This window comes from Notamacropus eugenii, chromosome 3 (assembly GCF_028372415.1).
Source record: "Notamacropus eugenii isolate mMacEug1 chromosome 3, mMacEug1.pri_v2, whole genome shotgun sequence".
In the NCBI taxonomy this organism is placed as follows: Eukaryota; Metazoa; Chordata; class Mammalia; order Diprotodontia; family Macropodidae; genus Notamacropus; species Notamacropus eugenii.
The window spans coordinates 396,497,925-396,728,375 of NC_092874.1; the positions used below are offsets into that span (position 1 = coordinate 396,497,925).

At 39.7% G+C, this 230,451-nt stretch overlaps 4 protein-coding genes and 1 non-coding gene across 15 annotated transcripts; 1 reads left to right on the forward strand and 4 right to left on the reverse strand.

Moving 5' to 3' along the window:
* Positions 1-18,675: 18,675 nt before the first annotated feature.
* Positions 18,676-70,625, reverse strand: LOC140497214 (transmembrane protein 180-like). Of its 6 annotated transcripts, XR_011964572.1 has the most exons (9): positions 70,498-70,597; positions 51,866-52,046; positions 47,449-48,180; positions 40,790-40,944; positions 36,974-37,057; positions 32,869-33,012; positions 29,104-29,251; positions 20,783-20,961; positions 18,676-19,884 (listed from the first exon to the last, which is right to left on the reverse strand). XR_011964572.1 is itself a non-coding variant. In XM_072597880.1 (8 exons), the coding sequence occupies exons 2-7, from the start codon at positions 52,013-52,015 to the stop codon at positions 20,796-20,798; spliced, it is 1,431 nt and encodes a 476-aa protein (XP_072453981.1). In that variant the 5' UTR covers positions 52,016-52,046; positions 70,232-70,342; the 3' UTR covers positions 18,676-19,884; positions 20,783-20,795. The 6 variants fall into 6 exon arrangements, 5 of the variants coding, with proteins under 5 accessions (XP_072453981.1, XP_072453983.1, XP_072453977.1 ...); XM_072597880.1 differs by lacking the exons at positions 29,104-29,251; positions 70,498-70,597 and adding an exon at positions 70,232-70,342; XM_072597882.1 differs by lacking the exon at positions 29,104-29,251 and having other exon boundaries at positions 18,676-20,961; positions 70,498-70,625.
* Positions 70,626-70,781: 156 nt separating this feature from the next.
* Positions 70,782-103,435, forward strand: CDR2 (cerebellar degeneration related protein 2). Its single transcript, XM_072597883.1, has 5 exons — positions 70,782-71,153; positions 83,574-83,686; positions 98,023-98,171; positions 98,392-98,556; positions 101,475-103,435. The coding sequence occupies exons 1-5, from the start codon at positions 71,075-71,077 to the stop codon at positions 102,337-102,339; spliced, it is 1,371 nt and encodes a 456-aa protein (XP_072453984.1). The 5' UTR covers positions 70,782-71,074; the 3' UTR covers positions 102,340-103,435.
* Positions 103,436-104,984: 1,549 nt separating this feature from the next.
* POLR3E (RNA polymerase III subunit E) lies at positions 104,985-134,125 on the reverse strand. 4 transcript variants are annotated; one of them, XM_072597889.1, is made up of 22 exons: positions 134,043-134,125; positions 132,045-132,124; positions 127,329-127,407; positions 127,143-127,193; positions 125,676-125,753; positions 122,864-122,979; positions 122,300-122,382; positions 121,445-121,552; positions 120,489-120,538; positions 119,079-119,198; positions 117,341-117,426; positions 116,932-116,976; positions 116,728-116,819; positions 116,119-116,239; positions 115,560-115,641; positions 114,221-114,280; positions 113,471-113,628; positions 112,765-112,826; positions 111,288-111,805; positions 108,952-109,029; positions 107,545-107,670; positions 104,985-106,782 (listed from the first exon to the last, which is right to left on the reverse strand). In XM_072597889.1, the coding sequence occupies exons 3-22, from the start codon at positions 127,362-127,364 to the stop codon at positions 106,726-106,728; spliced, it is 2,127 nt and encodes a 708-aa protein (XP_072453990.1). In that variant the 5' UTR covers positions 127,365-127,407; positions 132,045-132,124; positions 134,043-134,125; the 3' UTR covers positions 104,985-106,725. The 4 variants fall into 4 exon arrangements, with proteins under 4 accessions (XP_072453990.1, XP_072453992.1, XP_072453989.1 ...); XM_072597891.1 differs by lacking the exon at positions 134,043-134,125 and adding an exon at positions 133,640-133,778 and having other exon boundaries at positions 121,445-121,514; XM_072597888.1 differs by lacking the exon at positions 134,043-134,125 and adding an exon at positions 133,640-133,778.
* A 36-nt stretch (positions 134,126-134,161) lies between these two features.
* TRNAL-AAG (transfer RNA leucine (anticodon AAG)) lies at positions 134,162-134,243 on the reverse strand. The gene has a single exon. It is a non-coding gene; the product is annotated as a tRNA-Leu (tRNA).
* A 10,992-nt stretch (positions 134,244-145,235) lies between these two features.
* EEF2K (eukaryotic elongation factor 2 kinase) lies at positions 145,236-219,263 on the reverse strand. 3 transcript variants are annotated; one of them, XM_072597884.1, is made up of 19 exons: positions 219,136-219,263; positions 201,192-201,513; positions 189,191-189,291; positions 176,791-176,851; positions 176,294-176,331; positions 174,959-175,130; positions 173,813-173,962; positions 173,126-173,258; positions 170,152-170,279; positions 169,339-169,522; positions 168,131-168,198; positions 166,708-166,785; positions 164,468-164,533; positions 163,054-163,188; positions 162,606-162,794; positions 159,397-159,521; positions 157,845-157,925; positions 151,971-152,149; positions 145,236-146,835 (listed from the first exon to the last, which is right to left on the reverse strand). In XM_072597884.1, the coding sequence occupies exons 2-19, from the start codon at positions 201,435-201,437 to the stop codon at positions 146,726-146,728; spliced, it is 2,244 nt and encodes a 747-aa protein (XP_072453985.1). In that variant the 5' UTR covers positions 201,438-201,513; positions 219,136-219,263; the 3' UTR covers positions 145,236-146,725. The 3 variants fall into 3 exon arrangements, with proteins under 3 accessions (XP_072453985.1, XP_072453986.1, XP_072453987.1); XM_072597885.1 differs by lacking the exon at positions 157,845-157,925; XM_072597886.1 differs by lacking the exons at positions 151,971-152,149; positions 157,845-157,925 and having other exon boundaries at positions 146,709-146,835.
* Positions 219,264-230,451: the final 11,188 nt, after the last annotated feature.

The window sequence follows — 230,451 nt, forward strand, 5'->3', positions numbered from 1 at the left end:
TGCTTTGTAAGCTTTAAGTTGTTCTTCAATTGTGTCCAACTCTTTGTGATCTCTTTTGGGGTTTTTTTAGCAAAGGTACTAGAGTGGTTTGCTGTTTCCTTTTACAGATGAGGAAACTGAAGCAAATAGTTAAGTGACTTTCGCAAGGTTACTCAGCAAATAAGCATCTAAGGTCAGATTTGAACTCAGGTCTTCCTGACTCCAGGCCTGGAGTTCTAACTGTTGTGCCACCTAGCTTGCCATTTCAAACCTTGAAGTGCTATGTAAATGCTAGATAATAGTAATTATTATTACACATATACCCCTCATTGCTCTCCTTTACCTGATCTCCTTTTCCTTACTACCATTACTTTGGTATATAGCTTGAGAAGATACTGACTGCATTTTTTTGAATAATATTTTACTACCTTTCTTTCTAGAATTTTAGGAAATACTTTTTTTTTTTGTCCCAATAACCACTAATGTAAATTGTTTTCGGAGCTTCAGAAATACATGACTTAGCCATGACAAATGTAGCCAGTGACATTTCTCAGATCTGGTATGGAACGTTTCAAATAAGAGGGTTTATGTAACTATAATTTGAGCTGCCATCTAGTGTACTCTTTAACAACAAATAGCAAAGCCTTTAATTTGAACAGAATAACAAAGTAAAGAGTATGTATATAAATAAGAAAGGGTCTCTTCAGTTACAAATTATAATGGTAGGAGAGATGAATAGTCTTTTCTTTACTGTCAGATATTTATAGAGTGAACACAATGTTTTAGACTTATTGTCTTCTCTAGGAAAAATACCAGCCACTGCTTTTGTCCTCAAGGAGATCACATTCTACAAAAACCTATAAATATTATCCTTATATTTCCCCCAAAATGCTATATTTCCCCTCCTTTTTTACTTCTTAATATATTTTATTTTATAGCATATGAGACAGTGAAGTGATGTATTTGTGAAAACCAAATGTATCAAGAAAAGCAATTTTTAAGGCATCTACTCCACTTCTCTTTAGCAAGGCTACTCAGTCTACTCTAGAGAGATGAAACTCTTCCTACTAGCGTACCACAGTTCATGGAGTCACAAGAGTTGGACGTGACTGAATGACTGAAAAACAATTCAATCCGCTCTAGAGAAATGAGACCCTGTCTACTTGAAATTTAGACTTAACCAGCATAGTTTATTTAGTATAACTGATGTATTTAAATATTTAGATGGTCCTGTGATTTCATCAATGTGGGTATTTCCCTCCATCTATGCTTGCCCATCTCATGTAACTCTTATCCCTATGGTCCCATACATTTGCCACAGGGGTCCACCCAATGTGCTGGGGGCCTCCCTGACTTTGTCTTGCCATCGTGTGATAGGATGTCACATGAGCCATGGGACCTATCAGTTTTCCTTTGTTCTGACCATGTGCCCAGTCTATCTTCTTTACATTTCTTTAATGATATCCTATATATCACTTTTTCTTCATAGTTACTTTATAATGGTGGCAGCCTGGTCTTAACCATCATGTGCTTTTCCAATGCTCTTTGGAGGTGTGATAGTAGCAGTATTTCTAAGGTCACTGCCACATAGACTAGGCTAGCTATTTCTAAGTTCATACTCCATTCAGGCAATGCTAGTTTTTCCTTAAAGGCCATTGAAACTGTCCTTGAGATATGACTGGCTCTAGAGACTATGGCTTCAACCACTTATGTAGCTTCCTGGTCATCTGAGTATAAAAAGGGCCTTGTTTCTGCTCTTGGCCCACCACTGACAGCATAGAGTCAAGAAAGCTGCACTCAACTGTATCCTCGAATATTGTTTCCATGCTATGTCTAACTCCTTTGTTAATAGCCAAATTAACATCTTTCAACCATCCTTGAACATGGAGTACCAGGCATAGATTATTTCATTTGATGAGATTCACAGGCTTAGAACAACAGCCTCTATCAACTTGTGACCCAAAGGAATAACTACTATGAAGAAAGAGCCTGTCAGCCCCCCTAGCCCCACCATTAGCTACCAAATAATAATCACTTATGGGCAGGTAAGCTCAAGAGCAGTGCTCCACCATCTCAGACTACCAGTTCTACTTTCCAGCCAAACCTTGTAGCCATCATCCAAAGGGGTAATCTTTATACTTTTTTTTAGATTCAATAAACAGTAAGTCCAGTGGAATACTATATTTTTACATTTTTTCAATCAAGCGTACAATGGTAAGAGGTGGTCTACTATTGCTGTAGGCCAGGCCTGACTCAAGAATCTGTTTTGTTTGACATGCATATTTGTTGTGAGGATTTTGTTTTTCCTTTTCTCTTTTAAATTGGGAGTGGGAGAGAAAATAAGAGCTTGCTAATTGGGGGGAAAGAACTCTGAAAGCTCAAATTTTAAAAGTACTTAGCTATGAATAAATGTAAAGAGATTTATGAGCACTATAAGATACTCAAGTGTTCTCTGAAATTAAATTTCTTGTTACCTTTGGACATATGATAAAAGGAACTCTTCCCACTTCTTTACTTGCCTCTCCAAGGAGAAATTGTGATCCATTTAGTTGCAACTTCCTTCTGATTTTGCTTATTGTGCCCATGCAAAAAGTAATACAATCATTTCCTCCAGTTGCATGTCCATGTATTGGTCATTGGAAAAGGTGCTCACATGTAAAGAACCACAATCAAATTCCTATTTATAGATGGTCTAAAAACAGTGCTTCTTAGTGCCTTCTACTCTGTTTTCCATCAGTATGCCACTGTTGTTACATAGCATTTGAAAACTCAGTCACCTATTTTGGTGGGGCATCTAAACTGGAACTTATGGAGGGTATATCTGGTATACTATGGGCATTCAATAAGTGCCAAATAATTTAAGGTATCTTCTAACCTCTTACCTATATCTGAAGAGTCCCAGAGACCACAAATGTAAATTGTTTTCTGTGACTGAGAAATATATGACTTACACATCACAAGTTATTCAGCAACACTAGTAGACCTCAAGTTGGGCATGTAGCTTTTTGAATAAGATGGATTCTATAGACATGATTTGCACCCCCATCTAGTGCATTCTTTAATAACAAATGGCAAAGCCTTTAATTGGGATAGAATAGCAAAGTAAATAACATTCTCCCTACAATCGCCCACAGATACCATTAGGTAGATAGCTTATATTCCTACTGCTAAAACCTCAATCGGAACACTTCTCATACTTCCCTTTCTGAACTACCACCTATGTTCTACTACATCTTCTCTGGTTTCTATCCCTCTCTGCCTGACCCTAACCCTCTGTCTCCCTAGAGCTACTGCTAGGATATTTCACTTGTGATGAAATGTTGTTGCCCTCCACTGCTAGATATCCTCTCCACCAAACTGTGTCCATTTGTGGGGCTTGCCTGAAGATGCTGTAGCTTTTCCCTCAAAAGGCAGAGTTATCACTGTCTTTTGAGACTGCACTATGCCTAGGGATAATCAACATACTTTTAACTTTTTTTATTAGTCAGATCCATAGCCCTATCCAGAAAGCACAGAAAATTCCTCAAATCAATATGTTTTTTGGAGGCTTTTGGGGACTTGTCCAAGGTCACGAAGATAAGCATCTGAGTCCGGAGTTGAACTCAGGTCCTCTTGACTCCAGGACCAGTCCTCTATTCATTATGCCACCAATATTTTTTTTATAAATGTGCACTCTGTCTAGGATAATCCAAAAGAATTCTGACTAGTATCCCTTAATATTTAAGTTGAGATAAGGAAATTTCTTAAAATCATATCATGCCCCTGGTAGCAAGCATTAGGGTCGTGCATATTATCCTAGAATATGATCAAGCTTCAAGGAGGCAATACTGGAGGGATCAGACTGGGGCAGAGGTGGCAATTTTCGCTGTGCTCCTGTAGCTACACACTCATGCTGATGTCCCCCTTACGCAATTTTTCTTCTGAAATTATGTTACCATTTTAGAAGGAATGAACCACAAAATCTTTATATTCTGCTAAGTATCTTGAAATTTGTGGGTGCTCAATTAATTCTGATTGTTTATAATTGATAGTAATGTCATTTACCTAGAGAGATGTTTTCTTCTCTAGAGATGGCAGAAAGAAATCCACTGTTATATGTTAACTTTCTGTGCCTTAGTTTCACCATCTATAAAATATTAATTACATTGACTATCTATGCCAAAGCAAGAAAGTTATTAGCATAATAAGATTTGAGGTCATTGGTATAAATTCGTATACATATTAAAAGCAATACTTCTTTCCCCAATAGATAAGTTGTTAAAGGATATGGGCAGATAGTTCTCAAAAGAATTATGAACTATTAACAACCATAGAAAAAGGGCTAAATAAGAACAATGCAAGTCAAAACAGTCCTCACACTGAGAAAGCTGGCAAGGATGACAAAAGATAGGAATTATAGATGAAGGATGGTTTGAAGAAAGGCTTACTAATGCATTGTTGGTGTATCTGCGTACTAGAATAACCACTGCAGAAAGCAATTTGGAATTGTGAAGGAAAATTCTGTACCTTGTGTTTTAGATATAAAAATTTTTTATTAATTCAAATTACTGTTACAAGCATTTTTGCATAGGAGAGAAACAAAGATGGACAAGGATACCACATAACTTTGAAAATATCTCCGTAACAATCCATTTTCTAGTTACAATTTATGATATCCTCAAAACAACAGACAAAATCCTTCTATAAGTTAAAACATAATTATAGCAATCACAGTAAAATTCCATGAACATTTTGCCTCATCAAACAGAACAATGATCATTTAACTTTTAGCATACCCTTGTAAAATCTTTTTTCTAAAACTATTCACTCTTTTTTTTTGATCATTCTTTTTTAGTATTCTCCTTTCTAGCAGGTTAAGGGTAAACTCAGGAGACACTACCATCAAGTGAAGTAATCAGAGACTACTTCCTTCTCTTGTTCTAATCACTACCCTAATCTGGTCAAAGTAGACCATTCCAGGGTTTGGGAAATCATCAAGGAGTTCCTTCTTGGATTGATTTGGAGAAAGGGGAGCAAGGTCATTGCTTTGGATTTGATAGTTAAAGAAAAACCAATTAGATTTCCCTTTCAGATTATTCAAAAGTCTTTTGACTAGGACAGATTTTTAAATAGGATTAAGTTTTAGTTTTCAACATTTATTTCCATAAGATTTTGAGTTTTAAATTTTCTCTCCCTCCCCAACGCAGTGTGTAATGTGATATAGGTTCTACATATACATTCATATTAAACATATTTTCACATTAGTCATGATGTAAAGAAGAATTAGAATCAATGAGAGGAACCACAAGAAAGAAGAAACAAAACAAAACAATACAAGAAAAAGAGAGCAAATAGTATGTTTCCATCTGCATTCAGACTCCAAAGTTTTTTCTCTGGATGTGTATAGCATCTTATATCAGGAGTCTTTTGGAGTTGTCTTAGATCCTTGCACTGCTGAGAAGAAAGTCAGTCATTGCGCAATGTGGCTGTTACTGTATATAATGTTCTGGTTCTGCTCATTTCACTCAGCATCAGTTCATATAACTCTTTCCAGGTTTTCCTGAAGTCTTGCTCATCATTTCTTATAGCAAAGTAGTATTCCATTGCATTCATATATCACAGTTGGTTTAGCCATTCCCCAATTGATGGACATCCCCTTAATTTCCAATTCTTTGCCATCTCAAAAAGAGCTGTTACATATATTTTTGTACATGTAAATTCTTTTCCCATTTTTATGATCTCTTTGAGATGCAAACCTAAAAGTGGTATTGCTGAGTTAAAGGGTAGGACAGATTTTTAAAAAATGCCTTTTAAAATGTTTTTGAAAGTGGTACGTACGTATTGGTCTGCTTCAACAGAATTATGCAAATAAAGTGATAAAAAAATGTCCATACCCTTTAATCCAGAGTTTCCACTGTTAGGTATATACCCCAAACAGGTCACTGACCAAAAAACATCCCCACAGATATCAAAATATTGATAACACCACTTTTTGTGGTAGCTAATTAGATGCCTATCAGTTGGGGAATGGCTAAACAAATTGTGGCATATGAATGTAATGGAATATTACTGTGCTACAAGAAATGACAAACACCAATACAAAGAAGCATGGGAAGACATATGAACTAAAGCAAACTGGAGTAGAGCCATGAGAACAATATAAGACATTAGTACAACAATATAAATGGAAAGAAAACAAAACAATTGTAACTGTTGTAAAATGAGAGTGATTGAGAAGAGGCCTCAGAGTCTGGAAAACTTGAATTTGAATCCCACCCCTGATACTACTAGCAACGGGCATTGTGGGGCAAGGCAGGTCACTTCTTATAAGCTCAGTTTCCTCATTTGGAAGGTGAAGATAATATTGCCTACTTCACAGAGGTGGGAGGACCATGTGAGATAATATATATAAAATGCTCTACAAACCCTAAATATCCATTTTGTCAATACTAGCAATTATTATTGTGTTTCAACTAATATCAAGTTTGACTTGGACCGCTAATGAAGTGGGGCAAGCTATTGTTTTCCATTCGGTTTGGGAAGGGGATACATAAAAGGTGCTAAAGTGTTATCTTAAAAACACAGTCATCAACACCTTGCCTAATGTTTTCAGGTCCCGTAACTACTATCTAGAAATGCTTTCAGTATCTTCATTAAAAATCTACTACATCTAAATTCCTCTCTCAAACAGTGATCCCTTAATTGCTCTCTCTTGTGTTTATTGGTCTTATAAAGAAATTCTTTTTATCCCCTTCCCCATTTAACTTTATATTACTGTCTTTTATAATTTGTTGCTCATGTACTAAAATCTCCTTTGGAATCAATAATGCATTTAAGGCTGTAGTTTTTATTGAAAATATGAAGTTATTTTTTGCCTCCTTAATGGGTGAGGAGAGGGTGGAGGAAGGAAGATAATTTGGAACTGAAAAAAAAAAACTAAAAAACAATTTTTAAAAAGTAAAATACCAAGTTGTTCTGTATTATAGGTAACTGGGCACTGGCACACGCACGGACTCCATCAGCTTATTCAGTTGATGCAGCCTCTCCATGTGGAAGATGTTGGGGAGCTTGCTTCCAGGATAATTGTGATAGCATGCAAGGGAAGTGCCTAACAGACTCTGGTGAATGTGTGGACATTCTGTAACTGGTTGCAATTGACTAACCACATAATTAGGAAGAGCATTTTTTGATTAGCTGCGTAACCAAACCTGTTGGAACATTCACAAAGATCTCAGTGAGTTTTGGCCATCTTTCATTTTGTTTCATTCAATGATTCTTTCACATGCAGCATCTGGTGAAAGACCATGCTGTACCCTCTAAGGTCATATGGTCCTGAGAAATAGGCCTCAGAACTAGGCCTTTTTGTTTGTTTTTTTCAGTTCTAGGTAAAGGGAGGGGAGTCTCTGACTCTGGGTTTTTTGGAACGTTGGGGACAATAGGCCACAGGAATCTGGGGGTTGGAATCCAGGACAGGCCTGGTAGCCAACCCAGCACTAATATCTGAGGAACAAGGAGCAAGCTGTGGGAGTGACCTTCAAGACTCCAGCCAGTGACAGCTGAGACAAGGAGTCACCTAGCAAAGATGTCACATCAGAACATGAACTTTGTTCATGTAGGTACTGAGCTAAGTTTTGTTCCTATTCCCCCAGATACGGAGGTAGTTTTGAAAGCATATGCCCCTTGTGGCATTGGGAGTGGGGTGGAGAAATATTTTTACATTTCTGTTGCTATATCTTTGAAATAAATATCCCTTTGTAAAAGCTAATTGTAAATATTCTTTTGTAAATGGCTAAATAGAACAGTTGTGCACTACACTGGCCCCTAAGCATGGGGAATATGTGTGTGTGTGTGTGTGTGTGTGTGTGTGTGTGTGTGTGTATGTGTGTGTAATACAGATGATAGGGTTTCAGTCAATGATATTATACAAAAAACACCCTAGTCCCTAACAGTTACTCCTAAAATCCTAAGAGGTAGATGTAGCAACCTTGCTCTGAGAGAGAGAACTAGAACATACATATCACATATTAAAAAAAAATCTTTTCATACTAAATAATCTAAAATACTTTAACTAATTTATGCATATATGTACATATATGTACCTGTTTAGATCTCTCTTACCTCATCTCTCTTTTCTGCTTTCTTTTTCTCTTCTTCTGTCTCTTTCCCTCTTTCTCTGGAGACAGAGAGAGAGAGAGAGAGATATGAATGGATATAGACATATAGATACATGTTTATATTTCTATCTGGCCTACAACCAGAGCTATTGTTTTACCTTGGCTTCAATTGTGAGGGTTTCTTACACAATCTTTTTGGCATATACTCCCATCAAAGGTTTCCTCTTGGAAGTTCAGAATTTGGTATGTATCTGAGCTACTACAGAAAAGGTAAAAGATTATCATTGCCATGCAAGCATTAAGGCTAACATAACATTGAATATAGGACAGACTTTATTTAACCTAACTTAAAAATAAAACAATTCTTACTATATATCCTCCAAACTCACTCTTCTGGTAGCCCCATGTTTGTCAGGAAGTCTTCAGTGAGCTCATGACTCCTAGAGAGTTGACTCTTTTTCCCCAACTAACACAGTCCACACAATTTACCAAGTGAAGGGAAAAGTCTGGTTTTATTCCATCGAATAATGACTCTGACCTTTGGCACTGGGGCCCCTCCTTGGTCCAGGGACTCCTCAGCTTGGCCCAAGAACCATTGTTTGGGGAATGGCTAAACAAATTATGGTAGCTGACTGTAACTGCTGTCCTTCTTCCTTGCTTCCCTTACGTTTTTCCAAGAACTCTGGGCTGCCAAACCCTATCATGGTGACTAGTTGGGAACAATGACTATTGATGCTATTTGGATAAGCTATGAGTCATCAATTACATGTCTTCCAACGAACATTAGACTATTAAGACCTTGACACTCTCTGGGTGTCCCTGCTCCCACAGCCTCCAGACCTCTGGGCACTGTCATCTGAACTACTGATGCACCCTTTAGAACCCCTGTTCTTCTCCATCTGCATCGAAACTGCACCTTAAGACATCTGTCTTGCAGCCAAACTCTTTAATATATATATGTTACCTTCCCCAGTTAGAGTATGAGCTCCTTGAGAGAAGGAACTATCTCCTTTAAAAAAAACCCCAACACGGTGTTTGGCACATAACACTTAATAAATGCTTTTTCATTCATTCCTTCATTCGTTTATTCATTCATCTATTGTTGTGCCATAAGAAACAATAACTATAATGAATATAAATAAAGAGACGTATGGGAAGAGGAATTAATACAAAGGAAAGTAAACAGAACCGGAAAATATACACGATGACTAAAGCAACATAAATGCAAAAAACGACAACAAAATAATCCAAACTGAATGCTCTGTAATAATAAGGCTCAATCTGGGCCCCAAAGGGGATGTATGGAGAAGGCGCCTCTTTCTTTCTTCACAGAGACAGATAGGAGACTAGAGGTGTGGAACATGAAAGTTAATTTCAGACTTTTTTGATGTGTCAGCTTTCTCGAATTCTCTCTTTTTTTCCCTTTGTTATAAGAAGTGTCAAGAAAAGGAAGGAAACATTGAGAAATATATATGATGTAAAAATGAAAATACTAATCATTTAAAAAATGTTTTGGTTTGATTTATTTAATTTTATTGTCTAAGGAAGTCAAGTTCCTTGGCCAAAAATCACATAGATGGTAAGTCTACTGCATATAAAAAGTGTTTGACTAGGCGATGGGGATAACTCAAATGATAACATTTTAGAGTTAGTTTTTTGGGGGTTTTTTGTCTTGTAAAGTTGTCCCACTTCCCAATATTCTTCCTAAATTTTTGTCCTTACTTGATTTCGGTTGTAAAAGTTGATGAGGTCAGAAATTCATATTTTAAAAGAGCTACCAAATCTAATTTTAAGATAATTAACTTGTACTACTCAAAATCTTTCTCAGCAATGCTTTAAATGTGATGTCAATAGGCAATAGAAGCTGGTGGGATTTGTGCCAAATGGATATTCTTTCCTTAGGTAATAGGACTTAGATACTTTCTCCCATTTTTGATCAGGAACCTCAATTGTAGTATGGTTTGTTGTTTAGGAATACCGAACAAGCTGTTCTCCCTCCAGGAAAAAAAAGTTTTACAACCAAAACGATAAATGACATTGAGGCCAAATAATTGCTTTTCAAACAGACATCTGTTTGCAATGTATTAACAGCTGACAATTGCTTCAGGTTAGTTACACGAAGCTTTTCAGTTTCACAAGGAGACGAATATGAAGGCTAATTTTCACCACATCTACCAAACTCATCATAGTTATTAAATGGAGTAAACTTTAGAAAAATTTAAGCTATCCCTGTAGGGTTTTGGAATACAATGGGGTCCTTTTAGAACATTCTACCCGCTGTTAGATGCATGTGCCGGAATTTCTCCATTTTTCTATGCTAAGTAGCAATATATACAATAGGAATATTTTCATTCTGAACCACATCATATTTCATGTCAACAAGGATTTAATAAGTGCCTTGATGTGCATGGTCCTGAGCTAGGCCCTGGAAACACAAAAACTAAAACTAAACCACTAAGGAATTTACATGCCTCTGGGATCATAAGACCTTAGATTTAAAGTTAGAATGGATCTCAAGGGAGATCTCTTCCAACACTCACATTTTACAAATAAGGAAATTAAGACCCAGGGAAGTTAAATGACTTTCCCAAGGTTGCATAAGTGGTGACAGAATCAGGATTTGAACTTAGGTCCTTTGACTCAAATCCAGTGTTCTTTACTCCAGCAATTCTCGGATGTTTTTGGTCTCAGGACCCTTTTATTTATAATCTTAAAAATTACTGAGGACCCCCCCAAATTTTTGATTATTTAGGTCATACTATTGTGATTTACCGTATTAGATACAAATGGATAGATTTCTAAAATAATTAACTCATTTACAAATAACAATAAAGACACATTAACATAAATGAAACTTTTAATATGAAATAACTATTTTTCAAAACAAAACAAAAACAGAAGAGTAGAATTGTTTTACATATGTTTTTTGCAAATCTTTTATGTCTGATTTAATAGAAAACAGTTGGATTCTTATAGCTGCTTCTGCATTCAATCTGTTGAGATATATGAAGAAAATCTAGCCTCACACAGCTATATAATTGGAAAAGGAAGAGTATTTTAATAAGTAAATAACATCTTAGTATTATTATGATAATAGTTTTAACTTCTGGGATCTCCTGAAAGGATATTGTGGATCCCTGAGTGTTCTCAGACCATGCTTTTAGAGTAGCTGCTTTATACTACACCAGAACTGCTTCAAAAACATCATTGAAACAGATATGCTAAAAAAAGATAATTTGAGAAGGGAGATTACAGATCATACCAGGCTTTCTGAAGGAAGTGACATGAGCTGAACTCCAATGAAAGCTAGAAATTCTAAGAAGCAGAGGTGAAGAGGGAATGAATGCATATCAAAAAATGGGGACAGCCTGTGCAAAGTCATGAAGTGAAATTAAATGTTTAGTTTGGGGAAAAGCTAGCAGCGCAATTAGGCTGGATTGTAGAGAGAATGAAAAAGTAATGTAGGGAAAAAAACGGTGTAAAAGTAGTTTGGAGTTAAGTTGTAGAGAATGTAGTTCCTTGAGGGCAGGTGGAGGTTGGTTGGTTTTTTTGGTCTCTCTTTCTCTGTCTAGAAGAGTTCCTGGCACAGATACTTATTATGTACTTATTGAATTGAATTGTTGTGTTCATCCTTCCTTGCCAAAGAAGACCACGCCATCAGAGAAATGATGACATGACTTGCACTTGACTTTGTTTTGAGTGAGTGAAGGCTGTGGCAAGGTCACTGGCCTCACTTCTCCTCCGGAGCCATCTGGATCCAGTGAGCAGATATTCATCAGGATGACTGGAGATGGCCCAGGATGCAATGGGAGACCTTGGCATCTTTAGGCCAAGACCTATTCAGTACTCACTTAGGGTGAGGTAATGTCCTTTCAGTGATTAGATCTGTTTAAGAAGTAGTCAGGGGATGGCTTCTTTAAAGAGGCAAAGAAAAGTAAGTAAATCAGGCTGGGAGAGAAACAGGAACAGTTACTATTGAAAATCACTGTAAAGCCAGGAGGGGAAAAGAATAAGGAAAGGAAAGGGAAAGGGAAAGGGAAAGGGAAAGGGAAAGGAAAGGAAAAGAAAGGAAAGGAAAGGAAAGGATTTAGTCAGTAAACCCTAAGTTAACTGGCCATCTAAATTTACCTTCCTTTGGATAGGACAAGGAGGGGAGGGGAAGACAGACAGGAGAGGAGGAGCTGAGTTACCTAGCTACCAGGGGCACTCCAAATGCTAAACTAAGTACTTGGTATTTAATCGGAGGGGCAACTAAGTGGCACAGTGGATAGAACACTGGGTCTGGAGTCAGGAAGACCTGAGTTCAAATCTAGCCTCAGATACTTACTAACTGTGTGACCCTGGGCAAATCACTTAATCCCATTTGCCCCAGTTTCCTCATCTGTAAAATGAACTGGAGAAGGAAATGGCAAACCACTCCAGTATCTTTGCTAAGAAAATCCCAAGGGGGATCAACAAAGAACTGGACACAACTGAACAACATTTAATCCTAGAGGCAATAAGGAGACCCTGAAGAAAGTGACATGAGCATACTTGTGCTTAAAAAACTTATTCTGGCCACGTATAGAAATGGATTGGAGAAGTGAGAACCTGAAAACAAGGAGATCAGTTAGGTAGCCACTATGATAGTCCAGGTGAGATGACAAGGAGGGCCTGAATAAGCTTAATTGCAGTGTAGGTGGAGAGAAGGGAAAGATGTTGAGAAGAAAGGGAGTGATGTTGAGCTGTAACTGATTAATATGGGGAGTAAAGGAGAAGGAAAAGACAAGGATATCTTGTTAAGTATCAAGAGTATGAACCTGGGTGACTGGAAGAATATTGGCATCTTCCACAGAAATAGAAAGGGGAGGGAATGAGTTCTATTATATACAATATTTTAGACAATATGCTGAAGGGACAACCAGATAGAGGATATCTAACAAGCAGTTGGTTGTACAGAATTGGAACTCACAACAGAGATTAGGGCTGGATACTTAGATTTCGGAGGAGATAATTGAAACACATGGAAACTAATAAGATCATCAGGGGAAGACTAGGTAGTACAATAGATAGGGCGCTGGGTCTTAAGTCAGGAAGAACTGAATTCAAATCCAGCCTCAGAAACTTACTGGCTGTGTGATGCTGGCCAAATTTACTCAGTTTCTTTCTAATAATAGCACCTACCTCACAGTGTTGTTGTGAGCCTCACATGAGATAATATGTGTAAAAGTGCTTAGCACAGTTGTTCCTGACACATAGTAGGTACTTATCAAGGCTCATTCTTTCCCTCCCAGGAAAGGGCCTTGGGAAACAACCAATTTTTAGTGAGTAAGAGCTGGATGATGAGCTGGCAAAGGAACTCAGAGGGTGTTCAAACAGATGGGAGGAGAAACAGGAGATGGCAATGTCAAAAAAGCTAATGGAGAAAACAATAGAAGTAAGGTCAAAAACTGGAGAGGTCAACCAGGGTAAGAATTAAGAGAAAGGTGAAAAGATTTAGTAGTTGAAATCATTGATAATCTTTAAGATAGATTTTAGTTGACCAGTACAAAGTATGGGATTATATCTTGAAGGGATGGGAGGGCTAAGTGAAGGTTTTATAAAGACAGAGGAGATTTTGGCATGTTTATAGTCAGAAGGTTAGAAACCAATGGATAGGAAGAGACTGAAGATGAAAGAGAGAAGGGCACTTTCTCAGAGATAGAAGAGAATGAGATCAAGGGCACAGTTTAAAGGGGTTGTTGCCCTTAGCAAGAAGAGTTCTCTCTTCCCCTGAGACTGGAGCAAAGAAGGAGAGAATGAGGAATGAGACTGAAGAGTTTTGATATATGAAATGGAGAAAAAGAAGAGGGTAATGACAGCCTCCATTTTCTCAGACAAATAGGAGGCAAGGTCTTCTGCTGAGAATCAGGAGAAGGTGGGATCAGGAGTTGAGGGAGAAGAAAAAGTTTAGAATAGTGTGACAGAAAATCGTGCAAAAATGAAATGCTGCCATGAATCCTCAGGTAAGATCAATATGTAGTAGATCTTGTCAACACCATTGTGTAAATTATTTCCTCAAGAAATATTTAGCATGTGCTAGAAGCACAGAAGGCAGCCAATGGTGGGTAATTCAGGGTTGGAGTTTGATGGGGAGGGAGTGGTAATAGGACAAGGGGGCAAGGGATTAAAAGACAAAGGACAAAATGTAATGGCCATTAATAGAGTTGAGATTATAAAGGAAAGGAAATGAGACTTGATATACCTGGAGGAGTGAAGGGATTGGAGGTCAAGATGAGAACAAAGAATAGGAGATATGGGGCAGAAAGAACAATGGAATGAAAAAAGGAATTTCAGAGCTCACGACCATTGAGGTGACCTGGGTATAAGTGAAGGAGAAATTACAGATGAATGAATGAGAGAGAAACGATTTAAGTTCCTATTACGTACCAGGCACTGTGCTAGGTACTGGGGATACAAATACAAATGTGAGACAGGCCCTGCCCTCAAGGTGCTTACTAAGTGTGAGAGACAACACATATAAAAAGGAGAATGGTAGTCAAGGAAAGGAGTTTTGATCTGGGAAATTACAGGGAAAGGGAATAAGGCAATAGTGCAGTCAACTTTTCCACTGGCTATGGTAGTATTGATTTGATTACTATTCTAGGAACAAGGTGTGGAAAAGTATGCAGTGGCAAGGACAATGACAAGGCATCTGCTAGATGGCTGGCTGGGATGGGAAACATAGGGGACAATTAGATATGTGAGTTAGGTGAATTTGCATTCATTCACTCAGCAGTTCAGCTCTAAGATACCAGACTGGTCAGTATGTCCTTGACAATGTCTTCTACGTATGTCACTTCTCACATAAAAATCACTGCTGGAAGTATCATATTACAGTTTTCTACTTATTTCTACCATGCGTCTTTACTATTGACCTCCTATAATTTTGGTTTTTTGCAATAATAAAATTCCCTGATTCATAATCATATAGTATAGCCATGAGGTTATTGGTGTTAAAAAAAAAAAAGAGGGGCTTTTGCAGCAGCAATCAAGTTGGAATAACTTAAAGTGTCCTCTTGTTTCCCAAATGTAAAGTCATCCTGACCTCCTTCTATTCAATTCTGGGCCCAGTTCACTGTCCATCAGCAGTACCTTTCCAAGACATACATATGATATATATAATGACAAATTAATTCAAAGGGCTCTCTGATCAATAGCATGTTACAATCTAGGAAATGCTTGATGTTATTCTATTTTGTCCTTCTAGGTCAATTTCTTTTATTGACTATGGATCTCATAGAGGAAATCCTTGAGTATTCCAGGACTTGTTATAATCAGTACAAGGCCTTCAGTAAATAAGTCCCTCTTTTATTTGGGATTTTATATCGAACATTTTCCATGACATTGATAAACATCACCAAAAGAGTGGCCACAATGTCAAATTTTATTCTTTTTACAGTAACCCATTTATGAGTGACCAATTTTCTATACTTCATTTTTTCAAATGTTAAGTATCTTATTTTACACATATCCTGCATATGAAAAATAAGATAGTCTATATATCCAAGTGAATTCTCACAAAGTGAATATCTCACAAAACCAGAATTTTGCAGACCCTTTGGAATAGGAAAAAGTTAACCACAGGAAACATGAATAGCTGGTCAACTTTATCTGCAGTGCTTAAATTGTCTTTCTGCTTTCAACTCGGTGTGTTTCAAGATTGGCTTTCTACTCCCTGAACGTTATTGCCTTAACTACTGCTCTGTTCTTTTTCCATGGCCCACCTGTTTCTTTCTTATGATGTAAGGATTGTCCCCTATGGGACAAGTCCTAGAAAACTATGTGATCTATGGCTAAATAAGAAAAATTGGTCTAGCCATCCACACTGGATAAACAAAACAGATCAAGATCAGGCATTTCCTAGATGATGAGAATCCTGAAGGGATCATCAATGTGAAATTTTTTTTAATTTATTTTTTTCATTAACTTGTTTTCAGTTTTCTACAATCACTTCCATAAGTCTTAGATTTTTCTTCCCCTCCCTCCCCCTCTCTCCTCAAGATGGTGTGCAATCTTATATGGGTTCTACACATACATTCTTATTAAACACATTTTCACATTAGTCATGTTGCATAGAAGAATTAAAATGAATGGGAGAAACCATGAGAAAAATCCAAACAAAACATAAGAGAAAATATTCTGCTTCATTCCGTGTTCCAATTCCATAGTTCTTTCTCTGGATGTGGATGGCATTTTGCCTCGAGTGCTTTGGAAATGTTTTAGGTCCCTGCATTGCTGTGAAGGGCTAAGTCCTTGCACACTGTGGTTATTACTGTGTAAAATATTCTCCTGGTTCTGATCCTTTCACTAAGCATCAGTTCATATAAGTCCTTCCAGGCCTCTCTGAAGTCCTCCTGCTCATCATTTCTTATAGCACAACAGAATTCCATTACATTTTTTTAAAAATTATTTTGTTTTTAGCTTTCTACAATCACTTCCATATATCTTCGCTTGTTTTCCCCTCCCTCCCCCTCCTTCTCCCCTCCCTTCCCAAAAGGGCGTGCAGTCTTATATAGGTTCTACACATACTTGCTTATTAAACACATTTTTACCTTAATCATGTTGAATAGAAGAATTAAAATGAATGAGAGAAACCATAAAACAAAACAAAACATAACACAAGAGAAAATAGTCTGCTTCATTCTGTGACCCAATTCCATAGCTCTTTCTCTGAATGTGGAAGGCATTTTGCCTCAAGAGTCCATTGGGAATTTTTTTAGGTCCTTGCATTGCTGTGAAGGGCTAAGTCTACCAGAAAAATTCCTCACACACTGTGGTTGTTGCTGTGTACAAAGTTCTCCTGGTTCTGCTCACTTCATTCAGCATCAGTTTATATAAGTCCTTCCAGGCCTCTCTGAAGTCTTCCTGTTCATCATTTCTTATAGTACAATAGAATTCCATTACATTCATATACTATAACTTGTTCAGCCATTCCCCAATTGATGGACATCCCCTTGATTTCCAGTTTTGGGCCACCACAAAGAGAACTACTATAAATATTTTTGTACATGGGGGACCCTTTCCCATTTTTATGATCACTTTGGGGCACAGTCCTAGAAGCAATGTTGCTGGGTCAAAGGGTATGAACATTTTTGTAGCCCTTTAGGCATAGTTCCAAATTGCTCTCCAGAATGGTTGCATTAGCTCCCAGCTTCACCAGCAATGGATTAGTGTTCCAACTCTTCCACATCTTCTCCAACATTTATCTTCTTTCTCTTTTGTCATGTTAGCCAATCTGATAGGTGTGATGTGGTACCTCAGAGTTGTTTTGATTTGGAGAAGGGAAGAATTTATGAGCAAATAAGAGATAGAGAACATTATGAAATACAAAATGGATTATTTTGATTACATTCAATTAAAAAAGTTTTGCATAAACAAAGCCAATGCAACCAAGATTAGAAGGGAAGTAGAAAGCTGGGAAACAATTTTTATAGCCAGGGTCTCTGATAAAGGTCTCATTTCTAAAATATTTAGAGAACTGAATCAAATTTATAAGAATACAAGTAATTCCTCAGTTGATAAATGGTCACAGGTTATGAACAGACAGTTTTCAGAGGAAGAAATTAAAGCTATCTATAGTCATTTGAAAAAATGTTCTAAATCATTATTGATTAGAGAAATGCAAATGAAAACAACTCTGAGGTACCACCTTATACTTATCAAATCTGATATTCTGTCTAACATGACAGAAAAGGAAAATGGTAAATGTTGGAGAAAATGTAGGAAAACTAAAAAACTGTTGGTGGAGTTGTGAACTGATCCAATCATGATGCAGAACAATTTGGAGCTATGCCCAAAGGGCTATAAAATTGTGCATACCCTTTGATTCAGCAATAGAACTACTAGGTCTGTATCCCAAAGAAATCATAAAAAAGGGAAAAGGACCCACAAATACAAAAATATTTGTAGTAGCTCATTGGTAGCAAAGAATTGGAAATTGAGGGGATGCCCATCAGTTGGGGAATAGCTGAACAAGTTGTGGTATGTGAATGTAATGGAATACTACTGTGATACAAGAAATGGTGAGTAGGCAGATTTCAGAAAAAACTGGAAAAACTTAAATGGAACTGATGCTGAATGAATCAGGAGCACATTGTTCACAGTAACTGCAACACTCTTCAAAGATCGGCTTACATAGACTTAGGTCTTCTCAGTAATACAATCTAAAAAAATTCCAAAAGACGCATGATGGAAAATGCTATCCACATCCAGAAAAAGAACTATAAAGTCTGAATGCAGATCAAAGCATACTATTTTCTCTTGTTTTCCTCTTTCTTGTGGTTTTTCCCTTTCGTTCTTTTTCTTCTTTCACAACATGACTAATGTAAAAATGTGTTTAATATGGGACTGTACATGTACAGCCTATATCAGACTGCACACCAGCTTGAGGAGGGGACAAGTGAGGGAGGAGGAAAACTTTGGAACTCAAAATCTTATAAAAGTGAATGCTGAAAAGTAAAGATAAATTAAAAAAACAAGTGATCCCATTCAATACCAAATAAATATCTTTATGAATTAAAAAATAATAAAAGACATCAAGAAAAGAGGACAAAAGAACACCAAAGAAACCACACTGAAAGAATACTGAAATTAGCTGACTTTATTATTACTAAACATCGCAAAAAAGGATGACCTAGAAAAAGTCAGGTATTAGAATTAAATTATGCTTTCTTAACAACTCAGTCTTTTAAAGTAATTTTCATGTAAAATTTCAAGATATAGAAATTAACATTTCTTTTAAAGACAGTACTGGCAACACAGAAGGCACTTAGTTCCCTATTACATAAATGCTCTTTTAAAAACATGATTTAAAAATCTCGAGAAATTTCCCATCAAAAGGAAACTCTTTTCTAAGAAAATGTTTATCTCTGTGTATAGTATTGTAACACACAGAACATGCAGAGAGTTGGAATTGTTTCATATTTCCTGAGTGTGCCAGGAACACACTCAGGGTGCCTGTCTCTGCCTAGCAAGTTCATTCAATACAGAGAAAACATCAGTATTTTGTATGACAAACATGTAAGTATAAGGCACTCTCTCTGCTAAGACTTCTTAAGAAACAAAATAAATGTTACAAAATTAATGTAACCCTCATTTGACTGATATTCAACAGTACCCCAGATTCACTAAGTTTATTCTGCTGGGCTTATATTATTCAAGTAATTATAACAATTCACATTCATTTAATCATTAATAGTTCATAATGTGCTTCTCCTCAAAATAACCCTGAGTAAGTGCGCATTTTTCAAAACTTCACTGTGAAAAATACAAAGCAAACTTCATTCACATTCAGGCAAACACATAGACAAAAGGGCCACTAGTGAGGCTGCTTCAGAAAAATATTCAAAGTCCACAGCATCAACATATGGGAAAAAAGGACTATCAAAGGTGGGTCCATAACTTCAGTCACAGTAGGAATACCCCAGATGGCTTGGGGCAGCTAGGTGGTACAGTGGATAGAGCACCAGCGCAGGAGTCAGGAGGACCTGAGTTCAAATTTCACCTCGGACACTTGACACTCACTAGCTGTGTGACCTTGGGCAAGACACAACCCCAACTGCCTCATCCTGGGTCATCTCCAGTCATCCTGATGAAGATCTGGTCACTGGATTCAGATGGCTCTGGAGGAGAAGTGAGGCTGGTGACCAGCACAGCCCTCCCTCACTCAAAACAAAGTCAAGTGCAAGTCATGTCATCATTTCTCTAATGGCATGGTCTTCCTCGGCAACGAAGGATGAATGCAACCCCGGTTGGCTTATCCGAAAACTACCTACCAGATAAGATGGGCTACCTTTAAAAAAAAAACCAGATAATTTCAATTAAGTCTGTGTCCTTAGTTCCTTATTCCAAAGGTAAAATGGAGGACATGAGTCTACTTGGAAGAAAGTAAACTTAAACTATCTCCATTTTCAGTTGTGCTCATGGATGGGGCTCTCGAGTTCACAGAAGTAAATTTAGCTGGTTTCACAGATTCTGATTTAAAGGCAGATTCAACAAACTAAAGAGAATAGAAGTACCCTTATTTTTTGTACACCATCTTTCACCTCAACTCCTAGACATTGTTGGGCCACACTAAAAGCTGAGAAGCACATGAATCCTCTCGTTCTGGGCCCTAAACTTTCAAAGGTTCACCAGTTTACTAATAAACCTGATGATCTTAGTACAGTAATGTTTTGCAGCAAATCTAAATACATATGTATATATCCCTCCAGCTTGAAGAACCAATCAATTCCTAAAAATCAGTTCAGAATAGTACAGTGGCAGAGAATCTAGAAGTAACATATATAGCCAGGTATACCCTGGGCCCTCTCACCAACCCACAGAGAATTCATCTAACCAATTCATGCAGCAATTCCATTACCTAGAGCTATAGGTTATATTGGGAATATAAGACATTATGAGAACTGTAATATGATAATCTACAGTCACCAGAGGCAGGTTGTTATTTAATAACAAACTAAATTTAGTCCCATAATCAAAAGAAACAAGAGAGCCCTTGAAGTTGTTTTTAACAGATAAGAGGTAATAACGAGTAGATTTTCCTTCTGGCATAGTAGAAATTCAACAAAAAAAAACAAAACCAAAACTTACAGGGGTTTTAGTTTTCAGTCTCCTTAATGGAGAGGAGGAGAGAGAGAAGGCAGATTTTTGTCAACTGAAAAAATTTTTAGTTAAAAAAATACAAAAACCTCAAGCCACGTTTTAATTCCACGACAGAATACGATCTTGTTGGGGGGTAACAGTCCAGTTGGAGTGATGGCTATTCCTGATAGAGAAAGGAGTCCAAGCCAGAATCTGCATTATGGCGATGCACAGGGGAACCAGACAAATCAAGGTGAACATTGCATCATGGAGACCTGTTAATAAACTTGAGAAAAGATAGAAAACAGTCAGGTTTCTTTTTCAGTAACAGTTTTTCCTATGAATTCAATGCTTTTTAGCAAATTATAAAATCATAGATTATTAAAGATAGAAGAATGCTTAAAGATAATCTGGTCCAATCTCTGCATTGTACTGATGAGAAAACTGAGTCCTGAGGTTGACTTGTGGCAAAACTGGACCATGAATCAAGATCTGAGTCCCAGCTTTTTCCATAATACTATGACTGACTCTTTACCAATTTAATCCATTTAGAAGTACACATGGATCAACTAACAATGTTTTATATGGATAACATATATAAAACTTCATACATGTGATTAGGATCTAGAAGTGTTTAAAGGTGCTCTTTTAAATGTGAGTTTCACAAAACATAGTGCTAATTAGAGAGAAATAGAGGAAGTCATAATAAGTTCACTAGCCTCTGGGAGACCCAAGACTTATTGACCTCCAGGGCCTCCCTCCTTCCAACTACCATAAGGCCAGGCACTCTGAACACAGCAATACTACCTGCCACAAAGACCAGGCAGTTGTGGGTTATTTAGAGACTTTGAGGGCGCTGGGTCTGGGAGGAGGAGGAGGATGGCTTAAACCTATCAATCAGTCACCTTCATCAGCTAACCCCTAACTACCAAGGGACAAATACCCCAATTCCAAATCCTAGTTGTCTGCTCCTTCCTGGATACTTCAGCCCTACCCTGCTAATGTCCTCTCCAGATCTGCCTGTCCCTTTTGCTGTGTCCTCTGGAACTCCTGATCTATAATTAACAAACTCCCTTTCATTTAAGATCTCCTCCTCTCTCATTCCTTTTTCTGGTACTCACAGAGACCTAGCACTCTCTCTCTTTTCCCCTGTGTCATGATACTATATCCCTGCTCAGCCTTTCCAGTACTGGTTATACCTATTCTCATACCCCTGGTGCCAGTGGAGGAGTTGGAATATTCCTTGCTCCCCATCATCGCTTCTAGACCCTCCATCTAGCTGACAACACCATTCCACTTTCCTTCTTTGAGATTCATGATATCCAAATTTATTATCCACTCCACGTCTTGGTGGACATTATCAATCAATCTTCTGGTTTTTCTCCATCCTTTCTCAATGAGTTAAGTCTCAGTCTCCTTTCTACTAACAGTTGCCTTCATACCAGGGGATTCTGACATGGTGATGTTCCTTGAAATATCTTCACTTCTCAGTTCAATTTACTCAACTTCCCCTGACTTACTCCTCCACTCCATACCCTCCTAACATCATCACCCATGATCTTCTCCTTCATTCTAGTCTCTGATGAAGAGGTAACCCTTCTCCTTGTCAAGGCCAGCTCCCAATATGTATGTTTGCTCCTGTCCCTTCCTATCCTCCACAGCAGACTGCTCCACTATCATTCCTTCTCTTTCCCTATTTATGCCCTGCTGCCTATGTTATAGTTTAGTTGTTTCAGTTATGTTTAACTCTTTGTGATCCCATTTGGGGTCTTCTTGGCAAAGACAGTGGAGTAGTTTGCCATTTCCTTCTCCAGCTCACTTTACAGATGAGGAAATTGAGGCAAAGAAGCTTAAGTAAATTGCCTGGGGTTACATAACTAGTAAGTATCTGAGGCCAGATTTGAACTCTGGAAGATGTCTTCCTAGCTTCAAGCCTAGCACTCTATCTCCACCCAGCTGTCCTGCACCTATAAATTAGTCCAAATCTTCTCCATTCTTAGAAATCCCTCATTAGACGCTACCATGCCTATTCATTACCTTCCATTTTTCCTTCCCTTCCCAGCTAGATGTCTTGAAAAAGTGTTTTATACTTGGTACCTCCACTTCCTCTCTTCTAAATCCTCCATAATCTGGCTTCCAATCTCATCATTCAATTCAAACTGCTCTCTCCAAAGTTACCAATAAAATCTTAATTGCCAAAGCTAGCCATCTTTTTTTTCAATCTTTATCCTTCTTGTCCTCTCTGAGGCATTTGGTGTTGCTGATCATTTTTTCCTAAAAACTCTCTACTTGGGTTTTCCTGACAAAGCTCTCTTTTGGTTCTCCTCTTAGCCGACCAACTCCTCAGTTTCTTTTACTGGATCTTCGTTCATGTCATACCCATTAACTGTGGGTATGTCACAAGACTGTCTTGGGCTGCCTTCTCTTTTCTCACTCTGTTCTCTCCTTTGGTTATGTTATTACCTCTCATGGGTTGGGGAATCATCTGCATGCTGATAATTCCCATACTTATGTGTTTATAACACTAGTTTCTCCTCTGAGATCCAGTTGGTTCTCATCACCAACTGCCTGTTGATTATATACCATCTATGTCCCATAAGCATGTCAAATTCAAAATGTCCCACAAAGAACTCATTATCTTTTCCCCTAAACCCATCCCACTTCCAAAATTCCCTTCTGTTGAAGGCATCTCCATTCTTTTACTCAAGCTTGCAACTATACCTTCAGCTGCTCAATCTCTCTTAGTTAAGCTAATTAGTTGACAGATATGGTCATTTCTATCTTGACAGTATCTCTGGAGTAAGTCTGCTTCTCTTTACTCAAACAGCTGCCATTCTTTGCCTGGACTGCGGCAATAGCCTCCTAATTGGTCTTCCTCCCTTCCAGTCTGTCTCCACTATACCATTCATTTTCAGCACAGCTATCCAAATGATTTTCCTAGAGCATGGGTCTAACCATTTCACACATCTGCCTTGCTTCCAGTAAAATCCAGGAGTCCCTTACTACTTCTAGGATCAAGGATGAACTCATCTGTTTGGCCTTTAAAGCTCTTCACAACCTTGCCCACCCTCCCCCTTTCTAATCTTACTCCCCTGCATACAGTCCATCCAAATTAGCCTCCTTGTTCTACGTTTATGATGCTCATCTCCCAACTCTGTCTTTGAGCTGGCTGTCTCTAATGCCTAGAATGCTCTCCTTTCTTCCTTCTGCTTTTTTTTTGTTTTGCTTTGGAGGCAAATCAGGGTTAAGTGACCAGCTTACACAGGTCACAGAGCTAGTAAGTGTCTGAGATCAGATTTGTAACTCAGGGCCTCCAGACTCACTGGGCCACCAAGCTGCTCCCTACCCCCAGCTTCTTAGAATCCCTGGCGTCCTTCAAGATCCAACTCTGATATTACTTTTTGCCAGGTTCCTTTCCCACTCCCCCCAGCTGTTGCCTTCTATCTACTATATGAGTATTTTGCATATGTTCATTTTCCACCCAGTCACAATGTAAGCTCCTTGAAGGTATTGTTTTCAGCTTTTATTCCTTACTCTTCTTAGCATGGTGCCTGGCAGATGTTAAGCATGTTTAATTGTTAAATGTAAGCATGCTTTAATGCTTGTTGATTGACTAAATAGACAAGCGATGTTTAATTTCCTGTGTGTTCTTTCCACTAAGAAGCAGAAGTATTACAACTCTAGTTAAAAGAAAACAAAGCCAAAGACTACAGAACTTCAGGTGAACTTGGAATAAATTTATTTATTAACTACTTATTATGTGGCTAGGTACTATGCTAGGTTCTGAAGATACAAGTATATAGAATAAAATGGTCCATACTCGCAACGAGCTGACATTCTACAAAAGGGTAGAGAGTAAGCATTGTCTTTGATGTCTGTTAACACGACTGATTCTATTTTGTTAAATGCTAAAGATTCTACAACAGATTCTTATTCTTCATTTGGTGTGTTTGCTAATGATTAAGTTTATATTTTTAAAAAGACATACAGTACTCACAGTTTTAGTTTAAATAGAGAATATTTAAAAGAGCCACATCTAATTTATTTACAAACCGATTATCTAGTTTACAAATAACAGGCATCTTTTTGTTGACTGTATTGTTAATTAGACTTTTCATCAAAGAACATGTGGGGTGAGGGGAAGAGAGAAAGTAAAATCTGAATCAATTGGTTTTGCTACATCTCAGCAGGGACATTTAAACTACAAGGTTAAGTTGATCTTATGTGCTCTTGCATCTCCATGAGGATGATGGCTTTCCTTTGTTTTAAATTTTATTTTTATTGATAGCTTTTGTTGTCATATCAATTTCATTCTGACTACACCCTCTCCTCCTTCTACCCCCCAATGAGAGATATTTATAACAAAGATTGAAAAAGATTAAAAAAAGCAATTCAAGCAAAACCAACCATATCTAACATATCAACCAAATCTAACAGTTATGTTAAAAATATTCCATATCAGTAATCCCCCCCTCTACAAAGATGGGAGGGATAGGTATTTTCTCAACTGTTGTGTGGGACCAAATTTAGTCATTATACATATAGAGTCCCTGCCCCTTCCAGAGACCAAGGAAAATATGAGGTTCTTGCTGGGTTGGGAAGAGCGATAAGAATTCGACCTCAACCCCTACCAGCCTGGGATGACAGAGCTTAACCTTGAAGAGGGTGGAGAATGAGGCAGCATGGCCACAACGGTGCCTGAGCTGGGTCCCTTATGTTGAACTTTTTAAAGTGCCAGGCTGAGTTGCCAAAGCTTCCCTCTTCTGGTTAAGCAACCCACTAAGGGCCAGAGGCACTTCTAGGCATAAAAGGGAAAGGCCAAACGCTGAGACCCTCCAAGGCCCACTCTTCTCTTATTTGCTTTCATCGATTGCCCTGCTATTACTTATTCCAACAGAGAATAAGACAAAGTGGGGAGAAAAGCTCTTTCTGGCTCAGGTTGAATGGTCACCATATAAAACCGTTATCTCTTTAAGTGGCATTTTGGATCTCCTGTTAAGCATTTTAAATTGTATTAAAATCAGATAGCTATAGAATCTGTGATAAGTCTATTTAGTTGGATATATGAGGGGAGATTTAAAAGAAGAGGCAATCTAGAAGGAAGGAGATCTAAATTACTGTGGGTTTGTAAAACCACTCGGAATTCTGCTAGCACAAATAGGCTGGGGGTTCTGAGTCACACATTTAGTTTAACTGAGAGAGAGAACAATCCCCAGGAGCCAAGCTTAGTAAATACAAAGTGCAGCAGCCCCCTGGGCCCAATCCCAATAGTGATCCAGGTAAGTATGCCCCTGATTAAGTAGTTCTGTAGTCTTCCATTTCCATCTGGGCTCACCATATTTGTGCTGGACTTAATGTGGATACCTTGAGTGGCTTTAGGCCTTCAGCAATTACAAACTACTAAACTCAAGCAATTTACAAGCTTTAGCCTTACTAGATATACTGTGAGCCATCACACACCCAGCTGAATGCTACTTTTTAAGATAATTCTTTTCTTAATAAAAACAAAAAGTTAGCTAATTGATCATGAGATGAAATTGCTAAGGGTATGAAAATTATAAAAGTAAATATTGTGGCAATTTTAAAAGTTAGAGAGACATAGTTTCTGGGGAATTTAATCATTTTATTAATAAAGCCAACACATTATTAATAAACTGGTGATCATTTGACAGTCTCTCTTAGAAGAAAGACAATTTTGGAGGCAGGCTCAGAGTTTATGTAGCCTTCAAAGAGTAGGTGTTTCTGAGGGGGTAATCAATTCTGATTGGATAATACAATGGGAGATGGGCTATATTAAAATGAGGGGCTGAGAGTGAGATAATGTCACCCTTAGAAAAACTATCTCTATCCTCAGACTAACTCCAATCTCTATCTAAGGCCATCTAGAAAAAGGGATGTCTTCACCCAAGTTTGAAAAGAACACACTAGACTTCCATACCTTAAATTACATTCCTGGTAAGGTTGGGTGGGGTCTAACCAAGAGTTAATTCAATCTCATTATCAGTAATGTCCTTCAAGAGACTGACATGTTTACTTTTTAAAATCAGGACTTTAGAAAAGGGAGGAACTCTGGATCTCCCCAAATCACTGGTTATTAAGAATCATTTCTCTCAACATGAGAGAACATGGAGATGAACATGGCAGGATCAAACACTTTTTATTACACAATTGTTGATACTGTAAAAAGTGAAAATCTTACTAAGAATGAATAATAAATTATACTAACATAAAGCAAATTGGCATCTACTGAATATATTAAAGGTTTTCCACGAGTTCATTGAGATGACAGGAATATAATCTATGGAATAAAAAACCAGTAATTCAACCAGTTGTGATAGAATACTTTTCTGCATTGGTACAAAAGCAAAATGTATATACTATTTGGGCTGGAAAGGGGAGGTAATTCATGTAATTAGATTTTCACACTACTTCTGGAGAGTACCCTGACAGTACCTCAACCCAGTTATTCCATAACTAGGAGTATATTCTAAAGTCATACACTTGAAATCCTTGCAATTTCTTCCTCCTTCTGAAGTCAAAGCCAAGGTGATCCAGACTGAATTATATGTATGGTCCTCAGAGGTGCTGGTGGGTAAGGACTGCCTCATTTCCTCTGGATATGGCTGGTATCTAACTAATCTATTATTGCTCTTCAACCTGTCATTCTAACACAAAGGCCTTGATCAGGAAAGTAACCATTTCTCAGTCCTTTTAAAACCATTTCTGGGCTCTATGCTAATCCCATAGCTACTATCACCTTTGTGGCCCTACAAAGCCTACTGATGCCTGAGGTGATGAGGGATAGCTAGACAAATGAACACACAGGCAGACATACAGAAGGAAAAGAAGGGAGACACAGACAGACAGACAGACACACAAAGACAGAGAAATGAGGGTCAGTTTGATCTTATCTCAGACCTTGAATGCCACTGCCACTGCAATTCTGAACTCTGAATTTAGAATCACAGACTCACTGCATATCAGACTTGACGCTTATCACAGGAGGGAATGGATTCATTGACTTCAGGACAATTCTCAGGAGCAGGGAATCAGTGATTGCAGGCAGCCAGTCATAAATTCCAAGTGCAAGGAGCACAAGTCCTCTCTGCAGGTTCTTGCTGCAGTTGCGCATCAGTACAAGTCTATGTTTATCCTTACCTGTTCCCATAAGTTAAGAGTAGATGGATGCACTAATAATACGTGCATCTGCAAAAACCAAATATGCCAAAAGGCTATTGGAAGTCAAAGTTCCACATCATTACAATGATGTCTCAATTCCATAAATGAAAAGAAATGTTTTAATCAAAGGGAAAACTATAAACACATAACTATCAGCTGTGAATCATACAACTACCACAATATATGTTTAGGAAAAAAAAAAGGCTTATGGTTTCTGCTTGAGGTACCTCTCTCTATACATTGTCCAAGTATTTAGCTAGGAGCAGGGAGCCCATTATTTGTTGTCATTCTCTGCTTATTAGAAGATTCCAGTTACAGGAATACCCAGAAATTGGACTCCAGCTGCCAATGGTTCTTCTCAGTAAGCTTTTAATCTCTAAGAATAGGTTTGCCTTTTCCTCTTCTTTTTCCCATGGCAACAGAGCATTGAACACCTGTGACAATTTTCCAGAGGACAAGGCCCCACTGAGTACAAGGGCAGAAAGGCAAAAGAAGAATGAGTCACTAGATCTGAACTCAAGAGCAAGAAAGGGGTGGGTACTCGAATGAATAGGGCAATTTGATAGCTTCCATTTTATCATATAAAATCCAATCTTCTCAGGTTTATGTTATTACTGAAATCACCAACCAATTCCACTTCAGTCTCCCCACAGAAGAAGTATTTTCCTACAACTTTAACGAATCACGTTGATGCAGTCAGGAAGGGTTCTATTTCTTTTCTGGGGTCTCCTTTATTTTCATATTTTCTTATTTGGAGGGGAGGCCTTCATAGTTTTAAAAAGTTATTTTCCCTTCTTTTTTTACCTTCCTCCTGCTGACATGAGAATGATTGCAATGACCCATTTTCTTTTTAGTTTTCAAAATGCCTACCCCTTGACTCTACTGTAATACTCTAAATCTCCCTCCAAACCATATCTGTCTAATCCTTGCATAGAAATGCATTCTTTAATCCTGCTTAGCCATACAATTCCACAATATCTCCCTAATCATCACAGTATCTTTTCTCCTCATTTTTTCATGATGCTCTATTTTTCATAAAGATCTACCTTCATGCAACAATATTCCAAGTCTCTCATAATGCTTCTGCTTCATCAGTTACAGCAGTTACAGACTTAGTCCTCAGGAATTACCTGAGTAGTCTGGTAATTTAGTGAAAGTACTGGCTTCCTCATGGTTCCAGTATTGAAAAAGGGAGTTGGAGAAGTGGGGAGAGGAGAAGGAAGGATGAGGAAGCACAGCAGGAACATACCACGTACACTCCGAGCAGAGAAGAGATGAAGAGAATTCACTTGCTCTAACTCAGCTAGGAGTAAAAGCTGGAACTTTCCACCGAACAGGGCAAGGAAAAAGAGTCATACAATTCTCCATCGGACCCTTTGTTCTCCAATTAGGCTTCCCTATGAGGTGGGTTAGAGACAAAGGTGAAAATGTGTTGACTATTCTCAAGACATGTATTTTGCTTTTATCTACTGCTCTGTTATTATTGATCCCAACAGGAAATAAGGCTAAGTGGGGAGAAAGCCCTTTCTGGCTCTGACTGAAGAGTCAGTATATAAAACTTATCTCTTCAAGACAATGTATTTTGATAACTGCATTTCAATATAATTGTTTTTTCTTTGTAATCCTATGTATTTTATATTATGCATTTTAAAAGATTATTCTGAGAAAGGGGTCACAGGTTTCACCAGACTGCCAAAGGAGTCCAGGACAGAACAAAAAGTGAGTAAGTTCTACTCAGAGGCAGTACTCCATGTCTCTGAGAGAACAGGGATAATTCTGCAAAGCAATGGCCATGAGGAATGGAGGGCAGGCTAGAATTTAGCCTACATGACCTTCTAGGCTAAGAAGCTGTTCCTCCACCACACCGCCATGCTCTGAACACCAGCACAATGAACACCAGTATAATGAATAAGCAATCTGAGAGGCAGTGCTCATGGGTAGCAGCAGAAGAGGAGGGGGCTTCCAGAGATGATGGCTGTAGAAGACAGGCCAACAGCAGCAGGAGGGCACAGGGGATGCTGGAACACAGAACTGTAAGAAGCCAGGTAGAGGAGGGTTTCCTAGTCATGATGCAAAGCACATAGCATCGAAGCCCCTGCTTATCTTAGAACATGAGCTTTCCCTTCCCCATCAGTCTGTATGTGGGAAACTTCATTTGTAAAAAGGGACAAAGAATATACCTACAGCAGGATTTCCCCTGGTTATTTGCTTTGCTATTCTGTTCTAATTAAATGTTTTGCTATTCAATTTATGGTTCTTGCCTGGTCTACTACTCACTAGTTGAGTAGGTACTACAGAGGGGGTGCTAGCCATTATTTGTCCCCTTGACAGTGAACCCAAGAAATTTGATTCCAGAGCTGAGAATGATACCCATTACATGTGCACAGAGGGAGTATTTTTCAATTCAAGACAAGACTGTAATGTCCTGTCAAAGGTTAAGAATATAAAAAAAATTAAGTGGAGCAAATAAAAAATATACAATTCAATAATACAGTACAAGAAACCACATAGCATAGGAATGAAATAAGAATGAAATCCACTATAGCCAAGTATAATACACAAGAGAAGCTCTTTTGTTCCTAGGTAACCTGATCTTTACCACTGAATAAAACAGTGAATTACACCTTAATAAGAAACATAGACCACTAAATAAACAGCAGAATGTTCTCCAGTTATTACAGAGGCTGTTGCTGTAATAAATCTCTATGGAGATCACTTGTTTTCAATGAACAGTTCTTAAACTGATTTTAATGATTAGCCATATAAAATTAAACACCAAGAACTCTTTCATTACATACAGACTAAGCCTCGAGGTTATTTTCAATTACATTAGGCTATTTACCCTAGAGCATTTCCTTGGATAAAGCTCAATACAGTATTGTTTATTGTGTCATTTGGAGATAAATCACTTTCCAAACTGTTCTTACAGGTACAATTTTGGAGAACTTTTACTATGAAACACTCAGATAAAAGAGAAAAAGCAAATTATGTACCACACATGTGATCTTTGTTTGAGCATATGCTAAAACAACAGATTAAGTGTTCACATAAGTTTATTCCTTCATGAATGTATTCTATTTTATTTAGGTTGCATATCCATAGAATATATTCTACAAAAATTAATCTGTGGCACTTTAAAAAATTACCGATCTCAATTTCCTCCCTCATTCCCACTCTAACATATATAAAAAAGCAACATGAATTTGGCCAGGATAAAAATATGCACTGAGTTCCAGTGTCCTATATTAAGGTATATTTCATAAATCTAAAATAACATCACTTCCTTAAATTACTGTAATATTTAACATCTACGTTACTAGTAGTTGCTGATCAGAAAAGGTTTGTTGGCCAAAGAGGCAACACACTATGGCTTTTTCTACTATCCTATGATTAAATATTAGAGTTCACAGTCTTTTAGTACAAAGGCAAATAAAACAAAATTATCAGTGATTTTTAGTAGTTTATAGATGAGATAACAACTACACTGTACAATATATGAAGTCAATCCACTAAGGCAGGGGTCAGCAAACTATATCCCATGGGCCAAATCCATTCCACTACTTGATTTTAAACAATCCGCAAACTAAGAATGGTTTTTACATCATTCAGAATGGTACTTTGTTTTTTCCATGGTTCAATGGATTTTATAACATTCTTAGCCCACTGGGCTTTTGTGGTCACAGAGGCCCGAGTGGGGGAAGGGATAGTTTGCTGCCCCTGAACTTGATCCTCACTGATAAAATGGAAAGAATTCATACTCTGATTTTCTTGCTTAGTACTCAGACATAAAGATCCATGATGGCCTACCATACAGTATAGGAGAAAGTTAGAAGCCATGTCTTATTATCACTAGCAAATAAATGGAAATCATTAAATTGAGAACAAATGTTTTTCATGTAATCACAATGATCTGTCCACTGAGACAATACCTCCCCACTGGTGTCAAAGAGATGCAGCTCTTGTGCGGAGTTAGTTATAGCTCTCGGAAACAGGCCAGTAAAGGGCAACACCCCCAAGCTGCTGTTGTATAAATTACAGCGCCGAAACAATAAAAGCATATGCAAGGATGGTGTGAGTTATTTATATTTGTGCATTTTGCTAAATAATGTTGCTATGGAGGATTTTAAAGCACTTTATGGACATCATTCTGGATCATTTTCAGGAATGCATTATCCATCTGGACCAATGGTAAACCAAATGTTAAATTACTCCAGGGCACTCAATGGCAGACCAATATAACTAGCAATTTTGGCAGTCACCCTGCCTCCACCTCCCCCCCCAAAAAAACCCAACTCATGAAGGGCAAGAAGCAGGAAAAAACCCCTGAAATGAACCTTTAAAAACTGCATCAATTCATGCGAGTCCAAGATTTTCTGAGAGCATCTAGCTCATCATTTCTTATAGCACAATAGCATTCCGACACAATCATATACCACAAATTGTTCAGTCATCCCCCAACTGACGGGCATCCCCTTCATTTCCAATTCCTTGCCACCAGAAAAGAGCTGCTATAAATATTTGGGCACAGTTCCAAATTACTCTACATAATAGTTGAATCAGTTCACAACTCCACCAACCATGCATTAGTGTGCCAATTTTCTTACACCCCCTCCAAGATTTGTCATTTTCTTTTCCTGGACCTGTGATTTTATTGGTGAAATGTGCTCTGGGGTGAGAAAACTCTATCAACACCTCAGGACAACTGTCCTAGAACTTATAATGTTAGACAGTTGCCTGGGACACTAAGAGGCTAAATGCGTTCTCTAAGGTAAAACAGCAAATACATGTCAGAGTTAAGACTTGAACCCAGGTCAATCTGACTCTAAGGGGGCTCTCATCCCACTAAGCCTAGAGTCACATTTCAATGTATGTCAGGTAGGACTTGAACCCAAGTTATCCTAATTCTGGGGTGGCTCTCTATCCACTAAGCCACGCTGCCTCCCATAAAGGTTTGCTGAAGTGAACACAAATGCACACAATTTTCTTACTTCTTCATAATTTTAGGAGACTTTACCTGGGATCAATCTGTATGGTCTTCTTGTTTAGCTGCTCATATCCAAACTGGTTTAACACAGTAACTATAACCATAGGAGCTAAAGACTGGGCAGGTTTGGTAAACAAAGCATTGGTCCCAAAAACCATTGAGGAAAGGGGTGATCTGTAATGGATAAGATCAGAATAAATCCATTTCATATTCAACCAATGCTGATATCTCTTCACTTATGTATGGAACCTGAAATGGAAGCACTGTTTAAAAACAGATAAATAAAATCAGAAAGGTCAGCCAAAAGGATGAATATTGACATACCCCACCTCTCCTAGTACTTAAATAAACTGACTCTTAAGTAGATGTTATATATTAATGATAAAAACAAGTTTGGGTAAGTCTGAGGTACTGATAAATCTGAAGGTTTAATGCAAGGTATTACCAAATGGTCTTTTAGTTTGATCTTAATGCCTCATGGGATGTGGAGCCTGAAGCCATGCTTACATATTCTAGTTTCTGCTGAGCATGGCCTAGGAGAAAATCCTGTTACCTGGTTATCACGTTATTTTTAATCAATTAAAGAACATCTTATGGAATAAGGACAATTAACACACTGAAATTGTATAGGGTGTGAACTGTTTATGAAATGACCATAACCAAAGAAATTCAGACTAAGCTGTAATATTGCCTGAAGTTAAATTATCACAGAGAGTTATACCAATTCCCAGAGCTATAATTCTTGTATAGTAGTCACAAACAGCTCAGTGTATTCAGGAATTTGAGGGTCAGAGGTAAGGATAAATAAAGGATATTAGTTCCTGTGGAGTATCTTTGCCAATAAACAGCCTTGATCAACTGAGTGGTGAGTGTGGCTTTTTTCTTTGGCAAAAAAGCCCAAATGAAAATGTACAGAGTGTGTGTCTCAAACTCACCTATTCCTCTCCAAACTAAAACAATACAACACACTAAGGGCATCAGATGGAACTTTAAAGGAAGTCTGAATGACAGATGACCTCTTTGCAGCAGGCCAAAATGTTTTTTACTCATTAATTTTTAAAATGTCTGGTAGGCAATTAAACAACAACAAACATGGACTTTGAATTTTGTTCTTGAGGTGTCTTGGAGCAAAAGTTCAATCTCTTCTTTTATAGGAAGAGTGAATTTGAGTTTTGTGTCAAGACATATACCAGTTGGTAAATGATTTCAAAAGTTTTTGAGAAGTAAATCTTTATATTTTCTGGGAAGGGCATTTTTATTTAAATGGAAACTTTTCATAGATATATTTCATTTTGATGAAACAAGTGCTTACCAACAAAGTACATTCCTCTCAAACAGCTAAGTAAGACCACCAGTGTGACTGTCACTGATGACAACTATCTCTTGAAAGAAGCATACTGTCTAGAGCATGGACTTGGGAGTCAGGAAGACCTGATTGCAAATCCTGGCTCAGATATTTACTAGCTGTGGGATCCTTAAGCAAGACACAATCTCCGTGAACCCTGGTCTCCTCATCTGTAAAACTGGGCTAATAGCAGCACATCAGATTATATGCAAAAAACTTGGAAAACCCTAAACTGACATACATAAACTGTCAGCTGCTGCTTCTATTTTCCCCTTTTGGTCCTTACTGATTGTCAGCAGAAAGGTAAAATCTGTCCTTTAATTGTTAGTATAGTACAACATTGACTGTTGCAGCTGACTTCTGTTGTCTCTCAGAGCTGAAAATAAATCTTTCGTAATATTGGCTGTAATTTGATTCCCTGCCCCCTGAGAGTTAATGAGAGTTAAAGATCTTTCTCATCCATTAATAGGCCTCATGTGGAGCTCATTAAGGGAAGCTTGATTAGGGGAGGCTAGTTTTGTAGGAAGGCCCACACCTTTAGGTAACTGCTAATGAGGTCCTGGGTCACAGGGTGTGATGCCCTCCAGCTCTGAAAAGTGTACATATACTCTGAGGTGAGGTTTTGCTTTGGGGCCTAGTCCTTGGAAGAAGGTTCTTGTGCCAGATGAGACTCTGGGTAGCCTTTAAGGCTCTCTGGCTTTGAAAACCCAGATGTTGGTGCTTCTCTCTCTGGTCAGACAGCTGGATCTGTCTGCTGATCTGTGACGTATGTATTGCTTACGGCCAGACAGAAGCCCTGTCTGTTGGTATTTATTTTTCTGCTTATATTTTCTCTGTTGGTGAATGTGATTTAAGAAGATTGTTAACCCCTCAAAAGTTGCTTTCCTTTAAGAAAAGCAGATCTAAGAACCTGTGCTAGCAAGCCATCCTGGATGTGTCAGGGTCTTGCTGCTACATACAGCATCTTGGCAAGATGATCTGCATAAATTAAAAGAAAGTACGGGTGGGGCTGGGATAATTGTTCGTTGTTTTCCAGTTGTGGTGGCTAAGGTTCTGTGGAGTCTCAGGAGTGGCACCGGTCTGAGGGGAAACAGGCAAGGAGCAGTGATGGAGCAGTTTCCTGGATGCCCAGAGTAAAACTCCTTCCCCCTCCCTACCCCACTAGCACTCTAGAGGAGACAGGCCAGAGCAGCAGCTGGTGGAGTAAAACAAGCCTGTGGGAGGTGGGGACAGCCAGAGCCAGGGCTCTGTGGATTAACCTGGCCACAGACTGTGCTGGAGGGGTGAATACCCTGAGATTGTATTGTATACAGAGCCACGGAACAGGAGCAGAGAACAGCCTGTATGCTGACCTTGATGAGATGAGAGCAAACGTAGAGAGCTGCCTGCATCAGGACTCAGGCAAGAGGAAAAATCCTGGGGCCAGGCAAGGCAGGAACACTGAGTGTTTTGTTGTTTTTTTTTTTCTTTGCTGCATTCTCTTAAGATGGTTTCAGATCCAGGGGGTAAAGCTGTCTATGGTGGGTGGGGGAAGTGCTGTGGACCCTTGAGGACCTGACCCTGTTGGCTTTGTTGCCCAGCTGTCCCTCAGGACTTGGAAGCAGGAGCTGGAGCAGTGTTAAGACTAGGACTTGACTTGTTAGAGCCTGCACCTCCGAGTGTCAGGAGAAGGCCTGCAAGACAGTATGGGGAGGACACATCCCCAAGAAGGACTTTATCTGGATGTTTTTGTTTTGTTTGTATTGAGGAAGGAGGAGCTGGTTGCTCACTCTCCAAAGAATAACCCCCAAAGAATGATATATTATATTATGTATATACCTTTGTGTTTAAGCTATGTGGCCACTCTAGTAATAAGTTGTTATGTATTCTGCAAATGTGAAGTTCATGATGTGTTTATTTTGCGAGAATTATGTTGTATTTACTTAAGAAGTGTTAATGCCTATTCAGACACAAGTTGCCCATATTATGGGTATAAAAGATCTTGGGGCTGAATGTAATGAGAGTTAAAGATCTCCCCTGCCCATTAATAGGCCTCATGTGGAGCTCATTAAGGGAAACTTGATGAGGGGAGGCTTGTTTTGTAGGAAGGCCCTCACCTTTTGTTAATTTCTAATGAGGCATTGGGTCAGGAGGGTCAAACCCAGATGCTGTTGCTTCTCTGTCTGGTAACTAGGTATATACGTGTGTAATGGTTAGACAGGTGGATCTGTTTATTGATCTGTGATGTATATATTGCTTACGGCAGACAGAAGCCCTGTCTGTTGTTCTTTATTTCTCTGATTATATTTTCTCTGTTGGTGTAGGTGATTAAAGAAGACTGACCCCTCAAAAGATGCTTTCCTTTTAGAAAAGCAGATCTAAGAACTTGTACTGGATGTGTCAGGGTGCTTGCTGCTACACTCCCAAAAAATTACAAATTCACTTAAGGAAAGGGGAGAAAACTACCAATGCCAACATTTATTTCTTATCCTCGTCCTCGTCCTACGAACTCTCTCAAAATGACAACTTTTAAAAGTAATAGAAATTTTTTTTTTTAAATGGCCTATTGATGGTCTTCGAGAACACTATATATCTACAAATAAACTATTCCATTTCTGCCATGAGCCCCAGCATCTTCACCTATCAATTCTGGAGGCCAGATCAGATGGCCTCTAAGTTCCCTTCCAGTTCTAAATCCATGACAGAAGTTGATTTTCAGATGAAAATAGAACTGAAATACAGTGAATTTTACACTCTTAGTCTCTACATGTTGACTTGTACAGTCATTATTATAAAGAAATTTAAACTTACTTCCGTTTGAATTTCAGTACATCTGCATCAATGATGTCAGCCAGAGGCAGATTGAACAAACTAAAGGAGGCCTGAACTACTACCCTAGAAAAAGAAAATAAATGTGAAAATGGTTATCAGAATCATAGGTTGGTTTGTTTTTGTTTTTGTTTGTTTTTTAGAAACAAATCTAGTAAAAACCAGTATTTGGTTTAAAAAAGAAAAAAAATATAGATTGCGCACACCAGGAGGAGTTGGCTAATCTTTTTTTCCTTCTCATGAACAGAAGATTACGGGGTCAATTTGCAAGAAGGAAACTGCTCCTGAGTAGGGGAGAGCACTCAGACCACAGGTTCAGACACCGTCAGAAGTTGTTAGCTCAGAAAGACACAGACTGAACACAAACTTGGAGAGCTCTGCACTGACATTCACGCAGCCCCTGGAGGTCAGCAGCTAGTGTCAGATGGAGACTGTATTTTTAAGTTTCACTGATGTTTTGTTTTTCCATTACAAGCATTTACAGATCATCCTTACTCTGTGAGTAGTATCTTATAACCAAGTAAAACAATTAAGTAAAACTAACAATATAGTGACCTCATTTGAAAGTACAGGCAACATTCCACATTTATAGTACTACTCTGATCTCTATTTAAAAAAATATTAAAAGAAAACTGTTTTCTCTCCTGAGGGCAGCTAGGTGGTGCAGTGGTTAGAGTGGCAGACCTGAAGTCAGGAAGACTTGTGTGTTCAAATCTGGCCTCAGACACTGTGTGACCCTGAAAAGTCACTTAATCCTTTTGCCTCAGTTTCCTTTTCTGTAAAATAAGGTGGAGAAGAAAACAGCAAACCGCTCCACTATCTTTGCCAAGAAAACCCCAAATGGTGTCACGAAGAGTAGGACACAACTAAAATGACTCAATGATAACTTTCTCTCCTCACCTCTCACTCTACTGGAAAAAAAAGAGAAAAGAAAAACAAATTTCTTGTAACAAATATAGTCAAGCAAAACAAATTCTCTTTGGCTATAAACAAAAATATGTGTCTTATTCTACCTCACTCTAAATCTGTCCCCTCTTTGTCAGGAGGTGGAAAGTATGTTCCATTATCAATCCTCTGGAATTATGCATGGTCCTTGGATGGATCATGAGTCTTACAGCTTTCAAAGTAGCTTATCTTTACAGTGGTGTTATTATATAAAAAATTTTCTCCTGGTTCTGATCATTTCATTATCAATCTGTTTATAAAATTCCTCAAAATGGATTTTTTAAAAATAATATTGATGCTATCATATAATTTGTTTCCTGGTTCTGCTTATTTTACTCTGTATCAGTCTTTTGGTGTTTCTTTTAAATCCTCTATTTCTCACACTCCATCACATTCATAAACCATAACTTATTCAGTTATTACTCAATTAATGGGTATCCCCTTAGCTTCGAGTTTTTGCTATTACAAAAAGAGCTGATACATACACACACATAATGCATATACGCATACACATACATGTATATGTATGTACATATAGCTACACGAATATATAAACACACACGTAACATGTAAAATCTTTTCTTATTTCTTTGATCTTTGAAGGAAATAGACCTAGCAGTGGTATAATGGATCAAAGGGCATATACAACTTTTCATGGATAACGCAAACTGCTTTTCAGATACAGGTCCACCAACAGTATATCAATGTGTCTAAAGTTTCCCCAGAGCCCTCCAACATTTGTCATCTTTGTCACTCTGATGCATGTGAGGTAGAATCTCGAAATCACTTTAATTTGCATTTTTCTAATTAGTAGTAACAGAGTATTTTTTTTCATATGGTTATAGATATTTTTTTCATATGGTATATAGACAACTTCAAACTCAAGGGTTTCTTCCCTTGAGAGCTGCTTATATCTTTAGACCGTTTATCAACTGGGAAATAGCTCTTAATAAGTTTGAATAAGTTCTTTTATGTCTTAGAAATAAGACCTTTATCAGAAAAAAAAAATTGAAACCAATAGCAGAACAAGCAAGTGTTGACAAAGGAAAAAAAAAGATAACTGGTAGAAAACTAAAGGAACAAGGATCATAGGAAAAGTCAGAACAGGAGCAGTAAAACAAAGGACTGTGACCTGGAGAAAGGAACTCAGATCTTACCTTTTTCTAGTTCTGTCAACCATGGGAATGGTATACATTTGGGCAGGAAAAGGTGACAAACGGACCAGAACCACACAAGATATTAGTAAGAAGGACTTTTTGAATAATTCTGAGAGCAGAACAAGAGGTTTTCTTGACCATTTATGTGCTATGTTAATCTTTCCATATTTTTTTTGTGGTATAAATGAAATCTTTTGTATACTTAATATCCACATTAAGAATGGTTTTAAAAAGTTAAAGAAGCAAAATGAAACAGATACTGACAGTTATGGGAGTATAAGCCAGAGAAGTTGAGGTATTCACAAAACAGCACCTTGATCCTCCCACCACAAAGAATGCTCCAACACTAGTCACAGAAATAAAAGTATACATGTGTCCCAACTGAATATACAATAAGCGGAGTCTTCAACAGAAAACACTGTGGCTCTACAGAGAACTTCTTTAGGAAAAAAAGTTTTTTTTCAGTCAATCAGTGGTGTCCAATTCTTTGTGACTCCATGGACCATACTCCATGAACAGCTGGAGCCATGTGTCCATGGGGTTTTCTTGGCAAAGATATTGGAGTGTTTCACCATTTCCCTCTCCGATGGATTAAGGCAAACAGGTTAAGTGACTTGCCCAGGGTCACATGGCTACTAAGTATCTAAGGCTGGTTTTGAACTCGGGTCTTCCTGATACCAGGCCCAGAACTCCATCCACTGAGCCATCTAGCTGCCCTCTAAGAAAATACTAAATGATTATTTTACTTTTGGATTGAAAAAAACCCCACTTTTTTCTCTTGAAAATACAAAACAATTTCTAAGAAGTACTAAACAATTATTTTCCTTTTAGATGAAAAGGAAAACCCAACTACTTTCTTGTCTTGCTAAAATCTCCAAGATCCATTACCAGCTCATTAAATTTGGCTCACATTGCTGGTATAAGATCTAATTAATAGAATATGCCATGGAGGCACATTTGAAATTCTCTTGGCAGGAAGAACACAACAGGTAAGGTACTAATAAGGGGAAAACAAAATCAACTATGACAAGGGAATGAAAAAACAAAAAAGCCTAAGTTAAAGTAAAGCAAAATTTTAACAGAACTTCTAATAATTATTCATCATAAATATACTCCAATTCTAAAAATCTGTAGAAATTATTTTTAATGAAAATAATTTCGAATTTTATAGATGAAATAGGTAAACAAAGATATGGAACAATGTTGAGAGGAATCAAGTCCAAACTTCACCATCAGAGATCAATTTGGGTTACCCATCATCCTTTCTAAGGGTTCTCTTTAAAACGAAAATATGTCACTAACATTTCAGCATGAATTAATTTGAAAGAGGGTCAATGAACCTGACACAACAGCATAAAAATTTTAGGGGAAGAGAGTTTACTGAAAAAAGGGAAGAAAGTTAAAGAAAGGAAGGGTGAGGGATTAGTTTACTTCAACAGTATGCTTGGACCCTGCCTCAGGCATTTAGAGCAATGAAAAGTCAAGAGGACCTAATCTCATGTGTCCTGTCTTTGTACAAACCAGCCCCTTGCTGCTCTGAAACTAATCTCTTCTGGAGATAAATACAGAAAGACTTCTTGGTCAAAGGACTTTACCTTAGAAAAGGTGAGCAAAAAGAATTAATCCAACTTTCAAAATTTTTCCTTTCTCAATTGGCAAATATTTATGGGTTTAGGATGAAGAACACTGTACTTACATGTTAGCTGTGAGATAAAAAGCCAAAACGTAATAGTGTTCCTGTCCCAGGACAAACATCACAGCTGCAGCTGCTCCTTCGATATAGAAGGAAAATAAAATGACCTTATAGTAACCAAACTTCTTGAGCCAGGAGTGGCTGATGAGCACGAGAAACTATAACAGAAAGAGAATAAAGCTAGGTTGGGAATGGCCAGGCTTTCTCATAATTTTCAATGGTTAACTATTAATGTAATTAATTTATATATCAAATGGATAGTTATAAATTAAATCACTATTAATTGTTAGTTAAATTATTGCCCACAGGTAAATTCTCATTTACATCATGCTTTACAGTTCTGACAATATTTTTTCTGGGGGAGAATTTTCAGCCCGATAAGATGGCTATATCTCAGTATATCTATTAGCACATAAGCTGAAGGACCTGCTGTTAAAGGCTGTCATAATAAAATTGCCATTTATGTAGCTAGTCTCTCCCATTTGATCTTCACAACAGCCCAAATGTGAAACAGGAGGTGAAAGTATGGCTTTCCTGATTGTTTTTCTTTTACATCTGAAGAAACTGAGGCTAAGATGTTATAAAGTTATTAAAATGGCAGAGTCAGCATTTAAAAGGTGTTTCTCAGAACACATTCAAACTCTTTCGGCCCCACGAGGGTTGCCTCACTATGTATTACATTTTATTCCTATGAAAACCTTGCAAATGGTCCCCTATAATTTTATTTACATGTAAATATGAGAATTCTTGTAGGATGTGCTCAAAGAGGAAGAAGTAATGCTAATATGGTAATATTCCTAAAGTCATAATCCACACATCAACTGAAGGGCATATTTCATGGTCCATTTCTGATGACCTCACTTGTTTTCAGAATACGTCACTGAATTCAACAGACACTAAGTACACACTTTTGTTAAGTTAGAGAAATATACTTCCTAAATTCAAAGAAAACAACTGGAATGTATTACTTCACAATTTCAGCTTAACCTTTATGATACTGCCTACCATAGCTTCTCATTCTTTCTTTTCATAAAGGCTCCACGGGGCTGACAGCCTTGAACTTGTTACCATACCTACTTCTATCAACAAAATGTTAATTATTCCACATTAAACATTTTTCTTTTGCTTTATTTCTAAGTCTAACTTATTGCCTTTTAAGGAATAATAGCTCTATTTCGAGAATACCTGAAACAGTGATTTACTGATCTATGTAATTCTAGGTGTTTTTCTTTATTATAAGAATATTCATTCTTATACTAATTTTATGGGAATATAGAAGTTTATTCTTTTAAATGAAGTTGTTTTACATCTACCTATTAGATAAAAATGTACAATGTAGGGGGGGAATTTTGTAATTCAAAATTAAGTTTAAGAAACAAATAGCAAAAGAAATCTTTTCAGATCACAATTTAGAATGTTATAAAAAGTGTGAAAAAATTATTCTTCCTTCCCTGTAACACTATTCATCTTGCACAAAATGAGGATTGGGCTTTTAATTTTTATATTTATTGAACAGGCATTTGAGACAGGCATTCTGTCACCATCACAGATTTGGCAAACCTGTCACAGATGACAAAATGAAGTCAAGGGGTAGTGAGGGCAGTCCTGTGCTTATGGAAATTACTTAATAGATATTTACTGAATTTAATTGGCTAGGCAGACAGTAGGAAAGTGGATATATAAAATTACTATTGTTTTTTCTTCTATCCTTTTACTCATTCATCTCATGAGTACTCTTTGCCATTAGTGAGAAGTCAGCTTGAGAAAATAAAAGTCCACAGGCCCAGTATACAATGCACCTCTCTTTATTACACTCAAGTTATTGTTAAAATGCCCTAAAGAAACAACTGAACAAAATCCAAGACTATTATCCTCTACTCCAGTAACTGAGGAAAGTATTACTTCTATACACTTGATCTGAAAAATGAAAACAAATTGTTTATACTTGAAAGTCCATTTAAAGCAACTCAGTTCAGTACTTTGATCAACAGAGATTTGAGAGTGATAAAATAAGGCCTTCAGACTAGAAGAGAACTTGTATTTAGGTGTTCCTGAAATTAAAAAGTTTTCATTCTGAACTTAATATCAAATAAAATAGACATTTCTATATGAAAGGAAGAATAGAAAAGGATTATACAGGTTCCTTTTCCTTTTAAAAAGTATTATACAGGTTCCTTTTCCTTTTAAAAAGTATATTTAAAAAATCCATCATGTAAGTTTCAAAGCTGTCCAGTTTGTATGGGTTTCCTTCTGGCCTTGCTATTATCTTCTTCTATGCATTTCTAAAAAATTATTTAATAATCCTCCCTTTTTTAAGCAATTGTACCAACAGCTTTCCTCTTCCTTCCTTCACTCCTACCATTGAAAAATAAGAAAAGAAAACCCTTGTGACATATATATATATTTATATATACTCATTATATACACATACATACATACACACACATATATAAAATAAGCACACAAATATGTACAAGCCAAACAAATTCCCACAATAGCTCAGTCTGATAATGAATTTCTCATTTTAGTGCCCTTAAAATTCAAGAGAAATCTGACCAAAAGATTTTGACACTCCTTTTCTTTGTGTGTTTTAAGATGAGTTGTGAACATTTAATAAGTACTAATAAGTATTAAAGCTGTGATAGCTCTTTCAGGAACAAACTAGCATTTTATTATGTGTAACAGGCATAAATGGGGTGATCTCATCTGATGGTGTTAAAATGCCTCCATCAGTGACTCGGCATCTCACCTAGGCCTGTGCGACACCTCACTGTTATCTAGGTTGGGTTCACTTCTCCAGCCTGAAAACACCCATCACACTGAAAGCTGCAGTCTGGAGGTATGAGCTAACTCAAGCATAGGAGTTTTCTTTCATCATGTGTTGCTCTGTCATCTTCCTTCAAGTGTATTGTCACTCTTTGCTGTAGTTTACTGAGTGCACTGGAAAAAGAGTTGGGTTTATTGTGACATATTTTATCATTTATATTTGCTTTAATACATGAGTACATATGTTATTATTTATTGCATCTTATCAAGTGATATTTATCACTTATCAAGTGATATTTAAGATCTAAAAAGTGTGATTATTTGGAATGACTGATAATGGAACTAGAAAAAATATAGATGCGGTCTCAAGAGCTATGGTGGTGGGTAGGGGAAGTCTACTTTCCCTCAATAGGGTTACTGCTAGGACCATAAGAGAATTCGAGTGTAACTCTGGGGCAGTAATGATCTCTCTCCGAGGATTTAGACTCACTAGGCATGAAAGGAGGTTGGAGGAGCTTCAAATAAGCGGGTTGTCCCATGGGTAAAGTATTTAAGCTTTAGTGAATATGTTAAGTTCACTCTTTATAACATTAAACAGTTCCCATATAAGTGAGGCATCACTGCACATAGTTAACAAAGAGATCCAAGTCCTCAAATCTATACTGTAGATCATTTTCTCTTCAAAACTGTCCAAATCCTCCACACATACAAAAATATTCACAGAAGCTCTTTTTATGGCAGCAAAGAATTGGAAATTGAAGGGATGCTCATCAACTGTGGAACAGCTGAACAAGTTATGGTATGCGAATGTAATGGAATACCTGGGTACTCTAAGAAACAATGAACAGGCAGACTTCAGAAAAAACCTGGAAAGTCTTACATGAACTGACGTTGTGTGAAGTGAGCAGATCCAGGAGAACACTGTACATAGTAACAGGAACATAGTGTAATGATCAACTTTGATAGACTTAGCTCTTCTCAGCAATACAATGATCTAAGACAATTCCAGAGACTCATGGTGGAAAATGCTATCCACATCCAGAGAAAGAACTCTGGAATCTGAATGCAGATTGAAGCAAACTACATTCTCTTTTGTGTATATTTTTTCTTTATTGTGGTTTTTCCCTTTTGTTCTGATTATTCTTTCACAACATGACTAATATGGAAGTATGACTGTACATGTACAGGCTATATCAGAGTGCTGGTTGTCTTGAGGAGGCGGGGAGAAGGAGGAAGAAAAAAATTGTGAACTCAAAATCTATGAAATCAAATGCTTTAAACTATCTTTACATGTAATTGGAAAAAAGAAAAATACATCTGAAAGGTATTTCTTCATACATGTGTATATTTTAGTAGTTTATTTAAACAAAATTTTTCTAATTATATTAGCTAATAATATATTTTCTAATTACATTATAAATAAATATATTCATCTCACAAAAGCAGCACTATCTCACATTCTCTGATAATTAATGTACATTTATTTCTTTATACACAGACACTTTTCCTGCACTTTTCATCATTAGTTACTTCTTATGAAGAAGGCCTGGGAGAGACAGTGTTATTTCACACATACTCTAAAGCTTAAGATGTTACTCATAGGACAATCCCTTACTTGGAGCCCATTTACTCTTATTTTATATACAATTCTAACAAGCTTGGTTATTGTCAAGCACAGGAGACACTAGAAACAGCAAGGAGCTGCTCTAGTCAGGTGCCCTAAAAGGACTGAACTGACAGCCAGCAGCAGCTTAGTAGCAAAGAAGGATGCTTTTAAAAAAGCTCATAAACTCAAAAAGCACAGCAATCTGGGTCCAATTGTGTGCAAGCAAATTGTAGTCACACTTCAATAGATTACATTAGGAGTAATGTTCCTAATGATGACTTAGATTCACTAAGAATAGATAAGTTAAGGAATAAAAATTAGATTTTAAATTTGTAGGAAAAATTTAAGGGTCCTTTGAGATAATCTAGGCCAGTCCTCTCATTTTACAGATGAGAGAATTGAGATATAAAGGAGTTAAATGATATTCAGTTTAATAAAGTGGGGAAGTGCATGATATGTCTTACAAACATTTGCATCCGAAATTGCTAAAATAAGATTTTCATATTTAAAGGGAATAAATTCTCAAGAGTTCTTGACAGATGAACTTTTACTTAGTCTTATTATGTTAAAAAACCTTGTCAAGACATTAAGATGGAGAAACAGGAATAACACTCATGTTATATGTTATCTGTGTCATAGCAAACTTCTACTGTTAGGTTCCGTAGACACTAAGATTCAGATTATACAGACGCTAAAGTTTTATTAGTGCAGATTTTTTCTAGCTCCTTTAAAAAATTAATATGTGCAGTTATGATAAACTAGCCATCTCTACTGTTATTTCAATGACCACTGGGAATATTCTGGGCTCTCCTTAGCCTAAAAATTGAACCAAGATCCCCTGGACAAAAACTTCTCTTAACTAAGGACATACTTAGGAATCTTAAATGCCCAAGTGAAGCAATCAGGACCCATGATGAGGAAACTGCTTAGTTACTTTCCATAGGTCTCCCAAAACTTCAGAGAAAACACCATATAAACATGAAGTCAAGATTACTGGAGCATCACATTCAGGAGCCTAATGTTATTGTTAATTTTTCCCTCTCCTTTTCCCCTTTCATTAGGTCAGTTACAAAGTCTTGCTGACTGTTCTTCTATAATACCTTCTACATTTATTCTCTCTTGTCTATTCTCAATATTATCACTAGAGAGAGACATTTATTTTAACCTGCCTGGACTAACGCAATAAGTTTTTAAGCCTTCTGGCCTCCACTGAGGCCCTCCTAACACTGTGAATAATGTTTTATTGCCTTTACTGTAGTATAAAGGCTCATAAAGTTTTACCTAGATACTATCTCCACAGAGCCTAATATCTGGCAGGCACTTTGATGACTCTGAGATGAATCACTCAAAGCTCAAGGAGTTTAACATATCTGATCTCTTAAGTCCCTTAGAGATTTACATCTATGATCCTATAATCCTGTCTTGTTTTGTTCTCATTGTGCTTTCCCAATCTTTTCTCATCCTCCCTTGCCTACCTCTTTTCCTCATTGTAATTTTCCTTTTTTTCTAATGTCTATGACTGTATAGAATCCATGACTGCATAGAATCTATGGCTGTATAGAATAAATCTGTATAAACATAACTTTTTCTCAAGTTAACATAATTTGGCATGATAATTTCTTTAGTAATGTGATGGCCAATGACTTCTTTCTCTGGTTCTTTCTAGGTCTATGTATTAGCCAAGACAGTAAATTCTATGAGAGTGAGATCTCATCTAAGCTTCAGATCTCCTCAACTGCCACCTGGGCTGACTGAAGATATCTTTGTTCTGGGAACAAAGAGGGTTGATTGAATAGGGAAAGACAAGACTGTAACACACAAAAAACTGAGCAATACTTACTGATTGCTTGATAGATAAAATGACCTGGTAAACGTGGTTCTTTGTTTCAGATAAGCCTATCCTACAACAAAAAATAATGAGCTTCCTGAAGATTCTCTGATTCTCCATGATATCATCAAGGTTTTTGTTTCTCCCATGTATCATGATAACCCCCAATATGGGAGTATGGTAACTATGGATCATATATATGTATGAGGTGTATGAGGAACAAATGTATTTGCACATGTCTGTATATGTCCTCAGGGTGCTAGGATCAGGTGAGCTTCATATTTAAAAGACCCATGTTAGTTTGCACAGCAAATTACAATGATCGGATATTTACTTGCATTTGTTTTATTTCCTCCTTTCTCTGGTCTCTTGGCTAGTTTGGGGCATTGCTGATTTTAAAGCCAGCAAAGAGTTAAATCTTGTTTCATCCCTGTAGGAAAGATTGGAAATACCATTACATACCTGTGGACAAATAAACCCTGTCCCATACATGATACTCCTCATAGAAGAAGGAAAAGCATCTTTGGGGATAAGGTTATCTGCAAAGATCATCATGAAGTTGCTGAAGAAGGTTAAATGGAAGACTTGGAAGAAATTCATGGCCAAGAAAAGCAGAAAGTTTTTCTGGGTTAATATCTCTTTGGTCAACAAGATGACTGAGGCCCAGGAGAGTTCCGATTTACTTTCGGAGATACTGGTTTCTCTAGGGCTTCCTTTAAGTTCATAGTGACTCATACTGTAAATACCAGTATAAAAAAGGCAGGCAGTAGCGAGAACAGCAATGACAATGGAAAAGACCTGGAAATGGGGTAAATTTTCCATGTTATCAGAGATAAGGCCACTGAAAAGTATGCTGGTAGATCCTACAAGTGACGCCACTTGGTTATATTTAACAAGCTGAAGTCGGCTCTCATGCTGAGTGGAAATCTCTGCAAATAGGGCACATTGGGCTAGCTGTACAAAAGTCAACATGCCATCAAAAGCACATAAGGAAACCACAAGCTGAAGCCCGCTAAGCCAGTCACCTTCTTGGTAGTGTTTCCAAGGGAACCAAGGAAGTAAGAAAGCTAATGCATAGAAAGGGGCACCGTACAAGATAGCACTCTGACGTCCTGAACAACAAGATGCCTTGGCGTTGTCTTGAATATATCCAAAAAGAGGATCATTAAGAGCATTCCAGATCATAAAAATTACCTAGAAGAAAAAAAAGAACATGTAAGATTGTTCGATCTCTACAGAAATAAGCTAAAAGCAGCCCAAAACTTTTTTAAACGTAATCAAGTAATTTATTGTTTAGATTGTGTTGCTGGTAGCACAGCAGATATCAGAGATGTCCTGGAATGGATAGCTGGGTCATTTAAGCATTACCTAGAATACAAGGAGTCTCAGTTGTCTTGTGTATTGATCAGTAAGGTAAAGGCTGTTTTCTAGCAGTTGTCTCTGTGATTTGGGCCAGGATACTTCTACTGAGCATCTAGGAAACAGTGAACCATGAAAGGCACTTATTGTATAAAGAGCACTCAACTGAAAGCCGAAAGACGTGCTCTAATTACATCTCTGATATCAGCTGTGTGACCTGGGATGAGAAACAGAACATTTTTGTTCCTCAGTTTCCTCATCTGTAATGAGAATAGGCTGAGCCAGATCATCCCTAAGGCTCCTGTAACTGCACTTCCAACAAATCAAAGTTAACACTAAATTTATCAAGTTTTTTTCAGAACCAGCAGGGGGCATGCATGTTAAACCTGTAAGATCCCTTGGGATCCACATCGATGTAACTAAAGCATTAACAACCTTGCTCTTCCATAACTCCACCAGGAAAATTAAAACACCAATCTTTACAAAGGAATCATGATGCTATTATCAGAAATGAATACCAAACTTTGTGACAGTTTCAGCCATTCTAAATCTTAAGGGTCTTTTCTCACATACTTTTTATCCATCTTCTGATGAATGCACAATAGCTATTAACAGTTTCAACACAATTTATAAATATCTATAAATAGCCCTATAAAAGGAAGTCACCATGTCAATATTTGCTTATTTTGTATACGTAGTAACACCTTAATTATCTAGTTTTATCAGAGAATGAACTATATACATAAATGATACTCCACTAAGTGTTAAAATTTTTCATTTTTTTTGATGAAAATTCACTCTGTATTACTTTTTGCTTAATTAACAGATTTTTTTGGTTCTAACTTCTCATTGGCATAGGAACTTTCAGTGAGGAAACAATTTTTTTTTATTAATTGATTTGTTTTCATTGTTCTAAAATCACTTTCATAAATCTTAGATTTTCTCCCCCTCGCTCCCCTTTCCCTCCCTGAGATGGTGTGCAATCTTATATGGGTTCCACACATACATTCTTACTAAATACATTTTCACCTTAGTCATGTTGCATGGGAAGAATTAAAATGAATGGGAGAAACCATGAGAAAAACCAAAACAGAACAAAACACAAGAGAAAATGGTCTGCTTCATCTGCGATCCAATCCCATAGTTCTTTCTCTGGATGTGGATGACATTTTGCCTCAAGAGTCCTTTGGGAATGTTTTATGTCCTTGTATTGCTGTGAAGGGCTAAGTCTATCAGAAACAGTCCTCGCACACTGTGGTTGTTACTGTGTACAATGTTCTCCTGGCTGTGCTCCTTTTACTCAGCATCAGGTCATATAAGTCCTTCCAGATCTCTCTGAAGTCTTCCTTTTCATCATTTCTTATAGCACAATAGTATTCCACTACATTCATATACCACAACTTGTTCAGCCATTCTCCAATTGATGGGCATCCCCTTGATTTCCACTTCTCGGCTACCACAAAGAGAGCTGCTGTAAATATTTTTATACATGTGGGACCTTTGTCCATTTTTATGATCTCTTTGGGATACAGTCCTAGAAGCTGTATTGCTGGGTCAAAGGTATGCACATTTCTGTAGCCCTTTGGGCATAGTTCCAAATTGCTCTTCAGAATGGTTGGATCAGCTCACAGCTCCACCAACAATGAATTAGTGTTCCAACTCTCCCACATCTTCGACAACATTAATCATCTTCCTGTTATGTCACGTTAGCCAGTCTGATAGGTGTGATGTGGTACCTCAGAGTTGTTCTGATTTGCATCTCTCTAATCAGAAGTGATTTAGAGCATTTTTTCATATGACTATAGACAGCTTCAGTTTCTTCCTCTGAAAACTGCCTGTTCATATCCTTTGACCATTTATCAATTGGGGAATAACTTGTATTCTTGTAAATTTGACTCAGTTCTCTAGATAGTTTAGAAATGAGGCCTTTATCACAGACACTAGTTGCAAAAATTCTTTCCCAGTTTTCTGCTTCCCTCCTAATCTTGGCTGCATTGGGTTTGTTTGTGCAAAAACTTTTCAATTTAATGTAATCAAAATAATCCATTTTGCACTTCATAATGTTCTCTATCTCGTTTGGTCAAAAATTCCTCCATTCTCCTTAAGTCTGACAAATACACTATTCCTTGCTCCCCTAATTTGTTTATAGTATCAATCTTTATACTTAGATCGTGTATCCATTTGGACTTTATTCTTGTGTACGGTGTCAGGCATTGGTCTACGCCCAGAGGAAACTCAATTATTGAAGGATAGCAAGTGCTCTTCCACTCTGCCTAGGGTGTTGAGGGTCACAGGGCTAGTATTTTCCAGAGTGGGGGCTTGAACTCAGATTGAAGTCAGAGTCCAGCTCTCTAATCACTACACTAGCTTGCCTCTCAAACAATATACATGGAACATAATTCAACCTTTTCTTGATTATTAAATGCAACATTATTGGAAATATATATTATTATGCAGGGTAAGACTATAGTTCTATGTAGTCTGGGTTTTTTGCTTCTTGTTTTGTTTTTCTGCCATCTCCCTTGATGCCCGCCTCCTGAAACCAATCCCTAAATCCAGTACCTTCTAGTTCGTTGTTTCTAATATGCTACATGCTGGGAAGCCATATAATCAACTTAAAAAAAAAAAAGAAAAAGCTTATACTAAGTAAAAGTTAATAAGGCTCTAAAGTCAGGGGTTCTTAACCTCTTTTGTATCATGAACTCTCTTTGGCAGTTTGGTGAAACCTTCTTCTTAGGCCCTCTTCTCAGAAGAATGCCTTTAAATGCATTAAAAAAACCTCACAAGGTTATAATGGAAATCAATTACACTGAAATGCAGTTATAAAATTTTTTTAAAACAAGATTTTGGAACCCAGGTTATGAAGCTTTGGTCTTATGATTATTTTTTTGGAAGTGGAAGGTAATTGGGGTTAAGTGACTTGCCCAGGGTCACACAGCTAAGTAAGTATCTAATACCAGATTTGAACTCAGGTCCTCCTGACTACAGGGCCAGTGCTCTATCCACTATGCCACCTAGCTGCCCTAGTCAAAATTATGATCATTAAAAGAATGAAATTTTTAGTTATGGTACAAAGGCTTTGTAGGAGTTGTCCCTATTGGTGGGAGGCCTTTTTCTTATTTGTGATTTCACATATTACCAATAGGATTAAATTGCTAGATGATTTATTGGTAGACAGATGGGTTGCTATTGTGTACAAACGTTTGTGTGTTTATGCCAACCAGTTCAAACCTGTTTGATAATGAACATTACTACTCACTCAGCAAACATCTTTATTCATCCTACACAAGTGAGTAATTAGTTTTTAAAAGCACTGCGTTATACTACCAGTTATGGAATTAACATTTGATAACTTGAAGATGTCACAGCTAAAGGATTCCAAACTGCTTTCCATAGTGTATACAAACTCCTGCAGACTTTCAGGGAATAGCTCACAGACATGTCCCATTATTTTTGCACTGTTATGGAGGAGAAGCAACTCTGTCCAAAAGCAAAGAACCATGAAGGAAAACTCTCTTACCTGAGACTGGTGAAAGGCAGCTTCTGAAATCTTGTATTGCTTCAAAAAAAGCTGCATGTAGTAAAAATTAAAGACCGTGTTCATCATCCCAGTCCCTAAAGTAGTCATGGAATATGCCAGAGCGTTGGCATGAATTTGCACAACCTTCATTTTCCTTGCAGGGGATGACTTCTTCCCTTTGCTACAAACACAAGTAAAAAGACAAGTTACTAAAACTATCGCAAAGGCTACGTGGTTAATAAAACCACAAAATTTCGAATGACTTCGTACAAGACATTATTAAAGAAAAATTTAGTATGGCTATCTTACAGTTTATTGAAACTGAACTCTTTATTCAAAAAATGTGATGAAATAGAAAAGTATAAAAAGATCAATATGAAATGATACAAAGTAAAATAAGCAGAGTCAACAGAACAATATACACAATACAATGAATTCAACAATGTAAACAGGAAGACACACCAAAAAAATCAAAAGTGATTGTATTTTCAGATTTCTTTAATGTATTGATCAGTAATTGATTTTTTTAGTTTCTTTTTATTTATCTTAAAAAAAATGCTATATGAGATCATTTCCTGGGAGGGGGAGGAATACTGGGGAAAACTATGGGGTTATAAAAAAATAGCAACACATCAATAAAAACTTAACTTTAAAAAAAAGGAGGCTTGACTCAGTTTTAACACATCTTAATTTGTACGCTGCTTACTCTAGAAGAATATCTTGAAATTACTTGTCATATTTATGTGTGGTACATTAGTATGTTTGAGCTAACATTCTTTTACTGTAAATATTGACAAAGACTATCACTATTTGCTAAGGAAATGTAACTCATGTAAATCAGCCAACAAAAGGAGAAAAATCAAATCAGTTACCGTTGAAACCACTTTAGTGAATAAACATTTGATCTACCTGCTAAGCAGATAGATGTATGAGCCAAGAGTAATACCAGTTTAATATATAAACTCTTCTGTAAAATTTTATGGATGATGATGGCAAAAGATTGTGAGCAGTAATACCTCACAAAACAGGAATTAGTAGTAAAGGAAAAAACAATTTTCAGAAAATTTGGCAAGAGAGTCAATTCAATAAAATCATCCTCAGGAGTTCAAAAGGATGAAAACTGGAGGACCACAAACAGACACCCCCCCCCCCACCCCATTCCCAACCTCTGCCAAATGGGAAAGATTTGTCAAATTTTCTCTAACATTTTTTTCATCAATGGCAACAGAGCTAACATGTTCGAACTCTAATATCAGTCTGAATGTACTACATGATGAACAGAAATAGCAAAAAGGAAAACAAAGATGGAAAGAGAAGCTAAAATAGATCAAGTAAACAGAGAACTTCAACACTGGAGGTAACAAAATTCTGAGATTGTTATGGTGCTGATTCTCAAGATACTCAAAAGAGGAAAGGATACAAAATATTTCAAAAAGTCAGTGACTTTATCCCTTTTTAAAAAGTTCATGAGGATAATATCATGAGGATGCCAATAACTATCGTCAATAGCTCTATTTTCTCACCACTACAAAATCTTTATGAGAATTACTTATACAGTTATGAATTGCATCCTTGAAATTATTGGGAAGGAAACAGGCAAGTTTTCACAAGTATTATATATTCTTTAGTAGATAACACCTTTACAAACACACAATAGAATGAAAGGTGCAAAAAACAATACAAGATTTCACTGAGGAGACAGTCAAGATAGTGGAGTGAGAACAAAGCACCCAGATCCACAATTATTTAGAAAATGCACTGCACCAAATATTGATTGGAAAAGTCAAGGAAAAGTCATAGTGATTAATTTTTTTCAACCCAGGACAATTTAGGGAAACAGACAAGTCTGCAGACACCAGCAACAGGGGCTGGCCAAAAGCAGGTAAAGCAGCAGTGGAGGGAAAAGCATTCTAGCACACAGGGATGGGGAAAAAAGGCCCAGATAGAGCACCAGAACAGGGAGAGGAAGAGCAAAAAGAAATCCCAGCGGACCCCTGACCCAGTACTAAGTGTAAGTTGCCATCTAGCAGCTTTGTGGCTCATTATGCAGTTCCAGAACACAGTTACAGAAAGGAGACGAGCTAGTGAGTCTAGGCCCTAGCTATATACTGAGCAAGGCACAAGTTCCAGAAAACACAGCTGGGTGGTTCTGAACCCAGTTCTAATCTTCAGTCCAGTGCATAAGCCTGCAGTGGAATAACCAGTGAAGGGGTCCCAGACCAGAGGGAACCAGCATTCCTAGAGGGCCAGCAGTAGTCTAACAAAACTCAACCATGGACAAGCCAATAGACCCAAACCTGGGTCAGGAACTTGCATAGCTCAGACCAGGAGACTAAGATTCCCAGGATCATACACATCATTTTGGGAGATATGAAAATAAAATTGACAGCTTAGTAAAGGAAGTACAAAACTACTGAAGAAAATAACTCCTTGAAAATTAGAATTGGTCAAATAGAAGGTAATGAATAAACTCCATGAGACATCCAGGAGTTTTAAAATAAAGAAGCTGAAAAAAAAAGAAGAAAATGTGAAATATCTCACAGGAAAAACAACTGCCCTGGAAAACAGATCAAAACAAACCATTTAAGAATCACAGGACTACCCAAAAGCAATGAAAGTCTAGACAAGATATTTCAAGAAATGAAAGAAAACTACCCAAGTATCTCAGAACTAAAAGGTAACAAAAAGCTACTAACCTATGCTTATTCTTTGACCCAGCAATTCCACTACTGGATCTATACTCCAAAGAGATCAAAGGGAGGATTCATATGTACAATAATATTTATAGTGGTTCTTTTTGTAGAGGGAGAGAACTGAAAACTGTGAGGATGACTACCAACTGGGGAATGGCTGAGCCAGTTGTGGTTTGTAAGTGTGATGGAATACTACTGTGCTTTAAGAAACGACGAAGGGGATGGTTTCAGAAAAACCTGGGAAGATTTATACGAGCTGATGCCAAGTGGAGTGAGTAGCACCAGAAGAACAATTTATACTATGATAGCAGTCCTGTAAAGATAATCAACTTTGGAATACTTGGTAAACTCTGATCAACATAATGATCAATTACAGTTCCAAAGAACACATGATGAAATACGCTCTTCACCTCCAGACAGAGAGCTGATGCATTCACAGTGCATATTTCCTTCTTTCTTTTTTTGGACATGGTTAATTCAGGAATTTTTCTTGCATGATTATACATATTTTTAATGGATTTTGTTTTTCTTGTCTTTTCAATGGGGGGGGGGGAGATAATTTGGAATTACAAATAAAATAAACTTGAATTTTTAAACAATGGAAGAAGAAAACAAAAATAACCAGAAGGAAAAGTAGAAATTGAAAGAACCCACTGTTTATCTCCTGAAAGAAACTTCAAATGAAAATTCCCAGGAATATTATATTCAAAACCTAGAACTCTTAAGTCATACAAAAACATTCTGTAAGGAGCCATAAAGAAAGAATTCAAGTACTACAGAGTCACAGTCAGGATCAGACAAGATTTAAGTCACTACTGTAAATACACAGAGAGCTTAGAATATGATATTCTAGAAGGCAAAGGATCTGGGTTTACAATCAAGAATAATTTTGGGAAGCATTTTATTATTAATATGAGGCAAAGCATAAAATTGGGAAATATATGCTTGATATGTGTGCGTGTGCGCATATTTTGCCCGTCACAGAAAACATCCAGAACAAAGCCCAAATGCAAGAAAGATTCCTAATAAAGATGAAGTCTTCCAGATTGGTCTTTTTGGGGATGTAATTTTTCTGATTACGTTAAACCCTGGAAAACTGTAGTTTCCTGAATGTCACTCAGAATAGTCACTCAGAAGAGGGATTATAATTACCCACATAAGAAAAACCAAGTGGATGAGGAATGCTTATAGTCCACACTATGATATACAACTGAAAAGACAACTAAGAGAATTAGTACATTAGAGTCTGTGTGCAAGTTAGATAGTCACTAGGCCCCAAAATGAACAGTTGATTTATTTCAGATAATGTGCAGTGCTTTCAATGACTGCAAGATTTTTTCTGTTACAGAGGAAAAAACCCTGCCTCCTACTCCTGTCCCTACTCATGTCTAGTCAGACCTCTACTCTACATTACCTTACTATCTGACTCCTCCATTCCTACTTCCTTTCTACATTCTTAATGAAAGGTGCAGACGAAAGTCACAAGACCATGTTGAATGAATCAACTACAAATCTATGTTATTTAATCTCAACTGGCACCTTCCTGCAACAAGGCAATCTTTCTATTTTTCCCTAGTTGATCATCTCACTTAAAAGATGCTGTGCTGAACCTTTACGAATCTATTATGTCCCCTGTCCTCCCTGTCTCTCAACAGAAGGCCCTGTCTCATACTTTACTTACTAAGGGAAAGGTCATTTTTGGTGAGCTCTCTCTTCTCCCCTAAACCTCAAGAACCCTTGACATCATTCTGCTTTCTTTCCTTCTTTTACTCTAGTCTCTGAAAATGAGGTGGCCCTTCTCACCAAATTTGATCTCTATATGTTCCCAATTCATCTGCTCCAGTAGCTTACCCCTCAAACCCATCCTCTACTTCTAATTTTCAATTTCTCACCATTGATTAGTTGTTTTCTTGCTACCTATAAACATGGCCAAATCTCCCCTATTCCTAAAAAACCTTCACTTTACTATCCCCTTATGACATTATCCTACTGCTCATTGATTTGGGAATGTCTAAACAAGCTATGGTATACCAATGTAATGGAATGTTATTGTGCTGTACAATATGTCAAGCTGCCCCTCACAACCTGGTAAAAATGTAATTGAGAAATATTTTTTAAAATATAATAGAGCATAGATAATGTTAATAAGTAGTCAATATTCTCCCCACAAATATCCTTGTATATGGTTTAATTTCTGGTTGAGTTTGACACGACTGGTACTGTAAATAATAATGAATATGAAAAAGCTTTCATCAAACAGAGGATTTTATATTTTATACTGGAGGTGATAGGAAGCTACCGGAGTTTATTAAATAGAGGGGTGGATCTGAGCTTTAGAGAAATCACTTTAGCAGTGGAATGAAACATGGACTAGAATGGGAAGAGACTAGGGGCAGGCAGATCACCAGCAGGCTATTGCAACAGTCCAGGAATGAAGTGATGAGGGCCTGTACGAAGGTGGTAGCATTATCAGAGGAGAGAAGCAGGTGTGTTCAAGAGATGCTGCAAAGATGAAATCAACAGGCCCTGAGAACAGATTAGATATGTGGTGGGGTGAGGGGGTGACTGATAGTGAGGACCAGGATAATTCTTAGATTGGGAGTCTAAGAGACTAGGAGGGTGATGGTGCCCTTGATGATAATAGGGAATTTTGGAAGAGGGGATGCTTTGGGGGAAAGGTAATGAATTCAATTTTGGACATGTTGAGTTTAAAATGTCTACTTGACATCCAGTTCGAGATGTCTGAAAGGCAGTTGGAGATGCAACACTGGAGGTCAGCAGAGAGGTCACAACAGGATAGGCAGAGTTGAGAATCATCAGCATAAAGATGATAATTAAATTCATGGAAGCTAAAGAGATCACCAAGTGAAACACAGGACAGAGTCCTGTAGGATATCCCTGGTAAGTAGTTGTGACTTTCCCAGTTCCTTCAGTTTCAGTGCTCCTCCTTGAAAGTGCTTAGATTATCTATACACATCCAGTTTCTTTCACCCTCCAAAAATGTAAGCTTCTTGAGGGCAGGGCCTTTTTTGGTTCTGTTTTGTCTGTATCCCTTCATCTGGTGCAGTGCCTGATGCCCAAACCCAGATGGCTCTGGAGGAGAAAGTGAGGCTGGTGACTTTGCACAGCCCTCTCTGATTAAAATCCAATTCACTTGCATGCCATGGCATCACGTCCCACAACCTCTGCGAATAGTACTAGAGGCTGTCCCACTGCAGACCCAACTGGAACTGGGCAGTTTGGCAATACAGCTCCATCTTCTTTCTTCCTTCTTCTTTATTTCTTTCTTCTCTTCCCCCCCACCCTCCCCACGCTTTCTATCCCTTCAGTCCACATAGGTTATCATACCCTTACCTGCAGGTGCTCTACCCAAAGGAATGTAAATTTTAATTGCTAAAACCTCACAACAAGATACCTTTAGATTAAAGGCTAGACTTTTTTCCTTAAGGACCCTGCCTGAAACCCAAATCCCTCTGGCTCTTCTTGACTGGCCAACAATAGGTCCCAGAGCAAGCCCCTCTAGGTCACTGTTTGAGACCTGAGTGGCTCAGAATGAAAATAGGAATTGTTTCTGTTTTGGTCAGAAACCCTGAGTCTTCCTCTCCCAGACTGATTTTTTTTAAACTAAGTAATAGAGGTCATTCTCTGCCTCATTTCTTGCCTAGCCTTAATCAATGAATGGACCCTGCCTCAGTCAAACCGAGACCTGTTAAAGACCTTAGCTTAAAAAGGCCAAAGGCTTTATAAGTATACGAGTCACTCCCCAGTCGAAAAATGGTCAAAGGATATGAACAGGAAGAAATTAAAGCTATCTATAGTCATATGAAAAAATGCTCTAAGTCACTATTGATTAGAGAAATGCAAATTAAATCAATTCTGAGGTGCCACATCACAACTATCAGATTGCCTAACATGACACAACAGAAAGACAATAAATGGTGGAGAAGATGTGGGAGAGTTGGAACACTCATTCATGGTTGGTGGAACTATGAGATGATTCAACCATTCTGGAGAGCAATTTGGAACTATGCCTAAAGGGCCACAAAAATGTGCACACCCTTTGACCCAGCAATATCACTTCTAGGACTGTATCCCAAAAAAGATCATAAAAATGGGCAAAGGTCCCACATGTACAAAAATATTTATAGCAGTTCTCTTTTGTGGTGGTTAAGAACTGGAAATCAAGGGGATGCCCACCAATTGGGGAATGGCTGAACAAGTTGTGGTATATGAATGTAGTGGAATACTATTGTGCTATAAGAAATGACGAACAGCGGGGAGGAGCCAAGATGGCAGAGTAGAAAGATACACATATGCTAGCTCCAAACCCACAGCCCATAAAATACCTGTAAAGAAGAACTCCCAAAAAATTCTGGAGCAGCAGAAGCCAAAGAACAACGGAGTGGAAGAGATTTCTGTTCCAGTGAGACCTGAAAAACCAACACGAAAGGTGTCGCACACCGGACCCGGAGCAGAGCCCAGCTCTGCATTGGCCACGCAGCACCAAGAGGTGCAGATCCGAGCAGGCTTTAGGGACAGAATCTCCAGTGGCCGCGCAGGTCCCTCCACCCACAGGTGCCAAAGGTCAGTGAGAGGGTCTTTTCAGCTTGTCAAGAGGGGAGTGGGGTATCCCCATAACTCAGGCCCCCTCAGGAGGCAGCAGCGGAAACAACAGCAGAAGGGGGCTCCCAAAGCAGGCAGGAGCTCGGATCCATTGTTGAAGGTCTCCACATAAACCCCCTGAGGGAACTGAGGCCTGTGTGGTGGCCCTGACCCCACCTGAGCACCTGAACTTAGTCTCACACTGAATAGCAGCCCTGCCTCGCTGAAGCCCTAAGGCTGGGAAGCAGCATTTGAATCTCAGACCCCAAGCACTGGCTGGGAGGATCTGGAGGCAAGGTGGGTGTGAAGAGGACACTCAGAAGTCAAGTAACTGGCTGGGAAAATGCCCAGAAAAGGGGGAAAAAAATAAGACCACAGAAGGTTACTTTTTTGGTGAACAGATATCTCCTCCCATCCTTTCAGGTGAGGAAGAACAATGCTTACCATCAGGGAAAGACATAGAAATCAAGGCTTCTGTATTCCAAACATCCAAAATAAATATTCAATGGGCTTAGGCCATGGAAGAGCTCAAAAAGGATTTTGAAAATCAAGTAAGAGAGGTGGAGGAAAAACTGGGAAGAGAAATGAGAGAGATGCAACAAAAGCATGAAAAGCAGGTCAACACCTTGCTAAAGGAGACCCAAAAAAATGCTGAAGAAAATAACACCTTGAAAAATAGGCTAACTCAATTGGCAAAAGAGGTTCAAAAAGCCAATGAGGAGAAGAATGCTTTCAAAAGCAGAATCAGCCAAATGGAAAAGGAGGTTCAAAAGCTCACTGAAGAAAACAGTTCTTTCAAAATTAGAATGGAACAGATGGAGGCTAATGACTTTATGAGAAACCAAGAAATCACAAAACAAAACCAAAAGAATGAAAAAATGGAAGATAATGTGAAATATCTCATTGGAAAAACAACTGACCTGGAAAATAGATCCAGGAGAGACAATTTAAAAATTATGGGACTACCTGAAAGCCATGATCAAAAAAAAGAGCCTAGACATCATCTTTCATGAAATTATCAAGGAAAACTGCCCTGAGATTCTAGAAGCAGAGGGCAAAATAAGCATCCAGGCAATCCACCGATCACCACCTGAAAGAGATCCAAAAAGAGAAACTCCTAGGAACATTGTGACCAAATTCCAGAGTTCCCTTGTCAGGGAGAAAATATTGCAAGCAGCTAGAAAGAAACAATTCAAGTATTGTGGAAATACAATCAGGATAACACAAAATCTAGCAGCTTCTACATTAAGGGATCGAAGGGTGTGGAATATGATATTCCAGAAGTCAAAGGAACTAGGACTAAAACCAAGAATCACCTACCCAGCAAAACTGAGTATAATACTTCAGGGGAAAAAAATGGTCTTTCAATGAAATAGAGGACTTTCAAGCATTCTTGATGAAAAGACCAGAGCTGAAAAGAAAATTTGACTTTCAAACACAAGAATGAAGAGAAGCATGAAAAGGTGAACAGCAAAGAGAAGTCATAAGGGACTTACTAAAGTTGAACTGTTTACATTCCTACATGGAAAGACAATATTTGTAACTCTTGAAACTTTTCAGTATCTGGGTAGTGGGTGGGATTACACACACACACATGCACACACACACAGAGACAGAGCACACAGTGAATTGAATAGGATGGGATCATATCTTAAAAAAGTGAAATTAAGCGGTGAGAGAGAAATATATTGGGAGGAGAAAGGGAGAAATGGAATGGGGCAAATTATCTCTCATAAAAGAGGCAAGCAAAAGACTTTTTAGTGGAGGAAAAAAGAGGGGAGGTGAGAGAAAAACATGAAGTTTACTCTCATCACATTCAACTAAAGGAAGGAATAAAATGCACACTCATTTTGGTATGAAAACCTATCTTACAATAACAGGAAAGTGGGGGAGAAGGAGATAAGCAGGGTGGGGGGGGGATGATGAAGGGAGGGCAATGGGAGGAGGGAGCAATTTGAAGTCAACACTCATGGGGAGGGACAGGATCCAAAGAGAGAATAGAAGCAATGGGGGGCAGGATACGATGGAGGGAAATATAGTTAGTATTACATAACACGACTATTATGGAAGTCATTTGCAAAACTACACAGATATGGCCTATATTGAACTGCTTGCCTTCCAAAGGGAAGGGGTGGGGAGGGAGGGATGAAGAGAAGTTGGAACTCAAAGTTTTAGGAACAACTGTTGAGTTCTGTTCTTGCTACTAGGAAATAACAAATACAGGTAAAGGGGTATAGAAAGTTCTCTGGCCCTACAGGACAAAAGAGAAGATGGGGACAAGGGAAGGAAGGGATGACAGAAGAGGGGCAATTAGAATGCTTGGTGTTTTGGGGTGGAGGAAGGGGACAAATGGGGAGAAAATCTGGAACCCAAAATTTTGTGAAAATGAATGTTAAAAGTTAAATAAATAAATTAAAAGAAAAGAAAAGACATGATGAACAGGAAGACTTCAGAGAGGCCTGGAAAGACTTATATGAACTGATGCTGAGTAAAAGGAGCAGAACAAGGAGAACCTTTGTACACAGTAACAACCACAGTGGGTGACGAATTTCTCTGTTGACTTAGCCCTTCACAGCAATGCAAGGACTTAAAAAATTCCCAATGGACTCCTGAGGCAAAATGCCTTCCACATTCAGAGAAAGAACTATGGAACTGGGTTGCAGAATGAAGCAGAATATTTTCTCTTGTGTTATGTTTTGGTTTGTTTTTTCTCTTCTTTTTTAAAAAAAATTAATTTATTTGTTTTCAGTTTTCTACAATCACTTCCATATATCTTAGACTTTTTCCCCCCTCCCTCACCCCTCCCTCCCTGAGGCGGCATGCAATCTTATATAGGTTCTACACATACTTTCTTATTAAATACATTTTCAACTTAGTCATATTGCATAGAAGAATTAAAATGAATAGGAGAAACCATAAAAACAAAATAAAAAACAACACAACACAAGAGAAAATGGTCTGCTTCATTCTGTGATCCAATTCCATAGCTCTTTCTCTGAATGTGGAAGGCATTTTGCCTCAAGAGTCCATTGGGAATTTTTTAAGGTCCTTGCACTGCTGCAAAGGGCTAAGTCTAACGGAAAAATTCCTCACACACTGTGGTTGTTGCTGTGTACAAAGTTCTCCTGGTTCTGCTCCTTTCACTCAGCATCAGTTCATATAAGTCCTTCCAGGCCTCTCTGAAGTCTTCCTGTTCATCGTTTCTTATAGCACAATAGTATTGGATCCACTACATTCACATACCACAACTTGTTCAGCGATTCCCCAACTGATGGGCATCCCCTCAATTTCCAGTTCTTGACCCTCACACAGAGAGCTGCTATAAATATTTTTGCACATGTGGGACCTTTGCCCATTTTTATGATCTCTTTGGGATACAGAAGTGATATTCCTGGACCAAAGGGTATGCACATTTTTGTAGCTCTTTGGGCATAGTTCTAAATTGCTCTCCAGAATGGCTGGATCACCTCACAGCTCCACCAACGATGTTTGTTTTTTCTCATAGTTTCTCCCATTCATTTTAATTCTTCTATGCAATATGACTAATGTGAAAATGTGGTTAATAAGAATGTATGTATAAAACCCATATAAGATTGCATGCCACCTCGGGGAGAGAGGGAATGAAAATCTAAGACTTATGAAAGTGATTATAGAAAACTGAAAACAAATCAAGTAATTTTTAAAAAAAGGCCAGAGGCCTTTTTAATCCATCCAGGGCCATCTCCAGTTGTCCTGATCTCTATCTTGCCACTGGACCCAGATGGCTTCAGAGGAGAAGGTGAGGCTAGCGACGGCTCAGCACTCCCTCACTTAAACCAAATTCACTTGCATGTCACAGTACTCTTTGAGAATGAAGGACAAACAAGAACAAAGCCTGTTGGCCAGTAGAAAATAGATGTTCTCTGAAAGACAGGCATATATGCTTCTTTAGGAACATTCTGCCAGTGAGGGAGGCAGTCTGTGAATCATGGAAACCAGTCTCCTAAGGATGAAAGTTAACAGCCACTCTGGGTTTTAATTTCTTTTCTTTTTAATTTCTTTCCAGTCATACATGTGTGATCCAAAGAATAGTGGAGGAGTGCATGTTGAGCACAAGGAAGCTGCAGCATATTATCAATGAATGGAGAGAAGAAGGGACACAAAAGATATCAGTGGGTAGAGGTCTATTGGGAAAAGGAGGTTGTCTAGTCACCAAACAAAAGCAAAATGATGACAGCCCAGGGTTATCCATGAAATGTCAAGATATCCAGAGGAAGGCCTCCAGAACACTGGGGAGACACCTGCTGAAGGGATCTGTTTACAGGCAGATACGGACAATAGTACCATTGGATAAGAATGCATGAATGGGTTGCAATCTGCCTCAGGAGAGGCAGGACCGGGAACAATGAAATCACAAATTCATCCAAAGCGATTTATATCCATTATCATATTTGATACACAACAGGAAAATGACACTCTTTCTTTCACCCAAATCAGAAAAAGCCTGCAGTAGAGATTGGTCCCTTATCAGAATCCAAAGCTCTGTCCATTCAATGATACAGATTTGCATTTCAATATTTATTCCTGATAAACAATAAGAACCCAATGAGTTCTGAACTTGGCTCTAAAGTAGATACCTTTTGTGGCAGACCAAATCACCTATGGGTTTAATGCTTCAGTTTAACCATATGCAAAACAAATTCATGTTAAAGTAGATCATGGAGTTTGAATATGGATTCATTATTCAACAGCTCTTTTAAATGTACTTTATAGTTTTTTTCCTTTAACCTTAACTGTGACTTTAAAGAATGTGATGCATCCCTCTTTTCTCAATTTTCCCTTTAAGTAGTAAACTATCTAGTTGTTATGTTAGATTATATCTCTACAGTCTAACTGAAGCAGATAACAGGCAATTATCCAAATAGCTCCACAGGAAAAAAAGCCCCATTCTCTGCTCTGACTTTGAAGATAATCACAGGCTATTCAAAGACAGAACAACCAAGGTGATCTGGACTCAAGTCTTTTTTGCCTAAATAACTCAGATAATTGAGAGAGCAAAGAATGCTGATTTGACTTGAATTACTAAAACATTCCCCTGGCCTTCCTTTTAATTTTATGCTTGTAGATATCGTATCATAGAGGTGTTTTTGTCAATAGAGATAATATAAACCCAGGCTATAATTCCAACTTACTACAATTTGTCCAGGAGATAACCTTGCCAAGAATTCAGAAAGTTGAGAAGTCAAGGAAGCTATAACTTGTAAGCTGGATTCAAGTCATCAAAGACTAAACTTTAAAAGAGGCACTGTTTTTTTCCTTGGCTTTGTATTAGGCATGATTATTTATGAAACAGGTCCTACCTACTCTACCAATTCTGATTCAGAAGTCACAGAACTCTTTAACAGTAGGCAAAGGTTGGTAAACTCATTCTTTTGAGGTTCAAAATGTTAGACAAATATAATGAAAAAGTAAACAAGAAAGAAGTTAAGGACCCAAGTAGAATCTTAGTAACGCTGGATACGATAGATCTCTGATGATTACTGAACGTGAATAGAAAGAATACATACTTCTCAGTTGTGCATGACACTTTATAAAATCTGATTATGTCTTAGAGGATACTTAAAGTGTGGTAAGGAGATCTTGGGGAGCTCTAAGACCCTTTGGGGAGGGTCTGTGAAGCCAAAACTATTTTCATAGTAATACTAATAAGTCTTAATTTCCAATATGGAAAATATTGATAAAATAATTGACATAAGCAAAAGCTCTTTAGGAAGGGATTCTTGAAAATTTTTAAGAGTATAAAGGAGTCCTGAGATCAAAAAGTTTGAGGACTGTTGAATTAGGGCATAAAAACTCTCAAATAAATGCAGAAAAGTAGTAATAGTAAATACATCCTTTACTGACCACAATATAATAAAAATGATTTTTGATTAAAAGCCACTGAAGAAAGGATTAGAAATTAACTGGAACCAAAGAACTTAATTCTAAACAATGGCTGGGTCAAAGAAAAAATAATAGAAACGATAGATAATTTCATTAAAGATAATAGTTTTGAGAATGCAGCCAAAGCAGTCCTTCAGGGGAAACTGATATCTATACATTCTTCTATCACCAACATAAAAAGAAAGAACAGATTAATGAATTGGGCAAGCAACTAAAAAACACCCCAGAAAACCAGTAAGTTTTAAAACCTCAATTAAACACCAAAATAGACATCCTAAGAATAAAGGAAAACATTAACAAAACTGAAAGCAAGAACACCACTGAATTAATAAATATGTAAACAATTAACTAATGTGATTAAAAATTAAGAGGAAAATCAAATTATCACTATCAAAACTGAAAAAGGAGAATTCTCAACAAATAAAAAAATGAAAAGTTATTAGAAACTATTTTGCCCAATTATGCTGTTAATAAAACTGACAAACGAAAAGATAAATATTGGCAAAGATACAAAATACCCAGAATAATGGACTAAGAAATAGAGAACTTAAATAACCTAATCTCAGAAAAAGACATCAAATAAATCATAAATGAACTCTTAAGGAAAACAGAACCAAGACCAGAGGAAGTCACAATATATCAGATATTCAAAGAACAATGAACTCTAACGGCACACACAATGTTTGCAGAAATGGAAAAGAAAGAATCCTACCAAATGTTTTCAATGACACCAATATCATCTTGCTACCTAAACTGGGGAGGGCTGAAACAGAGAAAGAAACTATAGATCAACATTCCTAATCAATACTGACGTAAAAATTTCAAATAAAATGTTAGCAAAGAATCTACAAAAACATAACAATATCAGCAAATCAATAAACATTTATTATATACATGCCAGGTACTGTTACTAATCATTGGGGATATAAAAAAGGTAAGAGATAGCTCCTGCCCTTAAGGACCTCCCAATCTAATGGGGGAAGACACAAAAAAGGGAGGTGGCGACCCATTCCTCCTGGGCACTCACCATACTGGTGTTGGCCTTGGAGCACACACCCAACTGGCTTAGCCCACTGTAACTCACAACTCCTGAACTCAAAAGATCCCCCAGAAAATGGACAATTCTGAGCAATCCGCAATTTGAATTTTCAAAGCCTCACTTTTGCAATAGAAAAATTGGCCACTCTTTTCCATCTTATATAACACGTACGTTTGAAGAAAATCAGTGACTACAGAAGAGTATGGTCCAAGAATCCCTGTAGGTCTTTGAGACATTTTCAGGGAGTCTACAAGGTCTAAACAATTTTCATAATATTAAGATACTATTTGCCTATTAAAATACTCCCCCTTTCTCAACTTCATATCTATGTGAGGCTGGATTTTTTTCATAGACTTCAAGTAAAACAACATATCCCTACAGACTGAATGCAGAAGCAGACATCAGAATACAACTATCTTCTGTTAAGTTTGATATTAAGGATATGTGCAAAAATATATCAAACAATACCACTTCTCACTAATTTTTTAAAAATTGTTATTTTTCATAAAATACGTTAAAAGAAACAGGTTTGAAATTTTTAAATAAATAAATATTTTAAAGATTTATCAGTTTTCATTTTTAAATGTGCTAAATATCAACACATATAACCCATATAAACAAAAGCTCTTGGGATCCGCAATAATTTTTAACAGCAGAAAGGAGTCCTCACTAGTTTTTAAAAGTATAATTTTTCTGTTGTTCAGTTGTTCTAGTCGTATCTGATTCTTCGTGACCCTATTTGGGGTTTTCTTGGCAAAGATGCTGGAGTGGTTTGCCATTTCCTTCTCCAGCTCATTTTACAGATGAGGAACAGAGGAAAACAGAATTAAATGACCTGCCTAGGGTCAGAGAGCTACTAAGTATCAGAGGTCAGATCTGAATTCATGAAGCTTCCTGATTGCAAGTCCAGTGCTCCATCTTTTGCACCACCTAGTTGTCTCTTTTAAAAGTATAAAAGGATCCTCAATAATTTTTAAGAGTGTAAAGGAGTGCTAAGACCAAAAGGTTTGAGAACCACAGATATAGAAGATGAACTTAAGTCTTGGATACCTTAGTGCTCCTTCAATTTCCATAAACCATAATTAACAAATTATAAATCCAGTCATCTCTGCTCCAAAGATAGTGGTATCTATTTTTAAATTTAAAGCGCCTTTTTTATTTTTGGCCACGGTTTGTTTCCGCCTGAATACTGCCAACTAAGGTAAGTGTGCAGCAGAGAGATCCTTTACCAACACAATAAAAACTGGAAGATCAGTAAATTTTTTCTTTCATAAATGTCAGGGCCTGGAGGCAGGAGATTTGCTATTCTTTTTTTAAAATAGAAATTTATGTTTCTAATAAATATGGGAAGAAAAATGTACTAGAGTTAGTCTGATAAATATTTACTACTGGTGGAGCTTATCATATCCAGAATTTGCTTATTCCTTCTGGATCTCTGAAGACCTGGAGGAATTTCTGAATTAGCTTAGCCATACATGAGGTTTAACAGTAAAATTTCAGTCAATAATTGTCCTGCTCAGTACCACTGAAAAGTAACCTACTGTCAGTGCCAAAATCAGGCCCTGGGAACACTGGTTATCAGTAATGGTTATCAGCACCTTCATCAGACCTTTTTTGCTACAGAGGAGCGGGAAGATGTGATACATATCAGCAAATTTTTATTTTAGCTGCTCTGCTCTGGTAAAAATTTAAGAGGGAGGCATGTGGTAGCTAAAATAAATTTGCGGATTTCAATTATCCCCATGATTCCTAACATTCCAGTGTTATCATCAGTTTCCAAACTTCTAGCAGAGGTTCAAATGTATTAACTGGAAAACACCTGATCTCAACTTTAGGGCCAAATGAAAACTACCTGATAAGATTGGAGGGGTGGGGATGGGACAATTCTTTAGGAATCTACAGTAATGGTAATGCTAACTGGGAGCTATTATTGTGTGTGCTATGTCACATTAAAATCTTTACATATACCCAGGTATGACTAGTATCATAGGATTTAGGCTACGAGAAATCTGCTTTAATCAGTTACTTTTATCTCCCTACATCTGTATTACAGTTCACTGGCAACAGCCTATTTAATGACCAATATAAGCCTGGCTTTGCTACTTAACTGTAAGGTTGAGTAAGAAACTATCTCTTGAGCCCTTGGTTTTCTTTTTTGTATAGTGGGGAAGCAGAGGGGTATTGAACTTCAGAGGTCCTTAACCTGGGGTCCATGAATTTGCTTCTTTAATATTTGATAACTGTATTTCAATATCAAGAAGACCTGAGTTCAAATCCAGCCTCAGACACTTAACAGCTGTGTGACCCTGGACAAGTCACTTAACCTTGTTTGCCTCAATTTCCTCATCTATAAAATAGGCTGGAAAATAACAAACCATTCTAGTATCTTTGCCAAGAAAATCTCCCAAGTAGAGTCATAAAGAGTTGGACACAAACTGAACTGCAACAATTTCAGTATAATCGGTTTCCTTGGTAATCCTATTTAATTTTATGTATTTAAAAACATTATTCTGAGAAGGGTTCCAGAGGCTTCATTACTATCAAAGAGGGGGCAAAAATTAAAAAAAAAAGTTAGGAACTCCTGGATTAGATGATCTCTAAGGTCTCTTTTTTTAATTAATTAATTTGTTTTCAGTTTTCTACAATCACTTCCATATATTTTAGATTTTTTCCCCCTCCCTCTTCCCTCCCTCCCGGAGATGGCGTGCAATCTTATATAAGTTCTACACATACATTCTTATTAAATACACTTTCATCTAAGGTCTCTTTAAACCAGGGTTGGGGAACCTTCAGTCTCGGGGCCTCATGCGGCCTTCTAGGTCCTCCAATTCATCCCTTTGACTGAATCCAAACTTCACAGTACAAATCCCCTTAATAAAAGGATTTGTTCTGTAAAACTTGGACCCAGTCAAAAGGCTGCACCCAAGGACCTAGAAGGCTACATGTGTGCACGTTTCTCACCCCTGCTTTAAACTATAAATCCTATGGGTGAGTTGGAATGGTTCTAAATGGTTTTCTAAATTTAGAGAATCCAGTGGGCCACTCAGGGTAAGACCTAGTAAAAATCATTAAGTAGAAAAAGTTCTTTACTCAATGGAAGCTTTTCTCCTTTAGCTAAGGTGCTTTTATATTACTATCAAAATCCTCTCAGAAAACAGTCTAAAACATAAACAGATTAAAGTGTGAATAACCAATAATAGCTTAAAATTTAATGTACCTAGGAGCATCTTCATTTTTCCTTAAATGAAGTTTTAATAGTAAAACTTTTAGGTGCAACAGTCCCTATTCAGGGGAACAGACTTTTTTCCAGCACCATTAATAACTGCTTATTCCTAAAGCAGGCGAAGATGCTGTAATACAGGTTACATAGACCCTTAATAGCATCCTTAACATTTGATCATGACCAGCTTACTCCTGGCTGGCTGAGGATGGATGGGATGAGCGGAGTGGCTTCTGCCAGATCCTCAAGTCTAAGAGTCAGCAGGGGAAGTGGAGTGGCTTTGTGAAAAGAGTGAGGGGTTGGGGTTACCTGTATGGCCATGGACAAATCACAGTAACTTCTCCTGGCCTCTTTTTCTTTTCCCCTCAGTTTCCTAATGTGTAAAATGAGGTCCCTTCCAGCTCTGTACTCTAAAGATCTGGGTTTTGACAAGAGAACTGCGATTCAGTAGCATCTCCACCTGTCAAATCCATAGGAGCAGGTGAGCCCCGCTCTCCCCAAGGTGCCCCAGGTGACTCCTTAGCTCCTCCCCTCCCTCCACTTACACTGCACACCATCTGTCAGTCAACAAGTCATCCCTCCCCCAACCCTCTGTGCTCCACACACCGCACTTCATCCTCATAGGAATCTTCTACCTACAGGTGGAAGGGCCCTCAGAAGACATCCAGTGGAGCCTCCTCCCTTGACAGCTGAGGAAACTGAGGCCCGGGGGGAAGTGACTTGTCCAAGGTCACACAGGTGATTTCAGGCACCGGATGAGAACCTGCGCCCTTGATCTAGATCCTCCACATCCGACCAACCCACCGGCTTATGCTGCGCCCCCCTCCCCTCCTCCGACTCCCCTTCCTCACCCCAGCCTCGTACAATGACGGTCCCGCTGGTCCACCTACCCCAAGCCCGTCACTGGTTACACGGCGGGATCTGAACCCAGGTCCTCGGACTCCAGAGCCGGGGCTCCGCGCCTCGCCCCGCCGGGCCTGACCTCACGCCCCTCATCCTCCTCTCATCCTCAGCCCAAGGTGACGTCAGTGCGCCCCAGGGGACAGCCTCCCCGTGCGTCACCGCACCCCCCACTCTCCCACCCTCCGCCGCCCGGGGCCCCGCCCTCCCGGCCTCGGCCTACGCTCAGCACCGGCCTCGGTCACTACATACGTACCTCTTTCTCCTCCTTCGTTTCCTCCGCCGCCGCGCAGACTCGCTCCCGGACTGGTGCGGGGTGTGCCCCAGAGAGCGAAGCCCGGTGGGGAGACGTGGACTGCGCGTGCGCCTCTCTCCCCGTGAGCGGGCGCGGGGCGTGGTTGGACTAGCTTTTCAGCGCCTCTTTACTCTTTCTCCGCCTCCTTGGTTTTCTTCAGGGTCTCTATTGGTCGGTTCCCCGGGAGCCAAGACGAATCGGATCTGCCCAGAGGGCGTGATTGGCGAGAGCGCCCGCCCCTCGTCAGGGCGGCGGCCTGGGATTGGTGGGAGCGCGGCCTGGGTTTTGAATCGCTCCCTGGTTGGGGAGGGCGACTTTTGCAAAGTGCCACGTTTGGGGCCGCGGGCCGGGGAGAGCCGGCTCCGGGCTGCCGCGGGGGCACGGCACGGGGCTGGACGTTGTCCCTCGGCCGGGAATCCTAGCAGTGCCGGAGCCCGCTGGTGGTCAGAGCTCCGCGGCGGTGTGGGCGTCGGCAAAGACCCGGGCTGCGGCCGGGGCGGCGGCGGGACCGAGGCTGCCTCTGTGATACCCCGCCGCGATGTTGGCGGAAAACCTGGTGGAGGAGTTTGAGATGAAGGAGGACGAGCCGTGGTACGATCAGCAGGACCTGCATCAAGGTGAGCGGGCAGCCCCCACCCCCAGGTCCTCCGGGCGCTCGGGGGCAAGCCTTACCCCGCTCTGTAATTGCGAGGCGGATTGGAGGGTGAGGAGCCTTGGGTGGGACTGGGGAAGAAGGGTGGTGGTGGGACTGGAGAAGAAGGGTGGTGGTGGGACTGGAGAAGAAAGGAGGTGGTGGGACCTGGGAAGAAAGGAGGTGGTGGGACCTGGGAAGAAAGGAGGTGGTGGGACCTAGGAAAAAAGGAGGTGGTGGGACCAAGGGAAAAGGAGATGGGGGGACCAAAGGAAGAAAGGAGGTGGTGGGACCTAGGAAAAAAGGGGGGTGGAACAAGGGTAAAGGAGGTGGTGGGACCTGGGAAGAAAGGAGGTGGTGGGACCAAGGAAGAAAGGAGGTGGTAGGACCAAGGGAAAAGGAGATGGGGGGACCAAAGGAAGAAAGGAGGTGGTGGGACCTGGGAAGAAAGGAGGTGGTGGGACCTAGGAAAAAAGGGGGGTGGAACAAGGGTAAAGGAGGTGGTGGGACCAAAGGAAGAAAAGTGGTGGTGGGACCTGGGAAGAAAGGAGGTGGTGGGACCAAAGGAAGAAAGGAGGTGGTGGGACCAAAGGAAGAAAGGAGGTGGTGGGACCTGGGAAAAAGGGAGGTGGTTGGGACCTGGGGAAAAAGGAGGTGGTGGGACCTGGGGAAAAGGGAGGTGGTGGGACCTGGGAAAAAGGGAGGTGGTGGGACCTGGGGAAAAGGGAGGTGGTGGGACCTGGGAAAAAGGGAGGTGATGGGACCTGGGGAAAAAGGAGGGAAAGGAGGTGATGGGACCAAAGGAAGAAAGGAGGTGGTGGAACCAAGGAAGAAAGGAGGTGGTGGGACCTGGGAAAAAGGGAGGTGATGGGACCAAGAAAGAAAGGAGGTGGTGGGACCAAGGAAGAAAGGAGGTGGTGGGACCTGGGAAAAAAGGAGGTGGTGGGACCAAGAAAGAAAGGAGGTGGTGGGACCAAGAAAGAAAGGAGGTGGTGGGACCTGGTAAAAAAGGAGGTGGTGGGACCTGGTAAAAAAGGAGGTGGTGGGACCAAGAAAGAAAGGAGGTGGTGGGACCAAGAAAGAAAGGAGGTGGTGGGACCAAGAGAGAAAGGAGGTGGTGGTGTTGGAGAAGGAAAGAGGTGGGAGGGAGGGAGAAGCCCATCCCTGAGCAGGTGTCCTGCCTGGCTTCTTCTCGGCCAGTGTGCCAGCCCTGAGATGATTCTCCCTTTCCCGCCCCTCCCCTTTTCTGCGGTATAGACTAGGTCTGTGGCTACGGGCTGGGATGCTGCTGCTCCAGCTTCTCGATTGTGCACTGCCCTCTTGGTTATCTTGCTGAGTCCAGGTGAACTGGGGTGAGCGGGGATGGGGATGATCGGAGTGAAAAAGGGAGGTTGCCGAGACTTATCGGTCCCGTCACTTGGTTGCTGCTGCTTCGCTTGCGTTAAACAATTAAACGTCGTTTGTGCATAATTTACCCTTGCCGAATTGTAACGCCTGAGTACGTACCACCCTACCTATTGCTTGTCCTCCGAAAGCTCCTTTGCACCCCAGTACCAGTGCTTGCTTGAGGTGGATTTCTCAATTGGCTTTAATTCATCCCAAAATAAACACTTTCTGATCTGCTTACACATCGGGTTCACTGGCTCATTTTTAGCATATTGAACAGATCCCAGGGATTCTTGCACGCTTGAACTACGTAGCCTTTCCACATTTTAAGCAAGTCTTTGTTTAAACTATGAACAATGCCCACATTTAGGTTAACTTTAAGCAGGTATCTTGATTTTTATTTGTAGAAGTGAGTACAAAATTTAATGAGGGTTTGAAACCAACAAAACCCTTTTCCACGCCCACAACATTCTCCAAAGATCTAAGTCAATTTCACCTATCTAGTCTTTATAGTCAGTAATTTTTATGAAATAGAATATACAGTGGCAGTGTGGCATAGTGAGTGGGTAGAAAACAGCCAGCCTCAGAGTCAGGAAGATGTGGGTTTAGGACTTGGTCAGAAATATACTGGTTTTTAGACCTTAAGCAAGTCATTTAACCTCTTAATGTCCCAAGTAACTCTCTAAGACTAAGTTGTAGAGCAGGTGCCTGTTCTTTATGATAAAGGGAGTTGCTTACATCAATGAAATCATAGGTCTGATTTTTTTTAAAAGTATAGATCACTTTTAACATTGCTGTGAGTAGGCACATTTTACAGCTTAAAGGGCTGAGAATTAATTTGCCCTTTAAATTCCAAATGAGATTAATGAAAGGCATTAGAACACTAAGCTTCCTCTTCAAGGAATATGTGCTTAATGACTTGTAGCCTTTTTAGAGTTAGAGAAAACAGTATGTATCTGTTCTTTAGGATAGTTTTTTCCAAACTAATTTGCCTTCAAAAATCATATGACCAAAGTAGTCAAGCCTTACATTGTCTATGTAATCCAAACTAGTTGACTATTGTAAAATAGTATTTTCTATAGTTACCCAAGTTTACTGTTTTAATACAGCACTGAGTTTATATTGCAGGTTTCCCTCTATGTATTAGGCCATTTATTACTCAGATATGTTCTTTAGAATTAATGAAGTATCCACATATAATGGAGATAGGAGAGTAATCTGAAAGGAAAGCTGAATTTAGAGTCAAAGGACCAGGTTTCTTATTCTAGCTCTGCTACACATACTACCTATGTGAATTTAGGCAAGTCTCTTAACCTGTCTGAGCCTGAGCTTCTACATCTTTAAAATGAAGGCATTGGAGTAGTTAATCCTTCAAGCCTCCTTTGAGCTGTAGATCTATGTATGCTAAGTGAAAACTTCGGGCTAAATATTTCCAAGTACTATAAAAGGAGCTGTTTACTCCCTTCTGCTTTTCACAAGTATAAATCCAAGCTCACAGTTGTGTATTGTACTAGAATTGTTGTCTGCCTTTGCTCTTTGTAACTATAAAAATTTGTTGTGGATAACCACTGTTAATATTTCACCTACTCTGAAATGAAAGCAAATGTTAGAGTTATGTGAAGAATTCCTTTTAACTTTCTAGACTTTAAATTTTAATGTAGTGTTGTAATCAACCATCTTTGAGTTGGAAGGAACCTTAAATGTCATGTGGTCTAATGCTCTTGCCCCTACCTCAAGGTATATTTTATACTTTTCAGAGTGCTTTCACACCTATTATCTCATTTGATTGCCATTATAACCCCACAAAAAAAGGTAAGACAGTCATGAACACCCCAAGGATGGGAGATGTGATGTCTTTTCATGTGTATAACCTGCCAAAATGCTTGTAAAAAAACTGAAAATTGAAGTGCCTTGGATCCAAATATTTGTCGAAGTACTTCTCTAGTGAGTGTTAATTTGCTGATGTGTAATGTTTAGAAAGTCAGGAGATATTTTCTCATTCTGTAAGTGAAATATTCTCCTCTCCTGTTAATTCAGTGGTTTGTGTTCTTAGCATGACTAGACTTCACATATTTACTTTTGTTGTCATTCCCTTTTCCATTTTCTCAGTAAGGAGGATTTGGAAACAGCAAAGCAAGTTACCTTTAAAAAATCTGCCACCTCTAGCTCCTTCTCCCACGCAGTTTTTAAATTTAGTCTTTAGATGTCTCAAAGACATCCATCAGTCTCGGAGAAAACCTCCAGGAAGTACTTCCAACTACAAAAGCATCTCTCTCTAGCAATCTTTGTGATTTTTAGCTAGGTCAAAAATATTTTGCTAAAAATGTGTTGTATTTTTTAAAAATTAAAAATAATGAAGAACCCATCTTTAAAATGGAGACACTACTCTGCCACCTTATATCTCACTAGAATCATAATAATAGTCAACGTGGATCTTTTATAGAAAGCTGCAGGAAGGAGAAATTCTCCACTTTTGTAAAATACTTTGATGCAGAGAGACTGTCTTTTGTCAGAAGGATTAATGTGGTAAAAATACTGACAGTGATCTATTTGAGTAAGAGCTTTTCTGGGACAGGAGCCTTCTGTACAGGGTAATGAAGGCTTACCCTTTGAAATGTGCCCCTGAGAACAAGGTGAAGAGACTTTAGAGCTCTAGTTTTCTTTTAGGGCAGCTGCTGTTACATCTGCTAGCTTTGTGAGCTAGGCACAAGCCCAGAATAAGGATTCAGGTTTCTACTGTATACGTCAAAAAGCTACAGCTTGATTTTTATAAGAATACCAAGCAGTGTGGCATTGCTTTATAAAACTTCAATGTCTTCTGAAGTTGAGAACGTCTGCCTTATGTTAAACTTCTTTGCTGAATCACTGTGTTTTGTGGGTGCTTAAAACTGATACCAACATTTTACGAATGTTTATGCCTGGGATTTTTGCTTTTCCAAAAGCTTAGCAACAGGAGTTAACACCGTGTTGGTCAATGACGCAGATTATTTCATTACTTTATAATGGCAAAAGCTTTCAGTTCTCATGCTCATGCAAAGCTGTTGCTTCAGACTATCAGCTGATGTGGAACTTATTTGAGAGAATATAGTAGCTGCCAAAAAAGATGTTTTATTTTTCTATTTTTATTTTATTTTTACAAAAGATGTAAAATTCACTGACAACTTTTTTATTAGCTTCGGTTTGGACATTCTCTCCCATTGCTGCATTTAGACCCAGTTTTCTGGGAAGGAAGAATTATATTGATGTTTGAGCACCTACATAGCACTGACATAGTTAAAACACACTTTAACTTATTGAATCCTAAACTATATTCCTAGCCTTAATCACTGAATGGGTGTTGCCTCAATCAAACTGAGACCTGGGAAAGACCTTAAACTTAAAAGGGCCATGGTTTCTTACTGCATCTGAAGCCATCTCCAGTCATCATGGTTGATATCTTTTCTACTGAACCCAGGGGGTTATTGAGGAAAAGGAGAGGCTGGTGATCTTGCCACAACCCTCCCTCACTTAAATCCAACTCACTTGCGAGTCATGGCATTACCTTCCTGATGTCATGGTCCTCTTGGACAATGAAGGACCACCAACATACTTTAACTTGTTGACTCCTATAATATAGAAAGGCATTACTATGTTGGATTTCTGAGCCTGCAGTGAATAGAAAATAACTTCATAATCATAGACTCATAGAGTCTTGGAACAGGAAGGGCCCTCGAAGTCATCTGTAACCCCTTCATTTTATAGTTAAGGAAACTAAGGCCAAGAAAATTTGGCGCTTGTCCAAGGCATATAGTGACAAAGTTAGGACCAGAATCCAGGTCATTTGATTCCCCAGGTAGGTGATTTTACCATTAAACAACTGAAAAAAGAGAACCCCTTAACTAAAGATACCCTCATAATTATTTAATGAGAAATGAACAGGATCTTCTCTACTTTGTTTCCTTTTCACTATTGCCTTAATTGAAAGTGCCAAATAAAGTTACTAAAAATTCTCATCTATCTCCACTCTGGAAAGCCTTTTTAGGCTTGTTGCCAGTTTTTGTCTACAAGTAGGAGCCAGATGCTACACAACCGGAAAAGAATAGTTTTGCAACACACACACACACACACACACACACACACACACACACACACACACACACACACACACAAAAACAACGACCAAAAAAACTTGTCCTTAAAATAACAGAAGCACTAATAGTCCATAGTGACTTCATGAGTGGTTTGCTGTTTCACAAAGATAAGGGCATGCTCTTATGGTTAACACTGGTCTCTAAAATCCTAGGTTGTCAGATATTCAGGAGCTTGTGTAGCTTAAGGTTACCTGGCTGTCAGGACCTTGTGTAACTAAAAATGTAGTTTGTGATAAAAATATACCTTAAATTCTATGCTGTTTGTCTCTCACTTGAAGAGTTCTGTACTTTGTATTCCTTTGAACAGTAGGAAAATTGGCAGAAGTGGTTAAGATTATGCTAAAGATGAAGCTGGTTGCTTAAATAAAAGTATTCCTGACAACCCTATACAACTGAACAGAAAAGTAAAGTAGTCTCTAAGTAGAGGTCGGATTCTGGGAAAGGTTTCCTTTCAGATGACTAATTTAGGATGTCTTTGCCCTGCCTCTGGCTGTTATACTCAGTGACAAACAGGCCAGGGCACAGGAAGAAGTTTAAGTAATATCTAAGTAATGAGGTTATGGCAGGCTTTGGCCTCCGTTAGGGTACGGTAGTGTCTGCGTGGTTCTCGCACACCCTATTTGTATAAACTATTTTCTGTAGGACCTCGGTCCAAAGACCGACAAGAATTTAATGAATATTATTGGGTAGTAGCAATTTATTTTTCAGTTGGAAAAAACCAGGATGTAGGCTTGCTTGTGCCTGTGACTCACCCACAGAATTGGCAATAACTATCCAAGTTTTTTAATTCCATTCCCATAGTTCCATGTATTAAACTAAGCTAAAAAGAACAAGTTCTTCTGCAAAAATAAGTGGTGTTTTTTAAACTGACTACTTGTCTCCTGCAGGAATTTTAACTTTCCATAAATGTAAAATGATGCTGGTCTGGATGATGAAGGAGGTGATGATAGGGGTGGTATACAGGTACCACCATGTAAACTCAGAGAACTGAATTACAATCTCTGTTTTGCCCCTGACTCAGTGCAGTTTTTTAGACCAATCACCTGAACATCTTTTGTGCCTCTGTTGTCTCATCTGAAAAATGAGACTAAATGTCTTATGTTATGAAGATTAGCATTTTGCTTCATGTCATTTGTGAGAGAGGTGTTGTTACATACATATACTGGTGGTATTATAGTGAGTTGAGGCCTGATATCTCAGTAAAATATATGCAGTATTAATATTTATTGTAAGTAAATTACTAGAAAATGTATTTTAACACTAGATTTGTTAGTATTGTAAGGATTTTGCTTCTTTATTTTTGGTCCTGTGGCTATGATTTCATTGGTGCAGGGAACTCCCAGTGAAGGTATTTCCTCCACCAAAGTAGATCAGTTCTACAGCTTTGGGCCCAGGGTCAAGAGAGTTAGTATGTGTATAAACGGAACTTGAACCAAGATCTTCGGAACTCAGACTAACTATTCACTATGCCATGGTATTTCTCAGTTTCTTTAAGTAGTTGCAAATACTTTTAAATAACTTTCTTCATAATAGTAATACATATGTCTACCTAAACATGCACACACAGATATATGTAATTTAAGTATACATTGTGTTGGCATTGGCTTTTGTTCCTCATTACTATATTCCAATATTATTGGTTAATTTATATGAAATTTTAATGGCACTAGCAATAAGAAAGGACTAAATACTATTTCTCCATCTTTTTCTCCTTTAAAAACTTGGCTTTATATCAAATGTGACAAAATACGATGTTCCAATTGTTCATAATAAATTTACATTTTCCCATTTCACCATTTATAAATGTGCGTTTGATCCTAATAGAAAACAAATATCTTTGCAATGGGCTTAAAGCCCAGGGACCCCAGAGTTCATCCTGGCTTAGCCACTGACTTTCTCTGTGACCTTGGGCCAATCACTTAAATCTTCTGACTCTTAATTTCCTCATTCATGGAATAAGAATAATAGTTACATGACCTTTATAGGGGTGTTGGGAGGGAAATCTCCTGTGCTATAAATTAAATATGTTGTTACATAGTGTCTCACAATTTACAAAATGTTTTCCTCAAAACAACCTTGAGAGAACGTGTTAAGTATTGTATTATTACGCACATTTTATAGATAGGGAGAGTGAGAATAGGATGTGAATTCAGGTCTCTTAATGATTCCCAAATTCAGCACTGGAAAGAGTAAAGTTGTAATCTCTGATATCATAGACAGAGAAAGACTGGGGTGAGCTAACATGTTCCCTCTTTTATGATTATAAGGCAGTTTCTAGAATGGGTCAGGAGCTGGAAGTGGGGATGGATCCAGAGCAGAGGCACCTACAATATGAGATTCTTTTCACTTGGTTTGGGGGTTTTTGTTTGTTTTGTTTTTTACTAATACCATAGGCCCATTTTTCTACTCAGTTACAGTATAATCCACTGTAAACTTATTTCACCATGTGGCATCTTAAAAGGTTCATTTCTGGGTGATTTAATCATTTTATTAATAATGTCAGCATTTTAATGAAAGTATGGTCATTTGACCATCTCTCTCTTAGACCAAAGACAATCATGATGTCAGGCTCGTAGTTTTGACTCCCTTTTAAGAGTAGGTGTTCCCCACGGTGACAGTCAACCTTAATTGGCTAACAGTTAACGGAAGGTGGGCTTTACCAAAGGGGAGGGGGCTTACTCCAATGATGGGCTAAAAGTGAAATTATGTCACCCTTGGACAGAATTATCTCCATACCCAGACCACCCCCAGCCTTGGGCACTTTAGACAAAGGGTCTGTCTCCCCCCAGACTTGACTGAATGGAACTCATCTTAGACTCGAGATTCCTTATAAGATGGTGTGCTGTCAGGTAGAGGAGAAGGTTAGCTTAACCTTCAGAGACTGAGATCTTGAACTGAAGAAAGGGAAAAGGAGAACCTCTGAGTCTTACCAAATCATTATTAATAATCATTTCTCTCATTCCCCTATTTGATGTTTCTGTTGAGAGGTGCAGCCTCCCTAATGGCTGGTATGACAAACACTTCGTTAATGTTATTATCTATGGAACTTAGAAGGGGAGATTATGTGAGGGGAAAATGGAAAGATGGACAGGCACTTCGTCGAAATCAGAGGGGGCAATCCCCTTTGATAAGTAGGTTTTACAGATAAAAGGTGCCAAGGGAAAAGGTGAACAAACAGTAAAATAAAAGTCTCATGCCTCTGGTTCCTTGGAAGGCTTTGCTACAGCTCTCTGGTTTGGGTGTGATCTCAGAGCAGTTCTTCTCCGGTTCAGGTTACTTTGAAGAGATGTTCTTCTCTGCCTACAGAATTTGTCTTAACACAATTTTAAATTTAGCTTGCCGATATCTAGGTCAAATAAAGAAAGTTAGCTCAAACGATAGGTCCCTATTGTTAGAAAATCAAATTTGGAAACTTTTAGGCCAGAGGATTTACAATTTTAGGTTAGCCAATTGTCATATTGATATATAAAGGAAACTCAGACACAAACAGAAAATTAGAACCCAATTTTTATACTTGACATTATTCATTCCCCCATTAGGAGTATGAGATTCCACTAAGTAATTAATAGCACACTTTTTATAAGAAGATGAACTCCAGTACAAAAATGAATTCATTTAAAAGTTGCCAGATTGACTTCAGTTGTAACAAAAGGCTCCAGGATGGTATATATAAATACAGTAAGTATTCAGTTTCAAAACAGTACATATCAAATAACTTGCCTTAAATTACTATCCTTTAAGGAAATTGATTGCACCAAAATTCTTTCCCTCAAACAAACTGAAGATGTTTCTAATCTAGTCAATAATTAATAGAATACAGTTTGGTTGAATCAATACCAAATAATCCTCACATATTTTAAGGACCTTATTCTATACACAAATATATTTAACTAGTAACAGATGACAAGGCCAAATATTCATCTATTTTAGTTGTTTAGAATATAGAAAGGACTAAAATTCTAGCCTAAATAGATTAGATCTTATGCCTCCATCTTATTATAATAGTTCAGATGTGTTTCAGTATTAGCCTATAATGTTATGTTCATACTGAACATATGACATGATTATAGAAATTTGCCATAGATGAAGAATGAGGATATAAGGGAAAGTGTTCCTTATCTTGATGTCAATTTTAAGCAGAAGTTACATAAATATCCAATTACATTGAGCCAGGATTAAAGTCAGGTGGGATATTTTCCATTCAGGAGGAACTGTCATGCTGGGGAAATTGAGTCAAGATAATCCTACCTCAGCCCATGCCAGGAGTCATTCTCCCCACCTTTCCCATGAGAAATCCACCTGTAGTTCCTGGTTGTAAACCCTATAGGGTTGCTGACATCATTGATTCATTGGCTCAGTAGCATTCCTTGAGGGTCATACCTGGAGTCAGACTAAAAATAATTTCAGTTACAATCCCAGAAGATCTTAAATAGCAAGTTCCAGTAATCAGAGCTTCAAATGGATTCAGCTTTCAAGGATCACATATCCTAAGTAACAAGTATTGACTATAGTCTCACATTGGTGTAGTAAGAGATTCATTGCAGAAACATCATAGCATCCTGATATAGCTAGTACTCATGGTAAGTAGATGCTTTTTCATCCCTAAATTCCACGTTACACAAATGATTGTGCTTTAAGATGCTTAATAACAAACAACAAAAGGCTTGATATGGGATGTGTAAATATAATAACACAAAATTGTATACGGAGAATAGCTTATAAGAAACAGTGTTTATAGTAAAACTTGTTCAATTATTAACCACATTCAGATGGACATAAACATAGACCACTGCTCTCAGAATCCTTTTAAACTATGGGAACATCTTTAAGGTGACTCTTAAGTAGTTTGCATGCATTTCTACACACGTTCTAATCCCAGATTAAATAACAAATGTGAGTAAAATCAGATTTCCCATTAACATTACACAAGATAATTCCTAAGTTACTATTCTTTACAAACATAACTGACTCTATTGAGATCCTATTGCTTAAAGCATAAACAAAAAAGGTTCTTGACTTTAGCCTCACAAATTAATAGAGTCACATGTTTGTTTCAGAAGCTTCTTTACTTTTGTCTGATTATACCCAAAACATTCTGAAAGAATGAGCTACTTCAGGAAATTGAACATTATGCATATGACTAGTTCAAGCACTAATTTAACCCTTGCTTAGGTCATAGTATGACCTAATTCAGATCAAAATAGCAAGATCTTTCCTACTTGCAGCTTATTACAGGAATTCTGATGACTTAGTATTTATTAATCTAATAACTAATAGATTCAGTATTGCAATAATAAACTTCCACCATCTGTCTATACTGACAATAAAAATTTGTTTACGAGAGCAGGGACATGGTTATAACAGCACCATCACTGGTCCTTAAGATCTATACCACTGTAAGTAGTCTAGCATATATAGTACCAGGGGGTCAGATTTCCTGCATGAGAAAATGAATTAAGAAAAATCCAACCTGAGCTTTTCCTGTTTACGTTATTCCCAGGGACAAATACGGACAGACATTCCCTAGCCTTGCATCTCAGATGTTGTTTCCATTGAGCTGCTGACATTTTTTTTAAAGTACCCATTTAGTGAAACTCCAAAAAGAACACTCAGAGTCTCAAAAAAGCTTTCTCTTCAAACAGCGAAGTCTCACTAACTAATCATAGGAGGTTTGTACACAATTGCTATCAGTATCATCAAATTATTACAGTAAATTGGCTTACAAATAAAATTTAGTAGGCCTTTAAAAACCACACAAAAGTTTTTAATTAAATATGTACACAACAGATTTTTACCTAAGCATTTCTCCCTAAAAGTATTTCCTCTTTCTTGAAAATGGCTTAAAATTTTTCCTGATATGAAGAAGATAATCACTAAACTTTCATGAAGTAAATTGATTGGGAACCTCTAAACTGACAGATATCTATTCAACTTTAAAGGACAAAAAAAATCTTTAAAATTGGAATTTATCAAAACTGAGTTGGTATAAAATATCTTTTAATATAAATAAATCCTCAAACTGTCATAAAAAAATAAATTCCTGATCATCACAAAATTCCTAGTTACCACTCCTCTCTCATCAAAAAGTGTTTACAATGAGGAGCCCCCCCAAAAAAACCCAAACTAATTAAATTAGCCTTATCACAATAACAAAGTTTACTAGGCCTTTAAAATTTTGCTCATTATCATTTGTCTTAAAATATATCACTAGAAATTAAAAAAATATTTATTCTGGAATCCCAAATAGCAAATATGTGATAGTTTACTTAGACCCCTAGAAAAACACTGGCCAATAACTGTAAACCTCCAGATTAACATATAAATTTAACATAACATAAAGAAATTTAGAAGAACTTTGAGATCGTAGGGTTCAAACAATTTAATGCAGCGATGAAGACACTCAGTCTCAGAGATAGGAAGTCACAAGTCAGCTGGGCCTGAAGCGCTCTCTCCATTTCCATTAGATCATACTAGTAACTACTGATGATATAAGTGGTGCGGTGGATGGAGGGGAGGTCTGGAGGCAGAGAGTGTGGAGTTCAAATCCTGATTCAGACACTTACCAAGTCACTTAACTTCCCCGTGCCTCAGTTTCCTCATCTATGAAGTGAGGAAGATAGTAGCACCCTCCTCCCAGATTGGTTGTGTGGGTCAAATGAAATAATATTAGTAAAGCTCTTAGCACAGTGCCTGGCATGTAGAAGGTGCTACATTAATGCTAGCCATGATTGATTGGTTAATTGTAAAGCAGAGATAGTAATAGCCCTGTGTCCCAGAATTGTTGTGGGGATCAAATGAGATATTTGTAAACTTCAAAGCACTATGGAAAAGCTTTGTGGTTGTTATGAGGATAATAGTATGCTTATTATATATATTTATTTTCTTGTTAGATCTGCAACTTGCTGCTGAACTTGGGAAGACATTGTTGGATCGAAACACAGAGCTTGAAGAGTCTCTTCAGCACATGTACACAACTAATCAGGAGCAGTTACAGGAGATTGAGGTAAACTCACTATATTCCTGAAGAATTGTTCTAGGCTTTTAATGTAGCATATGTCTTTTTGTTTAATTTGTATATCCATCAACTGAATACTGAAACAGACTGCTACAATGAAAGTCAGTATTTGAATTCCGATGTAGCCCTTACCAATATTGAGAAAACTTGAGTGAATTGCAAGATTGCTCAAATTAATGCCCCCTTCCTTGCCGTAGGTTTTCAGAGAATTGCAGGATGTTAGAGCTGGAAGGGAAGGTCTTAGAAGGCACCTAGTCCAGCTCTCATTTTGGAGAGGCAATGTGGAAGAAAACCCTGGACTTGGAACCAGGAGACTTCAATTCAGTCCCAACTCCTTTGGGCAAGTCACTTAACCTTTCTGGGCCTCAGTTTCCTCATTTAGTAAAATTGGGATAGTACAGTGCTTTGTAAACCATTAAGTGCTGTATGAGAGTGAGCTCCTTATATGAAGGTGGCTTACTCATGGTCAGTTAATTGAGCTTTGTCAGAGCTGGAATTAGAACATTCCTCTGACCCTGGGCCAATGTTCTTTCCCGGCTGCTGTCTCCCTTTAAAATGAACTAAATTTAAATTGCAGATGGCAGTATATAAGCACAAAACAATGATGGGACTACTGCGTTTCTACTTTTAGGTTTTTTAGTTTCTTAAATTTGAAGATGAAATAAGGGATTCTGAAGGTGAAGGGCCAAGGTGACTAAATTCTACGTAGCTCAGTTTATTAGTTTTTCTCATGAGTTGTACCATGTAAAGGATTAATAGTAAAACATTTTTCTCTACTTCTGTGGTCTCAATCTATTTACATTTACAAGTATTTTTTGATTTAATGATTGTCACACGAAATAGAAAATAATCAAATTCTTTAGTAAGGAAAGGCATTTATTAAGTGCTTACTCTGTGCCAAGCACTAGGGATATAAATTAAAAAACAAAGACAGCTCCTACCGTAAAGGAATTTGCACTCAGATGGGGAAGACAATGCATAAATGGGTGAACCAAGGAGAGGCACTTTGGTTCAGAAAGTTGCCTGGTTGGTGAGTCCATCCACTAGTAGAATAGATTTGGTGATGAGATGACTGTTTCACCTGAGCTGCTGGTAAATACTGCCATTTAAGTAGCACAGTTAATTGAAGACCTTTTTTATAGTTCTATAACCGTTACATTATTAACTGTTTTATGAGTAAACTTAATTTTTTCCTAGAATTTGTCTAGAATTTCTAGAACTTTTTTCTAGAAATACTTCAGTATTTCAATTTAGAACTCCAAAGATTTTGACAACATTGGAACCAGGACTTTTGTGCCTGTGTAGAAAAGTTTCAGATTGTCCTTGCTCATGGAGCCTGTGTTACCTGAGTCAGCATCTTTGAGGACTGCCTCTCTATAATTCAGTGCTGGGGTTATAAAGATAGGGAGCATAGGAATCAGGTGTTGGAATGAAAAAGGACTTGAGGTTATGTAGCCCAATACCCTTAGCTTACTAGCTGTGTGGCCCTGGGCAAATCATTTAACCCCAATTGCCTTGCCAAAAAGAAAAAGAAAAAAGAATTGATCCCACCCGAAGGATCTTATCAAAAGCAAAAAAAAAAAAAAAAAAAAGTTAAGGCACTTATTCATTCTACCATATTTACAGAATATACAATAGACCCTCCCCTTAAATGCATCTTCACAAAATTTTTTGTGGATTGCCCAAAACATACTTCTAAAACTTTTGGGAAAGTGAGTCTTAAAATTAGACCCAGTACAACTTTAATGTGTTGGACAAAGATTTTAGAACATGCTGTTCCCTTAGTTGAAGTTAATGAGGCCTAGAGTACCATGATGCCTACAAGTGCTTACCCAAGCTTTTAAAAATTAGTTAAAAGCCTGCCAGATGTCACACTGGCCAAATAGAATAACTTTCTAGCTTGATTGATAATCTCAATGGACCACACTATTTGATTAATTCCTTTATGGTTCATATCTTATGTGGAAAACAGAGGGGAAAGAGAATTTGGTTTGTATTGCAGAGTCCCAGGGTGATTTAAAATACTTAACTCTAATACTTATATATTTCAGATTCATCTAATTATTAAATGCCATCTGTGCATAGGGCACAGTGATGGCTGCTTGGAGAAAGTAAAAGTTTAGCTAAGACATTCCTTGGTCTGGAGATTACAGTGAAGTTTGTCACCTTGTCTTATAAGATTATGCAGGACTACGGGCAAAGTTCATTGGAGAGAGACGTAACAAAGTGCGGCTTAAACTCCAAAGGGTAAAAGTTGAAGCTGACCAGGGGGTCATGGAGAAGGTACATTTGAGTTCAGTTTAAAAAATGGAGAGAAAATCCACAGACCAGAGATGGGGGAGAGGATCTTCTCAGCAAGACATGTGCAGTTTGGCTGCTTGCACTGAGGGGGATGAAATGAAATAAAAGAGAAAAGATGGAGTAGCACTGTCTGATGAAGGGTCTTGACAAGTAGGTGAGATATTGGCAAGACCTAAAAGAGCCTCTGAGAGGTTTTGAGTGAGGGGTGATCAGATCTGGCAGGGGTTCAAGGGATGAAATGAGAGAGAGTAGAGTGGGGAGGATTCATGACAAGGCCCTTTTTCAGTAGTGCACAAGCCTGTGGCAACGAAGGATGTTGTCACTCGCTATCAGTGAGAATAAGCGGCTGGGGTTGAATGGAGATGTGTGTTATGGAGGTAAAAGAGGAGAGCGCAATGGAATACCAAGGTCCTGAACACAGAAGACTGGATAAATATGGTGCCATGGACAGAAATAGGCAAGTCAGAAAGAGAAAAGATTTAGGAGGAAAGATAAAGTGGGAGTGGGTTTGGGACATGTTGACTTAGACGTGCTGGTAGAAAGGACATCCAGGTGGCACTATTCTATCAGCACTTGGAGATTAGGATCTGGGGTGAGAAAAAAATCAGGGTTTGAGAGATACTAGATTTAGGAGTCAATGTCCAGGGGCTTTCTGTGGCTGATATGTTTCAGTTCAGTGGAAAATGTCATAAAATTTAAATCATTACTGAAAGTGGTCTTAAAAGTCTTAAAAGAATGTGGATATTAATTACATAAGTATAATTATACACATCAGGCAACCCCTCCCAACAGCACCATAACAAAGCACTTCTTCCAACTGTAGAAGAGAAATTAACTCAAATTACCACATAATTAATGGGCTTTTGCCTATTGGTTAGTAAAGGAACTAGGAGCTTACACCAGAATAATTGCTTTGTAAGTTGTTTATCTTTATTTCTTTATTTGTTTAAGGAAGTTAATTAAGCTAGTTTCTCAAATATTCAGACTAGAAATTACAAATTATTATTTTTTCTATCAGAAGTTCTAACTTTGAATCCAAAAAAAAGACAAAACATTAAAATATGTGGATGGGCATTTATAAGTTAGCAAAGCAGGCATATTCTTTGAAAGGAATATTTATCCTTGTTGCTTTCCTTAACTTTAAATGTCATCTGAAATAAAAGCAATCTCTACCCTTTACTTTCACTTCTTGCCTTCTCACTTATTTCTTAGTCCATAGCAGTCTGGCTTCTGACATTATCACTCCATCATCATCACTCTTGCCTTTTCTTAGTCCTCATTCTTTTTGACCTCTGCAGCATTCAACACTGTTGACACCTCTCTCCTGGATACTTTCTCCTAATTAGGTTTTCATGACACATTGCCTTTTCTCTTGGTTTTCCTTCTTGACTGGTACTTCTCAGTTATTTTTACTGGTTGATTATCTTCCCTCATCCCCAACGGCAGGTTGGGGCTCCAGGGCTCCATCTTGGGCCCTCTTTCATTTCCTCTCTATTCTCATTTGGTGACCTTGTCAGCTCCCATGGATTTCATTATGATCTCTCTGTAGAAATCATCTCTGTATATCTAGCCCTAGTCTCTCTCCTGAGCTCCAGTCATTCATCTCCAGCTGCCTCTTTTACATCTCCAGTTGGATATCCCATAGTCATCTCAAACTTAGCATGTCCAAAACTGAACTAATATATTTACCCCATAAAAAGTCTTTCATATTTCTTTAATTCTGTTGAGGTCACTACCATCCTTCTAGTTTCTCAAGTAACAGCCTAAGGGTTAACCATGAGTCAATCCATCCTCTCTCTCATACCACATTATCCAGTCAGTTTCCAAATGTTGTTTCTGCCTTTGTAATAGCTCTTACATTCATGTCTTTCTGCACTATTGCAAAGGCCTCCTAATTGGTCTATTTACCTCAAGTCTTTCTTTTTCTGTCCATCCACCACTCAGCAGCCAAAGTGATTTTCCTAAAATACAGGTCTGACCAAGTCGTTTCCCATACCCCACTCAATAAAGTCCAATTTATTAGGTGGATCCTATTGTCGCTAAGATCAAATGAAATTTCCACAACTTTTAAAGCCCTTCACAAACTAGCTCTGACCTATCTTTCCGGTCTTATTATGTGAGATTCCCCCTCCCATACCCTACAATTCAGCCAAACAGGCCTTTTCACTGTTCCTCACACATGATGTCGTCACCTGTCTTTCTCTGTACCTTTGAACTTCTGTTTTCCATGTTTGGAATGCTTTGTTTCCTCACCATCACCTCTTAAAATCTCCTATTTCCTTCAGAGCTCCATTATTCTCTTCTCTCCATTCCCAAATTTATGTTTCATATTCATTTTGTATAGATTTCACATATCCTTATCCCTGTCTGAGTTGTCTTCCCTGCTAAAGAACCTAAGCCCCTTACAGTCAGAGACTATTTTAGTTTTGTCTTTGTAGGCGCAGTACTTAGCACGTAGTAATTGTTTATTAAATCATTGTCAATTGTTTGATCTACTCTATTAGCAAAGACCTTGGGGCAATTTTAAACTCAAATTTGAAGTAATTCAGAAGGGGAATTCCAACTATGCCCAAAGGGCTATTAAACCGTGCATACCCTTTGACCCAGTAATACCACTACTAGGTCTGTATCCCAAAGAAATTATTTTAAAAAGGAAAGGAATGTATATGTACAAAAATATTTTTAACAGTTCTTTCTGTTGTAGCAGAGAATCAGAAATCAATTCCCAATTAATTGGGGAATGGTGAACAAGCTGTGGCTTATGGTTGTGATGAAATACTGTTGTGCTATAAGAAGTGATGAGCAGCATGGTTTCAGAAAAACCTGGAAAGATTTACATGAACTGATGTAAAAGGAAGTGAGCAGAACCAGAACATTGTACACAATAACAGCAATATCATGTGACAATCACCTGAGGATGCCTTAGCTTTTCTGAGCAATACAAAGGTTCAAGACCATTGAGAAGGATTTATGATGAGAAATGCTCTCTACCTTCATCGAAAAAATAGAGTCTGAATACATATTGAAACATACTTTTTTTTTTACTTTTATTTTTCTTGGGTTTTTTGTGGGGGCGGGGTTTTGGTCTGTTTTCCTTCACAACTTGGCTAATATGGAAATATGTTTTACATGACTGCAAAAACAAGGGGATAATCTGAAAACAAACCAGTCACAGTGAATGAAGAACAGTATGTGTGATAATGGGACTAGTCACCTTGGTGGTACTCCTTTGCCTGTGGATAAAATGTAAACTCCTTAAAACTCTTCTTCTTCTGGCTCCAGCCAACCTTTCTGGGTTCATTATACCTTCGTGCTGTGTTGAGTGACAGCCAGAACACCATACTTGACATTCTTTATTCCATTTTCTGTCTTCATGCCTTCTAAAACTATCATCCAATCCCTGGAAGAGACACTCTCTTCATTGCCATCTTTTAGAGTACTTTGCTTCCTTCAAGAAAAAGAAAAGGTGGCCCAGGGTGACCACAGTTCAGATATTTAGACACTTACTAGCACTATGCCTCTGTCTGCCTCATTTTCCTCAACTGTAAAAAAAAAGGGGGGGGCAGGGAATCATAATAGCACCTACTCCATGGTTGTGAAGATCAAAGGGAATAATATTTGTAAAGCACTTAGCACAGTGCTTGACACCTCATAGGTGCTTAATAAATAGTTGTCCCTTTCCCTTCAAAACTTGGCTTAATTTTTGCCTCCCACTGAAAGCCTGTCTCATTTACTCTGCTACCCACTCCCCACCCCCAGTGTCAGTTGCTAGTGCCCTCCTCTCAGAAATGACTTAGTGGGGGGGGGGGGGGGGCGGAGCCAAGATGGTGGAGTAACAGCACGCACTTTCTAGAGCGTTGCCCCCAAGCCCAGCCAAATACCTGTGAAAAATAGCTCTAAACAAATTCTGGAGTTGCAAAACCCACAGAATGACCGAGTGAAGCAAATCTCCAGCCCAAGACAGCCTGGAAAGTTAACAAGAAGTATCTACCACGCCACAGTGGGGGCAGGGCACAGTCTATCTTGGCACGGCTGGCACAGACAGGACCTGAGCAGGCCTTGGGGAGACTGAATCTCTCTTACCTGTGGAGGTTTCCAGACTTCAGGACCTCAAAATGCTGAGGAAAAATTGGAAGTTCAGTGGAAAAAGCCTGTGGAACCTAGTGTGGGAAAGTTGAGTGGTCCAACCCCAGCCCCAGGGCAGCAGAGGGGGAAAGGGGCAGAGGAACCCAAAGCAGCCACAGCCGCAGCAGAAGCAGCTGCAGCCACTGTGTATGGAGCTCTAGGCCCACAGATTGCGGGGGAATCTAGCAGATGACAATACACCCCCCACCCCCAATGGAAGCAGAGATCTACCTTGACAGAGAGCTCAAAAGTCAAGTAAATGGCTGGGGAAATGAGCAAAAACAAAAAAGAACAGACTATAGAATCTTACTTTGGTGACAAGGAAGACCAAAGCATGCAAACAGAAACAAAGTCAAAGCTCCTCCATCCTAAGTCTCCAAGAAAAATATGAAATAGTCTCAGGTCATGGAAGAGCTCAAAAAGGATTTTGAAAATCAAGTAAGAGAAGTAGAACAAAAATTGGGAAGAGAAATGAGAGTGATGCAAGAAAATTATGAAAAACAAGTCAACTGCTTGCTAAAGGAAACCCCAAAAATGCTGAAGAAAATAACACTAAAAAATAGACTAACCCAAGTGACAAATCCAAAAAGTCAATAAAGAGAAGAATGCCTTAAAAAGCAGAATTGGCCAGATAGAAAAGGAGGTCCAAAAGCTCACTAAAGAAAATAATTCCTTAAAGATTAGAATGGAGTAGATGGAAGCTAATGACTTTATGAAAAAAATCAAGAAACTATAAAACAAAAGCAGAGGAATGAAAAAATAGCAGACAATGTAAAATATCTCACTGGAAAAACAACTGACCTGGAAAATAGATGCAGGAGAGACAATTTTAAAATTATGAAACTACCTGAAAGCCATGATCAAAAAAAGAGCCTAGATATCATCTTTCAAGAAATTATCAAAGCCCTGATATTCTAGAACCAGAGGGTAAAATAAATATTGAAAGAATCCACATATCACCTTCTGAAAGAGATCCAAAAAGGAAAACTCCTAGGAATATTGTAGCTAAATTCCAGAGTTCCCAGATCAAAGAGAAAATATTGCAAGCAGCCAGAAAGAAACAATTCGAGTATTGTGAAAATACAATCAGGATAACACAAGATCTAGCAGCTTCTACATTAAGGGATCACAGGGCTTAGAATATGATATTCCAGAAGTCGAAGGAACTAGCATTAAAACCAAGAATCACCTACCCAGCAAAACTGAGTATAATACTACAGGGGAAAAAGTGGTCATTCAATGAAATAGGGGACTTTCAAGTATTCTTGGTGAAAGACCAGACCTGAATAGAAAATTTAATTTTCAAACGCAAGTATCAAGAGAAGCATGAAAAGGTAAACAGGAAAGAGCAATCATAAAGGACTTAATAAAGTTGAACTGTTTACATTCCTTCATAGAAAAATAATATTTATAACTCTTGAGACTTTTCTCAGTATTAGGGTAGTAGGAGGGATTATATACATATAGACACAGAACATGGTGAGTTGGATAGGAAAGGATGATATCTAAAAAAAATAAAATTAAGGGGTGAGAGAGGAATACATCGAGAGGAGCAAGGGAAAAATAGAATGGGGCAAATTATCTCCACATAAAAGAGGCAAGAAAAAGCTTTTTCAATGGAAGGGAAGAGGGGAGGTAAAAGGGAAAAAATGAACCTTACTCTCATCACATTTGGCTTAAGGAGGGAATAACATGCACACTCAATTTGCTATGAAACTCTGTCTTACACTACAGGAAAGTAGGGGAGAAAGGGATAAGGGGGGATGATAGAAGGGAGGGCCAATGGGAGGAGGGTGTACTTGAAGTAAATACTTTTGAGGACGGATAGGGTCAAAAGAGAGAATGGAATAAATGGGGGCAGGATAGGATGGAGGAAAATATAGTTAGTCTTTCACAACATGACTTTTATGGAAGTCTCTTGCATAACTACACATATATAACAGAGATTGAATTGCTTGCATTGTCAGTGGGTATGGGTGGGGAGGGAGGAAGGGAGAGAATTTGGAACTCAGAGTTTTAAAAACAAATGCAAATTGTTTTCACATGCAACTGGAAAATAAGATATACAGGCAATGGGATATAGAAATCTGTCTTGCCCTCCAAGAAAATAGAGGGGATGGGGATAAGAGAAGCGAGGGCAGATTGGGGGGAAAGGGTAATCAGAATGCAGAATGTCTTGGGGTCGGTGGAGGGCAGAGATGGGGAGAAACTTTGGAACTCAAAACCTTGTGGAAATGAATGTTGAAAACTAAAAATAAATAAATAAATTAGCCAAAAATAAGAGAAATGACTTTGTTTTCTACATTGGTCCACGTTTAATTTCCTTTCCAGCATACCTGTTGTCTTTTCCCCGTCCCCTCCACCACCCCCAGGGTCTTTCCTTCTGTGCTGAGGTTGGCTGTTTTGTCTGTATTTCCCCAGCACACAAAAGACCTCATGCATAGTGGAATGAGAGGAAGGATGGCTGTAAATCTGAACAGTCTTTGACCTATTAAGGAAGCAATAGACCATTGGGAATGTATTTTACTAGAGGAGATTTTAGACCTAGACTATACCTTCTTTGGAAAGCTGGGTTTTTAGCAGTTCTGATAAGATTGGCCACTGTTCTGCTAGTTGGGAAGAGATTTTTAGTTTTAAGTTATCTAGTTATCTGTGCTCTAGTTGGACATATTCCTACTGATTTCAGAGACTTCTTGTCTGTGTGTGCCCTTTTCTAGTACTGATATCTGAGCATCAAGTTTTTCTGGATTCCAGGACTGGTTTTTCTATCCTGGATGGAGAAAAGGAAGGAAAACATATAATGTGGCAAATTACTTTGAACATCAATGCGGCCTGACATAATTAGGTTAGTGGTTAGTTAGTCTTCGGCAATTCCACAAGTACTTTTCAAGTTCATGTTTTCAATATGTGAACAGAGTAGAGAGTAGTTGTATCACTTCACCCTTAAACAATTTTAAGTGGTAGCTCATGTAATAGTTAAGTATACGAATTCTTAATATTAGTACTTGAACTGTGTTTAGAGAAACTCATTCTACTTTTAAGGTAGCATAGTGGAGTATAGAAGATATTGAACTAGAAGTTGTAATTCGCTTCAGCAAATTTATTTAGCGCCTGCTGTGTGCAAGTACTTCTGTGTGGACATTTCCCCACCCCTGTAGATTTCTTGAGGATGTGGACTGTCCATTTGTCTGTAACCTGAGCACTCCCAACAATGCTTAGCATGTGTTAAGCACTTGATAAAACCTATGTGAATTGATGAGACCTGGCTTCTGGTCCTGATTCTGCCACTAACTTATTTGGACTTAATATCTGTGAACGAAAATAACTCAGTACTCTGCGTTGTGGCCTGAAGACTGTGTCAGAGACAAATTTATTAATTTATCTTCTAAGTAGAGATATGCTCAGAGAAAAACAGGAAAGGGCAGTATTTCTGCCTCATTACAGTACTCTCTGGTCCAAACAATGGCTTCTTACATTTTTATAGTAATCTTGAGATGAAAAGACAAAATTCCTTAACAAAGAAAAATATGAGCCCATGAGTTTCAGTAAAGCATTTTTTGATTTATCAAACAGAATTGTAGTACTACTTAATGCTCATGTTGGGAGGACTGCTCTTGAAAATCTATCTTCCCGAAAACTTAGGTATAGAGCTAAAACAAAATGAGATGAGTCAACAGGCCTTTTATCAAGCACCTCCTGATGTACCAACACTGCACTTAAGTAAGAGCTGGGGATCCAAAGAAAGGCGAGACAGTACTAGTCCCTATTCCCAGGGAGCTCACTGTCCAATTGGGGGAACAATGTGCAAACAAGATATTTGCAGGATGAACTGGAGATGATTCACCGAGGGATCACACATTAAGGGGGACTGGGAAAAGCTTTTTGTAGAGGGTGGGACTTAAAAGAGGCCCAGAAGGTGGAATGGAGAAAGGAGAGTGTTCCAGACCTGGGGGACAGACAGCCTGTGGAAATGCCTGGAATCCTGGGTGAGGAACCAAACAAGAAGTCCATTGTCAATGGGCCAGGGAGTATGCAGGGAGTGAGTAAAGTGTGAGACTGGAAAGGAAGGAGGGGTGAGGTTATGGAGGGCTTTGAATGCCAAACAGAGGATTTTATATTTGATCTAGGAGGTAATAGGGAGCTACTGAGTGACATGGTCAGATCTGAGCTTTTTAGGAAGGTCAGTTTGATAGCTGAGTGAAGGATAAACTGAAGCAAGGAGACCAACTATTTCTGTTGTCAGGAAGACTCATCTCCTTGAGTTCAACTCTGACTTCAGACACTTACTAGCTGTGTGACCCTGGGCAAGTCACTTAACCCTGATTGCCTCTGCCCAAAAAATTATTGTGAAAGTAGTTTTGATCTCAAGGACCTTCTCCAACCCTGAAAGTCTCTTGGACCCCCAGAGAACCATGCTTTGAGAACTGCTAGGTTAGATGATTGCTATGGTCCCTTGTTGTGTGTTTGTCCTTCATTCTTAGAGGACCATGACATCTAGATGATGACATGACTTGCAGTTGATTTTGATTTGAGTGAGGGAGGGCTTTGCAAGGTCTCCAGCCTCACTTTCTTCTCCTGAGCCATCTGGATTCAGTAGACTGATATTCATCAGGATGACTGAAGATGGCCCAGGATGCAGTGGGAGACCCTGACCCTTTCAGGCTAAGGTTATATCACAATCTCACTTTTGAGTGAGATACTCCCATTCAATGAATAGGAATCTTGGTCTCAGAGTAAGAAAAAAAAGAAAGTATTCTGAGTTTTTTGAAAGTACACCCAGAAACAACCCATAAGCAAGCTTTTTCACTTATAGAAACTACTCCAGGAGGGCAAATCCTAGAGGATTTTTACCAATAAGAGTAAGCGTGGGGATAATCCAAACCCATCTCTCTCCCATTCCCTTTCCTATTATGTTCACTGGCTCCATGATTAGTTTTAGTGTTTAGAGGGGAACATAGGTTTATTTTAGCTCTCCATGTTGACTCCTTTTGGCGTTCTGCCTGAACCTTGCACTCTTAGCTGAGGTGTAGTAATTGGCCAACTTTCTGAGATTAAAGAGTTTGAACCTAAGCTTCCACGTAGTACATTGACCTCTTTGCCATTGCTGAAGGGGAAGGCCAGAGTTTCTATAATTAAGCTGTTACTTCTACTTTTCCCACTGTTTGTTTCAAAGACTGCCTATCCCCCAACTGTGGTATTTAATGTAATTTTTTTGAAGACTTGCAGGTCTAGTCATTCAAGGAAGTAACCTCTCTGAGTAGTCCTTTGTTTTAAGGATTTATTTGTTGTGGTCCAGGGGGAAGTTCTCCCTCTGCGCATAGTAGTGTTGAGTGAGATAAAAAATGAAGTCTCCATTTTCTCCATCATACTTGTTCTCCTGGCTACGTAAAGAGACATGAAACATTGTCCTACCTCCCCTTCTTAAGGTAGGAGGGATGTTGCATGTCTAGGTCTGATCAGTACTTGTGATTTCAGATTCTTTTCTAAGGTAATTCATAGATCAAAGGAATGTTCTCTATTCATTGGAGTAATTGATCTCATTCCAGACAACCAAATGCTTTAACCAGTACATAAATTTTATGGCATTTTTTTGTCTCATTTTATCAACAAGTAGTCAGTTCTCATGCCAAATAATTATTTGCCTAGATTGAATACATAGCAAGATGTTGTTGAGACATAGGGTGGTATTCTAGAGTATTCTGTTCTATCTTAATTCGTTACCGTTCCCAACTTTTGCTTGCTCGTGACAAATTCTTGGAGAAACTTTTAGGTTAGGTTCCATTCAAAACTTCAGATAAGAGGTTAAACAAACTTATATAAGTGAACACTAATTATGTGTCTCCACCTCCTTTCTTAAAGCCACATTTTCCAAGTGCGTTTGTTCATAGTGCTTTCTCTGTCACCAGTCTTACCAGTCCTTTATATTTCACCTCTGCATGGCACACAGGATGTAGGCATTTGCTACTCAGCTTATTTTTAATGGCCTGCTCTGCTTATTTGTTGCTACCTAAAGAGTAGCGTAGCACCTTACTTTAATTTAAGCTTTAAGGTTTTCAAATATCTCATTTGAAATAGTACAGTTTTTTATCATTGGTTATAATACTTGTAATGTTTTAGACTCTACTAAAGCCACCATGCAGAGCTGTCTGATGCCTCAAGCGTGGGTCACTAGTTTGACATGTTATCTTATTTATTCCTCACAACAACCTGGTGAGGTAGTTGCTATTATTATCTCCCATTTTACAGATCTAGGAAACTGAAGCAGATAGACTAAGTGACTTGCCCAGGGTCACACAGCTTGTGTCTCAGACAGGATTGGAACTCATGTCTTCTTGACTTCCAGGCCAGGAGTCTATCTCCATTGTACAACCTATCCACCTTTGAAGTAGACAAAAGAAAATGAACGTGAAAAGGGTATCATGTGCCATGCTGTTACCCAGGTACAAAGGTACCATCCTGTCTGGGGAGCTAAGAATAACATGACTTTTCCCAAAAAACAGTTCCATGTGCAAATATAGCTACTTAATCTGCTGCTAAGGTTCTTGATTTAAAATTTAATCTATTTTCTTGACTTGTATACAGAATACATTAAAAAAAATATCTTTGAGGTAAATTTTAACTAGGAAAATCTAGTTATGTGAAGATTCAGTGTCTGAAATAAAATATCCACAATCGGCTGGTGTCAATGGTGTGAGGCAGCCAAGTAAAAATGGGTTTTACAAAATCTTAAAAGTTACAAAATTTGTGTTGTAATCTCATGATGACTTTTAATATCAGGTCATGTGCCTCAGGTTGTTTTTTATAATATCTTCCATTCATGGAGTACATGACATTCTACAAGATTCTTTCACATACATGATCTCATTTAATCCAAACTGCCCTCGTCTGATTGGTCTGTAGGAAAACTTGTCTCCATTTTACAGATGAAAGATTGAGTGACTTGTCTGAGCTTACCACATAGCAAATACATTGCAGAACCAGGACTCAACCTGCGGTCTAATTATGTCATTATCTGCTGTTGTTTTGATAACACCATCCTTCCTAAGTGTCTTAATGTCGTTTCTGAGTATTTGTAATCTTACAAAACCCATCTGTCTTGTGACCTTCGTACATCATATATGTACAGTAGTCATTTTTAAATCCACCTTAAAAATTTCCTCTCCTGCTTCAGGTCCCAAAATAAATATGCATATAAAATGAAAAGTATTTTAATCTATGCTGTAGCGTCTACTACATACTGATCTGGATGGACAGTGTAGCCCAAGGTGACTTTCAATGCTAATTCTATAAGGTGTCTTTCCCTTTTGCTTTATCCTTAGCCCTTTCTGAAAGCAGTCTTAGACTTACAAAAATAAATAACGTGACAAGTTTCTCACATAAAGAGGATTACAGAGAGAACATTTCACACACAATTAAAAATAAGGAGGAGGAAAGGTTCATTGGTATATCTCCTTATGGTTAAAGCAATGTGTTTTTTATTACTTTCTGCCAAAAATAATTAATTCCCCTGATTAAGCATTGTTTTTTAATTTTAAGTAGAATTTTCCAGTTGAGCCTTCGTTGTTACTACTCTTGGAAAGGAATTTATACTTATGCTTTCGTAGCAAACTAAGTTAAATAAAAGTCAAATCCTATGTAACATACTTTTTCATGAGATCACTCTGTCCTACGTTTAGATTTTGTTGTTGTTGAGTCCTTCTGGACATTCATTTTGAATGACTGTTACGTAGATGAAAAGTTCCCAGAGATATATACTAACAGTCAGGAAAGTTCGGTACCCCAAGCATGCTCTTTTACAGTGATTCCATGCAGATTTAAAGTCACTTTTTCAGTAAATAAGCCACTAGTGTCTTCCTTGTTTAGGCTTGTAAGAGAACCTCGTCATTCTTTCCTTGTAGTACCTGACCAAACAAGTAGAGCTCCTACGACAGATGAACGAACAACATGCAAAGGTTTATGAACAGCTGGATGTCACTGCACGGGAACTGGAAGAGACGAATCAGAAACTAGTTTCGGACAGCAAAGCATCCCAGCAAAAAATTGTAAGGTAAGGTTCCTGTAGTTTCTTGTCATGAAAGTTGAGGGGGCGATCCATTGAAGTGTAAAGTTTTGGCTTGTTTTCTTTGCCCTGGGTAAAGGAGAGTGGGTTAAACAGAAGTCGTTTCCAATTAAGAAATCCCACTTTCAGTACAACTAATCTCTCCTCACAGCTTGCACCCTTGATTGAATGTGACAAGCTGTAATTGGTCTATGTTCTCTCCTTCCAGTCTGACTGAAACAATCGAATGCCTCCAGAGCCATGTTGACCACCTCCAGAGCCAGATGGAGGAGCTGAAGACCTCTAGTGGCAGGAGGGGGAGCCAGGAGAGCTGTGAGCAGCGAAAGTCATTGCACAGCTTCTCATGTCTGAAAGAACTTTATGACCTACGCAAGTATGCTGCCTGTCTCTTCCTTTTGTATTTACAAGCAAAGACAGTTTTCAGTGCTTGGTGAATTCGGGGTTTCAGTTGAGCAGAAATCATCTACTTTTCAAAATGTACTTTTCTTGGAAAAGTTAGTTTTTAAGTGGTCTGAAGCAAGGCTAAAGCTTTGATTTATGAATGATGGGTTCTTTCATTAATAGCAACTAAGTATAAACCCTTGAGGGTTTAGAAGTTTGAGGAAGATAGATCTAGCTTTGTAATTCCTTCATGAAAGCTGTGTCTTTCATTTTGCTTCAGACACACATATTCTTTTATCTGAAGATATTCTAAGATAGATTTTCTGCAGGCACGTTTTTTGAGCCTTCACATTAGTAGATTAATTAAATGGATACTTTATTAGCCAGAATGTTTCCTAATTAGCAAATAGCCATTCTGAAATCATGGAAAATAGATAATTTTTTTATGAAAAATGCTACTGGCTGTATAACCTTCTGGCTGATGAGGTTTTGTTTAATGGTTGATTACTAATTAGTAAAACACAAGCCTATAGGAACCACCTTAAACATCTATCCAGACTGGTGGAAGTATTCCCAAACCCCAAGGCAGAGTAGAAATACTAAAGTTCTTTTGACCTGGGATTTGACCTAACTGGGGAGTTCAGGTACCAATTTATGAACTAAACAGTAAGGTATTCATGACTGTCTGGAGTTCCCTTAGGAAGCATTGTAAATGACAGACAGGAGTCTCTGCTAACTCTTCCAAAGGAATAAAGTAATTTATGGCCTCAGGAAGGCCTAGCTATGGTACCCAAGTTAGCTCATAGGAACTGGTACACAGTTACCTTCAAGTCCAAATTTGAGTGTAGATCCTTGACAAAGTAGAAACAAATGATGTTGGCTCATAACTTTATCACAGCCATATGTGAGTGTGACCAAGCCAGATCATTTTGAAAGTAAATTGTCTTGTAGCATTAGTTCAACAAACATTAAGCACCTACTGTGTGCAAGGCACTGTATTTGGCGCTGGAGATATGACAAAAATGAGTCCCTACCCTCAAGTAGCCTACATTTTAAAAGGAGAATATAAAAGATAGGCAGATCAGTAAAATCCAAAGAGTATACAATGTAATTTCAAGTGCACTGACACCTGAGGGAATCAGGACATGGAAGGATTTGATAGTGATTCTGATAGGGGGTGAGGAGGGAGGGCATTTCATACATGAGGCATTGTACTTGACACATCAGCAAAGATAGAAGATTCTGAGTATGAGAAATATGGAGCAGGCCAGTTTAACCAGGAGGGAGAGTAGGGAAGCTGAGTAATGTTAACTAAGATTGGAAAACTGTATAAGAGCCAGACTGTAGAGGGCTTTAAATGCCAGCCCACTGAGGAGTAAGCGACCTAATCAGAACTGCATTTTAGGAGCATCAGCATGCAGTTTGTGGAGGATAGACTGGAGAACAGAGACTGGAAGCAGGGAGTAGAAAGCTGTTGTGATAATCCAGGTTGAGAGTCTGAGCTAAGGTAGATGTTGTAGGAATGAAGGGAAGGATGTAGCAGAGGTAGAACACAAGACTTGGCAAGTGCATGGCTGAGTTGGGAGGCAGAGGGAAGGAAAGCGTCAAGGATGACTCCAGAGTTGTGAGCCTAGGTTGCATGGTGGTATCTTAGAAGGATGAATTCTTTTGAGGCATGTGGGGAAGATTGCCTGTCATCATAAGGGCTGCTGGGTAAAGGTTGGGGGAGGGGGGGAATAGTCATGGAAAAAATGGGGAAAAGTTCAGCTGGTCAACTCTTACTTTGCTTTTCTCTGCCAGAGAAAATGACTTTTATACTGGAAAGGAATATAAAAAAGGCAAACTGCCACCCTTTATGGTTTCGAAGTCACCAGGCCCACATGCTGTATACCCCTAGCATACAGAGAGAACTGGCAGGTGTGATGACTGAAGTACTCCAGTGATCTTTGTGGGACTGAACCATTAGGGAAGTACCAGTACTTGAATTCTCTGAGATGTTACCTTCCTACAGGCTGCTTTGGGGCTGTGGGTTTTGGTTATCTGGGTTCTCCAAAGAGCCACATTTCAGCTGTGAAGAATCTAGTCTGAGGCTGTCCACAGCTTCTTTCAGTCCATACCAGCCTTGGGCTATGTAGGACAGTTTTTAAAGCCTGTCTTATCAGAGCCTCCTTTGTTCTGTCCTAATGCCTGTGAAGGCTGCCAGATCTGTTCTCCTAGCCCTTAGTGCTCTCCTCGTTGGTCTCAGGTGGTCTCTTTTTTAGGAGGGATCTTAGCCACCATTGAAGCACTTTTTCCAGACCCTTCTTTTAGTCTTCTATGTCTACAGTTAAGGAGATTTTAACTTCAGTGAGACAAGACTGTTACCTTGCCTTTGGATAAGGAAATAAGTTTATTTAGCACCTGCTCTATGCCAGGCACTGTACTTTACAAGTATTATTTCACTTGAACCTCACAACCCTGGGAGGAAGGTGCTGTTATTTTCCATTTTACAGTTAAGGAAACTGAGGCAGGCAGAGATTAAATGACCTACCCAGGGTCACACAGCTAAGAAGTTTGAGGTTGGATTTGAACTTAGGTCTTCCTGACTCCAAGCCCAGCACCCAAATCCCATGGCACCTAGCTGCCTCTTAATAAGCAGCCTTATCCATTAGCAGAGGAAGGTGATAGTCCAGAATATTTGGTACTTAATTCCCCCATAAGTTAACATAATGCTCTCTACTTAGGAGTAGATTCCCCTGAGAACTGAAATTCTTTGAGATGATTTAATTATGAAATATTTACTTTTATTTTATGATGAAAAGACTCGAATATGAATCTGCTCACTAGTCTCATGCAGCTTCATTGTAACCAGTGGTGGTTTTGGAGACAAAATCCTAATCATTTCTGTGCATTGTCTTCCCCTCCCCCCAGGCACTTTGTGTATGATCACATATTTGCTGAGAAGATAACCTCTATGCATAACCAGCAAACTCCTGATGAAGAAGAAAATGAGAACTTGAAAAAGACAGTTGCAATGTTGCAGGCCCAGCTGAGCCTGGAGCGGAAGAAGAGAATGACTATGGAGGAAGAGTATGGAATGGTCCTGAAGGAGAACTGTGACCTGGAACAGCAGCTGGGAGCCTCAGAGGCCTACCGAGCTCGGGCCCTGGAGCTGGAGGCAGAGGTGGCAGAAATGCGGCAGATGCTACAGACGGAACATCCGTTTGTAAATGGTGTTGAAAAGCTGGTGCCAGATTCGTTGTTCCTTTCTGTCAAAGAATCCAGCCAGACCCTGCTGGAGGAAATATTCCTGGCAGGACCAGAGCTGAGCAAAAGGCCTCTCAAACGCAGCAGCAGTGAGGCAGTCCTGAGTAGTCTGGCTGAGAGCGACATCGTCAAGGGCCACGAAGAGACTTGTATCAGGAAGACGGAGGCCATGAAGCAGAGAGGCATTTCCCTGTTACATGAAGTAGACACCCAATACAGAGCTCTGAAGGTTAAATACGAAGAGCTGCTCAGAAAGTGCCAGCAGGAGGAGGAGGACTCCCCGAAACATAAGGCTGTGCAGACTTGTAGGGGCCCCAGCCCAGCCCCAAACTTGAGGAGCACAGAGGCTGAGCCAGTCCCCGGCAGCCAGGAGCTGGCCAGCATCTTTCCGGACTCCACCAGTTCTACCACAGCCCCTCCTCCAGAATACAAAGCCCTCTTCAAAGAGATCTTTAGTTGCATCAAGAAAACTAAGCAAGAGATAGATGAGCAAAGAACAAAGTATCAGTCTCGGCCCCCACGTTCTTAGCCAACCTCCATGTAGTGCCCTGGCTCTTGCTGTTAGACCTTTTCTCTACTCTCTCCCCTTCAAGCCAGGGTTTATAAAGTGGTCCAGGTTATGCAGTGGCCACTGTGTTGCAAATGAAGTCTCCCTCTTTGCTGACCCTGCAAATGCATGGAGCAAGGAGAGTGAGCTGAGTAGCCATCAGGGTCAGTAGCTATGACAAAACCAGCCTGCTCTCTGCAGAACTGGGGCTGGTGCACAGACTTGAATGGAATTTATTTCCCAAAAAAGTTGAACAGGGTGTATGTAGAAGGGTTATGTGCACTTGTGGTGGGAGGGTGGGGTCTGGAAACACTGGTACTCAAAGTGGGCAAGTCATTCTCACTCACTTAGTCAAGGTAGATTAATGTGGTCATTTAATGTTAAAGTCAGTGTTGGAGGCAGCTATCCTGAAATGTGTATAGGGTATATACATGACTTCAAAATACCACAAATTAGCTATGTACCAGAGAATAGACCATTTGGTAATGCAATTTGTGATAGGGTGGACTGTTTTTTCTAATTTGATTTTATCTGGTATTACCGAAGAGTTGGCTTTAAATGTTAAAGGCAAGTTACTCATCACCACTCAAAAAGAACCAAAGAAGGGCAAGTTATTTACAAAGCACACTTTGTGTGCTATGAATGTGGAGAAATAGTTATCCTCATACTTGTTCTTGTAACCTACCTATTTTTAAGAGCAGGTTTTTAGAACTCATTTGGAAAGGAAAAATGGGAGGAGGGGGAGGAGCATGGAGATTATTCTTAAGACTTGAGTTAGGACCAAGGTTTTCTTTGCAGAAGCTACTTGTTTATTATGTATATTCTGTCTTAATAGATGGGGGCTTGTTGGCTAGATGGCCAAATAAGCTCTTAACTAAGTTCCTAGAATTTTTGTCAGCGTTTCTCACTAATTGTAGAAGTTGTAAAAACTTATTTCCTGTCTGTTTCCTTATTATATGTGGAAGTATATCTACACATGACCTATATATGTTCTTATAAATTAAAACTATTTAAAAGAACTGGAGTTCTGAACTACTGTAAATATTTTTCTAAAAATAAAGCTATCTATGGAAATAAACAAGTCTGTTATTCATACCAAACTTCAAGATATTCCATTGGCCAAAATATTCTTCCCCTTTCATTAATGGCAAATAATGTTTACAAAGAATTCATAAGGAATTAAGAACTGCACGGCTGCTTTGAAACAAAGTTTAAACCACCATTTATTTAGCAGAGACAAAGGCTCAGTTATTTGGCACTCTGCTTTACTGCAGATGTAAGATGTAGTATGCAAATATAAGTACATCACTACTTACCACTGGAAAGGCTCACTTCATCAGGCATACATGGAGAAACCCCCAGCCTTGGGAGTTAAGCTTAGCATTTTCACTTCTGCTACTGTTTTCATTGCACTTTTTATTCCATTTCTTAAAATCGCCTGAAAATGAAAATACTTAAAATTCCCCTGAAAATCAGGCTGTCTCTATAGGTTGCTTTTACTTTTTTAAGTAACACCATCATTTGTTTTTCTTCATACTAAAACCCCACTAGTATACAAGTAGAAACCATGGAAGAAATTCAAATAGAGCTGGATAGGATGTTGGAAGTCTAGTTCATTCTCACTCCCCTGCACCCCGCCCCCCCCCCCCCCAGCTCAAGCCCAAGAGCGAGCGAGCACACACACGCACACATTTGACAGACAAGGAAATTGATACTTTGGCCTACTGGCAATGGCAAGCCCAATGATCACACTTGATAATTACATCCTCAGCACCCCAAACAGTTTTTGTCACACAGGAGCTTAGTAAGTGCTTATTGATTTAATTAAAATATCAACCAATGAGTGTTTTTCCCCTCCCCAATGTCATGTTGCTACTCAAAAGGTAGAGCAAACAGAACCACCTAAAGTCACCTCAGTCCCAAACTTAAAAATAGCACCAAAGCAACCCAAAATAGGGTAGTCATGTGCTCTCACTTTCAGAAAAATCAAACTTATAGCTACAATCAAGAAATTGGGACATAGGAATTCCTGTGATATGCAAGTTGTATCATTCAAATCAGTATGTCTAGTATATGTCTGTCTATATGGATGGAACATTTTCAGGATCATGTATAGTGTGTAAAAAGTTGACAAGACAAAATCTGAGATATGTGCCTTTCACTGGGGAAAGGGGATGGCTATATATGACTATTAGATACCTAACAAACTTTAAAAGGCCCCTTCCTCCTGAGATGTCATGACAGAAACCTTCAAAAAGAAACTACTTTAAAAGCAAAAAAGCTATTTTCTATGCCACAGTTTCTAATGGACTTAAGCTCTAACTACACTTGAATTTTATAGATCTGTTCTCATGATCTTTGATGGGTGATTCAAAAAAATGGAACCATTAACCTGGTACTTACTACTGTCTGCTAAACTACATAGCCAGATTCCGATCTAAACCAAGAAGAGATACTTGCTTTGTTGACCAACATAATCCATTAGGTAACTTTCTTAGGAGTAAAACCAAGCCAAATGTTGCAAATCTTTCATATATTTACCCAAATACAGATTACCCACCTAAAATACGATCGCTTTAAAAGAAAGATAAATTATACAGTGAAAAAAATAAGATTTTTAAGACATATTTCAATTCAAATGTTTTATTTTTATAATCACTAGCTTTTTCTGTCACCCACTATCATTCTCTTCTCCATCTTCCCAAGTCATCCACTATCATCCATTGCAACTGAATGCATTTTTAGAAGCTAGAGATCTTTCTCACATTTAGATCCAGTTGCACACTTACATCCAATGCCGGCTTAAGTTTCTCACCTAGGAAGGAAGTGTCTTCATGGCAAAAGTCACAGCATTCTTTTCAGAGGCTGTCCTTAAAGGACTTTATTATTAGTTTAGTTTAAAATTTAATTACTGCTATTTTAAAAGCCTTTGAACTCCGTCTCTTATCTTGGTCTTTTGATTTTAACAAAATAAAATCACCTGTATTTTTACAACCTAAAAAACACTTTACCTCTAGAAAAAGAACTGACTAAAATGGGAAGGGAGGCTTAAGCTCAGATCACCGGAAGTCTTTAGGCAGAAGACTGTCAGGGATGTTGTGTCAGATAAAGGTGGACTAAAATAATCTTTAGAGTCTGTACTCAAGTCTGAGGCTGAGATTCTGTGATTCTAATTGTCTCAATTAACTCAACTGGCAGTGATGGTCACCCATTGAAGGGGAGTGTGATCCTTTAATGAAAACTAATGAATCTCTACATAATTCCCAAAGCTTTCCAACCTATGTAGTTGGAATCAAGAGGGTGAATAAAGGATACCCTCAGATTTCATACAAGGCAGATTGGCAATTGAGTATCTTCCTATATGCAGGCAAAAAGGTCAATTTCCAAGTATCTCACATGGTCTAATTACTGGCTGTGATGAACTGGTAATGCCTCTGCAAAGAACCTGCTCATCAGAGCTTGAATACCTCTAGTTTTGACATTACAATAAAAATCTCTTTTTCCCTACTACTTAAGGATCTTCCTCCACTTTCTGTGCAACTACTTTAAGAGCTGGTTACATTGCTTTTCTTTTGTCATAAAAAGATGTGGCACCAAAATGATGCCAAGAGTTTGTGTTAGCATTTATTTTTAAAATACACAAAATAGAGATATTGTACATCACAAACTGTGATAACTACACTTACATATTGTCCAGGACTTACCTTTATTTGCATAGATATGCAAACAGGTCAAAAGAATATATAAATTTAATTGTCTGTTCTTTCTATTTGCTGTTTCATGTAAACAATTAAGAAAGTTGCTACATAAGGTAGTAACATTGTTTAAAATTTTTAAATAGCTATAAAAACCCAACAGTATTATACTGCAATTTGGCTTCTTTAATGGAACTGGCAGATGCTTTTATAGACAGAAAATCTAAGACTGAGCATCAGCTTCTAGGCATTTTAAATATTAAAAACCTCCAGCTTTTCTCATTTTGTAAACAGAACTTTTAACTTGGTTGGCATTGAATTACAAAATAAAATATTAAACCATGATTTTTTTTTCCATCTCACCTATATCAGTATATACTCTTTTTATTATTAGAATGGAACCAAATGAGAAGCAAAATACATTAGGAATTCCAAATGATACTGGAAGAGGATCCTGGCGGATCTCTCCTGGGAGCACTCCTGCCTCCAGCTGGCCATGCAAACTGAATGTGACGACCTGTGTAACTGGCTTGTGCAATGCCCCATGGCCACGTGAAGATCAGATCCTGCTCCATGTTCCCTGAAGCAAGTCCAGGTGTTACTCCCATCTCTGCTCCCTGTGGTATCCATCCTCTGGCCTACATTTGTGGGGGAAAGCAGTTCACTATGACTGTCAGGACTGCACTGTTCCCTTAAGGTACCACATGCCTCCATAGCTTACACAGCAGTCCTGGGGACAGGGGAGAAGAAAAATCAGATGTGAGAAATTATTACAGTGAACTTCACACAGCCACATTCATGTCCTGAATGATGCCACCAACAAATACTTAAACAACAGAGGTTACTGAACAGCTGAGAGTCAGGAGACCTGGGTTCTAGTTCTAACTTGGACATGCTGACAAATTTCTTTACCAGGCCCACCTAAAGTTCTTCATTTATGAAATGGAAAGGCAGGAATATTGTGGGGGAAAAAAGCCTAGGTGAAAAGTATATTTGGTTTTTTCTGCACTTCAATGCTTCTTGGGAATGCTATGGTTTTTAAAAGACCTAAATGACTATATTACTAGGTAAAGCATAATTTTCTCAAAAGGGTTAACTGATGATAGATCCCTAGACTGGGAGTCAGGAGAACTAAATTCTAGCCCCAGCCCTGTCTGCTAAGAGACAGCAGTGTTCAGAGAATCTGGGTTCAAATTCCTTTGGGTAACCCTTTCAGCTTCACTGTTCTCATCTATCAAATGAGGCAAACAAGTTTGCCTCTAAATCTATGAGCCTAAGAAGGCTACTAATGCAGCTGTATGAACCTGAGGGCATGTCATTTCACTTCCCTTGACTGTGGTCATATAGACAGGAAACAGTATTGCTGGCAATCAAACTAAGGTTCTCGAATTCCACAACTACAGCTCTTTCAAAACTGTCTGTTTTGTAATTTATCTGCCCCTGCCATGAAGGAAGGGCCTTTTTATCTGATGCATCCCAAGTGGGCTATTACCTTTAACACTTTATCCACCTCCTGTTTGCTGAGGTCTTCTCCACATTCTTGATTTAGTCGAGTCTGAATTAGATTCCGACGTACCCGGTAATTTTTGGAAAATATTTCAAGTAAAACCTGTCGATGCTTAAGTGGCAGCAAAAACACAATCATTTGTAATGCTTGCTCTGGAGAAAGGAAAATAATTCCCAAACAAGAAATTCATAGACACAACACACGAGAGGATGAGCTAAGAGTTCAGAGGGCGATGATGAAGCACGTCTACAGGAAGCTGTCCTTCCTACCCTCCTTCTGAAGGAGGATGGAAAATACAGTTAAGCTCTCTCTGACCGCCAAACTACTTTCAATCAATGCGGTTTCTAGCCCAAATCACTTAGATTTGCTCTCTTAAAAAGAGGTCACTCTTCTAATGTGAAAATGTTTAATATAATTGTACATGTGTAGCCTGTATCAGACTGCAAGCTGTATTGTGAATGGGAGAAGGGGAAAATTTAGAACTCAAAATCTTATAAAAGTGAATGTTGAAAACAAAACATTAATTTTTTTTTAAAAAAGAGTCACTTCTTGGTAGTGAAAAGGGGGCTACAGATGCTACATGTTGTATATCCTGTCTAACAGTAGCTGTTCTGGCTGGCTTTCCTGTTTTTCTTTGTTACAAGGATATGTTCAATGGGAAAGAGAAGACATTAGGAATTCATTGTACAATAAAAGCAATAACCTACACAGTTCACAATTGATCTATGATGTAATAAATCCTGAGGAGTTGGCTGAGATACAGAGAATTTAAATGACCTGCCCAGTCATAGGTATTAAGGTCAGAGGCAGGTTATGAATCCAGTTCTCCCTGATTCCAAGCCCAGCACTCTGTCTATTTATCATGCTGCCTCTACCAGTGACACAAAAAGAAGGCAAAGTATTCTTTTAACTCTCCCCTCCTAAAAGTGGGATGTGGAAAACATTGGGGAAACTCAGCTACAACACTTCAGAAGGGTTCCTGCAACAGTCAGAACAGGTGTGCCTCACTTTACAAAAGAGCAGTTTTATCTTCAAAGCACTAAGATAAACTTATGACTTGTAGGGAAATTCATACTCTTCATGGTTATGAAAATGCCAACTGTTCAAAACTCAAAAACTGTGGTGAATCCTTGTCTAAATCAAATAACTCCTTTGTAATGCAAAAGTCACCATGCAAGCCCAGTAATGTTTTTTTACATCTGGACAAGCTTAGGTACGGTCAGCCCTCCCCCTTTCCCTCCACACATTTGGGGCCAACTATGGCTAAAGAGTAGACACCCTCCCTTCCACCCCCACCCCACTCAAGAATTTGGCCAAAAAGAAACCCGATTTCCACCTGGCTGCTAGTTAAATAAGCCAGCAATAGTGAAAAGGGCCTGAGAGGTCCTTTACCTGATCACTCATGTCTCCAGACTCCCAAAGTGCAAACACCTTCTGCTCATCAGGAGAAGCAGCAGTCTGTGGGGGAAACTAATCATGGCACACATGTGAGCTTGGTTTGAACTGGGTCTGATTTTCCTAAAGCACAGGTCTGACCATTTCATCCTTCTTTTCAATAAACTCCAGTGGCACCCTATGACCTCCAGAATCAAATATAAAATCTTGTCTGGCTTTGAAAGCTTCTCACAACCTGGCCCCTTCCTACCTCTCCAATCACACACCTCTCTGCAATCTCTCACAACTCTCTCCAGTTGCATTGGCCTCTTTGCTGTTTCTCAAACAGGACGTTATAACTGACAAGGCCAGTCATTTTCACTAGCCTTGCCTCAGGCCTGCATCATTCTCCCTCCTCATCTCCATCTCTTGCTGGAGTTCAACAGCAATCTCAACTAAAGAGACTGTCAGTCTTCTGCAAGAAGCTTTCCGCACATTGATTATCTCTCATTTACTCTGTCTCTTTCTTCTTATTTGTACATAACTGTATGTTATCTCTTCCTTGACTGTGAGCTCCTTAACAGGAAGGAACTTGACACAGGGACTTATTTCCCTACTTCCCGGACACAGCTATTCATTTTCTGCATATTCAGTTCCTAAAGAAAAAGAAAAGAAGGCAACAAGAGAATGTCCCTGCCCCCCATCCAGATGGCAAGGAGAAGTTGCCACAAGGAACCTGAAGTGTTCTCTAAGGAACAGGTAAGAAGTATAAACATCTCTCTCAAGACCCAGTATCTGTCCCCCAGACATGAGGCTTCCTCTGTGGCTCACCTGAGGGGCACTGGGCCCTTGGTCTCTGCCTGAGAGCCCGGAGAATGGCTGAAGGAGCTGACACAGTCCCTTTGTGATTGCCCAGGGAAGGCCAGGCTTCTTTAGAACAACTAGGGACTCCTGCCCCAATTTTCAGCCCTCATGTACACAGGCTTGAGTCTTACAGCCATAGCACTGCTCAGCACTTGAGACCTGCCTAACCTTGGCACCAGCATCTCCAAAGCTACAGCCCTACTTTACCCAGTGGGATGGGGAGATAGGAGTAAGCAGAAGGGTAAAGGCAGCCCACCCAGAACACCAGGGCCCCCAGTAATCCACAAGGCAAAGCTCCCAGCGAGTCTGCTTGGTAAATGGAAGTCTCCTTTCCCCATTCTCAGTTCTCCTTCCTGGGATGCTCATCTTGAATTAAAGACATTTCCCCTGTGACTAAGGGGAAATAATAACAACGATAATGAAGATGACAGCATTTGCATAGTGCCTGCTACGTGCCAGGCACAGAGCTCACAGCGATCCCGACAAACAGGTGATATTATTATCCCCATTTGACAGCTGACAAAACTGAGGTCAACAGCGGTTAAATGACTTGCCCACAGTCATGCAGCTAAGTGTCTGAGGCCACATCTGAACCTGAGTTTTCCTGGCTTCAAACCCAGTAGCCACTGTTACCCAGTTGCCTTTTAAAAATTCAGGGGATAAAAGTTTCCCAGCCTCCTCTTTCACCTGTGTATGTATTCTCATTATTAGCATTGTCCCCCAAACAGATAGTTATTCCTCCTTTCCTATCACTGTGGAGGCCATAGCCAGCCCATCAGACTGAAGCCCTGGTAAGATGAGAAAGCAACTGCCAGAGTCATGGAAAGCCCAGGAGCCCTGAGTGTGGCTGCCTTTCCTGATACTTCCCAGCTGGATGATGGTGAATACGTCAGATCCCCTCAGGTTTCTGTATCTATAAAACACCAATTTCACAGAATTATCTGAAGAAATTGCTATTGATATGTGAGAGCCATGGTTAACTCCCCCAAATTCAAATACCCCAAACTTAGACAGTCATGAAAAGACAAATGGGTTTGTGTTGGTTAGCTTAGGCCTTATGAAGCAACCACAGCCCCCCATGGGATCCTGGAAAGAGTGCTGTGGCTGGTGAGATGCTGACTGTAGCCTAGCGCCCCCATGAGACTTCTAGTGGAACAACGGCATGCTGGAGGCTACTTGAAGGTCCATGTAGGGTGGTTCAGTGTAGACCTAAGAGTCCTCCCATCATTCACAGCACCAACTGGAATTGCCACTCTTCATATCCAGGGAACAGGCTATCCACACCAACTCCTCCAACACTGCCCCTTCTGACCCATACAGTCTGTGTGGGGCCAGCAGAAGTCGGGGTCAGAAACGACCAAACAGCTAGCACACCACTTGGGAGAAGCTCTCGGGCTCCAGGCCACAGCTGCTCCTCCTCCAGATACATGCTTAAACAAAGGCTCCCTCCCTAAGCAGCACTGCACTCCCCACTGTGGAGGGTTACTTACAGGCACCAAAATCTGTTTGCAGCCAGCAGCCAGCACCGTGTCCTGAAGCATCCTGTCTGAAATGCCACTGAACAGTGTGTGCCCGGGGGGCAGGCTGGCCAAGTGCATGTTGAAGAGGCGCTTCAGTTCGCTTAGAGTGAGCACAAATTGCCTCTGAAAGGTGGCCTCCACAAAGGCCCTCAGTTCCCGAGCCATGGGTGCCTCCCCACAGCCTGTTGGGGGGTGCCCGTTGAGGGTGTCACCTCCCGTGACTCGCCCAGCAGGGAGCCCGTTGGCCAACTTGTTCCTGAGGCTGCCACAGGTCGAGGTGTCCATGGGCTCCTCCTTATCACCTTGCTCTCCCTCCTCTTCCTCTTCACTCACTGGCTCCTCCTTGATCCGAATGCTGGAGGAGGCCTGCATTGCCTGCAGCTGCTCCTTCTTCCACTGCAGTTCTCGTTCCAGCAGCAGGTGGTTCTGTTGGGCCTTGGCCTTGGCCGCTTGGACTCGTTGATCCCCAGAGACCAGCATAACAGGCACTACAAGGACAGGGTGCTGTTCAGAATGAGGAATTCCGTGTCTCAGGAGATAAGACACTTCAAGGCCCAAAAGCTGAGCCCTTCTGTCTCAAGGACACATTCATTCGAATGAGAGGTGGCTGCAAGGGAGAAGGCTGAGGGGTAGATAGCCTGAGGGTAGAACAAACATTTCCCAAATAGGAAAAAACTGAGAATCAATGGAATTGTACAAGCTCCCAGGAAATACTCAGTGAGAGAGCCAGGGCTGGAGGTCAGGTGTGTTGAACCCTTCCTGGTCCCCACAGCTACAAGGGCCTTTGTCACCTAAGCCAGTGGAAGCTAGCTGCTGCCAGCAATAGTGACAGAAGAAAAAAAAATCACAGTTCTTAAATTGTGGAGAGAGAGAGTGGACAAAGAGCACTGACTCTGGAGTGAGAGGACCTAGGTCTACTTGTGTGTCCCTGGAGCAAGTCACTTGACCTCCTTAGGCCTTAGTTCCCTCATCTGTAATGGGACTAGATGGTGTCTGAAGCCCCTCCCAACTCTATCCATGATCCTGAATGCCACTTGTAGTGTACTGTATCTACAGGCCAGCCTGACAACACCATCTTGGTCAATCCCTCTAAAGGAAGGCAGGACAGAGGGCACTGATCTACCTCACTATTCATATGCCAAGCCCTCTTTGTGTGCTGGGATCTGAGCCCTGGCTTTTGGTCAAACCCTCAACTCAATTTTCATGCTGAGCCTAAGTTAGCAATCAACAGATTCAGATCCCCTCCCAGAGGAGGCAGGAGGGACAAGGAAAAAAAAGCAGGGAAAAAGGTAACAGGTCAAAACCTTTCACAAGCACTGCCCATGTAGCATCAAGTCTCAGGAAGAAAGACCTTTAGGAATTTCCTCTTCCACATCCGTCCTCCCAACCCAGCCCACAACCTCACAGTCTCAGCCCAGATCCCTGTCTCCACCTCCTCCAAACAAACCTGATTGTCCTTCGGCAGTCTTTGGCACAGTCTCTTTTACTAGACTATAGACCTTTTCTAACCTGAAATGGGAAAGAAGCACCAGGTTAAAAAAGACCTTTTAGATTAAAGTTTTCTTATCTCTTAAGCAGAGGTGCTTCTATCAGCCTCCACCCCAGACTCCTAATAAATTTCTCAAGTTATCCAGAAAAAAGCAGCCTCTGACTTCCAACAATAGTGTTCCAACCACCCTCCCCAGCCCTCACTAAATCCCTTGGGCCACTCATCTCAGCCTCTCTTGCTTACCATCTCCACGCAGTCCTCTGCTTGACACCTTCCTCTACTTTCTCTATTCTCTGCCCATCTTCCCCCAACTTCCAACCCCTGGTCTCCCACTAAATTCTCTTTAGTTCATCTCTCTACAAGCCAGGGCTCCTTTACTTTCCAGTTCCCCACTCCCCTATCCCTTGGCCAATACCTCCTCTAACATCACCATTGTGGGAGAACATAAGGTCTGGACCTCGGTTCTAAGTGCACAAATGGTTTTTCCTGCCCCTGGACCATGAAGCTGTCACCTGAGCAGCAGAAATCAGTAGGTTTTCCTTCAGCCAAGGAGGAGGGTGTGTGTATGCATGGGGGGGAGGGGAGAAATGGGGGCACTTCTGCACATTCTACTGGCTTCCCACCCCCACCAGCATCACCCCTACCTTTAGCAAGTGTAACTTACTTAGCCTGGATGCCCATCCACAGCATATGCTGCCGCTGGACTACGTCTGGATGCTTTTTGATGAAGTCCTCATCGTAAGGGAGCAAGAACTCCCAACCCTTGTTGATCCGCACCACAGCCATGTGCTCCAGAAAGTCCTTCACATCCTCTGCACAGAGCTGGGACCCAAAGGGACAATGGATTTGGAGAAAAGCTGGGATACCAGACTGAGCCTCTGGATGGGCTTCATAATCAGCCCACTACCTTAGATCCCACAAGTCTTTGGGTAGCTCAGGCATTCCTTGACTAGACCATATTGATTCCCCCCTTTCCCCAAATTGTTCCAACAGACTTAAGTGGGGGCCTCAAGAGTAGGCTGAGGTGAAAAGAAGCCATGAGGTAAAAGGGGATGAAGTGATGGACTTGGGAGTCAGATAGACCCACCAAATACTACTCAGACAAGAGTCAGCTGTGTGACCCTGAGCAAGTGCTTAAGTTCTCTGAGGCTCAGTTTCCTAACTGGTAAATTTGGGATAATCATTATTGTAGGTAGTTGTGAAGATTACATGATAATGCATGTCTAATGCTTTACAAACCTTAAACCACATAAAAAGTCTATGGGTCTTATGCTGACTACCATCTTGCACTTCCTGTCACCAGTTCTGTGGGCAGAGTGGGAGGGACAGCCTCTCTGGTTACCTGCCTAGCCTACTTCTTCCTTTCTCCCACTGCTTGGGCCCAAGTCTGGGGGCTTAGGAACCAAACACTTACTTTTGTAACTGCTGCCACCTCTTTTCTCACTACCCAGCGGCTCTGTGTGAACTTCCACATCTGGGGAAAAGAAAGACAAAGGTTTCCACATGTCCTATGAGCTCTGGGATGGCTTCCAAGCAGCTCCCAATACCGAGAGAGCTGCACAGAGAGCCCTTGGGGAGAGGAGGGAGGTATGCTTCTGGTCTTCTTTGGAGAATGGATGCCAGAAAGTCTAGAAGCCATAGTAAACACACAGCCTATGGCATCCCCCACTACCAGAACCTCCCCTTTCAGATTTATATCACCCTAAGCTCCCCATATCATTGATACTGACACAAGGTGTCCTTATGTCAGCTGGGGGTGTAAGAGTGGGAAGCCAGGGACAGGCTCTCCCATATTCCCTTCTATCACCACTCCCCTCAACCCCAAACTCCACCTAAAAGGACTCACATCCAGATCAGTAACCTCCACCCCCCACTCTGATCCCAGAATTCTTTAATGAGAATTTCAGAAGGGGCTGAACAGAGTAGGTAACTTTAAAGGCAAGCAGCATTCCTAAAAGGCACAAAAAAATAAAATAAAGCAAAAACAGGAAGAGAGGGCCCCATCTTTCCACCCTCACACTTCTTTCTCCCTGCCACTTACACTTGCTACCAACCCAAAGCACTGCTTTATGAGCCTGCTTGGGATTCCTGAGTGAAACCAATCCATATCCTGAACTAGTGTGTTGGGGCAAAAAGTACAAGGGACAGAAGCAGAAACCTGGGGTGAAGTCCTAGCTCTGTCACTTATTCTCTATGTAACCTTGGACCAGTAACTTAACTTCTTGGAGCCACAGTTGCCACATCTGTAAAATGGGGCAATACCCATATAATCAATTCAAAAGTTTGCAGAGAAAATCAAGTAAGATAAGGCAGGTAAAGCACTACTATAAACTGCTATATAAAGTCGTAGGAGGTGGGGGAGAAGGGAGAGCACTACACCGATCAATCCATCACTGTGAATTTCTCTACTACAAGGATTCTTAACCTTAGTTTCATGAATGTGGTGGGCAATTTGGTAACCATATTTTAGTAAGACTGGTTTCTTTTGGGTCCCAAGGCTTCGCCAAAGGAGTCTCTGACACAAGAAAGGTTAAGAATCCCTGCTCTAGAATAAAAATGGAACCCAGAAAAAGTGAAGTAAAGGCCAGTGAAGGAGTTCCAGGATTGCCAAGGACTGTCCAGACTGAGAACAGTACATTTGAAATATAGGTTTGCTCCCTCTTCTAGCCCAGGGGCAGTACACAAGAGAAACCCAGCTCTTCCCAGACAGGCTCCACAGGAGCTCTCTTTTTGCAAATCTTCCCATTACTTACAACAAAGTCCCGACCCCTACAGAGCACTTCTGCAGGCACCCCACTGTGAGGGCTGGAGCTGTCCTTTGGGTACAGGATGTCACTGCCAACGAGAAACCAAATGGCTGCAGATGTCACAGGAAGCCAAGGCTAGGGAATGCCTGAGCCCAGGACTGACAAACAGCAATCTTCATCCTAGCCCCAGACCACCCCACCTAAGATAGGACAATACTCTCTTCCCAACCTGCTGGCCAGCCCTGGCTCCTCATTCCAATCTGGGGACTATTTACTTGGATTGGAGGATATACCAGTTCCCCCTATCGGATTCATTTCCTGTGGGACTCTCAGTCCCTACGACTGCTGAATATCTGGCAGACCACTGGCCCTTGCTCAACAGATTAGCATGATTTACTTTCTAACAGGACAAGTTATCAGCTTTGCAGCCCCCATCTCAGATATTCATTCTCTCCTCATCCTCTGGTCCCCACCGTGGAAAGGATCTATTCCACACCACTGTACGGCCCAAGAGGAAACAGCATATATGCAGCCAAATACATACTCGTTGCATGAACAAACATACCTCTTCACAACCCAGTTTCCCTGCACCAGCATCGCCACCTGCTGGATGCAGCGCAGAACAGAAGTTGAGTCCGTCCCTAAGCCCAGCAGGCTCATCAGGTTGGCAAAAGGCATGACCTTCACTGAGACAAGAAGACAATGGGTTCCATAAAGCACCAGCCAGAAACCCTGGATCCTGCACACTGTTCCCCAAGATGGAAACCCAAAGGGAAGGTTTTATGTCTATGGACACTGATTATCCACACAAGTTCATCAAGCCAAAAAGGAAGCAGCCAGCATATCAGGCATGGGACATGAAGCCAGGTCTTAGGCCAGAAAGTTTCCAGCACCTTCCAAGGCCTCCTGTACAATCCCCAGGCTCCACATTCATCAACACTGAGCCAGAGAGCCCAGGCTCTTCCAGGTCTTTTGGTTTTCAGAGCCCATGGAGTCCAGTGTCAGGGACCCAAAAATCAGACAGAATACTTGTTCTGATGACTCCTCAGGGACCCACTGAGGAAAGAACAGAATTAGGAGCTAGCATGGGCAAGGAACAGGATAGTGAGGAAGAACAACAAAACACAGGCTTTGGGGACGAGGATCTGAAAGAGGGTGGGAGGAGGGCACGAACCATTCTTCATCAGTATCTTAATCTGATCTGCCAAAGGCAGAGTCCTCAGCTGGGCCATCGACAGGACGTTACTAGGAGCCATAGGTTTTTCTCTAAGAGAGAAATAACAGGAGTTTTCAGAGATATGCAGAGCCATGGGTGGCCTTGATATTATGTCATGGGTCATGCTGCATCAGAAGCACAACTCAGGCACAGGGTACTCACTTTTCTTCCTCGACGTTCGGAGGCATTAACATCATCAAGTACTCACTGAGAACAGAAAAATCACAGAAGGTGAGAACTAACTCCCAAGGATTTCCCCCTCCTCTCTTCCCTCCCAAACTATAGAACACAAGAGGGTTTGCCATCCAAGGCACAAGCTCAGGACCAAAGATAAAATTTAACAAGCAGACTGCCCAAAAATATGAGCCACCAGGACTTCCCCATCCCACTGCCTGGAAGGACCACAAACCCAACTTGGCCCTGTAAAAATCCATAGTGGCAGGAGTATGGAAAGAAGCTGCCCTCACAGGATGTACGAGATTTCACCACAGGAGGTAGGAGTTGGAACTTTTTTTTCCACATCAGTCTGACTTACTCCCTTTCTCATTCCCCACAGAGGGGGCATTCTCACCTTGGAGATTTGATGAGCTCTGTGTTCTCTGAGATCCCAGGGCCCTGGCACAGAAGATACTGGCGCTCATGCTCCGATCGGCTGTCCTGGGGAGCACAACAGACATGCTAAGCCTTGACAAACCCCTGGAGAAGACCCAAGTTAAAACTTTCCGGCCCAGAATTTATTTTAAGGATGAGGATATTTCACAAGGTCTGAGTCTAAGATTCTATTTACAATTCTCAAAGTCACTAAGAGACCATGAAAGTTCCCACATTGTTAGACCTGTTTACAACAGAGGTCAATAAGGCATATATAACATGGAGAGGGATCACTGTATTGCCATATCATTCCCAAAATCTACCTGTATTTTCCAGAAAGGGCATGATGGTACCTCCTCCCTCTCTGCAACCCATACCCAAGTGTCCAGGATATCCAAGCAAAATTATAAAGGCCCTTTTCCTGCTCCACAGTCCCCCTAGTATATAGCACTATGTCTTTTACACATGAATACTCAATATGTGCTTTTTCATTCATTCATCTGCCTTGCCACCATGCAGGAATTTCTGCCATAGGGCCTCACCATCCCCATTTGGGGCTCTCTTCTGACCAAGTGTTTGAGGAAAGCCTCACCACCATACTTCACTCTTTCTTCCTACTCTCTAGACATCTCAGTCTTGTGGGTGTACCTTTTCCTTGTCAACTCCTCCCCTTGTCCCTCTCCAATTCTGGAACCAGAAACCACGATCAAATCAACTCTGTCATTTCTGGATAGTGCGCCAATCAACTCTCCTAAAGCCCCAACTACCATCTTTATAACTTAGCAGACAAAAATGCCCCTCCCTCACAACTAGTTCCCTGGGTGTGTTGTGTCCCCCCATAAGAATGTAATCTTCAAGGCAGGGGAAGTATTTGATTTTGTATTTGTATCTCCAGTAAATAAATCCCCTTTTATTTGAAAAAAGCTTTATCATTCACTCATTCTCCTAACCCTGTCTCTCCAAAGAAATATCTTATGCTCTAAATATCTCATGCTCATGTCTTCCCCCAGAGAAAATGAATAATTTCTTGAGCTTTACAGACTGGAGAAAGGCAGTCTGATTAAACTAATTCACATTAATGTATCCATGACTGAAAGAGGCCCTTAATACCATTTCTACCTCTACTTCCTGTTTACCTTTATTTAAATCATTTAGTTAGTAGGAAATGCAAGTTTGGTTACTAATAAAAACATTAATTTCTCTTCTCCTTCCTCCCTCTCTCACAAAAAGTGGATCAAAACCTTGGCGGACCATTTCTGAAAGGCAGACAACCACTGCTCTCTTTATCAATACAAGATACCACCTATAATCACACCTCTTCTCTAAAATCACAGGATCACAGAATAAATGTGAAGTCCAGCCCCCTCAGTTTTACAGATGAAAAGGCTGAGGGGTTAAATTACTTTCCTAAGGTTGAAGTAGTAATGAGTAACAGAGTCAGGATTTGCTCTACTGCTCTGGCACTAAATTCAGCCCTCTTTTCATTGCCCAGACATACTGTGATTCCAATCCTAGAGTCCTATATAGGACAGCTGATCCTCAGAGAAGCTAAGCCACATCACAGATCAGTGACAGTTTTATGACTGTCAGAGCATAAATCAAAGGACTGAAAGAAAACCATGCCTTCACAGCTGGCCAGGTGAGCCCTGGACTCAGTTCTAATCATAAGCTCTAGTCCTTCCATGGAGCTGTTACCCAAACATTTGCAGAGTCCTCACCCGCAGGCCATAGTAGTGTAAGTGCACCCACGGCTCTTCAGCATGCTTCTTCTGAAGAAATTCATAAGACTGAACCCGCCTCTGGCGAGCCTGCTCCGACTCAGGTCGAGAGAAACGCACCTGTGATAGGCAAGGGAAGAGTGCATTGCAAAGACTAAGTCCTGGCACAAACCTCACGATGAGTTGTGCAGACCCTCTCCCTGTCATCCACTGCTTGCCACTTGCTTCTCCACTGCCAAATGTATGGCAGAACTTCCTTTTTCTTGTTGGGCTCTTAAGCTCTTTTCTTGTTGGGCAACTCAAAGACTATCTCTGCCCAGAAAATTTTACAAATAAGCCCACTCTCATCTCCCTCCACAGCCCACCTTCTCTCCTCAAAACAAATAGACAGGCACTCGATTCGATGATCTAATAGAATATATCTCCTCGATTAGACCATGAACTTAAGGGCAGAGGCAGTGCTGTGTAGGGGAAACAGTCCACAGAACCCTGTTCTGCTCCCAACTTTCACACTACACATTGCCTGGGACTGTGGGTAAATCAGTTTCTGCATCTGCACAAATGGATTAAACTAGATAAGTCTTAAGGTTCTACCACCCCTAGAAGTACAAGTCTTGTGAAAAGACGTCTTTGCCTATCCTTCAAATTATACCACCACGTGCCCAATAATAGCAGCAGTCCCATTTCTATGATGCTCCAAAGTCACAAAGCCTCCTTTGGTTCTCATGACAGCCCTGTGAGATAGGGGGTACGTGTATTATTATTCTCTTTTCAAATATATGAGAAGTGAAGTTTAGAGAGAAGTGAACAGCTCAGAGTGACAAAAATCAATAAACATTTGTCACGTGGTCCTGCATGCTTGGGAGCTCAACGCTGGATTGCTGATGGACCTTTCCTCTAACTCACTCTTATTTACACTCAAGGACCTCATCCATGTGGCACAACCAGACATGGTCCTGTTAGCCCCACCTTTCACAGCTGAAATTAACTCAAGTTAAACTAGAGCAGGGGTTCCTACCCTGAGGTCCATGAACTTGGATTAAAAAGAAAATCCTGATAACTGTACTTTCAATATAATTGTTTCCTTTGTTATTTCGTTGAATTTTATTTAATGCATTTAAAAATATTCTTCTGAGCAGGGGTCCATAGGCTTCGTCAGACTGCCAGAAGAGTACAGGACACAGGAAAGATTAAGAAGCCCTGATTTTTAAAATGCTCAAGGGATTCATTTGCCCCACAAGTTAGAAGCAAAAACATTAGTCTCCTTCCAGTCCCAAATTCTTTCTGTTGGACGTCACTTTTTACAGACCCTCAACCTGCTCCCTGATTCTGTAACTGTGCCCTCCCACCTCAGCCCCAGCCCCAGAGGAGGCCATAACAGCCTCATAGAAGGTGAGGCTTCGGATGTACCGTGATCTGCTTGATATCTTCTTCGGCTTCATCCTGCGAAGAGTCCCCAGCTGCCAAAAGAAGAATCATAGAATCTGAGAGAGCTGATTCAATCTTCTAAGTATCTAATAAGTGACTACTAAGGGCAAGGCAATGTTACTACCATACAATAAGGATTTCTGACACATTTCTTTTAGAAGGAAAAAAATCTCTGCTATCAAAATTCTCATGAAATTCCTCTTCCTTTTGCACAAAACCAGTTGGGAAACTGATCTAGCACTCTGCATTTTGCAGATGAAGAAATTTGGGACCAGGGAGGTCTATGGTCAGATTGAAAGTTATAGGCAATCCCAGGATTAGAACCCAGGCCACTTGGCTCAGGTCAATGCTCTTGCCACTGGGTTATAATTCCTGGTAAGGAATTGGCCCATGATTTTCAATGGGCTGATACTACTGATATTGGGGCAGGGGAGGCTAAATGATAGGCCCAGATCCAAAGCAAATATTAATATATCAATGCTTAATAATAATGACACTTGTATAGTACTTTAAGGTGTGCAAAGTGCTTTACAAACTTTATCTCAATGGAGTCTCAACCCTGGGAAGTAGGTGCCATTATCATCCCCATTTTACATATGAAGAAACTGAGGTAGACGAGTTAAGTGACTTGTCCAGAGCCACACAACTAATGAGTGTTTAAGGGCCTGTTTGAAATCAGATCTTTTTGACTCCAGGTCCATACAAAGTCACTGCACCATTGAACAACACAGATTAAAAACAAAAACACAAATTAGATCTTTGGCTCTTGAACAACCAAGAGCCCACTGCAACACTACGTGGCTATTTCTTCATTTCTTCCCCTCCTGTTTTTCCCCAGTGACCTCTACCCCTTCCCTAAGCAACTTGTCTATTCTTCCATGTGATACTCAGGTCTCCAGGGCCCTCCAGCCCATCTTATGAGGGGGAAGGGTGCTCACCTTCATTGGCCGCCTCTCTCTCTCGGTGCTTGGCATCGGCTTTATCCAGGTAGGAGAAGCTGGGCCGTAGCTGCAGGATGCCGTGCAGAGGGGTCAAGTGAAGTTCGCCTGGCAGAGGAAGAGGGACTCTCCCAGGGTTCTCTAGGGACTGACCTCCTCCCCAAACCACTCCCAATTCAGTTCTAGGGAACCTTATACAGCACACAGAGAGCAAGCTCCCTGGACCAAGTGAAGGCGAAGCAATAGCCAACTTCTCAGGCTCCAATCCCTGGACCACTCCCTCTCTTGGAACTAACCTGTTCTGAACCCCCATCTTTCCCACTGCTTAGTCATGGAAGGGCTGAGATGAGAAAAGGGGTTCTCATACCAGGTCTGACCCTGACTTCTCAGGGCAGCCTATCCATGGAGCAGGGATGATCACAGGGTACATGTGCAATCCACAAGCATTGGTTATTTGACTGGAGTCTGCTAGTAGGTGGGTTTAAAAAGCTGGGTCCTTAATAGGACCACATAATCACAAGATGATATAGCAGAAAGGACCCTAGGAAATCAGCTGGTTCCAATCCCTTCATTTATCTCTTTTATTAGCACAGTGAAGCCCAGAGAGATAGTTTAAAGTCCTACACTTAATAAGGAGCAAATATATGTTCTTTATTCAAGGAGTCAAATTGGAAAGAAGCTCTTGAGAATAATCAGATATATCCTGATAATATCTTAAGTTCTGAAAAGATTTGGACCAGATACAAATCAAAAAGCTTTTATAGGACCTGATCAGATAGGTAAACTTCTCTGCCAAGAGGACAGACTCCTTTTCCCTACTCCCTGCCGAGGAAACAAGCTTCCAACCCCAATCACCTTTTCTGTAGAGAGCAGCAGCATAGCGGGAGGTGTTGCTTGTGGTCTGTGAAGAACAGAACGTCTGTTTGTCCATTAACTTCCTGGAAATACAACAGGAACCCATAGTTAAAGGGTGGAAGATGGGAAAAGCATGGAAGACAAGAACTTTCCTTGTTCAAGATAGGGGAATTCCCAATAAGGAAGTGACCTCCCCCTTCTCAATCCCTAGAGAATCCAGTCTCGTGACCAAGCATAATAATTGCTGGCATTCATACAGTGTTAAGGTTTGGGATGTAACATACACTATCTCATCTGATCCTCACAACAACCCTAAGAAGTAGGAAGACTTCAGTGACTTTCCTGGGGTTACACAGCTAACAAGTGTCAGAGTCATGACTAAGAAATGAAATGCTCATTTGGTGAGCATCGTTCAGAGGGCAGGTGGTCCACCTAAGATGAGTCTATATGCAAAAAGACTGGTCTGGGTTTGAAGAAGCTCATGATGCTTCAGAGCAGCTTCCCAGGAAACTCATGGAGCAAAGGGGATAGGGAGCAATGCCCTGAGGCAGCAAGAGGACCCACGTGGAATAGGTGCTTGTCTCATCTGTGCAGGTGCCATCCACATTGAGTGCTATCTGCTCCCCTTTGCTTCGGCAGTAGTTGGGATTCATTGTGTCAATAGCCATTTCGAGCTCCACCTGCAGGCAATCATTCCAGGTTAAGAACATTCCTAGTTAAGAACAGTTCCAAGAACTATGCCCAAAGGTCTATAAAACTGTGCATACCCTCTGGCCAGCAATACCACTAATAGGTCTGTATCCCAAAGAGATTTTTTTTAAAAAGGGAAAGTCTCTATATGTACAAAAATATTTAATAGCAGCTTTTCTTGTGGTATCAAAAAATTGGAAATTGAAGGGATTTCCATCAATTGGGGAATGGCTGAAAAAATCGTGGTGCAGGATTGTGATGCAAGACTATTGTGCTATAAGAAATGAGTGGGATAGTTTCAGAAAAACCTAGAAAGACTTATATGAATTGATGCAAAGTGAAGTGAGCAGATCCAGAAGAACAATATGCACAGTAACAGAAATACTGTATGATGATCAACTGACAGTGACCTAGCTATTCTCAGCAACGAAATGCTCCAAGACCATGAAAAGGATTTAAGATGAAAAATGCTCTCCCCCTTAACAAAAACAATCAATGGAAGTATGAATGCAGATTGAAGCACACTTTTTTTAACTTTATTTTTCTTGACTTTTTTGGGTCTATTTTCTTTCCCAACATGGCTCATATGGAAATGTTTTCCATTACTGCACATGCATTTAATCTATATCAAATTGCTTGTCTTTTCAAGGAAGGAGGAGAGGAAGGGAAAGAATGTGGAATTCAACATTTTTCAAAATGTATGTTAAAATTTGTTTTCACATGTAATTGGGAAAAAATTTAAATGGGAAGGAAAAAAATATTTTTACCCATCCATGGGGAATTAAAAGCCCTAATTTTTAAAAAGATGGTTGCAAAAGTGGCTGCATCACCCTTCAGGGAGGAGGATGAAGAGGGAGTTCCTTATGTTCACATGGCAAAAAACCCTCTGGGGACAAATGACCTCTCAGACTGCGACTTTCCCATCAGTCTTTCCCAGCTTTAGGTTTTCTGTACTCCTGTTCCTTGCCCTCAGAAACAGAAGAACTGAGCCCAACCTATAATTTCAGAACTGAACTGGAACTCCCCTGGCCCTCAGCACAAAAACAAAACACTCAGAGTCTGCAGGGTCTCTGAGTCTTTTGAAGGCACTAGGAAAAGAACTACAGCAAGTAGCCTTCTACATACTTACAGAGAGAGACCTCAGACCCCTCAACAAGGAGAAAGACCATCTTGAAAAGCATAATGGACAACAAGAGCTGAGTGTACTTACTCACTAATCAACTGTTCTTAAATGCTTACAAAAGAGTTTCAGCTCCAACCCCTCTACAGAAACTAGTCTTTTTAAAGTCAGCCAACTATTTGTCCAATCTAATGGTCCCTTTCTCAGTCCTCCATCTTGCTGTCTCTGTAACATCAAACACCAACCATTATATTTCCTTGAAATTCTGCTTCTCTTAGCACCCACCATGCAGTTCGAGGGTCTCCTCTATTCATTTTCTGTGTCTTTAATATCCCCTCCTCTCCCTTGTCCTAGCCCCTACACAGAACCAGCAGCACAGATTCTGTCATCATCTTACTTATCTTCCCCTCCAAACTGACTCTTCTTCCTAACCTTCCTCCCTCTGAGAACGTTGCACTGCCAATCTCCCAATATGGACACCAGCTTTGCCTCCATTCCCGGGACCCCATAATCCTGTTCTCCTGCTTCTATTTCTACCATCTGCCTTGTGCCTCCTCGTTGTTCTATTCCCATTGCCACCTCCCTAAGTTCAATACCTCTTTACTATCTGCCTCCTTCAGACTCAGAACTGGTCTCCTCCATCATATAGAACTGCTAACAAATTTAATTACATTATCTCCATACTCAAAAAATCTTCATTGGCTCCCCAATGGCAAAGTTCAAACTTCTTAGCCTGGCATGAAAGGCCCTCTACACTTCATCTGGAATCTAGTTCTCAAGTCTTGTGACTTGTTACTTGCTAATACATAGACCTATGCACCAACTAAACTGAATTATCCATTTTCCCATCTCACAATTTCAACAATAATTATAATAATGATGACGACAGTCAACACTTACATAGCACCTTGAATGTGTCAGGGACTGTGCTTTCAAGGGTCAATTCAAATACATTCTCCTTCCTGAAGCTTTCCTTGGTCTTCACCTTCCCAGAAGTACCCTCTTCATTTGATCTCCCAAAGCATTTATTACATTCTGCCTTGTGTTATACGGATTAGATAACTCTCTTATTAGATTGTTAGCTTTTTTGAAGTTAAGGATGGATCATGTTTTAATTATGTGTCTCCAAAGCACAGTGCCTGGTGTGTAAGGGGCATTAAATATTGCCACATCCTAAGATACCCTCTAAATTCAGCCTTCTCTTTTAACATTATTTATTTCCTTTTCTCAAGTGTCTGGTCCTTCCAATTCAATTCACATTTTCCAGCACAGCTGGGATTGGACAGGAAATGAAATAACCTTCTTGACAGAAGCCAAGGAGTCCTTTGAGCTGCCATCATGAGAATTAACTCCTAGAAACCCTAAGATAAGGAGCTAGGGATTCTTGCTAATGCACTCCCTTCCTAATTCCCAAGTCAGGGAATTACACTGGGACTGCCTTTTTTTCTCCCCTGAATTCTCTCCTCCCAAATCTGGATCCTCCCTCTACATCCAACTTTAGTTTCCACTCTCCTCTCTAATTTCCTCCATACCTTCCCAAAATATAACCAAATTGTATAATCCTACTTTTTGCTGCTTTGGTTTAATCTTGGCTGACAGGTGAGGGATGTCATCATAGGTCATCGAGGCTGGGCGGACAGGGTACTGTAGAAGGAAAATACCAAACACTGAGCTACCTCTCCAGTTTCATTCCTTGCCACCCTCACCCCCCACTCCCATCCCCACCCCCCACAGTCCCACAGCCACCACAGTCTAGAATGTCAGCAGGGAAAGTTTAAAATTATTTTACAATGATCTGGGAGGTCCTAGTGATCTATGACATGACACAGTCAATCCTTTCACTGGTGTAAAGTCTTGTTTCTCTTCAACATCGTTTACTTACTTCCAGACAATGGGTACATGCTCTCTGCATGACCAATATAAGAAACCTGTCCCTGGCCTGGGCCCAGAGAACTGCTATTTATACCTTGGGGTCCTTGTGGCCACTACTTCAATGACAGCAAAATCAGAACACTACCCCGACTAACAATGAAGATTATGAAGGGAAATGAAAGGGCACAAATTAGCTGGCACAAAATAAAGCAACTCAGAATGCCTCCCGACTTTTCTTAACCAGAGGGGTCTAGTTTTGGGGAAGAAACACTGGGCTAGATATCAGGAGACCTGAGTTTTCGCCTTGACAATGTTATGAACCAGCTGTATGATACTTGGTTATAACATAGTCTCTCTGGGTCTTTTTTTTTTTAATTTGTAAAATGGTGATACCAACCCTAACCTCATAAAATTGTGAAGATAAAAGTAGATCAATGAATCAAAGCAGATGCACTAACTGAAAGAAATAACTAACACTATTTTCAACTCAATGCTTAGTTTCTCCAGTTTGGATGAGGTCTTAAAAAGGCTATAAACTGATAAACATACTACCCTACATGGAACCAAAGGTAGAAGCCATTTTAGGACAACTAAATCCCAGGATGAGGAAACGAGTTATTTCCTAAAACTTCACTCAAACAGCAAGACAATGAGCTGCCACTTCCCGAATCTGTGGCTCATAGCCATCCCAAATAATAGGCTGAGCTCTGGGAATTCAGACGGGGAAGAAGAGTGAAAGGAACGGAAGAGATAGTAAGAAGCAGCTTCCAGCAAGGGTTCTTTTACTTAAGCATCCAATCCAGTACCACCTCCATCCCAATCCTATACCTTCTGTGTGCAGCTACCTCTCAACCACCATGCTTGAGCACTGATGCTGGGCTATCTCAAGCGAAGAGAATGAGGTCTTTCTTTGAGTTTGAACTCAAATTCTGCCACTGACCTGGTAGTCAATGCCAAAGATTCAATTTTCTTTTATACAATGAGAAAACAACAGCCTAACCACCCCCACACACAAACAAAAAGAGCCTAAGATTTCAAAGCACCATGCTTTGAACAGCATAAAAATTACACACAAGGCTCATATTTGATCACACTTTTAAGGCAACATTTTATGGCTTTCTTCCTCTCTGTAATTTTCAAAATTTCAATTCCTGCAATTACCTGAAATAGGTAGAGCTTCTCTGCAAGGCTTTTGGCCAGGTATACGTCAATCTGAAGAGAGAAAGATAACAAAAGACTTTAACCAATCAAGGGCACTCAGAGACCAAACAAATGCATATGATAGTGACAGAGGAGTTCACCTTCCACACGAAGGAGGGAAAGGGGCTTCACACTATGCCAATTTACCTCCTGTATGACTGGATCATTTTCTTCATTGGCCATACTAGGATGGGCAAACAAAAGCCAGTACTTCTGGGGGCACAAACTGAAAAACAAGGATACTATTTAGCTTTAGGCAAAATTCAAGTACTTCCTACTCACTCAGGCCTGACCAAGTTAAATCAATAAATGATTATGAGGCTCTGCTATATGTCACAACTGTGCTGAGGGATGGGGGCTGCGGAGGGGAGTTGGAGAGAGATACGACAATATATGGTATTGTGCCCTTTGCCCTTAAATATCTTACATGCTAGCTAAGGAGACAACAATCAACCAACAAATATGGATTAATCCTTTACTATGTGCCAGGAAGAAAAATTACACAGTCTTTACTCTTAAGAAGCTTGCATTCTTTCAAGGGAAACCACAAGGATGTATGTTAAGTAAATACAAAATACGTACAATGTAAATACAAACTAACAGGAAAGGGAGGAGTTACCTGGATAGGAAAAGGCAGCTCCTGAGATGAGCTTTAAAGGAACTAGAGCTACTAAGAGGTGAGATGAGAAGTAAGTGCATTCTAAGTACAGGGGACATACTATGCAAAGGTACAAAGCCAGGAGACAGGGTGTCACATGTGAGGGAACAGGAACTGAGAAAAAAGATGGAATACTGTACACGAGGAAGCACAGGAAGAATATACAATACAGCTAGAAAGGTAGGCTGATCTAAGCTGTAAACAAGAGGGCCTTAATTCCATTTAATCCCAAAGGTGATTGAGAGGTACAGGAATTACTTGAACAGGGGAGACACATACATCAGAACTATGCTTTAGGAAGATTACTTTGATAGATTAAAAAGGTCCCATTCACATCAAAATATTCACAAGCAACAATTTTTATAGTAGCAAAAGGACTAGAAGTAGAGGCTCACTGAGTAGAGAATGGTTAAGCAGTGGCAAGAGAAATGTCATGGGATACAACTGTGCCATAGCAGCACTGGCCCTGGAGTCAGGAGGACCTGAGTTCAAATCTAACCTCAGACACCTGACACTTACTAGTTCTGTGATCCCAGGCAAGTCACTTAACCCCAATTGCCTCACAAAAAAGAAATGATGAATGTGAAGAATTCAGGAGAAAAGGAAGGTTTATATAAATTGACGCAAGGTGAAGAAAGCAGAACCAGGAAAACAATATTATGACTACAACATAAATGGAAATAATAAAACAAAGCTGAATGCTATGTAAACATAATAACCAAAGAAGAATGTCTATGTTGTGAGAAGTGGATCTTTTGTTTACTTTTGCTAAATTGCTTCTTTCCCTTTTCTTTTTTATTCTTATAAACTCACAAGTGATGGCAGTAAGGGAAACAGAGGAACATATTGGAAAATGAAAGTGATATAAAAAAAACCCCAAAGATATCAACATTTTAAAAAAGAGGTCTATCACTTTGATAATTGCATTGAGGATGGATTGGAGAGTAGACAAGATGTACATACATAAAAAAACTTTCCCCTATCCCTCAAGGTCCAGCTCAAATGCTTCATCTTCTCCTTGAAGTCTTCTCTGATGCTTTCCTAGCTGGAAATTATCCCTTCTTTACATGATGTTATACAGCACTGAACCCCCTAAAATGTACTTGTCCTAGTTTAATACTTCTATTAAAGCCCTGTTCTAATGCCTTGTTTTATCATGAACATCATCCTAAGTTTTCAAACGCCTTGGTAGCTAAGCATAAACTCTGGAAGATTCTACCACATTGGACAGATGCAGTCTGTCATGAGATAAACAGGCTAGCTACCCCTTGATGCAGAGAGTCCACTGCTAGACATGATAGCCCAGGGATACCAAAGGCACAATAAGAGATCATATACACACTAAAATATTATAATGTTACTTTTTGTGTTAACAGGAAACTAAGCGTGTATCAATTGGGGGAATGTTTGAACAAACTGTGGCATATGAATTCAATGGAATAGCTGTGCATCTGATCAAAGTGCAAATATAATGAATTCAGAGAAACACGGGAAAGGAAAATAATACAAATCGATTGTACCTCATGAAACACCTTCAAAGTCTTCAAATCATCTCTCTAATAAGGGTTTCACTTCAAAGATATACAGGGAACTAATACTGGACATTCTTCATGCTCGGAATGCATTTGCTCTTCACCTCTCTCTGCCTCACAGAATCACTCCTGAAATGCAACTCAAGAACCAACTTCCAAATGAAGCCCTTCCTGACCCGCTCCGCTCCCAAACTATGCTTAACTACTTTGTATTTATTCTTCATACATTTATACTGTACACATGTGTTTACTTGTGGTTTCCTCTTTAGAGTAAAAATTGTTTCTTTCTTTGTATTTGTATCTCCAGGAACTGGTACACAGTAAGCATTTAATAAATTGCTTGTTCTCAAAAGAAAATTACAAATTATTAGCCACCACCCTAATGATTTTTCTAAACTACTAATATTAAGAGACAACCCTGAAATTTCACATTATACTCAGCGAATCGGCAAAGATGACAAAACATGAAAACAGCCAATGAGAGAGGTTGTGAAAATCCAGGCACACTAATATGAATAGGTTTAACCATTCCAAGAAGCAACCTGGAATCATATTTATAAAATGACTAAAATGCTCATACCCTTGGACCCAGAGAATCCACTACTAAGTATATACACAAAGGAGGTAACTGACAAAAATTTTCCATATACTCCAAAATATTTCTAGAAGCAATTTTGATGAAGAATTGAAATTAAGTAAATGCCCATTGATAAATGATAATTAAATTATGATACATTAATTACTTTGTTATAAAAAACAACAAACATGATGAAGAAAAGCCCAGGAAAACTTTAGTGAACTGATAACAGAATGAAGGGAGCAGTGCCAGGAAAATAATACACATATATGATTATTACACCTACAACTATAAACGTAAGGAACTACTATCACAAAACAATGACAAATGAATGTTATGAAATTATAATGTCCAAGCTTGGCCTCAGAAAAGAGATATGAGAAGACACCTCTCCCCACTCCTCTGGAGTTAGGGAGAAGAGAGAGCTACATATAAAATCAACAGTCTTTCATGTGGCAATTTGTTTTGTGAATTTTTTTCCCTTTTTTTTCTCTTCCTTATCCCCACTTTCTCCTTTACTCTTTGTCATTAGAAATGGCTCTCTGGGGGTGGCGAGGAGAGAAGCAGGGGGAATGTTGATCATGCAAAGATGAAAACTATCAATAAAAATAAATTAATATCCACACCTTTGGCCAAAGATCTCACTGCTAGACATAATACAAGGATATCAATGATAAAAAGATAGCTCTCATGTCCACCAAAATATTTACAGAAGCATATTTTTTTTGTAGTAGCAACAAACTGGAAACAAAGCTCTTCCATTAAGGAATGGCTAAAACAAGTTGGGTACACGAATGTAATGGAATAGAGCTAAATAACATGAATACAGAGAAGTACAGGGATACTTGTAGGAACTAATGAAAAGTGACATATATACAAATAGAACTAAGGAAATAAATGTCAATGCAAAAGAATTACTGAAACTGAAGCTATGAAATTATAACCAAACTTGACCCCCCAAAACAGATGAAAATGAAGCTGTCCCCCTTCTTGCAGAGGTGGGGGATGATGAGTGTGGCGTGTGAAGCCCTAACTTATTTCACACTTGGTTGACAAATTGGTTAGTTTTGCCAGAACTATTTTTTCCCTTCAATCTTGGTGTTAGATAAGAGTGAGAAAGTACACCTCCCTTTTTTCTCTGGAAAAGACTGGAAAGACAGAATATAGGGAACGCCATCAGACATGTTTCCTGTGTAAGTTTTATTTAACCTTTTTTTAATGTTATAAGAGAAGGCTCACTGAGCGGAAGGCTAGAAAGTATATCTGGAAATGGCTGTGACAGAAAAAAGCATCAGAAATATGAGGGTTGGTTGCTGTCATTTAAAGAAGGTGCATCACCAGGATGACCACATGATGATGAACTTTTTGGCCATATCAACTCAGGGGTTACAGATTTGCTGAAGTGGAGCGAACACCCAAAGAGAAAAAAAAATCATAGCTCAGAGAAACAAATCTACATATAGTCCTCCTCATCATCTATAAAAAGGAGTGTAAACTCATAGAATCCCTCTCTTCCTTTGTAATGCTACCCAAGAACCAAGTTCCAAATGTAGCCTTTCCAGATCCTCTCAATTATCAGGGTCCTCCCTGCCAGACTATACAGTCATTAACACTTTGTATCTTTTCTCTTCACATTTACACTGTATCCTTGGTTTTTTTTTATTCTTAGTATCTCCCTCAGTGTCTTCACCGTTGGCACTTAGGAATGAATGAACTAGAGAATACAAGAAGAAATAAAACCAAGTGCCCAGCTGTATGGTACACACACTTCTACAGGGGATAAAGTGCTCAAAAGGAAAGAAGGTATAATGGAGATTCAGTATTCAGCTACCCTTCTGCTATTCTCTCTTTCTGGGGTTTATATTTGGATGTTTCTACCTTTCTCCTGAATAGTCAACTCAATGTACCACCTTAGTAACCACTTTTCCACCCATCCTAGCCAGGAAAGCTTAAGTTTTTTTAAAAATCTTTTCCCTTTATTCAAAAAAACAAAAACAAAACAACAACAACAGAAAACAGCCTCTTCCCAGCCTCATGAACCCTCTGTCTCCAAGGGGATCTTGAAGAGACAGAAGGCCTGGAGAGCACATACCTACCTGCCCAGACGGGCAGATGTGGGTTTGCCCTGGGAGCCGTACACCAGCAGCCAGGTTCTCCTCTCAAATGTCAGTACCAACTGAAAGAAAAAGAGGCATGAAGAATAACACAAAAAATAAAAAAAAAAAACAAACATCCTGTCCGCGGCAACTCATAGAAATTCATAGCCAGGGCCACTGCCCTTCTCGTCTGGCTCTCTAGCGATCTGCTTTAGGTCTAGACTAGTCAGACAATGAAATCAGCCAATTCTAAGTTACCAGGAATGGAGAATTTACAGCATGACACCAAAGCTGGAGCAAGCTCAGGGATGCTGAGATCTCCAGAAAGGAAGTAGACCTGTTCCCTGCCATTCTCATAAAAGCCAGAGATCCAGAGTTGAGGTCAAACTATCTTGCCCTGGTCTCCTCTGACTCTCAGCCATTTACAAACCTGAATACTTTGCTAGTGTTAGACGGCTTGACCTCTAACCCTAGGAAAGGTGAAGAATGGGGAATTTCTGCTATTACTCCACATTTGAAAATGATGCAAATATTTTTAAGAAATCATGAAAACTGAAATGGGCTCCGGGAACTAACATGGTCAGTAATCTCAAACCCGGAGACTGGACCAAAGAACAATTCTCCAGGATTAAGAGGGGATGTGTACATGTACTTTGGGGAGGGGAGCCAGAAAGGAGGAAATCCTAAAGAACCAGCCTGAACCAAGGGGGGCATCGATCGCACAACCTCTAGGGTTTAACGATGGCAAAAGGGCAGAGCTGCCACAAACTGGCGGCATGACTTTGAACAGGTTGGCTTCTCAATAAGAAGAGGTCATTGGACCAGAGAGTGCCAAGGCCTCTCCCGGAGGTCCAGGATTCTAAGGTGATCCTTGGGTGGAAGGATGGTAAGATGGCAGAAGGGCAGCTCTCAGGGAAGGCTACCCCGAGGGGCGTGCTCTCCACCTGTCCATGCCACCATCTGCTGGGCTCTCTTTCTAAGGTGCTGCCAACACCACCTCTGCCCCAGGACCGCGGGAAGTGCCCCGTCCCCACTCTGACTCACTTATTTCTTCCCCAAGTCAGCCCCCCACAGCTGTCACCGGCCGTGGAGACCTAACCTCTCAAAGGCAGGTGTCTCCAGGAGAGGGTGGCACCGCTGGGTCACCTGGAGTTACCCACTGCCTGCTGGGTCAATGGGCAAACTCGGCCTCCCCAGTTCCAAGCCCCCCATCTCGAGGATGGGGGTCCAGCCCAGTGGGAGCCCCCCCACTCCTGCCCTCCCACCCCCATCCGCCGGCCTCCGCACCTCCTGGAGCAAGAGCGCCCCGGGGTGTTGGGTCAGAGGATGGCCAACCCCCGGGAGACCCCACCCCCGACCGTGGGAGCGGCAAGGGAGCCACCCCGGGCGCCTCCCCACAGCCCTGCACAGTCACCCCGGTCGCGGCCCCCCTCTCAGGCCCGCCCTCCGGGACGCCTGGACCTGGGCAGCCGCAGGAGCCCGCTCCGGGCCGGGCCGGGCCTAGCCCCCGAGCACGGCCGCGACGCCTCCTCCGGCTCCAGCGCCGCTCCCCGAGGACGTCCCCCGGCCCCCACGACAGAAAAGCTCTCACTCACCGGGCCCGAGGACGTCGGGGAGGGGGCGGCTGCAGGGGGAGCGGCAGGGACGGGGGAGGAGCGGGAGGAGGAGGAGGAGCGGCGGGAGGAAGCAGGAGGCAGAAGCGGCAGCTATCTCCGCGAGCTGCAGGGGCGGCGGCGGCGGCGGCGGCGGCGGCGGCGGGCCCAGCTCTCTCAGGCAGCAGCCATATTGCTGGTAAAACTCCAGCAGACACGTGGGGGGAGTTGGGTCCTCCCCCGGCTCTTCCTCTTACCCACAATGCCCCGCCCCGGAGCGGAGCAGAGCGGAGCTCTCCCCACTCTCCGGGCCGCACTTCCTCTCCGGACCAGCAGGTGGCGCCGAGGCACCTCCCCCTTTCCTCGCCTTCTCTCCCTTCCGCCACCTTTTCTGCACCACCCCTACCTCGGTGCCTGGAGAGGAGCGGCCCTTCCTCGCCTTCCTACCACCGATAACTTCTGCTCGCAGGCCGCAGGTGGCGCTGGAGCGCGGGGGAATGGGGAGAACCAAAAAAAGCCACTTTCTGGCAGCGGTGGGATTCGAACCCACGCCCCCGAAGAGACTGGAGCCTTAATCCAGCGCCTTAGACCGCTCGGCCACGCTACCTAGATACAGAAGGCGGCTTCTTGAGCTCTAGTCAATCTATGACAGTGAGTTGTTTTGTTTTTTTTTTTTTGTTTTGTTTTTTGGACGCTCTAAGAGTCAGAGCTTCCCGGAAGTAGAATTCATCCTCCTCCAGCTTCCGGATTTTAGCCCTCCGTCTCCTCTCTTGCGCCTCCCTCCCAGACCGTTAGTCCCCGGAGGACAAAAGCGGCTTCTTTTCGCGTCCTTCGGGCCAAACTCCAAGCCTGGTGTGTCCTGGATCTCGCGTGGAATCGAGCTGTCCGGTAAAGACTGACTTGTTGTTCTCTCTTTATAAATAAAAAATATACATCTTTTTAAAAAGTGCCTCCCATTTCTTATGAATGTCTTGTTTTAAATCTCATATTATCTCTCTTTTCCTCCCCTCCCCTTTACCCAGAGAGACAAACATTAGGAAATAACCAGCCGGCTCCGCCACCCCGCGCGTGGGTGCTTGTCCCCTTCCGAGGCTGGGAAGGGGGAGCCCTTCTGGGGCAGGTCTTCAGGGCCCTTTCACAGTGTTTTCCATTCGCATGACCGCACTCATGTGTGCTGTTTTTAGCTTACCCCATCCCAAATCAGACAGCTCTTCCTAGCATTCCCAAAAGGAGAACAGTAAAAAGTAAAGGCCATGTGACCTTTAGAAAAATCTAAGTTAGAATAACTGAAGTTCCACTTCTAGCGAAGATGACGGAAGGCAGAAATGGTTGATGTTCAAGAGGCCGGGAAAAGCCAGGGACAGAGCGCGCTGTCAGAGGAGCTGCGCGGCGGCCCAGCCGTGCTGGAGGGCGGTTTGGAATGATGCTGAAATTGACCAGAGTGGCCACACCTCGGCGCCCTGACAGCCCCGCCGGCCCAGGAAGGGAAGCTTGCATGTATCCAAATGGTCAAGCGGCACTCTGCAGCAGGGAAGAATTGGACGCAGGGACCACCGTTTGGAAATTTGTTTTTGCAAATGTGGCACATGAATGTAATGGAATATTATTGCCGTAAGAAAAGAGGAATATGAAGGTCTGTGAGTGGCTCTGTGAACTTCTCATTTGATTTGGAAAGGGATGCCCTTAGGTAAGGTAGACACTGTGCCGTTTGGCTCTGGTTCCTTGATTAGATGAAAATACTTTCTGTTGGGATCCTCCATCAGAACAGGGTGTGAACAGGGCCTGTGTACCTCTTTGAATCAATCAAAGCCATTGTGTTAGAGACTTCCTTAAGAAATTTGTATGAAAGGAAGAAGTCAAGACAACAAGCATTGATTGAACACTTAATTGTGAGATGTTGTGTAAGCCTATAAAGAAATGCAGATCTATCTATCATCTATCTATCGATCATCTATCTATCTATACACACACACACACACACACACACACACACACACACACACACACACACACACACACACATACATATATATGACTTGAAGGTAATCTCAGAAGGGAGGCATTAGCATTGAGGGATATGAGACTTCTTGACTTTTACCTGAAATTTAAAGAAAGTTAGGCAAGCCAGGAGGAGAAGGAATATCCCAGGCATGGGAGACAGCCAGTGAAAGTTTTGGCATTAGGGAGATGAAATAGCTTGTTTGAAGAACATCTGTCTGAAAAAGAGAAATAGATTTGGAGCAAATAGGGGAAAGGAAGAAATAATCTGTACCAGAAAAAAAGAAAATAAAGAGGAGAGTTATTGGTTCAACAGGCATCACAGAGAGGAGGAGGGCCCAGGCTGAGGGAAATCCAGAGAAAAGGACATCTCTGTCCCAACTTCCCTTGTTGAAGCCACAGTCACTATAATATTATATGATGTTTCATTACCCATATTTTTCCAGTAAACTGAATTTTGCCTCACCTGCAAAGAAATCAGGGATTAACGAAAGATAGACTTAAATGTAATAGAGTAAATGTGAGGCAGAGAGTATAACTCTGCCCAAGTGTTAGGGATTTTCCTAACTGGGGACTCCAGAACAATTATAACTGAACTCAAAACTTGCCATCTAAAACAAATTCCATAGTACTAAAGGGGATTTAACAAAGCAAACAAAGAAGGTACCAGGTGGACATTTGGGGCCAATAAATTTCCCCCATTTCCCCATAAAATGAGATAATTATTGTGAAGAGGTATTACATCCTGGTTGGTACCTTGATAAATGCTTGAGTATACCAAAATATTATGAGAGGATAGTTCATATTCATGTGTGTATGTATGTATACATATACATATACATACACACATATATTCAATTCCAATTCAATCCAATAAGTTTATATTAAGTTCCAGTCACTGTACTAGGTGCTGGGTATACAAGGACAAAAAGGAAACAATTCCTGCTTTCAAGAAATTTATAAGCCAGCAAATTCTTGACAAATGAAAAGTACATATATACAGATGATCCCCATATTTCGAGTTTAGACAGGCTGAAACCAGCCACTCAGAGCTTCCCAGAGAGCTGATTAAGCTCTAGTTGACCTACTTCATTACCCTAATTTCACAGACCTGTTTGAAACTGTCAAGCTGAAATGTCCTCAAGTCAAAAATGAAGCAGAAGCCAGAGAATATAGGAGGGTGACTCCACTCCATAGGATGAGTTAGGGCTAAAGCTTGAGTAGAATCCAAGCAGAGTTCCCTGTGCTCAGTAGACTAAAGTAAGAATCCCTGTCTTTGCTAAACTGGAGTTATTAAAGAAAAATATCTAGGGGAGAATCTGGTGATAGAGGCAAGGAGAACAGAGGAGATAGGGGTCATTGCAGGGGTGTGCTGGAGCTAGTGTTTGAACTATTTAAGTTTGATTAAATTTTCAGTGTGAGAATTTATGCCTCAGAAATCAGCAAATGCTATATATTTTAGATCTTGACCTATTGCTTTATTGATTATCTGGACTTAAGAAAATGATAGAGAAAGTGTTAATACTGAAAATTAAACTTGAGTATGTTCTATGTATATTTTTTTAGAGAGCAGATTGTTAAACACTTAACAAGAGGATGTAATGGCACACATCTTTTTGATTTTGAGTTGTGGGAATGACACCAGAAACTATCCCTATCCCATTCTTCTCTGGATCTAATCACACTCTATTCTAGCTTCTTAGGCTACTTCTGAGCTGCTAAGGAGTGTCTGAGAGCAAGGACTTGACTTACCTGTTTTGAAATTAGCATGAAATATATAGTTGCACAAGTCACTATAATGAGACATCATTGTCACCATGCAGGCAAGAAATGACCTTGTGATGGTCGAAGCCCAGACATAATAAGGGAAAACCCAGCCAGGGCAATTTTGTTATTCAGGTCAAGCAAGACACGGAAGGAAAGAAAGGGGAATTTATTAAGTATCTACTACATGGTCAGGCCCTGTGCTAAATGATTTGCAAATATTATCTCATTTGATCCTCCCAACAACCTTAGGAGATAAGTGGTATTATTAACTCCATTTTAAAGTTGAGGAAATAAATAAAATAATCTTGAAAAAAGAAATAAGAAAAATAAAGTTGAGAAAATAGAGGGAAACAAAGGTTAAATGACTTGTCCAGGGTCCTACAGCTAGTAAGTGTCTGAGGCTGAATTTTACCTCTTCAGGCCCAAAGCTCAATCCACTCTGCCATTTAGCTCTTACCATCATGTCTCAATTTACATGAGAGAGGAAAATTCCTTAAAAAAAAAAGAAGTCATGTAAATCAAATGGAATTCTTTGACTTCACTTCTGATTAAACCCAACACTTTAGCTTTCAGTTTCCCTGCTTTTTCCTCTACTCTCCTCCTATCCTACAGCCTCCTTCAAGTGATTATTGCAAAAACAAGCAGTGAACTACTCTCCTAGATGAGTTTTACAGTAAAGATGCCTTTTAAGATCAACATATATTTATTGAACACTTTCTAGTGTGCAACTGTTGAATGCAGTGACCTAGGACTGTGAAATGCAAAGATATGTGTATCATACAATCTCTGTTGTTCGCTAGCAACAACAATCTTAATACACTATTCAGATGTTAGTTATTAGTATTGCCATATCAAGAAAATAATTAGTCCCTCATTTGCCTGTTTTTAACATAAAATTTTATTTGAGTCTTTTAAAAAACATATTTCCCACAATATCCTCCTTCAAGGAACCATCCTTTGTCACCAAGAAAAACAGTTTAAAAAAACAACAGACAACCAGCCTTGTTCGCTGCTCCTGTACTCCCCTACCTGAGAGTTATTTAAGGGAGGGCTATGTTCCTTCATTTGTGCCCTGGACCCAATATTGGTCATTAGCTGTAATTATTTTACCTGATTCTAAGCAGTATTCTGAGTTTCCTTTACAAAAAAAAGCATGGGGAGAGTCAGTCAACAAGTACTTATTGAGTTCTTACAATGTGCTAAGCACTACACAAATAAAGAAAAGCAGAACAGAGGTCCATTCCCTTAATCATGAAGGTAGTTGCTCAGTGGAAAGAATTTCTGGCCTGCAGTCAGGAAGACCTGAGTTCATATCATATTCAGATACTTACTACCTGTGTGACCCTGTTTAAGTGATTCCCCAAATGGAGTCAAGAACAGTTGGAAGGCCCTGGGATAGTGTTGGAGGAGGACTGAGAAAGGCTTCCTGCTGATGGTGGGATTTGAGCTGCATCTTCAGTCTAAATCAGGAGGCAGAGGGCATGTAATTTAAAGATTTTCCCTGACAATTAATGGGCCTCAGATTAGGGGAGGCTTGTTTTGTAGAAAGGCTCACATCTTTGTTAATTGCTAATGAGGCACTGGGTCACAAGATTGTGATGCCTTCTGGCTCTGAAAAGTGTATATATACTCTGAGGTGAGGTTTTGCTTTGAGGGGCTTACTCTTTGGAAGAAGGTTCATGTTCCAGATGAGACTCTGAGTAGCCTTTAAGGAGCTCCCCCAATCTTGGCTTTGAAAACTCACATGTTGGTGCTTCTCCCTCTGGTAACTATGTATGTATGTGATGGTCGGATGGTTGGATCTGTCTGTTGGTCTGTGATGTATGTATTGCTTATGGTCAGACAGAATTCCTGTTTGTTGATTTTTATTTCTCTGCTTATATTTTCTCTGTTGGCATATGTGATTAAATAAGATTGTTGACCCCTCAAAAGTTACTTTCCTTTTAGAAAAGCAGATCTAAGAACCTGTTTTAGCAGGCCATCTTGGATGTGTCAGGGTGCTTGCTGCTAGAGGGGAGGAAGGAGAGCATTCTAGGTCTGAGGAACAGATAGAAGGCAGAAGATGGAATGTCATCTGCTAGGATCAGCTAGTAGGACAGTTTTGTTGGATCTTGAAGCCAGACTGTGAAGGGCCTTAAATGACAAAGAAGGGATTTTATTTTATATTTGATCCTAGAGGAGCCATTGGAGACAGACCAGTGCTTTCGGAAAATCACTTTGGCAACAAAGTGGAGAATGGATTGGAATGGGTAAAAAATTGAAAGTACACAGGTATAAAAGGTTATCTTTTTGTAAGATCATAGACTCAGAGCTAGAAGAGACCTTTTTAATTTTTTTAAAATTTTATTTGCTATTTTATTTTCCCCCTGTTGCAGGAAAAAACAATTTTTAACATTCATTTTTAAAACTTTGAGTTTCAAATTCTCTCCCTCCCTTCTCTCCTCCCTCCTATTTTTACCTTCCCTTTTCCCCTCCTTGAGAAGACAATTTGATAAAGATTACACCTGTGCAGTCATTAAAAACATTTCCATATTAGCCATGTTGCAAAAGAAGACAGACAGAAAACCCCAAGAAAAATAAAGTTTAAAAAGTATGCTTTGATCTTCATTCAGATTCCATCAGTTCTTTCTCTGGAGGTGAAGAGCATTTTTCATGATAGGTCCTTTGGAATTGTCTTGGATCTTTGTATTATTGCATATATCTAAGTCATTCACGGTTGATCATTGTACAGTATGGCTGTTACTATGTACAATGTTCTCTTTACATCAGTTCATAAACATCTTCCCAGGCTTTTTTTAAACCATCTTGCTCATCATTTCTTATAGTTCAATAGTATTCCATTATAATCATATATCACAACTTGTTCAACCATTCCCCAACTGATAGGCATCCCTTTAATTTCTAATTCTTTGATAAAGCAGGGGTTCTTGGTATTTTTTTTTTGTATGTGTCATGGACCTCTTTGCAGTCTGATGAAACCTATGGATCCATTCTCAGAATAATGTTTTCAAATGCATAAAACCCATTGGATTATAAAAGAAATCACATTTTTTTTCCAGTAAAGTTTTCAAAGTATTGTTAAAATGTTTATAGATTCCAGAATAAGGACTCCTGGCCTATCAGTCAGACTTTCCATGATGAATTAATGAAAGACAGTACTTGTAAAGTTGAGAGATTTTTTAATATATTTATCCTTACTATGAGAACTACCTGTCTGTACCAGCACTAATTCATTTCAACAAATATTTAAATACCTACTATGTGAATGGTCCCAGGAATAGAAAGTAATAGTACTTGCCCTAATAGATGTTTGTTGACTTGAATTGTCCTTATTAGTACTTGAAGTCTAATAGGAGCAGGGATGTGGTGAAGCTCAAATGAGATCATAGATGTAAAGCATTTTGCAAACTTTATGTGTTTGCAATATGTAATATGTGTCAGTTATTGTTATTTTCATTATTAGCATATAGTCACCAGACCCACAATCTGGTGACGACTTCATCCCTTGACCTTCTAAGGCATGCCTGTCGAGCTCAAGAAATGTTTATAGAGCAAAATTGGGGTGTGCCGGTAAATATTTAACAACTGGGCTGGGGATTGAGTGAGAAGGGGAGAGAAATGTATGCACGCACGTACACTTTTAAGTTCAATATGCATTATTAACATTTATTTATGCTTTGGCAATCAACAAAACAATAGATCCAGCTTAAGCGGTTTTGTGCAGATTGCTAATTCCTGAGATGTAAATACTACTCATATTGAACATTTAACTATCAGCTCAGGAAAACTGGCGAGAGCTAACTCCAACACACTCCTATGTAGAAGGATACAACATGCACACACATTATATATAATTTATATTCTGGGCTTAAAAGCGTCTGCCCTTAAGGAGTTTACAAGGACACATACAAGGACAAGTAAATATAAGACACATACAAAATAAATTCAAAATAGAGGTTTTTTTGGAGGATGAGATACTAGAAACTAAGGGGATCAGGGTAGGCCTTTTGTAGGAAGGGCCACCTGAACTGTGATTTGATTCTATGAGAATGCTATGAAGCACAGGTAAGGAGGAACAACATCCTATGCACAGAAGACAGCTTATGTCAAAAGCAAGGGGGAAGACATATAGGATGTCTTTAACAAGGATGAACAAAGTGGGCCAGTCTGGCTGGAGAACAGACTGTGTTCCATGGGGTAATATGAGATTAGTCTGAAAAAATATAGGTCAGAGTCAGATAGAAAGGTCTTTAATAGCCAATCTAGGGCAGCTAGGTGGCAAAGTGGATAGAGTGCCAGACCCAGAGTTCCTGAGTTCAAATCTGGCCTGACACTTACTAGATGTGTGGCCTTAGGCAAGTCACTTAACTCCAGTTGCTTCTTTCTCATCTAGAGAAGAAAATGGCAAACCACTCCAGTATCTCTGCCAAGAAAACCCCAAAAGGGGTCACAAAAGAGTCAAAAATAACTGAAACTACTGAACAACATGCCAAACCAAGGAGTTATTTTATCCTAAATGCAATAAGAATCCATTGAAGCTTCACTAGTAGAATAGTTAAACCTGTGCTTTAGGAATCTTGATTTGGCAGCTTTGTGGAAGATGGATTGGAAAGCGGAAGACCCTGGAAGCTGGGAGACTAAGGAGGAAGTTAATGTCCAGGTAAAAGGTTATAAAGATCTAAACTATGGTGAAGGACCTTAGAGTAGAGAGAAGGATGGCCAGATATATGATAAAAGTTGGAATGTGACAAAGTCAAAGGGGAAATTCAGAGTACTATAAAACAATTTGAGGAAAGATCACTTTCAGTTAGGGGGAACAGAGAAGTCTATATAGAGGAGGTCATACCTGAGTTGTATCTTGAGACTTTCTTCAAATGTTTCAATATGAACAGTAAGTACTTCATATTTCTTGAATTATTCTAGTTGAACAAGTAGAGAGGGATGTGAAGAGCATACATTAATAGGACCATAGATTAAGATTTAGGGGGGACTTTAGAGGCCATTGAACACAACTTCATTTTAGAGATGGGGAAACTGAGGCACAGAGCTTAATGATTTGCCTAGGGTCACATAGTATCTGAAGAAGGCACTAATGTACCAAAGTGGCAAAGTGCATGGGGGGTACAATCAGTAGTCCAGTTTGGCTGAATATGGAGTTCATATAAGGCAGCAGTTCTCAAACTTTTGGTTTCAGGATCACCCTAAACTTTTTTTTCAAAGTATGTTTTCATTGATGTTGGATTGTTTTTTTTTCTTTTCTTTTTGGTCTCATACTTTCCCCCAGTATTCCTCTTCCTTCCTGAGAACCATTCTCTACAACAAACAGCATTTTTAAAGACAGAGGAAAAAAAATCAGCACAACTGGTTGATGTATGTGCCATTTACAACTCTTGTGGACCTCCCACCTCTGCAATCCCTTTAAAGTGTTTTCACATGGGTTATATCTATCCATATTAACAGTATCTGGACTTGTAACACGAGTATTATTATGAAAATAGTTTTGACCCCCTGACAGTGTCTCACGGATTTCCACACTACACTTTGAGAAGGATTATTTTGGGAGAATAAAGTCAACTGAGGCTGGAAAGCAGATTAGAGCCAGATCACTGAGGGCCTTAAGTGGTTTGCATTATTTCCTAGGAGTGCTAAAGAATCACTGAGGGTTTTTGAAGACCCAACAAGCCAGACAAGGAGGAAGAACTGTTCTGGATCAGATTTCAGATACAAAAGGAAGCCTTCCAAATTGGATAAAATGGGTAATTTCCATTTTAAAATAATCACTGCTTTTTATTTACTTTGTTCATTAAATTCTAACCCTACAGGGAACCAGAAAGGAATTATGATAAAATGAAGCAACTGTCTTCAAAAAACACAAGGAAAGAGGTGAAAGAAGTGACTTTATTCAATAGAGCAACGAATTAGAACTTGCAGGAACAAAGAGACTACCAAGCAATATTAAGTCATCTTCCCAGACATAAAGGGTCTCTATGTGGTCTTAGTCAAAAGTGTTGCCTGAGAGGAGTAAGAAATACAAGGAACCGCTGACCTTATCAGATGCCCGTTTTGCCCCTCTACTACCAACACAAACCGAACATACCTGTGTAATGTAAAAAAACTGTGCCAGGACGAAATTAAGATGGCAAACATATATTAACAAGGGCCGATCCTTACCTTGATTTCCAGGTAACTACTTAGGTAGTTAATTTCACAGTCCTGTATCTTTCTCTCCCTCCCTTCCACCATCCTCAACCCCTGAGGAGAAACAGATTTCAACAGCCAGAATCACTACGTTTTTATTTCGTTAGTTGTGATTCATTTGAATAGCTTCACTATTTATTTATTTTGCATTCAGCCAAGTCAGGTCATTGAATGCCTTTGTTATTCAGTTATCTCTGACTCTTCATGACCTCATTTGCCTACAAAGTAAATAAAAAGCAGGGTTTTCTTGGCAAAGATACTGAAGTGGTTTGCCATTTTTTTCTCCAATTCATTTTACAGATGAGGAAACTAAGGCAACCAGGATGAAGTGACTTGCTCAGAGTCATACAGCCAGTGAATGTCTGAGGTCAAATTTGAAATCAGGAAGATTAGTCTTCCTGACTCCAGACCTGGCACTCAATCTACCTTGCCACCTAGTTGCCCTCATTGAATGGTAATCACACTCAATTTACTTCATGGGCTCAAACCATCACCTAGTCTTCTCCAAAACAACCGACCCTAGCAGAAACAAATCACATGCCCATTTCCCCATGAACTAGCATTAGAACCACTCTGGACCTCAGGCCCCTCATTTGTAAAATAAGGAGTTTGATATTTGGTGACCTGTAAAATTCCCCTTCAGTTCTCTGGGTTCAGGGTCTTTGTGAGAGGTGGCACTTTGTAGTTGGTTTCTCCTATAAAAGCCAGGCTACAAAGATCTATCTGGTTGAAAAGGAGGCCATTTGATCTTAGGAGATTGGAATTTTTAAAGTGGAAAATTCTTCTACCCCTTTAGAAAGGCAGCTCTTGAACAAAGACCTTCAAAAAACATGCAAAAAAAGGCTTTGAATGAAACTTCTACTTAAATTTCCCTAGTCTCCAAGGCTACTTAATTCTATTTCCTGATCCTGACTAAGGTACCATTTCGATTGGGAGAGCAAGAGAAGAAACCTGGTGAAGCTTGGGTTCTCAATTTTCTTCCTTCACTCACCTACCTGTAATTTACTGGGCAACGACATCATACAAAGATGGATGATACATACTGAAGATATAAAAATTGAGTCCTTACCCTAAATAATAATAACTGATTCATATAATGCTTTATTCTCATTTAATACAACCCTGATTTACCTGTATTACATGTATTATTAACTTTAATTTACAAATATGGAAATGGAGGTTTAGAGAAGGTTATAATAACTAACATTTATACAGGGTAAGTACTTTATAATGATCCCATTTGATCCTCACAACCTGGGAGGCAGGTGCTATTATGATCCCTATTTTAGAGATGAGAAAGTTGAGGCAAACAGAGGAAAGTGACTTACCCAGGGTTACACAAATTGAGGCCACGCTTGAACTGCTGTATTCCTGACACCAGGCATAATGCTATCTACAGCGCCACCTAGCAACCGCATAAGTTAAGTGATTTGTTCATGGTCACAACTACTTAGTGGTAAAGAATTTAAACCTGATATGGACTTTTCTCACTACACCAGATTGCTTTTAAATTAATTTATAATCTAGTTTCAGAAACAGAGGGGAAAGGACACACATCAATCCAATGGCCAGATTGTAACCCATAAAGTAATAATCTGGGGGTAGGCTTAATTAGCAAAAATTTTGAATTACATCCTTTTTTTAAAAAAAGAAATGAATTTTTATTCCTTTCAAGAACATACAGCAACTCAAACCAGATCAACAAAAGTGCTTCCCAGTAGTACTCCTTAGAGGACATTCTTCAATGAACAGATACAAATGTTTTGTAATTAGCATATCACTTACGTCCATGAAGACGGATACCACTAAAGTGCTTCAGACCAAATGATAAGTTTGTTCTCATCCATGTTTTTAAAACATTTGTCCTGAAATTTTATTTGTACTATAAACTTACAGTCTCTGAAGAGAGACGAGATAAGCAAAGAGAAATTTCAGTCTGGTCATGTGTGAACAAACTGAATGAGCTGAGTGCGAATGAACAAGCCTTTCCCTTCCTTGCAATACAGTTCTCGATGGAACGAGGGAGTTGAAAATTACATTCAGATCAGTGGAGATTCAGACAAAAAAGTAATAATGGAGAACATCTGACAGATGTTGGAGGCCAGGAATGGTACACCATATACAAAGGTCTTCAGTGGTGCGGTGTGTTTGTTTTTACATTAAGATGTTGAATAAATTTCCAGTAGGATTAAAAAAAAAGCTCAAACATGCAACGATATCACTTTCTCAAACATCTGCTTCCCAGCTATTCCGCTCCTCACTAGATAATTTAAGACTTGGAGGTAGAAATATGTTGCATACAATGTTATCAAATCTCTTATTTAAAAGCTTGCTGAAGGAAATATAATTCAAAATAGTATGTATCTTATATATATTTTTTGCTGTGTAATAGTAATAATTAAAACATTAAAAATAAAGGCATCTGAGTTGAATGAACAGAGAGAACTCAGCAGAAAGCTCCCCATGGTGGAAGGAGCTTAGGGGAACTGCATTCCCTCCTCACTTGGGCACCCATGGAAATCTGGAGGAATGATTCCATAGGAGACTTTCTAACTTTATTTCAAACCATTTCCAAACTTAATAGTTTCCCCAATCAGTTTGCATTCCATGAAAGGCAAACTTGAAGATCCCGCCTACCTCCATAAATGGCAGCCTTTGGAGTCATGAAACCTAAGGTTTCCTCCATACGGTCAGGGTTGTTTTGGTGACCAAAATATTAACATTGTTCACAGAAGACAGAAAGGAGTGAGTACAGCTCAACATATATAACTTCTTCCCTTGGAAAGAAAGCAGCTCACTCAATTCTAACAGTTAAAAGATATATTTAAAAAAAAGTTTATGTTCATTGGTAATCTCAAAAAGTAGGTCTAAGTTTATGACACTACTTCTGTTTATCCCTTCCCTCCCTCACCCAACAAATATACTGCCTTCACAGGCATGTATATGTTTCTTTGCTTATAGCAAAGGGAAATCTAAAAGTCCAAATGTGAAATACAAAAGTAAGTTTTACAACACATTAAAAATGCATTTTTAGAACAAATTAAGAAAGTCTTTCTCTCCTTTCCAGCTTAAAAAAATTCCCCTCCCCCCCATATGTACAAGGATGGTGGTGAAAGATTCAGTGGGTTATTCCTCCATCAATGCCCATGCTTCTTCAGCCTTCTCATAGTACTTATTGGCAAGCCGGCCCTTCATGGCCTCCATGGCGGCCTCTGCAGCTGAAGTGTAGAGGTCACCTGAAAGAGAAAGCAACACATGAAAGGAATGAAACTTATCCTCTGAATAGGGTTACAAAATCAGATGTGGGCAAAGAAAACCAGATTTAATCTGCCAAGGGCCAAACGCTGTGAAAAAATTTAGGTCAGACTTTGCAGAAAAAGATTTCTCTATTTCAGGGTTGTTAAGACAAGAATCAGGAAGAACCATGAACTGCTAGGTAGCACAGTGGACAGAGCTCTGGGCCTGAAATTAAGAGGACCTGAGTTCAAAGGCAGTCTCAAACACTTATAAGCTGTGTGACCCATGTCAAGTCATTTTATATTGGTCTCATTTCCTCATCAGCACAATGAAGATAATAATAGCTCCTAATTCATACAGCTTTTGTGAGGTCCAATAATGTATGCAAAGTGCTTAGCATAGTGCCTGGTGTTTAATAAATGCTTCCCCTTTTCCTGAAAAGTTCCATTAAGTCACACAACTACTCCCTATGTAAGAACGGCTAAAGCACATTGTAGAGGTAGAGCACTAACTCTGTGATTCTAGGATGTGCTTGATGACAATTCTGTGGAGGAAAAAATCTTTGCAGCAAGTTTCTCTGATGAAGAATTCATTTCTAAGATACATAGGGATCTGATCCAAATTCATAAGAAGCACTGATAAATGGTCTAAGGATGTGAATAGGGAGTTTTAGGCTAAGAAATACAAATTATAGTCACATAAATATGTTCTAAATTACTAATAATTAGAAAAAAGCAAGTTAAAATAACTGAGATGCCACCTCACACCCATCAGACAGGGAAAGTTAACAAAAAAGGAAAATTATAAATGCTGGAGGATTGTGGGAAAATAGGCACATTAATGGAGCTGTGAAGTGGTCTAGCTATTCTGGAAAGCAATTTGGAACTATGCCCAAAGTTATTAAACTGTGCATACCCTTTGACCCAGTGATACCATTACTAGGCCTTATCCCAAGGAAATCAAAGAAAGAGGAAAAGGATACAGAGAAACAGAAATATTTACAGCAGCTCTTTCCATGGTGGCAAAGAATTGAAAATTGGGAGGGTGCCCATCATTTGGAGGAAGTTTGACCAAGTTATGGTATATGTATGAGATGAAATATTATTGTGCTGTCAGAAACGAGGAAGGGGATAGTTTCAGAAAAGCCTGGGATGATTTATAAGAACCGATGCAAAATGAAGACAGCAGACTCGGGAGAGCAATTTATATGATAACAATCCTATAAGGACAAACAACTTTAAAGCTTTAGGAACATAATGGAACCAATCAGAGCTCCAGAGGACATGAAAAATCATGCTCTCTGACTCAAGAGAGGGATGATGGATTCAGTGTAGACTGAAGCATATTATTTTGGACCTGGCTATTGCAGGAATTTATTTTGCATGACTATTGGGTTTTATTTTTCTCACTTTCTTGATGAGTAGGTGGAGATGAAAGGGAAAGAACTTGGAAATGGAAATAAAATAAAATTGAATTTAAAAAGAAAACAAAGAAAAGCACAGTCACACAAAACTACACATTAGCTTTGTTAGAAAATGTATGTCTCCTTTATAATTCCATCAAATTTGTCAGAAAGGAGGTGGTTGGTTCATCATCAGCTCTCTGGACTTGTCCCACTGTCTTTCCATTCGCCCCTGAATTTGTATATTTGGTTTTTCTTTTGTAGAGTTGTGGCCAATGGGGATATGGCTCTGCTTTCTTTATTTGATATATCTTATGTTTTTGCACATTTAAAATTCCTTTTACATGTCACTCCTAGATCACAGAATTATAACTGTGGAGCATTAGGGTTGTTATCAGTTTTTTTCCTATGATTACAAATAATAACACTTTAATAAACACACACATGTGTTTTCAAAAATAACAACACAAAACTCTTTGGTAATGTCCTTTGGGTATATTCCCAATTACATGACTACTGAGTCAAAGGACTGTTCTCCAAAAAGATGCCACCAATTTACCAAAGATGTATGAGTATACTTGTCTCTTCATAATTCCACTAACTTTTCATAATTTCTGTTTATTTTCTGCCAGCTGGGTACCTGGGATTATTAAGGACATGGGACATTTTTTTCCTCAAGTGATTAGTCGCAATCAGTGTAACTCTTTAGAAAATTATCTGTGTATATTCTTTTACATTTATTTATTAGTGAAGGGTTGTTTTCCCATGAGTGTCCATATTAGTTTCTTTACGCTTTAAATATCTGCTTCTTGTCTTCTAGATTTGCTGTAAATAAATCCTCACTACATATACACATTATTTTTCTTTTTTGTTTAGATTATTTTTGTTCTTCATAATTTTATTTAATATCATTGAATTCATCTACATTATCTTCTAAATTTTTCTTGCTTTCTCAAAATTTAAAATTTAAAAACCCACCACAGTTAAGATAGCTATATTATTCCATTTTCATCTTTTTGATGGGTCTTTTTGTCTTTGTGTGTGTATGGATATACACTGTATATGTACACAAATATATATGTGTATGTGTAAGTAGAATATATATTTAACAATATTTATTAAAGAATCCTTTCCCTAGTTTTTATTTTCCATAGGTTTATAGACCACAAATACTTAACATATAATTCCTTCTATTTCTGGGATCACGATTCTGTTTTGTTAGTCTTATTTTTCTGCTTTCTTACCCAGTCCCAGATAGTTTCGACAACCACTTCATTACTAAGTTTTAGAGACTGAGATAGCAAGAATGTTTTCCCCCTCGATATTTTTGCTAGTTTGCTTTCCCACGGAAATTTCTTTATAACTTTATTTTAAAATCTTACAACTTGATGGATATTATGTTAAATCTGTTAACTTAATTGGAGAGGATTGTCATTTGCTGATTAGACTCACTCATTAGCATTTAACGTCCCTTAAATTATTTAGATTTTCTTTCATTTCTAAAGATACTGGTTTAGAGTTTCCTTTAGGAAGACTTAAGAGCCAAGTATGTAAATTCTCAAATATTTATTTTTTTAAATGTGAATGGGGTTTCTTGTTTTTATAACATTTTCTTGGTCTCTATTGGCAGTATATGAGAATGCAAATAAGTATTTACTGAATGAAGGAATGAGACCACAGCTTTTTGGAATGAAGAGCTAGGTAAGAAGATGACCACAAATGATCTTTTTCTATACCTTTGACTTGTTTTTCATCTTTTACTTTTTCCAGACTCTGTGGCATGGTGGGAGCTTTATCAATATAAATGAAATCTTCTACTTCAGCACAGCTCTAGAAACTGTAAATGACTAAGAATTGTTTTATGAGCATATCCTTTCAAGATTACACATGCATGAGTGCAATTTTTTGCATGTTAATAAAAGTGATGGACTAGCTGGAGAGATTCAGCTGGAGTTTATTAAGTAGATATTTATTTAGTACTCAAAAGAAATTTGTGCATTTGTTTGTGCATTTATAAAATTTGTATGCAGAGAAAGTTCCCCTTAAATATTTTAAGAGAAAATTTACTGTGTTTTGTTTATTCCTTTAATTTTTCCTAATGATCATCCAGAAAAGGTGAGACCCTCCCGTATCCCTCGCGTTTCTTCCAGTGATAAGTAAGTAGCTTTTACAGAACTATATTTTAAGTTTCAATGCACAACTTCTTAAGCATACAAATAAAATGATACAATTTTCAAAGTAAAAAAAAAAAGATTACCAGATAACTGAAAAACTATTTATAACCTGCAACCTAAACTTATTTATTTTGTCTGGTCTTTTTTGTTGAGGGCACTGGATTTTCTAACTATTCTATCAAGTTATCTACAAAAAAAAAAAAATGATATTTTGACCTCTTCATTAACGTGTTAATATTAGCTCCTGATTGCTTTTACTTGTCTTATTGTTAGGATTTTTCTAAGAGATAGAGAAAGGATTTGTGATTTTTACTGATAATAAGAGGAGGAGGAGGAGCAGCAGCTAATACTTATATAGCACCATGTGCCAAATATTTTACAAATATCATCTCCTCTGAGCCTCATCACAATCCTGGGATGTAGGTGCTACTATGCTATTATTATCTCCATTTTACAAGTGAGGAAACTGAGGCAACCAGAGGTTAAGTCCAGGGTCACACAGCTAGGAGGTGTCTAAAACTGAATGTGAACTGAGATCTTTCTGACTCTAGCTCCAGAGCTTTATCTGCCATGCCACCTAGTTGCCTCTCAATGTGCGTTGTGTGTGTTTGTCCTTCATTGCCGAAGAAGACCACGCCATCAAAGAAATAATGACATGACTTGCACTTGACTTTGTTTTGAGTAAGGGAGGGCTGTGCAGGTCACCAGCCTCTAGAGCCACCTGAATCCAGTGACCAGATATTCATCAGGATGGCTGGAGATGACCCAAGATGAGGCAACTGGGGTTAAGTGACTTGCCCAAGGTCACATAGCTAGTGAGTATCAAGTGTCTGAGGTGAGATTTGAACTCAGGTCCTCCTGACTCCTGCACCGGTGCTCTGTCCACACACCACCTAGCTGTCTTCCCTCTCAATACAGAACACCTGGATAAGGAAATTCCTCTATAGGTTGGCACTTTCTCTTCATAATACAGTCTTAGAGAATTGCCTGGAACACTGAGAGGCTAAATTTCTTGGCCATGATCACACAGACAGCATTTCTCATACTATATTTTTTATTAATGATGAAAGTGAGTACCTTTAATTTATTGAACACTCTTGCTTTGGGCCTGTTTTTTTGTGGGAACCCTTTTCTCGTTCTGTTGCATATTATTTTAGTTCTTGGTTTTCCCTGATGGCGACGTTTTAAGTTCTCCTGGAGCAGTTGTAAGAAAAGGCTACAAAGCTATGCAAGAAGTTCTGAAAATCCTACACCATCATGCAAGATATGCCTTCCTCTTCTATGAAGTCTCTTAAGACTACTCCAGTCAAAATGGATTCCCCACCCCCCCTTATGGCTTCAACAATAACTTCTCTTCTGCATTCTTTTGCATTTTAGTTAGGTCTTCTAAACAGAATTAAAAAGTTTATCTTATCTTATACTTAGTCTATAGCTCCCTCAAAATTAACATGGTGCTAGAGACCAAGTAGTCTCAAGAAAGACTTGATGAATTGACCACCAATAAGGCCAAAGCTTACCCTCCACCCATTCTACCCAACAAGGGAAATAGCTACTCTACCTGCTTTTTTTGGATCTTTCTCTAACTGGAAGCCACCTGTAAGTAGCATTTCAGCCTCTCTTGCCAGGAGTGTGTGCCGGGGTTCATCCTGTATTCCATCATATTCACCTCCTTCATCATAATCTGTTGTGTTTAATGCAGTGTCATACCAATGTAGGGCCTCCTTCCAGTTCTGTGTTCTGGGGAATAGGGTAGAAACAAAAGAGACATGTTTATCAAAAGCAGTAGAGTGGGAAAGCGACAGGTGGATCCATGATGGAAACAGGCTCCAAGAGGATCACAATGGTCCTACATCAATGGTTCTCAAACTTTTTGGTTTCAGGACCTCTTTACACTTAAAAATTTTAAGGACTCTTCCAAAGAAGTTTTGTTTATATGGGCTATACCTATCAACATTTTTATATTAGAAATTAAAAGATAACTTTCTAAAAATATTTATTAATTTATTTAAATATAATAAACCCATTACATATTATCATAAATGACATTTTATGAAAAAAACACCCATTTTTTAAAAACAAATAAATTTAGTAAGAGTAGCAATTTAAATTTTGTTGTTGTTGCAAATCTCTGCTGTCTGACTTAAGAGAACACAAATGGATTCTCATTTCTGTTGCATTCAATTGTTTAAGCTATGTAATTTCGGTTGAAGTATTTAAAGAAAATCTGGGGTTAAAAAGACATGTAAATGGAAAAGGAAGGAATATCTTAATAGGCAAATAACATCATTATTATTATGAAAATAGTTTTGACCTTGTGGACCCCTGAAAGGGTCTTGGGGACCCCCAGGTGTCTTTAGACGACACTTTAAGAACCTCTGGACTAGAGCAATGGACTGAACCCAAGATGAAATTCAAAATGGAGAACTGTAAAATATTGCACTTGGATTGACAAAATCAACTTCATTAGTACAACATGGGGAACTGGAGAGAGACAGCTGTTCTGAAAAAGATCTGAAAAAAAGTTTCAGTGGACTGTGAGCTTTTAATATGAGTCAGCAGCATGATACAGTAGCCAAAAAAACCTAATGCAAATTTGAGCTGTGTCAAGAAAGGTGTGACTTCCAGAATTAAGGATGTGGAAGTGCCCTGTAATCTTTCCCGGTCCAGTCTCATCTGGAGTATTGTGTTCCGTTCTGGGCACCGTAGTTTAAGAAAGACACTGATAAACTGGAGAGTGAGAAGAAGTGATAGATAATGCTAATAATGTTAATAATAAGCCTTGGGGTGGGGCAAATGGGAGAAGGGAGTAAGTAGAAATAAACACTTTTGGGAAGGGACAAGGTCAAATGAGGGAATAAGACATAAGGGAGGGTAGAGTAGGATAGAGGGAAATATAGTTAGTATTACACAACATGATTATTATGGAAGTCTTTTGCAAAACGACACATATTTAGTCTGTATTGAATTGCTTGCCTTCTCAGTGGGGATGGGTAGGGAGGGAGGGAGGGGGGAAGCTGGAATTCAAAGTATTAGAAATGAATGTTGAGAATTATTATTGCATATAACTGGGAAATAAGAAATACGGGTAATGGGATATAGAAATTTATCTTGCCCTACAAGAAAAGAGAGAAGATGGGGATAAGGGAAGGGTGGGGTGTGATAGAAGGGAGGGTACATTGAGGGAAGGGGTAATCAGAATGCAAGATATAAGGGGGTAGGGGGAGGGGAAAGATGGGGAGAAAAATTGGACATGTTACCAAGTGATGTAAAAGCAATTAGTATTAAAACAATTGACTGAATTAATTACTGAGACTAAATCAGAGACATCTTTAGTTTGGAGAAAAGAATTTTAGTCTACGTTTCCTAGAGGCAGGTAACCTCGGGTAAAATTTGGCATTGATGGAAAAGTTAAGGTTTTAATGGTAAATTTGATTTTATGATTGCTATTTAATCAGGAACTAGAACACATATAGAAAGGCATGTAAGCCACTTAAGACTTGCCTCAAAAGATGTTCCTTAGCTAAAGTGAAATTACAGTCATATCTGAAACCTGGTTATGAGAACTTGCTGTTTTAAGATGCTATGGAACTATTAAGTGACTGTTCTTCCAAGTCTAACTCTAGGTGTGGATAGCAAGAAAGGAGGTCTGAACCTCCAATCCATGATGCCAGTAAGCCTGTGAGCTGCTGGTATGAACTGAAAAAAGTGAATGTTTTAAAAGAAGTATCACTTGACCAAAAGTTGGAATTGTTTTATGTGATATGAACTGTCAAAAAAATAAAGACTCCTTGCAAAAAAAAAACCAATAAGCCTTGAGGATAGGATCTAAGAATCAGTTGAAGAAAGGAGGCATCTTTAATCTGGAGGAGAGACTCAAGGGAGAACATGACAGCTGTCTTGACAAGTATCCGCAGGGATGGCAGACGGAGAAGGCATTAGATTCATTCTAACTGGCCTCTAGAGCAGAGGTGTTAAACTGAAGGTGGCCTAAACCCAATTAAAATGTAATTGAGAAATATTTAACAAAAGAAATAAAAATGAAATATAGTAGAGATAATTTTAATTTGTGGTTTTTAGGGCAATATACCACCCTGAGAGACCCCTTTCTATCTGAATTTGATACCACAGTTTCAGAGTTTGCCCTTCCTGATCCCCAACTGTTAGTACCTTCCTTTACTAATTACTTGGTACTTATTATGTACATAATTATATATTCTCTCCATAGAATATAAGTTCCCCCTATATAAGACTGCATGCCATCTTGGGGAGGGAGGGCGGAGGGGGAAAATCTAAGATATATGAAAGTGATTGTAGAAAACTGAAAACAAATAAATTTAAAAAAAGAATATAAGTTCCCTGGGGTCAGACACTGGTCTTTTTTGGCTTTTGTATCCCTGGCAACCAGCACAAAACCTGAATGATTGATTGTCTCCCATAGTGGGAACAGCTTAGACTAGGCTTGGTGGTAGAGGAGACCACACTTCACTGTCACCTCTAGGTCTCAAGATCCTCTAATGTAGTCTTTTGGGGAAAAGAAGGTTTACCTATTACACTGGAGTAACAAGAGCCCCAACTTCAACCTCAATTTGTCATTTCCTTTCCTTCTAATAGAAACAAATGCTCCTCCTTTAATTCCTTATCCTAATGAGCACTGGAAACAGTTGACTACCTCTCTTACTTGATTGGATTAAAGATTTCCTCCTTAAGGCTGACACCAACTGTGAGAAATTTTAGCCCCAAAAGGAATTTAGCCAAGATCATTCAGTAAGAGATAAGAGGAAAGCCAGATGGTAGGCAGAAAGAATGGCTTCTCTGGCCTTTCAGAATGCCTTGCACTTCAACAGAGGTATGAAGCAGTTGTTCCCTTGGCTTCACTCCCAGTGAATGTCTGCCTCACCATAACAAAAAAAGAAAGAAAGAAAGAAAGAAAAACCCACACCTACAAATGTGGATTATGATCTAATTAAGAGTTTTAACAACTACTTTATAAACCACTTTTCACCTACTCCTTCAAGTGTGGGAAACCGGGGCAAAGGGGCCTACAACTCTAGTTCATGTCACCTTGGGAGAGTCATTTTTACCTTTCTGTTCCTTCATCTCAAAACTGAGAGGTTTGGACTAGACTTTTTTTTGGCTCTAACATTCTAGGATTCTCTTTGAATGCTAGCGTACCATTCCATCTCTTGATTCACTGCTTGTTCCCAGCCTGGAAGGAATGCTCTCTCTCCTCTCTACCTCTTGGCTTTCTTTAAGCTTCAGCTAAATTCCTATCTTCTGATTTTAGTGTCTTCTCTCAAAAAACTACTCCCTATTTTACCCTGAACATATCTTATTTGTACACAGTTGTTTGCATGATCTCCTCTGTTAGACTATGTGGTCCTTCAGAAGAGTGGCCTGTTTTTTGGGGGGTTTTTTGTATACCCAATGCTTGGCACAGTACCTGACATACAGTAGATACTCAATAAATGTTAACTGACCCAATCATAACCCTGCACCTCCAAAACTCAGCCATCTCCTACCAATAACAAGTGAATAAATGAAGACCACTCTTCTAAGACATCTATGAATTGATACAGAGGGAATAAATGAAATCGGTAAAACAAGATACACAGTGATTGAAACAATGTAAATGAAAAGAACAGCAAAAAAGGAAATAATGTATAATTTTATGTCAAGCTTGGCTTTACAAAAGAGCTGAGAAAATGTATCTCACTTTCTTCTTTGAAGAAGTGGGGGATTATGGGTCCAGAATATTGCAAATACTATTAAGATTAATTGCTGAATTTTTTATCTCCTTTTTATTCTTTGTCACAAGGGATGACTTGATAGCAGAGGGGCATATATAGAAATGAAAGTTATGTAAAAACAAAAGGTACTAATAAAAAACTTTTAACAAATTCAAACCTTATCCATGTCCCCTATCAGTAATGTTCTGCCTTGAAGTCCTCGCTGCGCCTCATAAAGAATTCGGGCTCAAGGGCACTCTGGACTTTTACGGCTTTTTTTAGCCTGATCTTAAAGACTCATACCTGAAAACCTCTTTTAAAAAATTTAACTGATGTCTTTAAAACAATATTACTGCTGCTTTTTCCTATACTGCTTCCCCTGCCAATTAGAACCCTCCTTTGTAACTAAGAAATTCAGTTAAAGAACCAGACAAATTAACCATGTCTGATAGCATGGGGCTTAATCTGCAAACATGGTCCACTACCCTTCTGCCAAAAGTGGGGACAGCTTTTTGTAAAGATACCAAAAAAATGAGGCAACTCAAGAACTATAAACTGTAACTGTAAACATTACTCTGCCTACATGTCATGTTAACTAACACCTGACTAACTTAAGGATTTTAGTGGCAATTACACACATTTTACTGGAAATTTACAGTGAATTCTTTCCATTTAAATTATATTATGGGGACATCTCGGTGGTACAGTGAGTGGAGAGCACTGGCCCTGCAGTCAGGAGGACCTAGGTTCAAATCTAGCCTCAGACACTTACTGTGTGGCCCTAGACAAGTCACTTAACCCCAACTGCAACCACCCCCCCGCCAAAAAAAAGATTTTAAAATCACATTATGTTTCACTATCATTTATCTGGAGTTAAGACTGGTCAACGTATTGATCCGAGTTCTAAGGTCTTTAGTAGAAACAAGATTCTCGTCCCACAATACATCGCCCCCATCCCCCCCAAAGCATTTAACTGGAACTACAGTATGACTTTTCTATCCACTTTAGCTGGTACAGTAGAGTAAGGATAAAGAGGCCAAGGCTATGGTTTCATTCCCTGAGTGGCTCAGGTTTTTTTTGTTTTGTTCCTTGGTTATAGGGGTTGGGGGGCTGTGAGTGGGAATGGGGATGGGTCTGCTAGTAAATGTTTAGCAACAGGATAGAGCGGATGGGAGATAGGAGAAGGAATATATTCATGATACAGTGTCAAGTTTAATCTGCACCAGTAACATTTATGTGATCGTTTTCTCAAGTCTATACAATTGACAATACAATAAATCAAGCCCTGATTTGTAGCTTTTACTGATTTCCAAGGTTTAAATCCCCACACTGAAAATGTAATCACTGGCCTTTAAGAGTGAGTATGAGCTGGCTTCAGGATACCATGTGTGGTGGTGTGTGTGTGTGTGTGTGTGTGTGTGTGTCTGTCTGTCTGTGTGTACTTACAATACATATAAATTTATAATTTATTTATATACACATATGCATATTGTCTCTTAAACCCTGTGCTTTTCATAACTGCACATCCTTGGGCAGGAGGGGGAATAGGTAAGAGAGAACACATGTCCCAATGCAAATCCATCAACCATTACTAGAAATATAACTTTGGAATGTCTGCTCAGGTGATGGGAGACTGAAAACATCATGGGTATGCACAACCGCCATAATGGTCTGTCAAAAGGTGATCACAGCTTCATGAAACTTACATGAAAACGAGGTGCATCACAAGAGCAATGACCATATATATGGAGCCCAAAACATTCATAATCCATAAAGACGTTTGCATTCTATAAAGACAAAGAAAGGAGAAGATACCAGAAATTTCCACTTAAAGGGGCAGGGCATGGGAGTGGGAAAGGTGCAGTAAAGGTGGGAAAAGGATAAAACCCCTCCTCAAGGGGAGGAAAAAGGTGATGGCAAAGCCTCATTCTTTTCCCTTGGAAAGTGCTAGACTATGAAGATAGGAAGGTCTGCTTATCTACAAGGTCCCAGCTACAGTTTCTCAGCCTAGTGTAGACCAATTGGCACCTGTCTTGATTCCCAAGGACACAAAGGGAGTCTAGTCCACACTGGGATGCAAAAAACCAAAATATATCAGCTAGGGGCAGGGGCTTCATCCTTGACGCAGTCAGGACCTCCAGCATACTCTGGGTCCAGTGTTTACGGAAAATAGGGCAACTCAAAAAGATAAGGGGACCCATTAACAGTTCTTAGTTCTTATCATAAATAGATAGATCTCTGGCTCCACTGTCACAAACAGGCAATTCCACTGCCTTCAAAGGAAAATTCTCTCTGTTCCTTGAAAAGAAAGGGCAAGTGGCCCACAGACAATTGCAAATTCAGAGCTAGAATCTAGGACTCCTGATACTCAGGTCAGTGTTTTTCTATTTACAAATTTTTATTTGGAACTTAATAAACACCAAATAATACAGGTATTTTCATATACATGGAACAAAAAAAGTAGACTGCATGCAAAATTGTGGATCTCTATCACATATACTTTGCTTTTCTGCTTAAATATATATCTTCATAATAAATTCATCTTGCTTGTATATGATTCTTTCTGGCTTTCCTTCTATGTATTTAAAAAATGCTTCAATGACCCTTTTAAATTTCTTTTCCTTTTCTTTTTTTGGATGCCCTTTCCTTCACCCCACCCCTCATCTTCTTGCACCGAAAAAACGAAATAAAACTAAGTACTTATGACAAATCCGAATAAGTAAACAAAATAAATCCCCATACTGCAAGACAGGGCTTTTTGAAACTTTCTGTTTTTCTTCGGGATCTGTAACCACATCACTCAACATTTTCCCTAAAGAGGCTGTGTGGTTCAGTGGACTGGGTACCAGATTTGGGAGTCAGAAGATCTGGGTTTGAGTTCTGGCACTGAAACTAGCAAATGACTAAAAAAGGCCCAATTCCTTTGAGCCTCTATTTCCTTTTATGTATAGGGATAGGGACTACATCTGTGATAGGTTATTCCAGATCAGGAAACGCCTTCTACCAATGCAAAGTAGCACCTTCTCTGTAATTTACAGCCTTAGAGTTTCCCAGGCCACTGGGGATGTAGGGGGCGGGGCCTAGAGTCACACAGGTAGCATGTACACACACACAGTACTTCAACCCAGGCCTTCCTGGCTCTAAAGGTCAGCTTTCTCTCTATGTGCATGAAATGGGGATGATGCTCGCTGAACAACTTATCTTGCAGGGTTTGTAACCAGAAAAGTATCAAGTTTGATAAAAGCAAATTATTATTACCTGTCAGAGCTGAGGTTCAGGCCTGTGTCATAGGCTCTTGCCACAAGGATCATAGAATGCCTGTCACCTGCTTCTGCAGCCTTCAGTAAGTAATCAAATCCTTTTGCTCTGTTCTCCTCCGATTCCTATCAAACATAGCCAAAAATATTATTTATACATAATATGTATTATGTATATCTTTATGATCTTTCTGTCTTTCTCTTTTTTCCTTCTTTCTTTCTATGATGTTTCAAGAAGGAACCTCTGGGAATCTTACAGACCAAGTTGTTTTTTTTTTTTAATGAAATTAAATAAACATTATTAATCATTCCAAACACTGCACCTGGGAGTAGGGAAGACTCGACTTTGAATCTTGCTTCAGGAATTCACTGGCTGCATGGCCTAGGTAAACCATTTACTTTTATAGGCCTCAGTTTCTTCATTTAAAAACTGAAAGAAGATAGATCTAATGGCTTCTAAGATCCCTTTCCAGCTCTGAATTTATGATGCTATGCTATCCAATATACAATGCTGGACATTGATGATAATATCCTTGATCAATCTGCTACAAATACATGTCTGGAAGACTGGGCCCCCTCTTTTTATGGTACTGTGTCTATTTTGGTAATTTCATCAGGCAGGTAGCATGGCAGTCTCAGACTATCCGTTCCTAAGATAAAAAAGGAAGGTCATGGAGAGACGTGGAAATGAAGGCATATACTTGAGAAGAAACTTGCCAAATTCAAGTGATCAGGCTTCCCTCAGCACAAACAGTATAATGGTGATTTTCCACACTCAGCATCTGGCCTTGGCTTAAAAACTTGATGATCTCATGTTGCCAAAGCTGTCATCCCTCTTTGTCGCTCAGAGCCTCTTTGCCAAAAGGACTTATTGCATGCACTGCTTCACAAGCCAGGCCATCTCCATGACTTCATGGAAAACATACAAGATATAAGTGCTTCCAGTTGCTAGTACCTTCCCTAAGGCTACCTTCCATCTTCCTCTGCATTTATCTTATATCTACTGATTTATGTGTGAACATAAGCTCCTAAAGAACAGGGCCTGTTCCTGACTTTTATCCCACTTTGAGTCCTCACTGTATGGCACAGAGTAAATGCTTAATAAATGCTTGAGGTCTGATTGATAAGGCACTACTTGTGAGGGAAATTCCTTTGGAAGTTGCATTCACTTCTGTGTGTTCATTAGAGTATTGTCTGGATGAGTGCCATAGTTATTTTTAGGCAAACAGAAGTGCTCAATGTTTCCCCAAGCAGCACGCCAAGACATATTGGTCTTGTGACATCTTACCTGGTGGTGTATAAACCAGTTAGGCTCTTCCCTACAACTTTCTCTTTGGCTTCCCTTACCCACAAATTTTTGATCAATAAAAAACTTATTTTCCCCATAGTAAATGAAGAAATTTATAAGCATGCTGCACAATACAAAAAGCTGAGAAACAAGGTGGTGATTATCACCTCCTTTAGTTTATAATACATCTTGTCACAGAGAAGAAAAAGTGTTGCCAGGAGGTTATGTAACAGAGGAGAAAGGGTGGGACTTCTCAGAAGTCAGGAGGAACCTGGTACAGATCCTGCCTCTGGCTTTAATTCTCCAGTCTGATAAATGGTAAAAGGATATGAACAGGAAGTTTTCAGTAGAAGAATCCAATAGTCACATAAAAGAAATGTTCTAGTTCATTACTGAATAGAGATATGTAAATTAAAATAACTCTGAGGTACCCATTTCATACCTATCAGCTTGGCTAATATGACATAAAAGGAAAATGACATGCTGAAGAGGATGTGGAAAAATGGGAACACTAATGCACTGTTGGTAGAGTTGTGAACTGATCCAACTATTCTGGAGAACCATTTGGAACTATGCCCATGGAGCTATAAAACTGTGCATACCCTTTGATCCAGTAAGACTACTACTAGGTCTATATCCCAAAGAGATCAAAGAAAAGGGAAAAGGATGTTTTTGTATAAAGATATTTATAGCAGCTTTTTTATGGTGGCAAAGAACTGGATGCCCATCAACTGAGGAATGTTTGAACATGTTGTGGTATATGATTGTGATGGAATACTATTGTGCTATAAGAAATGATGAGCCTGGGAAGACTTCTATGAACTAATGCAAAGGGAAGTGAACAGAACCAGGACAGCATTAAGCAGAGTAAAAGCAATATTGTAAAGATGATAAACTTCTGTGAAGGACTTGGCTCCTCTTAACAATCTAAGGATCTAAGACAATTCCAAAAGACCCAGGATGAAAAAAGCTATCTCCCTCCTTGTCAGACAAAGAAGCGATGGAATCTGAATGCAGAGGAAAAGCATACTTTTTTTACTTTATTTTTATTATTTTACTGTGTTCTTTCACAACAAGGCTAATAAGGAAATATGTTTTACATGACTTCACATGCATAATCCATGAAAAATTTTTGCCTTTTCAAAGAGGGGGAAGGAATAAGAGGAAGGAAGAGAATTTGGAACTCAAAATTTTTTTTAAATGAGTGCTAAAATTTTTTTACATGTAATTAGAAAATATTTAATGAAATAAATAAAAATAATTGAAATGTTAAGAAATAGTTGTAGCTTTACAAGTCTCAGACTTTTAACCTCAGTTACTTTATATGTAATATCAGGATGATAGTACTCACTTCACTGGGAGCTTACAGTGTGGATTTGAGGATCAAATGAAATAATGTACTTTGCAAATCTTCAAGTGCTATATACTTGTCAGCAATTATTACTGTTGTTGTTACCATATCAAGAATTATCAATAGTCAGGTACAGTATGGCGGTACACGCCTTCCTATGAACCCTGCTATGGGTGAGGTTGAACCTGGTGAATCACTTGAGCTATAGAGTTCTGAGATGCTGTGGGATAAAGCCAATCAGGTGTCCATACCATGTCTGGCACTAATATGAACAGCCCCTGCAAGGAGACAAGGGGGAAGAAAAGCCGTACTTAAATTGCCTAAAGAGGACTAAAATGGCTCAGGTTGGAAACAGAGCAGGTCGAAGCATCCATGATCAGTAGGATTGGGCCAATGAGTAACTGCTGTACTTCCAGCCTGGGTGAAGTAGGGAGACTGAATCTCCAAAAATAATTGACTAACAGAGCACACATAGAAGTAACGCTGCCACTCATATGCCAATGGGGCTATTACCACTGCAACAGCTACATTCAGAAATCATCCCATTGGTCCTGGCCCTGCCATCTCTTACCTTTAGGGAGACATCAGCCAGGATGTGGTGGGGGAGTTGGGAATACATGAGTCCAAGACCCACAATGGCTTCAAGCTCCCCCAGGTCTGCTGCGTGCTCCAGGTGAAAGACAGCTGACTCTTGATCCCAGGGTTGGTCCTTCTCGCAAAAGCGCCCTCCTTCATGGTAACGTACCATGGCCAGGTGAACCTGCCCCACAGACAACAGTGTCAGTCTGGAGGGTCTATGAGGAAGCAGCTTGACAGCTGCATCAAATAAAGTATCAAACCTACTGAGATAGCCCATGGAAGTCAATCTGCAAGAGAAAGCGATTAGCAAAGGATCGGTATTCAGTCTTTAGAGAAATCACTTATGATTGGATTAGTGCTAGATGGGCAGATTCCCTTTGGTGTGATGTAAAATATTTCCCCCCTTTTTTTCTTTTCTCTCAAATGCACATCACCAATACCTTCCCCAAAATGGACTTCCCAATTTTCCTTTCAAGGTCCAGATCATTAAGTCTCTGCATTTCCACAGCAACACAGGATGGCCTTTGGAGGTGAAGTCTGGCAGAGTTATAGAGATTCCATTTCTCCACACTGACCTAGAAGAAGAGAATGTATTACAACATTTACCTTTGAAAGAGGAGAGGTACTCAGGGAGTTAATGCATTTCACCTTCACCTGGCTGGTGAGACCTCAGAAGGTATTGCTTCACAAATATCCTGAGGTTAGTACTGGGAACAGTCAAGACCTAAGTTTATAGGGCTGTTGCAGACTTACACCACTCCATTCCTAATCACCCTTAACACAGCCACTTCAGCTAACATGGAAAAAGATGGAACATTTTAGCAACTGACAAAAACATCTGGCAATCCTGAAAGCAGCCACTGTATAAAGACACTCTAGACCAATCAAGGAGTAGCTCAAAAAAACCCAGTTCTATAACCACTCGACTTTCAGTCAATTTCTTTTGTGTTGCATTTTAAAAAAATAAACCACCATAAAGGCAATAGCAATAAAAAAAATAATTATCAATATTATCAAATCAAATGCTAATGAACTCAACTGAAATCAACTCCATTTTTCTTAGACACTGTTTGGCCCAGTAGTTAAAAAACAAGATGGACATTTGAAAAGAAAAAGAGATAGTTTATGATCTAGGCCAACAAGCTGGGGACGCCAAGTTTTAGAATGGAACAACAAGTATGTGCTGGATGAGGTGCAAAAGGTAGGAAATTAAAATCTCAGAATGGGATCCACTTAAGCCAGTGAGCCCCTGGCAGACTTAAGAATTAACTTGTGGGAGATTACGTTTATTTCTCACCACTCCCATATACAAACTCTCCATTGGTCTATTCACTGTCCCTCAAAGATGCCTTTATTCACAACATTTTCCCCATTGAGAATGTCCTTCCTATCCCTGCCAACCACTCAGATCCTACCCATTCCTCAAAACCCCTATCTCCTTCCTTTCCTACCAAAGTGGGAAACCATCTTTAACTCCTCTTAATGTCCATAGTTCTTAAGCACTTGCTATCTAGTACTGTTATCTTTTCATCTATCTTGTCTCTCCCCAAATTAGATCATATGCTCCTTGAGGATAGCAAGCATGTCACAACTCTGTATCTTCACAGAGCCTTGCTCTGCATGTATTCGGGCTCAATAAGTACTTGCTACAATACCTTTTCTTCAAGAAAATGAGCTCATGGGGGAAATAAAAGACCCAATGGAGAGGTACCCCTGTAAACCAGAGAATGCTGGTTATGTGAAATGGAGTGGTCGGTGGATGACTACAGCTGATACAGAGCACATTCCGGTTTATAAAGCACTTTTACACACAGGACCAGAAGCAATTCTTTATGAAGAAACAGTATTATTTACCCTTCCATAACTGCCCAGACTATCTTCATCAGATTCATATTGTTTCCGGTTGCCGTTTGAATGAGCCTAAATAAAGGCAAAGATTTAGATGATTAAACCATATATCTCTTCTCCTCTTCCTGACTCCCACCTTTAATGATCCATTTGATCTGGAACAGGATGACCTATCCCTCACTGAGGCTTGTTCAAAAAAGCAATGTGTTTTACTTCTTCCCATCCCCCAAAGAAACCAGATTAGCTGGTTCTCTATCTGGATTGCCCTTGGGCAAACCACAATTATTCCTTGACTCCGGGCTAACATTCTGTTATTATTTTAACTCATATCCATAGTTTCAAGGTCAGACCATGAAAACTAAGGCTCTCCTAATGATACACCCTCAAGATGGCAGCCACACTTGGACAAAGCCCTATCACCAGGAAGACACTAAGGTTATAAAGAGGAGTTAGTATAGTCTACCTAGGCTTGCACATTAGATCTAGAATGGACTGCAGGACTGGCAGTATGGTACACTACAAAGAACACCAGCTCCACGGAGGACCTAGTAACAAATCACAACTCTGACACTTAGTACCTGTGTGAGCTCAGGCAAATCACTTGACTTTTCCGTTCAATTATTCTAGTCGTGTTTGACTCTTCATGACCCTATTTGGGGTATTCCTGCCGAAGATACTGAAGTGGTTTGCTATTTCCTTTTCCAGCTCATTTTACAGATGATGAAACTGAGACAAACAGGGTTAAGTGACTTGACCAAGGGCTCAGAGTGAGCTCTGAGGCTAGATTTGAACTCAGGAAGATAAGTGTTCCTAATTCCAGGCTCAGTGCTCTATCCATTATGCCTAGCTGCCCAAATTCTCTGGTGGCCTCAACTGCAAAAGGAGGGACAGAGACCTCTGAGGTCCCTCTCCCAGTTCTACGATCTCATTATCTAGTCTAGTTCCAAAAAAACAAGCTTCACATAATAGAGATTCATATTTTCATGCATATTTTCTCCCAATTTGAAGACTCTAATCAATGCAGTGACCAACCATAATTCCAAAGGACTGCAGAACAGTGAATAAGCCCACCCACCTCTTGACAGAGAGGTGACTGACTAAATATACAGAATGAGACATGTTTTTGGCTATGGCCAAGACAGGAATTTGTTTTGCTTGACTGTATATTTGTTATGGGAGTTTCGCTTTTGTTTGTTTGTTTACTTTTTAGTGAAGTGGGGGAGATGGGAATGAGAAAAAAATAATTGACAACTGAAAAAAAATTTAACAAAAAAATAAAAACAATACATCTGGAGATGCTGGTTTTATCTGGTATTTAAGTTCAGAATATTTTTAAGTGAAAAAAAACCCCAAAGATTAGTCCAGTTTCCTCATTTTACAGGTAAGGAAACTGAGGCCTACAGATAAGTGACTTCTGGATTCTACGGTCTGTTCTCCAAATGCAACATAAAATTTTTACCGGGGACAAAAACATCTCCCTTCCCTCCCCCCCATACGATCCTACTCTTTATTTTCCTGCCAAAAGAGGAAGCAACGAAAAAAAAAAAAAAAACAAAAGAGGAAGCAACGAAAGATGCTAGGAAATAAGGGGACAGGGTATCAGCAACTCTAGTGATACACATACTCCCTACTTTTTCTCTCATAGTTTGGTCATTTCTGTGACTCAAATCTCAGGCTTTTAGGGCTAGAAGGGAATCTCAAAGAACATTTGGTCAAAGTCTTTTTCATGAGTTAAAAAGCTTGGCTTGAGTTGCACTGACTGTGAATGGCACTTTGTTTTCCTGTCCCAAACACAAAGATTGAAATCAGAGGCTCCTAGGTGTCCTGACTTGGGTCAACAATGTATTTCAGAGGAGAATGGGCCAGAGAGCTAACAGAAATAAATAGTCCCTTTCCTAGTCTCTGCCCAGAAAGTACTGCGACAGAGAATTGTTGCTACAAGAGAAGAGAGTAGTGCTTGGTCAGAGAAGTATTTGTCCTGCGTGGCTCTGATTAATGATGAAGGAGAGACAGGAAAATCCCATTAAAAAAAGGGGGATACCTTCCACCTTTTCATGTTATTTCTTCCAAAAGTGGAAGGCTTTTAGCTTAAGGAAGGCACATAATGGAATTACCCCATCTTTTAGGAAATGGAAAAACTTCTGAGAACAGTCATCTCTCTATTCCCAGCCACAGGATAAGAAGGAAATAGCAATCCATGGGGCAACAAGGGATTTATAATTCCACACCTCAAAAGACTTTCTTACCTTGTCTCGGGGATCTATATCTTCCAGTTCGTTCCTCTTTTCACTGGGGTATCCACTGTCCCCACCATTCTCAGAATCCTGTGGAGATAGGGTGGCACTGGTGTTCATGGGAGTCTTCTTAGAATGGAACCCCAGGAAGCATTGGTTACCTTGGGCAAGCTTAGCAATGTACACCTTCCCTTGGTACATTCAAGGCATTTTATATCTCCCTGACCCAATAAGGATATCTTCATCCATTTTATAGATCAAGAAATCAAGGCAGGTTAAAAAGGATACAAAGAATCTTTCTTACCTATATCCAAGTCACATGATACATAAAGAGTTGAGAAAAAAATATGGAAGCCCTGGCAATGTGTTCACCATTTTCAACCCTGCACTACATTTTAGAGAAACCTGGGAGGACTTGTATGAACTGCCACACAGGGAAGCAAAAAAGAACCAGAATAATTTACACCACAATAGCAACACTGTAAAGACAAACAACTTGGAAAGACCTAAGAACTCTGATTAACACGCTACCAACCAAGAATCCACAGGGACTCCTAACGAAATGTACTGCCCACCTCCTAACATGGAAGTGATGAACTTAGAATACAGATGGAGACATCTATTTTTTGACATGGTCAACATGTTTTGTTTGACTATATGTTAGTAACAGGGGTTTTATTTATGTATTTTAGCTTTCTCAGCTGGGGGAGGCTGAGGAGGCAGGAGGTGGGAAGGAAAGAATATAGACATGAAAATAAAATTTAAGTACTCCCATCCTATAGCTGTATGTTTGTAGGGGTCTGTGTGTAGCATGGACCACATGTGTAGGTATGCTTGATACTATCAGCTGCCACTAGGCAGCCACAATGGTGACTGTCCTGCATTATAGCACTAGGCATAGAGGTTGAAAATTATCAAACAATAATTGCTGTGTTTAGGTGAATTAAAACTATGTATGAATATTACACACTGAAGCATGACCAACTCAGGCCCTTGGTCCTTTTCTAATGAGCTTAATTAATAAACCTGCCATGCTTTTGTCTTAGAGGGAAAAAAAGCCAACAAAAACCTTTCTGTCACCATTTCTGCAAGAATCTGAGATGGATCACCTCGTTTCTGATCCTTGCCCCCTCCACCACACACAGACACCGAAAGTTGAATATACATACACATTAATGGAACATAGATGTTCATTGCTTTAAAAGCTGATCTTTCACCCTCAGTTTGGAGATCTCAGTTGACCAATTTTGCATCTGAAGAATTATCATCTGGTTCTTTCTTTGCTTGACTTATTCTGCCCTTACTCCTTGTCCTTCTCTACCCTTTTCCTCCTCCTCACCACATCTGGTCTCAAACAACATCTGGTTCCTTTAGACCCCAAGCCAATGGCTTCCACAGGCTACTGGATCCTTGTTTGCAAAATGGTCATACTCACTCGACGGTTATCCAGGTGATCAAGGTCTCTGTGCCCCACATTATCAACGTCACTGAATTGTGGCCAGTCTAGGAAAGGAAGAATGAATAAATGAATGAGTGAATGCAAAAGCATTTATTATATGCTTTGTATATACAAAGCACTGTGATAAGTGAAATAAGAGAACAGAGAAATAAGAGCATTTCTGCTGCTCTCCTGGGAATTCACATTATTATGAGGAGAGAAAATTTAGAAGGATTTCAGTTGCAAGTCATATGGAAAAGCCCAGGAGTCTTTCCAATGACAAGAAACTGGAATTAAGGTTACTTAATTTCAGTTAAGCATGGAAGTGGTGTCATGGAAGTGGTGATATAAACCAAAATGTTTGTGAGGGCACAGAACTCTAACAAGGTATCTCTCTTCCAAAGAATTTTTAAACCATGACAATCCTTAAGACTGAAATAGACTGCTGGCCTTGGAGACAGGAGACTGGCTTCCAAGTGCTCCCTCAGTCACTCAATCACTTAGTGCTTCAGGAAATTCTCTAAAACTGTAAGTTACAAAGGAGCTGATAAGGAATTCACACCAGGAGTGTCCTACTCCAATGATTTCACAGGTCTTGTCAGAGAACGGAAAACTCCAATGTCTGCAAATGGATAAGTAGATGGGACTTAACAGTCAAAGGATGTTTCATAGTCAGCAGTGACTAGCCAACGTCTGAACTTCATCTTGAAGATAGGACAAAATCAAAACTGGCTTAATATTCTAGCATAGGGAACCCAAATTAGATTTTAGGAGATCACAGAATTATTTAACCTTCTTTTGACTCAGCTTTCCCATATGTAAAATGGGAATTGTAGCAGTACCAGGGTTCTTGCAAGGATAAAATGAGATACCACATAGGGCATCCCAAGATTCTTACTGTGGTTTTAAGCTATACTAGTTTAGACTTTTGGGACACGTTGTATAGAAAAGTTTTTGTAAACCTTAAAACTGTATGTACCAGTTATTATTATCATCATTATATATATATATATATATCTGGCATTATTCTGTGGTTCTGATGTTTATTTACAGGAGTTTAAACAATCTGATCATATAATAATAACTAAATAAAATCTTCAAGACTCATTTAGCATCAGCCCTGTGCAGTTTCTCCTCCTAGTCATTTTCACTGCCTAGAAACCTCCAAAGCAGAGACTTAGCCCAGAGTCAGAATTGGGACTTACGGATGTGATGTGGTGTGAATGAAGGAGAGGAAGGGAGGGAGTCAAATGTCATATCGCTCATATTTTCATCTCCAGAGTTCTCTGAAAGGCGGGAAAGCAGTGGTGGACGGCTCCCTGAGAAGGTCCTTACCCTTGGGCTGCCACACTTTTCCTCTGTGCCCCGCACAAGGGTCTGGGCTGATTGCTTGGAAAGAATGTCAAGAGGGAAAAAAACATTATATAACAAAACTGGAAATACCTTCAAGGCCTTTCCTCTATAACAGTAAACTCCCTAATAGATGACATCTCCATGGGCTCCCTTTAATGGATGACAAATTGAAAGTCAATTCATTCTTGGCTTCTGGAAATGACCCCAAATTAATTTTCTGTGAGTTCCCTGAGGTTTTTTTTTTTATTACAGCAAATGCCTTTCAATCAGCATATTCTGGGTATGTTGCATTCATGAAGAGAGGCAGGTCACCTTTTATTATCCTTAACAGAATCTTAAGCCAAGATTCTAGTAATTTTCTAGCATTTTCTAGTAATCTACATAGTATTTGTAAATAACATGAAGAGAGACATTAGGTCAGACAGAATCCTACCCCCTTCTCCATTGACTTAGGCCACTACAAACATACAACATGAATGTACCCCAGGCATATTCTCTCCTCCATGATCAACACCAATTATTCCAAGTCTACCACCCTTCCAGTCAAAAACGGGTCAAGAACAGAGGATGCTAGGCTGGTTGTCACAGGACCCAGAGGAGACCTCAGGTCTGTGACACACCAGTGGCTTGGCTGCCGACAACACCCTGAATTGCGTAACACCTACCAACAACTTTGTGTTCTGACTGACAGCATCCTTCTCCTTTGGTGAGAGGTCAAAGGGAGTGAGGCCCATGCTCTTACAAATCCGATTGCAGGCATGAGAATGGAAGAACAAGGCCATGCCTCGCACACCTATGAGCAGAAGGCAACAGCAATGATTCTCAGAGAGAAAAAGCAGAGACAACTACACCCTTACTCCTAACTCTGCATCCAGGCCAGTCTTTCTCTTTTCAACCCCTAGGGAAATAATTTAATCAACCTTGGAATGAACCCTGGGGCAGACCTGACCTGACCAAGGGTGAATGCTTCCAAATACGTTTAACTCATCTGGCCTTGCTTCCACATTTCCCATCACTCTCAGGAATCAAAAAATCCTACTGATATTATCTATATTCCTGTGAAGGGTAATTTACTGTCCTGTGGCCCCACTCTGACTCCTGGTGATTCTGACCCGCAGACTGACGAGGCTGATGCTCCTTGTTTTTTCATGTTCATCCATGTCAGCCCCATCCCAGAGGGGCGCCATTATTCTCTTTCCTCAGTTTCCACTCTGTTCTCTGGAACTCCTGTCCTATTGTTAACAAACTACCAAACATTTTACACCTGTGCTCTCCTCCTTGAAATGACTCTGCGTACATTCTTGTCTTTACTTGTCTGTTTATATGCTCGTTTCCCCTCAGTGGGATGTAAGTTAAGGTCAGGGCCTTTTTGATTTACTTTAGCATTTCTAGAGTCCAGGGTAATGTCTAGCGCATGGCAGGCATTTAAATACTTACTGAACTGAATTGTTTTCTAAGACTAGAATACTGTTATGAATTGTTGGAACATAAGGAGGAAAGGGAAGAAGATAAGAGTGCTGAGCCTGAAGTCAGAGAGATCAGCGTTCAAATCCAGCCTCAGACACTGAGACCTTGGGCAAATCACTTAACCTGTTTGCCTCAATTTCCTCATCTATAAAATGAGGATAACAGGCCAAGCTAATATAATAAAAATGACAATTCTACAAAAATAACAAAATTCATTCAGAAGAACATAAGGCTCAGAATATCGAGGCAATGAATTAAAAGAAATGCTAGGGAAGGTGGCCTGGCCATATCAGACCTTAAATTGTGTTATAAAGCAACCATCATCAAAACTACCTGGTACTGGCTAAGAAACAGAGGGGTGGATCAGCAGAATGGGTTAGCTACATTAGACACAATAGGCAATGACTTCTCATATATATATGTATAGCTTGACAAACCCAAAGACTCCAGCTTCTGGGATAAGAATTAGTGATATGACGAAAACTGCTGGGAAAACTGGAAAATGGCATGATAGAAAGTAGGCACAAACCTCTTACACCCTATAACACGATAAAGTCAAAAGGAGAACACAATTTTGATATAAAGGCTGATACTATAAGCAAACTGGGAGAGTTTACCTGTCAGATTTATGAAGAACAGAATAATTTATGACCAAAAAAGATATAGAGAACATTATGAAATGCAAAATGGGTGATTTCGATTACATTAAATTTGGCAAAGCCAAAGTAACCAGGCAAGCAGAAAACTGGGAAGCCATTTTTACAAACAGAATCTCTAATAAGGACCGTATTTCTAAAATATATAGAGAACTGAGTCAAATTTATAACAACTCAAGTTATTCCCCAAATGATCAAAGGAATGATCAGGCACATTTCTGATGAAAAAATTAAATCTATCTATAATCCTATGAAAAAATGCTCTAACTCACTATTGAACAGAGAAATGCAAATTAAAACAATTCTGAGGTACCACATCACTTCAATCTGATTGGCTAACATGACAAAACAGGAAAATAATAAATGCTGAAAAAGATGTGGGAAAACTGGAACACTAGTATGCATTGTTGGTGGAGTTGCGAACTGATCCAACCATTCTGGAGAGCAATTTGGAACTATGCCCAAAGGGCTATAAAACTGTATACCCTTTGACCCAACAACACTACTTGTAGGTCTGTATCTCAAAGAGATCATAAAAATGGGAAAAGGACTCACATAAAATGTGGTGGCCAAGAACTGGAAAATGAGGGAATGCTCATCAAATAGGGAATGGCTGAACAAGTTAAGGTATATGAATGTAATAGAATACTACTGTTCCATAAGAAATGATGAGCAGGCAGACTTCACAAAAACCTGGTAAGATTGACATGAACTGACGCTGAGTGAAGTGAGCAAACCAGGAGAACACTGTACACAGTAACAGCAACACTGCATGATGACTAACTCTGATAGACTTATCTCTGCTTAGCTAAGACAACTTCAAATGACTCATAATGGAAAATGGTATTCACATTCAGAAAAAGAACGATGGCGTCTAAATGCAGATTGAAGCAGATTATTTGCTCTCATTTTTTTTTTGTTTCTTCTTTCTCATGGTTTTTCCCATCAGTTCTAACTCTTCTTTACAACATGACTAATGTGAAAATATGTTTAACAAGAATATGTATGCAGAGCCTGTATCAGACTGGATGCTCTCCTGGGGTGGGGGAAGGGGAAGGGAGAAGGGGAAGAAAAGTTGGAACTCAAAATCTTATGGAGGTGAAATGGGGAAAACTATAAATGAATAAACAAACAAATAAGGAGATGCAGATAACAGCATCACTTACCTCCCAGGGTTGCTGTGAGAATTAGCTAAGAACAATTGTAAAGTGCTTACTATAGTGTGCCTAGCACACATAGGCAATATAAGAGTTAGTTACTGTTGAAATAAGCCAGGATATAATGGAAGAAATCGAGGCAGTGGAGTCCGATGTGAGGCCTAGCCTGGCTTTGAACTGGAATTAGCCACATTTACCTTTTAGGCCTCAGTTTCTTCATCTATAAAATGAGAGGACTGGGCTAAATCCTTTTCAAAGTCCTTTCCAACTCTCACACTCTACAATTCTTGCCACAAATCCATATACAGTGTTCAGGGAAGCACATGTTTAGGGGAAATTAACACAGTTTCCTGACTTACCTAGGTTGCCATCTCCAAAGTCTGAACCCGTCTCTGTATGGATCTGTGGGTCAGTGTAGAGATCTCCCACTCCCTGAATGTCCACCACAATTAACTGATGGCCAGAGCGTTCAAAGGTGAAGTGGCTAAAGGCCTAGGGGAGTGGGACAAGAATTCAACACACAAGGTAAGCAGCAGCCTAGCTCTGGGGAATAGCGACATTTCTGCTCACTTTCTCTGGCTCTGCCCTTGGCAGAATGGCTCATTTAAAACAGCCCAGTTTAATGGAATAAGGGTTGCTGATGTGTCTGATCTATCAAGGCCTAACCCTGAACTTCAGGACTTGGGTTCATTAACTTTAATAAGCCTCTTTGGCCCCAGTGGCTCATCAAATAACATAAATGGAGAACAAAGGCACTGCATTTAAAAAGATTAGATGTGAAGTTTGATGAAGGCTGAAAGACCCAGTATGAGACTTCAGAGTAGCTGAATTTCATTACAACAAATAAACATGGATCATGTGGATAAGAAAGCTCAGATTTAATATCTGGATTAAAAACAAAAGAAAACAAGACACCACCCTCAGTATCTTCCCCGCTTTAAAGAGAATCTGACAATGCTCTGGCCAAACATCAACCTGGAGAGATAATATCTAAAGGCAACCTCCAGAGCCCGGAGTAGAAACCATCAGATGTGCTTCAGTCTCACCTGTGGGGTGAGGCGGATGTTGTCATCCCGGACGAAACCCGAATTGGAATTATATTTGATGTATTTGCCCTCAATATAGTGTTCCAGGTGAAAAAGGGCCTTGTCTGCTCGGTCCTTCAACTCAATGATGCACATCTGCATAATATCCACCTGGCAGAGAGGGTGGAAAAAGGAGACAAATCAGCACTCCCTCTTCCACCTGTCAGAGCGAGGCCTGAGTTCTCAGGTTTGGCTTCATCACTGACAGAGACAGAATATGAGCTCAGTCTCTGTGACCTCTCTTTCTCTGTGAGCAAATGAAGATTACATGCAACCTACTTCTATTCCTTTTAAAACAAAATTTTTCCTTTATAATTAAGAAAATCACAAAATGTGATTAATAAGAACAGCTAGCATTAACACAGCACTTTAGGGTTTGGAGAGCACTTTACAGATTTTATCTCATTTGAATCTCACACTTCTGGGAGGCAGGTGCTATTATTATCATCCTCATTGGACAGATGAGGAAACTGAGGCAGAAAGAGATTAAAAGACCTGTCCAGGGTCATAAAGCTAGCAAATGTCTGAGTTTGCAAACAGGAACTTGGGTCTCCCTGATTCTAGGTCCAGCCCTCTACCAGAATACCTGGGGTCATGGCTCTACAGCTGAAATGGACCTCAGAAGCCATCTAATCCTTCCTCTCATCCTTTACTTCTACAGAAGAGGAAACTAAGGCACACAGAGAGGTAAACTGACATACTCTAAGTCACTTGGCTAGTAACTGGCAGTAAACTCAGCCAATGGTTCCATATCCAGGTAGAAGACGAAGTGGATAGGGCTGTGGTCCTGGAATCAACAAGACCCGAGTTCAAATTCAGCCTCAGATACTTGTTAGCTGTGTGACCTTAGGCAAGTCACTTAACCTCTGCCTCATAATAGCACCTACCTCCCAGGATGGGTAAGGTAAGGATCTGATGAGATAGTATTTGCAAAGTGCTTAGTATAGTCCTATAATAGGTGCTTATTAAACACCTGCTTGCTTCCTTCTTCCTTACTTTCCATTATGCCACACTCCTGCTCTGTATTCTTTTCCCACCCTCTCCCCCATTCCTGAATCTATTCACTAGCCCAACACTGAAGTGGTGGCTTGGGGTGAGCCAGCATACCTGCTTGGGGGGCTTGTGCCGATTGTACTCCTCGCCCCAGAGTTTGGCCTCCATCTGCAGGCGTACATCCTCGAAGTACACGTCTCTGTTCACAGGCTCAATGTACCTCTTTGCCACATAGTTGGAAGCACCTTTCCAGTGTTGAGTGTGCAGGAAATTAGACAGCTTTTTCCTGAGGGGGAATAACAGATGAGGAAGTGGCCTGGGGCCCCAGGGCATAGCTGAATCCACGGCTTTGCAAGGGACCACCTCCTAGTCCCTTTCACAGACTGACCTCAGCAGACCACCTTGGCTGCACTTTCAGGTGTCAACACCCTCTTCAGAATTAAGTTCCCAGCTGGAGACCTCCCCTTTTGCTCAGTTCCCCTTCCATAGCCAACTGATCAGGTAGCCCCACTTCCACTCTTCCTATGAAGCTATCTATGGGGCGGGCAAATCCTGCCTAAGGTTCACCCCTCTCCTCAGGAACTGACTCCAAGTCCCCCAGAGTGTCTGGAGTTGGTCAGTCAACAAAGCATTTATTAAACACCTACTGTGAGCCAGGTAGTGTGCTAAGCTCTGATACATAGGCAATAAACACAGTCCTTGTACTCAAAGAGTTTGCATTTTAGTGGGGGAGATAAGAAAAGCAATAAATGTTGTTCCTACCCTCAAGGATTTTACATTATATGGAGGAAATAACTTGTAAATAACCGAATGCATGACAGATTACAGAACAGAGGGGAGGAAATCTCAAAGTATAAGGCACTTGTAACAGCACTTTACATGGGGGATGAGAAAGGAACACCTGGAAAGGCCTTTTACAGAAGACGGGATTTGAGCTGAGCTTTAAATAAAGAAAACCAGGGCCAAATAAGAAGTAGCGGTGAGGAGGAAGAGCATTCCAGTTATGGGGATGTGGAAAACAAAGACAGGGTGCTGTATTCAAGGAAAAGTACAAGTAGGCCAGTGGAGGTGGACCATAGAATTCATGGAGGGGAGTAAAATATAAGAAAATTGTAAATACAGGACAGAATCAGGTTATTATTAAGAGTTCTGGGGAAAATAATAGACCCCCTATACCTCCAAAAGCAACAAAGTCTGGGACCAGAGCAACATCCACAAGTTCTGCTCCCATTCCCCCCTCCTCATCCTCATCCCTAACCAGATTAAGAATACTGAGGAACTCCAATCTGAAAGAGGTCTGGCTAGATGGACCTCCTGCCCTTATGTCTTCATCATCTGGAAAGAAATCTAGAATACCAGTACACATAGTAGGGCCCGTTAGGGTGAAGGGAAAGAGGAAGAAAAATGAGCTTTGGTCTGGTTGCAAAGCATCTCTTTTGAGCCACTTACGTCCTGAAACACTCCCGCATCGCTCCACGTCCAAAGGGCTACAGACAAAAGAGAGTGGGTTCATTATTAATTGTGTGAGCAGCTATCCTCTTCCCAGAATTAGTCCAGGCATGCCATGCCAGAGATCTGTGACTCAGTATCACCCATACCCCTTCTGCCCCCCACCCCAATCAAAGAGACTCCCTCAAGCACCCTCCTCCCAACTCTAAGATCTCATTCCCTGGTTTGTGTCAGCTCTGTCCCTTTCAAGGGCTGAAGTCTATCCAGTTGAGACTGGAGTTCCCTAGGAAGAAGATAGGTATCTGACCTCTTCTCCCACAGAGAAGTTGTACAGTAAGCTAAATTCTGGGGGAAGGCTGAAGGGGAGAGAAAGGTAAGGAGAGACAGAGTGGGGCTGCTATTGGCTTAAGTGGGGTAAAAAGCTGAATAGAGGAGAGGGTAGGCTAACAGTCCTGTTCCCATAGATGCCAAGGAGAGAAACTCTTGCCAACTCTTACCTGTGATGCCATCTTAATTAAAACTTCATCTTCAACCCATTCCCCAGTGACTGCATTGTACCTGTGAGCAGAGAATTCATGCCTGGAGTGATTATCACTAAAAAAAAGCATCAGGAAGGTCCATCATCCTTTGACTTGGGTCCTCTTCTTTGCCCCTCCCCCCAGCTAACTCAGACAAATGAGCCCGAGTCCACAAAAGTCCAGCAAAATCAGGATGTCATATGCTATAAAACTTTCTTTTTATCTATCTATAATTTTTTTCAATTAAAGAAACCTATATTCTCTTCCTCTTATTTGCCCCATGATCACCTTGACACAGAAAGAAGAAAAGCCTTTGTAACAATATGCTTAGCCAAGCAAAACTAATTCCCGCATTGGTCATATCCAAAAAATATATCAGACTCTACAAAAATCTTAATCAAAATTAACAATCTGTTTTATGTACCTAGTCTGTAGTATATCCTTGAGAGGCGAGTATGGTCTAGGCTAAAAATCAGGAGATACAGGTTCACTAATAATAAAGGTTAACATTTATATATTATTATTTCTATATTAAGGTTTGCAAAGTGCTTCACAAATCTCATCTCATTTGGTTCTGCCAACAGCCCTGTGAGGGAAGTGCGGTTATTATCTCCATTTCACCTAAGAAGAAAAGAAGGTGTGTAGGAAACAAAAGGAGGAGTTCTATTTCCACAAGAGTGACACCTACACACACTCAGGAAGATAACAGGATGTAAATTTGAAGTAACCAGTTCCAACCGGAGCTGCGACCAACAGAACCAGCCTTCTGATCAAGTAAAAGATCAGAAGCTTGATGGATGACGAGGGAGAAGCCATCTAGGAGAAGAACAAGGAATAGGCAGTTCAGGAAGTTGCGTCTAGCCAATGGGGGAGGGGGAGGGAGGAGAGAGGAGAGAATTTGAATCAGAAACAGGGAATAAATAGCCTTGCATTATTCTAAGGAAGCATGCTCCTTAGGGAGTTACCCATTCATAAGAATGTAAAATAAAATAAAAATAAAATAAGAGCTTTCTTGGCTTTAACAAAGAGTATTTTTCTTTTTAGAGCAAGCAAGTTTCGCATAAGTAGAAAGAGTGAAATGACTCATGCAGGGTCACAGCTAATGTTTGAGGCCAATCTGCACTCAGGTCTTTCTGACTCCAGGCACATACTATGCACAATGCCACCTCACAGCTGCCTCAACAAAGAGAGAGTGAGTTCCCAGTGCTGATTCTCTCTTAGTTTCAACATCTGCATCTGGAAAATGGGGAAAATGATATCTATATAGTTTACATCATAAAAATGCATATGCATCAAATGAGATAAAGTAAAAATGGTTGTTTTATGTTGGGGCATGTGTGCATGTAAAAGCAATTCTATGTTTTGAGCTAGGAACTAGCTCACATTAATATCCGTTTTTCACTATAAATGACTGTGAGGATTTCAAAACACTTTACAAAGGCTCTCTCATTTAATCTTCATTAAGTACAAAAAAATTTCACAAATGAGGACGACTCTGTTGCTCAAGAGGGGCAAGTGACTTGCCCAAGGGGGTCATGTCAGTAAGGGGCAAAGCTAGAACTTGTTTGAATAACTAGACGCCCAAAAGAGTAGCCATTAATGGAATAATGCCACTCAGAGGTTCTACTCTCTAATGGGTCTGTCCTGGGCACTGTGTTGTTTATCATTTTTATTTGATTTCTTGCATGGGAAGAAGGCGCATGTGGTAAGCTTATCACTTTACAGATGACACAGAGATCTGAAGGAGCTGAAAGACAGTCAAGAGACTCCAACGTACCCAACATCAAGCTGACCTAAACATTTAATGGTTATAAATAAAGTCCTACACTTGGGATGGAAAAAAATCAACTTTGCGATTATATGATGGAGAGGTGTCTAGAGAATAGTTCATCTAAAAAAAAAATCTGGATGTTTTAATGGGCTATGAGCTTAATCTGGGCCAACACTGAAATATGGCAGCAAAGTGACCACAGCATGAGGGGTGTTGGTCCTGCTGTATCCTGAGCCCAGGAGACACCACATCTGAACCATGAAGCTCAGTTCTAGGCGCCACATTTTAAGATGGGCATTGAAAAGATGGACAGAAGAGACAGAGAGAGATCAGGATGGACTTGACTTGAGATTAGACTACAAAATAATTAAGTGGGGGAGGAAAGAGAGAGACACAAAAGCTCTCTCTTTTGTGCTGACTCACATTAAATTTATGCTATATAACTTTTATATTTGTGTTGTCTTCCCTATTAAGAAAGTAAGCTTCTTTTGGGATTGTTTTGCTTTTTTGTACTTGTAGCCCTAGTACAATGCTTGGCACATTTTGTTGTTGTTTCAGTTAGTGACTCCATTTGGGGTTTTCTTTGAAAAGGTACTGGAGTGGTGTGCCATTTCTCTAGCTCATTTTACAGATGGGGAATTGCTTAATAAATTCTAGTTTACTGACTGATTGGTCCAAGTATCAGAAGGATTAGACTTGTTTTGCTTTGTCCCAGGAGGCAGAATTAGGAGCAATGGGTAGAGGCTGAAGAAAAGTGGATTTAGAAGAAAGAAAAACCTCCTAACAATGAGAATTATCTCTCCCACCAAGGTGACTGGCTGCCATAAGATGTTGATCTTACCAGAGGTTTTCAAGCAAAGTCTGGATGACTTCTTGTTGGCAATACTTCTACAGAAAGGATTCTCAGTCAGGTTCAGGTTGGATTTGGGGGCTTTTGTCTGACTGATTCAGCCCTGAGATGTTTTGAGTCCAGGTCCTCTGTTTCTATACAATTATTTCTTCCACAAAACCAGGTTGTGTCTCTGAAAGGGACCTAATCCAGGGGTGTGCAGTAGCCCACTCAAACAGGTGAGAGGCTGATGGTGAAATTTTTTAGTGCAAGCATTTATACATCAAAAATCGGCCAACCTACAGATCAGGGCTTTATTTGTTATGTTGATTCTCTAAAATTAAGAAAGTATTGATCATACAGAAGAAATTTTAAAGTGTCTAGCAGACATCCATTTCCCCCCTTAGATCTGGTTCTTAAAACATTTGACAGCACAACCCCATCATCTCTCTCTCTCTCTGAATATACAATATATACACATGTCTTCTTGGATAGGAACCAAATCCTTCCAGACACAGGCAGGTGAAATAATGCAAGTTTATTTGCAACCCCTGTTAAAAGCACTTTACAAAGAACCAAGCATTATGTATAGAGGCACATTAGGCAGCTAAGTGATTTAGTGAATAGACCTCTAGATTTTTAGAGTGAGGAAGACATAGGTTTGAATTTCTAAACGCTCACTATCTGACTCCAGGCAAATCAACTGCGTTAGCTCAGTCTTAGTTATTTCATCTGTAAAAATGAGCGCTCTAAACCTTGTAAGACTGCTGTAAGGATCAAAGTAAAAGTGCTTTGCAAACCTGAAAGCAATATACAAACATTTTTATCATTGTTATTATATAAATCATCACTAATGTGCCTGTCAAACTAGGACATACCATTCTGTCACGACTCAGGTCCTTCAAATTCTTTGGGAGCCTTCAGCTCTCAGTTGCTAATTCATTTTGGCTGTGAGTCTTATTTGGGCTTCATCCAGACAGGTTGGTCAGAAAAATAGCAACTTCACACCATCTAACACCACCCCAGGAACTCACTGTTCTCAAAGGTAGCACAAATACCACAACCTTGCTTTCCCCAGGGATGATCCAAAACACTCCTTTCTCTACTCAAAGAAGAGCTGGTTATTGAGAATTCCCAGACAGAATTAGAGCTTAGAAATTAGGGGTAGGGGAGGAGGAATGTTGGGGCTTTTTTTTCAGAAACAGATTTTTCCATTTTAGCCAAAAATGCTTGACTGGAGGACACTTAGATGCACGGTTGAGAAAACTCCCTGAATCATTGAGAAGGACCCAGAAAAATCCCTACCAAAAAGCCAGAACGGAACTTCATGGACTCTTGAAGAAATATTCCTATTCTCAGAAGAAAGGCCAGAAAAATTCCAGACAAGTAGTATAGCTTTCAAAGTTACATATGGAACAATGAAAAACATGATCCCAGAGACTGATGATGAAAAATGCTTCCAATACATAAATGAAGAGCTCAGGGTACAAGAATGAGACCTACATTTTTGGGGGGACGGTTCATGGTCAGTAATAGGAACTTGTTTTGCTTAATTATGCATATTTGCTTAGAAGGGTTTCTTTTCTTTCCTTAATAGGAGGTAAGAGGAAGAGAAAATCAAATGTTGTTCACTGAAAGTTACATATTGATTATATTGTATATTTGAAAAGGGCAAGCTCTCCATAATAAGAGATTGAGTTTCGTGGCCAGATCTCTCTCTTTATATGTATTATTTGAATGTGTATACATACATATAGACATATATATGTACACACACATATACATATATACACATGTGTATTTGTGTGTATATATATATATGTGTGTGTGTGTGTATATATCTATATGGCAATGCTTACTTTCATTCAGAAGCTATGTGACCTTGGGCAAATCAGTTGGTCAAGTCTCAATGTTTCCCTATCTTTAAAATGAGGATAATAATATAAAAATGAGGATAATAAGACCCATAGTACTTATTTCACGGGGCTCAATCAGATAGGTAAAGGCAACGGACCTGTGATTTCAATGGCTAAATGAACTCTCTAATGAGGAAAACTCCTGCCCATGCAGGTCAGTAAATTCTCTGAAACATAAAAGGTCACTGAGACTTGGCTAGAGCCCCGAGAGGTTAAGTTACAAGACCAGACTCTATCCACAAGGCAATAGTGCCTGGGAAGTCTATCATTATTCTGACATTCTCCTTTTTTAATTAATGAACTCTGAACCTGTTAAGAATATCTGCTGCTTCCAGGTTTCCTCCCAAAGTCCATAATCACTTTTGGAGAAAAAAAATTATTTTTTTGCATTCTGAACTTCTTGCGGTTCAGTCTTTTTTCAGTTGTGTCTGACTCTTTGTGACCCCATTTGGGATTTACTTGGCAAAGATAATAGAGTGGTTTGCCATTTTACAAATGAGAAAACTGAGGCAATCAGAGCTAAATGACTTGTCCAGGGTCACACAGATAGTAATTAAATGAGGTCACATTTGAACTCAGGAAGAGGAGTCTTCCTGACTCCAGGACTGACACTCTGTCCCCCGCACCACCTAGCTATTCCATTTCAAACTTAAACCACAAATAAATGAGCATTTCCACAAACATTTTAGAAGAGCCTGGTTCTAACAATGGATCTTTTATCTGTTACACCAAGCTACGTCTCAAGTAAGGATCAAAATTGATGATGTATTAAAGTTTGCAAAACATTATATAAGTGGAAGCTATTATTCAACATATTAGAAGTATTGTGAATCCCTTGGGAGGAGACAGGATGACATCTGCAAAGGAGAGAGAACATCTAGAAGTCTAGGCAAGTTAATTTAATGATTAAAAGGAAAGTGACAGACTGGAGTTGCTTTTTAGGAAAAAAAGAACAACTAAGAGACAGAAGCTAGGCTGAGATTATTAAGGATCAAATCATGCCATGCACAGGGGTTGCCTTAGCAGGAAAATTTTTTAAAGTGAAAATTATGTTTTATTTTGACTTAAGATACCAGAAACATTCCCTTGAGATTCCATCTGTCACTATGAATTTAAAAACTGAAAATGCCAGAAAAATATAATCTAAAGCACATGCTCACACCCATCCTGAATCACTGCCTTGTCATGATGGAAGGTCTGGCATAAGTCAACGAAACTAGGAACTCGGTTATGTAGGGTTGCCCAAGATGAACAGGTCATAGTGGAGAATTCTGACAAAAGGTGATCCACTGGGGAATGAAATGGCAAACCACTGCTTGCCAGGAAAACCCCATGGATAAAAGGGCCTGGTGTGCTACGGCTCATAAGGTCACCAAGAGCTGGACACATGTGAACCCACATGAGCAACATGCCCACAGGGAGGGAATCAGAACCCTCCCCAAAATAAATGAAAAAAAAAGAGACAACAACCCCATTCAAAAAGATTAATTTCCAGAGTCCAGTAACAAAAGTGATATTTGCAACTTAAAATAGATGACACCTATACTCGTGGAGGAAGAAGACTTTACACGTGGGCAAGTCTAACAGAGTAAGTTGTAATGGGAAATCATAAAGAGGACAGGCAGTGCTTCTGTGTGTTAGGTTTTCATTTACAGGCTCAGAGAATTTTAGAGCTGAAGGAAATGCAAAGAACTAGTCTTAAGCCTTCATTTTACAGACAAGGAAAGTGAGGCTGAGAGAAAAGATTTGCCCAGAGTTTGGTGGCAAAACAGGGACTAGACTCACCATTCAATGAGTGGTCTTGCTGCTCTACCTAACAGCCTCCCTCAATGGGGGAAAAATAAGAAAAAACAGAGACTGGGCAAGAATGCAAGGCATGCCGACAACTTGAAAAACCTGAGCAACTAAGGACTGAAACTGGGGGAAAAAATCTTCCTCCCTTTCTTTGCCGCCCCTTAAAGTCTTATGCCTCCTAGTAAGAGAAAAATAATTCAAACTTAGCATCATAGGAAACCCAATGTGAGATTTCTGTTTGATAGGAGAGGGGCATGACTCTACAACAGGGCACCCTACTTCATGACAGGACACAGAAGAAGCTAAAAGCAGACAAGAAGTATGGGGAATCAAATCAGCTTAGTTTTAGCCCTGGGTAGGGGGAACCCAACTCTGACAAAAAGGCTTTGGCTTCCGTCCTCTATTTTAAGGGAGGAATCTGTCTAATTTAGAAATCCAAGGGCATCCTAGTAGTCAACACACAGCAACCAGACTCAGAGAAAGTGGGCTACTCAGATTACAAAATAAACGGATGCCTGCCCAGCAGAGGGGTACAGACAGTGCTCTCCACCGAAGGGACACAGACAGGCCTGCTGTGGCACGTCTGTCACATTCTCCGAGGCTGGTCTTTTGGAAGAAGCTGGCTCCAGGGTCTTAACTTTCAGGCGTGAAAGCCTGAAACAGCCAAAGCATGGCTGTTTTAGGCAGAAAAGAGTACAATCTGAGCTGAAACCAGCTCTCAGCCCTCACAATGTCTTCTTGTGTGTATCACGGCTTAGACACTGGACTGACAGGACAGTGGCCATCATAGGACCAGTCTTGATGCTAGCCTGTTCAAAGCAGATTCTTTTTCCTGCATTGTGTAAGATGAAGAGTTAGAGTAGTATGGTGGAAAGCACCCTCGTTTAGAAATAAGGAAAACTGGGTCCAATCCCAACTGAGTGACCTTAGATAACAATCAATCGCTAAATATTTATCAAGCACCTACTATCTGCTGGGCACTGTTCTACGTGCTGGGGATACAAACAGCAGCACGACAGTCCGTGCCCTCCAGCATTCAAGCCTCAGTTTCCTCATCTGTGAAAGGGATTTGACCAAATGTTTTCTGGTGTCCCTTCCAGTTCTAATATTAGATAAACTGAAGAGTGAACCTGAGGCCTTCTGCAATATGGCTTGGATCCACCTTTCTAGTCTTTTTGGCCACTCTTTGACAATCTATCCCAACTGAACTATTTGAGGAACAATGGGAAAGGCCTGGCTCTGGAGTCAGAGGACCTGAGTTCAAATTCCACCTGAAATGTTAACTACCTATGTGACCCTTGGTTGCAAAACCAAAGGCTGACCTTGGCAAGTCCCTTCATTTTCCTAGGCCTCTGTTTCTTCATCTGTAAAACCAGAGCTTCAGTCACTCAATACACACTTCTTACACACACATTATGTTCCAGGCATTGTGCTGAGCTCTGGAGATTCACAGTCCCTGCTCGCCAAGAGTTCACAGCCTATTAGAGGAAACAGCCTGGGAAAAGCTTATGTACAACAGTAACAGCAACACTGTACATGGTCAGCTGTGAAGGACTTAACTACTCTGAATAAGGCAATGACCCAAGACAATTCTGAAGGATTTACAATGAAAAATGCTGTCCACTTCCAGAGAAGGAACTGACGGAGTTTGAATGCAGAGAGATAGCAGAATGTAAAGATACTTTCTTTTTCTTGGGGCTTTTCTGGGCTGTGTTTTCTTTTGCAACCTGGATAACAATGGAAATATATTTTGCATGACTTCATGTAAAACTGCTCGCCTTTTCAAGGAGGGGAGGGGAGAGAGGAAGAAAGAATTTGGAATACAAATTTTTAAAAAATGCTGAATTTTCTATATATAGTTGACAAAAATTAAATAATACCTATGTACAAACAAGATATATGAAAAATAAATTGGATATGATCAATAGAGGGAAGGCACTGGAATTAAGAGGGACTGGGAAAAGCTTCCTATAGAAGGTGAGATTTTATCTGGGACTTGAAGGAAGTCAGGAAGCAGAGATGAGGAGAGAGAGAATTTCAGGCATGGAAGTTGCTGAGCCATCTTTCAGTTGTGTCTAACTCTTTATAAAACCGTTTGGGTTTTCTTGGCAAAGATACCGAAGTGATTTGCTATTTTCTTCTCCAGTTGACTTTACAGATGTGGAATCTGGAGCGAACAGGGTTAAGTGACCTGCCCAGGGTCACCTATCTATTATGTGTCTGAGGTCAGATATCAACTCAGAAAGATAAGCCTTCCTGACTGCAGGCCTGGCACTCTATCCACTCTACCCCCTAGCTACCATCAGGCATGGGAGATAATCAATGAAAATTAGCTGGAGTCAGAAGAGGGTTGTTGTCCTATGTTCTCAGAGAGGCCCAAAATGACATCACTATGCTAGAGTCAAGTTACAGGGTATCCGACTGTGGCATGCTCTATCACAGATCAGGCACAAATAGTTCATGTGAACTTTTGGGGTGGATTCTCTAAATTTGCCCATCTTGCCTTTCTTTTGAGCTACTTCAATTCTGCTTTGCTTACAGAGCAAGACCCTTTCTCTGATGAGGGCACACTATGTCAAGCAGTCCTATGCCAGTGTCTCCTATGTCACACAATCAATTCCAAAGTTCTTAAGAGAGACCTTGAGAATGTTCTTGTATTGTTTCTTCTGAGCACCATGTGAGCACTTGTCTTGTGTGAGTTCTCCATAAAGTAGTCTTTTTGACAAGTGTATAATTTGGCTTAGTTTAGTTTAATTTGTGTGTGTTCATCCTTCGTTACCGAAGAAGACCATGCCATTAGAGAAATGATGACATGACTTGCACTTGACTTTGTTTTGAGTGAAGGAGGGCTTCTCCAGAGCCATCTGAATCCAGTGACCAGATATTCATCAGGATGACTAGAGATGACCCAGGATGAGGCAATTGGGATTAAGTGACTTGCCCAAGGTCACACTGTTAGTGAGTGTCAAGTGTCTGAGGTGAGATTTGAACTCAGGTCCTCCTGACTCCTGCGCTGGTGCTCTATCCACTGCATCACCTAGCTGCCAGTTTAATTTACTCATAAGATGGAGTATCTTGTAGGAGGAACTCCAAAAAGTCCAGAGACACTGGATTACAGTGGGAGTGGTGTAAGGTACAAGAAGACTGGAAAGCTGGGGGGCAGGAGGGGGTGGAAAGAGAAAGGTTATAAAGGACTTTGAACATCAAAATAGAAGTCTCTGTACTTGACCCTGGAAGTGAGAGGTAGTCCCTGAACTTTGCTGAGTAAGAAGGTGACATGGTCAAGTCTGTGACTTAGATCATACTAATTGCAAGATGGACTGCATAGCTTCTGGGGTCCCTTCTAGCTCTAAGTCTATTATCCTATGAACCTAGTGACCATTCTTCAGACTTATTCCTGTCTTTATCATTTGCTTTCCTTTCCTCATAATGTTCCCTGTGCCATCCTTTATCATCTCCGTGCCTTTATTCAATATGCCTTGTATTCCCTCACTCCAATCTCTACATCTGAAATTTTTTCTCTCCTATCCTTTAAGGACCAGCTCAGGCACTATCTCTTTCCTGAAGCCTTCCTCTATCTCCCCAGCCAGAAGTCATCTCTCCCACCTTGAATCTCTCATTATACTCTCTATCATATATATACACATGTATCATCTCCAATCTTACATTAGAATTACTGATTTCTCTGTCTTCTGTTGTTTGAGGGGCAGCCTAGCTAAGTTATGAAATGTTCATCACCAGGTTGGTTGCAGGGAGTTGAGTTTTTTGATTATTCAGTCAAGTGACAAGCATTTATTAACTGCTTACTATGTGCCAGGCCCCTGTATAAGCAATGGGGATGAAATATCACTTAAAGATCATCTACAGTCATAGAACTGTTTTGATCTTCATCAGTGAAGTCACAGATACTTGAAATATTGAAATAAAGTCAGCTGATAAACATTTATTAAGCACTTACTATATAGGCCAGTCACTGTGTTAAGCAACTGGGGTTACAAAGAAAGGCCAAAAGACAGTCCTTGCCCTCACAGACTAGTGGGGCAGCCAACATGTATTAATAATAATGGCTAACATCTATATAGTGCTTACTACGTGCCAGGCAGTGGGGATGAAGCATTACTTAGAGACCATCTACAAATCACAGAAGGGTTTTGATCTTTGTCAGTGAAGTCAGAGGTCCTTGAAATATTGAAGTGAAGTCAGTCAATAAGTATTTATTAAGTGCCTACTACATGCCAGTCACTGTGCTATGCATTGGTAATACAAAGAAAAGTAAAAAGACAGACCCTGCCTTCAGGGACCTCACAGACTAAGGAGGGAGACAACGTGATCTGAGCTCACAAAGAGGAGTCTTCCTGACTCCAGGTCCCAAGCTCTACTCACTGTCCACTAGTTTTCCATGAGCATACATGGCAGGTGCTCAGTAACATTACTGAAGACTGACTGATTTGGTTATGAGGAAGGTAACGTAGCAGTGTGAAATACTTTATTTGCATAGTAGTTTGCATTAAGTAAAACCCTCTCCTATTTTGAACCAGTGAATCAATCCATTAATCAATGTTTAATAAGCATCTACTACATTCCAGGCGCTGTGCTAAATGCTGGGATACAAAGAAAGGCAAACACAATCCCTATGTTCAAAAAGCTTGAATTCTAATGGAGAATTCTAATTCTAAACATGAAATTTCATATAAGACACATACAGTGAAGATGAAAAGTAAAATGAGAAGGAAAGACACTAGAAGCTGGGGGTACTGGGAAAGATCTCCTGCAGATGGATTTTAGCTGAGTTTTGATGGAAGACAGGGAAACCCAGAGGCGGTGGTCAAGAGGAAGAAACTCAGAGGTGGCCTTCAGAATGGCCAGGGCAAAGGCAGAGACAGAAGATGGAACTTGGTGTTTCGGGAACTGCACACAGGCCAGTGGAGCTACATTGTAGGGTACAGGGAAAGGCATAATATGAAAGGAGACTTGGAAAAGTAGGAAAGGGCCAGGTTATGAAGAACTTTTGGTACTCAAAAGAAGAGTTTCTATTTGATCTTAGAGGTAACATTAAGTCAGTGGAACTCAATGAGATGGAAAGTCAAACTTACAATTTAGAAAAATCACCTTGGTAGCTGAGGGGAAGATAGACTGAAGCTGGTACAGACTTGAGGCCAATGGAGCAATTTGAAGGTTACTGTAGTAATGTGGTGAGAGGGAATGAAAGCCTCAACCAGGGTAGGAATTGTATCAGTGAAGTGGAAAGAACGGGACACATATGAGAAAGGTTGTGAAGCTAGACATGATGAGAACTGGCAGCTGAGTGAATGTGTGGAGTGAAATGAATGTGACGAGTCAGGATGATACTGAGGTTGTTGGCCTGCGTGATGTCCAAGGAAAGGTTCAGGTAAGGGGAGAGGTTGGGGGGGAAAGTGGCGAGCTCTTTTTTTGGATATGTTGAATTTAAGATGCCTGCAGTATAACCAAAATCAAAGAATTTTCAAGCTGAAAATGATATTAGTGTTCATAGGATAACAGATTAATATAGACGGGGACTTCTAGGGCAAATACTCCAAACTCCTCTATTTACACTTCAGAAAACTAAGGTGTAGAGAGACTGAAAGACTTGACCAAAGTCACACAGCTAGTAAAACCAACAGAACCAAAATTTAAAACCAGGTCCTCTAACTCCAAATCTAGCATTTTTTTCACTGTACCAGGAGATCCACACTCACATTTATAAAGGGCCAAACTGAGGTTCAGACTAGAGAGAATAAGTTGTCAAAGTCATACAGAAAATAAGTCAGTGGTAGAGTCTAGACTAGAATCCAAGTTTCTGGATCCCCCAAAACTTCTTATTAAACTGTCTTGTAGTCTAGGCTTCCAAAGGTTACTAGGTTAGATGAGATTTATATATCCTGAATGACTATCTTGCTGAGCTCTGCCTCTGGAGCGCCTGGCCTTATTTTGAACACATGGCATTCAACCAAGGAAAAGTTAGACACCAGCCTCTCAGTCCCACTCTCTCAGAGACTTCTTTTGGAGTCCACATGATGCCAATTTGAAAAAAACAGACACGTTACTCACCTGTGACGAGTAGCACACTCTGTTTCAATGTCTTCAAGATGAAATTCGGCCCAGGGATCAGGCATGTGTTTGGCTTTCTCAATGGCATGTTTCCAAGCTTCCTGCAGAAGTCATACACCCAAGTTAGGAAAAGAACCAAGCCACAGTCCAATTTAATCACAGCAGCCTTATTTCCTTCTGAACTTCTTACTCCCCCAGATTTCTTTCCTCTCTGGGCCAGGTGTTAGTTCAGGAAAAGAAAATAATCTCATTCATTATGCTTTCCAAGAACACAGTTCACTAAGGAACCTTCAAATCCTGGGTAGAGAAATGAGATTTTCAAAAAGTGCCCAAAGGTGCCAGACTTCTAGTATAGTAAGATTAGAAATGGTTAATTAGTATAGGATTCAGTAAATTTAGCCATACTAAGGCTGCTTCATGGAGAATGACTCACAGTTAATGCAGTATCTTAGCATTCTTTCAACCTTTTGTCCTTCATTCCTTTAATTGTCACATAACAGCTACACCCCCTATTCTGCATTGATAAAATTGGCCAAAAAATGTGACCCTTGAGTAAATACAATCCAAATATCAAGAAAAGCTTTGATGCAGAGGAAAAAGCACTAACTGTGGTGTCACAGGACCTGAGTTCAAATCCTACCTCTTAACACTCACTACCTATGTGACCTTAGATAATTCACTTTACATTCCTGGGCCTGAGTATTCTCATCTGTAACATGAGGGGATTGGAGCTGATGGCCTTTGAGGTCGTTGCCTTTCAGCTATGCTCCTATGATGTGATAAATAACAATTTTTTGATCCAGTTTGTGACACATTCTCAGTTTGTGATTCCAGCCTGGAATTCAGCCTAGAATCCTCTACTTACCTTCACTTTAAAACAAACCAAAAACAAGGCTGGGTATGGTGGCGCATACCTGCAGTCTCAGCTACTGGGGAGGTTGGGATTGGCAGATCTTGAGTTTGGGAATTATGAGTTGTAGTGGACTAAGCCAATTGGGTGTCTGTCTTCACTAAGTTTTGACATTAATACAGTGGATCTCAGGGAGAGCAAGGGATAGCAGGTTGCCTAATGAAGGGTGAACACGCTTAGATTGAAAACTGGACAGATCAAAGGTCTCATAGCAATCAGTAAAAGGTTTGGGTCCCTGAGTAGCTGCCCTGAACTTCTGGTCTGGAAAAGGTGGGGAACGGGAAATAACTTTATAAAAGTGAAACTTTATAGAAGCAAAACAGGAAAACAATTTACAGAATGACAGCAATAATGTAAAGAAGAGTGGCACTCAAAGACATGAGAACGCTCATTAAATGCAGCTTTACTCCTGCCACAGCATCGGTGAATTGCAGCCATCAGTGGCTCAAGCAAGGATGCTTCTCTTAACTGCAGTGTTTTGTTACAAGGGAGGGTTACAGGAAAGTAAAAGGCTGTTCGTTGGCAAGTGAGAGCAATTTTTAAAAAAGGCGTCAATAACACATTTAAAAATAAAAATCTTAATCCAAGAGAGTTACACTATCCTGGTTTCTCCAAAGAAAACTTTACCATCTAAGGAGAAAAGTCATCAGAGCTTAGTCATTTCCAGGCAGATTCAAAAGGTAATTATCTAGTCTAAGTCCAGACAGGACTGACAAAACTGAAATCATTTTGCAATGGCATGTTGGTTTAGAGAACTACTCATTGATCAAATTTTCAAAAAGCGGAAGAGAGAAGATGCCATTCCACAAAGGCTCCTTTCAGCCTCTGTTTTTAAAAAGACCTTTATGCTCCTTTTCTAGGAATTATTTTTTCACTAACTTCCCTTTACTTATTCTCTCCACCCACATCCAACCAGTGCTGGCTATAAGGTATCAATTCACCATTCAATCCAGCATTTTTAAAAAGCTCTTACTCTATGCAAAATGTGCTAGGTTTAGTAGTGCCACAGGAATGGCTGAACAAGTGATGGCGTGTGAATGAGCACATATTGTGCAGTAAGAAATCATGAATCTGATGGTTTCAGAGAAACCTGGGAAGACTTGCATGAACTGATGCAGAATAAAAGAAGCACAATCTGAAGTAATATTGTCAAGACAAACAACCTTGAATGATCAACACGATGACCAACCACGATTCTAAAGGACTCAAGAGGAGGAATGCTAATAACCATGATGGACTCAGAGCATAGATTGAGACATATATATTTTTTGGACATGGCCAATAAAGGATATTGTTTTGTTTAACTATATGTTTTAATGGCATCTGTGTTTCTTGGGGTGGGGAAGGAAGAGATGGAGATAGGAGGGAGAGAATGTGCCTCTGAAAATAAACAAATATAAAATAGACAAAAATATTGTTCTAGGCCCTGGGGTTACTATGACAAAACAGGATGAATAATGATTATATTATTTTCTTTATATCTACAATAATACCTCTCCCTCCCTATTTATTCAGAGGAAGCAAACATACCAATCTTTCCCAAGATGACTTATAATTATCAGTGAAACTGAAATGTTTGTTTGGACCAAAAAGAGTAGTCCTGCCTGTTCTTGATGAGCTTTCTTTTCTTTTTTAAATTAAATTCTATTTTTTCAGTCAACAAAATTCAAACTTCTCTCCCTCTCATCTTCTCTCCTCCCTCCCCCATCGAGAAAGAAAAACAAAATCCTTGTTAGAAACAGGTATAGTCAAACAAAGCAAATTAATATTTTGTTCATGTCCAAAAACACCATAAAGGTCTATCACCTTTCTTGTCAGAGGTGGGTAGCAAGTTTCAAAGTCAGTCCTCTGGAATCATGGTTAGTCACTGTCCTAACTAGATTTCTACAGTCTTTCAAAGTTTTTTGTCTTTACAATATTATTGTTATTATTTAAATCAATCTCCTTGTGTTCATTTCACTGTCAGTTCATAAAAATGTTCCCAAGTTTCTCTGAAATCATCCCTTCCATCATTTTTATAGCATAATACCATTCATACACCTCATGTACCATAATCCATCTAGCTTTTTCTCCACTGAGAAGCTCTGATGATCTTCCATGGTTTTAGAGTCTCAGAATCACAGACTTTTTGGATGGGCTTTCTAGAATGTGTCTAGACCATCCTCGTACCCTCTGAAAGCACCTCTCTGCGCAACATACTTCTCCAGGCTTGGACACCCTTTTTCCCTTAGCTTTATATAACACAGCTGCCATCAAGAATGGTTCTCCTCAATGCCCATCAGCCTCAGAATGGCTCAACAAATTGTGGTATATGAATGTAATGGAATACTACTGTTCCATAAGAAATGATGAGCAGGTGGACTTCAGAAAAACCTGAAAAGACTTACATAAACTGATGCTGAGTGAAGTGAGCAGAACCAGGAGAACATCCTACATGGTAACAGCAATACTGTTCGATAAACAACTTTGATAGACTTGGCTCTTCTCAGCAACACAATGATCTAAGACAATTCCAAAAGACTCATGATGGAAAATGCTATCCACATCCAGAGAAAGAACTTTGGAGTCTGAATGCAAATCAAAGAATACTATTTGCTCCCTCTTTTTTTGTTTCTTCTTCATCATAGTTCCTCCCATGGTTCTAATTCTTCTGTACAACATGACTAATGTGAAAATATGTTTAATATTAATATATATGTAGAGCCTGTATCAGATTGCATGCCATCTTGGGGATGGGGAAGGGAGGGAGAGGGGAGAAAATCTGGAACTAAAAATCATATGGAAAAGAATGTTGAAAACTGACAATTAATTAATATTTTAAAAAAAGATTGGTTCTCCTCCTATTAATTGTCTATATTTTATATTTGGAAACAAAGTAACACACTAACAGTAAACTTCACTATTTCTGTAACCTTGATCTAGTTCTTAGATATACAGAGCAAGAAAGACTCTCAAAGCCAATGTAATCCAATCCTTTCATTTTATGGATTTAAAAAAAACAAAAAACAACCAACTCAGGAAGGTTATACATCTTGCCCAAAGTCACAAAAAGGCAGCTAAGTGGTATAGCTAAGAGAATGCTGGAAATGGAATCAGAAGGAACTGAGTTAAAATCTGGCTTTAGGCACTTACGATGATCCTAGTCAGAGCACTTCACTTCCTTCTGCCTCAGTTTTACCACCTATAAAATGGGAATTGTAATCACCATCATAACAATAATGGCACTCACAGCCTCTCTGTAGGTTAGGGCAGGAAGGACAGATTTAAGAGTCAGAACAGCGATGGTATGGGAGCTGATGAGATCATCAAGTGAAGTAGTATAGATAAGAGAAGAAAAGAGGGCTGAGGGACACCTAAGGTTAGAGCGTGCACTCTGGATAAAGAATTAAGAAAAAGATGGGAAAAACTGTATAAACAGACACGGAGCAAAGAAAGCAAACCAGGAGAACAACGTACTCAACCACTAACTCAGTATCAATGAAAATAACACTAAAAAGCCTCTAATTCTGATGAACTGCAATAAACAATCTTGGCTCTGGAGAAAGGAAGATGAAACACTTCTCTCGGCACAGAAGGGAGGGTAGGAGCAGCGTGGGCACAGAATGTTGCATTTTTCAGGTACAGTTAGTTCTTGTTCCCTGATGTTGCTTGTTTCTTTTTTTACAAGGAAGGGTTCTTAGAAAGGGGAGGAGGTGTCAGTAAATGACTGTGGTAAAGAAACAAGCATAAAAATGTAATTAAGAAACAATAATTTAAAAACAGCCAGGACCAGTAGCTATTGTACTTTATAAACTGTTTTCTGAAAATTGGACACATAAAAGGGCACTGACTGAAACAAAACCCTTATCTTCCCAAGAATTCACTGAGCCTCTGAACATCTTGTGCCCGGGCAAGATTCCAGAACACTAAACCAGCACACACATCCTGTATTCACTGACTCAGGTGAATCCAGCTATGTGAAGCACAACGGAAGTTCACATTAGCATGACTGGACCCACAAAGAGAGAACTGATTTACCAGCCTCTCCCCTTGCTAGAACACACTGCTCCCCTTTGCTAGTCCATTATCCTTTTTCTGATCCCATCTCCTCTCCACCCCATGGAAAGGTGCCCTTTGCAATCTGCCAGGCAGCCACAAGTAAATGCTTCCCAATGAAGTCATGTCCCCATTGTAGCTTCCACCAAGGGAATACTGGGGGGTGGGGAGGGGGAAAGTAAGAAAAGAAAGAGAAAGACATTTTTCAAAAATGACTGTGATGCATTTTTTAAGATCTAAATGGGCTGATTTACCTCTCCTGACTTTTCAGGGCATAAAAACCCCAGAGCATTTAAGCCTAAAATGCCCTCTTCTCTCCTATTTTTCCTTCCTCCCTGATTGCTGGCAGGAATTCACCCTCTCCGTTTAGGAAAACCATAGAGGCTTTTGCTCCACAGATGAAAACAAATCAAGTTGAACCTAGAAGCATTTTAATGAGTGTTGACCACTAGCCCAGAAGGGGTCTGGATAATGTCTTAAAATTAAATGAAAACAGTTCTGTAGGAGCGCATTAAGTCTTATGCTGCCTCTTTCTCATTTATCAGAGTAGATCCAAAGCACTGGCTAGAGGGTACAAGAAAGGAAAGAACTAGGCACGCTTTTCCTTTTTCTGCCAAAATTTTTCAGTATTTGGAGTACTTTCAACCAAGGATCTCAAATCACAATTTAATTTTTTGTTTTGAAAATCTGGGAAGACATGGAGACATGGGGATACGTTAAGTGTTGTGAAAACAGGGTTAAGATGGGTGCTCATTAACTGGGGAAATGCTGAAAAATTGAATATAATGAAATAGAACTGTTTATAAAATACAACAAACTGAAAAATTCAGAGACAGGTGAGAAGAACAGAGAAGTATGAGTATGAATAAGAGCAGGGCAAAGAAAGTTGAATGAGAAGAACAATATATTCAATATCACCATATAGTAAATGCAGTTTCACAGGTCACAGATTTGGGACTGGAAAGGATCTGGTGGGGGGAGAGGCGAGGGAGATGGGCAAGGGAGTCTTCTAGCGCAAGCCTCCCATTTTACAGATGAGGAAAATGAGACTGAGACAAGTGAAAAGACTTGCCCAAGGTTACAAAGAATAAATTCAGCACTTCTCTTGCAAATAAACACATAAATTCTTTTTTCATTTGAACCTAGTCATTTCTTCCACTGCATTGTCGATCAGTCTTCTTTTAGTCAGGTCCAATTCTTTGGGGCCCCATTTGGAGTTTTCTTGGCAGAGATCCTCAAGTGGTTTGCCATTTCCTTCTCCAGATGAGGAAACTGAGGCAGACAGGGTTAAGTGACTTGCCCAGAGTCACACAGCCAATAAAGTCAGAGACCGGATCTGAACTCAGGTCTGCCTGATTCCAGTCCTGGAATCCACCTAACCACCCTCCACTGCACTACTTTGACCTCTTCTCAATGAAAATACTGACAAGTCTCCACAACCATGTAAGGTATAACATAAAATTCTCAGGATGTCTGCTTGTTACTATTTTTCTCCTCTCTAGCCACAGATAAAAAATCCAGGAACTATCCAAGTGTATGCAAGTGCCAAACCTCCACTTTCCCCAAAGAGCTAGAGACAAAAGCTAGAGACTTAATTCCCATCATTTGGGGGAACAGGGGGAGGGAAGAAACAGGGGGCTAAAGCACCTTATCCTGTAACTTAACTTGTCCCTACCTCCCCAATCCATTATAGCAGACAAACATTTAAAGCAAATAAAAATTCATTTTTGAGAAATGCATTCTCTCTTTTTATACACACACACACACACACACACACACACACACACACATACACACACACACACACACACACACACACACACACACACACACACCTTACGATATCCTCATGCTTCTGAACCACACTTCTACTTTGCTGGAAAATGACAGGTGGTCCAGTGGAAGGAATAACTCAACTTGAATCAGAAGACCTGGATTTATGTCTTAGATTTGCTGCTTACTAGGTATGAGTCTCCCACACTGTAAAGATGACTTGTTATCGTCATCATTGCTATTGTTAAGGAATATGTGGGCTATTCAATTATAGGCAACAGTCCTGAGCTTTTCAGTTTCATGCTGAGGGCACAGAATGGTAACTCCGAATTTAATGTCAGAGGATTTGGATTCAAATCCCAACCCCATTTTACTGCCTGTGGGACCTTGGGCAAATCACTTCAGTTCTTGGGTTTCGGTTTCCTCATCTATAAAATCATTAGATGGTCGCTTTCCAGCTCAAATTCTATGAACTTTCATTTTCCTCTTCATTTTCATCTCCTTGACACCACTCATTTGCCTTTAACCAAATTATTATTTAACTTAAACTTCAAGCATCCTGTTTTTAAGAAAGGGAGAAGTCAGTTGATTGGATAGTACCATTTTTCTGGTCTCCTAACCCCTCTCACCCCTCCCCGTTTCTGGAATCTAAGGTGTCATCTGACCAAAGGAACTTCCTATTTAGCCAGAGTAACACGGTCACATGCATCTGAGGGTGGTAAGAAGCAAAGAATGGGAGGCAGAAGGGAAGCTACTTCCCGGACTGGAAAAGCAGAAAACAAAAGGGTTACATCCTAAGGAGGAAGGGAACTTTATTTTGCAGCTTGCACACACATGCCACTGTTGTTGGGATTACAACAGGTGCAGTGCTGGGCTAGAGTTAGTTGTTAAATTTGTAGAAATTTTGAGAGCTGGTTGTTAAACACAGCCAGTGCGTAGTTTGAACGTCTCCTGTAGGAGTAACGTTATTTGTTGCTTTAGAAAAACTGGTGTTAAGCACAGTAGAATGTATTTTCAATACACGGTCTGCTGTGTGAATGTGACTTTAATAATCAATATTTGAAAGCAAACTTGATTGTATTTTGTTCTGATGGTTCTAATAGTGTTGGAAAGTCTTGAGTAGCTATGAAATTGATAGAAAAATTTCCTAAAATCATCATTTGGCACTATTTAAATAATGAATAAATAAATAATCAACTGCAATTATCCCTTGATGGTTCAATATCTGAAACAAAACAAGTTTGTAACTTTAAAATATTTCTGGATAAGGTTTATTTTACTTATCACCAATACAAAGAACTTAAACTTTAACCCACACGTACAAAAATATTTACAGCAGCTGTTTTTGTGGTGGCCAAGAACTGGAAATTGAGGGGATGCCCATCAACTGGGGAATGGCTGAACAAGTTGTGGTGTATGAATGTAATGGAATGCTATTGTACTGTAAGAAATGATGAGCAGGCGGACTTCAGGAAAACCTGGAAAGACTTACATGATCTGATGCTGAGTGAGGGGAGTAGGACTAGAGAACACTGTACATTGCCACACCGTTCAATGAGTGACTTTGAGAGACTTAGCTCTTCTCAACAATGAAAGGACCTAAAATAATTCCAAAAGGCTCATGATGGAAAATGCCATTTACATCCAGAGAAATATGGAATCTGAATGCAGACTGAAGCATACCATTTGTTCTTTTTTGTTTTGTTATTTTTCTCATGGTTCGTCCAATTCATTTTAATTCTTCTATACAACATGACTAATGTGAAAATATGTTTATTAAGAGTGTATATGTAGAGCCTATATCAGATTGAATGCCTTCTTGGGGAGGGGGAGAAAACTGAAAACTTACAGAAGTGAATACTGAAAACTAAAAATAAATAAATCAATTTGTAAAAAAATAAAAAATAAAAATGTATTCACTAAAAAAAAAGAACTTAAAATTTATAATTCTTTTTAAGTAAAAAGAACTATTAAAATTAATTTAATACTGGGACTGAGAAAAAGTACCATGTACTTTACAAGTCACTACTGCTATATGGCAGGCAAATCCTGCATTTTTCTCATTCTTATTCTGGCTTGGCAAAGAGATGAGCTAGTATTAATTTCCTGTAAGACCTTCTTAAATGATTTACATTCTTGAAGAATTTTCATCATTTTCAAATGCATTTTAGTCAAGATTAACTAACATTCAGAAAGCTCAAAATCAATCATATCCACCAGAAGAGCTTTGGAAAAATCTGAAAATTGGTACTGAAAAGCTTAAGATTTCATTAATTCAAATAAACTTAAAGACATTTTATTTAATAAAAATAATAAATTGAATGCTCTTCCTAGGTACAGCTACTAGAAAATATACTTCAACACAAAAACTCATGTCTTTTATTGGACAGAAAAAACAATGAATGCATTTTTAATTATTGGGATTTACTGGATCCAACTACTTGGCCTTATGAAGAACTATCTTCACAATGGAGAGAGGGTGAAAAAATACATATCATGTTAAACTGTAAAACATGAAGCTGATTTGAACAATTTTCAGGATTTTGTAGATAATAATGTAGAATCAAACAATGCTCCAATCCCCACAACTATATAAAAAAAGTTAACACTACTGTAATCGGTCATGCTAAAGCATAAAAAGGCTTCAGCTTATGAATGTAACTTTCATGAATGTGCGAAATAGATTGAACAGTAAAACATGTCAGATTTAAGGACTATAAATTTATTGGGAAAACAGCAGATTGGGATAAAACTCCATTTGTCAAATCACGGTTGAATTGCAACCATAGATTGGCTATAGATACAAGAGTTTGGCAAAAATCAACAAAAGCATTCTGGGATAACTATGTGGAATTTACAATAAAGAGTATCGTATGTTTCATTACTTGTAAATTGTAGCATATATGCTTTATATCAGTAAAATTTCTAATAAGCAAATATATACATACACAAGGGCAACTAGGTGGTGCAGTGGATATAATGCCAGGCCTGGAGTCAGGAAGACCTGAATTTAAATCCAGCCTCAAACAGTGACAAGTTGTGTGACCCTGGACAAGTCACTTAACCCTGGTTGCCTCAGTTTCCTCATCTGTAAAATGAGCTGGAGAAAGAAATGGTAAACCACTCTAGTATCTCTGCCAAGGAAACCCCAAAATGGGGTCTTGAAGAGTCAGACATGACTGACATGACTGAACAACCAATACACATACACATATATACAGACACACATATACTTTTTTTTACTGAAAGCTGGTTGTTAAACCCACACACTACTGCATGTTAGCCCAGACATCATTTGCTTTGGTAGCTGTGAGCCCAAGGCAGTTTGCCATGGTGGCTATTATTTAATAATAACAATAGCCTCTACTTACATAATGCTTGAGGGTTTATGAAGTGCTTTCCCTAACACAACCTGTGAGGTAGGTCACATGATATTATTTCCATTTTACACTGTACTTACGTCAAGCCAACAAATCAGCAAACACCCATTCATTAAGTACCTACTATGTGCCAGGCACTGCGCTCAAGTAAACCCAACAGAGGATTTTATATTTGATCCTGGAAAGTTTATCGAATAGGGCAGTGACAGAGTTGGACCTACATTTTAAGAAAATCAATTTACCAGCTGAATGGAGTGGGCGTTAGTGGGGAAATAGCTGAGGCAAGGAAATAAACCTGAAGGTTTATTTTAGGTGATGGCAGGATTGAAGAGAAGGCAGCACATTGGAAAGATGTCAAAGACAGAAAGGAGAAGACTTGGCAATGACATGCCAAAGTGGGGGGGCACTCAGATCGAGGACTTGAAGATGACCCCTAAGTTTTGATCCAGGGTGACTGGGAGGATGTTGGTACCTACCCTTGACAACAACAGGGAAGTTAGGAAGAGAGAAAGGTGTGGGAGGGGGATGTAGTAATTTTAGTTTGGAACATGTTCATTTTAAGATATCTTAGGGATATACAGTTTGAGATGTCCAGTAGGCAGTCAGAGATTTGAGAATGGAAGACAGGGGAGTTATCAGGGCTGGACAAATAGATTTGAGAATCATCTGCCTAGAGACTGGTAACTGAATGCATAGGAACTGGTGAGATTTCTATTCACAAAATTAACTCAAGGCAGTTGCCATCATGGACAAAATTCCCATGGACAACTGAAATCTTCATCCTAGCCATTAGTTTCAACTTTCAATTCAATCGTCATTCTTTTTAAAAATCAAAATAATTTTAATTATGGACTTAATATAAAGATTTATATATTCAAAACTATTTATAAAACAGAATATAATGTAACAATTTATCAATTATCCCATTATGCCCCATTACAATCTCTTTGTATAGTCACATTTGTATACATGCATAGTTTTTTAAATAGTTATAGCCAGTATGATTCTCCTTACACTAATTCTACTTCATTTGCTCTGCATTATTTCATATAAAATATGTCCTTATTTCCTTGAACTGGTCATGCTAAAGGAAATCATGGGCCCACCAAAACATACTTTGTCATTTTAATAGTACTCTATGTACCTATTAATTATATGGAAATATCATAATTTATTCAACTAATAATTAAAGACTGCAAATTTGGGCTGCTCGTAGGTTCTTCACTGATATGAACAATATGGATATAAATATTTTTGTATAGACAGTTGTTTTTCCTTTCAGTAATAATAAGTTACAATGGTATTACTGGGGTAAGGCTATTCACCAATTTGCAGCTCCACCAACAACATAGGTTTAAATCTGTAACACATGCCTCCCCAATATTTATCCATTTAAAAACTATTTTTGGTGATTTTGGTGATTTTCACATACATTTCTCTGGGTACTAGGGAAAATGAGCATTCTTTCAAGGGATTATTTATAACTTGTGCTTCCTCTTTTGGAGCATTTATTCATGTTCTTTGACCACTAATCCACTGTGGACTGGGTGTTGTCCTCATAACTCTGGGACAGTTCACTGAATGTATTTACCATGGTGATGTTTTCCTCCCTAATCTGCTGTTTTCTTTTGATTACATTTGGTTTCTGTTACAGAGAATTTTTAAGTATTCATATGATCACATCCATCGATCTTGTCTACAATACTTTTTCATTAGTTTATCAACAATTTATTTTCTATCCAAAACAGATAATGGTCCAAATAGAAGCAGCATTGAAATATAGATTTCTGTGTCACCCTCTTGCCCCCACTCCCATGTTATTGCTCTGAAAGGAAGAAAACCATACAGCAAAATAAATAAATAAATATTATGACTCCCAGGTGACACCCAGGAAGATACTCACCTTAAAATGGAAGGAATTTCCAGGAGAACAACTGGATCCATAGTGTTCGTTCTTGGTTAAGTTGCTGTAGTAGTTAGAGACCTTGGAATTAGCAATCTTGTTACAGCCAGGGTCATCTGTGATGGGGCAGATGTAATAGCTATCCTCCCCATCGCTGTCATCATCAGAAGAGCCAGCATGATGGGAGTGAGGTGACCTGCTATTGTCAATGCCTTCCAGGCGAAAAATAAGGTCTTCGTCTGCCATGTTTGTAGGGGGCCCGTTTTACCCACGTGGTGACGGAAGCAGCCAGAATGACAAGGCAAATTTGATGAGGAGATGCCTGCCAAGAAATCAAGACAAAGGAGTGAGGGCCATTCAGTCAAAGGCATATACATTTTCTAGGAACTTTATGCAGGAGAGATTACAACAAACAAAACAAAGCAACTACTTAGTCATGCAAATAAGCAATAACCCACGAGCCTAGGGCCTGAAGGGAATCAAGCTGATAGCAAGTTAGAACCTCAGAACATCTTACTTCTCCAGTACAACTGTGAAAACCCCAAATAGAAATGGGGGCCACTAATCTGTACATAAGGATCTGTGGGGGCTGCATATGACTTCTAAAATGTAATGTTATCTATGTTTTACTGGGTTTTTATTAATTTTGTTAAACATTCCTCAATTACATTTTAATCTAGTTTGGATTTGTAGGCAGATTGTGATATAATACAGCACCATGAGGATACTGCTGAGGGTGGATGGAGGAAAACTTAGTAGGATCCAGTCATTATTATACTCTCTCTAAGGTGGGGGTAGGTGGTGTGTGTGTGTGTGTGTGTGTGTGTGTGTGTGTGTGTGTGTGTGTGTGTGTGTGTGTGTGTGTGTGTGTGTGTGTGTCTGGAGCCTGTGAAATTGTTTTCTATATACATATATAACAAACCATATTTCAATATAATTGGTTTCCTTTGTAATTCTTTGAATTTTAATTTATATATTAAAATAATAATAGCTAACATTTATAGTGTTTACTATGTGACAGGCACTATGCCAAGTGTTTTAAAATTATTATCTCATTTGATCCTCACAACAACCACGGGAGATGCAGTTATTATTATCCCCAATTTTACAGATGAAAAAACTAAAGCAAAGACTAAGAAGTACTTTGCTCAAGGTTAACTATCTACTAAGGATCTGAAGCTGGATTTGAATTCAGGTCTTGAGTCCTGTCCCAGAGCTCTATCTACTGGACCACCATTTTTCCAAAAAGGTGGTTTGTACCCTTCACCAGACAGCCAAAGGGGTCCACATCAAAAAAAAAAAAAAAAAAGGTTAAGAACCCCTGCTTTAAAGCAGTAGGTCACATCAAGGTTGTACCTAATTATTATTTTTTATTTAAAATTAAATTTTTTGTTATTCCAAACTTGACAAACATTTGCAAAATGATCACTTCCACATATGTAAAAGAACAACAAAAAGGTTGTCCATAAAACATGAATCTCAAATTATCATACTTAAATATTCTTGGATATGTGGAAGAATAGTGTTTTTGAGCCAGTCCTGACAAGGGCCCTCGTGTCCTCCTCCCATTAATCTAATATATTCAACTCCATTAGGCTTGGGACATTTTTGTGCACTTTTCATGGACACACTCTGGAGTTTCTTCTGAGCTCCATTAGACAGTAAACTCCTTGAGCACTGGGACTTTCTTTTGCTGGTTTTTTTTTTTTTTTTTTGGTATCCCTAGTTCTCAGCACAGTATCTGGCACATAGTAGGTGCTCAATAAATACTGATTGATTATTTTTGATTAGAAAGGCATCCCTCTCTGCCTGTGTAGCACCAATGTGATACCCAGCCTAGCTGCTATGAATATGTATATTTCCAGTGTAAATTTGCAAAATATAAACTCTCTTCCTCAAAGACGAAACCAAAATATTTATTCAGATGCCAGAAAACCACTTCCACCACAGTAACAAGGAAGTTTGTCCACATTAACAATAGAGAGAGCACCACCATCCCCAAGCCTTCCCTCCTTAGGCCTCCCCACAAACAAGCTCCCTGTAGGCAAAGTTCCACCCTCTCTCACTCACGTTAGCTGCTCCGCCTCAGCTCTGCCTCACTCTCTCCCAGCTCTGCCTCATTCTCTCTCAGTTCTGCCCTTTCTGTTCCACTGGTTCAACAAGCTCCTCCCACCATTGGATCCCTGTGACTCAGACTGTGGGCTGGGCCAGAGCTCAAAGCAGGTTACATGGGCCTGTTAAGGGGCAGGGAAGATCTTCAAATTCCCCTAACATTACAGCTGGGCACAAATGTATGACCATATTTGTTGTACCTTGAGGTCAGTCCTGCAGTGTGACTAGTAAGGTCAAGAAGGGTGTGGCCAGGTCTAGTTTTACCCAAGCATGGGAGTGAGAAAAACTCATATTCTTAGTTCTAGGGTGGTCACTAATCAGCAATATGTCTGGGCAAATTTTAATCTCCTCCTGCCCCAGTTTCTTTATTTGTAAAAAGGAAGAATACTTCCAGTTCTACCTTATCTCAACACAGCCTCATTTTTTTAAAGGACAAAATAAGATAGTACATGTAAAATCCTTTTGAACTTTTATGATACAGAATGTAAATCAATTATTACTGATGTTACTATTAAGACCTTTCTCAGCAGGAACTGTTGCAATCATTTCTTATTTTATTTTAAAATTGTTTTCTGGAGTTTCCTTATAGGGAGCAAGATCAGTTTCCTTATAAGGGGCTGGAATCAAATCTTTAGGGCTATGTGATTCTAATCTTGAGCTGGGTTTCTAATTTCCAGAGGATCTTTTTTGAAACCTTGGCCATTCTGACCGCAGGCTGACACTTCATCCAGGACAGGATGGTCCCTGACCAAAGGGAAACCTAAACCAGGAGACAGCGTAAGCCACCCCCTTGTCTGTTGTGGAGCTGAGCATCTGGCAACAGACAAGGATTTAGGACTGAAAGGAACCCTTAGAGACCATCAGATATAACCCCTTTATTTTCTAGTTATAACTAGTAAATATCTGAAGTGGAACTGGTCCCAGGTTTTCCTCATGTGAGACTTTCCAGGACATGAGACACAAAAATGTGAGATCAGAACTGCTACTGACATTAAACATTTTTGGAATTCAAATAATCACAACCTAATAACTGTTTTATAAGTTTGCCTTTTCCTAGAAAACATTTTTTCCAAAGGGGTCCCACTTGTAAGCCTGTATTTTGGTTATGAGGTCAGTGTCTATCATTAAAGGCTTCTGACCAATCTTAGTGGCCTGTGACAATCCAAGGTAAGACTTGACCCTAAATTCTTGGCATAGTCAGCTGCTTTGGACCATCTAGCCCTACCCATAAATACAGGGTGTGTCCAGGGGGTCCCCTCTGCTGCCTGATCCTTTAGTTCCCTGGCTCCCTTCCCAGAACACCAGCTTCAGCTTCCCAGACACCCTGGGAGATTTCACCCTCTCCAAGTTCATTTATCATGGAAAGGGGATAGCTCCACTGGGTGTTTTCCAAATCTGGGCATTCAGAAGGCTCTTCCCAGGCTTTAGGAAGAACGGGTGTTTCTACTCTTAAGTAGTCTCCAACTTTTCACTCCCTCCTTATCCATCAATATCTCTCCTTACAGTACCTTACACAACCAAACAAGTTACTGACTGTTGAAGTATTTAGGGTGTTACACAAGAAAATAACATCTGCCTGTAATACCCAGCTCATTCCCCATCCTTTCCTTACCATCCTTCAAAGTCTCTCTCTGAAAAAAATGGAAGCCTTTCACCCTGATCTCTCATAGACTTCAGGGTCTTATCTATTGTTGCAACATTCTCCCCTCCCCCAATTTATTAATTTATTTGTTTTCAGTTTTCAACAATCACTTCCATAAATTCCAAATTTTCTTCCCCTTCCTTCCTCCTCCCTCCCCAAGACAGCATGAAATCTTATATGGGCTCTACACATACATTCCCATTAAACACTTTTTCCATTAGTCATTTTGCATAGAAGAATTAAAACAAATGAGAGAAACCATGAGAAAACCAAAGGAGAACAGAGTCTGTTTCTTTCTGCGTTCCAATTCCATAGTTTTTTCTCTGGCTGTAGAGGGCATTTTGTGTCATGACTCCTTTGGAAATGTTTTAGGTCCTTGCCATGCTACGAAGGGCTAAGTCTATATCAAAACAGTCCTCATACACTGTGGTTCTTGTTGTGTAAAATGTTCTTCTGGTTTTGCTCACTTCACTCGGCATCAGTTCATGTAAATCTTTCCAATTTTTTCTGAAGTCTGATTGCTTATCATTTCTTAAGGAACAATAGTATTCTATTACATTCATATGCCATAACTTTTTCAGTCATTCCCCAATTGATGGGCATCCCTTCAATTTCCAGTTCTTTGCCACCACAAACAGAGCTGCTATAAATATCTGTGTACATGTGAGTCCTTTCCCCATTTTTATGATCTCTTTGGGATACAGGCCTAGAAGTGGTATTGCTGGGTCAAAAGGTATGCACATTTTTTTAGCCCTTTGGGTAGAGTGGCAAATTGTTCTCTAGAATGATCAGATCAGCTCACAGCTCCACCAACAATGAATTAGGGTTCCAACTCTCTCACATCTTCTCCAGCATTTATCATTTTTCCTGTTTTGTCATGTTAACCAATCTGATAGGTGTGATGTGGTACCTCAGAGTTGCTTTGATTTGCATCTCTCTAATCAATAGTGATTTAGAGTATTTTTTCATGTGACTATAGACAGCTCTGATTTCTTTCTCTGAAAATTGCCTGTTCATATCCTTTGACCATTTATCTTGGCTTGTATTCTTGTAAATATGACTCAGTTATCTATATATTTTAGAAATGAGGTCTTTATCACAGATACTAGTTGTAAAAATTCTTTCCCAGTTTTCTGCATCCCTCCTAATCTTGCTGCATTGGCTTTGTGCAAAAACTTTTCAATTTGATGTAATCTGCTACAACATTCTTAAGACTATTCTCTAAGTATTCTATGCTTATAAATCTATCTCCTTAACCGGACTCTAAGTCTTATGAGATAGTTATCTCACCCTGTCTTCAAAAGATGATTTACAATGGCATGTCTAGCTTGTGATCTGGCCACAGGAGGTATAGACAAAATTAGGATCTTAGCTTTTTTTTTCATCATCTGGTGAAACCTTAGACCTCTTCTCAGAATAATTTTTTTAAACATATAAAACACACAAGACTACAAAGTAAACTAATTATATGGAAACACAATTATAAAGATTAAAAAGAAAAGTTTTTGGACCTTAGGTTAAGAACCTCTGTTCTTAAGGAGACTGATTTAGTTCCATCTTTTCTGATTTGGGTCCTGGAGATCATCAAAAGCAGAAGGTTCAGAGAACCTACCTCAGGCTTGGATTATCTTTGGTTAATGTGGAATCACTGTTCTTAGAGGCAGAATGGGACTGGTGACAAAAAAAAAAATGGAACCGAATGGAAATACTCTGCCTATTAGCACAATCTGAGTACATGAGAGAGAGAGGGCACAGCAGAGAGTTAGGGATTTGGGGTCATGACAAGGTTAGCAACATGGATGTCTGTTTAGTAGCAAAATTTCAAAAAAGAGTCCCCAAGGAAACATGCCATTTCCAGATCTGTCTCTAGGGCCATTTAATTCACCACCACCTGACTACACACAGCTATGTCTGGCAGCCTCCACATCAGGAAAACTATGTTCAAAATGCATATTGCTGAGCCTTATGTCCTAACCAGAGCTCACCACAGTCTCAAAACAGGTCTTGTTCTCATACTGGGCCGTGGTACCACCAAGTATGGAAAAAAGGGATGGAATCTTTCCCTCACTTCTCCCTTTGCATAGCAGTAACCTGAAACAACTTCATCACCACAAATCACCTTTCTGAGACTTGTCTTGCACAGTGCTAACCACATAGTGGGACACTTTAAAAAAAATTCTAATTACTCATTTTCCTCCTACTCAAGAGGGTGGGGAAAGAGAAAAGATGTGTCTGCTCTTATCCTAAGTCTTCAACTATAATATTGCAGGGCTGGTTCAAAAAAGGGGTTCCTTCTCAATAGTCCTGGCTCTTTGCCTCACAGCTTTATTCTTTGTAGGGCAGCTATAATACAAAAAACAGATAAAATCATAAAGACTTTGGTTCATGACATGAGTTGAATAAATATTCCCAGCTTGATTTTCAGCGCAATTCCTGACACGCCCCCCCTTTCCCCCTCCAATATGTAGGAGTAACTGCAAACCCCAGTGCTATTTATGGCACTGAGCTTCAGGCCCCAAGCCACAAAAGTCCCAATTACCCTCAAGGGACCACTAACTAACCCTAACAGGGTGAGAGGACTCTCTAAGTTCTAGGAAATTTTAAAGCTAAGAAAAACAAACATTTTTTCCCCTACAATCATGAAAACAGCTCCTTCTACCCAAAGGTCATTATTTGGTCTGGAAGGAACACTATTTCTCTTTTCCTGGGGCATGAATATGAAACAGTGGCTCTTACTTAATCTTAATGGATCGACTCACCAGGAGGCCAAGATAGGGACCATCAAATGGGTTCTGTGCAAATTTACATTAGCCCCAAACTTGTTCCTTCTATCTAAAAGCAATAGATCATTTTGTCATCAACATCAGGGACATATAACAAATGTAGAGGGGTGGGGCATGAGTCAGACAGTGCAAAGGATGGTTTCAGAAAAACCTGGGAACATGTACATGAACTGATATAAAGTGAAGGGAACAGGACCAGGAGGTTATTATCCAGCAACGGCGATATTGTAACAATGGTCAACTGGGAAAGATTTAACTCCTCTACTCAGCACAATAATCTAAGACAATTCCAAAGAACTTGCAATGAAAAATGCTATCTATATCCAGAGAGAGAAATGATGAACTCTTAAGTGCAGATTGAAGCATACTGCTTTCAATTTCTTTTTCTTTAGCAACATGGATTACACAGAAATAGGTTTTCATGACTTCACATGTAAATTTGCTGACATTGCTTGTGTCCTCAATGAGTGGAGGAGAGGCTGAAGAGGAAGAGGGAATTGGGAACTCAAAATTTTAAAAAATGAACATCAAAATATAATTATTATAGAAAAGAAAAAGACAAAGGTCCTTCAAGAAGCTTACAATTTCCTTGAGAAATCAGAACACATACTTGGAAAGATACCTAACAGCATAAGGCAACACAAGCCAAGTGGAAAGTGAACAGTAAGGGCAGCAAGTGCCACCGGAATTCTGAAAAAGGAGAGATTCCTAAGGGATGGGGTACCTGGAAGAGGCTTTATGGGGATGGAACTTGAGTAGGGTCTTGTAAAAAGACCAAGATTTAGGTAAGTGGAAAAGTTGTGAGGGAAATCACTTCATTCTTATGTGTGTTTGGGGGGTTGGGAAATGGAGGGAGGGGACAGGGTAATATGATGGCATGAATAAAGTTAGAAGCATGCATGGGATGGACCCTTGGGAACAAATAATAGACCAATGTGGCTCAGAATGGTGGGTCTTGGGTTGGAGCAGTGGAAGTTAAGTGGGAAAGGTGAGGGTCTTAATTGTAGGCAATCCTGAATGCTGGGCTAAGAAGTCTGGACTTCTTTTGAGCTCCAAGTGTGAGGGTGATATCTATGCAGAGTGATATTTAAGAATAAACAGGTGGCAATGTGAAAGATGGATTAGAGAGAAAAGGGATTGACATAAGATAACCTGGTGGTTGACCACTGCAAATATCCAAAGATGAGGATGACCTAGGCTGGGGGGATGGCAATGTAAATGTTGTTCCTCTGTGCCCCATGTCCAGATCTTTTGACTTTCATGTCTTGATTTGTCTCTTTATTCCTTTAAGAAGCAGTGTAGTACAGTGGAGAGTATACAGGACCTGGAATCAGGAATCTGTGTTCAAATTCTGCCTCAGACACTTACTAGATCCTGGGTCAATCACAGTTTTTTCACTTTCTTAACTGTCTGGTACCTAGACATAGGTGGGGTAATCCAGCCCCTGCTGTAGAAACCAGAAAGCCAGATACAAAGCTAATTAGGGTGGCCCAGAATGAGGTGAGGCAAGCCCTCTGCAGATAGGGCTACTTTGAGTTAAATGAATAAATCTTGAAAATCCTAGGATGGTTCTGGTCCAGTCTGTAGTGTTAATAATAATTAAGGTCAATGAAGACACAGAGAGAAAATGAAACACTCTAACAAATTTTAGGAGGCTAGGCCCATAATCAATCCGTAATATCTAATGACAAGTCAATTAGGTAAAAACACCTGTCAACTGACTGCTAGGAGAAGCCACTGTACAAAGCACTGGGGATACAAAGACATCCATCCCCCCCAAAAAAAGAGAAAAAGAGAAAAAAAGTCCCTTCCTTCAAGGAACTCACATTCTAGGGAGGGGAGGCAAGGATATTTAATTAAGTCTGTATAAAGTATATTGATTGAAAATCCTTTCTTTTTATTTTCTTAATAGCATTTTAATTTTTCCAACTACATGTAAACACAATTTTTAACATTTAGTTTTTAAAAATTTTGAGTTCCAAATGTTTTCCCTTCTCACTTTTTATTTCCCTAAATTGACAGTAAGCAATTTGAAATATATTATATATGTGCAATCATGTAGAACATATTTCCATATTAGTCATGTTGTGAAAGGAGAAACAGACCAAAAGAAAAAACTATGAAAAAAATAAAGTGAAAATAGTATGCTTTGATCTGCATTCAGATTCCATAGGTTCTTTCTCTGGAGGTGGAGAGCATTTTTCATCTTGAGTCCTTTACAATTGTTGTGGATCACTGTATTGCTGAAAATAGCTGTCATGCACAGCTGATCATCATACAACGTTGTGGTTATTGTGTACAATGTTCTCTTGGCTCTGCTCACTTCACTTTGCATCAGTTCATGTAAGTCTTTCCAGGTTTGAAAGTGAAAGTAATTTCAATCAAAGAGAAAGAACCTTCATAACAGAAAAAATCAAGAAAGGCCTTAAGTACAAGGTGGCCCTAAGCCAAGCTTTAAAGAAAGCTAGGGTTCAAGTGGTTAGGTGAGGAGGGGATTTCAGACATGAGGGACTACTTTTGCAAAGGCATGCTGAAAGGACATGACTGGAAGGTTAGGAGGCAGCTAGGAGGGCTGCTCATGGAGGGCCCTAAATGTCAGGCTAAAGATTTTGTCTTTTGTCCTAGGGGCAATAGAGAGCCATTGAAGATTTCTTAGTTAGGCAGTAACCAAGCATAACTCTAAGGGACTCATGATAAAAAATAGTATCCACCTCCAAATAGGGAACTGAAGGACTCAGACTGCAGAATAAAGCATATTTTTCTTTTTCTTTCTCTCTTTCTTTCTTTCTTTGGACAAAGACAACCTGGGAATTTACTTTGTGTGACTATTCATGTTTGTAATGAGTTTTATTTTTCTTGCCTTCTCATTGGGTGAGAAAGGGAGAAGGGGAGGGAAACAATTTGAAAGTGAACATAAAATTGAAATTAAAAAAATATTTCTGAGTTGGGAGTGCCTTTTTAGGAATATCAATTTGACAGTTATGTGAAAGATGGATTAGAGAAGGGAGGGACTGAAGAAAAACTAATTAGAAGCCCACTGCAACACCAAGCAAGAGAAAATGAGAGCCTGAAATACAGTGTTATCTTTATGAATAGTGACAAAGTGGGGAGGGGTAGATGTGAAAGAAGTTGTGAGGTTCCGACAAAAAGAAAGATTTGGCAACTGATTAGATATGGGTGAGGAAAGAGGAAAGACACAACAATGACTCTGGGGGAAATAAACCAGAAGGATGCAAGAACTAAGGCCAGCCCAAATGTGAACCTAAAACTGACCAGTTAGTTTGGAAGCCACAGAATTCTCCTGCCCAAGGCTACCTTTTCCCTCCTCCCCACCCAAGTGCAAATATTAAATACAAACTGGTTTACCATCTTGCAAACCAACAACAATAGCCCACACCTCTACGACCCTCTGAGGCTTTTGTGTACTTTACTCATCCATGAGATTGTGAGATCCTTGAGGACATGGACTGTCTTGTGCCTTTCTTAGCATCCCCAGTGCTTAGGTACCATGGTATGCCTACTACAGTAGCGCTTGGTTATTGACTGACCCATAGTCCTGCGATACACAGCCAGTGCTATTATCCATATCTCAGTGTTAAAGAGGAGGAAACTGAGCCTGGAAAAGATAGGATGATGTGTCTGAGTTCAAAGCTATTTAGTGTCAGCTGGGATTCCAACCCAAGTCTCCTCACTTTCCCCCCACTATACAACCTTCTCTGTTTCTGTCCCCAAGCCAACCCCCCTATTTTGGCATGGCCTATCTTTACACTTCTAAAAAGGTTTTTCACATTAATGATTATATGAGTAGCTTCACAACATTCCTTTAAGTTTGTAAAGGTAAGTATTACCCTGCAACTCGACAGATGGGGAAATTAAGATTCAGGGGAATGACACAATTTACTCACAGTCAATTATCTGGTTGGGGTCAGAATTAGGAACAGAAGCTAGGTACTTCAACTGTCAAACTGATGTTTCTAAAGCACTTGTTTTACCATGTCACACCCCTGCTCAAAAATCTTCACTTGGTTTCCTATTGCTTCTAGAATAAAATATAAAACTCTACATCTGAGCATTTAAACTCCTCTACAGCCTGCCTTTCCAGTGTTATTTTATGTCATCCTTGCTCCCCTCCCCCAAGCGCTATCCCCTCTCTTCTAAGCAAACTCGACTACCAGCTGTTCTCTTCTCCCACTGGGCAACCATACAAGACTGGACATTCACTCCTTCTTCATTTATGTCTCTCAGGGTCCTTCGTTTCCTTTCAGGCTCACTTCCTCTACCTCATTCTTCCTGTCCTCCCACCCCCATCCTATTGTTAGTATTTAATTATCTTTGTATACACTGTATCCTCTGGGGAAATAATAACATAGTAATCACATATAATTGTAGCATTTTAATGTCAGCAAAGGTCTTTTTATTTATTTATTTAATTTTTTTGCTTGTGAGGTAGGTGGTTTCATTCCCATCTTAGAGATAAGGAAATTGTAGCTGTAAGAGATTATGTGATTTGCACATAGAACACACAGCCCATCAGGTGGGATTTGACCCCAGGTCTTCTGTCTCAGTGAATCCACTACTCTTGCTACTATACAATTAGGACAGTTTCTTGCACATGGTGAGGCTAGTTAACTTAAGGCCTACAACACCCTTCTCATCTGTCTTTCACAGCACCTGGGCACAGGGCTAAGCACATATGGATGAATAAATACTGACTGCCAACTACAAAAAAAGCCCAGTTAAAAATAGGCTCAATCGATAATTTTGACCAAACACATGCCACCACCATTCATTTCAGTAACACTGATGCCTATACAGCGCTGGAGGCAACTTTGGGAATAGCCACAAAGATAGAATCACTCAATCCTTCTAATAGGGAGCCAGTGCCTTTTGGATGTCAAGAAAGACAGAGCTTGGAGAGCTTAGTTTATAGTCCCTCCTTCACAAGGCTGTTATGAGGATTAGATACGAAAATGCATGTAAAGTTTAAAGCGCTATATAACTGTCAGTTATTCACGGATAATTTGAAAATAAGAAGCTGGAACCAGAAAGTGCTATCTATGTATTAGATGATTCCCAGCCCTCCTGTCCCTCTCCCTTACCCTGCCCCCCCTCCAAAAATCAGGAGTAGCAATCATGCAGAAGACAGAAAAAATAAAAATTCACAATATATCAACAGAGATAGAGAAACCACACTTGAAGGAAACACAAATAAGGAACTAATATAAAAAACAAATATACATTAACCAAATAGCATAGCATATAAATTCACATATGGAAAGTTAACTGAATCACAAAAAGCCATTTCTGCAAAATTGCAGAAGGGTTTTGGTTTTAGGTTGGTTTTTTGTTTTTGTTTTTTTTTTTTGTCATTTGGAACCTTTGCTGTCATTTAAAATTAATTTTTTAACTTAAAATTCCATATACTTGAGGATCACAGGGGGAGGATCAATGCATGAAATTGTAAATTTCCATTTCATATGTCTTGCTCTTTTAAATACGTAATAAATTCCATGTGACCTTCCCCTCCAAATGTCAGTTATTATTAGTCTCAACAAACTCTTGCCATTAGAGTTCAATTTATTGTAGTTACTTATTAGTTTAAAAAAATTCAGGGGAGTCTTTAGGGAAAGAAAGCATATGATCCAAATAAATGCTCTTGAAATGCAGAAGCTTGGGTCCAGTGCCAGTTTTCTAACCTCACTTAGGTCTTATTTTGTGGCTAGCCTTTGTGCTGTGGCCTTCTAATCATTTAGTACTTTCCAAAACTGTACTACAGCACTACAGAGACCAGACGGAGAGAAAAGACCATGGGGCTGTAATTTTATTTCACTCCAGGAAACTGCTAAACCATGACAAAAAAGCATGAGTCATGCGGCCCTTAAAAGACTATATACTTCTCAATGACTCCAAGATAGGCAAGCCCCTTTCTTCTAGGATTTTCTCCAAAGGAAAACTCCAGAGAACTTTTCTTTCTCTCTGCCTAGTAAGGGTGTGGTTACAAAAGCCTCCAGACTTACTTGCCCAGATCTGATATAATTTTTTTAAAGTTTCATAGTTTAAAATATCTAGGTCTTTTTTATTTAAGTTTTCAACATTTATTTTTGTAAGAATTTGAGTTCCACATTTTTTTTCTCCCTCCCTCCTTTCCCTCTCCCCAAGACAGCAAGGAATCCAATATAGGTTCTACATGTACAATCATATTAAACATATTTCCACATTAGTCATGTTATGAAAGAAGAATCAGAACAAAAAGGAAAAAACACATTAAAAAAACAAAAAAAAAGTGAAAATAGAATGTTATGATATTCATTCAGACTCCATAGTTCTTTCTCTGGATGCAGATAGCATTTTCCATCATGAGTCTTTTAGAATTTTCTTAGATCAACGTATGGCTGAGAAGAACCAAGTCTATCATAGTTGATCACACAATGTTGCTGTTCTTGTTTTCTCCTAGTTCTGCTCCCTTCACTCAGCATCAGTTCATGTAAGTCTTTCCAGGTTTTTCTGAAGTCTGCCTGCTCATCATTTTTTATAGCACAATAATAGTATTCCATTACATTCATATATCACAACTTGTTCAGCCGTTCCCCAATTGATGGGCATCATCTCAGTTTCCAATTCTTTGCCACCACAAACACAGCTGCTATTAATATTTTTGTGCATGTGGGTCCTTTTCCATTTTTAATGATTTCTTTGGGTAGTGGTAGTAGTGGTACTGCCAGATCAAAGGGTATGCACAGTTTTATTGCCCTTTGGGCATAGCCCCAAATTACTCTCCAGAATGGTTGGATCAGTTCACAATTCCACTAACAGTGTATAAGTGTTCCAATTTTCCCACATCCTCTCCAACATTTATCATTTTCCTTTTCTGTCTGTCATACTGGTCAATTTGATAGGTGTGAGGTGGTGCCTCAGAGTTGGATTTAGAGCATTTTTTTCATGACTATAGATAGCTTTCATTTCTTCCTCTGAAAACTGCCTGTTTCATATCCTTTGACTATTTGTCAATTGGGGAATGACTTGTATTCTTATAAATTTGCCTCAGTTCTCTATATATTTGAGAAATGAGACCTTTATCAGAAACACGGGCAGTAAAAGCTGTTTCCCAGCTTTCTGCTTTCCTTCTAATCTTGGTTGCCTTGGCTTTGCTGGTGCAAAATCTTTTTAATTTAATGTAATTAAAACTATCCATTTTGCATTTCATAATGTTCTCTACTCCTTGTTTGGTCATATAAATTCTTTCCTTCTCTGTAGATCGGACAGGTAAGCTATTCCTTGCTCTCCTAATTTACTTATGGTATCATCCTTTATGTCTAAATACTAGATCTAATATTCTTAAAGGAAAAGATTGGTGCATTCAGATTGCCAGAGTTTATTTAATTACTGGTGGTCGGTAACTGATGGTACTTTGCCATCAGCCATTACCGCAATGTCCCATTATCTTTCTCTGCTCCCTGGAAGACTGGAGGCCAACACTCTTGAATTTCTTCCCTGATGCGAGAAAGTTATAGCTACCACTTACTGGGTTTCCCCCTTCTGATGTGGGCTAGTGAATCCCTCAACTTCCAGAAGAATCAGAAAGTTATAGGCAAAAGGAGAAGAGACAGACTAAGGAGTAGCATCTACTAGACAAGAAAATCCAAAGAGATCTCTTCTCCCACACCCATGTAAACAGGACAAAGTCTCACATAATTTAATGACTTAGTAAAGGATAGTTTGTGTTAACTGCCCACAAGGAAAAGCAATGAAATTATTTGTAAGATTGCAGAAGGAGACTATGAAGAGATTTCATTATGCAGGCTCCACTCAAGCATCATCCTATACTTCAATTTTGATGCTAACATACATGCCCTTACAAATTTCCTTCCCAGTACTCTCCTAGAACAATTCAATTTACAATCATTTGCTAAAAGTTAGACACTATGGTAGGTAATAGGGTTAAATATAAAAACAAAGCAGTACCTACCTTCCAGAAACTTACACTCTAATTTAAGAGTTATGACATATATACTGGTAAGTAGGGTAGGTAATTTGAGAAAGGAGCATTAACAACCGATATAGTGGATGAGGCATCAGGTTTGGAGTCAGGAAGACTGGGTTCTAATCCTGCTAAGATATTTACTTGTAAATATATAACCCATGCTACTATACAACCATAGGCAAGTCACTTAATCTTTCTGTACCTCAGTTTCCTCATCTGTAAAATGATGGGAGTTGACCTCAAGTGCCTCTAAGATCCCTTTCAGCTCTAAATTTGTCATCTACAATCTAAGAGGTAAGGAAAGAATTCCTAGAAGAAGTGAGACTTGAGTTGAGCCTAGAAAATAAAGAAGCAACAATGAAGACAAGGAAAACAAACACAACAAAATCTCAGAATGTTAAGAGCTGAAAGAAGTTCCTAAATTAGATGTAATCTAATCTTACTGGACTGAGAAAAAACTTTAAAATGATATGTGCAATGACTTGCCTGATACCATATGCTTTGTGGCACAGTGAGGGTTAGAACCTAGATCTTACATCCCCACTCACTCCTAAACCTTTGTTTTGTCTCGTATATTTTCAGATGTGTCTGAGGAATCAATTGTGTTTGCTGATTCTCCCTTCTCTCCCCCCACCCACTTTCATCCTCCTTTTTTTTTCCTTTAAAGAATATTATTTGTTATATGGGATGGCTCTAAGAAAGGGGGAGAAGGGGTTTTGGAAGAAAATCTGACAAGGTGAAAAACAAAATTTCGTCATCTGTAAATAGAGATGATATTTACACAACCTAGTTTACAGCACTGTTGTAAGCTAAGGATTTGGGAAACTCTTTAAAGTACTAAGGAAATGTGAGTTATTATTTCCAATGTATCACATCATTCCATCAGCTGCAGACAAACAAGTCACAGTTCCCTGGAAACCCAACTCACTGTTCCATTTTCACACCTAATTTTATATTAGAATCCTCTCCAGTCATTTATCTATCTTATCCTTTCAGGCTCAGCGAGAAACCTGTCACATTTCCTTCCTGCCTTCTCCCCTCCCCCACTCTTGATCACCCTAGACCTCAGAATACTGCTCAGTTAAGGGCTTACAGTCTGAAACAAAGTGGAAAACAAAACCAAGTCAAAAGCTCCAAGAATGAATCTTAGTCTATCACCTGTGTGACCCCTGATAAGATCCGTCCATTAACTGAGCCCCAGTTTCTTTATAAAATGATTTCCAAGGGTCCCAGATGGCGCTAAAATCCTATTATCCAGTCATGTAGGACTTGATGTATTCTTTTATTCTATTTTCTTTTGTTATTAATAAGACATTTACATAGCTCTTTGAGGTTTGCATAGTTTTACCTACATTATCTGATTTGAGCCTTGAATCAATGCCGTGTGGAAAATCCTGCCCTTATGATTATCCTAATTTTACAGATGCTGAAACTAGAGGCAAAAAGAAATGAAATGACCTATCCATGCACCAAGAGTTAGTAATGGTCAGTGGCTGGATCTGAACCCAGGTCTTCTGACTCCACAATGCCAAGTTACCTTTTTGTATGTGTCATGTCCTGTTGGTCCTGGGAGCAGAGCAAGTCTATGTGATATGCTCTCTTTCTATCCCCAAGACTATAGGGTCATTAGTGATTAATGAATTCAGTAAATATTTACTGGGTGTTCTTGAAACTTGCTAGGTGATACCTTTAATAAGCATGATATAAGAATATGTGTAAGATGTGGTCTGTACTCCAACATCCTGATTTAACTGATGAGGAAATAAGTTCCACTGATATGACACTTTCAAAGTCTGCAAAGCACTTTCTTCACAATAACCAAGTGACAGCTGAGTTATTATTCCTATTTTACAGATAAGGAAACTGAGGTCCTGAAGAGTTAGGCAACTTAAATCCCATGGTTCTTTTCACCACACCATGATGCTTCTTGAAAAATGAGATCCACTGAGGTTAATGGTCAGCAAATTAGTGGGGGAGCCCTGTATCAATAGGTTGCTCACTGTCCATAAATCAACGCACTAAGCTGTTTTCCATGAAATTGCAGTTTGCCTGTTTTACTGAAACAGTGCAGTACGGTTGAGAGACTCAGGGTTCTAGTCCTGACTCCGCCAGTAACTCACTGAATGACTGGCCAAGTCACTTCTCCTTGGGTCTGTTTCCTCTTCTCTAAAACCTCCAATGTTCCTATCCAGGCCTCCTGGGTCTAGAATAAGCTCTCCCGTCCAGGAGCTGCCTGGCTCATCTTCACAGGAGTCTTTCCCTCCTCCCTTCCAAGCACTTCTGTCTTTTCTCAAACTCAAAGGCTGGAAACATTTGTAAGAGGTTCAAGCTCTGGGAACTGAAGCATCTGGGACCTTTCCCTACCAAAGGGAGGGCAGTGGCTACTCCAGGGGCAGGAAACCATGTAATCCTAACACAAGAATTAAATTCTCTTTCCCAAACCGGGAGCAAGAAAATTCCCTCAGGTCTCCACTGATCACAACCGTTACTCCAGTGTTGCCAACTAGGAAGTCAATTTCAGCAACAAAGCCAGCTCAGCCCAGGGTTCGTCCTCACACTGGGTAACCAGCCTGCATATTAATAACCTCATCGGCCGCCTCCACAGACCCTGCACCGTCTCGTTTAAAGATGTACTGCCATGTAAACAGAACAAATGCAAAAGGACTCAATTGCAAACTCAACAGTGCAATAAAAGACATGTCTGCCTAGCCCTGATTACCGAGAACATTCAGGAAAAAACACAAAACCCCTTCTTTGGCCAGAATCACCTAAGGAACTGTGAGGGTCCAACTCTTTAGCAGATGTGGGCGGCTCCAGGAAAGCTAGAAACCGACCCAGAGAGGCTTTTGTCTCCCAGATGTTCCGGGCTGGTGCCATCCCTTGGGTTCCTCCTTTGCTCAGACACTGGATTCTGCTGACTGAGACAACCGCACTTTCCTTATTATCACTGTCACTACTATCACCCAAACCCTCTGTAATCAAGATACGAGCAGAGAACTAAGCTAAGCCAGGGATAATAAGAAGGAACCCCCCCCCCCCCTTCTCCCCTCGTATGTTCCAAGCATTTCCATTCTGAAGCATATTAAGCGCCTACTATGGGCAGAAGGCAGTGCCAGGAGAGATACGACACCCTCATTTTGTATACACCGAGGGCAGTCTGAAAGACTGAAGGCCCCTTTGGCAACGAAATGGTCCTGCCCCCCAACTCCTGCAGCGAGGTAGGTAAGGGGTACACTAGGTGTGTGAGGGGGTGTCCCTGCGGGTTTGGTCCTCTAGGGAAAGAAAAAGTTAACATGTAAGAGCGAAAACACGGAAGGCTGTCCCGACGAAATGCACGGGGCTGCTCATCTCTTCTCCCCCGCTCCCCGACCCCCCACAGCACCCCAGTCCCCGCAGACCCTTTATTTTTCCATCAGGCCTACGTACCTTCAGCAGGCAAGCGGCCGCCGCAGCCCCAGACGACTGCCAGGAAGCAGAGGAGTTTGCAGCTTCTCTCGCCTAGGAGCTCCAGGGTGCACGGCAGGTAGGCCCCCCAAACGTCTCGGGGCTGGGGGGAAGCGGGGAGCGCTCGCGGCGGCTCGGGTAAGGCGGCCGAGCGGAGCAGGCGGGCCGGGAGGGGACGTTCCCGGGCAGGCGCGAGCCCCGGGGCTGGGGCGAGGAGCGCGAACCGAGAACTGCGGCGACCGAGATGGAATTTAGACCCCGAGCCAGCTGGGGCAGAGCTCCAGGGAGATAGAGGAGTGTGCGACCGAGGCTGCCTGGCCGCGAGCCTGTCCCGGGGCTGGAGCGTGGGCGGTACCGCGGGGAGGCTCGGCCGGTCGGGAGCTGTCACATGCGCACAGACCCTCGGCGGGGACCTCGGCGGCGGCGCTCTTCTGCCTAGCTTCAAGGACCTCAGCCTCGGGATTGGCTGATCCTCGGGGGAGGGTGGGGCCAATGGGCTGCGGGGCGGAGTCACTCCGCGCACACCCCCTCCCCCACCCCGAGCTGGCCAGAGTGCGCTGGGAATACCCAGGGCTGGGATCCTCCCGAGCCCAGAGCTGCTCAGCCTAGCTGGAGTAAAAGCCCCTGGCAGCTGGCTTATGTGATGCAATTTGGGAGAAGCAAGGTGTAAGGGGAGGAGCTTCGGCTCTTAAAAAATAGCATTTTCTAAAGCCGTCCCAGGCAGTCTGAAATTCCACCACTCCTGTTTTTTTCCTTTTTTAAAAATTGGTGTATTTGTTTTCAGTTTTCTGCAACCGCTTCCATAAGTCTTAGATTTTCTCCTCCTCCCAGCCCGAGGGTTATTATTATATTATTATTATATTACATGGGTTCTACACGTACATTCTTATTAGACACATTTTCACATTGGTCATGTTGCATAGAAGAATTAAAATGAATGGGAGAAATCATGAGAAAAAACCAAACCAAAACGTAACACAAGAGAAAATATTCTGCTTCATCCTGCTTTCCAATTCCATAGTTCTTTCTGTGGATGTGGATGGCATTTTGCCTCAAGAGTCCTTGGGGAATGTTTTAGGTCCTTACGTTGCTGTGAAGGGCTAAAGCTACCAGAAAAATCCCTGGTACACTGTGGTTGTTGCTGTGTACAAAGTTCTCCTGGTTCTGCTCCTTTCACTCCGCATCAGTTCATATGAGTCCTTCCAGACCTCTCTGAAGTCTTCCTGTTCATCATTTCTTATAGTACAATACAATTCCATTACATTCACATACCACAACTTGTTCAGCCATTCCCCAATGGATGGGCATCTCCTGGATTTCCAGTTCTTGACCACCACAAAGAGAGCTGCTATAAATATTTTTGTACATCCCCACTCCTTGAGAACTGTAGACTTTTTTTTCTGTTTTAATAGTTTTATTAGACCCCCCTTTCCCTCCATACCTGGACCTTTCTCCCTCCTCTGCTCTGACTATTGACCTCCCTGGCTTGTTTTAAGTCCCAATTCAAATCCCACCTTCTACAGGAAGCCTTCCCCAAACCCTCTTCATTCAGATGCTTTTTTTCTTCGAATGATTTCCTATTTATCCTGATTATAGCTTGATTTAAAAATATTTGTTTTCATGTTGTCTCCTCCATTAAACTGTTTTAGAGCCTTGAGGACAGGCTGTCTTTTGTCTCTTTTTGTAATACCCAGCGCTTTTAGCACAGTGCCTGGCACATAGTAGCTGTTAAATTAAAATTGAGTTTCATTAATAAATGCCCAATACCACTGAGGAAATCTATGGCATGACCCATTATAAGCTTTCTTTACCCAAAGGAGGCCTTAATAAATTTGTGGAGTTGAATTGACTTCGCCCCTTTAGATGCGGGCACTGAAGAGTGAGTCTACCATTTTTCTCTGCTGAAGCTGTGGGTTATCAGATGTAAGGTCCTGGGGAGAAAAATCCAAAGGGTATATTTGGTTTTCTTTGGTGTTTTTTGGTTGTTAAATTTCAAACCTTTGATAAGATGACCTGCCTCCAACCAACTTTTCCAGGCTTATTGAACATTATTCCCCTCTATGTTCTACTCAAAATAGTCTACTTGCACCACTTCACAGGTATTTCATCTGCCATCTGTAGGCCTTTGTACCAGCTGTCAGTCCCTCACGCTTGGAATGCTTTCCCTCAGGATATCTGATGTGTTGTCATCCCCAGTTTATTTCAAGGTTAAACCTAAGTGCCACCTCTTACAGGAGGCGTTTCTGGATCCTACCAATGGTTGGTACTTTGCCTCACCCGTCACTTTGTGTATAGTCTGTAATTATTTACTCCATCTGGCAGTTTTCCATTTTACCCAAAAAGAACATAAACTTCCTGAAGTCTAGAGGCAGGGGCTGTTTGTTTGTTTGTTTGTTTCTATCTTTGCAACCCTACCATCTAGCACAGTACCTAGAAGTACTTAATAAATCAGTGTTGAATTAATGAACAGACCACACTTTGAGGAAAATGCTAATTTCTCCTGGTGGGATGATTCCACCAAAGCGACAAAACCTTGACTGTGCTCACCACAGTATATGAAATACTGATATGTGACCAACTCCAGGTGTTTCCAAAAGCAGGATACTACAGGTGAATACTGGCTGGTTTGGGGCAGAAATCTCCAAGTGTTCTTGGCCCCACATATCCCCACTTACCTCCTACCCCCTTCAGGTTTGCCTAGAATGCTGGCAGAGTGGCTAATTTGGATTTATAAACCATTTCCTCTCTTCTTTTGGAGTTGTAGGATGGACATTAAAAAAAAACCGCAGAGCCAGGAGAAGAGGAGGGCTGGTTGCCATAGAAGTGACAGAGGGGCTGTAACCATGAGGTCACCAGTGCCAGTTCTGGATCCAAATTAACGTGGGTGAATTTTATACTAGTTGTGCTGAGGAGAATACTGTGTTTCTGAAACCCATACAGACTGAAAACATAAGGCAATGATTCATTTCCCTTCTCTTCTTTCCTTTCTTTTGAGTCTACTAGTTGGCACAGTGGATTAGTACAGTGTCTGACTGACACATAGTAAACACTTAATTATTAATTAAGTGCTGGGCCTGGAGTCAGAAAGACCCGAGTTCAAACACAATCTCACATACTTTTTAGCTGTGTGACCATCGGCAATGTGTCTACCTTAGTTTTCTCAACTGTAAAATGAGAATTATAATAGCTCCTACCTCCCATGGTTGTTGCAAAAATCAAATGAGATGATATTTGCAAATTGCTTGGCAACATAGGCACTTGATAGGTGCTAGTTTCCTTTCCCCTTTCTTTGGAGTCTGATGTCTCTCCCTCCTCTCATCTGACTTATCTTTGTTTCTTAAAAGTTTGTTTAAAGTTTGTTTTGTATTTAAATATTTATTTTATGTCAGGCCTACAAATATGATAAATATTTTAACCACTCACATTATTAAACTATGAATTATTGTTCAAATGTAATGTTGGGAGGGGCAATTGGGAAGCCTGAAAGAAAGGGGAGGGAGAGCAGGGGAGAGAGATTGAGATATCTTCGCTGGGGACTCAGAGCTAGAAAAGTTATTGATTTATTTTTATAATTTTCCAGGGAAGAGAGAATACTTTTACCTACCTTTGAAAAATTAATCAATACAGAAAAGGGAAATGATAAATGTTGGAGAAGATGTGGGAAAATTGGAACACTAAAACACTGTTGGTGGAGTTGTGAACTGATCCAGCCATTCTGGAGAGCAATTTGGAACTATGTCCAAAGGGTTATAAAATTGTACATACCCTTTGATCCAGCAACACCACTACTAGGTCTGTATCCCAAAGAGATTTTAAAAAGTGGGAAAGGACCCACATGTACCAAAATATTTATAGCAACTCTTTTTGTGATGGCAAAGAATTGGAAATCGAGGAGATGCCCCTCAATTGGGGAATGATTGAACTAATTGTGGTATATGAATGTAATGGGATACTATTATGCTACAAGAAATGATGAGCAGGCAGATTTCAGGAAAAACTAGAAAGATCTACATGGAGCTAATGCTGAGTGAAGTGTGCAGAACCAAGAGAACATTGTACACAGTAACAGCAACATTGTACAAAGGTCTATCATATAGACTTAGCTCTTTTCAACAATACAATGATCCATGACATTTCAAAAGGGCTCATGATGGAAAATGCCATATCCACATCCAGAGAAAGAACTGTGGAGTTTGACTGCAGATTGAAACATACTATTTTCACTTTTTTTGGTTTATTCTTTCTGGTGGTTTCCCCTTTTGTTCTGATTCTTTACAACATGACTAATGTGGAAATATGTTTAATATGATTATACATGTATATTATTTGCCATCTTGGGGAAGGGGAAAGGGAGAAAGGAAGAAAAAAATTTGGAACTCAAAATCTTATAGAAGTGAATGTTGAAAACTATCTTTATGTGTAATTGGAAAAGATAAAATACTATTAAGTGGAGGAAAAAAAAGAAAAATGAGTCTGCTACTGAGCAGTGACAAGGTAGTAAGTTACTCTACCGATAGAGGCAGACATCCATCATTTTCCCAGGAATTCTTCCAAGGGCGGTTCCAGAGGAATGACTTGACAGAAAGGAAGGAGTAGCTCCGCCTACAAAAAGGTAGGCAGGAGAATGAGTGACTGACACCTGCGAGAACACTGACTGGCTCAGAATACATTATCGCCACCACTGTTAGAATGACAGATTAGTATCAGGCCATTTTGGAAAAAGCATTTGACTGGCAGGTAGGGTTAATTTCAATTCAATTCAATAAATATTTATTAAGTTACTACTAATACCAGGCACTGCGTTAAGTGCTAGGGATACAAAAAGAGACAAAAACAAAAAACAAAAAAAGCAAACAAATCAAAAAACCAGTCCCTGACCTCAAGGAGTTTATAATTTAATTACCAAGCACAAACCTAGGTTATACAGGAAATATCAGAAAAAAGCATTTGGTTTCTAAAATAAGACACCAGGTAGCAAAATACGTTAGGTACTAGCAAGTTGGCAATGTCTAGAATCAGAAGACTTATGTTTGAGCTAAAAACATCTGCTCATAGCCATGTGACCCCTAAGCAAGTAATTTCATTTCACTGAGCCTATTTCTTTACCTCTAAAATGGGGAGAAGAGTATTTGCCAGACCTATTTCACAGGGTTTTTGTGGGGAAAGTATTTTATACATTCTCAATCCCTATATAAAAGAGGAGGAATAAGGTGATGATGATATTATTCTAAGGGCTCCTTCACTCATCCTACTTTGCTATTCATTTGAAGTGGCAGGGAAGGAAAACAAGCCTGGAACACGGAGCAAGATTTTATGGAAGGCACTCAGGGCTCCATCCCAGCTTTGTGATCCTGTACAGGTTTCCTTGGCCTCTCTCTATCTTAGCTCTCTTATCTATAAAGTGGGGAGGGGGAGATAACATTAACAACAAATGTAATAGGCTGAAGGAGGAGCAGAAAACAACTTTTAGAGAAGCAGTATGGAAAATCCTCTGAGGGCAACATGACAATTTGGGTGAAGGCAAATTAGAGTCAAATCATACACACATATCCCTGGGGCTTTGATCACTGCTTCAGACCCTGTATTAAAACTAACTAGATGTTGCTGGAAAGGTGGGGTTTAACACACTGCTAAGGAGGATGGCTTCACAGTAGAACTCATTTTTTCACACAGCCCACTGACTCCCTAAGGCAGAAAGAATGAGAGGTAATAGCCTAAGCAAAGTCTTCAAAAAGACTGGTAACCCTAGTCTTTCTGTTTGGAAAATCATATTTTTGTTACATTTGTTTTATAATGAACAGAGGAAAAGAAAGAAAAAGTTCTTTCATCCCTACTGGATAGAGAGAGACTACTGCCCATGTTCTGTTTTCTTTTATAAAATTGTGACAAAATTTTGGGGCAATTTATTATTATTTTTAAGTTACATTAACAAGCATTTAGGGCAACTAGGTAACCCAATGGATAGTGCTGGGTCTGGAGCCCCTTGTGTTTATGAGTCCAAATTTGGCCTCAGACATTTATTAGCTGTGTGACCCTGGGCAAGTTATTTAACCCTGTTTGCCTCAGTTTCCTCGTTTGTAAAATGAACCAGAGAAGGAAATGACAAACCATTTCATTATCTTTGCCAAGAAAAACCCAAATGAAATCTTAGGAAGAGTCACAACTGAAACAACAAACGCTTTCCTTCCTATCCTCTTGGTGAGGAGGGGGAAGGATAGGAAAAAAAACAAAAATAAATATGCATAGTTAAACAAAACAGCTCCCCAAAGCATTGACAAATCAGGTCTCATGATCATTAAATTTCTTTAGGGATATAGGGATAGCTGAGGGGTTGCGATAGTGTAACTATAATGTACATGCTATATGTGGGCTAAATCCAGCCTCTGCCCATTTTGTATAGGTAAGCTAAGAATAGTTTTTAAAATAAAGTTTTATTATATTTGAAACAATAAGGACAATTTTTAGCTAAGAGACTGGACCAAAAAAGGCTGCTGCTCTGATTTGACCCTCCAGTGATGGTTTGCTGACCCCTCCTATATATCATGAGCCCCAATCAGTGTGTTTCTTATCATGCTCATTAATTATTAAAACAATTAGCTTTTAGAAAGGAGTATTTATTAAGGTGGTTAAAGTAAGAGCAGTTGGTACCAAACAGTTCTCCCCTTTGGTTCAAAACAGCTTTCCCCTCCGCCAAAGACTGTGACACATTTCCAGGCCAATACCTACAGAACCCAAGAGGATACTGGGCTCAAGCTTAGAGGGATCATGTGATAAAAGGGTAATTTACTGCTCCCAGAAACGCTTTTGTCCAAATTCTCAAAGTGTACCCCTCAGGTATGGAATAACTTTTCTGCTGAGCTCTTTGTGGAGCCAAGAATCTGCTTTCCTCATCAAATCTACTCTGTCCTTCACTTCCGATCCAGACACTGAGGACATCTATTTCGGGAGCACTTCTAAGACTCTAGAAAAAAAAGTCCAAATCCTCTGGATTGTTAGAAGTTCATGAGGTTCTTCCTGCCAAGGTGTGAGAGAAGAGACCAAAGCCATGACTGTGGTCCAGGGTTCTGCTCCTTCTCCTCAGCTGATTTCTTCTCAGGGGTTTAGGTGGAATATTTTCTCTTCTCTGCTGCATCCCCTCAACTTTCTGATTCTACCTCACTTAATAGTGTTATACAGACCCCAGAGGGCACAACCAAGTCCCTCAGCCAATTCCAATCACAACAGACTCCTTGTTACATCTAGGGAGATATCCAGGACTGGTTCATAACAAGTGAACAGTTAAGATGAGTTCTTGCCTGATAAAGGTATCAGGACTTAGCATCTTATCACCACAATAGCTAACATTTATGTAGGCTTTAAGATGGACAAAGTAAAGTGCTTTTTCTCATTTGATCTTCACAACCCTATCAGGTGGGGCAACTTGATTGATTTCTTCAGTTAACCTGAAGTCTTATATATTGTTCTGATTGGCTCTGATTTCTTCACCCCAAATCATTTCATGTGTCTTCCTATGTTTTCCTGAAATCCTTATACTTGTCATTTCTTGGAATATAATGATATTCCAAAGTTTGTTCAGACATTCCTAATTGATGGGCACCAACTTTGTTCCCACAGTGAAAATTTTGTATACACAAGACCTTTCTTTCTGTCTTAAGTTGGTACCAAACAGGTAGGCATATGACCAGTAATGGGATCAAAGGGTATGAATAATTTAATACGTTTTCTCAAGTAATTCTGAATTTTTTTTTTAGGACAGTTAGAGCAATTCATAGATCTGCTAAAAGCATGTTAGTGTCCCAGATCCTCCAAAATAGACTGTTTTAATCTTTTATCATCTCCATCAATATGATGGATATGAGGGGGATACTTCAGAGTTCTGTGAGTTTCATTCATTATTAGTGACTTGAGTAATTTTTTTCCATATGCTGTTGATGGTTTACGTATTTTTTTGCAAATGGTTCATTTTTTTCCCCACTCAAAAGTTTTTCTTCTTTTTCTAGTTCATTCATTCAGCAACATTGGTTAAGTTTCTGCTGAGTGTGAGGCATAAGCACATAGATGCAGTGATTAAAATGAAAAATTGTCCATTGTAGGGAGTGCAGTCCCAGCCACTAGGGGGAGTGAGGCTGGTAGATCTCTTGAGTTCAGGAGTTTTGGCTGACTTAATTGATCAAGTGTCTACGCTAAGCTCAGTATTAATACGATGAACCCTTGGGAGCAGAGGGCTACCAGGTTGCGCTAGGATGAAAGAATTGAGTTGGGCTAGAAATTTACTTCTATGCTGATGATACATAATAGGATTGGGCCCATGAGTGGCCCCTGTACTTCTAGCCTGGGCAAGATGGGGGGACCTAGTCTTAAATTCTTCAATTTAAAAAGAAGAGGGAGAAAGGAGATAATCAAGTTCCTTACCAGTTTTATAACCCCTTTAGGCATAGTTCCAAATTGCTCTCCAGAATGGCTGGATCAGTTCACAACTCCAAGGGCATTACTGTCTCAATTTTCCTACATCCCCTCTAATGTTTGTCATTTTCCTTTTCTGTCATATTAACCAATCTGAAAGGTGTGAGTGGTAACTCAGAATCGTTTAAATTTGCATTTCTCTAATCAATAGTGACTTAGAGCATTTTTTCATATGACTATAGATTTCTTCATCAGAAAACTGCTTATTCATATCCTTGGACCATTTATCAATTGAAGAATTACTTGTATTCTTATAAATTTGATTCATTTCTCTATATATTTGAGAGATGAGGCCTTTATCCGAGAAACCTCCTGTAAAATTTTTTTGCAGTTATGGTTACTATGTATTTCCTTCCAACCTATTTTCCCCATTTTTCTTACTTTCTCTATTGTTTCTGTTTGTCCATCCTCAAAAGTATTTTGCTTCTCCATCTTTTCCACCAATCTCTGCCCTCCTTTCTATCATCTGCCCCTCACCCCAATCCTTTTCCCTTCCTACTTTCTTGTAGGGTAAGATAGATTTCTGTACCCAACTGAGTGTGTTTGTTATTCCCTCTTTGAGCCAATTCTTATGAGTAATATTCAAAAGCTTCCCCCACCCCAACCACTCCATCTTCCCCTCCATTGTAAAAGTTCTTTCACACTTCTCATCTCTTAATTTTCTTTAGATATAATCCCATTATATCAACTCACACCTAGGATCCCTGTGTATACTCCTTCTACTGCCCTAATAACGATGAAGTTCTTAGGAGTTACAAGTGTTATGTTCCCATGTAGGAATGTAAACAATTTAACCTTATTGAATCACTTATGATTTCTCTTTTCTATTTACCTTTTTATGCTTCTCTTTAGTCTTGTATTTGATAGTCATATTTTCTACTCAGCTTTGGTATTTTTATCAGGAATACTTGAAAGTCCTCTATTTCCTTGAATATTTACTTTTTCCCCAGGCAGATTATACAGAGTTTTGCTGGGTAGGTGATTCTTGGTTGTAATTCTAGCTCCTTTACCTTCTGAATATCATATTCTAAGACTTCTAATCCTTTAATGAATAAACTGCTAACATTTGTTTTGTCCTGACTCTGACTCCACCATGTTTCAATTGTTTCTTTTTGGTTGCTCGAAATATTTACTCCTTGACTTGGGAGTTCAAGAGTTTGGCTATATTTTTCTGGGAATTTTCATTTTAGGATCTCTTTGAGGAGGTGACTGATAGATTCTGATTCTAGAATATCGGGGTAATTTTTCTTGATAATTTTTTGAAGGATGAATCTAGGGTTTTTTTTCATGGCTTTCAGGTAGTCTAATAATTCTTCAATTTTCTCTCCTCAATCTATTTCCAGGTCAGTTGTTTTTCCATTGTTTTCCCAATACTTCACATTTTCTTCTATTTTGTCATTCTTTGATTTTGTTTTATTGTTTTTTGATGTTTCATGGAGTCATTAGCTTCTACTTGCTCAATTCTACTTTTTAAGGAGCTCTTTTATTTAGTGAATTTGTGTATATCTTTCCCCATGTGGCCAATTCTGCTTTTTAAGGAGTTCTCTTTGTTGGATTTTTGTGCCTCTTTTACTAATAGGCTTATTCAGTTTCTAAAAATGTTATCTTCAGTATTTTCTGTGCATCCTTTATAAAGTTGTTGATACTTTTTTCATGATTTTTTTTATATCACTCTCATTTCTTTTTGTAATTTTCCCTCTACCTCTCATGTTTGATTTTTAAAATTCTTTTCAAGCTCTTCTAGGAATTCTTTTTGGTCCTAAGACCAATTCACATTTTTCTGTGAGGCTATGGATATAGCACTTTTGACTTTGTTGACTTCTTCTGAATTTATGTTTTGATCTTCCCTGTCACCATAGTAATTTTCTATGGTCAGGTTCTTTTTTGTTGTTGTTTACTCATTTTCCCCATCCTATTTCTTGATTTTTAACTTTATGTTAAAGTTGGGCTCTGCTCTTGAGGTGGAGTAGGCATTGTCCCAAGATTCAGGTTTTTTGTGCAGCTGTGTTCAGAGCTAGTTCTGGGGAGTTTGTAAGTTTTCAGTTTTTCTACGGTGGTATGATGTAAGCAGAGGTGTGTTTACTACTCTCCTGGCCTATGCTTTGGTCTGTGAAAGACTACACTGTTGGGGTTCCCTAGACCATTACAGAAACCCCTAACCCGACCCAAGGCTCTTGTCTGGCAAGAGGCCTTGATCTAGTGAGTAATGAAATGAGGCAGGAGACAAAGGTGGTGAAGACTCCAGTTTATTCCAGCTAACTCACAAGCGTATATACTGTTAAATTACGTGAACATTCCTAAGCCTATACATTGAACCTATCACCTATCACCTTTCCTTATATGGGTGTCTTCTCCACTGGACATCCAGAGCTGGACAAAGAACTGCCATGTTGCAAACAAAGACGAGACCCTTCCTCCTGAATCCATCTAGTTCCACCCCTACTGACAAGCCCCTAGGTTATCTAGGCAGGCTCTCAGTGTGGTGTCTGGAAATGGATAGGGGTCAGCTCTAACTCGTCCCGTTACACTACACACTCTTCTGCCACCAGAAACTCTGGTGTGCTGGTGCTCCTCCTTGCCCTGGGACTGTGAACAGGATCTGCGTATGAGCAATGCAGTAGATGCCTACACCTCCTGCCAGCAAAGGGACCCCTCTGACCAGTTTTCCATCCCTTTAAAGCCTGGGAGCTTTAAAGCTGAGATCTCTTGAAGCTGCTGTTATAGATTCAATTGTTCCCAAGGTCTGTTGCTGGCTTGCCCAGCACTGCCTGTATTGGACTGTGCTCTACTCACCCCCAGTGTGAGTCCTTTTCTGCTGATCTTCTAAGTTTTTTG

Coding starts and splice junctions, on each gene's coding strand:
- LOC140497214 (XM_072597882.1), bottom strand. CDS start 52,015: ATGAAGGTTGTGCAAATTCATGCCAACGCTCTGGCATATTCCATGACT. Junction 40,945..47,448: donor CAGGGTTTATTTGTCCACAG/GTATGTAATGGT, acceptor TTTCTGTTATAG/TTTCTCGTGCTCATCAGCCA. Junction 37,058..40,789: donor TTTTATCTCACAGCTAACAT/GTAAGTACAGTG, acceptor TTCTTTTTCTAG/GGTAGTAGTTCAGGCCTCCT.
- CDR2 (XM_072597883.1), top strand. CDS start 71,075: ATGTTGGCGGAAAACCTGGTGGAGGAGTTTGAGATGAAGGAGGACGAG. Junction 83,687..98,022: donor AGCAGTTACAGGAGATTGAG/GTAAACTCACTA, acceptor CTTTCCTTGTAG/TACCTGACCAAACAAGTAGA. Junction 98,557..101,474: donor GAACTTTATGACCTACGCAA/GTATGCTGCCTG, acceptor CCCTCCCCCCAG/GCACTTTGTGTATGATCACA.
- POLR3E (XM_072597889.1), bottom strand. CDS start 127,364: ATGGCCAATGAAGAAAATGATCCAGTCATACAGGAG. Junction 116,977..117,340: donor GAGCTCATCAAATCTCCAAG/GTGAGAATGCCC, acceptor TTCTGTTCTCAG/TGAGTACTTGATGATGTTAA. Junction 116,820..116,931: donor CCGAACGTCGAGGAAGAAAA/GTGAGTACCCTG, acceptor TTTCTCTCTTAG/AGAAAAACCTATGGCTCCTA.
- EEF2K (XM_072597884.1), bottom strand. CDS start 201,437: ATGGCAGACGAAGACCTTATTTTTCGCCTGGAAGGCATTGACAATAGC. Junction 176,332..176,790: donor TAATTAAGATGGCATCACAG/GTAAGAGTTGGC, acceptor TTTTGTCTGTAG/CCCTTTGGACGTGGAGCGAT. Junction 157,926..159,396: donor CTGAACCTCAGCTCTGACAG/GTAATAATAATT, acceptor TTGTCTTTATAG/AATGCAAACGTCTTTATGGA.